The 243,793-nt window shown below is 45.5% G+C and overlaps 5 protein-coding genes and 1 non-coding gene across 7 annotated transcripts; 4 read left to right on the plus strand and 2 right to left on the minus strand.

Moving 5' to 3' along the window:
* Positions 1–39,306: 39,306 nt before the first annotated feature.
* LOC120846555 (putative nuclease HARBI1) lies at positions 39,307–44,956 on the minus strand. The gene is made up of 4 exons (XM_040218363.3): positions 44,402–44,956; positions 43,271–43,690; positions 42,140–42,379; positions 39,307–40,161 (listed from the first exon to the last, which is right to left on the minus strand). Exons 1-3 carry the CDS (start codon positions 44,785–44,787, stop codon positions 42,142–42,144), a joined length of 1,044 nt encoding a protein of 347 aa, XP_040074297.3. The 5' UTR covers positions 44,788–44,956; the 3' UTR covers positions 39,307–40,161; positions 42,140–42,141.
* Positions 44,957–93,969: 49,013 nt separating this feature from the next.
* On the plus strand, positions 93,970–108,468 carry LOC115311542 (protein FAM151B). The gene is made up of 2 exons (XM_029970221.4): positions 93,970–94,436; positions 107,585–108,468. The coding sequence occupies exons 1-2, from the start codon at positions 94,089–94,091 to the stop codon at positions 108,452–108,454; spliced, it is 1,218 nt and encodes a 405-aa protein (XP_029826081.3). The 5' UTR covers positions 93,970–94,088; the 3' UTR covers positions 108,455–108,468.
* Positions 108,469–117,861: 9,393 nt separating this feature from the next.
* On the minus strand, positions 117,862–211,381 carry LOC115311560 (ATP-dependent DNA/RNA helicase DHX36). Its single transcript, XM_040207760.3, has 25 exons — positions 211,185–211,381; positions 202,527–202,618; positions 199,378–199,511; positions 198,526–198,840; positions 197,429–197,503; positions 197,177–197,272; positions 195,841–195,917; positions 195,649–195,723; positions 189,788–189,954; positions 184,663–184,744; positions 176,434–176,547; positions 170,703–170,805; positions 169,281–169,365; positions 159,326–159,446; positions 158,374–158,517; positions 157,412–157,529; positions 148,513–148,611; positions 144,566–144,739; positions 142,327–142,413; positions 132,497–132,574; positions 131,291–131,390; positions 131,118–131,199; positions 124,556–124,679; positions 120,402–120,542; positions 117,862–118,772 (listed from the first exon to the last, which is right to left on the minus strand). Exons 1-25 carry the CDS (start codon positions 211,271–211,273, stop codon positions 118,572–118,574), a joined length of 2,973 nt encoding a protein of 990 aa, XP_040063694.2. The 5' UTR covers positions 211,274–211,381; the 3' UTR covers positions 117,862–118,571.
* Positions 152,724–154,667, plus strand: LOC115311561 (ankyrin repeat and MYND domain-containing protein 2). The gene has a single exon (XM_029970243.4). The coding sequence runs from the start codon at positions 152,756–152,758 to the stop codon at positions 154,049–154,051; it is 1,296 nt and encodes a 431-aa protein (XP_029826103.3). The 5' UTR covers positions 152,724–152,755; the 3' UTR covers positions 154,052–154,667.
* On the plus strand, positions 191,760–191,841 carry Trnaf-aaa. Its single transcript has one exon. It is a non-coding gene; the product is annotated as a tRNA-Phe (tRNA).
* Positions 211,382–211,420: 39 nt separating the features above from the next.
* LOC8035754 (F-box/WD repeat-containing protein 7) lies at positions 211,421–243,578 on the plus strand. 2 transcript variants are annotated; one of them, XM_040207761.3, is made up of 12 exons: positions 211,421–211,675; positions 211,904–212,067; positions 214,809–214,972; positions 216,769–216,852; positions 220,125–220,305; positions 230,245–230,453; positions 231,572–231,658; positions 231,738–231,826; positions 233,106–233,310; positions 237,269–237,391; positions 241,268–241,430; positions 243,199–243,578. In XM_040207761.3, exons 1-12 carry the CDS (start codon positions 211,559–211,561, stop codon positions 243,374–243,376), a joined length of 1,764 nt encoding a protein of 587 aa, XP_040063695.2. In that variant the 5' UTR covers positions 211,421–211,558; the 3' UTR covers positions 243,377–243,578. The 2 variants fall into 2 exon arrangements, with proteins under 2 accessions (XP_040063695.2, XP_040355973.2); XM_040500039.2 differs by lacking the exon at positions 211,904–212,067 and having other exon boundaries at positions 211,423–211,675.
* Positions 243,579–243,793: the final 215 nt, after the last annotated feature.

Here is a 243,793-nt window from a genome sequence, read left to right on the forward strand (position 1 = left end):
CGTAAGTCACTACGTTCAAAGTTTCCGGCGTCCAAGTCGCGCCACACCGCCACATGCCAAGTTCGCCGCACGCACTTAGAGTGCGGTTAAGAATCCAACACAATCCGCACTCGGAGTGCGGATAAGAATCCAAAATTATCCGCACTTGGAGTGCGGATTAGAATCAACCACTATCCGCGCTCGGAGTGCGCATAGGGGCAGCCGGTGTTTTCCAGCTCGTTCGAGATTTTTTTGCTTCATGACCGACTACGTCTGCCGGAGTAGAAGGCGACACACAGGAGCATCATCTGATGCTCATGTTTTGTTCACACCGGTCTTCATTTCGACTTACGACATGCCGGCGATCGAGAAGTCGACCCTCTGGCGGCCAAGATCCTCATAGATGCCGCTGGGGCAACTCCGCACGAAAACAAATTGAAATAAACTTGAATTCATGGAACTCAAATGCGTCCCCAATTTTACTTAGTAAATTCTGTCGTCTATGGATACACTTGCCATGTTTCAGCGTTTCACCAACAACGAAAACAAACTCAATGCGCGTTCACGCTTGTTTCGTCGGCTGATGTCGCTTAAATAAGTGTTATCTTTATTTCGAGACAAGTTACAACATAACTATCACATTCACACGAAACACGAAGGCAGCTCACAATTCCGTGAACAAAACAATGTGCGGAGACTGAAATGCCGCAATTATTTCTAAGTGGTAAAGAAATGGATGCCATCAACTCGAGATGTAGACGACCGCACTGTTTAAGCGGCAAAGGCGCGGGTAATGGGGAGTCTTGAGCAGCGGTGAGGATTTACGGGAATGGCGTTAAATTACTGTGCGCGCCGTGCCCATATTACAAACACGTGCAATGGCAAGCCCGCCAAATTTATCTTCGCGCGCATACCACAAGTGCTTGCACGTTTAAAAACGAGTACACTGTTTACTTCCAGAGAGTACGCTGGGAGGTAAAAACCTGAAATGGGACACGAATAAATTCCAATAACTTTACAGTCGACGTCCACGCGCATGACCACTCGTCATAACGCCAAACAATTAGCAAACAAGCGTCTGGTTAACATAAACAAAAAAAAAAAAGAATTATAACCGGTAGTTCACGCAGAACAAAAAGAGCAATAGGGAGTTTTAATTTAGCGTTACCGCAATATCGTTACCGTACACCAGAGTGCCGGAACCGTGTCGGGAACGCACCGCGAGGGAACGTTTTGGAAAACCGAAATCTTTTACCACACTTCCGATAATAGAAAAAGAAAAAAAAAATTCGGAATAGAAGGGTTTGGTAGATGCTTTCAATAGAGGATTTTAGTAGATCGTTCCGATACCTCCGATACCCCCGATAGCGATACGATGCACGCTCAAAAGGCGACGCGAGTATCGGGTTTCGTTACCGCGGTCATAGGAACGATCTACTAAAACTTTGCTACCTCCTTATCACGATACCCGATATAAATATATGCGTAAAGGCATCGGCGGCGGAGTACTCGGTATCGTTATCGGAGTTCAAGAAAGATCCACTACGTGAGTTTTCGTAGTGTTTGCCCCTCCGCTACGCTCTCCGCAACGAAGATCACTCTACTGTCTGAAGAGTTCCGATTATCGTAGAGGTTTGCAGAGATTGTTGCGGAACGGCGGAAACAGTCTACGAGAACTTCCTGATAACATGAATGTTCACTGAAATGTTTCCTCCCCGGTTTACGGCTCCGGCTCGGCGGTGATGGTAACGGTAAAGCGATAACGCTACACTAAACTTCTTCAATCAAAAACAAAAGCACCTCGGTTGCACGTCATTAGAGAGTTCTAGAATAAGCGGCCCTAGCGCTTTGAATCCCCCGAGCGGCTAGAGGCGCGGCACTGCGCAAGCGCACAAGTTTGCTCATGAGCTGTGCGAAGTCCCCAAGCTGATTGGGCGACCAAAAGCACCGAAGCCCCGTATTCTGATGTTCCCTATTACGAACATATACGGCTAGACTTTTGGTATCCTCCGTCGGAGGCTCCACGCGGTCGGGACGACATCTTCCGCCGCGTCGAACTTGGGAACCACGTGATCCGCCACAAACTGCGAAGCCGAACGACTCTCGAGAATCGCCGCGTGCCACTCGATGAGCTGAGCAGTAGCCTTGGACTTGCGCTTGCCGCACTTGCCGATCAGCTTTCCCAGCAGGTAGTTCAGCCACAGGATGTTGGACCGAGGGCAGAACGGCTCCCAGTTGTTGCTTTTGGAAGCCAAAGAGACGGCCGGACATTAGCTTCGATTTGTATTTATGGCTTGCACATGACCTCATCGCGCCTTATGAATGTAATTTTCTACTTCTTGTCGAGAAAGCGGATTATGTGCTACAGGTCCCGTTTGCTTGAAGCTGGTTAACTTTAACCGCGACAGAAACTTAACCGCCCTTCTTTACTAGGTACGTATACCAGTACCCAGCCAAGTTGAACGAGGGCTGTATGCGCGATAGCTCCGAATTTTATTATGGGGTGGTAGCTCGTATCACGGGTTGTAGCGAAAAAAAAAAAAAAGTGGTTTTCGTGGAAAATCTTTCTGGAAAAGGGAAACCCGAGTATACGGGCGCTGCCGAGTTTTTTACGTGACGCAGCGCGGCCTACATTTGAGATCGAGAAACACTTTTTGTTGCTCGTGTTACATGTCGGGTAAGGTAAAACTACAGCAACCCGTGTTTGACAAATTATTTAATGTTTGGCTCTCTAGAGTCAAGACAAGCCTCGTTGAAATGTCCTTCACAGTGTAAAAGAGGACGATGAAGTTATGTGCTCGAAACGAAGAGGAAGAAGTGAGCACCCTTAAAGAAATGACCAATGAGTTTCAATTGAGTTTCTAATGTAATCCTATAGATTCAATGGAAACTCGATATAAACTAAACGTTTAATGAGTGATCCATCACAAACTCAATATCCATTCAATGGAGTTTACTCATTAGGAATGCAACTGACTTTGGTCATTAAGAACTCTACATATTCTTTTGAATTTACTCATTAAGAATGCAATTAAGCTTGCTCATTATGAACTCATTGTTTGGAATTTACTTCTTTATAATGAAATGGAGTTTGCTCAATATGAACACAACATACAGGGTGTTTCACGAAACTTGGACAAATTCGATATTGCGAAAACTACGCGACGCAACAAAAAAAGGCTCGTGTCGTTTTGGCCCTTGACCAGGGGCCTATTCAGAAAAATTATTAAAGTCCGGGAGAATTAGATGGTTAATTATTTGTGCGTAATTAACTTTTTAAATATTATGTTTAAAGGGGCGATGCAACAATTTTTGTACTTTGCGCAAATACCGTTTAGAACGGACCCCTGACGTTAATGACCTATGAAACACGCGTTCGCTTTTCACCCCACGCATTAGAAGTCCCAGAAAAAAAAATTAAGAAAAAACGAGAAGCGTTCACCCTCTCAACTCGTAGCCAGAACAAGCGCCACGTGATCTGGAGCCGATTATTAGCGGCGAGTTGTTTTGGTGGCGCCCTCCTATGGTTCCCCCTTGTGACGTCATTACCTTGCAAACAACAAGTTCGATGGTGTTTGTTATTAGCATGGTGGAAGCTTGAAATCATTGCACTCTCAAAGGAACACTGCCAACACCGTCAAAATTAAAGTTCTTTCATTCCTCTTATTTCCGTCAATGATCAATCCCCTTTCCGACGTCATTGTCAGCGTTCGGTCAATCGTGGAAGGCCGACCACAGCGACGCTTTCGGTCGCGCACGGGGCTATATTGCCGCCAATGTTGATCATAGCCACGCTGCCACGCGCTGGGGTTGGCAAACCACCGGACACGCACTGGGTTCCAGACATTGGTATGGTTCGGCTATTGTCGTCGTTGCAGCGATTGGACACGGGCCACTACCCGAATGCTTCTCGAGCTAGTAATTATCACGAGCCCAAATCGAGTGCACACGCAATGCTCGGGTCCAATCTATGAACCGCATTCAAGTATCGTCATTGGAGCGTACTGCGATCCCCACGTTACGTCATCAAATTTGGCAAAGGAGAGATTGAATGAAAATGATCGCTTTTGTCCTTGAAATTACACCGCAACAAAGGAGTTTCTTGGCCACTGGCATTGCGTGCGAGTATCTTAGTCGCACTAGTGCCAGTAAGCTCGTGTGAAGTGAAAAACATTACAATTGAATATCGTTGCACTGCTCCTTTAAGGGAATGGTTCTAATTAGAAAATTGCTCAGCATCATCGAAAAACGCTAAATCAACAAATAGAACGATAGAAGGCACGCGCAGCATTTTACAGCTTTTTGAAAAACCGCACAAATTCGACGGATTTTTTAAGTTTCGGTTTGCTATCGGAGCGCATCTCGACCCCGACGGCACCGCGCCCCGTGGATAAATAGAGCAACCAACCTCTGCTTCGCTGTCCTCGCGCCACGCAGCGGAGGCTGGTTGCACTATTTCTCCACGGGGTGCGGTGCTGTCGGGGCCGAGATGCGTTCCGATAGCAAACCGAAACTTAAAAAACTTTCGACTTTGTGCGGTTTTTTAGAAAGCAGTAAAAAGCTTCGCGTGCCTTCTATCGTTCTGCAATTTGTTGATTTATTGTTTTTAGATGATGCTGAGCAATTTTCTAATTAGAACCATGCCCTTAAACAAACTATTAAAAGTTAATTACGCACAAATAATGAACAATCTAATTCTCTCGGACTTTAATCATTTTCCTAAATAGGCCCCTCGACAAGGATTAAAACGACATAAGCCTTTTTTTTTTTTTTTTTTTGCGACGCGTAGTTTTCGCAATATCGAATTTGTCCACCTTTCGTCAAACACCCCGTATATTCCTTTGAATTTACTTATTAAGAATACAATTCGGTTTACTCCTTATTAACCTAATATATTTATTTGAATTTATTCATTAAGAATGCAATTGAGTTTCCTCAATATGAACTCAATATTCATTCACTTGAATATACTAATTAGATATGCAAACGAGTTTTAACTTCAAGAACACAATATCGATTAATTTTAATTTACTTTCTACATTGGCAAATGAGATTCAGTTATTAAGAGCTCAATATTATATATTTTACGCAGTGTGTTGAACCGAAAAAAATACGGGTTCGGTTACGGTTCCGGTTCAGGTAAATTTATTTTGTTCCGGTTAAGTTCCGGTTCGATTAATTCGATCCGCGAACCGGTTCGGGGCGCTGAACCGGTTCGCGAACCGGTTCGGAAATTATAAATTACAAATTGCAACATCAAAATATATTACAAATAAAACATCTGAAATCAGCACATACGAAACGGGATACATCGTAGTGTAAGGCTCAGGGATTTCTACCAGGAATGGTTTCTTTATGTCCACTCAAAGGTTACCTCACCGACGTTTACGCATTCGGACTTCATCTAATTGGGTCCGACGCAGTAGCTGTACAATCTGCGACATTCTTACAAACCCACTTGCAAGTAGAACTCGCTAACTATCCCGCCACCTCGGCGTGTATGCAATTGAAGGAACAGTGGAGAGAAAATACAGCTTTCTTTATTTGAACTAGCCTTCGGTAACTCGAATTAGACTCTTAAAGAAGTTTTCATTAAACAAGATACGGAATATGAAAAACACTTCACCGAACGCAACGCCAGAAGGACGTAATAGGATAAATATTAATATAGAAGAGTTCGCTGTCTCACAAATATGTTAGCTTCTAAGTGCCTGTACGAAACCGGATGCATTATTATCAAACTCCACAGCCTTTTCTTTTCTCATTCCGATGGAAGCAAGCTTCAAGAACTTGCGCGTTCTAGAAACGTGTTATGAAATGAGCACACAGCAGCATTTAGGATTTACGAGATTGTAGGAAAATGAAATACCGTGACGCAATGCTTTTTTTTTTTTTTTTTTTGCACAGCCTTTTAATTCTTTTTCTTCCGTTCAAGCCGCAACCAGCGCAATACTGGTTCCTGTGTCAAGATTCATGGATGCAGCGTTTGTCAAGATTCATGGATGCAGCGTTTATATTCCTAAGACTGAGTAGAGAAGAAAAATATGTAAGCGAGGTGTGTGTCAGTTGACGGCACTTAAAAAACAAATGGCATTGTTAGCACATTCATTGTCAACAGCGCGTGGCCGAACCGTTTTGACATGAGCCTGTAACCGTTATTTTTTTTCCGGTTCAGTTCCGGTTCGGGTTCATCGCTATAACAATATAACGGTTCGGGTTCGGGTTCAGTTCCGGAAAAAATACCGGTTCGGTTCCGGTTTTCGGTTCGGTTCCGGTTCGACACCCTGATTTTAAGTTTACTGATTAAATATATAACTGAGTTTTGTCATTGAATATTTTGAGCTTAGTCACTGGACATGCACTTGAGTTTTATTACTTGAGAGATATTTCGTTGTCTCCCCATTAGAGATTCAAACGAGTTTTTATCATTGAGTAGTTTACATCAGTTGGTTTGCGCCCTTTGCAGTTGAGGACCCCAGCAAGGGCACAGCTGCAAATAATTATGAATACACTTATGCCTCTCACAGTAAACATGTTTCCTCATTTTAGTGAAAAACCCGAGACTGAGGTAAAACAGACGATGACAAGGAAGAGAAGGAGAACGTCTTATTGAGACGTTCTCCTTCTCTTCCTTGTCGTCGTCTGTTTTACCTCAGTCTCGGGTTTTTCACTAAAATGTTTAATATACAGTTCACTTGCGCCCTTACGTTCTGCTCATTAATGTTTCCTCAGATTAATACGTGCAAGGAATGGCATCCAAAACATTTGGCATTTTCGAGAGCGTATAGCGTGCATTATAATATCTCTAAGGTGACTGACAAGGTGAGAACAACAAGCAGGAGCTCCACTTGTCTTACTCAAGCTTGATTCTCGCCCTCGAAACGCCTCTACGTCTCTTGCACACCAAGCGCACGCGCGCTGTCAAAACACCGTGGAAGGCATGGAGCGAGTGCTGCAGACAGGGTGTTTCAAAGACAAGCCATGCTGTTCTCACTCTCTCGGTGACTACAGTGACATTATTGAGCCTAATATACCAGTCACTCCGTAAAGAAAAGAAAAAAAAATATTTTAAAGCGATCAACTACCGTGCCTCGTCTTGTACTGAGTGGTGCTATGCAGAGAAGCGACAACATGCCGGCTAAGAATCGCTTGTGTGGATTTAGCGACTGCACCGAACGATTATTGCTTCTACCATTGGTTATTTTACTAAGAGATAGAATCCAATGACGTCAAAACGCTGCTTATCATTTATCAGACCCGAGGAGGGGATAGCATACTGGGAACCTTAATAAATGCTGAGGTGGTCACCGGCCAAATGAATACCTTTCATATATGTGGGGTACATAAGGGGGTGGAGTAGTCGAGGGCAGTGTGGTTAGAGTGTTGCGAGTACTTTGTGATGGTTCTGTTCGTTTGCTCATATGTACTTCGTTTCCTCCATGATGTTCCATGCGGTAAGAACTTATAAGATAAAATATCCCAACAAGTTGTAGGTTTTCTGGGTTTTTTTGTTTTTTTTTTTACCGCAGTTGGAAATTTTTTTATTGCGACTACCACTAAAATGTATTAAAATTCAATTGCTAAAAATTCAATTCAAACGTGGTGGCCACTATTTTGTGAAGACTCAGTAAGGACATGTTAAAAAAAAGGTTTTCACTGAAACTCAACACGGTATCTTGAGGGAATTCTTTACAAGTTCAATTAAAACTTATTGCAATTTTTGTAAGGTCAGAGAAAGGTTGGATTGGATTGGATTGGGTTTTTATGGCGCAAGGGCTGCTAAGGCCAAAGAGCGCCAAAGAAGGAAACTATTGCATTGAGGGTAAGCGAGAAGAAAGGAGTCTAGTGGTCAGGGTTAAAAGTAAAGGAATGAGACACGAATTGGATAATGTCAGAAACACAAATGGACATGAGTGAAAAGCTTTGAAGTTCACAGTCGATGTAGAAGACCAATAGCTTCTAAAAACGTAAAAACCTGCTTGTAAGTTACGAATGGTACATCACCCAATAACAGCATTGGGTGTAAGGGAATGTGCTTTCTGTATAACTGTGCAAAGTGAGATCGGCGTTTCCGTTCATAGAAAGGGCACTCAATTAGAAAATGGAGAACACTTAGAGGTTTGTCACACTGTTCACACAAAGGGGCATCCTCCCCACGGAGCAGGTAGCCATGAGTCAGATAAGTATGGCCAATCCGCAGGCGACACAGTACTACTTCATAAAAGCGCTCCTGGTGCCGGGTGCTCCCCATTCACCCAGGTCTGGCTTAACGAGATGCAGCTTGTTGTATATCTCCTCATTCCACTCGGCTTGCCATTGTACTCGTATGCGGGACTTTACAAAAGTGCGATAGTCCATGTAAAGGATCCTTTTAATATCTACTTCTCTGCTGACGCATGTGCGGGCAGCACGATCGGCTGCCTCATTGCCTGGGATACCAACATGGCTGGGAATCCAACAAACGACAATGGTGCAATGCTTGTTTTCTGGTTGCCACAATATTTTTCTTCTGAACTTCAACAACAAGGGCGTTTTTTGTAGGCAGCAGTGAAGAGACGGCTTGCAAGGCACTAAGAGAGTCAGTGAAAACCACTGCCAGGGGTATCCTGTGACGGGCTATGTGTTCCGTAGCCAACAGGAGGCCATACTGCTCCGCTGTGAGAATGGTAGCAGCAGTATTTATCCGCCTTACAACTTCCACTGAAGAGCCAATGACAAAGCAACCAACAAAAGTCTCAGATTTTGTTCCATCTGTATAGAACTTTGTATAATCGTCATACAATTAAGCAAGTTCATGAAATTCTTGCAGAAGCACAGAACTTGGTGTGCTTTTCTTGTTATGCTGTGCAAGAGACAGGTTGCAGTGTATGTCAGGGTGCTCCCAGGGTGCTATGGTGCCAGGGAATTCTTTACCTGGGATGCCACATCTAATCCGACAGACTCAGCCAAGGTCTTCAATCGCATACTGAATGGAGGGATCACGCTAGGTTTTGCGAGAAAGAGTCCTTCCGAGCGTGTTTCTTGAACAACTTCTCGAGAGCGGTGCTGGAGGACAGATCGGATGCGAAGAGAGTACATCATGCCCAATGTGAATCTACGTCTTTCGAGGCAACACTCATTAACCTCTGCATACAAACTGGGCACAGGGGACGTACGAAAAGCACTCGTAGCCAGACGAAGCCCAAGGTGATGAATGGGATCCAACATCTTGAGCACAGATTGCCTGGCGGACCCATAAACAAAGCAGCCATAGTCCAATCGGGAGCGCACCAAAGAGCGATAGATCCGCAGGAGGCACAATCGATCCGAGCCCCAAGACCGGTGAGAGAGAACTTTAAGGATATTGAGAGACTTGTGAGCTTTCAGTTTCAGGCTTTTTACATGAGCATTAAAATTCAGTTTGCTATCAAACGTAAGACCCAAAAATTTGTGCTGAGGTTGGACACTAACATTACTATTGTAGTATGTTAGGGATGGTTCAAGAAGGATTCCACGTTTGCGGGTGAAGCAAACACATGCAGTCTTTTCAGGAGAGAACTTGAACCCATTACTGTCAGCCCACTCAGTAAGCTTGTTGATGCCTAGCTGAACCCTGCGTTCACAGACTGAGAGGTTACAGGAGGAAACTGAAATTTGTAAATCATCGACGTAAAGTGAATACTGAACCGACGGAGGGATTGCAGAAGCAATAAAGTTCATTTTAACTATAAACAAGGTGACACTTAATACTCCCCCCTGCGGCACTCCATTTTCCTGCAGAAATACACGGGAAAGTGTGTTTCCCAGCTGGACTCGAAAAGTGCGCCTGTCACTCCATTTTCCTGCAGAAATACACGGGAAAGTGTGTTTCCCAGCTGGACTCGAAAAGTGCGCCTGTCTAAATAGCTCTGAATTGCACGAAGCATGCGACCACGTAGTCCGAGGTCTAACAGGTCCCTCAAAATGCCAAAGCGCCAAGTCGTGTCATACGCTTTCTCGAGATCAAAGAACACGGAGAGGCAGTGCTGCCTGTGTGCAAAGGCCTCACGCACAACAGTTTCGAGACGGACCAAGTGGTCGACTGTGGACCTTGATGAACGATAGCCGCACTGAAATTTGTCGAGCACCTTACCATGTTCGAGATAGTACATTAGTCTATGATTAATCATTCGCTCCAGTGTCTCACAGAGACAGCTGGTAAGAGCAATGGGCCTATAACTGGAAACACAAGAAGCATCCTTACCAGGCTTCAAAAGTGGGAGGATATGTGCTACTTTCCAAGATGAAGGAAAATAGCCCTCCTGCCATATGCGGTTATAAAGATATAAAATGACATCGAGTGTAGAAGGATGAAGATGCTGTAGCATTGAATAATGTAAACCATCTGGTCCAGGAGCTGAGGGCTTTGTGTTATGAAGAACTGCGAGGAGCTCGTGCAAGCTAAATGTAGCATTATATTCCTCTTGTTCACTTCCTGAGGTTTTCAAGGGATTGCTCTCAGCCTTCAGCTTGTGTCGAAGGAAAGTAGATGAATAATGATGTGAACTGGATATATGTTCAAAATGTTCTCCAAAAATATCAGCTTGTTCCTCGAGTGTGTCTGGGCATGTTCCATTCCTAAAAAGCAGGGGGATTTTAAATGCACGATAGGAACCATTGATCTGGTGTATTCGATCCCAGACCTCCTTAGGTGAGGTACTGCTATTTATAGTGGAAGCATAGCCTTGCCAACTTTCCCGTTTCTCTTTTCTTCGGACGTAGCGTGCACGGGCCTTCATTTTCCGAAAGAATATGAGGTTATTTCTAGTGGGGTATCGTCTCAGAATACCCCAAGCCCGATTTTGTTTCTTGCGTGTCTCTTCACATTCCGAATTCCACCAGTGCTTTGGCCTCCTAGGAAGAAATTGAGATGTCTGCGGGATGGACAGCTTGGCTGCTGTGATAATGCGCTCGGTTAAAATATGATTGAGTTCGTCAATTGTAAGACTTTCGAGACGAGCATATGCTAAAAACGATGCCTGCTTGAAAAGGCCTCAATCAGCCTTGTCAAGCTTCCAACGAGGCGGGCGTGTATGAATTAAAAGAGGGGATACGCTACAGGTTAAAATAGTAGGAAAATGATCGCTTCCACGTGGATTGGAATCCACACTCCAGGAAAAATCTGGAAGTAAACTAGCAGAACCAATTGAAAGGTCGATGAAAGTTGATGACAACTATGATGGACTAAAATAGGTTGGCTGGCCCGTATTAAAAAGACAAAGACTTCGTGTGGTTAAAACTGACTCAACAATTTTTCTTCTGACATCCTGACGTGTGCTCCCCCATAGAGGGTTGTGACAATTAAAATCGCCCATCAAAAGGAAAGGCTCAGGAAGCTGGTCTAACAGCGAGTTAAAATCTGAACATTTCAAAGTAAAGGAAGGTGGCAGATATAAAGAGCATACTGTAAGAGCCTTATGGTGCAAGAACCGAACAGCCACTGCTTCAAGTGGTGTGGACAGTGGAACTTCTGTACAAGGAACTTCTCTCGGGAGAACCGCCGCAACTCCCCCAGAGGAACTGACAGAGCTTGTACGATCCCTCCGGAAAACCTGGTAACGTCTGAGGAAATTAGTATGGCTGGGACTCAAATGAGTCTTTTGCAAGCAGAGCGCTCATGGCTTGTACTCCTCCAGAAGATGCTCTACATCATCCAGGTTTCTTAGAAGGCCACGACAGTTCCACTGTATGAGTACAGAAGCCATTTTAGGCACAAAAATCGGAGCACATGGAAAAGTGAGTCAGTTGCCTCACTTCGGAGGGGTTACGAGTTTCTTCCATTTTTTTTTCTTCGTAGTCTGCCACTCCATCTCATCCTGGTCAGAACCCGGAGTCGATGAGGGGCTAGACAAGGCAGCGCCAGTGTTCTCCTGAGCCTCGCAGGCAGACTTGCCTGCTAGCACGGGAGGGTCTGTGCCGCGGGGCCCCAATCCACGACCACGACCACAACTAGGTGGAAAGGTGGTCGATGTACTGGGGAGGGGTTCTACCCCGTCCATCTGTTCCACCTCTTTTCCCGGCAGGGAAGCTGCGTGCGAGCCACGCAGCTCCTTGGTTGCTGGCTGCCTCTCCAGGGACTGAGGCCGAGGGCCTCGCTTCTTCTCCTCCTTAGGAGAGCGGCCAGTGTTGACAGGTGCAGACGGTGCTGGCCTGTCCTGAGCAAAGGAAGCCGCCAAAGTGCCCCCTCTGCGAGAACAGGAAGCCTGCTGACCCTGCGCCACAGTCTTGAAGGGTAGGGCGGGCACGGCTATTGCCGGCCCACCCTTGCCCAGGGGAGCAGCATGCTGCTCCTGTCGAAGGGATGGGGCCCTCAGGTCAGCCGCCAAGATCTCAGGAGAGACCTGGGTGGCCCTAGTCTCCAAGTGTGGTGCAGAGCCCCTTCGCACCACCTCGGCTTAACCTCCCTTTGAGAGGAAGGACAGCTTCTTCTTAGCCTCAAAGTAGGTGATGTTCTCCTTTGCCTTTAGGGAAAGAATTTCTTTTTCTTGATGCCAAAGGGGACAGGTGCGGGAATAAGCTGGGTGGGGCCCACTGCAGTTACAACAGCGGGCCGCTGCCTCGCAGATGTCAGCAACATGTTCCTGGCTTCCACATTTCGCACAAGTTTCTTTCCCTCGGCAACTGCGTGACCCATGCCCAAAGCGCTGGCAGCGGAAGCACCGTTGCGGGTTGGGGACATAGGGACGGATGCGACACTGGAGATAGCCTGCCTTCACAGTTTCAGGGATGGTGTGTCTCTGAAAGGTCAAGATCACGTGCTTTGACGGGGTTTCCTTGCCATCCTTCCGAAACATAATACGTTTAACGGCGACAACACCGGCATCTTTCAGTCCTTCCAGGATTTCTTCATCGCTAACATCGAGGAAGTCGTCTTCAGAAAGGACTCCACGGATCGTGTTGAGCGTCCGGTGAGGACTCGCGGACACTTCGACGTCGACTATGCTGGTCATCTTGGAGAGTGCCTCACTTTGGGCTTTCGTGTTTACTTCAACGAGAAGGTCGCCGGAGTGGAGTGTTTTTGCTTTGTACGAGAACCCGATAAGGTTTTCAAGCACATTGGCTACCACAAAGGGGGACAATTTGGACACTGGTTTCTCTTCAAGGTTCGAGTGAATCACAAAAAAACTTTGTAAATGTTCCCATTTCAGGGGCTTTTCCAATGACTTGGGGCTCAGGGCGAGGCCTCTTGGAAGCCTGCCTTGAACCGGGTTTAGAAGGGAGGGGCGCCATATGAAGGGCAAAAAACTTCGGCGTCCGTAGCGCACCACCCACCACGGAGTCCAACAAGGGGATAGGTAACATCTCATAACAGGTCTGGCTTGTCTGAGTATGTTACTCTATCAGTGCTACCAGGATGCTATAACCAAGTGTGGGTCAAGAAACAGTTCTGTCTCCACCCAAGGTTAGCCCTTGCCGCCAAAGAAGGTGAAAACGAAGAATAGGAGAAAGGAGGAAAGAGAAAGAAAAGAGGGGATAGTAGAAGAAGTGGCGACTAGACTGAATCATCCTGGCCGGGCCTTACCAGGACTCCCGTCTATGAGACGTGGGGGCCGAAGTGGTGTATTGCCTCGCCCGGGGGGCCCCGAAGGGTCCAAACCTACCCCGGGCTTGGCTCAACCACCAGGATGCCCTTTTCCCCAGACACGGGAAAGCCACGCACAGACCGACGTGGGCGGGCGAACCCGCATGGCTCGGGGTCCGTGGAGACGCCACTCTCCAAACAAGAGAAAGGTGGGCGACACACAGGCAGCATGGTTTGCCATACGAGTGTAGTTACACGCGCTACACATGGTGGCGTCTGCAGCAAAATTTCGAGGACACCTCAGCACTTCTTGCGAGTTGTGAATTCGAAAGCAATCTCGGCGCCGAAGAAGCAGAAGCGGACGCAGCGCCGGCAGGGAGTGCGGCGGTGCGCCGCGCAGAACGCCCTGCCGCGTATTCCGAGACTTGACAACGATGGTGGATTTCGCCTACACGCAGTGCATTCTTACAAGCCGCGGGCCACGTCTTTTTCACAGGGCGCTCCGTCAGTGACATCACGCTCCTTCACCGCGCAGGCCCGGCGCGCTCGCCGGCTCCACGGCTTCCGTGACGAAGCATATGCGTTGCTGTGCTTGTCTTTGTGTTTTATTTCTGAGACGCGTCCACTTTTACTTCGAGCGGCCTCGCCGGGTTCCGTGACGAAGCATCTGATATGACGCGTCGCAGCCAATGGGACTTTAAATGCCGTTTCGCTTCACCAGTGGGCGTTTAGGTGCCGTTTTTTGCTGCTGCAGACAACGGCTACAGGCGGCGCCGGCTTCGCTGTATAGAATTGTTAATGTTCTATACTTCGGTTCACCTTATCTGCGAGCGAAGGCAAAGCTAAAAGCGCGAGAGCAGCGCTTTTTGCGTTTCTGCCCAGCTCGCGCGCTCGAGCAAAGCCTGAACGCGCGGAGCTTTCGTGCTCGCGCTTCCAGCTTTGCCTTCGCTCGCACATAAGGTGAAACGAAGTATAGATCAAAAGCTTGAAACAAACGGCACCTTGCACGCGCGTTCCTAAACGCCTTATTTCGGTTATTTACTTCAAATCTTTTATGCGGGAAAGGCGAGCGCGTGCGGCGCGTATACTTTCATTCCCGGTATTCTCGTTGATGCTTGGGTAATTTAGCAATTTGTCCAGAAAGTGAGAGGGAAGAGGAGACGAGAGCGCGCGGGGGACGTCAAAACGCCGATCTCTGGTTGGATTGATTCGTCGGTAGACCAAAAGCTAGCAGCCTTTGTCTTCACTGCACTCGTCGAACGCGTTGAAACGCGGAACGCAGCGTACGGCGTTTGGCTCTCGCATTTTATCAGTGCAGAGCAGACAAAGGGAGCTAGCTTTATGTATACCCACCATCATCGTCATAATCATAAACTTAATTGATTCAAAAGTGGGAGGCCCTTGTGGTCCCCGGTCGGAGCTTTTAGTCCCGGGCTCCGTTGACCGCCCCATTCCAATGGGCTCATTCAACCAGCCGCTGTTCGTGCGAGTGCGTGAGCACTTTCAATTCCGGATAGGCCCAGATGTGCAGGAGCCGACACGACGCGGATGACCGGTGTCTGTGACCAGTCGGCGTGAATGGCGTTGATGAGGTGCGCGGTCCGTGAAGAGGATGTTGCCCTCAAACGCTCTTCATGCTGCCTGCAAATCGATGACGATGGTGATCCCGTGTTTGAGGTAGCTTGAGCGCTGTGTGGGATGGCGTGTGAGATTGCTGGTAATAAGGCCATCTCCTCCGTCTCTTGAACCGATGTGATGTTTGAGATGGAGCTCGTGTTGTAGCAAGTGCCGTCCCTGTCCGTTACTGCGATGGTTGCTGCTCCTGCTTTCTCTCTGTAAGGAACACCACTGGTGTACCATGTCTGTGGGTCTGGGCTGTAGACTTTCTCTAAGCCCCGGATCCTAGACTTCCTTCGCCGAGTTCCGATTCCTTCGAATCAGAGCACGGCGCTCTAACGTTCCCGCGCGTTCTATTCTCCTACACTCTTTGGGCGCATAGGTCTATTCGATTTCAAGTGCCGCACGGGGCACTGGGTCTGTGCATTGGAGAATTTGACGGTATCATGTGAAACAAACAGAAATTTAAGTGGTACAATCCGACACCCGATTACAAGTTCAGTATTTCTGAATGTAAATTCAGTATTTCTAAATTACAAAAAAAAAATCCAAATGCCGAATTTGAAGTTGCCGCGTGATCCGCGCCAGCGCAGTGAGTCAAATTTTGTGGTCTCCTGCGACTCGACTTTCTTTGGGACCTCCGTTGCTACCGCGACCCGAAGCGAGGAGGAGGTGACCAGGCGGGATAGAAGGGCGCCGGCACGGGAAAAAAACGGTTTCTTCCCCGACTCGCCGATAAGCCTCTGCTCGAGCGCCGCCAAGTTTTCCGAGGGAGGATACAAATCCAGGAAGCGATATCACACCGAAATCTGATTTTTGGTATTTCAAGAAGAGAGGCCGTAGTGCGTCGCAATTGCGTTAAAAAACATGTTTTACGATTGCCGTTATTAAATTTTATAGATATGTCGCCTAGAAAGCTTCCAACTTTCCTGATTTTCGACGTCACCGATCAAAAGAAGCGAGGAGGTGAGCGCGGGAAATATAAACGCCAAAAATAAAAAGGCGCGCGCGCGCAAAGAAAATTTTGTTTCGCGATGCGTTTTTTTTTTTTTGCGTGTCTATGATTATAATGTAGATGGTTGAGCGTGTTGGTTATTAATTCACGATAAGGAAAGAGGGACATTTAAGACATTTAAGTCTGTTTGTCTTAAATGTCCCTCTTTCCTTATCGTGAAGTATGACTATAGCTTGCACCGTTTTAGACAATAAAAAATAATACGACCTTTGGGATGTAAGTGCCCCTTTAAGCGCGTCCGTGCACCGACTGTCTGTGGCTTGCTGTCTTGACAACACATGAGAGGTGACGGGCCGCGAACGCACTCACCCGTTGTGCCGCTTCATGCTTCGATACACGTCGTACTGAAGGCTGCCGGTGCCGCGAAACTGGGCAGAGTCTTTGGAAAGGTCCATGAACACCACGCTCCCACCTGGCACGGAGACACACATAACATCTGGTCGTTGCGTCACCCAGTGAGGGCCAGCGGGGATTACATATTAAACACAAGCGCTACGTGAGCATCCTAATAAAACTTGCGCTTTCGTGTCTGATATGTGCCCCACCCTGGCCCCGTTTAGGTGATGTATCTATTCAGCATTACCGCTTTCTGGCTAAGAGGTGTTAGCCTTACCAATGTAAGATACACTTAAAATAATATTGTATAGTGAATACACTTAAAAGCATGTCTGTGACGTCACTCTAAAACGGTGAGGTAGGACGGGAGCGTGCGCAGGTGCTTCGCTATTTAAAAGAAACTGCATCTGGGCATGCGCGGCGCCCACACCTCCTGGGGACAAACATGATTCTTGGCTGACAGTGAGCTGGAAGTTGTACACTTCTAACAAAAAGGATGATCACTTCTGTTGAAAATGTAGTTCAAATAAGCCACATATTCAATAGGACGTAAAAACAAATTCGGCGGCCAGGCGCTACGAGCACGGAATTTTAGTATTTTATTAATGCGTGTTCTCTCGTGACGCTTGGAAGCGTAGCTATGTCTCTAACGGGAAAAGAAATGAAAATACCGTTATCGGAAATGTCAACGACGGCTGTTGATTGTGCCGAAAGCCGCGTTTGGCACCTTTATTGAGATGTGGCGCAACATGTACGCAATTTAAAAATCTCACGACAGCGGCTGTATCAGGTTGAATATACATTCGTGCCATTTCACTTTCCTCTAATATTGAAAATTTATGGTAATGTTTGCATCAGAACTAAAAAAACAAAAGGCCAAACGTGTTTCTGCAACACGACTTCAGATTCGTCGCTCGCCGGCGTTGCATGTATACCCCTTGCCGCCACCTCCGAATAGGAGCACAAGACGACTCGGTGCGAGAGACGGTTGTCTGTCGTTTCTAAGAATTGCGCTCTTATTTATCGAAGGAATTGTTTGTTTTAAATATTCACAAGGTCACCTACTCCCCTAAGATAAAACTGCGATGAAAATTTCAATTCGCTACACGAAGACACCGATTTTTCCGACTCATTTTTCAGTCAGCCTCGGACTCTAAACATTCCCAGAAAAAGAGCACAGCCATTTTTTCAACACAACCTTTCTCTCTACTCTTACTTTCCAGGGAAAGGTACAGCTGCAACAGAAAAAGATTAGCACAAGTGACCGACGACCGGAGCGGCAAAATCGCGACTCGCGGCGCTATCGTTCCCGAGCGCGCCGATAGCCAGAGTGCCAGTCACGTTCCATGTCTCAACGCAGGGGTGGCCGACAGAAAGCAGCCCATCATAAACCCCGCATTTCGAAAGCTATCTTATCCCTCAATTTTCTGCCGGCTACCCCCGCGTTGAGACATAGAACGTGACTGGCACTCTCGCTATTGGCGCGCTCGGGAACGTTAGCGCCGCGTGTCGTGATTTTTCCGGTCCGGTTGTCGGTCACTTGTGCTAATCTTTTTTTCTGTACATTTCCGTACATTCTGTACATTTAAAGAGTTAAAATGAATGAATATAAGACATTTGGAGTCGAGTGCGAGATCAGCCCACAATAGCCTTGACTTGCACGGCATGACAAATGTAATCAATTTGCTTGCCAGCGTACTTTTAAATATTCTTCATGAAAGTACCAGAAAAGAGGACTCCAAGTACACTGTACGAACTCATGCTCATGCAGTGTACTCAAAGTAAAGAAACGCAAGCCCTTGAAACAAGTCAGAAATCATCGAATGTGAGGCACTATATTACCTTTCAACACTGGCGCATTATGGTTCTGCTCCAGTTGGCTTAATATCGGGCGAACATCCGACTAAGTTCGCCCGGCAGGACGTTTGCTTTACGCGTCATCATCTTCGCTGTTTTGACGCTGCCCCCAGAGAAAACAGACATTGATATTCTCGGCCTGTTCGCAGAATATTTACTTTACGGAGATCAAATTTTTACAAGGAATCATATTAGTAAACCTTTATTCAATTTTTAGGATTATCTAATAAAAACAAACACGCAGTAAAAATGCTCGCTCAGGATCTGGTTCTACGAAAGCCCAGTAATTATTTCGCGTAGATTGGTCGAAATGAATATTTCTGGGCAACTTTGCGAGATGTACCGGTGATATGAAATGTCAAACTTGGGTCTAATTAACAAGCTGTACATCTCATAAGGCGTTGCTGCCTTATGCGGCGATAAGAATGGCGGTATAGACATACACGTAAAACACGCCGTACTCGTTTTATGACTTGCTTGTTGCGACCACAATACACAACTAATCACATATTGCTCATTTAGGCTTGCGGTCCTTTCTGGTGTCCATCAGACATAAACGTTGGGCTCTAAAAACACAAATGTGTTATATGTAGCGCGTTATTTTTCTGTTTTTCCAAAGTATACGTCTCCCTTAATTTTTTGTGAACAGGAACGATTAACTCATTTTATTTATTTAAAAGCCGAGTGGCAACCAACGCTATTCAGTAACTTTTTCGGGGAATATGTGGCACAGCAACTTGGTCCTCATCTCTAACCTTTGCTACATTTGTGTCACAGTCCAAAAGAATTGTAAGAACAAAATGTATTTAAAATTGGTTGTAGGTGTATTTATACATCCTTGAAGTTAGTCTGTCCAACGAGCGACTTGTTTATCAGCTGTACATTAGCAATTGAGCCAGTGCAGTACAAGCTCTGGCCTGGGGTCTTGAACGTGCACCACGCAATAGTGATACACGATCGCACGCCGGTACGATGCTCATCCAGATCGAAACGGGCAGGGGTGGGGATTGAAGCCGCGGTCCCTGGGTTCAATCCCCAGGGAACCCAGGATCCATGGGGATTGAGCCCAGGATCCCTGGGTTCTGCAGCGCGAGCTTCCGCTCCACGTGCTCCGAGTTGGTGCGCGCTAGACCACTCGGCCAACGATCCACCAACAAAAGATGACACATTGGCCACGCGTGATGCTGGACGTGCCATCTCCGTCCGATTGATCCTAACAATTTCCCATCGCAAGCTCTACAACAAGCGAAATCAACAAGCCTTAAGGTCTGTTCACACGATGCATCTTTTAGGCGCGCAACAGTTTCGCGACACTCAAGTTTTGCGAAATGTGCTCGTTCACACGTACCACTTCACGTGCAACAACGATGACGTTTAGACTCGCGAAAATAGTTTGGGTGTTGACCATAAAGTAACGCTTCAGTTGAAAGCCAACATCATCATCATCACCATTAGCCATTCAGCGTCGTGTTCTCCATCTCCCGCCACATTCTAAGAGTCAAAACGCAGGCGAGCGGGTGAACAATCATAATTGAGAAATAAAACCTTAAGACAAGGGAAAAAAAGGGACATACACGCCACCGTCTTAAAACCAGCGCAGCATACAGCTGTCATTTACTTCCATATACTTAATATACTCTTAAATTGTCATTTACTAGTTGTTGAATTGTCATTTACTGCCATTTACTTTATTTACTGTTGAATATGTATAGTTTGGATGAAGGTTGACAAGGAAGAAGACTGTTGTGGAAGTAAATGAGAGCTGTACGCTGTGCTGGTTTTGAGACGGTATTGTGTACGTCCCTTTTTGTTTCCTTGTCTCAAGGTTTTATTTCTTAATTATGACTAAAAATAGACGCGAATTATCATCATCACCAATTACGTCTTCGTCCATCGCTGGATTTTTTTCCGATATGCTACTCACTTTTCCTTTAGTGGTGCTTGACGTGCTTCCGGAAGCGCCGGCAGTATCCATCGTTCGTGGTTTCGTTTTTTTTTTTTTTTTCGGATTTGGCTCGGCTACAACACCGGCAGTGAAGGGGTCTTCTCAAACAGCTCGCTCCCCCCTCAAAGGCCACGTGAAAGCGTTTCTGAGCGGCCATTGGCGGCGCCCTCAGAGTGATTGACAGGACTCGGCAAAGTTTCAGCAAAAGCTCGCTCCAGAAGCGAGGTGTGCGCGCAACTTTTTTTAGATGCGCGCGTCCTTTTCGGACTTGTTCAGACGGCGCAACCATTTCGCGAAACTACGTTTCGCGACACTAGATGCGCGAGAAAAATGCATCGTGTGAACGGGCCTTAATTCAGTCGACTTCGAATTTTTTTTTCTTCTTCCAACTGCAATTTGCCTTTCTTAGTTTCACGTCGAAAACACCCAGCTGCATCCAGCTTCAAATTTACCGAGCACGGTAAGTAACGCGCTTTGTTTGCTTACTGTCTTGAAGTAGAAACTGCACTTTGCATGTTTTATGTTTTAATAAAAGGTCTATACTTCCAGAAATGTGTTCGTGCGTTGGCGCATGAATTTCGCGCTAAATTTAGCAAAGAAATTTAGCGGGTGCATAATGACACACCATTCCAGGTCACGTCACACCGAGCCAAGTGACGTCCCGCCACGTGTTCACGTTATGGTATTGGTCACGCGGTAAGCGTTTTTCTGCGCTAAATTTAACGAAGGAATTGAATTGGTGTAGAATTACGCACATATTCAGGTCACGTCACATGACGTGACGCCACGCGACGGAGTGATGTGGTGTCACGTCAGGTCGCGAGATCTCACCTTACCTGTCATCATTCACGGTCGCCTAAGGTCTCGTCAGGTAACGTGACGTCATGAAATCACATGAGGCCACAGCTTGTCACCGTGATGTCTCGCCACGTGACCCCGTCGGAGATGTCAAGTTACGTGACGTCAATGAATAAACTTTTTTTGTTCACGTCTCGAAGAGACTGTTTAATTTATTCGAACCAAAATTAAACGATTGATTTTTTTAAATACTACTTTCCGCCAGTACAGCCTATAGAACTTGGGAAATAAAAGGTCGCCGCCAGCATATTTTGCGAGGGATTGGTGACCGAGTGCTTTAGCACTCGGCCACCAGACCCTCGATTCGCGCAGCAGAACCCCGGTATCCTTGGTTCTGCTACTAGGTATCCCCTCCCTCCTTCCCGTTCCGATCTGGACGATGTGTGCACATTACTGCGTGACGATCGTTGAAGGGCTACCAAATCCAAATCTCTTATCTACGGCGGAGTTCCCAGACGCCCGTTAGGGCTGACTGACTTCTCACTGTCTGCACATACACGCAACACATTTTACTTTTTCTTTTGCTAACGTTTAGCATGTGTATTGCGCATACCGTATTGCATTCTGGACAGGTCGAAGTCTATGATGGACACCTCGATGCCGCGGGAAGGAACCCGGACGGCGCGTCCTCCCAGCGTGAACTGCAGCGTCCGGGCAGGGCAGGGCCTCACGAGCACGTTGTCGCAGTGCAGGTCGCGGTGCTCGAACTCGGTGTGGGCTTCGGCCACCGCCAGGGCGCACGACACCTGAACGAAGACGCTCTCCGCCTGCGAGGGATCGCACTGCGGCACGAACGAAGAGACCGCGACGTCGTGAGAAAAATCGTGCCGTTTTCGTCCTTTGAACGCAGAATTGTATTTTTACCAAAGCTAATGTATTTAAGCCGCACCCGGTGTTTTAATCCACACCCGGTAATAAAATTTTGGTTGAAAAAAAAGCTGCCTTTTCTGAGGTAGTTTGCGTCAAAGTGCCTAGTCCCCACGTTAAAAGCCTCATATGCATTGCGCCTTAACAAATATCTGCTATATAAGGTCACTGAGAAGTGACCTTTTGTGTGCTATCAATACCCGGCCGATTGAGTCAAGGCAATCCGCTTTCCAAAGACGTTGCCATGCCGACAATCATCGCGTTCATTTAGGCTTAGGAATTTGCCTGAATCGAAAGACTATCTAAAAAATGGGGCGAGGTCATTGCTCATGCTTTGCGATCTAAGTGAGGTAAGGCAAAGCGAAAGCCCCTTGCACCATTCATTGCTGACTAACGCGCCCAATATTGCAGCCACAACGACATATTAGTTCCAAAGCGAGCGGCGCTCACTCACCGGGGCACCGCTATGTCTCCCCGCACCCCTACCGAGCCAGTCACGCGATTTCAAAATCCCTCTTCTAGGCACTGCGGCTAACTTTAGCCGCGGTTAGCGCTTCGAGCAAACAGGCCCATGCAGGTTTGTCGTATTCCGCAGACGAGTTAAAACTCGTTCCGACTATATATACGCGCTGAGAACGAACAGGCTCAGTGAGGTGCCAAGTAAGTCCGTCTATTGCCAGAAATAACACTTCACGAATATCCACATCTATCGGTGCTTCGGGTCACCGGAAAAGAATGATAAAATGAACAAAACAACGACACCCACCATGAACCCGTCCAATGTCTTTCCACCGAAGGCGCATTCCAGCAGCAAATAATTCTGCTCGTCGTCGAAGGTTTCTGAAACCAAATAAGACGAGTGTTTTTTTAAGCAGGTCAATTATTAGCAACAACAATATATCAATATTATATAAGACAATTACTCAAATCGGTCCTTCTTACAAAGATATTGTTTTCAGTCTTCTCCAGAAGACCAACGAAGTTAAATGTATATGGCAGCGTTATTTGTAAAGTTTTCGTTAAATAAAATAACATAATTGAATATAATATAGATTTTATGTGTATGCAGACCTTTGGCGTGGCACAGGATTTTGGATGACCTCTTTAAAAAAAGAGAAGGTTGCGGCCCGCTGGCTCTCGATCACTCCATCACGCGTTCAACGAAACCACCAGTCACCACAAACGTTCTTGATCCTTATCATTTTGGACGCCTTTTCGTCCTCCCCGAACCTTCCTGCACTTTTATTCCTGTACATTATACGTCTGTGGCGACTGACGGTGTTGTTTACGCGCGATGGAATGTCTGAAAATCCAGGCTGCAACCTTCTTTGAAGAGGGCGTCCAAAAACGTGTGCCTTGTCATGATGTGCCTAAATCTGCGTGGTTATTACATGGAGAAGTAGCTGCGGTGCGCATCTAAATGGTAGGTATATTTGGACACTTTTAATACCCTTTTTAGCAAAAGCTCATCATAGGTTAAAAAAAAAAGCATATACACAAAAAAACACCACCCTCTGGGCATTGAAACACATAGGTTGATGGTTCATGGGCATGAATAGACCGATCTCAGTCAGTTTCATTACGCCACCGCTGCCACCATGCATCCTGGAACTGTAGTAGCCTTTCTGCACGCGCGACAACCCCGGTGGGGGTCCGCGCGATCAGAGCACGAGGCAGCAGGAGCTGTCTTGTGAACTGGCGCCTGCCTCCTCTGAACTGCAGTTGTGGCGGCGTCACAGATGCGTGGAACGCTTAGTGAGATCGGTCTGTTCCCGCGATAGTAGGAACGGGATGCTTGTCACGTGAAGCCGCCCATGCAACGGAAGTGACGTACCAGGGTTCGGGTTCCCCGAACACCACCGCGCGTCGTACTTCTTCCAGCAGGCCAGGAACGTCGGGTGGTATGGTCCTCGAACGACGAACGCCCTGCAAAGTTCACCGCGCATTTCTTGCCTCGCTCGTGCGTAGATTTGAGGTTTGTCATCGAGTTGGTGATGTATATCACCTGATGTTTGACTCAAAAAGCACCTCACGGTGTTTTGCCCCCCCCCCCCCCCCCCCTCCGCTTACGTACTGGAACACGTTCTATCACCATGAATCGTTTGCGGTGACACAAAAAATGGAAAAATCGACATAATTAAGAAACATTACCCGCTTCATGCGCTCAACAACAATCCATAAAAAGGTATGACCTCTTTAGCGGCATCTGAATGTTCCTAAGCACTTTCTAGCGTAAAAAATTTCTACGAAGTGTGCGCTTGTCCCTGGAAAGGGCTTCTAACAATGGTAACGGAACTTGAGCCGATATACAGAGAGCTCGTCTGGTCTCTTTATTAAACCTTCACGAACTAATATCGTGGCGTCTCTTTGCTTTGTGTCCACGTAGCTTAGCAAACGGCGAAAGCTTCAATCCCTGTGAATCAGTCGGAGAAAGCGTAGAAGGGAAGCACATGACGAAGCACCATCATCTGAAAAGCCCCTTCTGCCGGGAAGAGCTGTCACGTGCTCCGCATCGACGTGTTTTACTGGCTGATGAGGACCTTACCTTTCAGATACTCCACGTTAGGTCGAAACGAAATATAATATTGCCGCGCGCAGGACCGAAAAAGCAAAATTCGGTCACGTAATTCAGGAAGATTCGCGTTTGTTACTGCTCGGGGCGTGACTTTTATAACTTCGTCCTGATTTTTTGTTCTCACAACTGCCTGTTCGTTCTCGCCCCGAGCGCGCGCCGTTCGAAGCTTCTTTGCCGAATTTTCGAGATAGTCCCGCACACTAGATAAAGAGCTGCGCGGGACCTTGTCCCCGAGTCAGTATCGCTCTCACTTCCTGTTACGCCGCCAAATCGCCGCTCGCTTTTCTGTTGTTTTGACGCTCGTTCTTTATTTCGTTTGGCACAAGTTCGCCCATTAAACCTTTTATTTTCAGTTCAGTGTTTATCGTCTCGTCGCCTTTATCCCTGACAATATAAAGACAGTCAGATACCTTCCTTTCTTTTCGAAAACAGTATTAGTCTGGATCTTTTACTGTTCATGTGCATTGCAGAAAGCAACCTGTAAGGAACGTACCCCTTCAGCTCGATGAACGATGAACAGCTGTTCACCAGGTTAAAGCGCAGATCACTCAGGTTCCTGCGGAGAAAGAATTCGGAGTTGAACGTGCGCCGTGTGCATCACGCACCCATGGGCGTACCAACCGGAAAGGGGGGGGGGGGGGCAAGGGGGGCGCTTGCCCCCCCCATTTCTCAAAGTGGGGGAGCAAGGCATGTGTTTTGCCCCCCCCCCCCCCCCCCCCTGAAACGGCCGCCACTGGGCAGGGCAAACACTGGCCGGCGGCGCCCAAGGAATACCAAGGGCTCTGCCCCCCGACCCGCGTGGGCATATTTTTAACGCGCAGGCGATACAAACCCTAGCAACGGCGCTCACGCCAGATTAACTGGTTCGTGGAGCCTTGCTCCACGAACAAGGCTTCACGGTCCCCTTGCGGAATCCATCCTCGAGACGTGGGCCGGACGGGCCGTCCAGACCAGGACGTTGGCCCTTACACAAAATAAAGTTTTGCTTGCTTGCTTGGAGATAGGCGCTGCCGCTGTCAACATATGCAGCGGATACAATGCGAGTTCCCAAAGAGGTAGCGTAACTTAGTGGTGAGATGTCTGCCTCATACGTATCAGACCCGGGTTCTCTTTATGGTGTGGGCTTACTTCTCCTTTTTTTTTCCTCGAACATTTTGTTTTGTCGAGGCATTTGGCGATATTTACGACATTTCTTTTTAGCATTAACACTCAAAAAGAACGAATGTTGTTGACGAAACATCGCTGAACTGAATCGTATGGGACTCTATTTATAGAAGTGCATGGGGGACAAATTGGGGGGGGGGGGGGGGGGGCGGGCTAAGTGGGTTAATAGATTTGTAGGTAGCAGCCGCACACTGTCGCCGCGAAGCTGCGTGAACGCAGGCGCGGGGGTGGGTTAATGCGCTTCGAGTGATGCACGCGCCGTCCGAATCCGAAATTTAAGTTCCCGCGCGTTGCCGAGCAGCCCATCCAGCGTGAGCGTCGTTGCTAGGGGGTCTATCGCCTGCGCCGTTAAAGGAGCCAGTGACCAAGGCGCCCGGTGCACATACACAATTGGCCCTCTCCTCCCCTTCCCCCCCCACACACACGCTCTTTTACAACGCCTACACGTACACACGCCGTAAAAGTTAGTGATGGACCGAATTTTCCGAACTTCAGATTCGGCAAAGTTCCGCACATGCCGATATTTTGAAGGAAAGTTCGGCAAAGATTCGGCAAAAATTTGGCAAATGTCTGCGCACGTGCACGAACGCGACGGGGCTATGGATCGCAAATGGACTCCGCGCAGTCGCGCGGTTACCATCACAGTTTAGTACAACCATCGGTTACGGCGAGGTCTGGAATAGGCTACACGGTAACTGTGCGTTTGTGAGCTTTTGCGAGTGTGGTTCTCTTCAATATTTTGTCCCTCGAGAACAGAAGGTTGACCAGTAATTTAGGCAGTCCACTGCGCAAGTGACAAATGATGCGGTGCATTCTGGATAACGTGATTTTCATTTGACTTCTCCATTGATGCAACGAGGTAGTTGAAACATTGACTGGCAACTGACAATTACGCTCAGTGTGCGCAGCCCACTGCCGACAAACGGGGCAGAGTCACGAGAGCTTGCCAGAATGTATTTATTTATTTATTTATTTGTACATACTGCTGGCCCGTGGGGCCGTGGCAGGGAGGAACAAACACACACACACACACAAAAAAAAGAATATGATTCATACCTCCAACAGAGCTACGAACAATAAAGTGGTTACAAGATTAAATACAAAGCGCGCCGAGATCGCAAACTAGGTAACAAGAGCACTAAATGCACGTAAAAAGTGATAATAAATTTAACAATGACAATATACTGACAAAAATTATCACCAATAACTAATAACTGAGGGCACGTGCCGTGTACAAAAACACTACATACAAAAAAAGCAGCACAATATTTAAAGTATCACGTGATATATACATATTTAACCTCAAAAAAAGAAAAAAGACAAAATAACACCAAGGCAATATGCTCACTCTTTAAACAGAGTAAAAAAGTCTAACGGCGTCTTCGAACACTGAAACATCGTTGTGACTTAAATATGTTCGGGAAGCTTATTCCAATCGTTAGTTGTATTTGCAAAAAAGGAATACTTGAAAACATCGATTCTGGGCAGATACGACTGCAATGCTTTGGAATGATTTAATCCAGCTGATCTATTGGTTATGTTTCTAAGAAAAGTGTCTCGGTTGATCTTTACTTGCATGTCCATGATAAATCAAAAACAAAAACTTTAGGCGTGCAATATGGTGGGATGCATCTGGCATCCTCGCCATATTGTGATACATGTTTTCTCCCTTCGTTTCTTTCCTTTTTACATACATTCTGTAGTGCGTATATTCTGTACATTTATTTGTCTGTTTTGTTTTTTCAAATCTGGTGGCGGGCTGGCCGCAGACATGTACAAGCTACTCAAAAAAAAGTAATTAAGTTAAGTTACTGAGTATTAGCTTCAAAAGTAATTTGAGTAGAGTAGAAATTACTCAAATGGAAAGTAATTCACTAAAGTGCTAATTACCATAAAAAGTATCGAATTACTTTTGAAGTTACTTTCATTTTTTTCTATGCTAAGGAGGAAGTACTTACATAGGTTTTGATGCGTGAGCGAACTTCTCCGAGTCGAATATAAAGCGGCTTGTGTTTTCACAGAAATGCTTTAATAGCTGGTTCTGCTTCTGCATGCTAATTGTCGTGTACTTCTTTGTGGTCAAGGATGTTCTGCGGATGTATCATTTCACCTTGGAGATTTAGCACTGCCTGAACTTGATTTTGCAAACAGTGTTTGATTTCTTACAGTGTTGCGTAAAGTACGTCTAAAAACTACTTGGAAGTTCAAAGTAAATGAGAGGTTATGTACTTGAAGTAAAGTAGTAAGTACACCGGGTGCAATGTACGTTAAGGACCATACTATAGATAAAATGAACTTCCAAAGTAAAGTAGAAGTACTTTTTTAACACACTCTTTCAGAATGCCCTTTCAGTCCCTATACAGCGTTTTTGTGTTTTTTTTTGTGTTTTTTTTTTTTTTTGGCCATACCGGCCAAAATCGGTGGTGCATCAGTCTTTTTTTGTTTTGTTTGTTTGGGAAGAACGGCAAAATCGGAGGTGCGACAGTTTTTTTTTTTTTTTTTTTTTTTGGGGGGGGGGGGGAAATGTTGGCAACTAATACATCATAGAGTAATTGGTTTATTTTCGCTGACGAACCATTTAACACAATCAGCTAATAAGGCACTTATTTGTATCGGTCTTATAGCCGCCATTTCTTCACTCAGAGAAATGACCAGATGACGTCTCGAAAGACAGCACAAGCTATACAGGAGCACCAGATGAACTTCAGAGCGGGTGCTGCACTTTGTTACCTCCTCTGAGTGAGGATGCAGTGTGTGCACCTCCTGTAGTGGGCGAAAATTCTTACATTGGGGAGAAGCGGGGACAAGCCCTTTCTTCAAATGCGTTAAGTCTCCTTGAGCTTCGGGATGCGAAGAAACGCCAGTATTCGGAGCTAATCGCACACTTACTTGGCCTCTCTTGCGTCGTGTCTGTTCGCTCCCCGCGCCTCGTAGCAGTGTTGTTGCAGTTTGGGGCTCGTTAAAATTTTGGGGGGGTTTTGGACTATCCAAATCACTTCCTTCCTTCCCCCCCCCCCCCCCACACACACACACACTTTTCTACGCCACATGCTTCCCCCTCTGCAAATATCAGCTGATCTTTCAACATCGTTTCTCTGTTGATAGGCAAAACAACCACTAAAATTCGAAAGTAATTTGTAATTTGAGTTGAGGTCACTCGGAAAAGTAGTTAAAATAAACTACTAATTACCAGAATAGAAATGTAATTCAAAGTTACTAAACTACCCAGAAAAGTAGTTAAACTACAGTAACTTGAGTAAAGTAGTTGAACTACGTACAAGTCTGGCTGGCAGGCGCTCTGCGTAAGGGTTTTCACCTATCTGCCTAGCCCCACCACCATCACATGGGCCAAGAAAGGTGTAGTTTTACTGCAGAGGAGAAATCAGCAGGGTCCAAGATGGTGGCAATGGAGGATGGGGGACTCTTCCAGTCGCTGATGGCTTGAGGAATAAATGACCGATTGAAAGCGTTAGTAGAGCCAGAAATGTGTTTGATTGTGCAGACGTTGTTGAGCCGAGATGATGTTCGGTCGGGGGTAATAACAAAGTGGTTTTGAGGTGGGAAATGTGCTAGTAGAGTTTATGAATAAGGCACAGCTGAGGGACTCTCCTGCGAAGCGGCAAAGAGGACATGGTTAGTTGAGTTTTTAGCGCTGAGACACTGAAAGACAAGTCATAAGTGGATGAAATGAAGCGAGAAGCTCTGTTCTGAACTGCATCCAGAGTATTGATGAGGTACAGTTGATGGGGATTCCAGATGGTTGAAGCATATTCTAATTTTGGTCTGGCGTACGTGTCAAAGGTTAGCTTACGGACAAAGGGTGGAGCGCTTCTTAAGTTACGTCTGATTAGTCCAAGAGTTCTAGATAAATCGGCAGTAATGGCTTCAATGTGGTTATTCCAGGAAAGGTCAGATGTTAGTCTTACACCAAGGTATTTATACACAGTAGCGGTCTCAATCAGATCGGACTCCAAGAAGTAATTGAATGACAGGGCGGTTTTTTTTCCTGGTGAAGTGAATTAGTTTGCATTTAGACTTGTTTAATGACATAATCCACTCTTTGCACCAATTATTAAGTTTATCTAGATCTTCCTGAAACTGGTTATTATTTTGCGCACAAGTTACTGTGTTATAGATGACGCAGTCGCCGGCGAAAAGGCGTATTTTTGAAGAAGTCCGAATTGGAATGTCATTACTAAATATTAAAAAGAGTAAGGGCCCAAGTACGAACCCCTGGGGAACACCAGAAGATACATTTATTAAGGAAGATTAATGATCATTAATGGACGTGAGTGAGCTGTACACGGGAAAAAAGAAAGTCACGAATCCATGCAAACGGTGTTTGGTTGAGGCAAAGAGATGATAGTTTAGAAAGAAGGCGTTGATGGGAGACACGGTCGAACGCTTTGGAAAAATAAAACAAAACTGCGTCAGTCTGGACGTGACATTCAGGGTTAGTGTGCAAGTCATGGATGAAGTCGCAGGGCTGTGTTTCGCAGGAAAGTACCTTTTGAAGACCGTGCTGCTGTTTAAAGAAAAAAGAATGGGATGATGTGTGCCTCATGATACTGGAGTAGAGGATATGCTCAAGTAGTTTGCAAGATATTGAAGTCAAAGAAAGAGGGCGATAATTTGATGCGGGAGAGCGTCTGCCCTGTTTAAAGAGTTAGATTACCCTTCCCACCTTCGAGTCAGATGGAAGGCAGCTTTGAGATAAGGATTGATTAAAGATGAGTTTCAAATACTCACTAGAAATAACACTTGTGTTGTTGTTGTTGTTTTTTAGACTGGATGTTCTCGGTTCCAGCGGACGAAGTAAGTTTAGATTATCAATCAGTTTTTTTAATACCGGCGCAGTTAACGTTAATAGGATGCATTTCTGCTCGTGAAGCTCTTCAGGGAGAGTGGGGACGGAGTCCAAGCACTCTTTAGTAAACAGTGATGAAAAGTATTCGTTAAACACAGAAGCATCATGCCCTCGACGTTGCACATCCGACATTCCTAACTCTCCCCATCTTCCTAAACGTCCGTGTGAGTCCTAATACCAGAAACCGGAATTTTAAAGTTTAAAAACGGCACGTTGCGAATATGGAACGCGCACTTTCATGCAAATCTGACGTCAAGTGACTCAAATCGAAAAACATGCATATTTACAATATTGTTATCTTTTCTGGTGAAGGCTCAGCAACCGTTGCATTCGTTTTCGCGCACGAAACGGTAACTCCCAGAGAAAGTAAGGACGCAGTGATTGCCTTTATTTTAACAATGTAAACATACTTGCAGGCGTGCGCTGATGAAGCCTCAAAATCAAAACTCTCGTAGCGTGATTCGTGACTGTGCTGGCAACTACCCAACCTCGTTGTCACGCCACTTTCTGCAAGCAAACACTAAAATTGCCAGCAAACACACAAAAGCGACATCGATACAATTATCTTATAGAAGATCATCTTGTTTGGTCATAACTGTTTCACAAGGCACTACATGTATTTATTTTAAGAAGAAAAAACAAAATTTTTTTCGTCAGATAAAAAACAAAATATCAATTTTAAGTCTGGTAACATTGTATTTTTGCCGAATCATTGCCAAATTTTAGAAAAGTTCGGCAAACGTTGCGCCGAATTTTCGATTCGGCAGAAGTTCGGCCCATCACTAGTAAAAATATGCGACCCAGGGGGAGAGGGTCTGGTTTCCCCCCCCCCCCCCCAGTTGGTACGCCTCTGCGTGCACCTTCCGGCGGTCTAGGTACGCTATGCGCCGAGAAACTGAGAAGAGGAGGATGCGAGAGCTCGCGGGGTCGTCAGAACGCCGATCTCTGATTGAAAGGATAGTGGGCAGACGCAAGGACTAGCTGCCCTTGCGTTCGAGCGGCGAACGTCGGCGGCGGGCGTTCGAACTCGAGACAGTGCGCGAAAAGCAGACGACTCCCTTGTCCGCTCTTATTGGAGGGAGACAGCAGGTACAGAGAAAGGCAGCTAGCATTCGCGTCTTTTCACCAATACTTCCACTGACGTCCCCCCCACAATGCCCTCATTTTCACCTGTCTCAGTTCCTCACCAGACAGGAAAGGCACGTGCGCTGCCGGTCTCGTCTGCGTCGCTGTCCGAGAAGTCTGCTTGCGTAGTAAACTGTCCGCATATATAGAACTTACGGTGGCAACCTGCAAGCGACCACGAAGAAGCTCTTACGGCGATTAAAACGCAAACTGGCTTGTCCTGCATGGGTCAACTAGTGACGGCGTTAGACGAGAAAATGTGCGGGTCTGGTGCTTGGTCATCTATGGCTATTGATGTGACTTCTCAACTCATTATTTTACATATTACCGATCGGATCACATCTTGAGATTTTCTCGTGATGAGTTAATTACTGACCCCTCGAGACGCAACACTGCTGGTGTGTTCTGTAGATCTTCAGCAATAAAGTTTCATTGTACAATCTGTGCCGCGTTGCGCAAATCGAGGAACCTCCCTAATAGTGTCAAAAAAGGGTCGAGTGACGGCACTAGCTGAAATGCAACGAACGACGGTGGGACCCGATTCTTTCACTTGTAGGATTGCTCACTCAGCTTGTGTGCGAAAGCGTGACAAGAAAGAAATGACTGTCGTGCAGAGACTGGCAACGCCGCCTTGTTAATGCTGGACGTCCAAACTGACATAATTTCTAAATCTAGTCTGCGATAGTTACATATCACGTAAAATGTTTCGTTTTTTTTTTTGTTTTTTTTTTCTTTTTACAAGTAACGACAAACAACATTCATGTATATGCATAATTTCTGGGGTTTTTTTAAAGTTAATTTTCAGGTTCATCGAACCTCCTTCAAGGAACGACAGCCACAACACATAGTCCACTGGATTGTTGCTCTTCGTAGGATAAAGACTGCCAATGTATCGTAGAAACGAGTCTGCCGACACTGGTTGAGGTGTGTTTCTTCCTGGTTCGACGGTCTTGTCACGTTGGTGATACAAAAATTGAGCAGTCCCGCGTTAATCTGCAGTACAGTCACAGCGACAGCCGCGACATCTCGTGACAAAGTCGTTGGGCATCGGCGTCGCGCACCACGGGGTGCGTGAACAAAAGTGTCGGGAACAAAACAGACATATGACCATTTTGTTCCAAGCGCTTTTTTTCCTTTTTCTTTTGTTTCTTTTGTTTCGGAGCGCGTAAAGTCGCGTCTACTGGCACGAGTTCTTATGCCCGTGTCCCACTAGAGCGACAGACAGAAACAAACGACAGCGACAAGCCTCAAACCAGAGTCTTTCGCGATTTGAGAGGCTTTGTAGAATAAAGGAGGCTATGCTGAAACACGAGCATCATGCACGCGAAGGTATCTTTGGCAGGCAATCGCTCGTGCTTACTTCACGAGCACCGAACGACTAAACGCCTGCCAAAGGTACCATCGCGAGCATGCTGCATGGGTTTCAGGCTTGTCGCTGTCTTTTGTTTCTGTCTGTCGCTCTAGTGGGACACGGGCATTAGCATTGACAGTGCCACAATGGCATTCTCTTATCCGTCTTTTTTTTTTTTTTTTATCAAGAGAGCTTTGTGCACGCGGCATCGGGTATACTAGAAAAAAAAACACAAGTATCGACTGACGAAAGTAACCCCTGGACAAGGGGAACAAGAGGGACAAAGGACAAACACAAATCTCCAAACACAGGTAACTGGTGCGCGAACGAAAAAATCCGCCTGGCCCGGGTATCGAACCCGGGACCTCTCCATTTCCAGTGGATGGAGAGGTCCCGGGTTCGATACCCGGACAAGCGGATTTTTTTGGTCGCACACCAGTCACTCAGCTGTGTTTGGAGATTTGCGTTTGTCCTTTGTCCCTCTTGTTCCCCTTCTCCAGGGTTATTTTCGTCATTCTTGTCCAGCTCGCTTGCACCTTTGCATTCAATTACATTATAATCATAACGAGTATAGAGCCAGTTGTGAAAGCCGTGGCGCAGCTCTGTGGTAACGCCTCGGTTTTGTACGCAGCAAACCCAGGGGGGCTATGTTGCGCTTTTTGCACTCCCAGGAGACTAGGGAGAGGGAAGTGACGTCAACGACACGGCAAACGCAGATTGGGTGTTGACAGAAGAAAACGAAATCAACGTCCAATCTGCGTTTGCTGGGTCGTTGACGTCACTTCCCTCTCCCTAGTCTCCTGGGAGTGCGAAAAGCGCAACATAGCCCCCCAGGTTCGATTCCCACGGGCGGCGGGCGATCTTTTTCGAGGATTTGGCGGCATGGACGACGGACGCCCTCCTACGCAAACTAAAGCAACATCAATAACGGACGCCATTCACAGTGGTGGGAAGAAACTTTCTCTAAGCCATTCGAAGCATGCGTGTTTATGAGCGAACATGCTTAGGCATATACAATACCGAGTTCCAACCTAAAACCTGTGCCTTCACGCTAGTGAGCGTCTAAATGAAATGTTGGCACTCGGAGGGATCTCAAAGCGAGTCTTTGTGCCTGGGAACTTTAGTGTACCTGCAAATGACCAGTTCCAGGATGCCTTGTGACGCCGTGGAGCCCGGCTCGTTGGCCGTTTCGACATCGATGGGAATCACCTTGACCACGGAGCGCTCCTGTTCGCGAACCACCACGAAGACATCGCCGTGGGAGCCCTCGCCAGCCTTGGAACACTTCGTGAGGTCCCTGGAGAAATAAAAAAACAAAACAAAAAAGGCAGTGTCATCGCTCGCGACAAGACGTTAAAAAGCGCACTCCACGCTGGGTCCATCCCTACGACCTTGTGGGACTCGGTGTCACATTAAGGAAAAACTGTACTGATGCGCATTATTCATCCGCTGCGCGAACTAGTTCTTACACGATTTGGTTATCGAAAGAATACAAGATGTTTTTGGCCCTTGAACCGTGTACGTCCTGAGACGATAACAAAATGCCCGTTCACACACTTGCAACTGAGTAGGACCGATCGAGACAGGACCAGTTTCTAAGCCTCTTGCGACGGCTTTGGACCAGCTCCGCAGCAGCGCTTTCGGTCCTAAGCGTCGCAAAATGCTTAAAAGCGGTATTGTCTCGGTTGATCCTAGTTGGTTGCAAGTGTGTGAACGGCCTCAAAGCTAATGTAACATACACCTAAATACAAGGTGTTTTGCTTTTGTTTTTATAAACTTTACAGATTTGTTTTGTTTGTTTGTTTTTGTTTTTTTTTAAAGCCGTGAAAGATACACTTATGCGGTTTGTGCAGGTGAGTTATATGGCCAGTGGCACATAGTATAGGAAGGTAATCGTAACGCCCAGGCGGCTAATTAAGCAAAAATTTGTTCATTCTTTTTAATTGGTGAAAATAGACATATGGTTTAACTTAGAAACTTGCTGAGCCTCATCAAAAACCACGAAATCAGTAACTTTTGAAACGTCTCAGCGTGTGAGAAGCGCACACGGGCAGCAGGAGCAAGGCTACCGCTGAGATAAGACGCCCGCACGATTTTACCTTCTCTTATCATAGCGACTGTTGACGTGGTACCTTAAGCGCACTACTAAACTTCCCACCCGCTCACCCGCTTGAGGCGTTTCCCACCCGCTTGAGGTACACGTCCGTCTCGAGCCCGATCGACTTTTCTGGAGCTCACTCCAGAAAAGTTGATCCCGGCGCGCTCCAAAACGACCAGTGGAATTTGCCATAAGAGTGTATGATGCGTTGGCACAGTTGTAGGAAACCAACGCACATGCATTCACCAGGCACGGATGTCTGGTTTTCTGCCGTGCACCAAACAGTAACACAGGAAGCGATGGCGAATTGCACCTCCGTGCGTTGTATGGTTCACGGCAACCAATGCAGGAAGCAGCGTGCGAGAGGCCATAACTAGTTACTGACAAGGTGACAACGGCGGCCAGAAGCTTCAGTTGTCCCGCCTCCAGCGTGAGCGTCCTATAGCTTCGACAACGCTTGGACCTCTCGCGCGCCCCGTGTGCGCAGTCAAAGCACGGTAGAAGGCATGGAGCGCGTGCTAAAGGCCGGGCGTTCGAAAGACACGCCCTGCCGTTCTCATTCTGTCAGTGACTATACGGAACGCAAGTTCGTCTGCTTCTTTTGCAGGGGTTGCGGTGACGTCAGAAGGACGCCGAGCCCTGATTGGTTTTGTTTGAAGGATAGTGGGCAGACCTGAAAACGAGCTGCCTCGAGGTCTACCCACTATCCTTCCATCAGATCCAAGCAAAGCTCGGCATTCTGACGCTACCACAACCCCTGCAAAAGAGGCAGACGAACTTGCGATCCGCGTAGACATTGTTCTCAAGGGAAGTGAAGTGACGACATCTTGAATGTCGTCACTTCCAGTATGCATGGCGAAAACACTGTTTTGTCGTCGCCACGCCGAAAGATGATGTTCGCGAGGTTATAAGCGTAACCGCCAATCATTTTCGTTTTGCCACACCTCTATTTTATTTTCTCTTTGCAAATGTAAACTTTTTTTTTTCTTTGTTTAGATTAGATGTGCACCAGGTGGCTGGGGACGAGAGTAAACGAAAAAGGTGTAAAGCTGAAAAGACCCGCGCACCTCTGTTCATCAAAACGTCTGACGGGTCGTACCGAACGTACGAAAAATGTCCGAATTCGACATGATTTAACGCGATCGAATTCCATTAGACACCCGAATAGTGACTGTGTTTGAACAAATAGAAACGCACACAAAACGAGCACTTTCACGCCCGCTTTACGCGCCGGGAATCTCGGAGGTCGGGATTCGGCCGTCCTTCTGACGCAACGTCCGACTCGTCGAACGTCTTGCTATACGTGACAAAATTTGCGGCAGGTTTTACGATGCGTCGGACGTTAGGGATGTGCGTTTGTTTGGAGTTAAAAATGCTCACTCGTAAAGCGGCGGCAAATAATCGTACGCACGTCCACAGAGCATTCATGGGTGCAGAACTACGCGTGCTTTCTGGGCCCGTTTTCTCGAACGCAAACCGTGGTTTAAAGTTAACTATTGTCCCTAGAACGGGGAATTTTAGGTCACGTGACTGGGCGAGCAGGGGCGCCGAGGGAGAAGCAGTACCTACAAGCAAAATGGCCGCGACGTCGCTTAATGAGGGCTAATAGTTCTGCTTGGTTCTGCCGAACATTCATTTCGATCCGGCTGTTATATTAATGACGCACCATCAACCTATTAGCACGTCAAGCAAAGCGGTAGTTCAGAGGGACAACTAAGCTAACCGACGGCATCATTCCGCGAACGCATCACTCTTCACCAGTCCGGGACCCAGGACATATGACGGTACATCAGCCTTGCAAGTGTTTTTATGGTGAGTAAAAAATGTTTTGCGAACAAGCGTTGGTATACGAACAGGTTTAATTTGTTACACTATGCACGCCAACTCGCGAGCAGCGATTACTTTGCGGATAAAGGGGGTTATCTTCGATAAAGTCTTCGTTCCGAGTAAACAGCTGGGACATTGTACCGTTTTTTTTTTTTTTTTTTTTTTGTTCGCAGTGCGCCGACAGTATGCCGACAGCATCGAGGTTTCTACATATCCCCGGTGGCCAGCAATTCAACGGTGACGAGAACCTTAGCTTTACGCTGAAGCAGTGCCGCTGCGTCTGGTTCTGACCGCGACGGTCGGTCGATGCATCCACCAATGGAAAAGATAGTACAAGCGCGGTATACGAATCAACCTTGCCGATGTCATCTGCAGAAGTCCCAGAAACGAGAAATAAACAAACACTTACCACAAAGAAAGTGGACGAGATCATCCTTTCGCTTTTTTTTCGTTTTTAAAAGTGATATTAGGATTATCTTTCGTCTTATTGCGATATATAGCAAAACGCAGGTGTGCGGGTAGAGAAACCAAGGTAGCAGACGATAGTGTCCTGTCCGCAAACGTCGGTTGAAAATGAACCAAGCGTCAGTATCGAGTGCTTGCGAACAGAGGCAAAAAATTATGACATTAGACGAGAGATTGAAGTTAATTCGGGAAGTTGGGGCAAGAAGGGAACAAATTATGGGGAAATTCGGTCCTGCAGTAACTGCACACACGAGACAGCAGGCGTGGCTCGACATTGCCGATGCAATGAATGAGCAGGGAGCTCAGAGGACCGCAAAGCAGCTGAAGGAGGCGTGGCAAAACCTCCTGAAAAAATGCAGAAAGGTCTACAGCGCCTACAAGAAGCATGAAGGGCGCACAGGTGAGTCGGAGGAATTTTGCATATTTCGAAAAACAAACTAGTTTTCAATTGTTCGCTTTAAAGATGAGTGGGGGGGGGGGGGGGGGGGGGGGGGCAGGGCAGGTACACAAAAAATAAACAGAACCTTTTCTGCCATGGATTATGATGCCGTGTTAACATTTAATTTTTTTATGGCATGACTGATGACAGATATAAAAGTGAGTGTTGGCGTGTAACTTTCCACTACATTCCTGTCCTTGTTCGAAAACAGTAATAAAATCAAGAGGCAACATCTCAAAACAATTTATTGAAATTTCCTTTACATGAAACAGCAGAAAGTGTGGTAGACCTGAGACAGAGGAGATCAAAATGTTGAAAGCACACCACCTAAACTGTGCCTTTCTGTTGTTTTTAAGAAAACAGTCCTAAAACTTGGGGCATAGTTGTTCATCGAACACGTCGCTGAATACCCTACACTACTGCATCCTCAAGGCACACAGAAAGCACTATGTACAAAGTTTACTGCAGCACAATTGCACGCAGCGATGAGCATGTTGGAAGGTCACTGCTGCGAGATCACTCCACTGCAATGTTAAGAAGTTACATTTCTGCCACACAGTATAAATTACTATGCTTTCATTTGATGCTTCATAATGCCGTTGGATTTCTGCTGTTTATATTCTAGCTTGGTAGTTGGTTATTGATCCCCCTCCACTCTGCAATGCCTCTGGGGCCCGGGTGACTACGGAATGAAAATTATGTGCATTCATTTGGTAGGTGCCGGCCCGAACCCCCATGAACTGACGCCCCTAATTCAGGCAGTTCTCGACGTGATCGGCGTCGACTCGCCGAACCTGTGTGGGCTCGATGTCATTGAGGGTGACACGGAAGAGTGAGTGGATTACTCTTACATCAGTCTGTATGACAAGTCAACAGCACTGGGTGCCGGGCATGCAGAACAGCTCTGTTATTAATGGTGGGACCGTAAGAAACTGGTGTGAGAACAGGGAGATTGTAAAAATTGTCATAGTGCCATACACACAATATCTAATTGGAAATCAGCGCACTTTCATGTATCACTACTGCGTGATGCAGGTTAGGGATAGGGAGCCCAGGCTAGCGGACATACTGCACTGCCTTTGGGTCACTTATGACAAGCATGTAATCATGAATTTCTCTTCATTTTACTCATACGGCTGCATAATTGCTCTACAAACAACCTGCAAAAAAACACACACAGAAGGATAAGCAGCAAAATCTGCTCATTACTAACATAGCTAACAACCAGACAACAGAACTACCGATGTACCAAAGCCAGATATCCGAACAAAGAAGAGTTGTAGTACACTTTTTGATGGTTGAAGGAGTGCAAGGTGGTGATATTTAGTTCTAACCGCTTAACAAACAGGTGCAACATGTAAGACAATATGCTTCCTTTTGAAAAAAAAAAAAATAGAGGTGCACCCCTGTTGTTACGCATGAGTGAACAAACTCATTGTTTATGCTGTGACGAACTAGTGCGGAACGCAAAAAGGAAAGAGGTAGCGTTGATGGCATCAGTTATCGGTTTAACAGGAGGGTCGAAAGCCATAGCGAGATTGACTGTATACATAGCCAAGCGAAGACTTTCTTGTAGCATCGTGGATTTCGTGAACAACGAGACTTGAATGTTTGGTTTCACAACATCCTTAGGTGAAATAAACGGCAAGGTTAAGAAATTTATAAGAAAGCTAAAGGTAATGAAATACTGAAAGTTGCAACCGGTACAAGGAATATTACCGTAATATCCCGAGAGACGATTCATCCCCAACAGATAGCCCATCCTGATTTGTAGCAGGACTTTCTATTTTTCAATGGCTCAAGTTGAGCTACCTTGTGAACACCGAATGTTAGCCTACCCCTTATTTTTACCTAATGTGCTCTCAGTTTTGGGTGGGCGATTTCTCGGGATATTATGAGCATTATGTGTGTGGCCCACTCGGAGATGCTTGAAGCGTCAGAGAGTTTCTATTCTACAGTTAAGTACACTGTGGCAAAATTCAAGCAACATGTCGGGGTTACAGACACTGTATGTTATACAGTGTCTGTAACTGTAAATATGTTATACGTAGGTTGCCTGCACACTTCTAATAACTACAGCAAATGACTTCCTGCATATCCATTTGTCACAGCGATAGCTTGAGGCAAACGGCAGCGCCGCAGCCTCGGGCGTCAGGAAGCGGCCAAAGGGTGGCAGCAGCAGAAGAGTGGGCAGCAGCTCCCCGTGTCTTGCAGACGAGACGTTGGTGCCGGGAAGCTGCGCAGAGATATCAGCAGCAAGCTGAGGACCAGCAGCGGATGGAGGCGGAGAACCTCCTGTTGGATAGGGAGGCAACAAAAAGAGCAATAGATGCCTCCAATGCGCAAATCGCTGCAGCAGATGCTGCTAAACAGTATTACACTGAAATGCTAAGGCTACAAACCTTGCAGGCTGAACTTCAAATTGAGCTTTTGAAAAAACAATTGGGAAAGGAGTAATCAGAACAGACCAAGGGGGGGGGGGGGGCATTAAGTTCTACTATTTTTTTTTTTTAGATTGACGAAGCAAGGGCGGATGTGAAATAATAAAGTACATTTTGAAATGCAAGGATTTGTGAAAACCTCAGTATGTTATGGGGTAGTCGTCCCTGGAGAAAAACACTCGACCCTATGCGACAGCCAGTAAGATGGTGCAAGTAATTTTAACCAATAATTAAATATTTTTATCACCTCCTCAGTATTCCAGAGTACCACATTGGTATCCGACACCAGCGACAATCTAACCAGCTGAAGCCTGTCGACACGTCAAAAACATCATTGTTGGGCACTAAGGAAAGAAGCTTAACAATTCGACCCTGCACAAAACAAAACAGCAAGTAAGCAAATAACCTAGGAAGTGCCTGCACGGCGCAAACAGTGATTATGTGTTTAAATGCATGGTTACTGGTGTGACCACTCGGTGTGCCTGATTTGTTCGAGGAGAGTGTGTCGCGGAATTTACACCGTTCAGGAACTCTGTACTCTCTTTGTTCACTTCCCGAAGTAAACAGGCATTACCATAATTCAACATTGTTCGACAGCGATTTTATACACCCTTTACTCTTTTACTAAGTGAAATAACCAATGACAGAATTATTCCTCTTATGTACATGACCCATTAGTGGCTGTTATAATCAGACCACTACTGTGACGCATACAGGTTGACTCCTCTCACCTGTAGAATACTTTTAAATATGGTAATAATGGTACAAACTTATAGGACAGAGGCGCAATAAAATGAAATGGTATTATTTTTCAGGCTATTATTTCGCTCACCCCTATAATTACTCGCACTGAGGACATTTATGTTCGCGTAGCCTGTAGTACGAAGACAAGCACGATGACCAACACACAGAAGTGGGCCGAAGCTTTTCGCACAAAAGCCGCACGCACTGTTGACCGAGGCACGCAACAGCAATATATTGCAGGACTTTTGCGTATGTGGTTCCATGGGTCATGCAGCAATTTCACTGTTAAACGCAGTTGCAATTATGCTGCTTGACCAACTCTAACCTTTTACAATGAGGTACGCTGCAAGCGAAACTGGATGAGGCGAGAATGATTCTGATCCGTGCCTGCAATGCTGTTCAGAAGAGTTACCTTGTTTGGACACCGCCACATTACATCTTAAGTGCATGTCATTGTTGCAACCAACAAAAAACATGCTGCAATGAAGAGGGTTTGCGAGACAATATGGTTTGCAATGCTTGAGGCACTCTTTCTGCTATAATGTTCAGAATCAGGAAAGGGTACAGACGTCTTCAATATGAGGGTGGACGCCTGAGCGGCATAGGACGGGCGCTGCATCGTCTCCAAGCGACGCTTTTTGCAAGGATAGCAGTCGCAGCACAAATCTGCTTGCTCTAATATCTGCCAACACTTCCATTCTTTTGCAACGAGTGAATTCCCCAAAGCCTGTTTACCCTCGTATTGAAACCATACATGAAGAGTGCTTAATAAAGATTTAAAATATCTATGTTCTCCAAGGAATATGTTGGGGTTGGTCCAGCCCCTTATATAAGCTGCTGGTAAAACCACAGCCAAAAGATGCCACGAAGCATTCAAGAAAATTTATTATATGAAATCGCGTGCCACATTCAACTTGTTATTACGGTTATCCATTTACGGAGCCTGGTAAACACACAGAGAGGACAATATCTCTGTATGTTTCTCGCATTCAAGAAAACCAGTTTGAATTGAAAAGACCACATACTTACGCTCAACAGAAGAACTGGTCGACAAGGGCACGCCGGGCCTCGTTGCTTTCTCCACGGTCGGCTGCCATGGGCTCCACAGGAACCTCAGGCGGGATGGCAGTCCCTGGCATCGCACAGGGGTATCTCTTGGCGAGATTGTGGAGCACGCAGCATGCCACGATGATGTCGCAGCATCTGCTTGGCTCCATGCGCAGCTCGGCGTGCAGGCAGTGGAACCTGCGCTTCAGCTGGCCTATTGTCCTGCGTGCATCATATGGACAGGATGAGTATTATTTATTTAAATTACACTAATATATTAGGGCTGAGACTATTTCATGCTTTCTGAATGCTGTAGCCTACCGAAAACCCGGCAATCATTTCTTATCATTGCCAAGATATATAACAGTATGTTTACATGTAGACCATATTAAACTTCCCTCGACAAATGTTCCTCATAGCTGAGTGTAAGCGAAACACAGTTTCATACAAACAGTCGTTAACATTAGCAGTCCGAAGATGTCTGTCAATGACTTCCCTATAGCAACCCGAGCCCGGTGCAATTTGTCACATTTTTACGGCGAGTCCCAGCAGTGTGGAGTATTTTAGAATGTATGGCAAGTAGGCGTGTAATTTCTGTAAAGGTGGGGCCGGAAAAAAAAAACACGGCTTTGCATTTGTATCTTTTTGCTCTTCTGAATCCAGGTTGAACCAAAATATTGCCTTTCACACGTATGTAACAAATCCTGCCCCTAACGAAAGAAACAATGTGATATGTTCTCCAAAAAATATGTTGGAGAATATTTCACGTTTTTGTTTTTTGATACGATGCATGCGTTTTGCATGTCTGCTTTTTATGCAAAACTGCATATATGTGTCTATGTTGCACCCTTATGCAGGCCCTCGGGCTGTATAGGGGCACTGGAAAGTACAATAAATAAATATATATTCTTGGGATAGTATTTTCTTTCTTCTCTCTTTAGGTTCCGTGCAATTACTGTTTTCTGCTGGGTCTAGAGAACACAAAACTGCATGTAGGGGCGTTACAATTAACAGTGTCTTCTGTGCTATGACAACAAAATGTTACGTTGTCTAGTGGCATTCTTTTCAATATAGCAGCCCAGTAACCCACCACGATGCGTGACTTTGTCTTACCTTTCAACAATACTCCTTGTCGTGGTGTGTGCCGTGTTGTACCTCACTTCTGCTGCTGATGATGGCGACAGGAATGGCGTCATCAGCCACGGCTGGCAGGTGTAGCCGCTGTCGCCGAGCAATAGGCCATCGTAGATGCCATCGGCCAGCTTGACTGATAGTGTGCTCTCGGTGAAAATCCGGGAGTCGTGCGTGCTTCCTGGCCATCTCGCAACCACATTGCGTATGCGGCAGGACGCGTCAACTACCACCTGTACGTTGATGGAATGGTACAGGTGGCGGTTCACGTACACCTCCTCGTGCACGCGCGGTCCCTGGATTCGAATGTGGGTGCCATCAACAGCACCCACGACACAAGGGAACCCGGCTACGTCAAAGAACTGCTCCTGCAAGGCAGCACTCTCTGCGACGTCAGGCCACCTGCATTGCCAATACATTCACAAGTTAATTTACAGCACAATACCCTAGCATGCACATTTATGCAAAATTTAGCAGACAACATTCATTTTTTTTTCTGCTTCAGTGTTCATCGTAAAAAAGAAATGTCGTAAATATCGCCAAATGCCTCGACAAAACAAAATGTTCGACAAAACAAAATGTTCGAGAAAAAAAAAAGTGGGCCCACACCGCGGATCGAACCCGTGTCCACTTATGTATGAAGCAGACACCTTACCCCCCTATGCACGGTGTATGCCCCTATGCTATGCCATCTTTTCTTTTTTTTTAACCCTATGCTATGTTACCGCTTATAAAACACGTAGTAACCATTCGTGTTATAGGCTCCCTGCACTGACGTCACATCGCATACTTTTGAACACCAAGTAAAAGGAGGAGAGGGAAACTGCCTTTGTAAGAATGTTGAGTGACAGGTTAATCTTCTCTAATCATCTGGCAGGAGAATAGCAACGCCTGTGCAAACCCGGGAGGCACAAAGGAGGATCCTGATAAGAGGGTAGCTCCTTCTTTCCCTCTTCTCTGGAGGGCAGTTTCGCGTTGCGCGTATAGCCCTTTCCGGCCGAGGTGCACGACGGAGTGCGTATAGCTTTACTCATAAACAAACTCAACACAATCCGACTTTCTTTTTTTTTTGACTCGGAACGCTCAGGAACTCTTTACCGTATGAAGTCTTACCGTATGAAGTCCCTTGCTCGACGTGCCAAAGCTACGGTGACCTGCCTCACGGACCGTGAAGCACTAGAGACTTGCACGTGGACGTAGTCGCCTGCAGTGATGAGGAAGTTGCCTGTGGCGTAGAATTGCAGAGCGACGATCACCTGCTGCTCTGCGGACAAGGCGCAGCTGCGACGCGTCGACCGCTCCAAGTCCGGGCGCAGCGTCTCCGCGAGAAACATAATTCCCGCGCGACCAAACCGGAATCGTTGCTGCAGCGCATCCTCGTCGAATTCTTCCAGCGGATCGAGGCGGTCCCGGAACACACGTTGTCGTCCCAGCATGAGGACAGCGTACTGCGCGTACGCGCGGTCTCGTCGACGTCGACGCCTCGTCCCGTTCGACATCGTTTCCGTTATCAAAGTACAAATAGGTCCGCAAATCAGTTGTTAGTAAGTCCGCAGTCGGTCGGTGGGCTAATCGGTGGATCGGTTGGGCAAACGGAAGAGAGGGCAAACAGTTGAGATCAGCAGGAATCGTAGAAACGTGCGTCGCAGGGAACAAAAACGAGACTACAGCAGCGGCGTTGCCAGACTGGAAGGCACACGGGAAAGTTATGCGTTGTTTATGGCGAAACATATTGAAGGAAATGTTTCTTACGTTTTCAAATATTCGTCGACAAACTCTACCATGGTAGCTAAAATTTCTTCATAGCATCTGAAGCAAATAAATTGGTCTTCAAGTACAACATTACTATATTTTGACTTAAAATACCATACTAGAGCGATAACAAGCAGCGGAAAGAGAGAATAAACAAAATGACTGGTTTGTTTCACCGATAGATGACGCATCTTACTGCCCAATCAAAAATAATTATTGTGGTTTTATATCCAGCCGTTTATTACAGTACCTAGGTACTTTTTCCTTCCTAGGTACCGTGGTTTACTAAAATGGGTTTACCATCGCTTCGAGAAAACCGGCCCAGTGTGTAGTGACCCACCCATCTTCCCGCGGCCGGGGCTGTCGGGTAATCGGCAAATCAGCTCGTGGTCAGGACTCGGCGTACGCCTGCTGGCGTATGCTGATTCGCGGATTATTTTAAGTCGCGCACTAACGCCGCTTGCATAAAAAAAAAAAACGGTTCTACTTACACCAGTTGTAAGGCGTCTTCAAACGTCAACGGTCGCTCTTGCCCGCACATGCCGAGAAGGTGCGCGAAGGTATGCCCCGCAGTAGTCTCGGGGCCCGTCGGCGCTCCAGACTGAAAGACGCACACGTCATGTACTCCGTTCACCCCTAAGCTGAGACTGCGGTGGAAGCGACGTCCTCGTTGGACCAGTCAGACGCCTCTATTTCGCCACGTCCTCCCGCTCCCGACCTATAGGTAGTTTTCACTGACGTAATTTTGTCCCCCATTTTGTTGTTTTGAGCTATTTACCGTGTGCAGAAGGCAAGCATTCCAAGGATTTCCATGACCCCTTAAATGCGTAGAGCACAGAAGATTACAAGTCTTACCACGCTGACATCTCCTCGACAGGTTGCGATGTAATCCTTCATATTAGTGAATTTGTTTGAAAAAATAAACTAACAACAAAATGGCGGATTGACGTCATATGAAAACAACCTATACCCACGCGCGGAGAGCCGGGTCAGGCGATCAGGGGGAGGCGGCTGACTGGTCCGGCGGGCACAGAGCTCCCACCGTATAGTCTCAGCTTAAGCGTGAACGAAGTATAGTCAGAACGTATTTCTCCGACAAAAAGGCGACATTAATGCAGCATATAAACTCCTATGCATGAAAGACTCCCAAAGTTCCTGAAGAAGACTGTGTATAAACGACCCCGATCAATAAAAAAAACCACGGCAAAATAAGCAATCGAATATGTTTAATTGCTTTTTGTATAAAGCGAAAAATAAACAAAAAATGACAAATACGAATACAAATGTGGTTTGTCTGAAAAACTGTCGATGTAAAATGTAAAAAAAAAAAATTCAGTTTACAAAATAAACTAAGAAAAACGCAAATAGGCTGCAGGAGCATTCACCAATAAATGTACTATACATGCATGGTTTCTCAAAGAAAAAGCAGAGAAACGAGGACTGACATTAATTATATAAATAGAATTGATCCACTTCAACGTTTTCTTTTTTATTTATTTATTTATTTTTTTCCGACAACCATATGAAGGAGACTTTATCGTTCTTCTGAACTTCTCCGTGTACTATCGTTCTTAAATGTCTTTCATGTCTCTTGGAATATGAACCCCTTCGAAGCTTCGAGAGCGGCGGGCAGAGGACACACTTACTATACTACTGGTTCTTAGGTGGCTCCTCTTCTATACTCTTATTCACCTCAACTTGTGCACCGACGAATTCTCCTCAAAGAGAATTGTATGAGTGCGCCAACCAACGAGAGTGCCGGGTGTCCTCACCCGGCACTCCCACTGGGAGGAGTCCGAGTGCATGTTGACAGTTGATTCAGCCAGCAAATCGCAAGCAGATTTGTGGCGTGCATATTCACGGTCGCTCGCGGAGGAGCGGACGTCTGCGCTATCGATTTAGAACTGCGCAGGCCGGCTGCTCTACAACTACAAGGAAATGTAGTGCATAGAAAACATGATTTGCAGGTATCGTCGCGCTTCGTCGCCATCGCTTTCAATCGGGCTAGCTGCGCATGTGGACCGCGTTTGCAACTTCGCTGCCGCACAACATTGGCGCTGTTTATGTTGCCTGGTATGTGACATGCCTTTACGCTACGCCCGCGGTTTTGTTTAAGAAGTATATATTATTTGCTTCTTGAACTGGTAGCCTGCGATTTCAGACTCTCCAGCGTCAAATACCATGTCCGCGAACTGCTTGGTATTTGACGAATGACGTGGCACAAAAGAAGTAGAGAAAAAGACACTCAGGCTGCAAGTCTTGCGCCGTTTAAGTGGGCAGTTTGACGGTACAATTCTTTTATTTGAGAAAAGATGTTGGCCAAGTCGGGAGTGCTGTGTTTATTAACTAAGCAATGGACGTTTTCCAAATACCGACGGCACCAGGCGGTGGCTGCACAAAGTAAAAATCGAGGAAGTGACCTACCTGCGCTACCAATCGATAATGGGAGCTACGCTACCAGTTGCTTCGCTCTCTGAGCTGCGTCGTGTGCCCAACGCGACTTTAAAGAGGGGAATCCGTGGCCGTGGCGTCCACCCAAACGTCGTGATTTTCTTTCCGTCCACTTTCTTTTTTTGCGTAACAAAATTATATATATGCTGCAATTACGTGCTCTACTCGTCGATCTACAGCATCATTCCGCATTTCTTCGATTTTTCGTGCCGACTTCCACCGCTTGGCATCGGGCGCTTGCGCGTGCGCAGAACGCTTCTCGGAAAAGGTCCATTCTGTTTGTGAACGACTCGCTCTTCCGTGAACAAACGAACGCAGTCACTGCGGCCCCAGTCACATCCGCAGCGACTGCGTGCGATTCGTATTCTAAAAAGAATCACACCAATAAATTTGGACATATGGAAAATGATAGCTCAAAACGTGCTACATTATAAACCCTATTTAAGATGACTAGATTATCACGATTACGACGCTCGTAGAGAACTTTTTCTTTGGAGACATTTTTTGTTTATATTTGTTTCAAAAATGGCGTGGTAGTGCGACGGTGACTGGCCAATGCGCAGCCTGTAGAGGTGGAGCCTCCGGTGCACAAGTTGAGGTGAAAAATAGTATAGTTATTCGTACGTTTTAATTAAACTTCGAATTATCAAAGTGGAGGTCAACAAACTAGCCCAAACTTCCTGAGCTGCGAGCGTTCGTTTCATTCCACCCCAGTGCCTCACCCTAATACAAATACAAAGTGTAAAAAAAAAAAGTATACTTTTTTTTTTTACCGCAAAAATAAACTATAGGCATTGCCGAACGCTCATTTCCTGCCCAAAGGTAGCGCGAGAGGTCACAACCAGATGCCAAAGTTTCAGCCCGATCCGATACCGTATTCAAAAGTTATAACCGATCTTCTGAAAATTTCAATGGGAAAATGGCGGCCGACGGAGTTTTCGAATGCATGGGACTCTATGGGCACCAGAAACCGAAAACGGGCAAAAATGGGCTCCATTTTCCCATTGAAATTTTTAGAATATCACTTAAGTTTTGAATAAGGTGTCCGTTCGGGCTGAAACTTTGGCATCCGGTTCTGACCTCTAGCGCTACCTTTGGGCGGAGAATGAGCGTTTGGCGATGCCTAGTTTATTTTTACAATAAAAGAAAAAAATCCTCTAGATTTTTGTTGTTCTTGTTTTGTGACACCCTCTACAGATAGCGCGACAATTTTACCACGAACAAGCAATCTCCGGATGTTGCTGTTTTTTTAACTTTCCATTATCTTTCTTTTGCTTCATCTTTATTTATTTATTTATTTTCTTCCAATTCCGCATAACTACGTAAAACAAGCTCACGATACCAGTAGTGTAGCGAAAATCGCCGATTCGTGGTTTGTACGAAAGCGGTAAAGTTTGATGCCCTTCAGTGTAATGCCTGAATAAAATGAAAATATATGAAAGAAAAAGTTTTCGCTTACCGTATCACGCAGTACAGATAAAGACAAGCTCCCGCCAAACGTCATCACTAGTGGCTTCACGCAACGCCGCCTACATTGCGTTGGCATCTTCGACAGCGCGTGTTGCAGCGTCTCACAAGGAGTATATACGCTAGCACGCAGCGTCGCCAACGGCTCTGCGTGCTAACGTATTTACTTGGGGGGTCACGTAACCCCAAGATCGTTGGCGACGCTGCGTAGCACGCTAAGGGACGCGTCTGCCGGTTGGCGAAGGCTATCGTCGAGCTTCAGCCTGTTTGCCGCTTACGGCGAGTCGGGAATCCACTGACGATGACGGCACGAGCAGACCTTGTTTTCTACCTGGTATTACCATAACTCAATTCGAAATACGCGTCATATCCTACTAGTTTTTGAGAGAAAAAAAGTGAAAGCCGTTTACAACTCCCTGTAACGCCGAATTAAAGCGCAGCTCTTAAAGAGGAGGAGGGAAGGGTACTGAGGGGAGGGTAGACCCCTCCTCCTCCCCTCATTCCTTAATATGCTCCGGGGGGTCACCTGACCTCGGGGGGGGGGGGGGGGGGGGGGGTGTCGCATGACCTCGACGGGGGGGGGAGGGGGGGGTCACGTGACCTCGGGATGGGGGACACGTGACCTGGGGTGATCACGTGACCTTGGGAGGGGTCACGTGACCATCGGGGGTCACGTGACCTGGGGGTCACATAACCTTGGGGGGTCACGTGACCTGGGGGGTAACGTGACCTGAGGGGTCACGTGACCTCGGGAGGGGTCACGTGACCTTGGGAGGGGTCACGTGACCTTGGGAGGGGTCACGTGACCTTGGGAGGGGTCACGTGACCTGGGGGGGTCACGTGACCTTGGGGTGACCTTGGTTACGCCTACGGCGACGGCAACGCCGCTCAAGCCGGAAACGGGCACCTAAAGGCTCTGTTATACTCCGACGTAACGCGTGCGCGCGCGCGAGCGCGTCACAGCGACGTCACGTCGGCGAAAACCCGACGCTCTATACTCCGGCGTCGTGGCGTAACCGACGCGACCGGCGGCGTTCGACGCAGCTTGACCGCCTCGACGCCAAAATGGAGCATACCGTATTCCGCGCCGGCCGCGCCGGAGACGCCGGACCAGGATGCATCACGCGCTGGCTCCCGGTAGCCCTCACGGCGAATACGAGCAATAGCAGACGACGGGAGCACCACTCCGTGCGGCGTCATCTTTGAAGAATCGGACGTCTCGGTCGTCGAGAAGCTGATCCGAGGGAATTCGTCCTCACCCGTGTGTCTACGACACGAGGAAGCTTGTACCGTAGACCGTGCGCTTGTCAAAGATGTACCGCATGTACTGTACATTGACCGCCTACGCTTGCGGGGCAGGCGGTGCACCAACAGTGCAAGCGCGAGTTTTCGTCGTGCAAGGTACGTCCACGCCATCGCTCCAACTTGGCGCTCAAGAAGCGCCAGAATTCTCGTCTGCTATTTGAATGAAAAGGAACCGGAAATGGCGCACTCTCGCAGGAAGCGCGCCCTCGTAGCCAGATTCTGCGCATGCGCCGCGCTGGCGACCCACCGACGCGCGCCGCGGGAGTCGCCGGAGTATAGAGAGGTCGAATTTTTGACGCGCGCGGCGTGACTGACGTGACGTAGCCGACTTCGGCCAGCGTTCGCCTGCGCGCGCGTTACGTCGGAGTATAACAGAGCCTTAAGAGCTGCGCTCTAAAGAGTGAAAGCCGTTTACAACTCCCTGTAACGCCGAATTGGAGCGCAGCTCTTAAAGAGGAGGAGGAGGGAAAGGTACTGAGGAGAGGGTAGACCCCTCCGCCTCCTCCTCCTTCCCCTCCTCCTCCCCTCATTCTTTAATATGCTCCGGGGGGTCACCTGACCTCGGGGGGGGGGGGGGGGGGGTGTCGCGTGACTTCGGTGGGGGGGTCACGTGATCTCGGGGGTCACGTGACCTGGGGGAGTCACGTGACCTTGGGAGTCATGTGATTTTGGGGTGACCTTGGGGGGTCTCGTGACCTTGGGGTGACCTTGGGGGTGTCACGTGACCTTGGGGTGACCTTGATTACGCCGACGCCTCTCAAGCCGGAAACGGGCGCCTAAGAGCTGCGCCCTAAAAATAAGGCACAATCATAAGCTACAGAAACGAAACTACAAGCTCACCTTGTCTCGCGGCGCCACCAGAGATAGGCTTGTGCTTGCGCAGCTCTGGCTCAGATTCGAGAGTGCTTCAATTTCAGAAGGGGCTCCGGACACCAGCACGCGCTCCTTCAGACAGTGGTTTCCTTGCCCGTAGCGAACAACGAGTCTTGTCTGCATGCTGCTGCCCATCACCGACATCCGCGAGACTCCGGCCGAATGACTCGAACCGCGTTCAGTCGAGACGACACCCATCGACGTCATGTGGAAATGCCCTAGAGGGGTCCTTTGGACCATCCCAGCGCCTGAAGGCACCTGGTGGGTCGTTTTTGCTAGGTTAGACCTCCTCGGGTGGAAACTAGGACTAGCGACCTCCAGTCCGGCAGGGCCAGTCGGATTTCTGGCTTCGAGACTTCTAGACGGTTCTGCCTCCTCGATTGACGCGAGCAATGGCCGGGGTGCCTCGACGTCGACGTTCTGGGACGAGTCCCGGCGTGCGTTATCGAGGTTCTGAAGACCTGACTTGAACCTTCCTTTTGAGTCCCTCTTCAAGTCGATCGACTCCGGTGTCGACTGCCAGAAACTCGTTACACATCGGGGTGTTCGGTCTTTTCCAGGTTCTGACGGAGTCTCGCTACGAAGACTTTGGGTTGGGGACACATCCTTGAGCGTTGCCGACTTCAGGCTTTTCCGGGGGTCGGACGAGCCCTCTACTCCTCTGAACGTGTATTTTTGAAATTCTGCGAGCGAAAACGAGGGGGAAAAAGTTAATATAAGATGTGCTTTTAGCTGGACATACGGTTTTATCACGTCCAATTACAATTACTGAAGAGGTACGGTTAAGACGAAAATGCGACTGACTGCCTTGCTCGACAACTTCTTAAATTGAAACTGTACACCGGTCTTGGCAGCTCTTAGGTGTATACTGACCCGCGATGCATTCGAAAGAGCAATCATTGCCGGTCGTTTATTCAGCGCCCGATATGAAGAGCGAATGATGTATTTTTCCCAAAAGATAATGCTGCCTCAATTTGAAGCAGGCGTCCACCTCTTTTTGACGAAAAAATCGCGCATAATTTCGCTAATTAAATGACGCCCAATAAATTTTGATGCCCAGGGTGCGTCGCGGCGCAGTGCACATTCAGGGGCTTATCTGACTGTGGTTGCAGGGCGCCAAATCAGGTAATAAAATTCGGTTTTTAAATGAAGAGAAACAATGTCGCTCTCGCGGCAATTGCGTCTAGCGCGAGCACGGCATCGTTTTTATTTTTCTTTGTACTTTGGACCAACATGCTGTTGACGAACACACAACACGTTGCGTGATGCATGTATCGTGCAGTGTGCTGTGAGGACACTTTAGTGCAAGAAACCATTATACCAGAGCTTTTGGCGCTCTAAATATTATTAAAGAATGTGCTATATTAGAAGAAAGTTTCATTTTGAATCCCCAAAATAATTGTACAGCTGCAACGGAAAAAGAGTAGCACAAGTGACCGACGACAGGAGCGGCAAAATCGCGACACGCGGCGCTATCGTTCCCGAGCGCGCCGATAGCGAGAGTGCCAGTCACGTTCCATGCGTCAACGCGGGGGTGGCCGGCAGAAAGCAGCCCATCCTAAAGCCCGCCCTTCGAAAGGTATCTCATACTTTAAATTTCTGCGACCTAACCCCCCCCCCTTCCCCCCTTCCCCCCGCGTTGATAGATGCAACGTGACTGGCACTCTCGCTATCGGCACGCTCGGGAACGATAGCGCCGCGTGTCGCGATTTTGTCGCTCCGGTCATCGGTGACTTGTGCCACTCTTTTTCCGTTGCAGCTGCACATCAAATTAGAAACAAGCGTTCAGCAGATACCTGAGTAGTCCAGATTCATTCGTTCCTGTCCCATCCTCCTTGCCATTGAAAGAGGAGGGTTCAGATCCGAAATGCTTTCAGCAGGACGATTGAGCAAAGGGTTTTCGGTGTCGACAGCCTCTCGGAGGATTCCCGAGAGAGTGAACGCACGTTTTGTCAGCGCAGTCGGCAAGGACGTGTGCCTCTTCTGGCTGCAGACGTTCACTCTTGTCAAAGGGCCCACCAAGGATAGTCGCTCGGGGAGGGATGACGCTTTCTTTATTCTCTTGAAGCTGCCCGTGACAACCTTTTGTGTCCCTCCACGGCGGCGGTCTTCGAGCAAGCTCTGCGACGTTTTGATTCGTTCTCTTCTATTCGTCAAGACGTCGGTTACTGTAAGTGTACTTGAAGATAACCCAGATGTTGAGGGTTGAAAGTCGTCACCGGAGCTCAGTGCATCTAATTGTGGCAGGCTTGAGGATGACCTTGAGTGGATCTTTGGACCTTGAGGATCGCCCCTATCGTTCATGGTGCCCGGGACCTCGGTATCGTAGAGCCATCTGGATACCTTTTTGCGGTACGATTTTTCTTCGACAAAAGTGCCTTGTTCGACTCGCCCAGCAGAGGACCAGCTCTGCTGGCCGTCTTCGAAGGTCTCTGGTATCGATGAGCTGTCTCGTACTTCGGGTTCCGGAGTTTCTGGTTTGCGATCGCGAGGAGGCGGCGTCTTCGGGCTGATGGAACTGTCTCGCACATATTCGTAGGAGGGGCAGGTTACAAGCTCGTGTTGTTCAATCCTCTCAAACTCGGCTTCGAGCTCCTTGTAATTGGAAGGAAGTCTGACGAGTGTTTTCGTCGTCATCCAGAAGACGTCTCTCTTCCTCGTTCTTTTTGTAGAGCCACGTGCCCTGCCGCGGAACGGAGCTATCTGAAATTAAAACATTTAATATGGTGTGTATATTTTTTTTATATTGTGCATCAGATCATTTCAATATTTGGTCAAACTTCAGTAAAAAAATAAACTCGTATGTTCAAGCAATTTGTAGAAATGAGTTTGTAAGGCATAGCAAGGTTAGCTAAGGATAGGAAGGGGGAACGCTTCCATTGCTAATGACAAAAAAAGACAAGTAAGTCTGTCCTGTTCAAACCCCCAAATAGAATAAATGAAACCAAAATAAAAAGGTCATGAGCCCCGGGCAGAAATGTTCTGATAAAATCTTTCGTGATTTTGTAATGCGTGAGCATGAGAACGCTCGTTTTGACGAAAACCGGGCGGTGCCTACCGTTTGTCAGCGCCGGGGGAGAGAGGGAGAATCAGGGGGAAAGGGTGACGCGTGCGACGTTCCCATTGGTTCGAAGCGCTGACGTCAGCACGCGTCACCCTCTCCCACTCCACCCGGCGCTGACGAACTGACAGACACCGCCGGGTTTTTGACAAAACGAGCCCTTTAGTTTTCGTCAAGGGGGCGTTGCTCATTTGGCGCGGAGCCAGAGAAGAGGTGGCACCGCGGCGCGGTGGATTGCGGGTGTGCTCAGTTACCACTTTGCCGTCGTCGGATTTTCGTCGCTCTGCGTTTACGTAGTAGCGGTGCGTGGACTCTCATGTGTGTGTGTGCACTTAAAACGGTGGATGCTGTATGGATACGACTCCTTCCACGGGTGGTATGAATGTGACTCTATCCACGAGGGATGTGGATGACCGTATCCAAGGGCGTCGACGTACTTTGACAGGCCGGGTTCAGAAAAGTGGTTAAAAATTTGGTCGGTGCACAGGTACACTATGCTACATAAATTTTCGCAGAACTACGCGTGGGTAGCACAAGAAAGGAGAATGGGGGGGGGGGGGGGGGGGGGGGGGGTTAACGCTTCCCCGAGTCGCGCTTGAGAGTCGCATGAACTGCCATGCCGCAGAGGACGCGAGCTCGACCGCTGTCGAGAGCGATGAGCGAAGATTGTAGAATCACGGCTACCGGAGCGGCGTCTATCGCCGTTTCAATCGGACAGGAGCGCGTTGCGTTGAAGCGAGCAAACGAGCAAGCGAGCAGTTAATACATTGCTGCAAAAACCACTGCTGTTGGTTGTCTAGGAATTGCGATAGCACTCGTCTATGACAACCTCAACAACGATGTCTAAGACGTCTTGTGGTCGACGTCCTAGAGACCGACATTGAAGGCGACGCCTAAGACGACCTCTAGGGCGATCTCAAGGACCACCTCTAGGAAGACCTGAAGGAATAAGTCTAGAGCGACTTCTAGGGCGATCTTAAGGACGACCTCTAGGACAACGTCGTTCTAGGACGGTCTTAAGAACCACGTCGAAGATGACGTCCAAAAGGACGACGTCTAGGACCTCTAGGACGATTTCATATTTCGCTGTTAAATTTAGTGGGTTAAGTTTTCCCGCTAAATTTAGCGGAGGAAATGGCGTCACATGACTTCGTGTCACGTCACCCATGAACCCATTCAGTTTCTCCGCTAGATTTACCGGCCAAATTGACGTCACGTGACCTCAACACCAATTCAATTTCTCGCTAAATTTAGCGGGGTGGTTACGCCGACGCCGACGGCGACACCGCGAAACGCGGAAACGGGCGCATAAGAGCTGCGCTCTAAAAAAAAAATATAGTGTGTGAAACATAAATTGAATGATCATTGGGTTAATTTTTTGTTTCTTATATTAGAGAAAAGAAAACGAAGTCGCTCACTTTTGACGAGAACATAAATCGTGGCATTCAGTTTACCTTTTCACCTAGCTCTCGGCATAGTTGGTAAGTAATCCGTCAAAAGTGACGGATTAGTATAATCCGTTACATTAAACAATTTTTAAGTTCCACGTTACTTTTTAACGGCAGATATCTGTATTGTAACTCGGTCACTAAATAGTGGTAACAAATTGTTTTAAATTTGCTTGTTAACTCTGAAAACATGCAGCTATAACACGGTAACAAAGGAACGTGCTCAATCAGTCCATTTAACAGCATAAATATTTTTATATACAAAGGACGTGCACAGTGTAAGTAAAATTGGTGCGTCCAGGATTTCTCATCCATTGCAACTGCACTTATTTTGGACTCTTTTTTTTAGTCTGAAAGGACAGCTGCCTTAAAAAGAGTTGTATTTTAGAGAGTTGTCTTGAAGACAATTGTTTTAAAGCCGGTTGTCTCGAAGACAGTTGTTTCTTAGACAATTGTCTTTAAGTCAGTAAGACAGTTGTCTTTAAGACAATGGTCTTAAAAACAATTCCGAGCTCTGAAGAGAATTTAACACAGCAGTACCTTCCTTTAGAGCGTAGCTCTTAGGTGCCTGTTCCTCGGTTTTGCGGCGTCGGCGTGGCCGTCGGCTTAACTACGCTAAATTTAGCGGGAAAATTGACGTCACGGGACCTTAGCCCCGATTCAATTCCCCGCTAAATTTAGCGGGGAGATTAAGTTTCCCCGCTAGATTTAGCGGACAAATTCAGTTTCTCCGCTAGATTTAGCGTACAATTTCAGTTTGTTCGCTAGATTTAGCGCGAAAATTCAGTTTCTCCACTACATTTAGCGTACCAATTCAATTTATCCGCTAGATTTAGCGGAAAATCGACGTCACGAGAACTGAACTTCAATTAAATTCATCGATAAATTTAGTGGGGAATCGCATTGGTGTTAACATGACGTGACGTCAATTTTTCACCTAAATTTAGCTGGGAAACTTTGGAAGGAGGGGGGTACAGAGGAGAAGGGGGAGAGGGTATGGAGGAGGAGGAGGGACATACCCTCCCCTCCGTACTCTCCTCCTCCTCCTCAGCTGCGCTCTAATTTCACATTACAGGGATTTGTAAACGTCTTTCTTTTCTTTTCTTTTAACTAACAAGCGCAATTGTCTGTTGATACAAAATGTTCGAGAGCGGAATAACCAGGGAATTCATTAGATTCCGAAGGACTCACTCTGTCAGTGCGATGCTTACTCAACTCAACTTGCAATCACTAGCAGAGCGTCGAAAAGTGGCTCGACTAAAATTTCTTTATTTGATACCAAAAAAAAAGTATCGACATAGACTCACAGAAAAGAAAATAGATGGTGCTCCATAGCACCATCTATTTTCTTCTTCTTCACTGCGATATTTAAGGGCTCGTTCTACTTGAGGGCTTAGAAGAAATAACAATGAAACGATGGCGCCAATGAAAGCGCGAATCAACCCTTTTAAATAGTCCTTCTTTCCACGGACTATAGATGAGTGGAACAGCCTGCCCCAAGATGTTCTTGAAGGTGACACCGTTGAGGGTGTTGAAGCCCTCCTGATTGGTCTCGCCCAACAAAAAAGTATCTAATTTCTTTTTTTTTCCCCCGTTTTCTTTGTTTGCTTATATTTTGAATGCATTCGTGTGCTGAAACAAGCATGAAATTTATTGTTTCGTGGGAGTGTCCGTTAAAAATTGGTTGTTTTACCAATATCCCACTCCTGTAACGGCCTGTCGGCCGACAGTATGAATAAATAAAATGAATAAGGATGATACTTACCTTCTTTCTGGGTTCCTTGGGTATTTCGTATGGATCAAAGAGGCCCGGAACGTCGGAGTCGTCACCGCTGGTGCTCATCTTGGTCAACGGAACGGTGTCGTGTCTCTGTAATAAAAACGACGGTCCCGATGGTTACTGTTCTGTCCCCAAGTTAAAGTGGCGACGAAGTGAATGCAGAGCTCGAGCCTTCTCCTCGTGGCGGGCTTCGGGCTGGTTCGTGACGAAATTCGCAACTTTCACAACCTCTATAGGGGGCGCCACTGGTGTATCAAATCAATCAAGTCATCTGGATGATCGTCGTAATACGAGGCTGGGTCTGCGACGCGTAAAAAATTCTAGTTTTGCTATATCCAAGTAGCATCAGAGCTTTACTTTATTCTCTCACGTCAGGAAGGTGTAGGCAGGCATCTTTATTCTGAAGCCGATCATTTAGGAGCTAGGGAGCGCGATTCACACACGGCGGTACCATCATCGCTGAAACTTCACATTTTCTGGTTCGAAGTTCACATTCACACTGGAGTTCAAATCGCAACCCAGAATCAGAGTCGCTCGTTTTCGTCACCAACCACGGGTGATAGATGATTTTAAATTGGGACTTTACTAATCGCATATCCTTTAGTTGGCCAAAAGAAAAAGGGTAGGAAGTCAACAGCCAGCTCTTCGGTACGAACATTTGAAAATATAGCGAACTATTTTGCACCTTGTTTCCTTCGAAAGCTCTCCGCCTTTTCACTATGATACATCCGCGATTCCCAAAGCGCGTCAGCGGTGCCAACCTGACGTCAGCCGAGGCCAGCTCACGCATTGGACACGAGAACTGCGTCACTCGGACATATATGCGCTCGTCAACAATCAATCCGTCGACGCGGATTCGCGTTCGTGGCCAATGAGTGCCCTGACGAAACTTATCGTCACTGGCGAATGACAAGTTCTATGGTGTGCATAAAAAGCACGGTGGAAGCTAGGAGTCATCGCACCGTAGGAGTCATCGCACCGCCTCAATGTCCTTCTGTTAAGGGTGATGCCACCCTTTGTAGTACCCGATGCCGACAGCACGCGCTCACGGGTAAAATACAAAGAAATTGACGAAAACAAAATGTCGCCATAGCACAATCAGCGCCACAAACGCGTGCAGGGACACGCTCTTTCACGCGCTTTTGAACAAAAAAGAAAAATAAATGTGTGGGACAAAATGGCGAGATGTCTCCACCCTAAGCAAAGCGCACATGAAGGCACCCTATCGCACCGGTGCCGATGAATGTCACGACGACGTGATTTCACAATTCGCATTAGAGTTGAGGATTAAAGCTAAGGAGGAAGAAGTAGGAAAATCGTTTCATGGGGGACCCCTTTAAGAAACCACGTGTGCAATCGCTTTGCGAACGCGGTTCAACCGTCAAATTGAATACGGCGTTACGATCGCGGACGATAGCTGATGAGCCTCGAAACGTCTGACAGCATGCTGTGTGATAAATGGGTTTACTCAGTTATCTACAGATGAGGTGAAGTGATGGCTACGCAGGGGGTTTCAGAGAAAAAATAAAGTGTTTTTCGGTCTGAAAAGACAAACTACGCATCGTAGAAACCTCGACTTCTATGAAAATGCGAAGCTAGCGGTTGGGATAGAACGCCAGAGATTGAGAAGATGGAGTTACCTGGATTAAAGATAATTAAGGAAAACGAAGTTTTACTAAAAGCCGTCGTCAACCTAAGCCTAATATCTTCGAAACAAGATATGATGTCAGCGTTTGTGGAATTTATATCACTGAAAAACGCCTCTCATCAAAAAGTTTTCATTTTTTTTTTCTGATAAGTTAGTTTCATAGAAATAAATGCTAAAGAGCCCCAGAGTGGCATTTCTTGTGTTAACGACATAAGGCTTATAGGTCTAGGTCGGTTCATAAACAAATTTCGTTTTTCTCAATTATTTTTTGGTCCAGGTAGCGTCATGTTTTCAAACATTCGCACTCTATTCCTACCGCTAGCGCGTGCGCTAGCGTCATATTCTCACGGAGTTTCTGCGTGTAATCACGCGAAAAATGGTTGGCACTGGACATATGCGGAAGGCAAACTCAGTTTCACCGCAAGCGCGAATAAAGCGAGAACTACACGGGGGTTCGTGCTGCCTCGAAAAACTATTTCACTGCACAAACGCGTGTGCTCGGCGGGCGTCCATATCGTTTCGTCGAAACACTTTTCGTGGACAACTTCTCATGATCACACGTTTCATTAACATATTTTATGGATACACCTTTCGTCGACAATAAGATGCTTCATGTAAAATTGTTTCGTAAACACATGCAACTGCGATGTTTCGTCGACAGCGTATTATTTTTAATGCGAAAGCATTAAAGGGATACTGAACCGAAATTTGTATTTCGCAAAGTAAGGCTGCAGAAGTGTTGAATGGGACGCTACTAACGCCAAAACATCACTCGTACATCGATATCTCAAACGGATGGCCGCACTTTTGAAAAAGAAGGGCGCGATCAAGCGAGTTCTTTGACGTAACTGTCCTCCGGGAGAATTTGAGAATGAGGAGAAGCGGCCTCGCTTCTCTCCTCCTCGCTTCGGTTCACCAGCTTGACGGGACGTAGCGAGGAGGAGAGAGAATGGGAATCGTGACGTGCCTTGTCTCGTCGGCCTCGTCGGCCGGGTTCAATCGCGCACTTCTTTTCCAAAAAAATACGGTGATCCGTTAGATATATCGCCGTACGAGTGATATTTTTTGGTTTTGCAGCTTCCCGCCTATCCGCCCGGCCTCGTTTAGTAAGCTCGAAATTTCGGTTCAGTATCGCTTTAACTGTCCCATGGAGCGAGCCGACGTCATCAGTTTGAAGTGCGAAAACGGCACCTTAAGTCACTTCTCCAAGTGAAACCAGCTCCGAGCAATGAAACCACGCGAAAAACCTCGACAACGGCACCTACTTTCCCCGATCCCAAACGAGCGGAGTAAAGCTGATGGATTTTCCACTTTGGTCCCATTCGCTGCGCGCGCCGAAGAGGTTCCCATTAGCCGCCGCGCGTCAGTTTCTGCGACCGCTCACCCAATGGCGCTGCGTGTCCGTCAGCACGCCATTAAAGGAGTCATGAAACGCTTTTCCAACTTTTTCCTGTTTAGCTTTCCTCCTCAACTCATAAATCGCGCATTCTACCAAACAGTTCAAGAAGACGGAAAGAGGGGAGTCCCCTCTTGCTCGGGCTCTCGTTTGTGTACCCGGACACCGCCCATTCTCCCCCTAGAAGATTTAGCCCGTCGCTCAAAATTCACGGCGAATTCCACCGGTCGTTTTGGAGCGCGCCGGGATCGACTTTTCTGGAGCGATCGGGATTGAGACGGACGAGTTCCACCTGTCGTTTTGGATTAGCTCTCGCTTCAGATCTCGATCTGGATCCGAGAAAAGTCGTTCCGACGATTTCGGCGGATTCAATCGGGAGCCAGCGGGACCAGCCCTCGGCGCACACGCGTGATTTTCTTTCTCGCGGGGCATCTCGCCTGATCTCGCCCATCTCGCCTCAGAATTCGTAATGGCCGCTTGCTTACCCCTTGGCTCGACAACCGGTTCGTTTTCCAGGAAGGAGAAGAGAAGGTTATGGACGCGCTACTGGCATTCCGGCAATCTTTGCTAGAAGCTCCTGAGCCATTCCTGCCGCTCGTGCGTCGAACGCGTGTTAGCGCCACGATTGCCAAAACGTCTTCGAAACGACGGCGGCGGCAGCGGAAAGGGGATTGCCGGGCAGTTGAATTACGGGAAGGCATCCGCCGATCCCGGAGTAGTGGTCATGTCCCACTGGGGATCCGTAGTCGGCGCGACCCCGTTCGGATCGTGTGCTCCATTCCGGATCTGGTCAACTGATCCCGGCGCGCTCCAAAACGCCCAGTGGAATTCGCCATCAAACAAAAGTTGCTTTCCCCACCCCGTTCACCCCGGAGCTGAAAGTGCTGTGGAAGCCACGTGCTCGTTGGGCCAGCCACACTTTTGCCACGTAATCACGCTCTCTCGCGCATACCCACGCGCAGATGATGAGAGCAGGTAATGAAAGGGAGACGGCTGATTGGTCCGGCATGCGCGTAGCTTCCACCACAATGTGAGCTTAAGAATGAAGGGAAAAGGTGAGGTCCGGTGTCGTGTGACGTGCGTTTGGGCCCGGTGACGCGCTGCTGGGACCGCGGATGTATCACAGTGAAAAGGTAGACAGCTTACGAAATAGTCCGCTGTGTTTTCAAATTTTCGTGCCGAAAGTCAGGCTTTTGATTTTCTACTTTTTTCTTATGACCAACTGAACGATGTGCTATTAGTAAAACCCCAATATAAAGTGATTTACTCCAGCCCAAAATTCGTTTCATGGGTCCAAGGTCAGCGCACCGCGGAGACCGCGCGCGCTGACCGGCGACGAAAAGTACGCAGCAGACGAAATAATGGAGCGGACGAGCGGCTTGCATGCTTTCGCATACACAACTCATAACACGCGTTCGACGCACGAGCGGCAGGAATGGCTCAGGAGCTTCTAGCAAAGATTGCCGGAATGCCAGTAGCGCGTCCATAACCTTCTCTTCTCCTTCCTGGAAAACGAACCGGTTGTCGAGCCAAGGGGTAAGCAAGCGGCCATTACGAATTCTGAGGCGAGATGGGCGAGATCAGGCGAGATGCCCCGCGAGAAAGAAAATCACGCGTGTGCGCCGAGGGCTGGTCCCGCTGGCTCCCGATTGAATCCGCCGAAATCGTCGGAACGACTTTTCTCGGATCCAGATCGAGATCTGAAGCGAGAGCTAATCCAAAACGACAGGTGGAACTCGTCCGTCTCAATCCCGATCGCTCCAGAAAAGTCGATCCCGGCGCGCTCCAAAACGACCGGTGGAATTCGCCGTGAATTTTGAGCGACGGGCTAAATCTTCTAGGGGGAGAATGGGCGGTGTCCGGGTACACAAACGAGAGCCCGAGCAAGAGGGGACTCCCCTCTTTCCGTCTTCTTGAACTGAAATTGAACTTGAACTTGAAATAATGGAGCGGACGAGCGGCTTGCATGCTTTCGCATACACAACTCATAAGAAGTGCTGAGGTGAACCTCGAGCCTTTTTGCTAGGTAGATTGAACTGAGTATCTGGCTTCGTTTGGTTCGCTAGAAGGATAGTGGAATTAGAGCAAACTCAGGCGGCTCCGATAGGGCAAAACCGAATTCGCCAGCCCTAATGCTGGGCTTCCAAACACTCCACGCTACGCGCGGAAAATATTCACTCCGCTCGGAGAAACTTAAATATAATTTCAGGCCCGAGATTGCACCAGCCCTCATCGGAACCGCCAAGGATGCGGCAAGCTAGGCCCATGCTAATGCCGGCGACGGAAGCAACGTGCGTTGGGAGAGGCTTTTGACAAAACGTCGCAAACTGTGTCGTTTTTTACCATTTTTAAACAACGTAATAAATTTGAGAACCAAACTCACTTTGTTTATCCGCCCATTTTGTTCCCCGGTGCTTACAAGAGAAAGCGAGTATAGCGGCAAAACACTCGAGGTAAACTGAGGCAGATAATCGAAGCCCCTATTGCGTAATGACTTGAACGCACAATTGAAAAGGAATTCATTTATTCTTAAAATTATGTAGTTAGTCCACAACAGCTATAGTTACTTTCCAAGGAGCTCTAAAAATGAGACACGAACATTCCTGGGTCGACGAATCACAAAGGTAATAACTGAAAATGTATGACTGAAATTCAAAATTAATTACATTTTTGCAGAGAGAAGTCATATTGACGATCCTTTTCTGGCGTAGGTGTTTTAGATATATAAAGTATAACTGCACCTAAGCAGCGTACAAAAACAAAACAAGAATCACGCAAACAAAATTTTGTTTTCAGTTACCCGCGACTGTGTTCAAAATTATCATTCTGGGGTACACATAAAAAAGTTAAAAAAAGAAGACAACGATACTGGCGCAAATCTAAGTCGACGGACGATCACTCCCTGACGCACGTGTGTGAATTACGACTTTACCGCTTTGACGGCAGCTGTACTCACATGTAAGCAAATACAACAAGGTGTCGCAGCATGTAGTAAGAAGTAAAAATAAAACACACACACAAAACAAGGGATCGCATTGTTGACGACGCCAACAATGTGATTCCCACACCTTCTTCGTCAAGTTTTGCGAAGGAGAGACCGAAAGAAAACGGCGACTTTTATTCTAAAAATTACGCGTGGCGCCAACAGAAGCGTCTCGCTCAGTGCCGTTGCGTGCTAGTGTACTTGGATCCCACTAGCACCACTCAGCTAGTGTAAAGTGAATATCATTCTTGCCCCTTAAAGGAATACGACAACGAAATTTCAGCGCTTATTTTGTTGTCTATTTGTGTTCAAAGGAGCAGTGTCAGATCGGACACACCAATATCTTGGTAAAAAAGAGACACGAAAAGGAATTTTAAAACAAATTAAACGAGTAGCAAAGGGCACCTGGTGGATGTCGCTAAAGCCTCGTTTGTAATGCCCGTTTAGGAACCTTGACAGCTACTGGCTAGAGTGCCTTCATGAAGCCACCCTAGTAGTAACGATCATCTCGCCTAGAACTATGCATGCTTTGAACCTGACGTCATCCCGACAGCTCTACGGCCAGCACAAGAGAAGAGGGCGGGAGGAACTCCCCACTCGAATTGACTCTAGTTGTGTGTCCCAGATGTCGCTATTCTTCCTGCACAAGATTATAGAAGATTGACCCTTCACTCAAAATTCACACAAAGGCAGCTCAGCGGTTAGTTGCGGTGGCAGATCACTGTGTGCTTCGACTGTTTCGGTGGCTGAAGCGGCTAGGGCATCCTAACGACGTTAGCCTCGCCGCAGCTTTGCTCATCCCGAGACAGACGACGTCACGATTTCGCCGAATGTGACGTGCTCTCCGCTGGCTGCCCTCCGAGCGCTTGCCAGAGTGGGCCGTTTATAAGGAAAAGTACAGCCACCAGGCTTAAAATACAAATGTGCGATTGTCATTTACGGATATTGTGGATCCTGTTCAGCCTATTTCTGAACACGACGGGTATATTTAAAGTTTCCTTGAAGTATCCCTTTAATGGGCCGGAACGTGACATTCCGTAAGCGTCCCATCTCGCGCGGAGCTCCCCATAGACCTTTGCATCGCTTATCACCCGGGCGAAAAATGCCGAGTCACTGAGCTGTGGACGCATGCGCAGCGTCTGATATACCGCACAGCAGAGCTATACATCGCATGCTCAAAAAACGTTCCACAGCCCAGCAGACAAAATGGAGCGCACAGAAAGCGATAAACCGCCTCCTGCGCGTTGCCAAAAGCCGCCTTTGAAGAAATGGCATTCGGTGATGCATAGTTCATTTTTGCCCAAAGAAAATACTCCAAATATTTGTTTTGGGGCACACACTTTAGGCTCTGCTACACTCCGACGTTGAGCGCAGCGAACATAGCGTAGTACAGAACGTGGGCCCTTCATTGGCCGGCAAGCAGGGACCAGATATCTGCGAACAATCAGAATCGGTGTCGACTGCGCTACGCCGCGTTTCCTGCGCGGCGCGGCTATACTCCACGTCGAAGTGTAGCAGAGCCTTTAATACTGACGATGTCGAAGATCAGTCATAAAAATGATTCGTGTATTACACGATGAAGCCACGTATTTTTCGTTTCTGGAAAGAATCCGAACAGCTGTAGCTGCTTACCTGTTAGCAGTGTTGGCTTTCTTGGATAGTGCTGACAGCAGACGTGTCGAAACTGAAATGACCGGCTTTTCGAAGAGCGAAGAACGAACAGCACCAGAAACCGATGCCGCGCGAAGGTTCGTCTAATGAGGGCTTACAAGATAACGGGAACGAAATCAAGAAGCCACAAGCGTGCGGGGAAAGACCGCGTCATGTGGGATGCGTTCTTTTTTACATTTAATTGTTCTTTTTTTTTTAGATCTAAATTTAAAAGACGCCCTTTAACTCAGTGTGGTCGGTTGCGATGCAAGACCGCTTCGTCACTCAGGTGGACACGAGCCGTCCTCGCCCCATCGTTTTCTGCCGAGTCACAGTTAGAGGCTGTCTCGCCTGATTCCGGGGGCGCCGAAGTGACGATGGATCGGAAAATTGTAGTGGTAACAAGATGGCTTATCTCTTTTATTGTTGTTTTTTTTCTTTTTAGAACCTGGTGAACTTGGATGAAGTTTATGAAGGGCACGTTTTGTAATATGGTTGTGGCGCCGTGTTCGTTACCGCAAAAACTGCCTCACATTGCTTGTGGGTCTTAGGTGTGTTCTAGCGGTGTACGAGTATTGCTTTGAACAGAATATCGCGGTGCCATTCCTTGCTTAAACACTGCAAAGTAAGCCGGTATGTTGTGCGTTTTCCTAGAACTGCGAAGGCTATTGGCGACGAGATGTTTTGGTGACGCCACCGCTCGGGCGCCCTCCTGTGACGGAGCTGTAGGACGCGAGCAGACGACACTCTATGCCAAAGCACGGAGTGGCTATGTTAGTTCGCATCTATGCCGATTAAAAACGGTTTAATAAAAAAACGTGTATGTCGTTTTTGTGAGTGATCTTTTAAATGACAAACAGCGCCTCGAAGTTTTTTGTTTTTTTATATATGAAAAAAAAACTTTAAAATGTTCAAAAACAAGCTTGAAGCTTCACATTACAGCGTGCGCGGCGTACTCCAGGGCTATTCACAGCCTCTCTGATTCTCGTTTCCTCGGATCTATGGAGCCTGCTCTAGAATAACGATTTCACATTCACCAGAGTAAATGACGTGATGTCTTCTTAGCTGTGCACGCGCGCACAGTTGTGTTGCAAAGCGCCGCCCACTTGTTCTAGCTAGATTAAGCTTGCCGGTACCAACGCTCCTGTCGGAGCGTGACTCGACAGTTACTGACGAGCAAATGCTGCTCAGCAACTGACGCTTAGCTCCTCCCACATCGAATACGTGGCAAAGAAGTTTGTCACATCGCAATGTCTGCTCGAAAAAAAAAACAAAAAAAAAACAACAGAAATTTTAATAAAATCTTAAATCGCCGTACATGGTCCGGCAAATTCAGGCGATTGATTAATTTTTTCTATCCAATTTTTACTAAGGATTCTTTATAAATTTAAAATCGCTCGCTGAGAAGCGCATCACGTATTATGCGCTTTTGGATCCGCAAAATTAAATATACAAACGGTAGTAATGTGGTATACACATTTGGTGTATACCACATTTTTTTAGGACGATGAGATGTCACCGACTTACTTGATTTAAGCCTTGGATCGCGAGGGGGTCTATCATGTTTCGCGTCGACCGGGTGAATAAACAGGGATTTGATTAAAACGACTCCGGAGGCCACCCACCGCTTCTTTCTACCAGTTATTTCAAGAAAATGTTTGTTTATTGGTCTACAAAATTAAAACAACAAGAAATCAACATGGAACTAATAAGAAACCAGCACTCACAGAACACGTTGGAACCAACAGGATACAAGTCAAATCAAATGAATTTATTTTCACCTGGTAATAATACAGATGGAAGGGCTGTGGAAAAAAAAAAGCTGCGCTTAGCAGCTTGACAAGCCCACAGTCCCTGTATTAATGGCAACTAAGCGGCGCTGCGGTGGGAAGAATGAACATGCATAAAAAGGGTAATGACAACGAAAACGCAAAGGTCTACAGGCATACGAAACAAAAATCATACTCCCATGGTTACAGACATTGCAGGGGGTTCACTGTACTCACAGGCGAAAAAATTCAAACTGCATAAGCTGATAAGCGTTTAATAATGACAGAAGTGTATAACACAGGCATTCTTTTCTGTAGATTAAGTGAGGTGTAGGTATACTACCCAATTCTCTCCATGTATTGTAGTATAATTCAATTCTCTTATTTGTAGTTGTGCCAGATTACGTATATTATTTATATTCCTCTGTGTTTCCACTTTATACCGTACACTCAATTGATATTTATATTGGTTGTATGCTGGGATCACGTGAGAACGATAAAAAAAAGTTTGCACATGACGCTCTGTAGGGCGCGTTGCAAATATCTCGAAGACATTTTTTGTACCAAATAAACACGTTGTAAGTTTGAAAATGTGGTTGTCCCCCCCACTACTTGACAATAATTCAAATGGGAATAAAAGAGTGAATTATACAAAAGTAACTTGATTCTTGTGTGAAGAAGGTATCTATCACGACCTATTACTCAAGTTATCTGAGCTATTTTGCCTACTAAATAGTTTACACAACTATCCCACGACATATTTGCGGGGAACACGACACCGAGCATTTAAAGTGCTCCACGATTTCTATTGGACGGGAATTAAGGAAAATATCTCTAGGCACTGGGATTGGCTTATTTTTAGAGCGCAGCTCTTAAGGCCCCATTTGCAGCCTGAGCGGCGTCGGCGTCGGCGTAACCGGGGGAGGGGGTCACGTGACCCCCGCGAGGTCACGTGACCCCCCCCCCCCGAGGTCACGTGACCCCCCCCTCCCCCCCCCCCGAGGTCAGGTGACCCCCCCCCCCCCCCGAGATCACGTGACCCCCCCCCCCTGACATCACGTGACCCCCCCCCCCCCCCCCCCCCCCGAGATCACGTGACCTCCCCGGGGTCACGTGACTACCCGCAGGTGACGTGACCCCCCCTCAGTACCCTTCCCTACTCTTCCTCAAGAGCTGCGCTCCAATTCGGCGTTACAGGGATTTGTAAATGGCTTTCACTTTTTTGGTCAGTTTTTACGGCCCCTAGTCTTCATTTAATTGTTTTTAACATGGTTGCGGCCAGTGGCTGCATTGATATTTTAGAGCGCAGCTCTTAGGGGCCCGTTTCCAGCCTGAGTGGCGTCGGCGTCGGCGTCGGCGTAACCGGGGGGGGGGGGGGTCACGTGACCCCCGAGGTCACGTGAACCCCCCAGGTCACGTGACCCCCCCCCCCCCCGAGGTCACGTGACCCCCCTCCCCCAAGATCACGTGACCCCCCCGGGGTCACGTGACTACCCGCAGGTGACGTGACCCCCCTCAGTACCCTTCCCTACTCCTCCTCAAGAGCTGCGCTCCAATTCGGCGTTACAGGTTTTTGTAGACGGCTTTCATTTCTTGGTCTAAATATTACTGCTTTTGTTTTTAATTAATTTATGTGCATGGAATTAGATTTTGATCAGTTCTCCACTGCTTTCATTGTGTGATTGCATGTATCTACCAATTCATAGATATCAGTGCCGGCAAAGAAAATACTAGTGTCATCAGCGTAGAGATATTAATTTAATTTAATAACAGAGAATTAAAAAGAAAACTCCATAAACAATTCTTCTGAACAAGACATTTTGTTTCTTACAGACCTAGTAATTAAATGAGTACATTTTAGTAAGGTGGGTGGGAGCTGACACACAAGCCGATTTATATCATTCGGCAAATAATAGCACTGTTGGCTCATATTATGTCGAATTTTCCAAAGTCAGTACTAGCGATGACGTTTTCTACAGTTGGTTGAGGTCATCCCTGCTCTTAATATGAATAGCACGTGAGCCTTCAGTCCTCCGAACCAGAAATTTCTCGTTCGTGTACCATATAAAGGCATAGTTTTTTTTTTGTTTTTTTTCTTCTTTGGCCTGATATTGCGTCGCTCGAAACAGTTCCCTATTGTACCTGGTCAGGTTTCCCTGGATGAAAATACGCGGGGTACTACCCTTTAGTTTCTTTCTTCCCTTCAACCACTCGTCCCTGTTCTGTTGCCTTGTGAAACGAACGATTATTCCAGGTACATGTCCCTGCTTCGCAGGCAGCCTATGAGCAGATGTTACATTAGACTCCGTCAGGTGAGGCAGTTCGGCCAGCCTACTGAGTAGGGTAAGCAGTTTTTCACCCTGCACTGCAGTTATCCCATGTATCTCCAGGTTTAAACGCCTACTCCGAAATTCGAGGTTGTTCACCTCTTGCTGAAGCTGCCCCTGTACCACTCTGTTCAATTCCTCCTTCTCTTCCATTTTTCTCACTCTCTTACTGAGGTCTTTGGTTTCTGTCTTTTGAAGTTTGATTACCTTTTCAAGTTCGTCGAACCTTTTTGACAAATACTGTACGGACCGCTCCAGGCTGTCTACTTTTTTCTGCTTTTTCCTGTTAGAGAGGGTAGAGTGTCCAGCTTCTGGTTAATAGATACAAAAAGAGTTTTTACATCCAGTTCGGGCTGTTTATCGTCACTGCAACTAGCGCGCGATGCGTTGCTCCTGCGTGTTGGACACCTCCATGTCCTCTTCGAGGCCTCACTTTTATCAGAAAAGGATTTCTTAGTTACTCCAGCGCATTTGCCGAAATGATAGCTGTGGCGACATTCGGTACAGTCTACCAATCCCTCCTCCTCCTCTTCGAGTCCGGGCAACTGACACGTAAAACAGGTGATGTCCCACGCTTACAAGGCACGAAAATTCAGTACAACAGAAACGTCAGTGGCAGCGGCAGCAGCAGCAGCAGTGTGAGTTAATTGAAGGTTGTAGAAGGTGGTTAATACCAGCCTGGAAAGATGTGAAGGCGTAGTGCACAGATTAGAGATGTGCACCGAATTCTGCCGCCGCTGGAGAACATGCTGCTTATCAACTCTGTTGCGGGCAGGTTGCGCTGACCGCAACAGAGTGAAGTGGACGAAGCAGCAGAAACGGCAAAAAAGGCTTCTGGCGCGAAATCAGCAGAACTCCGGTCATGCAGCCTCCGCGCCCACGTAGCCAGCAGACAGGGCAGGAAGTGCAGAGCTGTCGCCGACGATCAACGCAGTCCCAATGCAGCAACTGGAAAAACGTGAAGGCGTGGCGCACAGATTAGAAATGTGCACCGAATGGTGCTGCCGCCGCAGTCGCTTTCACTGGAGTGTTTTCTACACACGCGAGAGGTTTTCCTATTTTCAATTTGATGAAACATTCCATTATCAGTTTCATTTTGTCGGATTCACAATAAAAAGATAACCCTATTCGTCATGGTATAGTAAGGTAAAGAGCTGGATATTCTATTTTCATCCAGCTTTTTGTATGGGGTAGAGTACAGTACACCACCATCCCAGCGCCTGGATGCCTAAACGCCAAAAGTGTATGTTACTTCACCGAATAGAAACAACGCGTGTAACAGGCTTTGCCGCGCGTTACTCAAAGAGCACATGAAGCGAGCCGACGGCAGGGAATTTCCCAGTCTCTCCTACCCGTGACGTCACAAACGATGATGATGATGGCTAGAGAAGCGCCCCTGAAGTTCGCGCACACCGCCAATAGACCTGTTGCTAAACGTACAGCGCCACGACGGCAGGGAATTTCGGGAACCCTCGGTACAGATCACGCGCTTTCTCGCTGCGCCTCCGCGAGTGCGCGCGCGTCCCGGCAGCCACCGCCACCAGCCGTTGCGGCCATCCGCCATCCCGCCCATCTACGTCGTTGGCGGCGTACCGTATCTGTGGCAGCGTAAAAGGCATCGTGACAGGTAAACTTATTTGAATACTTCATTCGTCTTAACTTACCTTCACGTATTGAAGTGTCACCGAATTCCACTTATTTTGTACCACAACAGTGGCAGGTTTCGACCAGGTTCGACAAAGCGTTGATGCAGCAGACGACACAGCCGATACAAAGGAGAGGGATGAGAAAGGGGCAGCCGTTGGCTCGTCGCTCGTCCGACTCGGCTGCTCAAAAGTTGTTGCCGTGGTAACCTGCGCCTGCCCGCGTATGCCACGTGGTAGCGGGAGGAGAGACGTTGGGAGAGGCGTACCAAAACCGAAATCTAGAAACGCGTCCAAATGAAGCGTTTTTACAGAACACCGTAAAATGCTGCCTTGGCGTTATATCCTTTTAAAAATACTGTAAACGACTTAACTTTCGCGGGCTCAAATTTTCGCGGATCGGGCCAAAGCTGAAAATTTGAAATTATTCGCTGGTTTTAATTTTCGCGAATCGAGTGTAGCTTCCGTAACGTTCGCATATTGCCCAAATTGTTCGCCGGACGTATAGTTTTCGCGAACTGAAGGCGATTAGCGAAATTCGCGAAAATTAGGTCCTCGCGAAAATTTAATCGTTTACAGTAGTTGATTTAGTGGTTTTCGATGATGCTCTATAAGTTTCTAATTGAAACCATATGTCTATTTTCATTAATTAAAAAGTTAATTAAAGAATTTTAATTAATTAGCCGACTTATCGCAAAGGTTAGCCACCCACATAATGTCCGCCTGGCCGTATAACCCACCTGCACAAACCGCATCAGTGTAGCTTTCACTAATAAAAAAAAAACTGTGTATTTCATAATGGTAAATAAGGTTAAGAAAAAAAGCTTGAACTTTTAGAATATAAAATAAAATGTCTAACAATCTCCCGTTGGTGATTTTCGGCAAAGCTTTGCAAGTTGTCATGTGAGGACTATTGAAGATATTTTAATTCCCTAAAAGCCACCAGAAAGCTCAAATAAAGCCTTTTTATTTAAGATAATTTCAATATTATTTGTACAAATTAAACGTCCCGTACATATTTGTTTCATTTACCAAGGTATTATCGTGACCTATCATGAAATGTTAGTCAAATGTAGTATTTTGTGTATATAACCGGACATAAAGCTTAAATCTTTTCAAACGTCCGTTGCAAAACGGCAAGCTTTATTGCGGATTAAAATAAACTGTACTTCTAATTCCGCATAATTTCAGGTATTTTAGGCATAGGTGTTAAGCATTTCTATATAGGAGTGACTAAACGGTATTTTTATTTTTGCTAAGTGCTACTTATAATCACTCACTAGCGTTAATAACCGAATAAATTGCCTTAATTCTAGAGCTCTTAGGCGCCCGTTTCCGGGTAGAGCGGCGTCGGCGAAGCCGCGTGTTGCATTATGAAACGTTTCCCATAATGACGTCACGAGGGTAAACGTTTCCCGCTAAACTTGGCGGGAAAGTTTTTCTCTAAATTTGTCGGGAAATTTTTCCGGCAAATTAAGCCAGATTTACCCGCCAAATTTAGCGGAAACATTTTACCCTCGTGACGTCACACATGACGTCACGTGACGCAGAGGAAGAGCGGAGAGAACGGAAAGGGAGGATGGCATACCCTCGCTCCTGTACCCTTTCCTCCTCCTCCTCAAGAGCTGCACTTTAATTCGGCATTACAGAGAATTGTAAATGTCTTTCATTTTCTTTTCTAGGCCCAATAACAGTCCCCAAAAAATCCAATAAATATGAGCACCATTCATTTCTCAAGTCGGAGCCAGAACAAGTGGCCATGGTGGTCTGGTGCCTATCCTACTCTGCCAACGTTATTCCTACCCACGCGCTCGGGTCGGCAAAGTAGAAAACGCGTGCCGAGCTCTAGGCATTGTTAGTTCGGCTATTCCCATCACCGCTGTGGTTGGACACGGCCACAACCAGAGTGTCCACCGAAACATCGCGCCGACTACAAAGACACTCAAAAGCTCTCTCCCCCCCCCCCCCCCCCCCCCCCGGAAATTTGCCGGGGTGGTCGCCGTGCGCAAGGCATGTAAGACACCCCCCCCCCCCCCCCCCCCCCCCCCGCCCCGGGGTGGTCGCCGTGCGCGAGGAGTGTTTCCTTTTGTAGGCGGCTGCCACTCGGCGCATCCTCCGTGGCCGATCGGGTTTCGACTGAGGGGCTCGCTGTGGCGCCAAGAAAACGGCAACGGCGACCACTGTCGAAGTTACGGGGCTGTCACCTCGAGCCCGTTGAGAACTGGACGAATGTGCCTGCATGCGCTGTGTCGGCCACTGGACGGAGGGCAGCACGTGACTGCACCCCGTCCACTTGCTCAGCGGCGGTGGCGGCGGCGAAGGCAGCCTAGCATAAAAGCTATCTTCAAATTTGCAGCTCTACCCTGGTCCCAACACCGAGAGGACATCGACAAACCAGTTCTGCTGAATCGCTACCCTGGTATCAACGCCAAGAGCACATCGTCATCATCGTACCAACGCCGGTTCAGCTCATTGGTTGCTCTACCCTGGTTTCAACACCGAGAGGACATCGACAAGCCAGTTCTGCTGAAGCGCTGCCCTGGTATCAACGCCGAGAGCACATCGTCATCATCGTACCAACGCCGGTTCAGCTCATTGGTTGGCAAGCCAGCACGTGTTATACGTCACCCATCGCCGTTAAAAGCCGAAGTTCCTCAAGTTGCAAGCCACTTGCTCAGCGGCGGTGGCGGCGGCGAAGGCAGCCTAGCATAACAGCTATCTTCAAATTCGCAGCTCTACCCTGGTTCCAACACCGAGAGGACATCGACAAACCAGTTCTGCTGAATCGCTACCCTGGTATCAACGCCAAGAGCACATCGTCATCATCGTACCAACGCCGGGTCAGCTCATTGGTTGCTCTACCCTGGTTTCGACACCGAGAGGACATCGACAAGCCAGTTCTGCTGAAGCGCTGCCCTGGTATCAACGCTGAGAGCACATCGTCATCATCGTACCAACACCGGTTCAGCTCATTGGTTGGCAAGCCAGCACGTGTTATACGTCACCCATCGCCGTTAAAAGCCGAAGTTCCTCAAGTAGCAAGCCACTTGCTCAGCGACGGTGGCGGCGGCGAAGGCAGCGTAGCATAACAGCTATCTTCAAATTCGTAGGTTGGTGGAATTTACACTGTGTACCGTTACCTACAATTGCTGTGCTGTCGTCGCCGCCGCTGTTACTGTTACTGTTGGTGTCGAGGTGCTGTGCTTCTCCTATTCTAGTCTGAAATGAATGAACCTGATCTGTGTTTAGTCTGTAATAAGTCACTGCCTGATAACGGAGCGTATCTAACATGTTCTTTATGTGAATTCGGTTATCACTTAGGCGCGTGTTCTGGTGTTACCAGGACAGCCTACAAGGCCAAGGGGGACGCGGAAAAATGTAAATGAAAATGCCAAACATGCGAAATCTCGAATGCTCGTGGGGCCGAAGCGCCTAGCCTTATGGCAACCGTAAGGCAAAAACCCGAACAAGAAACTGCATTTGAGAACGTGCTGACAGAAATCAACAAGAAACTAGCAGAACTTCCGGAAATCAGGTGCAAAGTAGACGAATTGATGCTGATAAAGCAGATTGCCATTAAGCTTGAACAATCGGTTCAGCATATGTCTGTTCAGTACGATGAGGTACTAAAAGAGATGAGACGTCAATCTGCTGAAATTGCAACATTAAAGAAAAAAATGGAAAAGTCGAGGCTGACAATGTTAGCCACGAGGTTCAGACGCTAAGACAGCAAGTTAACAATCTCGAGCAATACAGACGGCTACAAAACCTGGAAATACACGGTCTGCCACAAAGTGACAATGAAAACCTTTTCCGTAAATGAAACGAGCTAGCGCGCGAACTAGAACTACCAGAACTATCCCAAAACGACGTAGAGAAACTTCACAGATTGTTTCCATAACCAGGCAAGGCACCCGCCGTGCTCGTTCGCTTCGTCTCACGCATTACACGTGACCAATGGATGGCAAAAAGGCAACATCTGAAGAACGTTAAATCCAGCGTGTACTTTCTGGACAATCTGACACCACACAACAAGAAGCTTCTCTGGATGATGAGGGTGAAGACTGAAGAAAAACAATACCAGTTTGCTTGGCAAAAGAACGGCCAGTTGTTCGTGCGCAAATCCCCGGGCGAGCGTGCAATCGCTATCGGATGTGAAGCTGACCTAGATAAAATATGTTGACTGCCAGTATAAGTTAGACGCTGTGTCTGTTGCTCTGAATGGTTGACCTGGTGAATCACTGTCGCTATCATGATGCTGGTTCTTTTCGTAGCTTGAAATCTTTGAGGCATAAGCAGCTTGCCTCCTTTTCCTTTTATCACTTAAATACGTGTAGCCTAAAAAAACAAAGAAGATGACGTCAGTATTTTTTGTCCTCTTTAAACCACAATTTTTATGCAATGGCTTTTATACTTTGTTTCAGCTTCGGTCCGAGCGCGGCCGATGTTATGAGCCGAGGGGCCAATCAAAGAGCGAAAGAGGCACAACATCATTGCGTGCTCTCTGCAGTTGATAGGACCAGCCGATATTCGCCGTCTCTGTGCGTGCTCCTCCGTCGGCTAGTCTTATCAAGCGCAGAAAGCACGCCATGACGCTGCGCTTTTCCCGGTGTTTGATTGGCCTTTCAGCTCATAACACCGGCCACGCTCGGACCGAAGCTGAAACGAAGTATAGTGAGACGTGGTTTACTAGTATCGATGATGTGGTACAATTCGAAGGTTAATGATGCGAAGCCGTATATAGAACAAATAAGAGGCGGTGGTGTTGCCCTTTATATAAAGAACAATTTTGTTTACGAGGTCATCCTTGAGTACACCACTATTAATCAAAATTTTGAATCGCTTTTTGTAAAATCAGACGCGTTTGTGTTTAACGTTATCTACCGGCCTCCCACTGGGTCATTAGACGAGTTCTTTCGTTTTGTTGAACCTATGCTAGAATTCTTTTAGACGTTCAAAATGTATGTCGTAGTTATGAGCGACTTCAATATTAACATTTTGCAAAAAATCTAACATAGTTAATGAATTTATTGATATTATATACTCAAACGGTTTCTCAAATGTAATTGATATACCCACTCGCATTACAGATTCTAGTGAAACGCTAATCGACATATGTTTAACGAGCTGTTATAAAAACGATACTGAGGCAGGTGTACTCACAACTGATATAAGTGATCATTTATCACTGTTTTGTTTTATTCCAAAAAGTTTTTCACATACTGCCAGGCATATGAATACAAACACTTCCGCGCGAATCATTACCGAGAAAAAAAATTGAGCACTTTCGTCAACTTGTAGCTTCAGTGGAATGGAGTGAAATCTTTCAGATGGTAAATCCCAATGATGCGTACGATTTGTTCCTAAACAAAATTATCAGTTTCTATGATTGTGCATTCCCTGTTGTGATAATAAAAAAAAGTAAAAAAGCAAGAAAGCCGTGGATAACGTAAGATCTATTGCAAAGAATTAAGGCACGAAACAAACTATATCATGCATTTATATTAAGTAGAGACTTAACAATTTTGCAACAGTTTAAAAAATTTAGAAACAAATTAGGTGCTGATATTAAGAAGTCTCGCATTCGCTACTACACTGATAAGTTCGCAGACATTTGCTATGATCCTCAGAAAACTTGGCGTACTATCAAAGGTGTATTGCAGAGGACACGGAACAGTGTACCAACCAAAATAAAAATAGGCGATGAAACTTTAAGCGGAAAGGCTCTTGCTAACGAGTTTAATCGACATTTTTTAACCTTTGGAGCCTCCGATCAAACGACAACTGAAAAATTTGAAAAGTACATAAAGCACAATCTCACGCATACTATTTCTCTTCACCCTACTACCCCCACAGAAATTGTCAGTCTAATAAGTGATCTTAAAATTAGTTGTTCCAGCGGTTAGGATAAAATAAAAGCGGTGCCAATTGAAGCTGTTTCAGATTTAATATCTGACGTAGTCTGCCACATAACCAACTTGGTATTATCTATTGAAATCTTTCCCGAAAAAATGAAAATTGCTAGAATTTCCGTTTTGCTCAAAGGCGGTGCCGCTGATAGTATCAGCAATTACAGGCCAATATCAATACTCCCACTTTTTTTAAAAATGGTAGAAAAAGTAATAAATTCTAGAATAATTAATCATCTTCATAAATACCAACTAATTTCTGCAAACCAATATGGATTTCTAAGAGGTAAATCGACTGAGTCAGCTTTACTTAACATTCGAGGAAAACTTATCAGCAATATAGAAAATCAATTCTACACTCTAGGCATCTTCGTAGATTTCAACAAAGCTTTTGACTCTATCAAGCATAATATTCTATTTGATAAACTTCCACACTACGGAATTAGAGGCATTTCACTTAAACTGTTGCGCAGTTATTTGTCAAATCGTATTCAGTTTGTGGTAGCTAACAGTATAACACCGGACTCTGAATACATAAAATGTGGTGTTATATAATAATAATAATCTTTATTCATATTTTGTATACATCGAAATCACTGCATATCGCATCTGGATCCTTAGCCAGCAAGGCTAGTTCTGGATCCATACAAATGTACCAATATAAGGCATGCGGTTCGGTTCTGGCACTCGTGCTTGTGCCTCACAAATAAAATGCAGGTTTTACATTTCCAAATAATGCTTTTTTACAGTCAGTGCAAATGTTTTACTTTCTTTTATGTTTGTGCTTAATGAGTTCCAAATTTTTGTACCTACATACTGTATTAGAGGTTGACCATAAGTATTGCTATAGGGCGGAGTATTGAAATTACTTATGAGAACATTCCTCGTGACTCTACCTGATTTTACAAATATACGTGATGGGAGTGGTATGTTATTTGTTACAATATTATGCACCAGAATTACAGTTCTATAGTCTCTTAACACATGAAATGGCATTATTTGTTGTTTTTGAAATAAGGGAGCTGAATGGGCGTTGTAACTTGCATATTCTAGTATTCTCAATGCCCGCTTTTGCAGCGTTACTATCGGCTGTAGATAGCTTTGGTGTGTAAAACCCCACGATACTACACAATATTGTAAGTGACTATGGAAAATACTGTAAGAAATCAATCTTAAAGTTTTCGAATTAAAGTATTGTCTGGCTTTAAGTAACGTGTAAACCGAATAGCCCAGTTTTTTACATAATGTTTCGATGTGCGGTTTCCAGTTGAAACAAGAGTCAAGAATCACTCCTAAATATTTAATATGTTCTACCTTTTGAATGGACTTATTACCTATTTGTATATTTTGAGCCTCTGTTGGAGTGACCTTATGTGGGGAGGCAAACACTATATAATTTGTTTTTTGGTAGTTTAAAGTTAACTTATTATTCAAAAACCAACTCTCCATCTGTTTAAGGTTTTGATTAATCTCCCCCTCCAGTTCACCCCAGGAGTTACCAGATGCCAGCAATACTGTATCGTCCGCATACATTGTTACGTTTAATTTTCCAACTGCTTTAGGCAAGTCATTTATATATATAGAAAGAAAAGAATCGGCCCCAGCACAGATCCTTGTGGTACTCCTGTGAGCACCATCTCATTTGTAGAGTATTGATCTCCGATGTTGACTTGTTGCGAGCGCGACGATAAATAACTCTTGAAAAAGTCCAAAGAAAAACCGCGGAAGCCATATCTTTCTAACTTAGTCATTAATTTTTCGTGATTAACGGTATCAAAGGCCTTTTTTATATCTAAAAAAATGCCAACTACTATTTGATCCTTATTTAAAGCTGTGTTAATAAATTGACTTACATTTAAGACCGCAGTACTAGTAGATCTATCTTTTTGAAATCCGTGCTGTTCTTGTGTTATAATTTTATTTCGAGTCAGGAAATCAACCATTCTAGCTGCTATTAGCTTTTCAAAAATGGTATTGATAGTGTTTAATACTGAAATTGGTCGATAATTAGATAGTTGATTTACATCCCCATCCTTGTATATTGGTATGGCTCTTGCTATTTTCAGGAGGTCAGGGAAAGTCCCACTATAAAACGCCTGGTTGAATATTTTTTCCAGGGGCTTACTAAGAATATTAATGCTGCCCTTAATCATTTTTATAGATATACCATCGTTCCCAAGCGCCTTATCCCCCGGCATTCCTTTTACCATTGATATGATCTCCTCGCTTGTTATATCAAAAACTGAAAGAGTTCGTAACTGAGGTAAAAGGCTGGCTTACTGTTGGTTCTGCAAGGCTACTAGCCAGTATAGTACCTGCAGTGCAAAAGTATTCATTAAATTTATTCGCAACGTCATATTGATTTTGACAGCCAGTAACCACAAGATCCGGTAGCCTTGGACTTCGTACAGTGGGTTTAATGACAGAATTAATAATTGACCACACCTTCTTTATATCATTTCCACATTCTGGATCTTACAACAATAGTATTCTTTTTTCCGTCGCCGTATGTGCGCAGTTACCTTATTTCGGTACACTTTAAATAGGTTATGGTAATATGCATTATTTCTGTGTTGTTTCATTTTCCTATAGAAGTGGTCTTTTGTTTTAACTATTTCCAATATACTTTTTGTCATCCATGGGCAGATTGGTTCACTATAGTAGCCCTTGCGTTCATTGGATGTGGACTGTGTTATGCATTGGCGGAGCCTGTTATGAAAGCATCTATAATTTTCATTTACGTCTGCAGAAGTAATGTCCTCAAACGTCAACGCCTGTACCCGGCTACTTAGCTCTTTATAATTAATATTTTTCATTGTGTAACTTTTATATTGTTTGTGATTAGAAACCACAGGTATTCTCGTTAATAATATTATTGGTGAATGATCAGTCAAGGAAACATCTAGAACCCCGTATAAAGAACCCTCGACACTAAAGTTACATAGTATATGATCAATAACCGAAGCAGTTTCGTTTCCCCATCGAGTAGGATTATTTATTAGGTTTGTAAAATTGAATGATTGCAACAAGAGTAGATACTCGTTATTTAATGGCCTTGATCCGTCTATATTAAAATCTCCACAGATTATTACCTTGCCCTCCCGTACCGTCATTTGTGCAAGAATGTCTTCCAGTTTTCCGAGAAAACTATTCATACATGATCCCGGGGCCCTGTATACCACTCCGATCATAATATTATTCGAGATTTTTGCGAAAAGAATTTCGTACTCAGCACTTTGTGTATAGCTGTATTCGTTGCATTTCTTAAACGTCAGTCCTGTTTTGATTAGTAGAGCAACCCCTCCACCTCTTGTGGTCGTTGGTCTCGGAAGAGAGATACAGTTATACCCAGAAAAGTTAATGTGTTCATTATCTTTGAGCCATGTCTCAGATAATGCTAAGACATCGTAGTGAAATTCATGTTGACTTAGTATTGCGCGAAGCGCGTCCATGTTTTTGTTTACGCTCCGTATATTGCAATGTAGCACAGAGAATATTTCATTTTTATTAACTTTATTAACCGATTTAATTGAGAACATTTATTGATCGGCTAATTTAGGACGGTGTTAGTCTTCGCTTATGCAATAAGGTGAAGATCAGCTTCTGTGCAGATTTGAACCACGCCAGAGTTTACTGCTTTCCTCATGAGGATTTTCCCCTGTGTTACCCACAAGAACTTCCAGTTGGTGGCCTTTTTTCTTTCTGTTGCCTTTCCAAGCAGAATTTTGCTTTCTGGACAGAGGTGTTCATTCACGTAGCTAGGACTCGCATGCTCAAAGCCGAAATCAGAAGTGCTAAGCCGTAGTCGTTTTGCTGCCGTCAGGATCCTATCTCGGGTGCTGTGGGTGGTGAATCGCACAATCACATTAGGTTTGTTCTTATCCTTTGTTGGCACTCGGTGGATAACGTCTATGTCCAACGGCGCTACCTGTATGCCTATCTTGTTTCCGATCTCGGTGATCACGGTCTGAAGATTCTCGTTAGGGGCAAGGGGAAGGCCTTTAACCTCGATGTTATTTTTGCGGCTGTACTGCTTTATTTCTATCACGTTGCGTTTCATCGCTTCAAGCTCTTTGGCGAGTTCCATATTTTCCTTTTTCAGTTGCAGCTGCTCAGCTTTTAGTTCTTTTATTTCCTTTTTGCTGTTTTCCACCGTGGTTTTGAATTTTTCAAAGTTCTTATTCATATAATCCATTGATTGGGACATTCCTCCTAGCTCACTTGTTACTTTCTCGTTCATGGCGTCCAACTTTGCCGAGAGTTCTGACAACAGTTTTGCTACTTCCTTAATAGTTGTCGGTTGCTTATCGGCCATTTCTGATATCTGACGCCAGTGAACACTTCACTATTCAGCAGGGCAATCCAGGCAAAGTAAAAAAATGGTAGACTGAACTATACCTGTAAAGTAGCAGTCGTGAGAGTGCTATCCAGTGCTGACACGCCTGGATCGCCCGCTGAAGTGGTCGAGTTCCTCTGCCAGCACCGCTTATATAGGGTAGGCCCGGAAATCCGATGGCAGCTTCTCGCTTGCGCCGATCCTCGGTGACGTTGAGGGGCGTGGCCTGCGCTGCTGACTCTTTCAGTGGCTTGCGTCGACCTCAGGATCCGTGCTTGATTACGGTTCCCGTTGGTATCTGGCGATGCTCGATTCTGTAAAGTGGCAGTCGTGAGTGTGCTATCCAGTGCTGACACGCCTGGATCGCCCGCTGAAGTGGTGTTCCGTAAGGATCAATATTACGACCTATACTATTCCTTCTTTATATCAATGACATTGTTGCAATCCCCCATACGCCAGACATAGTACTTTACGCCGATGACACGAGTGGTTTTTTTTTTGTTTTTTTTCATCCAGGGACCTATCATCTCTTATTCCTGTCACAAACTCATGGCTCAAGAACTTATCGAAGTGGCTTGATGCGAATCAGCTGCTTCTAAATGTTAACAAAACAAAATATATTGTTTTTTCTTCAATTAACAGACCAGTAAACCTTATTACCAAAATAGTATTTCAGTCACGGTCACTAGAAAGGGTTAACAAATACAAGTTCTTAGGCATACATTTTCAGGAAAACCTTCGCTGGACATGTCATGTAAATTTTGTGAAGCGTGACATTACACAGTCTATTGGCATGCTGAATAGATTTCGCGCCTTATTACCAATGTGGCTAAAACGTCAGCTCTACTTCACTGCTGTTCATTCTCGACTGCACTATTGTTTACTTGTCTGGGGGGTTACATCTAAATGTAATATGACTAGTTTGAACTTAATGCAAAAAAAAAGTATACGGTTTATTGAAAACCTATCAAGCCACGATCATACATCCCAATACTTTAAAAAACATCGTATCCTGAATATTGAGGCACTGTATAATCAGCGATTGTCTGAGGTTATATTCTCCTAAGTTAAAACTGACCGTGAATTATTCCTTTCTACATATACGAATACTGATACACACTATAATTTCAGAAATACAAATTTTATAAAAATCAGAACAAGAACAAATTACAGTACGCAATTACTATCTTGGCAGATTCCCAATCTTCTCAACCTCCATCCTGGCTTGATCGATATAATCGATCATAATTCAAACCTCTAGACTTTCAGAAAACAATCAAAAACATATTTTTTACTTTCTGCATAATACTGTTATCTTCTAAATGATGTGTACAGATGTAATTGCAGTAATCTAGTTAATATATTTTTGTTGTATATTGCGACTTATTCATTTTTCATTGCAAGAGCATATGTAGTGTAGTGATCTAGTTACTGTGTACTTTTTTGTTTTTGTTTACGGTTAACTGTAACACTCTACCACTAGGCTGCCTGCTGCATCTGCTGCAAGTGTAGTCCGGTGCTAGGGGCCTGGTCAGGTGACTTACTGTCACCTTTTGCCCCAGCACCATAACAATCCTGTATTGTCAAAAGTTCCAATAAACAGACAAACAAACAAACTCCGAAAGGATTCAAACCTATTGGCCGATCCCTTCCAGAGGGCGAGAAGGACCGAGGTTTCAGAAGCTCGTGACGAGTGGGAGGAAGCGATTTTCGCTTGCTTTGGAACGACCGTAAGGAAGTTTGACGGAGGTGCAAACTTCCCTTACGTGTACATAGAAAATGTAGAAAGTTTGTAAAGTAAATAAATATCTTGAACCCGGAACCCCCCAAAGCCTCCATGTGCACCAAACTACCAAGGCGTCAGCCAAGTAGAACAACAACGAAAGCTTACTGTCCCTGTTTATCCTCGCAATTTCACCGCGACCAAGAAGCATCCGAATCAGTGGCAGTCTGTGCGAGTATATGGGCACCCTGCAGATCTAACTGGATGGATGGATGGATGAATACGGCTGAGCCCTTTGGATCGGGCGGTAGCTTACGCCACCTAGCCATTTTGTTTTACCATTTAAGCTTAGAATATTTAAATGTGAAATCTATATTCACTCCGCAGTGCAAAGAAAGTGAGGCTATGAAACCCCCTTGCCATCAGTGATTAAGAAAATACCTAGTTTTCTCTCGATTTCTGCCACCATTCACTTAATCTTTGCTTGGTAATCTCTACAGTCTTGAAATCCACTCTCCTGCTCGGTGCCGATACGCGCGCCTCTCACGGCGGCGTCGCGCGTACTCATCGGGAAGCGACCTCTGCAGTCGCAGCTCGACTGCAGTGGTACACCGGTGGGTGTTGCAAGGTCGACATGCCTACTTGGGATACCACAATGGCGGAAGCGCGGGAGCAGCAGGAGCGGCGGTGGGGCTCTACCGCTCTTCTATACGCCGACTCAAAAGTGGCCGCGCGCGACGCTGTTCGCTGGGCCATCGGTAGCGGCTCCTAGCGGACGCAGGGTACCCATACTAGGACCAGACGCCTCCAGAATACGTTTAATGATGAGGATGCAACTGCCAATATACTCTACGGTAGGGCCAGAGGGGGCAGTTGCCAGTTTTGGTTATCGGAGGTAGTGGAGTGTGACATAGGTGCTATTACACTTCTCTTCCTAAGCCGGTCGTCGTTAAGAAGTCAACCAAGGTTCCCAGTATGAGCTGACTTCGTTCTGCTGTTCCCACGGGGTTTATCCATTCATGTAGTGTTTCAGGCTTGTCTTGCGGTTTAATGTTTGAGAGCAAGTGCTAAGTGTCTGCCTGGGTATATTCTAGGCAGTACTCACACATGTCTGGTTTTGGGTGGTATAGTCGGGGTGCTTTGTTGTCTTAGCAGTGTCGTGCCATTTTTTGGTTACCGAAGTTGTTACTGCTGCATCCGCCTGAAGTCTTCGAAATAAAACAGTTTCGTGACTTCTGAAACCTTTGGGGAGACTCTCTCGTGCAATTTCTTTACGCCTGTTATTTTCTTTTTGAGTGCAGTCTTGGCCTGGTTCACCTTCACAGCTCTCCAGGGTGCCTTGAGCTTCTGAGTGCCTCGTAGGATCTAGGAGGCAAATCCAAAACTCCGATTTTTTTTTATTCTTTTTTTTTTTGGGGGGGGGGGGGGGAGGGAAGGGGCGAAAATTTTTCTTTTTCTTTTTTTTTTTTTGCATATGTTTGGGGGCGGGGGGCTAAAGTAATACAAACAGGGCCGCCTCTGCGCCAACCTATTGGCTCCAAGCCGTGCTTTGAAACCGACTCCGCGGACATCAGTGTCGGAGTGGTTCTCCAAGTTCAGAGTACAAGCGTGCCTGCTGGGGTGCGACTTACCTTATTTTGAACCCTCGTCCTTGATTACCGAGCCTTCTAGCACCTGGCAGGCCGGTAGTCTGTTTTATTTCGGGGGGGGGGGGGGGGGGGTCGAATTTGTTTGGGGAGGATATACGGCCGCCCCCGTCGCTCCCCCCCCCCCCCCCCCTCTCTTGGATCCGCCCCTGGTAAAATTGAGTGTGGTTGTGGAGACTCCCGAACTGCAATTTAAACAAGGAAGAAAAGAACGATTGAACTCTCCCGCTGCCTCGTTGGCAAGCTCATTGCCTTCGATTCCCTCATGCCCTGGGATCCAGTGCACAGAGGTTTGAAAACATTGCGCATCCTCAACTCGATAGCCATAGTCATGATGTCATGAACTGCTTTACGTGTTTCTTGATACGTTTTCAAGGAGCGAATGGCGTATTGTGAGTCAGTGTATATCACAACGTCTGTGTCGCGCTGTCTTTGCCTACCTTCTTTAAAACCTCTGCTATTGGCGTATTTTCGGCTACTTGCGCTGTTCTGCAGTGTTTAGCGTCTTTTGTGCGCGTCATCTTGGTGTCCGCAATGTGCCACGCCAGCGCCGTTCTTCCATGTTCGGAATACGCCGCATCCGTGTAACAGATTATCGTCTGTTTAGTTGGGTTTTCCAGAAGTGCCTGCACTTCTTCCATGTGCCTCTTGGCTTTATGTTGTCGTCGTTCTTGATTGCCTCGACCGATTTTTTGGGGTAGTGGAGCTGATTGTGGGACTACTATTCTTTCTTATGGGGGTAGCTGTTCAGAAATGGGGTCGTTTTCTGTTGTGTCTCGATTCCAGCCCAGTATTTTAGTAATTTCTGTGCCCTGCTTTGCGAGCTGGAGCTTGATTCAGTGTGCTTATTCTTGGTTGTTGGTCAGTTCATTAAAAGCGGGAAATGGTACACAATAGTGCCATTTTCGCAGTTTAATGAATTTCAGAAGCCTAGAGATGCTTCTTCTTGCGTCGTTCAGCAACGTTTCTACACGTTTTCAGGGGTGTTGGTTGAGCTTATGGAAGCGGCATCCGCACATGGCCTCCGGGATTAGCGCTGCTTGAACTATCGTTAGGGTTATTCTCTCGCCTGCTCCTCCGTGTCTATTAGCTATTCTTCTAATCATTGAAGCACCGTTTTTCCATGTCTTCGCCAATCGCTTGATTCATGTGTCCAGACTGAGCTTCGTGTTGATGTATCCCAAATATATTGTGCTCGTCTGTCTTTTCCAAGGTGTACCCGTCAAATGTCAGGGTGGGATTGATTTCGTCCCTGTCTTTTCCGAATACCATGAGCTTACTTTTTTCGGCGGAGGGTTTCATGTCGGCCACTGCCAGAAAGTTTTCGATGTTTGCAAGTGCTTCCTGTAGTGTGGTCCTTTGTTGTTCTGCGGACCCTTGTGTCGTCCAAAGTGTGACATCATCTGCATATATCGAAAATTGTAGGTGTTTGAGTGCGGGGGATAACACGGACCCTTGTGGTACTACATGCGGCGTTTTCTTTCGTGCTACTCTGGTCTTTGCCAACCTTGAAGGCATATTTCCGGTTTTGTAGGAAAGTTTTAATGAAGCTGAGTGGTCGTCCATTTATGCCGAGTTTATCCAGCGTCGTGATAATGGTATCGTGTGGTAGCGAATCAAATTCTTTCTGAATGTCAATAGCCTCCAGCATTCCTGTGCCAGGGAATCGGGGGCAGTATCTAAGGATCGCTTCTCTCAGTAGCAATAGACTGTCGTGCGTCCTTAATGCCGAATTCCACTGGGCGTTTCGGAGCGCGCCGGGATCAGTTGACCAGATCCGGAATGGAGCACACGATCCGAACGGGGTCGCGCCGCCTACGGATCCCCCGTGGAATTTAACCACTGCTCCGGGATCGGCGGATGCCTTCCCGTCATTCACCTGCCCGGGAATTCCCTTTCCGCGGCCGCCGCGGTCGTTTCGAAGACGTCTTCGCAATCGCGGCGCTAACACGTGTTCGACGCACGAGCGGCAGGAATGGCTCAGGAGTTTCTAGCAAAGATTGCCGAAATGCCGGAAGCTGCTCGAGCAACTTGACGACGAATTGTCGTCAAGCAGCAGCAGCAGTAAGGCGGGCGGTAAAGGCGGCACTACAGTGGCTGTAGCGGCACCTCCCGAGCGGCCATTACGAATTCTTCTGAGGCGAGATGGGCGAGATCACGCGAGATGCCCCGCGAGAAAGGAAGTCACGTGTGTGCGCCGACGGCTGCCCCGGCTGGTTTCGGTTGAATCCGCCGAAATCGGCGGAGCGACTTTTCTCGGATCCAGATTGAGATCTGGAGCGGGAGCTAATCCAAAACGACCTGTGGAACACGTCCGTCTCGATCCCGATCGCCCTGTGAAATAGGATTGCTCCAGAAAAGTCGATCCCGGCGCGCTCCAAAACAACCAGTGGAATTCGCCATAAGTTCCTCCTGAATAGCGCATTGTGTTGTCTCGTTCCTACTTCTCGTTCCTGTCGTGAAGCGCTATTATGTTCTCCAAGTTCCTCCTGAGCCTGTTTGGGTTGGGTGGTATGTTTCGTTCTTTTCTGTGATCCAATTAATCCTGGCCAGCGTCATTCTTTCCACTAGCTTGCACAGGGGCAATGTTAGCGATATCGGTCTGGTGTTTAGTGGTTTGTCCGGTACTTTTCCTGGTTTCGGTATGGGTAGGACCCATGATAGCTTCCAGTCTGTGAGCATCTCACCTTTGCTCCATATATCGTAGATCTGTTCGAGTAGCACGTTTTTCGCTGCTTCTGATCCGACCTTGAAGCGCTCTTGCTCTTGCTGCTTGATATGGCCGCTTCAAGTTCCCATAGGGTTAAATCACAGTTCTAGTGATGTTCCGTATCGTTCATTAAATGTGCTGATGTGAAGATTGCTTCGTCTGGCCTGTTAGCGGGTTGCGGAAAGAATATAGGGCCCGTTTCTTCGAGGACTTCTCCTAATGTATTGCTGCTGCGTAGGGCTGTGTTTGCCGTAGTGCCATATTCCTTCCCCTTGCCGAGCATAGAGCTACAGACTTTCCACATATGAGCTTTGGAAGTGTGCTCGTTAAATGACTCGCATAAGTTGTTCTAGTTCTCCAGACACAGCTTGCTGGCGTAGACCTATACTTCGTTAGCTAGTTTGTTGGCTGCGGGGAGATCCTTGCGTTTTCGGGGTTCTCGGTACATGTCGACCAGTCGTTGTCTGCGTTACCAGCGACAGGTGTGTGTCTGGTGTCGGGCCATCCGCGTTGACTTCTTTCCGGACAGTGGCCTTTTCAGTTGCATCTCGCATCACGTGGACGAGCTCTTCTATACTGGTTATGTGGTATTCTTGGTACATAAGCGATCTAAAGTCGTCCCAATTTATTGTTCTTGTTTCTTTTTTGTGCTTGAGCTTGTCTTGAAGTGTGATCAGATTTGTATCGGGAAGTGATCGCTACCCATGGGTCAGCGGTTTCGCAAGACCAGGAGATTTGCGATTCTCGCGTTGAGAGAGGTAAGTGGGGCGTCGAGTCCTTCTGTTCATGTCTTTGCCCCAATCGCGTCTTGATTTGTGGGTCATTTAGTATCTTGAGTCCCACTCTGTCATATTCCTCTTGTATCTGAATGCCTTGAGGATTACGTTGTTCTTGACCCCAGTCCTCGTGCCAGGCATCAAAGTCACCGCCTAAGATGACATTATGGCCGGAGAATGCATGCGCTATGTGGGCTGGCCAGCTGTGATCGCCATCCTTGTACAAGTTTGGTCGATAGTAAACTGACACCAGTGATAATTGTTTGTTGTTCGTATCGCTAATATTTCTTGGGTTACGTTGCACCATTTAGTTGTGTGTAGCGCGTAGCTCCCCACGCGGACTCGCGACGTCACGGGGTGAATCATAACATACCAACGGATAGCGCAGAGGCCGTATAACGTCGGGACTTTAGACGAGAATCAATAGATCATTTGCAATATTCCCAAGCGCCCCGGCCCGCACTCTAGAAATCGTGGGAACGGTGTTCTTTCAGATACCTATACCCGTTTTCACCTCAAGAACCATAGTAAAAAAAGTCCGACGCCTCGCGGAGCATTATTAATATCCCCCCTTATGTGGATAATTAGGAGATATGTAGGTGCATTTTAGATTAGATATGCATTCTCTTATCAAGACATACACGTTCCAAACGCCAAAAGCATCAATCGCTTTTTCCTCCGACAACCAAATCTCGTAAGAACTACTTCGCGCCGCGTATGAACAATGCCCAAAACTTCCCTCTTTCTTGAGGAGAAAACGGGTCTCGTGATCGCTAATTTCTACCAATTTCATGATTACGCAGTTCTTGAGTGTAATTTGGAGTCTCCATGGACAAGCGCCTAGGCCTGTCATATCACTTTTAAAATTTCTTGTCAATTTCAGCATTTTTGGTACTGTGCATGCGATCAGCCTTTCAACCTGGCTGAGCTGCAGAAATCTCTTAAAATGTTATAATTCTCAAAAAATTCACAAAAAAAAAAACAAAAAAAAAACAGGATTTAGTTCGGAATCCGCGGGGCTGTTTATAGTATTCTTGGCATTTCTAACTTAATATCAGCGTCTTTGAGCTGTAAAAGAATGATAATATTTTAAGAGATTTCTGAAGCTCAGCCAGGTTGAAAGGCTGATCGCATGCACAGTATCAAAAGCGCTGGTGTTGAGGAAAAACTTTAAAAGCGATATGACAGGCCATTGGTGTATATCAGGCGCTTGTTGAGGGTGACTCTGAACTATGCTCAAAATCTGTGTAACCAAGGATAGGGTCGAAATTGCCGATCGCTAAAGAGCTGAAGGAACACCGTTCCCATGATTCTTTTAGCGCGGGCCGGCACTTGATGGATATAGCAAATGGTGTATTGATATAGTGAAGGGCACGATAAACCTCCTCCTTTCGCGATCACTTCAGCAACAACAAGGGGCTCCTTACAATCAAAGATCACTCAAAATTGAGGTCGGTACACGCACTCATCGAATGAGCAGAACCCGCGGAAAACTTCTCATGAAAACATGACGCACCCTACTCCCGAAGAAATTTAACTTGTCTCGATCATTCTGATGATCCCGGAGATCCCGAGTGTGCAGCACGTCCAAAACCAACCAAAGCTCCCCGCAACCAGGAACTTCAAATCATAATGGACGCATAATACACTTGATTATAATGCAATTAAATGCAAAGGTGCAAGCGAGCTGGACAAGAATGACGAAAATAATTCCTGGAGAAGGGGAACTAGAGGGACAAAGGAGAAACACAAATCTCCAAACACAGCTAGGTGACTGGTGCGCTACCGAAAAACTCCGCCTGGTCCGGTTATCGAACCCGGGACCTCTGCATTACTGGTGGAGCGCTCTACCAACTGAGCTAACCAGGGGTTAGACGTCAGCGGAGGAAACGGGTTTTATCAGTTGCCACCAGTCTAACACCAACAAGGGTGAAGCTTGCAATTTAAGGTTATGATTATAATGCAATTAAATGCAAAGGTGCAAGCGAGCTGGACAAGAATGACGAAAATAATCCCTGGAGAAGGGGAACTAGAGGGACAATGGACAAAGACAAATCTCCAAACACAGTTACCTAGCTGTGTTTGGAGATTTGTGTTTGTCCTTTGTACGAGATGCTGGTTAGGTCCTGATGTTTGTGTAAAGGTTGGTTGGGTCCGACCTTGGCAGTTGTGACAACGGGGCTTTGTTTGCAATGCTGTGTACGAACTGAGTGCGGTGGTTTGAAATAAGGTCAAGACGAGATGTACTCTGGCTAAAAGTCCCAGTGGCGTGTGCAATTCCGGGACACGTGTGGGATGGGTGATATATAAATGACTGTGCCAAGTAGTACTAGTAGTAGTAAGTGGTGAGGGTAGCAGATAGCCGGAACATGTTGGCCACTCCTTTGATGGGGGCGAGTTAAACTGTGCCGATAATGTTTAGTAGCTGCGTTTGAGACGTTTCGTGTGTTGTCCCCTTTCTTATCATCCGTCGTTTCCGGTTTTCAAAAATGTGTAACATCAATCAGCTCGCCTGCCTACTCGCTCTATCTTCAGAATGATCGAGGCAATCTTTTTTATGCAAATGAAGCCACGTTGAACACACTTCTTTTTAACCAAATAAGATTGTAGACTTTTTTTATTTTAACAACCGGTTATAAAGCCGGTAACCGAACAGTTTTTCGAATTCATCAGGGAATCAGAACCGAACCGGAACAAAATGCAAAACTACTGAATCCGAACTCTAACCGAATCGGAATAATCATCGGACCGGTTCGACTCCCTGTTCTTGGTCACATGAGCGTTCTCTGACATTTACGCAGTTAAGCCGAACTAGTTTAACAAATTCAAATTCAAACGGGGTAGCTCAATTATTTTAAATACTGTCCTGAGATTGTTCTTTCGTGCGATGCCAGAATTCATATTATGTAACAGATTTGTTTTTTTGTGCTTTCACTGCACGAACCCTGTTGACCTTGAAGATTTTTTAAAGACCTAAATGGACTGGTCTGTTGCTATTGTTTACGATGAAAATAAACGAAAAAGCAAAGCAGTTTTTTTGTTTTTTTTTTCAAAAATAAAGATCAATGTTGCCCAAAACTAACTTTTTCTGATGCTCCAGATCCAAATTAAGCATCAAGGACCAGGGTGATAAAAAAAATATGGTGGACAACTCGTCAGGTATATTAGCTTTTTACCTTATAACTAAGCACATTTTATCAAAATAAATATTGTCTATTTTTTTTAAGTCGGCGTAATTTTGGGCGGCGGAGAAAAGCTCTCCGGAGATAAGCTCACCGGAGAAAAGCTCACCGCAAAACCGGCAGATGCGGCGAAAAGCTCTCCGGCGTTTGAGCGGATGAGAAGAAAAGCTCACCGATTTTTTTCTTTTAACTTAGCGGATTCTGCGCCAAGCATGGCAATTTAACACAATTCGCATTCGTCACTTCATTGAAAATATGTTCTCTTTTTTGTAATATTCTTGAAGTTCATTGTGCATATTTACTAATTCCTCAGAAATTAGTAATCAACTATTTCGTATATTAATGAAGCCGCGAGGGTATAAAATCAGAACATCGCACACAGGTAAAAAAGACAAGAATTTATCGACAGCTGACAGTGCGCAGTCGGTAGCTCTGTCAGATCAAGAGGTTTGTTCTTTGCGAGCTAATATGGATAGCGGTGTACAAACCGTTTCAGCTCCAAATATTGTGTAATGCCTAGTAGATAAGTAGGTATTTGTTGATTTAATCAGTGTCGGCTACGCTGTTGTATTTTTGTTAATTTGACTAACAAACCTTTAGTTGCGAGAACAGCTTCATCCTGTCGTGTTTGTTGCCTTCACTCCGTCGTCATCGTTCGAGCGGTTTTCATCATGTATAACGTTTACCAACTCGCCCGATTCACTAGCTTACAGAAGACTACTTCTTATATAGGTCACGAGTAACAACGGTGCCAGTGTGCAGCTTTGAAGGTCATGAGTGGCTCACCGTAGAAGGGCACTATCACACAAAGGCAACGTGTGGAAACATCAGCACGAACGGCTAGAAAACGTGCATGTCCGTGGAAGAAAGAAGCCTCGATATCCTACTGACTGTTTTATCCTGTTTTCAAAGATTAACAAAAGCTTCAAAGAAAATTTCAAGCACCGCGCTGTTGCGCGTGCGCTTTCAAATTTTCGGCATTTACAGTTTTGATTTTTAGGTTTTAGGCAAATATTAATAAGTGTTCGAACATTTTCCTGTTCTTCAAGTTCATTAAGTTTTCAGTTGGGCCGTTAGGCTTTCGTTGCCTAGAGTGGAAGCCACAAAAAACACTCGCCCGCAATTATTAATTTCGGAACAATATACCCAATAAGCTTAACAAATATTACGAAAAAGGACATTTTCTTTTCTGCAAAGCTGACGAATTTTAATGATAATAAATTGATATATTTTACGCATGATCCAACAGCCTCCATATAAAAAGAAGAAAAAAATCGGTGAGCTTTTCTCTGCATACGCACAATGGCCGGTGAGCTTTTCTCCTCATCCGTTAGTTTTTCGGTGAGCTTTTCTCCGGTGAGCTTATCTCCGGTGAGCTTTTCCCAGGTGAGCTCGTCTCCGGTGAGCTTTTCTCCGGGGTTCATTAGTTTTCGCGGTACAGTATTGTGGACCTCACACACTTGTCGCTGAACATCTAGCGCATAGCGTTTGGGTATAAAGTTCAAGGTACCGCACGTACCTTGAACTGCGTTGTTCTGGAATAAGTAGTAAAACAAGGCAAGTGGCACGTCTCGACTTATCGGCAGTGCGTGCGAGTTGTGCGGCAAAGACACCCCAGTACGGTACCAGGAAAACCTATTGCGGCGGTGCTCAACTCATTCTGTTTCTCTCGCTTAAAACAAAATTTGAATTGATAAATTTGTTAGTAATTGCGAGGTAAGAAGTTTAAGTACCTAATGAGTTGTCCCTCACATTTTAATCAGAGGGACTCTGATGCCTAATTTGGGTCTGAAGCTCCAGACAGAAGTCCGTTTTAGGCAACTTTGATATTCATTCTTGACAAACTTGTTTGTTTTATTGGTCTCAGCTAATTTTAAGCGTCAACTATAGCAACCTACCAGCCCAGATAGGTGTTTAAAATATCTTCACACTCAACGTTTTTTTTAATGCGCAACATGTTTAGTTTTGTGGTTTACTCCTGCAAAACCAACACAAAAAAAAAAAAATCTCTTACATAATATTAACTCTGGTATCATACAAAAGAACAGCCCCAGCAAGTATTTAAAAGTCGTTTAACTATCCCATTTGGATCACTTAGACTTTTCATAAATAGTGCTCACGTGATCAAGAGGTTTTTTTAAATTATTTTTTTCTAAAAATATTTTGGCTGCAGTTTATTTAAAACTTAGCAGACAACTACAACTATTTTTCTTTAAAAATGTCGGCGCAGACAACTATTTTTGTTTTAAAAAATCGGCGATGGTCGGCATTATTGTCTGGTACGTTTGGCATGGAAAGACCTTGTTCTGATCCAAAACACAATGACAGCCGAGAATCGGCTGGATCTTTCCAGAAGAACACTGATCGATAAAACAAAGACCCGGACCGCGTGGGATTGGAACCCCGTTCCTTCACGTGTCAGCCGCGTCACTTGCCAACTTCGCCACGTTTGCGGCAATATACGCCTATCTCAGAATGGAATCTTTCCAGTGTCTCTTCGACTAGGTCCCAATCTTTCGCGCCATTTTGTAATAGAAAGGCAACAAGCCCTAACGACGTAAAAAGAAAAGGTTGTCATTCCTCTCGAGACGTATATAAGGAAATATCGTCCGACCAATAAAGAGCAAGAACAGCTAGCAACGAAAACAACAAACCTAGAGGGGACAGCGGTCGCCGATGGAAACTTGACTCCTGACCTTGACGACGATTAGTGGCGAACATGAGACCCAACTGGCGAGCTACAGCCCCCTCCCCCCACCCCTTTCCTCCTCTCCTCCCCCGACGCCAAAGGAAAAGAACACCGCAGAAGACGAAAGTCAAAACAAAAAGCCACAAGAAACACTCTCCCGCTGAAGTGTCTGCGCGCCGACGAGCGTATGGTTATTCTGTCTGGGGTACACTCGCTATAAAAAGAACGGCACGCAGAGCCCAGTCGAATCAAGCGACTGCAGCTTTGGAGGGAACAATGGCCGCCTCCTTTTGGGTCATTGCATCGCTCGTGCATTGCATCGTCGTGTCCGCCGAGGTGACACCGGACGTGTCTTCTGTCCGCTGGAACAGGGCGACGCACAGCCGCGCGCTGCTCCAGGATGCACTGCAGAGGGACTCGGCGCCCTTCGTGGAGGCGGACGTGGTCTTGGTGGACGGATCGGCCGTGCTCCCGCGTCCCGTCAACGAAAACTGGACAGTGAGCCTGAGCGAGCTCCTGTACAGGGTGAGCGCGACGCCCATGAACGTCACGCTCAAGCTGAACTTGAAGAGCACCGAGGTCTTGGAGGTGGCCAAGAGGAACCTCCTCGAAGCCCATCTGCAGGTTTGTGCCTTCCTTTCGTTGTGTTCATGGGGGGAAAAAAAGGTTGCAGTAAAGAGTGACATTAATGACGTCACATATGCGAGGCTTTTATTCACGTCACGTCATTTTCTGTGGTCGCAAAGAAATGGCCTCCATATTAATGAAACCAAAGAAAAACATTTTATTCAAATCCTTCAGTAAACGCGTAAATATAAATGAAACTCTCCATTTTCAATCCATATCGATCGAATTAGTGAAAATGCATAAAACATTTGGAATTATATTTTCAGAAAACTTGCAATGGGGATAAACACGTAAACCAAGTCGTCAATAAATTATGCAGAATTGTTGGTGTAGTTGCACGTTGTAGAGCCATTCTCCCCGAAAAAAAATAAAACTACAAATATATCATGCGTTATTTTAATCCCAAATAGCTTAGTGCCATCTCGTTTGGGCGTCGCGAGAGGGCTTTTTTGTAGTAATAAAAACAATTATTACTACAAAAAAGAAAAGTTTTGCCTTTGTTCGAAACGTTCATTTTTTCCCACACAGCTAGGGTGACCACCTTCCTGCTAGCAAAATGCGGGACACGCGAGAGGGGGGTGGGGGGGGGGGGGGGGGCGAAATTTATTAACAAAAGCACCACAACCCAGCCTCTGTGAACACATGTAACATCCTGTGCTGGTTATACACGTGCTAATTGTTTCGCAGCAAATAGGCTCAATTAATTTTCACTCCCAGTGATATATTTTTATACCAAATGTGTTATTAAATGTGCCGAAGTTGAAAACATAAAAATCGACTGTAGCAGAACTCAACGCATCAAATGAAAATAAGAAACAGTAAATCTTTTTCGGGTTAATGTTTCCCGTCAACACTTACATTTATCAACATGGTCCTGCACAAATTTTAAACATTATAATTTTTTTTGACCGTTGCGAGTTGCAGGCTTTTTGCCTTGTATGGCTGCCTTCACTAAAACAAAAATCCACAACAGCCCTTCGCACTGACACAGCGATTTCAAAATAAGCGCAATATTTTATATTGAAACTTTTGGCGAACAATTTTTTTTAGAATATTTTGCCACCGAGGGGTGAGGCACAACGGAGCATGCGCGTCGCGTCTACTGCAAGAACGACGGTTGCTTCCCGCAATGCTTGGATAGAAAATGGTGTACCATTGCGATTCACACGATTACCAGCGACCTCCGCGCTTCCCCGTGCACCGTTTGTTCGGCCGCGCCACGAGTTGCAGAGTGACTTTTACTACAGTATGAAATGCGGGACATTTTGAACATTAGAGAATTTCTTGCGGGACGCGGGACACGAGCCCTCAATGCGGGACAGTCCCGCGGGTCGCAGGACTGTCCCGCACTGAGGGTTCGCATTGAGGGACCCTACACACATCTCTATTTTCACGATACAAAATCGTAAATAGACATCGATTTTATTAGTACATTTTGACTCGGTCATTTCGTTTTTCTTCCCCTGAATGTATTATTTTTTCTAAAAGAAACATCAGGATTGGTCAAGAACGTGCCTGCCATCAGCACCCACTACTCTGAGGAATGAAAAGTGTTTCCGTTTCGTAAGAAGTACAGTTACCAGTCTTTACAACATAATCTACCATCACTGCTCAACAAGTATAATGCAGATGACGTGGACATTTATAAAATAAACCCTAAATCATTGTGCTTATTTGTGTATAGAATTTATATTTAGACCTCTTAAACCTACCTCTTTTATGTACGTATTTTACTAGTTGCCTGTTGCTATATAATCTTTGCAGTTATTTTTGTATCCCCGTAGCTGTCTGCCAAAGTGCACGGTGCCTGGGCCTCGTCAAGTCAATATGTGTTGACTTTTTATTAGTGGCTCCGGCGTCTGCAACCTGCAGATGCGAAGATAATTATATATATATATATTATTATTATTATTATTATTATTATTATTTTCACCAGCTATTGTGACGAGAAGTAATTTGTTTCTCACAGCAACAGCAAGTAGGAATGACTCAGAATAACCGCCAGCACGGTTCGATTATGTCACGTGCAAGATATGTCTGCGCGAACCATGCACGAATATTTTAACGCGATAGCGTTAAGCCGGAATCATACTTTTATACATTAGGAAGGTAACAAAGAAATCGGACAGGTTTTTCTTAGGCTCCTGATATTAGGCCTAGCACCTAATACACCCCGTCTCGATAGTCTAGGGGGCCGGTTGTCAAAAGACAATGATGCCGGCAGGTTCGACCCCAGCGAAACCCTTGCTAGTCATGACACCGGTCATTGAGCTGCCCACTGCATTCCATTTCGGTGAGCCAAGCCACTTCTTCACCAGAGAGCTCAGCACCGACTGTTGAGCAGACTCTACGAACTTTACTTTCGAGCACTTCGAAAAAGAGTCTCGTAGACATTTTCAAAAGCAATTTAGGAGAGACGCACAACATCGTCCTTGTTGCCGGAAAGCAGCCAAAGAAATCGAAAGCCAAAAAGACCAACGAGAAGGTGTCGACCGTTCCTACACGCACGCCTGCAGGCGCTACGTCAGATACTCCTCCGCCAAGTCAGCCCCACGACATGACGGGGGAAAGGAGCTGCAGCTACGGGAGCGGAAGCGCCTTTGGGTCACCGTAACACACACAAAAAAAGGCAGACGGGCACGGGGGAACCCGAATGCACAAGCAATAACGTGGGGTGTCGCCAAGCCCCAAAAGCGTCGGCAACTCAAGTATAAGATCCGCCTTACAAGATCGCGTACTTCGATCGCGCCGCATTCCAAGACTCAAAGTGCTTCTATAAACAGCACACAAGCACCAACGACATACACCACGTACCTAATAGGAAAGGCCAATTCCATCTCGGTCAGGATTGACTCGGAGGCGTTGGCGGCCGTCCTAGAGAAGATCGTCGAGGTCGACATCGAGGGCAATAGAGTATCCCTTCAAATCTTTCGCACTTACGGCGCAACCTATTGCAAGAAGGTAATTTACGACATTCACACCCTACAAGAAGATCTCCAAGACGAAGTACTCAACCTTGAACTGGAATCGGAGAAGGTGCACGTGGTTGCCGCCCGACGTCTAGGCTAGACCAACACGGCAATGCTAACCTTTGACGGAGACAAGTCGCCGCGATCCGTCTTGTACGGAGGCGGTACATGCGCGCCGCGGGTGTTCCCGTATACCATGCCAAAAGCAGTGACCGGCTTATGGTTAAATAGTATGCCGCATCCAGGCCTCGACTATTAGCCACCGATGCATTCCTACACTGAATTGAGCTCTTATACATCATACAAAAGACAGCCTGCAGACCAATAGACCGATTTCACCTGCCAGTTTGACTACTCCACCGCCACCGCAAATGCATCGAGGGAACTTTAGTCTTTCTGCACGTGCGACAACCCCGCTAGAGCTGGTTCGCGTGTGGAGCACTAGACGGCACGAGCCCTCTCATGCACGGCCATCTTCATAAACCCCCCCTATCCTGGTACAGTGTTTTAGAGGGGGTTGTAGTGGCAAGAGCGGCGGCCGCTTTGTGAAGATTTTGCGCGTAGACGACACCATGGCGCTGCTGTTCTGTGCCTTAGGAGCGCGCCCCCGTCAGCCCCATCATCAGTGCTGTTCGGCGCGTACTACTGTGGTTTGACTGGAGCTTTTCGCGGTGCGAAACAACTGCTAATGTTCTTCTGTAGTAAATTGTAGTTCTGCCTTTGGACTAATGCCTCTAGAGTGTGTGCTATCCTCTACTTGAAATATTCGCGTGTTTTGAGGGAGATTATTTAATTAATATCGACTCCCCCTCCAGTACTGACACATCGTTTAGCAACGCTATCACTTGTGCTGCAGGCTTAATAGCTGCGAAAGAAGTTCTACGGTGCTACATATTGGAGGAGCGTACCGCGTCACCCTCGTCGTCTTCTTCGTTCATCGCACACGTGCCATTAATAATCCTAAGGCACAGAACTCCAGCGCCACTCGCAGTATCTACGTCGACCGTCTTCACGCGCTTCATTGTAAGCGGGCGCCGCTCTTGCCACTACATCCTCTAGAACACTGTAATCCTGGGAAAAGTGGCGCCATTCATTGTAGAAATGCTCGAGGCATGTGCCGCGCGCCACTTCTGGGAAATTCATGGCGTCTGAAATCTAGCTCAGTGCTGCGCTGTGCCGCCATGATCTTCCCAAAGGCGCGTGCCTCGTGCATCGACGAACCTTGCGCTACTTTTGAAACATGAAGGTGCTTTACATCTGCCTCCTGTGAACTAAAGTTCTGGTGGCGTCACGCATGCGCCAAACGGTTAGTAAGATCGGTCTACTCGAACGCGAGTCACAGCGAGATCCGTGTTTTGAAGGCCGCATGGCAATGAGTTCAAAGAGAAAACTTGGCACGCGGCATTCGAACAAAGGATATTGCGGTGACTCGTGTTTAGAGATTGTCTTTTGCAGAAAGTATCGTAAGGGGTGCAGTCTCGGGTTAATTCCCCCAGTCTCAGGTTAATTCAACATGGCCTTTTGTTGGGTGAATGAGTGGTGTGACCCCGGCTTTAAGGAGCTCGTGTCGCGCCGGCCTCGGTGGCATGGCAGAATATCCGACGTCGGTGGCGTGACGCGAAGATCTTGATTGGTCGATAGGGTCATGACGTCACAGCCACGTGACCTTGCGCGGGAATTTCAAACAACCCACAACGCTCACGTGAACGTGGCGACACGCGTGGAATGAAAGTGATTAAAAAACATGCCACGTCATGCAAATTAAAGGTCGTCGCATGTACTAAACGATACATGCGGCGACCTTTATAAAGTAATTCAAATGCCTTAAAAAATTAAAGGAATTTAGGCTGGATTCGAACTCACGGCCCCTTGCGTTCGAGCCAGACACGCTACTGACTATACTTCGTCTCAGCTTCGGTCCGAGCGCGGCCGATGTTATGAGCCAAAGGGCCAATCAAACAGCGCAAAAAGAGCACCGTCATGGTGTGGTCTCCGCGCTTGAAAGGACTAGACGGCGGAGGAGCGCGCACAGAGAGACGGCGAATACCAGCTGGTCCTATCAACTGCAGACTGCACGCCATGACGTTGCGCCTCTTTCGCTGTTTGATTGGCCCTTCGGCTCATAACATCGGCCGTGCTCGGACCGAAGCTAAAACGAAGTATAGACTTTTTTTTTTTTCACGCTATTGATTAGATTACGCAAAGCACGCCTTCACGGCGATTGAGAAGGATTATATTCTCCCATTCTTTCTTGTGCACCGGCGGGTCCCCCCATGTCAAATTGCCCTCCGAGAAGGGGGAGGGGGGGGGGGGGGGGGAATGGCCGCCCCCGTCGCCCCCCCCCCCCCCCCCCCCTTGGATCCGTCACTGAGTTGACGTCGCGACCGCTTGCGCCATCTCTTGTCTCCCGTGCGAAACGGCACCGTGTTGTTTGAAGACCGGTGGCTTCGCTGCGTTTCCATAGCCTTTTTCTTTCTTTACTTTTTCCTCGGGTAAATTCGCTGTTCGCAAATTTTACAAAAAAAAAAAAAAAAAGCACCATCTGCGGGCAACGCTGCACAAAGTCGTAGCCCGATAGGTTAAGAAACCGAATTTTCCGGCCGATTTAAAGAGCCTGGCCTCCCCTTGAATCACCCTGTAGTTTTAAATGATTATTTCACAAAGTCTCAGGGTCACTCCTAAAGTTATGAGTCATTCCATTCATCATGTTATAGTAGACGCCTACCGCGCATTTACGTTTTTCCATCTGTTACAGTGCATTATCACATCGTGCTGCACTCTGCAAGCTTGGCTAAATTGCTTTAGAAATGTAATTTAGTTACATTTGCAGCTTTTGTTCTCGAGGTGGCACATTAAATAAAAGTTTACTACTTTATACGTTTTTCATTGCTACTCATTGCACATTGTTTTGCGTTCGTCGCATAATATGCCTTGGTTTTGCAAAACCAAGGCATATTATGCCTTGGTTTTGCAAAACATAAAAAGGAACGCTTTACAGATCTAGGTTACCTCGAAATAAAGCGTGTTACCGTTAGTGTTACAGATAAATGATCGTTACTTTTACAGTACTTTTAATATGTGAATTAAAACATTTTGATGCTTTTGACGTTACAGGTATGCATCAGTGCCATATTTTAAGAAACATTATGTCCTTACAAAACTTAACATAATTACCTTATGTTTTGCGATTCCACCCAAATATTCGCGCAAAAAAAACGCAAAACATACAAAAAAAACTGGAAGAATTCTTATAACTTCGCGCACAGAAACACGAGAAACATTCAAAGCGTAATTTTGTTTATGTCTTGGGACGATAATGTAACGAGCAGGGTTGTAAAGTACCTAGGTACAAGTAACTAGAAATTAGTATCTAGGTACTTTTGTTGTACCTGAGGTACAAATCTAGGTACTTTAATTTTTCGGTGTCTGTATCTGTATCTTAGGTACATTTTCCAGTATCTTGTAACTAAGTGAAGTTACTTTTACAGGTACTTTTTTATTCATTTCATCAAAATGATAGAAAATATGAATCTCTAAGTATTAACACACTACCATGTGCCGTGATAAACGTTGAGTTGGGTACGACCTGGGAGGCACTGACTTGATCGAACGACGTTGTAGCGAACGAAGCCCCGGCCATGATTTTTCATCGAACGACGCTTTAGCGAATGGCGGTGTCCATTTGAGCGAACGTTGGATTAGCGATGCCGTTCAAGCGACACCAATTTATCGAATCGCTTCGGAAATACGTTTACGGAAAATAGCGACTTGCTTCCTTCATCTCAAACCAATATCGACTTCATTGCGTGTTTGAAGCTCCTCTGACAGCTATACAAGAGAAGAGATAACTTGAAAGTTGTGCACAGTTTCTGTTGCCTGTATCCTGTCCTGATGGTGGCTCTCTTCTGTCATAAATACAACCTAAAATATAATTGAAAAATAATTATTATTCCAACCATAAAGAAATGTAACATCGCGGATATAATACAGTTTCCAGTCAATAAATCGGACTCAAATTTGGCGGTTATCAAAACTAAAAAAGTTCCGAAAAAAAAACAACTTATTTTTCTTCAGACTAGCAAAAAAAAAAAAAAAAAAAAAAAAAAAGACGAGGAAGCTTGAAGCCTTTTGCTCGATGTCGCAAAGGTTAGGTGCATATGCTCTCGACTCATGCGTTTCTTCATGCGGCCGACGTATTCTGGGCCCTTCGACGTCAGCACCGGCTTATGTGAATATGGTATTCCTTATTTCTCGCATTGACACCAATAAAGCACTTTTATCGACTCGTTTTCGTGTTTATCCTTAGTATAAACAGCTTTACTTCCAGTATATATTCACGAATTCGGAGAAAATAAAGTAAGTATCTTTAAAGTAACTACCTGTACCTAGGTACGTAACTAGGTGCTTTTTCGTATGAGTAACTGTAACTGTATCTTAGGTACATTTCTGAAGTAACTTTTACAACCCTGGTAACGAGTAACGTAACTACGTTACCCATTCATCGAAATAAGTAGCGTGAGTTCGTTACCTGTTTCTGTTTTGAAAAATCTAACGAGCATGTTTCTAGGTTACGGAAACAAGTGACCCGTTACCGGCAACGCCGTTACTGGTAACGCGTTACCTGCAACACTCGAATCGCTGTCAGATAGCTCAGGCGACATCGTTTTCCTATGCCGTGGACATTTTTTTAGATATTTCTGGAAGACAGATATATTTTTTCTGCGATTACAAATAAAGGTTAAGATGACTGGCAACCATGACTTTAAGTGCCCATACTGCCTGGCGACAGTTAGAAAAATGCAGAGGGGGAGCGAATTGGCTTAGAAGGGCGGGGGGAGGAATCATAATTTCGGTTTCTAGGATAGGTGGCGCAAGCTACCGCCCGTTATAAAGGGCACAACCATTAGCATCCATCCATCCATCCAATGGCTTTCGTGCCGTTGCCTCTAGGTCGGACACAACTCGTTGATCGAACAAGTAGGGATCTTGGTCTCTTGGTAGTCTTGATTGGGAAGACCGTCGCCACTCCGTCCTTGTCGCTTGCGAACATCCTGTGTGCAGCGTATTGATCTGAATCACGCGAAGAAGAGCTTTACGTGCCATTTCCTGCTCAGCCCAGCGAGGCATGTGGATTGTTCGAATCGTCGAATCACAAAACGCAAATATCAGACGCCGTCTCTTTCGTTCGACGTGCAACGACACAACGCACACGCAAACAGAAAGTAGCGGTTTTGTGTATTGAATATAGCTTCAATTATCGCGACTTTCAGCTTTTGCTTAAAACCATCTGCTCAATAACGGTGCCAATAATTTTGCCGGAGACATCGACACTTTTCCAAGATGGCAGTGGACGACAACACGACTGCACCAAAAAATATTCGGTAGGGAGCAATTTCTCGAACGTTGTGGTGACTGTGCCAAACGATTTTATTGCCGCTGCATTAATACAACCGTCAAAGCATGTGACAAGCCCATAGCAAGCGGAAAAATCTAATATAGATGCCAAACGCTTCCCCCTCCCCTTCCTCCCTCTTCCCTAGATGTCGGCGCCAAAGAACCGGTGCAGGTATCCAACGCTAATAACGAAAGCAATCTACTAAGGCTTGTCTAATCACAGCCCGCAAAAGTGAGCAAGCTAACAACGATGGTGGTGTCTCAAGGGCGAGTAATTGCTGCGCTATATATATAAGATCGAAGTGACGAATTACGAGCCGAATCGTGCAAGAAGTCGTGAGTCAACTCCGTGCTGCGCTCGAAAAACCCGCATGCATGCCCCCAGAAAAACCGAAAGCAGCGTTTCTACCCCACCCCTTAACCGCTCTGCAAAAATCTTCAGAAACGGGCAAGTCAATCACTACTAACCACATGATGACAGCAAATGGAGCGAGGACACCTTTGATCCCCAAAACTGCTGCAACTCACGAGAAAAGAAGCCCCCACCGACATCGGCGAAGGTACGAGAGACGACGCAAACGACGGTTACACCGTAGTTAGACGAAAACAAAGTATCATGAGATCCGGTAAATGCAAGTCGTCTACCATTTCAAGTATCCCCAGTCACGAAAAGCTTTTTTTGTGACTTGTCTTCATCCGGACGCGTCAACTGAAAACGTGTGGGAGCTGCTGGCTTCAAATATTGAAGCTACCTGTTTCATACTGCATTCCCGAATCGTGGTTGCGGGACGATATTTCAAGTGAAGAATATTTTCCGACCCAGCACTTAGTCTATCGAGGCGATTGAGATTACAAGGCGTGCAACCAAATACATGGAGGCGGGGTGCTCATAGCGATCCGAAACGATTTTGAAAAATTTCGCAGGCCTGACATGAAAACGTGCAAAGAACTTTTGTAAGGAAATCAATGTGCACGGACACCGTGACATTCTTCTGGGAAACCACTATTTCCCTCCGCGATGTACGTATTTCATTTTCAGTTCTTGTATTCACCAACCGTCCAACATGATAGACTTTTCAAAGTACTGTGTTTATAGTACGGGTGATTTTGACCTGCCTGATGGGAATCGAAACACTAGTATCTTACACTCCTGCAATTCGAAAGTGAGCAGGAAAGTGACTGATTTATCTAAACTCTTAAAACACTTAAAATTATTTTTTTTTTAAACCTTATCAACTGGAAAGGCAACTTGTAAGATCTGTTCCTTACAAGTGATAGCGAGTGTAGCCTCTAAGAAGCTCGGGCTCCTCTTGTTCCTGTGGACACTTGGCATGTTCCATTCGAGGTAGATTTGAATATAGTCGATAAGCATAGTACCGCGTGTCCACGACCGACTGCTTTTGCTTAATCGAAAGGAAGTTACATGGGCCTTTTCAAATTTCTTGCAAATACAGACTGTTCAGCCATTGCATCATGCGAAGAGGACGTAGACCAACGAGTACAAATACTTACAGATACTGTGTCACTGTGACGATGTTTATGGCGGTTTACAAAAGTTGTGTGTCTGATCGCTGTTCGGCCCTGGTTTTCGCATGAATTGGAACATACCATGTGGGGAAAGTTACGCTATCGCAGACGTCACAAACAGACCAATAATCCGTTGTGGAACGAAAAGTTTAAATCCGAGCGAACTTTGACAAAGCGCCTTTATCGCTGCAATCACGAAAACGACACTCAAAATAATAAATTAAGCCTAAAAAAAACTTTTAAAGGTATTTTTGAAAAAGTTTCAAAAACAAAATAAAGAAAAGCGCAAAAAAAAAATAACACTAACAAGTGGTTTTTACCACATCAAGAATCTGAGAGACATCTGTCAAGCGTTTGCAGATTTATTTATCCCTTTTGTGTTTGTTTTGGCAGCAAATATGCCTTCAAGTTACACGCTACAGGACCGAAAAACGAATGCTTTTCAATTCCTGAGCTCTGTAATGACAATGTTTTGGCGGCGATTCGGGCGTTACCGACAGAAAGATCGGCTGGAGTTGACGGTATTCCTTCCTTTCTATTTCAAGGGTACGGCGACTGGTTGTCTCCGATCTCGGTCTTGATTTTCAATCGGTCCCTGAAAATGAGGTTGTTTCCGACTTCATAGAAGTTTTCCCTCGTTGTTCCCCTCTTCAAAGCTGGTTCACGAAATTCCGTCAGTAATTATATATCATCCAATTTCACTCATTTGTTCGTCCGCTAAGCTAATCGAAAAAAAAAATGCATTGTCATCTGATAAAGTTTTTTCTCGCGGCGAATGAGCCTGCAACAGTATGGATTTATACCTAATCGTTCCGTAAAAACAAATTTTATCACGTTTACAAAATGTGTGGGTTCCAAGATAAGGTGCAAGCAGAAGGCTGACACAATCTACTTTGCTTTAAAAAAAAATGAAAAGCTTACTTGGTTAGCCGTTCTCTCCTGGTTAAACAAAAGTTGCAACCTACGGTCTGTCTTCATCGCGTCGCAACTGATTCAAAAACCATCTGCGAAGGATGAAATCCCGTTACATACGGTGACGTTTACTCAACTGCGTAACTTTCTACATGGGGCATCCCCCAGTCTGATTGCTTATCCCCTTTGCTTTTCAAAATATTTGTGAACGATATTAGCGCATATGCAATTGTCATTCAGAAATATTACAATTTTCCGATGATGTTGAACTTTTTCGGACTATTAAGGATTTATCTGCCTGCCAAAATTGCAGCAAGGCATTAAGGCTTTGGCAGAATGGTGCAATAATAACAACTTGGTTCTCAGCCCGGCTGAAACCAAACAAATATATTTGTTGATGAAAAATTTCCAACTCACTTTTGAGTACTCTCTGAACGAATGCTGAATTGGGCGCGTTTCACTTGTACGAGATGTGAGAGTTTTCTTAGATAGTGAATTGAAATTTCCCGACCACGTGACATATTTGAGCACTACATGTTACCGCACGTTGGGCGCGATCACCAGAATCGATCGCTCAGCTTGCCTGAATTAAATTTCTCGGGCGTGTTATAGAATTCGTTGAATAAAACAAACAAAATTGGAATTGAAAATATATTAAGGTTTGTTCGACTGATTTTAGATCGTTATTTTAATAAGCTTATCTATTTCAGTCATGAGCGATTATTGAAACTTTTAAACTCGCATTACCTTTCCGAAATTAATGCAGGCACGGTTTTTCTCCTTTTAGCATATATGTCTCCACGGTTTCATTAATCGCCCAAAACTAACCTCTTTTGTTTCCATGACTGTACCTAACAGCACTCTTCGCTTTCATCGTGCATTCGGTTGCTTAGAGTCAAAAACAATAACGCCCTTGGAACGTCTCCAGTGTGCGTTTAATACGTCGGCTGTGATGAACAAGCTTGAGGTACATATATTTTTGCGGGAAAATATTACCATTCGATTTCTATCCAAAACGCTTTGAATGAATGTTTTTTTTTTTTTTATCCAGTACTGTTATGTAGAAATACGCTGTGTGAACTTTTCTTCTTTCAACTTTTATGTCTCAACAGTTTATACCAGCCGTGTGTAACTGCGAGAACTGTTTTATCGACTACGGTGTGTGCAATTTTCTTTTTCACTCACCATATCTTTTTAACATACTTCGCAAACGCTGTCATTAATGCTCCTATTTTTCGACTACGGTGTGTCCAATCTTTTTCTTCATTTACAATGCCTTTGTATTGTTTCTCTAACAAACGTTCTGCATCAATGCGATATGTATCTGACAATCGGTGCACTCTTCATAAGCTCACGGGCTGTTTAGGAGCATCAAAAAAGTCAAATGAATATATAAACACGCAGGGGCTTTTTTGTGCGAAAGAAATGCTCGGAATGACTCACCACTAAAGGCGAGTCCGTGAACGCGATGGATCAAATAACACATCCTCGACGAGCCCTAATAAATGAGACGCCACAAACACTTCTCCGCTAGTCATCCGACGGATTGAATGTTAACTGACGTCGAACAGTTCCTTGTTCGCGCTAGAAGAAACGAATCTCGCGTAAAAGCTGTGCTTTCGTAAGCACTGCAACTGATGATTTTAAGACAGTGTCCCTCGGAAACATCTTGCGTAAAAGTATGACCGCCATTTGACAGTCTTCGGTATAGTGAAATAGAGTAATAGACTGCTAGATTTACTACTTCGATAAAAAACTGACGTGTAAACCGTGAATACAAATGTCACCTCGATGCACAATATAAGCACTTTTAAAGCAAAATAGTAATTTTCAGCACAATCTACCTTAAAAACATCTCGTTTCAGCCAGTGGCGTAGCTAAGAAGGGGAAAGCTCTTCTTCTCCCCCCCCCCCCTTTTCCCCCTACACACACACACACACTTTTCCAATCCAAGAAAAGACATCCGCAAGTCTACGCACCCCAAGTCATAGCATTCCAACCACATCAGCGCCACGCCTCTCCCTGAAAAAAAAAAAAAAAAAAAAAAAAAGAAATTCTGGCTACGTTATGGTTTCCGCCGTACGTTTTCTGAAACAAAAACAGGGCAAAAAACATTAATTGCATTAATTTGCAAAAGAAAAGGTTTAGTCCTTGAAAAGCAAAACATCAATTTACCCCAAACCGGACTCCAGAAATGTACTTCGAAGTCAACTTTTTGGTAAAGTTCTAGTGAAAATACTGAAGCCGATACTGTTGGAGTATACTTCCCAACACGTTGAGTGTGCAACTTTTTATGAGGTGCGCTTCTGCCGCTATATCTTTATTCTTGCATCTCTCACGCAGAATCTTAAAGGCCTGTGGTTTCACGCTGACATACTCCCGGCCACGGGCGGCGAGGCGCCAGTGAACGCATCCTACTACCTGCACCAGTTCGCGTCATCCTTCCCCCAAGCCGTCGTCTCCGTCGGATGGACGACGTACCCGGAGACTTTCTACACGTGGGAAGTCGTCGACCGGATGACCCGACTCCTACTCTGTGGACCTCACCTCCCAGCGAGGGTTTCCATCGCTGCACGAGCCTCGATGCTTCCAAACTCCGTTGCTCAGGTGTCGTGGATGCTGGACGTCATCCCGCAAGCCAGCTTGTCCATCTGGGCTCAAGACAACGACCCAAGGGTCACGGACACCCTGATTCAGCTCCGCAAGGCGCTGCCTTGGTCCGTTGTCTACTACGATCTCTCCGAAGAACAAAGAGCGGAGTTTGAACGGGCCAAGGAGAACGTCGCGTACGAACCCCAACGAACGGGACACCCGGTCTGGGACCTGCCCGGAGTCGTGGCGTGTGAGCAGCGGCCTCTGGCAGGGCGCAGGTCAGTCATCCTGAAGGAGCAGGGAGGTTCCATCAGACTGCCGGCGGCCTGGAAGCACTTTCGTGCCAGGATTGACACCAGCAGGTCCAAGACCATTTCCCTCCATATGGGGTCCAACAGCCTGACGCTGAATGGTGACTGCTTCTATGTCATTGCCAGAAACACGGCGACAGCCGTGATAGTTTCCGCCTGGCAGTGCGTTGGTTACCACACGAACCTGACGATGTTGTCCGCGAGCGAACCGTCGGCTACCCGCGAATGGCCGATCGTGCCAGGCCCGATGTCCCTCCGGTTTCAGACACCAACCGATACTGCTGTGTATTTGGTTTACGTAAATGAATGATATTGTTAAGTATACTTGGTTTCTTTTCTTCGGTTGTTCTAAGGACTTGACCAGTTACCGGACACAAGGACGCTTCACTAAGTTCAAAATTGCGCTTGGTTTCAAGCGTAACGACCACGAAGAAGTTTTCGAATATATAGGAAGTAAAACTACACTGCGGTGCATGTTGAGGTGCCAGCAAAGAGTATGTATCTATAAACGACACGAGACTCGCCATTCACACTAATCTTGAGGACTGTCCGCAGAAAGACGACAAACGTCGAACCCGGAAATGCCCAAAATTCAGCGACAGAATATGGCGTTTCAACAGTTTCCGCGACCTGCGTCTAGGTAAGGCTATCACACTCTGATGGCGTCAACTTAGCAATTGGGTCCAAGCTCGACGCCGAGCGTCTTTCGACGCACTAACTAGACACAAGGCCCAGCAGATAGCTGACGCAGCACTCGTGTCTGTGTCTGCGCTCGACCTCACTGTGTCCACGACGGAATGCTAGTGCACGGGCTCTGATTATTCTATACGGAGCACAAGGTCGTCTGCTTCTTTTGCAGGAATTGTGGGGATGTCAGAACGCCGAGCTCTGATGGGCTCTAATTTCAGAACAGTGGATAGATCTCAAAACACGCTGCTTTAAAATTGCCCGCTATCCTTCAGTCAGAGCCGATCAGAGCTCCGCGTTCGGATGTCATCACAACCCCTGCAAAAGCAGACGAACTTGCGCTCCGCATAGACCATTGCAGCGCTTATCACACAGGCGAAAAATGCTGAGTCACTGGTTCGTGGCGTCTCGTATTTCGTGAAAGAGAGCTACTGCGCACGCTCAGAACGTCTTCGACAGACCAGTAGAGGATGGCAGCGCGCAGAAGGCGTATTTCGGAAAGGTCTCTAGGCGGTGTTGACCCGCTCCGGCACCCGCCACGTACATTGTTTGCTCGAGTAAAAGACGCACCGCTTATGAACCATAGAAACGGGTCTACTTTCCCGCGGAGCACAGATACAGTCAATCATCGCCTAACGTAGCGAATGACGAGGTCGAGAAAACTATTCCCCGCGATGATTGTGGTCTGCGTAGATAGCGTTCTCCAGATCATTCATGTTGGGCTCGTTCTATCAATCGCGATGATTGGATATCTGTGAACGCGCAGACTTGGGTCATAAACAGTGCGTTTGTTACTCGATGTAAAACGGCCCCAGTTGATGTTTATCATTCGTTTACAAGGTCCACTTATATGTAGTAGAAAGCAACTGCGAACCGGATTTTAAAGCCAGTATTTCTGCAAGTCCGGAAAGCTGGAACAGTTCGTGCAGCAAGTGAGGTATTACGGGTGATAGTGAGCATTGTACAATCGTAAGTACTGGTTCCTATGGCAACAAGCTTGCCTCTTTTCTTCAAGAGCAAATACCTGTTATGGGACAGAGAGAGAGAGAAAGAGAGAGAAATATATACGGTATTTTCTTTTCAAGATTTAACAGAATTGTTTTAATATGTGGTGAAAGCTACTCTAAGGCGGTCTTGTTGTCCATAAAATAGTAATGCGTACTTTTTTATGGACAGTTTACACCTAGTCATTTGATTGAAGCCATCTCGATTCTGAATACAAAGGGCATCGTTTTCCAATGACCTACTGCCACTGTGCTTTTGCGTTATCGATTCAACCGTTATGTTACAAGACAACCTTCGTTGTCTGAAACAGTAAACACGCAGTAAGATCACCCAGCGCCACACATGACACCGCTCACTTTTGCGTACTCTCGTCTCCTCGAAACTTTCGCAGCCTTTATAGAAGCGTCCAGAGTCCTCTCTCCTGCTTGTTTTCTTGTTGAGACATCGGGGAGGCTTGTGAAGCGGTGCAGTTAATGCGAAGACACTTCGTTTGGCAAGTGGCGTCAACGGGGAGCCTCGACTTTTATTTCCTCTGCACGAGGACTCATGCAGCCCAGGCGAAATATAACGCAAGGAGCTCGCGCTCGTGGCAGCCATTGTGCAGGAATTAATACACAACTTCCAACAGACGGCACATTTTTAAAAGGGTTCATAGTTTATAATACTCATTGCAAACATCTTAAATACATTTCAGAAACTAACTAGGACATGCGGAGAGGAACGGGACATCTTGGACCTGAGGTTCAGTAGTGACAAGTCTAAAGTAATATTGTTTAACAGAAAAAAAAAAAAAAGTGGGGGATTTTTGAAATTGAGGTATTCTAATGAACCACGCTGGCAGCGATCTTTACCTTTGAAGTCATAGAATACATGAAAAGCATTATAGGGAACTGGTGAGGGAGTTGGTGTGCCACGTGACGTATATTTTCCCGCTAAATTTAGCGGGGAAACCGGACTGGTGTCTAGGTCACACGACCTTAATTTTCCCGCTAAGTTACGCAGGTAACTGAATTTGATGCTCTGGCCACAACACGTGAATTTTCCAGCTAAATCTAGCGGGGAGACTGAGTTGCCGTATAGGTCACGTGCTGTCAATTTTCCCAAGGTGTTATAAGTTACGTTACGTCAGGTGACATCACGTGACGCCACTTTCCCTGCGCAATAAAAGGCACGGAGGGATTCTATACAGTCCCCTCTGTTCCTATTTCGACGCTATTGCGAGTGACGCCCGCCCCTGTCACTGGTTACCGTTAAGCACTTCAAAACCCTGATGTCAATCATATATTCCTTTGCATTTTAGACGCTGTTGAGGTTGCCTTCTGCAAAAGGTTTCAAAAGCATATATTTCTTTGCGATCACATTTATATTATGTGGAAATCGCAAAGATTGAGAAATGATGAACATTTTATTAAACGTGTATATAATTATTATTTATTATTAATTATATACACGTTTAATAACATATTAATTATTAAGACTCGCCTTATTACTATTGCTGATTCTGCGCTGTAACCGGCCCGGAAATGTATACGGAAGAATAAAAACATAAAAAACATAGTTTACTCAATTGTCAACTTGCAAGAAGCTGCTGGAAAAAACAAAAATCGCTGAAAACGCTATTTCTACTATTTGTTTCTCATCCGGTTTTTGCGTGGCAGTAAGAAGCTTTTTCAGATCATTCCTATACTTCCGATATTGATATGCGATAGGAGTACTTTACATGATGAAAAGTGTCGGTTCTATTCGACTATGCAAACTTCTCTTCAAACTCCTCTCAAGAATAAGCTCACGCTTCCACCCATCACGAATTAGGAAATCTCTATCTTAGCACGTGTACTCTTGGGGTGGAGAAAAAGGATGAGTTGGGAAGTAATCCTGCGGCAACACACCTCGGAAAGACACTGAACAGAAGCGTCTGGACTCTGAAGCTGTCTCGGTAATTCCGAATCCCGCCAGAAAATGCGCGCGTGCGTAGTAGAGATGAAATCACGTAACAATTTAAATTTAAAAAAAAAAATCTTACCATATTCAATCGTAGCATTTTGCTTTGTATGTCCACCATGCACTCGTGTTCTCTGAAAGAGCAACAGAGATCAGCAACCGGGCTCATGGACGGGCCCAAGAAACATTTTGCGGCAAGGAGCGTTTGCACGCGTGCGATCCTTTGATTCGCGACGTTCGCCGACAGAACGAAGACTAAAAGAAATCATAAAAGGAACGGAAAGACACAGATTGGTCAGTGTATGTCGGTCTTTTTTTTTAATTTATTTTAGCGGTTACTGGTGCCTTGCCCGAAAAGCACACCCTTTGCCCTTCTTCGTTTTCGGGACGCCATCGGCTACCATCGGCGCTATATTCCCATTAGGATCCGCAAAGTCCCAGCGGCGGCCCGACATCGTGTGCTACTTAAACAACCCCTTTCTTTTTTTTTCTCTCTCTCTCTCTCTTTTTATCCACGTGAAACGTGTTTTGCTTTGTCTAGAAAAGTCTAGAAATTCGTGAAGCCGAAAAGTGAAGCCGCCGATTTACTCGATGCTGATTGGCTGAGCCAGATGATGACGTGAAACCCCCTAGGTCGACGCCGATTGGCTGGTTCAAGCTCTGGAAGAAACCAGGGCTCCAAAAAAAAACGGGTTTGCGCCGGAATCTCTATTCCAGAAATTTCTATCGCGTGTACATGCCACGCGTTAAGCCAGTCGCCAAACTACCCGATGCAGACGGGGCCGGATTAAGGTACGGGCTAAGGGGGCTGCAGCCCAGGGCCCCAGGCTGCCAAGGGGCCCCGTGTTGGCCCCTGGAAATATTAAAAAGAAAAAGAAGGCTAGTCGGTTTCAGTTTAAAACAGCTCAAACCTAAAGGAGGATCACATGAGCCTCTGGGCCCTGGCTTTCTAGTCACTATAGTCTTGCCAAAAAGTTGCCTTCTCTAGACGAGCTGGTGTTCGTGAACTCGTTGTAAAAGACTGTGCTAGAGTAACAAAATGTCAGCGTTGACTCCCACCCTTGTTCTGGAAGGGAGCAAAGCTGTCGATGCTGGCGGTCCCGTTTGAAGTCTTTTCTAATTGAAGCCAGACAGTAGGACGGCCACGGGGTTCTCTATTGTACTGGGGCCCCGACAAATTTTGCGGAGAATGGTGGCTTGGAAGCCAAGCAAAAAAAGTGTTGCCGAAGGCTACACGAGCAACATACATGCTACACATTATTCTTTTCTTTTTTTCATTTAGCGTAGTTACATATGGAAATTTTCCTCCAAAGCAACAAATTTCAATACAAGCAAAAAAAAAAATCCCCTCCTTTCTAATTACTAACAGGCGTGTCAATGAGCCGGCTCTTGAGATGTCACCCAAAAGTTTTCGAGAGGCAGCAACTGCAAGAAATTGCTCTGGAGCCTGTGTCTGGTCAAAGTGATATGCCAGTGCGAGACAACACCTTTCCTGCCTCTGAGGTATGACCTATTATTCTTAGCTTAGAGTAATACGTCCAAATGGATAAAAAAAGTTCTTAAACAGTCGGCAGAGACACGCAGTGTATAAATAAAGTAGTAGACTTGGTCACACACAAGTTCATTAAAACGCGGAGTCATTATTTTCAACTTTTCAACGGATATTTGCGAGGCCCTGCCCAACATGCGCGACACTTACTTATCATTTTCCATAATCGTTCATTGCTTTGCATTTTTTACCTCTTAGTGAGTGATTGGCTATTTCCGAAACAGCCTCTAATCCACAACCGCATCTACTTCATTTCCACCCAGTGAAACCCTAATTTCCTAATCATCGAATCTACAGATACAAAACCCTTCCGAGATATATCATAAAATGATCAATATTTGTATTTTCTAAGTTGGTGAAACATACATATTGCCGTCATGGTCGTTACCACTACCACTATCGTTATCATAGTCAGTATATCACCACCATTAGGGGCCTCTCGAACAGCCTTAGCCCAGGGCCCTGAAATTCCTTAATCCGGCCCTGGAGGCAGAGTGCCGAGAACGTGGATGTCAGTCCCAGAAAAAACGGACTGAAACCACACGTGTTATGTGCAACATAGCTGTCCAACAATTTTCTATGCATTTTGTTTTTCTTTTCATGGGTGCATCGCCTAGCCGGCGGAGCTCGCGGCGTAGGTGTTTGGCAGCCGGTCAACTAGGCCAACTCTCTTCGACCGTGGCACGCTCCATTTTTCAAGGCTAAATCACAGTGAGGTTCAGTAAGAATACAATTCTGCATCAAAATAGGTTGCAGAGTGAAGTAAACGCGAGCATGCGATCAAGATAGAGTTGCCACGTCAGCACTTGCCAAGTTCCTACGTGGTCGCGTCTTAAAGGGGCACTGAAGTCGATTCTGAGATCATCCTTTTGTGGTGACAACTCAATCTAGACGCTCTAAGCATCCCAACAAACCCGAAATCATAATCGTGCGTAGCCTATTTCCTCGTTAAAACCGTGTTCAAAGATCGCGACATACCCTTTTTGGGAAGAATTTTCTTCCCAGTGAATTGATCGACGAAGGGCGCTTGTCGGCGAGTTGCAAGCGATGGCTTCGCTTGCGGTGAAAAAGGGGACTTTTATCCGAATGTGCACCTATCAGACTCTCTTCAAAACGAGTTATAATAAAATCATTCGGAATCGGCGTGTATAGCAGGGCTTTCATTGGTCCACAGAATGTAGTCCGCGAGAAAAAAGAGTCCACGTGTTTTCTCTTGCCCTGAGATGAATAGGCGGTTTTGTAATATAGGACTCGGTATATCCGGGAACTAGTACCTTTTACACAATATAAGATCAAAAACGACCTTTTTCAAAAATGACTGTGTTCTCTTTTCTGCTCTGCGAATGTCGCTTCTCTGCAGCGAAACTGTGCGCGGTGAGAAGCCCACCTAACGAAGCTAACTTGCTCGAAGAACAGATAACGAAAAAAGAAAAAGATGTGATTGGTCCGATAATTTTGGAACACATTTTGGAGCAGCAGACAGTTCAATTCGGAGGAGCAAAATGACCTTTTGAAGCACAAGAGTGCTTCAAACAAACAAACAGAAATGCTGACATTTTTTTGTTGTTGTTGTTTAATTGCAACAGATTATTTTATAACAGCTAATCCTTGAAACGCATGTTGATCAATATGTCGTAGCACGTCGCACGAACATTTTTTAACGGTTATTCTAGGTACGAACTCAAATGTGAACAAATAATTACTCCCATTGAACTAATGTTAGAATGCAGTAAGTTTGATAACCATATTACTAATTAGGTGTATTGTAGAAGCTTTCGAGGTTGCAATAAAAGTGGGGTTTGGCCGATGACGACGCTGGCGCAGACACGGGCCTTGCGTCGGGACGGTGGAAGCCGATGTATGGACTAGGACGGATATACGTGGGAATGCAAAAAGAAACGCATGGACTCATTGCGTTTCTGCAAATAAAGTGGCAGCGATATCCGTGGTGTTCTCCGATGCATCACATATTCGCAAACTGCAAGGTCTCCTGGAATAAACCGTTTTCACTAAGCGTTTCACGCCTACACGAGGCCGCTATAACTGTAGTTCACAGGAGGCAGACGCCAGTACACGAGTACAACTCGTGTCGTCTTACGCTCTGCTCGCGCAAACCCGCAGCAGGGTTGTCGCTCGTGCAGAGACTACAACGTTCTCACGATGCATGCCGACAGCGGTGGCGCAACGCAACTTGCTGGTAAGATCAGTCTATTCAGCTTGAAACACGAACAAGCTATTTCTTTGAATGGTGTTCGAAGCTTTTCCACAGCACCCTACCGAACAAACGTCACAGGCCTATATGTCCACTAAAGTTCACCACGTAGTTCACACATTCACCAGTTTTCAGAGTCTGTGGAAGTTACCGCAAGCACACACATGAGAGACTACCACCCCGCGTCCAGGTTGGCCCGGTGAATCCGCGCCGCGTTGACCCGCTTTCGTTTGAGGGCATGTTCCTCCGTATCGTAAACTTGCTTCGGTAGCATCCTGGCTGTATAACGAACTGCTCCTTACATGTTCTCACATCCTAGAACCCTGTAGAATTCGCCTTCGTAAACCGCCAGCTGCGCAGTCAAGATCCTCACGCCAAGTGAAGCGCGCGACGCGGCGCCACCACCAGCACGCTGCGTCGCATGTCAGCGCGATGACGCCACACCAGCCTCGCTAGCTCCCTTCCCTTACCAGGCGACGCGCAACTCTCCACCGCTGAGGCAACGCACTCGGTTGCGACGACGTCCACGACGACGATCACACCACCGATCGGCTAGCCTAACGCCATATCTACACCCCCGAGATAGAAGGTCGTAGTGCTGAATTATCTGCGTCCCCTACTCAGCGTTCGGCTGGAACGTGAGTCCCAGCTGAACGCTGACGCAGCACTTATCTGTGACCCCCCCTGGCCCTTCGTAGGGGACACAGAAAATTCAGCACCACGGCTTTCTGCGGTGCTGGCCATATACGGCCATTCGCCATAAATGGTTTGTGTTTTACTGCGATGAACCTTATTGACTGAAAACCCCAAGACTGGGACAAGAAGGGACGGACAAACGCAAACACATTCTAGTCAAATGTTTAACCACCACTAGCTCGTTTGCGCCCTGACCTTTTGTTCACGAACCTCATTAGTCCTTGCGGGTTAAAAACACCCATATCTCCAATGTCAATTTGGCGCCCAACGTGGCGCTAAACACCAATCCTAATAAACGGAACAATTATTAATTCGGTTGCTAAGAAACTTTGTTCCTCAAATATGCACGTCAGACCTTTCATGCATAAAGTTTTATGACGATGCGAAATCAATACAAGGGTGGTAATTATGCCGTGTTAAAAACATCCAGCTGAACCCGTTAGGGTTAAAAGGACACTAAAACGGTTCTGTATTTAAGAAAAAAATAACAAAAAAAAAAAAAAACTTGGTCTTTATTTGACCCCCAAAATCACGAACATCGAGATTTTTTTTCTTTCTCAATTTGGTGCACGGAGGTTGCAGAAGATACTTTATAAAGTACCATTGAGTGTGACGTCATATGCAGTTTTCAGGATCTCCGCTCTCGCGCATCTTCAGCGCCTATCAAGGCTATGCACGCGCACTCTCTCTATTTTCAAAAAAAAAGATCAGAAAAATAAGTCACGACTGGTGTCAGTGCGAGGGAATATACCGTAAAGTCCCTATGTTTTAAAAGTAGCGCAAGGTGCGTCGATGCACGAGGCACGTGCAGCCCTTAGAAGATCACGGCGGAACAGCGCAGCACTGAGCTAGATTTCAGACGCCATGTTTTTCCCCCGAAGTGGCGCGCGCCACGTGTCTCGAGCATTTCCGCAACAATGAATGGCGCCACTTTTTCCAGGATAGAGGGGCTTTAATATATCGGGCAAGCTTGCAATTGCACGCGTTGTCCACACGAGCGACACGCGCTTAGCGGCCGAAAGATATGCGTATGATGTAACGACTGGTCGGAGGGTTTTCGTGTTTTCTCGCGTTTAGTTACATCTTCGGGTAAAAAGAAATAATGTTCAGATTCACGGGATAAAAATACTCTAAAATTCACCTCCAACTCGTTTTTTTTTTTTTTTTTTTTCAAGAACATGTTTAGCTTTCCTTTAATTATACACAAGCTTCCACTCGCATTGAATTCTAGAAACCTCATTGGCTGTGCCCCCTAGCAGCTGGAGGCATGAAGGTGGTATCTATAAATGAGAAATTTCACATTACAAAGCATACACATCATAGTAAAATATAACAGGAGGTGGGAAGGTCAGCCCTTTGGCAAAGTTTGGCCCCAGTGGTGCAGAAATCAGATCCTGCAACAATAGCGACTTATGGCAGTGGAAAGTTGTGATGTCACAATTAAATAATTTCATGAATGAGAGAAGGATAATTAGGCTACCTACCTTCAGCTTTTCTTTCAACGTCTCTCAGAGACATTTAAATTCTACTCACTGTGCTGAGTAAAAACCAATTGCAATACACTAGTGGGACGGATCAGATTGCTCAACTCGGAGGGTGAATCAACTCTAGGTGACACAATCTCCACGTGAAGGAACTCAATTTATTGAAGAACATGTACATGCCCACCAGGAATTTCACAACCAAGTTTTCAGAGACCCAGTGTAAATGTGTCGATCGAGCCACACTGAAACATCTTAGTGCTGATGCCAGACATCAATGGCAGTATATAGTTGCATGCACTTTGCATCACCACCAAACAACAGACCTACAGTGGTTTTGGAAGTGTCACACTAACGGCACAGCATTGCAGTTCAATGCCCTACACTTGGCTGGCGTCATCACCGCAGTTGCCCAATAAGCAAATATATGGTATCTACAATCCACGCATTTAGGTCAAACTTGTGAATGCTCACACGCACCGATTCAAAAGAAAGCAAATCTCATGCGCACTCAATCGAGGATTTTATATCCTCCAAACGTTCGATATAAAATGGTCCATTGTGGATCTCCATCTATATACACATACATCGAATTTGAACTATAGTCACTGACAGGACGAGAAAAGCAGGGTGTCCGTTTTAAATGCCTGGCCTCCAGCACATGCACTCGATGCTAACGAGACGCCAAAGCATCGTTGAGGGCAGGAAGCTCGCACTGGAGACGGGACGTGCAAAGGACCCCGCCGGTTTCATCCTGTCGGAGACTACAACGGCTACAAGCGAGTCCGATCGCGACCGCCCGGGCCGCCGCCTGCTGCTGTTCTTTGCGGGTACATGTACGGCCGTCCCCTGGTCCCTACATCCATTCGTCGTCCAAGTCCTGGTTCGCTCCGTCCAGCGCCTCTTCGGGCATCTCCGGGATGAAGGTGGTTTCGACGGACAGAATGCGGATGATGGTGTCCAGGAGCTCGTGCTGCTTCCCCGAGATGCAGCCGGCCTTCACTCCGGGGGTGCAGATCTTCTTCTCCAGGATGCGATCGAACTCCTCCCGCACGCTCTGCTCAAAACAAGTGAAGACCGCCGATCAGATAGTCTGCGATGAGCTCACTTTTAATAAGATGTGGGTGACAGAAACCAGTCAACCAGTCATGGTGCAATATTGTCAGTCAGATTGCAATATATGATAGTGTGATTTACGAAGAATCAAACTTAACTGGAGTGTGCCACCACACACAAATTTTTTTCCGAGGGGCACTAGCCTAGCGGCAATTGGTAGTACGACTGAGTGGTCAAATGATGGCGGGTCCGTAGCAGTGCACAAAGGAGTACGGTATATAGCTCTTTAGATAAGATTCCGCGGGAACGTTGCTCTTTCGTGTTTCAGTCTGTCTTTATGCTGCGCTCTGCATTATGAAAATAGAACCATTTCAACTAATACATTTTTTTCACACGTACACAAAAAGTAAAATAGACAGCGGCTTTTATCTTTTTATGCGGGCGTTATTTGACACGATACCCAACTTCTGAGGTTACTGCACTTCCCCCACGCACTATGATGGGCTCATTGCCCCATGGCCGAGGTGTTGCGTCAAATCCCGCCAGGCTAGTGCATCGCTGAGAACTGAGAAAAATGCACAGTCGCACGCTCCACTTAAGTTTGATTCTGACTGCACAGAGCACAACACAATTAGCCACAGCTACAGCTAAAAGGCTATCCTAAAATATAGCAGTGTAGTGAATTGTGCTACGAGCAAGAAAGTAGGTAGCAAAACTCGGGATTTGGGAACATACATCGAGTGAAAGGATAGTGATAGAGCAACAATGACGCTTGTACTAACTTCATAGCGCACTTTGCGATGGCCAAATCTCCCCCAGTGTACTACAGGTTTGACTTGAGCTAGTTGGTACATATTGAATAGGGTCAGCTGAACAGTTACAAATTAGAAAAACCGAGAGAGGAAAAGACATACAGACCGCTGACTATCAACTGTAGTATGAAAAAAGGAAAAAAGGAAGACAAAGTATTACAGCAAGCAAGTTGATAGTCAGTGGTGTCTATGTCTTTTCCTCTCTCTCGGTTTTTCTGATTTGTAACTGTTCAGCTGACCGTGTTCAATATCTACCCCAGTGGACACCTCAATAACTTGGATAGCCAACTTCTAATGATAGGATGACTTTGATGTTCAAAAAACTAGAATTTCATTGACGAGAGAACACAAGTCGCATTTCATGGGAATAGTGTGCTTCTGTTGCACCATCAAAACATTAGAATGGGCTTATTTTCCAATCTGCAGTAGCGCGGTGGCCGCCATGAATTGACATCTCGTGACCACATCGGGGAAGATCATAACTATCTACCTTGGCATGCCTCACTTCCAATCTGTCTGCACACATTGGGAGTGCGATTGCACGCATAGACTTTCTGCTGTCCCAGCAATCCATTCCTGGAATAATTTCCTCACGTTATGACAGCACACTGAGATTTTTTACATTGGAAAGGTCACATTGTTACAATTTGTTACAATCCTCATACTATAATGCTTCTATACTGCCCTCTTCCTCGTATAAACTCCCACAAAACTCCTCATGCATCGAGCACCAAACAAATGAAATAATGAAAATTTTAAAGCCAGTTGTAGATACAGGAAGTCGGTTCTCAATGAAACAGCCACGGCAGGCAACACACCTCCACAAGGCCCGAGAGTTCGTCGTCGCAGTCAATGGTTATCCAGCCATCCAGGGTGATGACGTGTTCCCTGCGCTTGAAGGAGCCTCCAAAAAGTATCAAGGGGATGGGGTACACGGGTGTGACGTCGTGCAGATAGACCTGCACACAGATCATGGGGAAGAAATGTGCAGCTCCCATCAAAACATGGTCTATGCAGCTGAAAGGGCAACTGCACTAATAACCTGTTTACAAAACATGATCGAGCAACACTGTTAGTGGTCCCATTTGAGTCACTGTTTTCAGCACTTAGCGTGACACTGAACTCAAAAGTTCTAGTAAGTCAAGGACTGGCCAACGTAACGTTGGCCAGTCCTGATAATGATAAAAAAGGTACCTTCTTTTCTACACTATTGTGGCAAAAGCACTGGTAACACAAAATGTAGAGTAGACAGATAGACTTTGTAATAATTTCATGCCTCGACCTCATGAATATCATTGTGCGCAGTGTCTCTGAAAGAAAGCCCTGCCAATGCTGGTACTCCATAGTCGGTGCCAGGTTCGGAGATCGGGGGAAGCTCCCCCCACCGCTTTCCACTTGAGCAGAGCGAACGGTGGAGAGGAGGCAACCACTTCTCCAGCGTTCGCTCTGCTAAAGTGGAGAGAGGTGGGAGGAACTTCCCCCAATCTCTTAACCTGCCACCGACGATAGTGCCGGTGGAACGCCAAGTTCATGCCTCTCGTGGTCGCACATCCCAGCTCTCACCCTACCACTTCGCGTCTACCGTTTCCTCCGAAGCGCAGGACCGTTCTCCTTCCCCTCGTCTCCTTCCTGCACTCTCTCTGACCATATCTGGGAGCACGCTCGCTGAACAGCTCGTACATATCGAGGCAATGGTGCCACAGTGCCCTGAGCGCGTCTCCGAAAGACGTGTTTAACATCCTATCCTGCCCATACATCAAAAGTGGTCCCCAAGTGGCAACAAATGACCTCGCAGAAGCCAAAGTGTTCTGCTGTCAGATGTCGTGATCCTGGTGGTTGGTCGTAGATATGCTGGCAAAAAACGCAAGCAAACGCAAGTGTCGCTGTCGTCGCGGCGTCCCAACTCCCGCCAGGCGGCATAGCGGAGCTAGATTCTCGACGTCGTTGCCTACCAGATGCTAGCACGGCATACGGATTGAGTGCAGCATCGGCGTTTGGCGGGAGATTGCAATCTGCCACTGCGCTTGTTCAATTTACCCACACCTCTTGCACCGGCTGCACTCGGAGCACACAGCCATATTCGATTTGTGAGTGCTGCCAATCTTAACATGCATACCGGAAGTACACTGCCCCGCAGTTTTCTGCGCCGTACTACGCTTCTCTGCACAATGCAGGCAGGTAAGTCAAATGAGCCGAGTGAGGACGTAAGTTCCAGCCGAATGCTGATGCAGCCCTTGTGCGACGCTCTTTCGTCGCAAAAGTACGTTATCGGGAACTGCTAGGAGCGAGTCATGTATAAAACATACCGTATTTGCACGAATATAACGCAACCACGAATATAACGCAAAAAAAAATTTTGAGGTCGTCAAAAAAAAAAAATTATTATTACTATTATAACGCGAGCTCGCCGCCGCGCAAGTCCGCCGCGCTCGAGGAGATACCATAACACAAATGAAAAGGGGACAAACATCGGTAGAAAACTGGTATGAACGGCGGAACACATATGCTAAAAACCGAGCCGAATATCGGCGGATATTGAGCACGTGAAAATGGTTTCACACTATTTTCGACGCGCGCAAAAACTTGCCGCGTAAATGTATTTTTAAACATGTTTGCTTTTTTTTTTTTTTTTTTTTTTTTTTTTTACAATAGATACGCGTAGTTATATATATATATTTATATTTAAATACTCACTTTTTGAACGCTCTGAATTCCGTCCAATTTTCGGTTCCTTTTACGGATATGTGTTCCATCCTTTAACTTTTATTTTGCTCATCATCGCTGCTCAGCTCTCGGTCGCTGTCTTCGAACATAACGTCATCATCCGTACCGTCCATGCTATTTGACAAACAACACTTAAGAAACGCACGCGACACAATCGAGCGCGGCATGGCCTCCCATGCATTCGATATCCACTTCGCGACTTGCGAGATGGAGGCCCGCTTAACGCGACCCGCTGGCGTCAGCTCCTTGTTATTGTCCGCGAGCCACTCCTCGTATTCTCTTCGCACCCGGTCTTTGAAGGGCTTGTTAATACACACATCCAGGGGCTGGAGCTGCGACGTCATTCCTCCAGGTATGACAACAAGGTCACTCTTTGCCTCCCTGATGGCGCTCTTGACCTCGTCCGTCAGGTGCCCCCTGAAAGCATCGAGTACGAGCATCGAGGGGATCTTGAAGGCCGCACCTGGTCGGTTGTCCCACACGACCCGGATCCACTCGCGCATCATTGCACTATCCATCCATCCTTTTTCGTTACACCTGATGTGCATCCGGGCAGGAAAAGTTTTGTTTTTCGGAAGCGTTTTCCTTTTAAAAATGAGGAAAGGCGGCAGCTTATGACTGTCGGCCATACATGCCAGCATCGCCGTCACCCGAGTTTTTTCGTTTCCCGTTGAACGAAGACGCACTTCTTTAGAGCCGCGAACATCCACGACATAGTTGGATGGCATGTCCAAAAAAATTGGAGTCTCGTCGGCGTTCCCGATTTGACCGATGAGGTAGTTTTGTTTCTTGCGCTGGGCAATGACGTGGCGCTGGAATGCTAGGAGCTTCTCCTCATATTCTGCTGGGAGTTTTTGGCAGATGGAGGTCCTCCGGCGAAGCGAGAATCCAGCGCGACGCATAAACTTTTGCACCCACGAGCGACTCACCTTAAAAGTGTTCCGAGACAGGCCAGCTTCCCGCGCGAGCTCTCTCGCTTTCAGTTGGATCACTTCGGCGTTGACCGGCAAAAACTGGCCACGACGTTCTTTGATGAAATCCGCTAGCTTGATCTCCAGCTCGGGGTGACGACCATGCTTCGGCCCACGGAAGGCTTTCCGGGTAGGCGCTGCTCGAAAAATCCGGTCACGGTTCTTCCGCCACCCTCGAATGGTAGACTCGTTGATCCCTAGACGTCGGGCTGCGCTTGAATTTCTGATGTCTTCAGACAAAATAATTGCCTGTTTCTTAAAGGATGCACTGCACTGCGTCCTTTTCTCCATCGTAACACAAATGCCAGGAGAGACTTCCGAGCAGACAGCAATTGTTGTGGCGCTTCAGAACAAGGGAAAACAAATCCGGCGCTAATCAGCAAGCTTCGAGCATCACGTCCTTGAAGCCTTGCCTTGCTCCGCTCCTCACCAAAAAAAAAAACAGCTCGCTCCCTCGCACACCTCGCCTCTCCTCGCATTTCTCATGGGCTTTTTCTCTCAAGTTGCTCCTCTCCCTCTCCCACATCTCCGGTTGCTTATGGCGAAACACGCCGCCACGCGTTCGCGCATGAATTTTCCTCCTCCTTTCACGAGCGCTGCAACTTCCCTCCCCGCGTGTCCGTTTTCGTCCGACTCTCTCCATTCCCCAAAGACGCCCCGAAGGTCGGCTTTCCTCCGTACCTCACGCGCGGCCGACCTTGATTCCGATTATAGCGCGAGGCGCATTTTCAGGCAAACTTTTTTAAAAAATAACTCGCGTTATATTCATGCAAATACGGTATATAATGCATAAACTAAGTAATAATAATTACATTTGCTTTATTTCTACACGGCTGAAACAACCCTATGGTCTACTAAATGATGCACCCTAAAATTGGTAACACCAAAAGAGGTGGTACGGCAAATTTAGAGCCTACGTTGACCTTGGTACTGTTCAAAAGCTGGTTATGCAAAGGCTTGGGACTCATACAACCTCGGGCTTCGTGATATCGACCTTGCAGTTTGATTTTACGGACTCACGACTGCGACAACAGTTCGATGTACCGAGAAAACAAGGTAAACGAGCCATGCTACCAGGGTGACTGGACTACCGAGCAAGGTGTGACACGACTCCGGAGGAGCTTCTAACAAAAAAGCGACGTAAGCAGTGAATATAGCACGGACGTCCACATCCTTCAGATGCGCGACACATGAGAGATTTCAGTGTCTTCAAGAACACAGGAGCACGGATGTGAAAGCCTATCGTGGCTGCAAAATATGATAGTGCATGAGCCCACCTTGGAAGAGCGTATTTTGGTGTAGTAGACGAACCACTGGGTGTCGAACACTTTGATGTTGGCATTGACCGACTTGGGGTGCAGCTCCACCCTCCGGTCTGTCTTGGTCGAGTACCGTTTCAGCCTGTCGGCACAAGCAGCACCCTCAGTCAAACTGGACAAGCTTCACAAACCGGCTGGTAAGTCAAAGAAACGTGGTGGGCTGTTCACGCTCATATTACCTGCGACAGTACATGTGCATTTTACGCATGTCCATTAGGTGTCCAGATATGGACATCTACCACACATATAAGTGAATTAGTATACATTTACTTAAGTGCATACATGGGTATACACATGCAACATACGTTCACACACATGGTACGCTGAGCAACACTAACAGCACGAGCACAACGTCAATGCTTTTCGGCTTGACCTTGAAAGGGTATTATGAGGCACAAGCATGAGATAGTTTACATTTAAACAGCTGTACTAGGGCTGGCCAAACTGTGACTCTTTGTGCGTCCAAGTGCGATTTGCATCTCTCTTAAAGCGTGTCCCCCTTCCCCTCCTGCGTCCCAAAGACAAAAAGGGTTCCACAATTTAAATGAGTATAGCGTACGCAGATTTAGACTGCTTACAAGTCGGAATGCAAAAGCATTCCTACATACAGCGCATTCCTACAAGCAGCATGCCATGTCTTCTTTTTTCACACGGTACTCCAGCGTTGACATCACATTCCCCCACTGCGCGTGTGAGGCAAACCCTGTCAGCTCCATGGCTTTCGTGACAATGCATCTGCGTTGCTGTGCTTTTCTTTGTGTTTTATTTCTGAGGCGCATCTGCTTTGATCTTGAGCAGCCCGCCGGATTCCGTGACGAAGCGTCTTCGTTGCTGTGCTTTTGACCAATAGAAGTTTAAGTGCCGTTTTGCTGCTACAGACGGCTTCGCCCCAGAGGACAGTAAATGCTTTTGCATTAAAAAAAACACATTCTTGGTGGCCTTGTACTACACTATGTACACACAAGCTAGACTGCTTTTTGACACATAGATGTGTCCAGCGACCTTGTTTCTTTTGTTGTTTTAGAAAGAATTTTTAGCGGTATACGCATAACAGGCATCCATGCATTCTTTTTTTGCTTAGCAGTTGAAGAAACATTCTGCTGCCTAGTGTTTATTTTTTGTAGTCAACAATTATACTTGCCTGCTTTGGAAAGGACTGTTCCCTCCATAACATTTCCTGTTAAAAGTAGCCCCCCCCCCTTTTTTTCCTGTGGCTCTCTCAACTTTTGTAGTTTTGTCTGTGGTTCTAACCCCATGTCATTTTGGCCCCCCCCCCCCCTGAGCTATACAATATAAGTTAGTAATTTCACGCACAAGGACACAAGTAGTAGTAGGAACATATGTTGTCGTGAAGAATTTTAACCCGTTAGGCAATAAACGTGTAGCTGTTGCATATCGCACCCGACATATCAGTTATGTTTCCCCGACTTTGATGGTCCCAGCTCAGCACATTGAGGTGGCTATACGCTGATCGTGGAAATCAGCACACTAACAAGCATGGTGGAATTAATAATCCCTGGAGAAGGGGAACAAGAGGGACAAAAGACAAACTCAAGCCTCCAAACACAGCTAAGTGACTGGTGCCCGACCGTCATTCTTGTCCAGCTCGCTTGCACCTTTGCATTTAATTGCATTATAAGCATGGTGGCTCCAGTTACAGTACTACATTACCAACTGGTCTCGCAATATGACAATATACTGCAAGCCCTCTATTGCAGTCAAGGCTAGGCAGCAACACAATAAAAAAGCATTATCTTGTATATATAGAAAGCTACCTCAAAACAAATTTGGATAGAACCTTTGAGACATCTCTTCTTCCTTGTTTCTGTCCCTTCTATGTTTAACTCTTTCCTGACCACGGGAAAAGTAGCAATTTTCAGAGTACCCACACAAAGGCATTTATTTGCCTAACTAACTCGTGTATAAAGCAAAATGACACCTCAAAATGTGGCCAATTAAAAATAGTTATTTAAAAAGAACGCACTGTCTAGCGTTACGTCCGACGGACCCGAAATAAAAATTAAAGTTACGTCCAATGTAACTTTAATCCAAGGTTTCGAGTTACGTCCGACGGAACTCGAAATAAAAATTAAAGTTACGTCCGACGGAACTCGAAATAAAAATTAAAGTTATGTCTCACGTAACTTTAATCCAAGGTTTTGAGTTACGTCCGACATGTCCCAATATGAAAATTAAAGTTACGTCCGACGGAACCCGAAATAAAAATTAAAGTTACGTCTTATGTAACCTACGCAAGCTAGGTTTCGCTTTACGGACAATACATGACTTAAATACGAAACTAACGCGAATTATTACCGCGTTACGTCCAGTGCAACATTCGTAAATTGGATAAAGTCTAGCTCTATCCGTACCTCCGGATTTGTTGAGGGGGCTGGAGCGTGTTCCTCGAACATCAAGGCTGCCAAGGCTGGGCAGGTTCGATACTCGCTACATGCAATTTTTTTTCCTCTTTATTTCCCCATTTTCAAGACAATTTATTGTGATTTTTTTTTTTCCAATATGAAAACACTTTTTGCTATATTGCTGCGTTTGTTACACCTGCTTGTAGCCCTTGGTGGCAAAGCTGATATGGCTCAGGGCCGAGGCAGCTTGAGTGGTACGTGAAGATAGTGCCAGTTTCCAACAAGTAGACCCGAAACCCTTCTCTATTATTCATTGCTTCGAACATCTGCGAGTGCTCAGAAAGCGTTGCCAAGCACCAAAACCGAAATACTTTTTTTATTTTTTTCAAGGGCATGTCATTTTTTTGTTAGACATGACTAGGTTACATTGGACGTAACTGGAAACCTTGGGGTAAAGTTACGTCGGACGTAACTTTAATTTTTATTTAGAGTTCTGTCGGACGTAACTTTAATTTTCATATTGGGTTACGTCGGACGTAACTCGAAACCTTGACGTAAAGTTACGTGGGACGTAACTTTAAATCTTATCTTGGGTTCCGTCAAACGTAACGCTAGACACTGGGTAAAACGAAACAAAAATAGGCATGATGTCAACAAAAACAGTATTTTTCTTGAAAATTCAATGTATGTGAGGAAGGCGTATAAATGCCAAGACTTCTACACCTATGTCGCATCAAACAATAAACAAAAAAAGGTCAGAATATAGAAAGTGTGCCCCACACCCACGGCCATTACTTCTGAAAGTTAGTGTACTCTGACTAACATTGTCTATTTTTGGTTAGTTGGGGAGTTAGCCTCTGTAACACGTGTGCTTTTCAACGAAGGAATGCTTATATTAGTGAAGAAAGATAGTACACCTCACATCCCCAGCAGAAAGCTTTCTTTGTGTTCTACCGTGGTTTTGTCATAGCCTTGATTGCAGTTCCCTCGTATTTAGAAATTTTGTGCGCCTTGTTGGAAAAATAAAACATGCACGCCAGTTCAGGACAGCCTTGGAAATTATAGTGATGCTTACCAACAACAATCTGTTAAGCGATGCCTATAACATATTTTAAAGTGTCCCCAGAGCTCTCAAGATCTAAAAAATATTCTCAATACAGTTGAATTATGTAAATAATGCCATCTTTGTTACAAAGACTGATGCAGACGGTTGGCCATGTTAGACAAGTGCAACCACCGTTCCCAGGACTAGTTCTGACAGCCCACCACCTTGTGATAAAGCTTAAACCTACTTTGAAACCGAAACTAGCGTTATTTGGCTATCCATGAGATTGTGGAATATAATTCTCCGCACCAAATTTAATTTCTTGATGGCGCTTGGAAACCATTGATCACCGGCGAGCAATGGCCTATGGGTGCAGTCAGGAAAGAGTTAGGTTTCTATTTCATACCCCAGTCTCAGGTTAAGTTGCAACATGGTACCTTTCTGTAACAGCTTATAACTAAGTGTGTATTATAGTAGTACAATTGCACAAGGCTGTGGTTTAAGAGATTTATTTCAGCAAAACTTTTTTTCATCATTATTTAAAGCAAAAGGGTCCTCACTTCGAAAGAGGAATGACCACTAGTCTCCCAGTGATCTGCAATGGGTGACCATGCAGTTCTCTCTTGGTCACCAGTCAGACAAGTGTGAAGACTGAGCCTCCCCACACAAATAGCAAATGACCCTCGATCTGTGATGCTAAGTGCTCAGCCTAAAACCTTACTATAGGTTGCCTCAAAAAAATCTTCTAATGCGAACAAGAAAAACAAACTAAAACCCGGCCTTAAACACGCTTCCTCGAATAACAAACCCCGTACCTCTTGTAGGAGACCATGCCAGGCCAATGGGTTAAAGAAGGAATGCCTTCCTGAGGTGCATGTGAGAAATGGACACGGACTAGACTGAAACAATGTTCTGGACCCACAGATTGTACCTCATCACGTCTCTCCGCAAACTCGTAGTCACCTCGCAAGGTAGACGCCTGCAACGCAAGTGAACATTTCAAACAGTGCGGCCGAGGAGACAAATAAATCGTGCGCCTCGACCCCGAAGAAAAGCTAACTAGTCAAAAGGATGTCTGCATTGCATAATGGAAAAGGACATATCGAAGGCTGCACGAATTTGGGGAACGTTCATTTAGCCTGGCACAAAGAGACAAGGATTTTCGGTTCTCACTGATTCTTGGAAAGCGACTTTGAGACTTAACTTCCCTGTCTATCGTTAAAAACTGAAAAAAGCTCATAACAAACCAAGGACAAAGAAGAAGTGCACCCATAGTTGGATTGCAATTTTATAAACCACATATTACAAGTATTCTTCAACGTAGCCTTAGTGATGCCACAGAAGCTGCATGAAAGTGAACAGTGGAGAGCCTGGAGAATGGCAAAAGGTGCTCCAGAGAAGAGCGGACAAAAAAGAGGCAAGAAGCAAAGCAGTAGCACTGCTTCTTGCCTCATATGTCTGACACACCATGCTCTATGGGTATTTCACTAGATGCTATAGACAATATAAGAGCACCATACACTTCACTTTCCCTTCATACCGGCTATGAAAGAGCACTCATAATATTTAATTGTTTCATATTTATAGTATATATTATAAAATTGCTAACACCCACTTCCTAAAGATTGCACATGCAATCCCTGGTTCAAAATATGGGAGTCACTAAACAAACGCCCTGCCCAAATATTAAAAAAAAAAAAAAAAAAAAAATCTGGTAAACAAACAGCATCTTGCTGCTCAATGCATGATTTATGATACATACAGCAGCATTCGCCCAACACACTCCTCCCATGCAACCTCTAACGAAGCTAGAGAAATATTTTGTTAGCAAGGTTGTGTGCCTAGGAAGAGCTGGAAGCCATCTTCTATGAATGACCCTGAATATTTTTGCCATGAAATTCTTAGTTTTTTTTTACTGCAAAAAAAAACTTTTCATTGCCGAAAGCTTGGCTTCCGCCCACGCAAAGCTAGCAGTCAGGACCAGATGCCAAAGATTTCAGAGCCAGTTGTTACCTAGTTCAAAAGCTGCATTATTTTCAGAAATGTTAAAAGGAGAAAATGGCGGTCAACAAAGCCTACAAGTATGCGGGGATGAATGGCATAGGGTATCAGGAAGGGACTCCATCTCCTCATAAAAAGAAATGAAAGACATTTACAACTCCCTGTAATGCCTCCTCAAGAGGCGTTACAGGGAGTTGTAAGTTGTGAGTTGGAAGAGGGGAGGGTATGCCCGTCTTCCTCATTCTCACCCTCTCATCCTCCTCTCCTCCTCCTCCTCCTCGATTTTCGATTTATTTCGATTTTGCAATATACCGTACTGAACAATCTGAGAAAGATATGTATATATATATATATATATATATATATCCCACCCTGCCCCCCATCTGTCGGCGCTTGCAGAAGGTGTTTCCTAGCCAGTTTCCACAGCGAGTGCGGCTGTGGCGCCATCTCGTGGCGACGTTGCAAACTTTGGTTAGTTGAAACCAGCCCAAGGTCAGCGCATGTAAAAGGGCCGGCCCTAATACTAATGCATTAAAAATTACCCAAGCTTGGTTATGCCGACAAAGGCTGGTAAGCACAGAATGCGTGATAGGCTTTCCAAGAAAAAAGAGAAGAGTGTAGCGTGTGGCCACTCTCTCGCGCGTCGCGCCAAATACTTTGTTCTTGTGTGACCCGATCACCGGCTCTAAATAGCTCAGTCGGCACGAAGCACTGGCTCACAATCTCGAGGTGGTGAGTTCAAAGCCTGCCGAGGGACTGAAGTCTTTTCCCATGGATCCCTACAGGCGTAACGCTTTTCGGTGTCAGTTTTTCATCACAGCTGGTAGTTACAGCCAAACATTACAGAAATGCATGAAAATTGGCTCATAAAGCACATTCTGTGTTAAAAATATTAAGTATAGTCTTACATATAAATTATTACTGTATATAGCAGTTATATCAAAGATAAAGCAGTTCAAACCATAAAAAAACCTTCCCCTGTTGTGAAGAAAACAACGACCTCGGCAGTCAGTTAGTCAAGACTACTCAAATATCAAAGTCATATCCCATATGCACTTTAACTTGAAGGCTGCATCTTATTAGTACAAAGAACAATAAATCCCGCATCTACCTGAGGTGCTTCCCGAACATCCCCTTGGCAACGTTGGGGTAGAGGCCGGCACAGATGACCGCCTGGAGGACCCTCAAGTTGTCTGCACAAGCAAAGCACGGAGTAGAAATTGACGGGGCACAACGGAGCGCACGTCAATGCCACCAAATTCGAAGACGAAACCGGGGACTAACCAGAGTTCTGATTCAGGGCCCTGTCTTTCACATTTTGGGTGCTGATGAAGTTGAGCTCTTGCAGGTACTGGGCAAACTGCTGCCGCATCTTGGACAGCATCTGTGACAAAAGAAATGCAGACCTCCCACTCGCACGTTCTCCTTCGATTTCTGCCTTATGACGTCACGAAAGTGTCACGCTGCTGCCTGCCGCCATCCTGGCAGTGGTGCAGCAGCGCAGGTGTAGGTGCAAGATGCCCGTTCTGTTGCAGGTCACTCTCCGGCATAGCGGCCCACAGAAACTTCGGCAGCAAGGAGTTGGGATGCTGTGACGGCAGCAGCGGCACTCGCGTTTGCTCGTATTTTCGGCCGGCATTTTTATGACCAACCCCCAGGATCGCAACGTCTGACAACATCACACGTCGGCTCCTGCTGTGTCATTTGTTGCCACTTTGGGGCTGCTTTCGACGCGTGGACGGTATGAGCGCTAAATGTGCTGGTCGGAGACGTCCCAGCCACTATGGTTAGAGCAACACTACAAACGGTAAGTGACAAACTAGTATCTCCATAGGTGGCCGGGCTCGGCAAAGGGACACAAAAAAAAAAACACTTAGAAAAGTTCCTTAAAAGTGGTCTTTTTCGCTTGCTAAAGGGCCCCGTGCACCATCCCTGTTTTTCCAAGAGTTGTAAGACTACCGTAGTCGTTTTCACCAAACTAGAGCATGCAAAAATGAGTGGCAACCACCAAAACTGAAACCTAAAAGTATGCCATGAACCTGACGTGGCAATACAACATCTAAGCAATTGAAACATTGCTTCCTCTCTCAGGCTCCCAAAGCACCATTGCACTGACATAAGCTCCCTTTCTCCAAAGAGAAGGGACAGATGTGAGGTGAGGCAAGAAAAAAACTGAAAAATAATGTGCCTAGTAAAAAGTGCAACAGGTCTCCCTGCCTCACCCTTGAGGAAAGAGAAAAGGAATGAGCAGTCAAGCGTAGTGATGCAAAGTGCCCCATGCACCCTCCCCTCTCCTCCCCTTCCTCCCCCCCCCCCTCGTATGCCCCACCACAAAACAACTGGCACTTCGAACTTCAGCAATCGTTTGTTTTTGTCGCTGAAAATTTGCATTCCATATTCCACAGGACAAAAGCGCAGGGCACACAAAAAAAACAACAAGGCCGCCGCCCCCCCCATCTGTGGTTGATGGGTTCCTCAAAAAAGTCTCACCTTCAGTGTGTTCTTGGAAAGGAAGTTCTCAAAGCAGAAGCTGTCATCATTGCGGTGATGAACCGCTTCCTCCCATTGCTGGAAAATAGAAAAAGTGTTAACTTCCCGCCATTTTAGATTGCACACTGTCCGCATGTGAAAACGGTCCGTGACCTTTCCCTACTGACCGGAGGATGGCAAGGCACTCACTCACTCCTTTCAGGGGTCAGCTAAAGGCAGATGTAAGATTGCAAACCCCATTGCTTTGAACACTGGAGGAGCGCATTCATTACACTCAAATAATACCAGAAAAGAATTCAGAGTAAAAAAGACAGATACATACTTCCCTATGTATCTCCGAAAAATAAAAAAAAGGTACAGTGGAAGCCTAGGGCACGCTAAGTTATGGCCAGCCACCCTCCCAAATTCTCCTTCACACGGTTCCCTAGTGTGCCTAAGAGCAATGATTCATACAAAATCAAATACTTAGTACCTCGGGCATTTGCAGTAGCAATGACGTACAACCCGAAAATGTGTTACGACGATTGTGTCAACACAATGAAACCATGGGGAGTGGGCCAGAACAACGGATATTTTTGTAGTAGAGAGTTAAATTATAAAAATGTTTAATTGTCACCTAGAAACACATAAACACTCCTGCAGAAGTCCCTTCTTCATTGAATACGGTAAAGCACTGGAACGTTGTGGGCAATCAGTAACTTATCTGCCTGAAGCGGCGTCGAAACAGGAGAGAGGGAGGTGGAGCACTTGCTTTTCCAGACTATTCAGACATTTATTGCCAACAATAAAAGAGTGAAACCCCCGCCCCAATTGCCCCCTCAGCTCCCAAACATTTCTGATGCCACTGTGCCTTAATATGACAGGCATTCTAAAAAAAACATTTACATTTTATTTTTAAATGTGATCTGCTCTTTGCATTCAACACTCCGAATCTATTATTCCTCCAAGGGATTAATTTCTTGCAAGTAAAATACAGCGTTCTACTCCCTGTGCTATTTACAAACCATACCATTTTAGCTCTTTAAATGAAAACGTTTCTTCTTTTAAAAAGTGCTCATATTATAGTACTACTTTTATGTTTTTGCCAAGGCAATTTTACAATTTCAGATTTGAGCTAATGGTGTACGGTCTACTGCACAGCGTCCCACCTCGGGTAACAGAATTGATGGAATAAGGGGGACCCGGTGTCACACCAATCTGACAGACGAGTTAGATCCCTTTCTACAAGAAATCAACACCTAGGAATTGAAGCAGACCACATGCACTCAATTAAAATAGAAAAATAAGAATAAAAAAAAGCTCTTTAAAAAGTAAAAAAAAAGGCCAAGCATGTTAGCCAGTGATGTGATTGCCTAAGCCGTTTTGGAGCAGCCAAAACAGCGTTTTGGAGCAGCAAAAGTGGCAATTGGAGCAGTCAAGACATTTTTTTGAGCAGTAAACATGGCCTTGGAGCAGCCAAAACAGTGTTTTGGAGCGGAAAAAGTGGCTTTTACAGCCCATATTCTTCGAAAAATAAAATATTATTTTTAAGTGCTGGACAAATGAAGGGCACTTTGCTCGCTATATAAACAAATTATGGTCACGTTAGAGCACCTAGGAGTCTTTCAACATGTTAACTGAAATGCCAATGACATGACACATTTTACAATGCTTCAATTATAGGGAAAGGTGGACAAATTCGATATTGCGAAAACTACGCTTTGCAACAAAAAAAGACGTCGTTTTGGGGCCGGGCCAGGGGCTTATTTAGGAAAATTATTAAAGGCCGGGGTAATTAGATTGTTAAGTATTTTTGTATAATTAACTTTTTTAATATTGTCTTTAGGGCATGGTTTCAATTAAAATATGGCTGAGCATCATTGAAACACTAAACCAACAAATTCCAGAACGATAGAAGGCACGCGAAGCACTTTACGGCTTTCCGAAAAACCGCACAAATTCGACGGGTTTTAAGTTTCGGTTGGCTATCGGAGCGCATCTCGGCCATGACGGCACCGCGCCCCGTGGAGAAATAGGGCAACCAACCTCTGCTGCGCTGTCCTCACGCGATGCAGCAGAGGCTGGTTGCACTATTTGTCCACGGTGCACAGTGCCGTTGGGGCCGAGATGCGCTCCGATAGCAAACCGAAACTTAAAGGGGGTCATGAAACGCTTTTCCAACATTTTCCTGTTTAGCTTTCCTCCTCAACTCATAAATCGCGCATTCTACCAAACAGTTCAAAAAAGCGAAAAGAGGGGAGTCCCCTCGACATCTTGTAAACCCCTCTTGCTCGGAATCTCGTTTGTACACCCGGACAGAGCCACTGTCCCCATAGAAGATTAGCCCGTCGCTCAAAATTCAGACAAAAGTTGCTTTCTCCACCCCGTTTACCCTGAAACTGGCAGTGCTATGGAAGCTACGTGGTTGGGCCAGCTATACTTTTGCCACGTGATCATGCTCTCTTGCGCATACCCACGGGCAGAGAATGAGGTCAGGTGATGAAAGGGAGGCGGCTGATGGGTCCGGCAAGCGCGTAGCTTCCACCAAAATGTCAGCTTAGGGGTGAAGGGAATAAGGAAGGGCCGGTATCATGTGACGTGCGTTTGGACCCGGTGACGTGCTTTGGGAACCGTGGATGTATCACTGTGAAAAGGCAGAGAGCTTACGAAGGGAAGGAGGTACGAAATAGTCCACTGTGTTTTCAGATTTTTGCACTGAAAGTCAAGCTTTTGACTTCCTGCCTTCATTCTTTTGGCCCACTGAATGATGTGCTATTCGTAAAATCCCAATCTAAAGTGATTTATACAAGCCCAAAATTCGTGTCATGGGCCCTTAAAAACCCGTCGAATTTGTGCGGTTTCTTAGAAAGCCGTAAAATGCTACGCGTGCCTTCTATTGTTCTGGAATTTGTTGATTTAGTCTTTTTCAATGATGCTCAGCAAGATTCTAATTGAAACCATGCCCTTAATGACAATATTAACAAAGTTAATTACGCAAAAATAATGAACAACTTCATTATTCCCGACCTTAATAATTTTGCTAAATAGGCCTTTGGCCCAGGCCAACTTTTTTGTTGCGACGCCTAGTTTTCGGAATATTAAATTTGTCCACCTTTTCGCGAAACACCCTGTGCAGTTACCCGCTATAGACGAATAAGAGCCAAAGCGCACATATGAATATTTATTTGAAAATGACTAGCTTAGTAGTGCACAGCATTAGGTTGATTAGTTATATAATATAATAAATTGAAACAGTCCCCGACTGATGAAACACGTAACTACTGCAGTGCAATGCGAAACTGTACACAAAAATATGGTGCATTACGAATAGCCGGTGCTTTTATCTTGCTTTTCAAAATTTCTGCAAGGCTGCTGCAAGCCTCATTTTGCCTTTGGCAAGTAATAAATGCCCACTTTCACTGTCTCCAAACAGACATTGAGACATCCAGCTATGGGCGTTGCCAAGCCATTCCGGAAAACCGCTTGCCACCGTTTTACTTGTTCTTAAAGTGCACATTTTCGTAAAAAGTATGAGCAAACGTAAAGCGATGATTGCAAGCATCCCGGCCACCCTGGTCTCGGGTGGTGCTTCTGTCGTGCAATAATGTTCGCATGCACGTGAGGGCAACTTCGGCGGCTTGCGGTCGCACGTGCTTCGTCGCGCGAGCGGAGACGGCAATTCAAAGAAAACTGAAAGCGCCACTCCGTTCCCTCACCAACTGGTTCCCAAAATTGTATGCAAAATGTGACTGTCGAGCGTACGACAAAAAACAGTCCAGCGGTGCGTGCTTACCAGGCTTGCCGGAGATCGTACAAGCTAAGCACACAGAAAAAAAGAAGCTGAGCGCATCGATGTGAGACATCGCGAGCCAGGGTCAAAAAGTTCTTGTAGCACTTTGTGAAACGACTGAACTCGACACAAGCAAGTGCGCTGTATGGTTTCAGCGTGCAGACATTGTCTTCTTTGCTTTAGCTCACTCCTTTTCACACACTTTCTTTTGCGGCAGACTTTTTACGTACCGGGGTCCCACTCAAAAGAAAGCCCACCGAGAGAAATCTAGGTAATCAATACTTCTACACAGCAGTCTGAGTTACAGAGGGATTTTTGTAGTAGCGTATGATTAAAACAATAACAGAAATGGCGATGACCTTGCGGTGGTCCTTACGTTTCAGTTTAGAAAGCGCCACATCTGCAGTGACGTGGGGATGGCAACACTTGACGTCATGCGACCACGACGACTGGTAGGCAGGGATCAAATATACCTAGTTTTCCCACGGCCATTCCTTTTAGAATCGAGTGCTTCAGCTCACAAAGAAACTTCCGTCGCACAAAAACGTGGTTTCGTTTCACAGCATGACGGCATGACTGGCACCCGGCACACTATAGCATCTGAACGTCCGCACATGCTTGCATCTATCCTAAAAATTTTAAAGACACGAGACGAGACCCCCGAGACGACGAAAGCATGAAACGAGAGACGGCGGGAAAAACAATGCAAGGCAGGATGGACGATTGGTGCAGAGTATTTTGTGTAGGGCAGCCGCTTGCGCCACCTAGCTCACGCATGCTCATTTACGGTACTCAGCTTAGTTTCGGTTTTGAGAGGCGACCGAACTTGGTCCTTTGGCACAGGCTTGGTGCAGATTACCCATTTTTCAATAAAATGTAGCAGGATGTATCAGGGTTAGCCCCTTGGCGCAGTTTGGCGCAGCGATAACATCACTGGTTAGCGCACCTCAGCTTGGAGCGCATGGAGCGAATGCTCACATTACAGAACCTAGGGATTCTGGGATAAATCCCCACACCGGCCAGTTTTCATCTGGATGAGCATCATACTGGCATGCAATAGTCTCTGTTTAGATGAAATCATGCACGCAAGTCAACATATTTTTTGTTTGTTTTAATTTTTTTAGTGTTCTTCGTCAATATGTGTAAGAATGTAATCAAAAAAGATTTTGAAAAAACAATCTTTAAAAAGCTCAAGGTATACCTAAGCATTTCTTATGAGTTGTGAATGCGAAAGCATGCAAGCCGCTCGTCTGCTCCCTTTGTCGGATGCTGCGTACCAGAGCGCACGCGCTTTGGGATCTCAGAGGGCATGGCGCAGCAGCCAATGGGAGCCCCGTCGACGCACGCCAGCCAATGGAACTGAAGGCGCCGGAAACCAGGAGCCGTTTTCGCGTTTCAAACTAGTGACGTCAGCTCGCTCTATGAGACAGTTAATGCTTTCGCATTGAAAAGTAAAAAAAGTTTGAGTGCGCCAGAACGGCATATTAGATTTTTTAGTTGTAGTTTATGTCATGTTTGGTGACACCTACTATGCAAACTACAAATATCTGAAATCTCAACTATTTTGCCCTTATAATAAGTTGATCATGGGGACTATTGAGTGATATATGTACAGCATTATGGAGGTCACATATTTCGCATCAAATATGTGCAAACACGGCTCCTTTGATGTTTTGTTCTATAGCTTTCTGAGTCCGTATCTACAAAAATTGAATAGCTACAATATTAAAATTTGTCATATATTGTTATTAAAAAAATTTTTCCAAAGATACATAAATCATTGCTTCATCTCAATGATCGAAATTTTTTATGTCACTCAAGACTTGTTTTAAATTACAAAGTTAAAATATTTTCAGAAGGAACTAAAAAAAGTGTAAGCTGTTTACAACTCCTTGTAACGCCGAATTGGAGCGCAGCTCTTGAGGAGGAGGAGGGGAGGGTACTGAGGGGAGGGTAGACCCCTCCTCCTCCTCCTCTTCCTCCTCATTTTTGAATATGTTCCGGGGGGGTGACCTGACCTCGGAGGGAGGGGGTCACGTGACCTCGGGGGGGGGGGTGTCACGTGACTTCGGGGGAGGGGGGGTCACGTGACCTCGAGGAGGGGGGTTACTGGACCTCGTGGAGGGGGTCACGTGACCTCGGGGAGGGGGTCATGTGACCTCGGGGGGGGGGGGGGGGGGGTCACATGTCCTTGGGGTGACCTTGGTGGGTCACTTGACCTTGGGGGGGTCGACCTCGCGGTTACGCCGACGGCGACGCCACTCAAGCCAGAAACGGGTGCCTAAGAGCTGCGCTCTAAAAACAGATCTAATTTTTTTTTTTTCCATTTATAGTTATAGTTTTTTACCATACTCGTGTTTATTCGTGAAAAGAATGTTGCGTCATTTTGTTTACTCCGAAGTTACAGTGTTACAAGGTGTACCTTCCATGCAGGCGTTAGTGCCCAATGCCAAGGACGAGATTATTTTTTGATTCCATGTATTTTATCACGATATATCTTTTTTTGCTGTATTCGGGTATTGGGGTCAAGTGCAAGTATTCTACTATAATTAAAACAATACCTACATTGTTTGTCCTTTTTATTAATTTATTCAATAATCCTGTATTGCCTTTTGAAATGACAAGTTTATGAGCTTTAGCTGAACTTTTTCCACAAAAGTGGGACGAAAACTTGTTATCGCTACTACTACACTTTTTTTTACAGAAAGTAGTAGAAAAATAGGTACAATGGTGCAAATTATATGCGAATACTATTTATACCTATATTTGCGATGAAGTGGGAATGTTTGAACCACATAGCTTGTTACACTGCTCTTCATGATGGTTGTACGTCTGGCTGAACAAGCTAAATTGGCGACTTCACTGGCTCATTCAGCAAGACGTCCATAAAGATTTAAAATATCTGAGATTACAGTCTAAGCTCATTACAACAGTCATGGTTACAACAGACATTTGGATATAACACACTGATTTGTGATGTTCGGTTGGTTTTCCTCTACATGCCATTGACTAAACTTCATATCTGCATACAACATGCTCTTACAACAAACCGAAATCTTGCTCAAAATCAAAGTCTGTTATAACGAGCTTAGACTGTATTAATTCGAGTAGTAAAATAAAAAATATAAAACTAAAAAAAAAGTAAAAAAAAAAAATGAGTAAAGATATTGAGTGCACTAGTTGCCCACGTTGGCAGGAGGGTGGATTAAAAAGTTGGTTGTTTGGCCCTCTTTAAACCAGACTGACAAATTTCCCTAAGCACTTATATGCATTGCAATAATTCCAACGAGTGCGAGGAGAAAATCGGTCAACTCCGATTGTGGTAAATAGGGAATGCACAAACTGATTGACGGTGTCTCACGGCCGCAGCGCTCTGGGAGGAGAATTCGAAAGCCCTTTTGGAGCAAGTTCAACTCCGGCTCTCTGATGGTCTTAGCTTGGGTACGTGGCAGCGAGCTCTTCTTGAAAGAGCAGACACAACTAGGCCTGAATTTACCCCAGCAAAACAGTCAATTATTTCACGTTATCGGTGCCATCCTTTATCGCCATCCTTTAAATAAAGGATGGCGTTCTACTGATGCAGAGCTATTTTCTCGCCTTGCATAGTTCGACATGACAGATCAAAAAGCAAAGCGAAACCACTAAGGGTAAATTCCGACACGACCACCCATGAAGCTAATTTTAGAGTCATGAGGTTTGAAAGGCATCTGTTGTAACCCTGTATCCACGTGCACGCAGTTTGGAGAGGGATCTGGTATCGCTTTGACTCGCTGGCGGCGCCGGTGTTGAGCAAAACTTTAGTCAATATACTATCGCCCCCAGGAGCCAACGCTGGCGTCAAAATCGAAATGCCGCGAGCCCTAAAAGCGACGCGCTCAAAACTAGTGGCACCAACCTAACCAGATATAAATCAGAAAGGCCGTGGCTAGGACAGAAAACAAACCTAACAAAACAAACCCCACAAACAGCGCTGCAAAAAATACCTTCAACGCCGGCATTTTTGCCGGCGTTGAAGGTATCTTTGCAGCAATGTAACTTTGAAAAAAACAAAATTATGCAAAATGTTTTTCATGAATAAACACAAAAGTATGATGAAGAAACTATCACTATAAATTTCAAGAAAATCGAAGTGGTTATTTTTTTAAATTTCCCCTTGAAATTTTTTCACTTTGTAATTTAGAACAAGTTTGCAGCAACATAAAAATATCAATCTGAGATAATGCAATGATTTATATATTACTCGAAAGAACGTTTTAATAACAATATATGACATCAATTTTAATGTTGTAGCTACTCAATTTCTGTAGATAATGGCTCAGGAATCTAGTAACAAAACGTCAAACGAGCCATGTTAGCGCATTTCTGGTGCAAAATATATGACCTCCACAACGCTGTCTATATATAACTCAATAGTCACCACGTAGTAGGTGTCGCCAAACATGACATAAACGAATACTTCAAAAATCAAATATGCCGTACTGGCGCAATCAAAATATTTTTTCTCTTTAAATATTATATTTTCTTCACAATCTTTTCTGATTATGTTTCTTACACATATTGAGGAGTAACATATAAAAAAATCAACAAAAACCAAAAAATATGTCCAGACTCAAGCGCACAATCTTATCTGAACAGAGCCAGTAGCATATCACTACTGCATGCTGCACAGGCCCCAGGCTCGTAGTCGTACTGCACTCACTAGGTTTCTCATGTACAACATGAACTAGTGCAGCCGCACCTCAAAGACAGACCAACCTTACACTGTAAAACCACAAACAAAAAAAATTTTTTCTAAGCTTATTTTATTGAAAGTTTTGCTTTATTGTCATTCTTGCAGTATGCAGTACTTTGTGTCAACCACTGTGCCGCACTGACAGGACAAGCATAGTTTCGACAGTAGTGCGATAAACAAAGAGCCAAGGTGGCTGATGTGGGCCCCATAGGCTCCTCTTTCCACCACAGCAGTTAATAGAAGGGGAGGGTGTTTCCTCTTTTCCTCTATCCTTTCACCTCCCGTTTCTTTGAACACTAAGAAAGCTGCCTTCCCCTAGGTTGCAGCCGCCTTGACCACATGCACTTGATCTTTTATAAAGAGTGTTAAAAAGAATAAGGGCGAGAGGCACAGAAACAGCAAACTCTAGTTCTTTAAAGGGGCGGTGCAACGATTTTATGATTAAAAGAATTTGCCTCTCGTCATTTTTACGTTGTTTATCGTGTCCCAGAGGATAGAGAAAACACTTCCTTCATTAAAAATGTCGCGATTCCGCTGCATAATCGCAAAGCAAAAGTCGAGCTTTTTCCCCCACCTGCAGCCCCAAGTGGCAGCCGAAGGAACTACCGCGGAAAGATTACGTGACCTCGCTCGGCTCTAAGCTGCAGCATAGCGCCCGCTAATGTACGCAGAGAGAGGGAGGGGAAGCGTCCTCCGAGATAGCACACGGGAAGCTACACGGCACTCCGAATGACGTCACTGGGAGTGCGACCAGGTGTGACCCTGAAGGCTGGGAGTGAGTTGAGGGGTGCCCGAAATACCAATCTTTATCTTTTTTTTACGCAAAAACTAGGACACGCAGGCGAAATCGGTTTTCTGTTCTTTACTTCAGAAGTGTCAGGGGGCAACTTCCAGAAATCTTTGACCGAAGTCCGAAAATCGTTGCACCACCCCTTTAAGCTGATACCCGAGATGTGTAAAAAAAACACTTCAACTAAGTTTGTTTTGCTTGTATGTCTGTTTGTTTGTATTCTCTTTTTCCCATGTCTGTTTCTGCTACACACCTGTGACATGTTATCCTCTTGCAATTTAGATTGTTTGCCATTTTGATCATGTATTTGTGTATTGTCATTCATATACCATTCCTACAATGATCCTGAACAAGGACCAGCAGTATAAGTAAATACATTTTAAAAAATCTTAAAGGCAATGTTGCAAACAATCAGCACTACACACACTTGATCTCTGCTATTACAACATGTATACCAATAATCTACCAACAGGCTTGCGTGTGAAATCGACAAATTGACATCGCAGTTCACGTATAGTGGGAAAAAAAACAGTGCTTGCCTCAAAAACACGAATGAGCATCATGTGGTCGCTCTTGGTGTCCCCGGCAAAGCGCCCCTTGACTTCATCCACCAGCTTCTCTTTTCCCTGCAGAAAAACGTTATTGGTGGTCAGCAGGAATTTTGCCTCGGCAAGGACCAAACCAGAACAACTACAACAGGGCAGAAAATGGCTGCGGTAACCATCACCTCCTGTCATCTCCGTGCATGCGTCCTCACCCCGGTAATCTTCATTTTCTTGTTTTTACCAGTTTTTATTTCTTGGTACCTAGTATAGCGTGCTCACTATAATGCCTCACGACACCATACACTCATTATAATAAATATATTTATTTACATGTAATCAGGCATGAGCCTCCAGTTCCAAGTCTGACACTCCATATCATAAATTCACATTTATAGAAAGACTGGCTCATCTCTGTAGCAAGAGGTCCTATTTCTAACTTGTTTATTGCACAAAATTTGTTTTCAAGTATCCCTCCTTTCTGTATTTCTCTGAACCTCAGACCCTGTAACTTGTGAGTCTTGCATATGCATTGTAGGATTCCCCTTGCAAAACTACTCTCTCAAAGGGCAGTTGAGGGAACCACTCCCCTGCTCTCCTCTAACATTCTTACAATACAGTTCGGAGCAATGCTGCACAACTACCTTAATACCCCTAGAGATAGCCCACCTAAAATCGAGAGCAAATCAGGCGAAAATAACGGGTGGGCTAACTTTCAATGTGCGATCGTGGGAAGCTGAAAAAATGCCAATTTTAAGTCATGTGTCCCTGCCAAACTTGTTATTGCAGCGAGAGGCAACGAAGAAATGATGACTACCTCCCGGTTAGCAGTGTTTGCTTATACCCCACCATAGTTAGCTAGCCGCATTCGCGCCGAGGCCATTATTGATGCAAACACTATGATTACTAAAAGTGGGCTATCTTTCGGTGTTTAAACAAAAATTGTGAATCAAGCCAGAAATAGGGGGCGGGCCACCTTTCCGGGGTGGGGAATCTCTCAGGATATTACGGTAGTGAGAAAAAAGGTGGGACGTAGTGTTGCACTCAACACCATCATTTTGGCTTTTATGGCAAGGTCGCCATCAACAGCAAAATCACCAAGCCACACCAACGTTGGAGGCAGGTCGCAGTGTCGAGACTCGATGGCACCATGTAATCGAGTTAATCCTTAATTAATTAGACAGTTACTGTTGTAAAGCTGACATTGATCAAAGACAGCACTAGATACAGTTGATTGACTCGAAGCAATAAATCAAACTTGGGGGGTTATGCAAGACGGCGGGACGAAAAAAACGGGACATTGCCGCCTGCTGCGATTGGTCAGCGGTGTGGCGCTGATCAATCGTGGCATGCGGCGACGTCCCAATCTCTTTGTCTCACCGTCTTGCATAGCCCCCTGATCAGTCACACCTGCAGTGCACAGGGAAGTATTTTTACTTAGAAAGCGAACCTCAGCGCTCAGGAAACCCGCACGGTACTCCAAAGAACGGGCAGTGGAAATCAAGTCTAACTGCCGTATTCTAAAATGAAAAAGGGCAACTCCAAACAATATTCTTTCATTTGGAATTACGACTGTTTTCAGCTAAAGCAGTGTCCCTAAACTACAAGGTATACATTTTTTTTTTTTTTTTTCGATATTGTGTGTAGCTTTATAAATATTACAGCTCAAAGTTTGGTTTCGGGCGTCTACGGCAAAACCGAAACTATTGACGTAATATTTCCGCTGTGATCATATTTCATGCCACTAAAGCGATACCAGTCATTTATTTTAGTTTTGTTTTTGACCGGAGTTGCCCTTCAAAGGAACCATTGCAGAAACTAGAAAAAAAACACCACATGACATTGTACAATAAGCGAAACATGCTTTTTGCCAAAAGGAGGGAAGCTCAGCAACAGAAAGTTATTCCTCCATTTAGAGACATACCTCCTTTCCAACCGGCTGAACCCACGTAATGTGTAAATAATTTTCATCATGGACGTTGCAGAAAGACTGAACATATCAGACGCAGCTCATTGTCCAACGCTAGCGTGTCTTTTTGACCGCTTCTACACGACGATAGCAGCAGCGTGGCACTGGCAGAGCACCGGCAAAGTTTCAAAGATTAGCTATATGCTGTAGCTTGAAACATACAGGCATAAAATCCACAAATGAAAGTGTTCAACTCAAAGTGCTTGGGATGACCCCCCAAGTAGGAGCCATAAACAGGTCTCGTTTGAGAATGTGCGGCGTGCTCACCAGAGGCACCACGAAGGCGTCCTTGAAGCTGAGGCTGGCGGCCACCGTGAGGATGGGGTCCAGGCAGGAAAATATGGACGCCATGATGATCATCTTGCCTGTCTGCGGCTCCAGGGGCAGCTTGGCCAGGTGGTACCCCAACGGGGTCAGGCCCTCCCCCTCGTCCAGCGCCTTCTGCGTCGGGACGGCAGGGCCGGGGTCAGGGAAGATGAGCAACGCCTACCTATATGCTTTACGACCTCCATTTCTGTGTCGGTCAACCATGTGTGGCCAAGATCTATTGGAGGCAGAAAGCTCACGCTGGAGGTGCAGCACCTAGTACTGCATTTTTAACCTGTCACCGACTACAGATACTGCCAGCATGCCATGGCAGAAGGACGGCAGCCAACAGATGCTAAATGTTAAATGTAGAGACTACAGTATTTTCCGGTCTATGAGTAGCACCTCCCCTACGAAATCGGTATAGAAGTCGTGACTTTCTACAAGTCGCACTTCTTTGTATGGTCCGCAGAATCGCTTAGCCACGAACCTACACCGCCTCGTTTCGAAACGCCTTCAAACACCCGGAAGAGCAGGCCGTCGGTGGGTGCTCTGCCGTTCTTCATTTGTCTTATAGGTCGATACAGCCACATCTTGCACGTTTAATGTGCATGCTTGTGCAAGAAGCACATATAAGTTGCACCATAAGGCGCACAGACAAAGCTTAGAGGAAAAAAAATGCAACTTGGCGGCTGTCTAGACAGGACACTTCAAGAATGCGTGAAGCGACACTTCTTTGCCCTATGAAGTGCGGTGATCCGCTTCCGTCCGTCTTTTTTTGCCCTGAGGAATGCTTTCCTCCACAATGTCCGCCTGTGTCCTTCACGAAGGCCTAAAGCATGCTCATCACGTGGGTCCAGACAGCCACTCACACGCTCTGTTGGCTCTTAGTCAGTCGCTCAATGCCTCCGCTGCTATTCAAGTCCCGAAATCGGGAAAGGGAAGGATACGAGTGCGCAGAAGAACAGATGGACAAGCAACAGGCACACTATTGGCAGGTGCTGTGTGGTGTCAAGTCTGACGAGCACTGAGGTCACAGAGGAGGCGAGGAGGAAAGCCGTGATGTTTGCCTGGAGAATGTTCAAACAGAAGACAAACTGCCACGTTTCAACTTTCATTTCATATGGCGGAGAAGTGTTGCCTCACGCATTCTGAAGTGCAGTGCAATCCACATATAGCAATGTATTGCTTATAACGATGAGCTTATGAGGACCATGCACTTATTTTGTGTGGGGTGTCCATTCCAGATACAACGATAATCGGTTATAACGATTGCATTTTTAGGTTTTCTCATTATGATTATAGATGTATTGCACTCTATCCTGTTTGGACACCCCTTTATACACCACAAAATATGGTACTTTCATATTGTGCTAAGACCTATACAGGTGGCAAATGATATTCTAAATATTCCCTAGGTTCTTCCTCAATCTGCTGGCTATAACACAGTATGAACTAATCATTTGGTGGCTAGATTGGCATTTGCTTTCTCATCAACCCCATGTCTTCCAAATAATGCAGTTTTCAAGGTGCCACTGTCATTGCATTCTGCTAATGGGTTTCGTGGCCATTTTCCCTTTAATGCTCCGAAACAAACTATGGCCACGTTTGTTCCACTTCTCATCAAATGCCTCTGCTTAGTTTACTTAGCTCAAAAGATTGCATTAACATTTAAGGAATCAAGCAACATCCCTATCTTTAACGAGATATTTGTTTTTGTCAACTAGTGACAATTGCCTAAAACAAATTGTAACTTTCTACCCAATATTGCTGAATAGTAGAAGTACTGGGTGGCAATCAATGTGCATCTACAGCATGAATTACCCGTAATATGCATGTGTATCTACAATCGATTCAGCAGACCCATTTCAAAGAGCTAAAAAGCTGCCAAGAGGATTAGCTACTACACCAACCATGAAAGCGCACCATTTTCGATCAAAGAAACTGTCCGCCTAAGGGAGGAAAAAAGATACGAAGAAAACTACAATGAAATGCTGCAACTCTTAAGCCTCAGTGGCTCCAGCTTAGTTCACTCAGCTAATTTCAATATGGCAGCAAGCAATCAATTGGCCAGCTCTATCCTCCTGCCCAAAAGCACTCTTAAGGTGATACTCCGGGTAAGTTCAGTGACTTTAGTGCTAGCTATCTACTGAGCATAATAAGTGACAATTTATGTCAGTATTGCCGAAATGGACGAAGAGAGCTAATTACTGTATCTGTGAAAAGAGCCTAGAGATGCACGAGGCTGGTTTAATGTCCTTGCAGAAAACTGTTGCTTGCATAACAAAACGAACCATGTTTCACACGTTCAGTATTCAGTGCGGATTGCAGTTTCAGAATCAAACAGTTGGGGTTTCGTCATTCACTGTTGTTTTTTTTCCACAATTCACACTCACTGGAATCCTTGTCTAGTACTCTGTTGAAAAAATTAATGTATGGGCTTTGCTCATAAGCAGTGCGGCAATTATTTGAGTTGTAGTGCTAGACAGACAGCAAGCAACAAAACGACTTACATCGTTTCCTTTCTGCATTTCAGAGTTAATTTACACGGTCAACAACTCATCTAATAACATTCAGCTCCTGTCTGCCTGAAGGGCCGAAGCACACTGCTTCAACCTTCCACGAATGGCTAATCTGTCAGATGTGGTCTCTATTTTCCACTAGAAGTAAAACCAACTGCGGGAAATACAAAGATTGCCTTTCTAACTACCATGCATAAAAACCTTCACCAACTCAGTAAAACTAATGCGAACTATACAACGGTGTTTCCGTCTACCACTGACAACTCCACCTAAAAGCTGGGCATGGAGATCAGCCCATTTCCAAAGCATAGCTCAGAGATCAATCTATCAATCAATAAGATCAGTTTATTTCGCGATGGTATACACACATCCGACGAGGAGGTTGAAAAACAGCTGCAAGGATGCAGCTTGACTGATGCTGATACAGTAAACTTTCGTTAGTTCGACCTCGGTTAATTTGACTTTTCGTTTAATTCGATCATGTTCAAAAGTCCTGGCGAGCGCCCATACATTTCTATGGGAGGAAAAGTTTGATAGTTCGAACTCAAGAAGACTCCGCGTCCGATAATTCGTCCCGAGCAAATGCGTACGGGCTCAAGTTGCACCGCACCACAGCAGAAAAACCACCAACGTACGGCAAAACACAGGCCCTTTGCTGCAAAGCCGAACGTGTGCAAATATGCGCCTGCTCCTCTACGCCGTTAAGATGGACCGTAGCGAATGACACAAGCCAGCACAACGAATCTGGCGTGGAGTAGAGCGGAGAACATAGCACGTGGTCAAGCGCAAAGACAGCGTGTGCACGCGCGCTTTTCTGTAGCATCGTGTGTGGTCCATCTGGAGCGCCGGAAAGCACAAGTTCTCTTTTCCTTTCTTGTGTTGTTATTTTTTTCTGTCACCAACGGTTTGGCCGGCCGGCGCCAAAGTGGTTCGCTCGTAAAGCTTTCTCAACACGCGCTCTCAAAACATTTTTCTGTAACATCATGTGCGGTTCATCTTGCGCGTCAGGAAGCGCAGGTTCTCTTTTCCTTTTTTATTTTTCTCTGTCGCTGACGGTCTGGCTGCCCAGCGTCAAAATCAACTCGTAAAATTTACTTTTTTTTTTTTTTTGTAGTGCGCATTTTTTTGGTGTTGTGACGTTTAGTTACGCTGTTCTCCGGAGCATGCTTTTAGACACGCGTTTTAAGCACAGACAGCAGCATACCGACTGCGACTACTGTGGACAATAAAAGGAAGTTTAATTTTAACGGTTTTTCTGTCTTTTTTTTTAATTCGATCATTCGGATAATTCGACCAAATTTCGAGGTCCCGTCAAGGTCGAATTAACGAAAGTTTACTGTATACTAATAAAATCAAATAATGGATAACTAAATATGTCTAACTTACCAGTGTTTGCAGAAACTGAATGGAAAGAAACAACGCTTCAGGGGAGGGCGGGTTGATAGCTTTTTGAAGAAAAGTCTCGGCCTTTCCCAATTTGAGGATCTGAAGAAAAAAGAGACAAATGTTCTTCGTTAGTTAACTGGAATATTTTTTGTCTTCACACATGAAATCCAATAAAACTATTCCCTCCCTCCCTCCCCCCCCCCTCCCTCTCCGTCCCCCTCCCCTTCCCTTCCCTTCCCCCTTCCCTTCCCTTCCCTTCCCCCCCCCCCCCCCCCCCCCCCAGAGAAAAGACAAAAAGAAAAAAAAATCCACAAACATTAAAATTAATTTTTTAACAGTTTTGGATGAGCCTAGTTCGTCAACATGGAGCAGTCTCCAAACCGCTCAGGACAAATATAACTTGTCTGCTTTTCCCGGTTCATGCACTCAACCAGTGTACTCAACCGTTTTGGACGAACCAGGCTCGCTCATGGCTTCGTTTGCAGCTCTGCCAACAGATGGCAGCTGGCTTAGTTTGTGGCTCTGTCAACAAATGACAGCACTAATTCTTCTTTCTTTTAATTTTGCTTTTATTTTGTTTGTGGCTAGAAATATGATTTTGAAAAGCTAACAAATTTGATTCTGAAGACACCAATTAAGAAGTTGAGGGTCAGAAATTCCCCAAAACTAATGGGGTTGAGGGCAATAATTGCAGTGATCATAAATATGATGGCTATATTTGCCATAATTTGCTGTTTTTCATGTCAAAACATGTATATTGATTATTAAGTGAAATAACTTCAAAACATGCAACAAAGTAGCGACGAGATGTTTTGGTGGTGCCACCTCGGGGGTGCCCTCCTGTAAAGGAGTTGGTAGAATATGAGCAGATGATGCGCTATGTCAAAGCACGGAGTGGCTACGCTAGTTTGCATCTATGCCGATCAAAACGGTTTATTTATGAAAGAAACATTATTATATTTTTGTGAGTGATCTTTCTAGTGAATAACAGTGTCTCGAAATTGCTTTTTATGGTAGAAAAACTTTAAAATGTTCAAAAACAAGCCTGGAGCCTCACATTACAGCTTGCACGGCGTGCACTAGGGCTATTTACAACCTATCTAATTCTTGTTTTTTTTAATTTGTGGAGGTTTTTGTAGAAAAAGGTTTTGCAACCACCAGAGTAAATGACTTGCTGTCTTAGCTGTGAACGTGCAGACCATTGTGTTGCAAAGCGCCGCACACTGTGACTCAACAGTTGCTACCAAGCAAATGCTCGTCAGCAACTGACACTTAGCTCTTCCCGATTCAAATATGTTGCAAAGAAGTTTGTCACACCACGACTAATGCTCAAAAGAAAAACAGATTTTTTTCATAAATTCTCCAATTGTCGGCTATGGCCCGGCAAAGTCAGGCAATTGACTAATTTGTTCTATCCCATTTTTACTAGGAATTGTTTACAAATTTCAAATCGCTCGCTGAGAAGCGCATCATGCATTATGGGCATTCGGGTTCGCAAAAATACATACAAACGGTACTAATTCATAGCAGGTGCACTCCTCATTTCTTGGGATGCTGAAGTGTCACAGATTTACTAAATTTAAGACTTCAATAGCGTGGGCGCCTCGCACGTTTCGTGTCTACAGGGTGAATAAGCAGGGATTTAGTTGAAACAATTCCGGAAGCCAGCCACCGCTTCTTCCTGCCAGTATTTTTGAGGAAATGTTCGTTTACTGGTTTACAAAATTAAAAAAGGAATCAGCTCAGGACTAATAAGACACCAGCACTCACTAAACACATTGCAACCAACAGGATACAAGGAGTCGCTTTCACTGAAGTGTTTACTAGATAAGCGAGAAGTTCTTGAATTTAGCTTTCTTACTTTCAATTTGACGAAACATTCCTTTCTCAGTTTTATTTTGTCCCAATCATAATAAGAATATGCACCCTATTTGCCGTGGTAGATGTTGTAGAGGAGTAAAGCGCGGGATATTCTATTTTCATCGTCCAGTTCTTTTGTACTGGGGTAAAGAACAGCACACCACTATCCCATACGCTTCGACAGCTCAGCACCAAAAGTTTTTGTTAGCACGACTACACGTGACACTACAAATATCACTTTAACAAATAAATACAACGCCTGAAAGAGGCTTCGCGGCGCGCTACCCAAACATCGGATGAAGTGAGCTGACGAGCCGAGGGATCCAAAATCTCCGCGATCTGTCCCACTCTGTCCTACTTGTGACGTCACAAACGATGATGATGACAGCAGAGAGTGCCCCCCGTAGTTAGCACATTTCAGGGCCTCACAACAGATGCAAAAAGTGGTACAGTGCTTATGCACACAGAAAGTAAAAATAAATGCCACTGGTCCCCTTCCACCTCACGCTACTCATGGTTCAAACATGCATCACCTTGTCGACATATACAGCCCCTGGTCAGGGCTGTCAGATGATCAAACCATTTGCTTTCTTGACCCTACCCGAGAAAGGAAAGTTACCACTGTGCAAAATATTTTCGAATAGTACTTTCGAAAATTACGCAGTTAATCGCTCCGAGATTAACTGCGACATTCGTATTTTGCGAAGTGTTGATTAGGGGTGTCGCAAACTTTTGTCGAACCAGATTTTTAGGTCGAACTTTCGGGGTTCGACGAACCTTCGAACTTTTCACCAGATTCGACCGGTTCGACCTTGTGGACAGTGTGGCCAGACCTTGATACAAGCATGTCTAGGTTTGGAGAATTCTTTTTTAAGAAAAGGGTTATTTTATTTTATAAACAGTTGCAATTAAAAGAAACTAATTTTAATCATTGAAGAAGTTAATAACTTAATTTTTTTTGTACTGTATTGAGTGAAATAACCGATCAGCGCTGCCCTTAATTTATCCCTTAGCCATCACCATCCAATCCGAAGCCAACTGGCCAGCCTGTCGCGCATGCGCACACGAGTCGAACCTCAATACAAGGTTCGTCGAATTTTCCACTAAAAGTTCGAAAAAGTCGAACCTGGTCGAACTCGAACCTCGGCCAGTTCACGACACCCCTAGCGTTGATCGTTGCGGGTTAGCCCAAGCTCAACGAGGCTAACCAGTATTGGTTGAGCGCACCTGAGCGCACCTCGTACCTAGAGCACTATATAGCTCCTACGGAGCAGAGTAGCGCAATCCTTTGAACCCCGTGTTTTGCCGACAACATGGCCGACAGAGCGGCTCGGCGCGAGTCACGTGGTACTCAGGGTTCCAGGAGGCGGCCCGCCCTATGGGAGAATACATGGAGATCGGTACAACACGGCTGATTAAAAAATGAACGGCGAGTTCACACTTTTCAAAACTAGTCTGCCGTGAAGTTAGTAAAGCACTAAACACTTTATCAAAGTTTTAATAATATCGGATGCGTGTGCAAATTTTGAGAAGGCAATTTCCAAGGCAATGGCGTTTGAAGCAGACGATTTTTGCTCGCAGCGGAGATGGGCTTTTCGGGTTGGCCGGAGCGGGTCACGTGAATGGTGTGACGTCGCCGTGTCGTCTGCTGCATGATGCCGCTCAAGCAATTTTTAAAAAAAAGTCAGGTCCTTGCGGGGCACAAAACTTAGCGCAAATTATTCTAAAATGTTCCATTATTATGTCAAAAACAATTGCCACTCCGTACACCCCCACAATACTGAGGAAACAGCGATTGTCTCACGTTCTCCATGCATTTCTGACCGCAGTTGGAACCTCCGGGCGTTCGCCGCTAGTCGCCGAGAGGCGGCGTTCTAGATTGCGCTACTCTGCTCCGAAGGAGCTATATAGTGCTCTACTCGTACCGAGCACCGGTGCACTGCGGTGAAGCAACACTTAATAAAAGCGTATTTTATTTGCAATTTTATGGACAGAACAACTTTTTCCCTCAAAGTTTCGGTCTCGAGTTAAATAATGAGCGAGAAAAAAAATCAAATGCACTCCTAAAGCGGACGATATCTTCGCGACGTATTCATCTATTGAGGATCTGAAACCAAAACTACACGAGAACACCACTTCAAGAATTATTAGAATAGAAAAAAAAAAAGCACTGCGCACTTGTTAGGACATTTATTTTAATTATTTCCTGTCCGAACTCACGTAAAATTCTTACCATATTCGTTTGTAGTTTGTTTCACTCGTTCGTAAAATAGGTAATGTTTGACAAAACATGGCGACTGTTCAGTCAAAAGAGGGCGGCCGCCAGTCAGTTGTCCATGCCCTTCGGTTCCACACATGGATCGACTCCATTCACCATTCCAAAATGGCTCCCCTTACGAAAGGCGAGTTGTCCGACACTGAGAAGGAATTGTACAAGGCGGTCCAGGCGGGCGACCTGGCCGAAGCCCGCACCCTCTTGAACAAGGTCCGCATCGACTGCCTGGACGAGCATGGCATGACGCCGCTTCAACACGCCGCGTACCGAGGCAATTACGACATGTGCAAGCTGTTCCTCGAGTGCGGCGCGGACGTCAACTCGCACTTCCACGACTCCGGCTACACGGCGCTCATGTTCGCCGGACTCGCCGGTCGCGCCGACGTCGTGAGCCTCCTGCTCGAACACGGCGCCTCTACGACGGCCGTCAACTCGCTGGGCCGTACGGCGGCCCAAATGGCCGCCTTCGTGAGCAACTACGACGTCGTCGCCATCGTGAACAACTTCTTGCCCCGAGAAGAGCTCGACTACTACGCGCGGCCGCAGGGGCTGGAAAAAGAGCCCAAGCTGCCCGCCAATCTGGTGAGCCCGCTGTACCACCTCATCCTGCGCACCAACATCCACCCGGTCCGCGTAGCCCTTTACCTCCAGGACAGGCGCGACCTGCTCGACAACTCGGCCAAGATCGAACGCGTGCTCACGCTGCTCTGCGAGAAGCAGATGAAGGCGGTCGCCGAGCCCAACGAGATGCTCGCCCTCAAGTTCCACCACCTCGCGTTCCTGGTCCGAAACTGCGCCAAGTTCGCACGCGACCAGGACCCAAAGAAGGCCGGCTCCAAGGCGCTGCTCGAGCCCCTCATCAAAACATGGCTCAAAGGCCGCGACGAGGACGACTTCCCTGTGCTCCTCGAGAAGCTGTTGCGTCAGTCGGTGCGCGAGTTTCCCTACCACGACTGCAGCGTCCTGCAACAACTCGTGCACACGCTGTCCGGCGTGGAGATCGGAAACGAGCCGAGCGCCATTTCCATCCTGGCTGAGGCCATCAGGGGACAGAAGGGCTGCGATCAGGCGGCCTCGTGCACGGCCTGCGGCGAGCCTAAGGCCGAAAAGCGGTGTTCGGCCTGCAAGTCGGTCCAGTACTGCGACCCCGGCTGCCAGAAGCTCCACTGGTTCACACACAAGAAGCACTGCGCGCGGCTTGCCGCCGAGTACGAGCAGGCGCTCAGGGAGAAGGCAGAGCAAGAGAAAGAGCAGGAACTGGAGCGAGCCAAGACCGAAGCCGTCAAGCAGGACAATGGGACGGAAGAACAGCCCGCTGAGGAAGACGCATCGTCGTCGACCGCCGAGCCGAAGACGCTTCCTAGCACTGAATCCGATGGTAGCGCCGCAATAAAGTCAACATAACGGGGGAGGGGCGATTTATAGTTGCGCGAGTCCACTTGGGCACTAACTTCGCCAAACGGATTCCAGGAACCACCGAGCAGCTAGCCTCAAAACTTCCTTGAAAGGTTGCAGAAACATCCCGTTTGGCGTGCGCCTAGTCATGCTGCCTTCGGTTCTCTTGTCTGCTCTCGTTGTTAAGTGTTGGTTATTTATATGTGTTCACAATGATTGTCTGAAGTCATGTTCTCCGCTCCTGTCAGTCCCACTCGTGTGGACTGTTATGCCCGAGTTCCACTAGAGCGACAAACAACTGACATCGACAAGCCTCAAGCATGTGCAGCATGCGCACGAAGGTATCTTTGGCAGGCTTGCAATCGCGAGTGCTTAGTTCACAAGCACCAAGAAACTGGAAGCTTGCCAAAGGCACCATTGAGCACAAGCTGTGCACGTTATAGGCTTGTTGGTGTCTGTGGTTTCTTTCTGTCGCTCCAGTGGGACTTGGGCATTCGGATCCAACATGAACCCGCCAATGCTGCTGCACAGTTTGGAGGAAGCCGTTCTGGAGCTGTGCTCCAATGCCCACCATTTCCATGGCCACAATTTATGTGTGTTTAATTAAAAACAAAAATTAAACGGAGTGTTCCATTCCTTTTGTCCCAAAGGAGTCTGCTTCGTCGATACGTAGCCACGAGCTTACTCTAAAACATTTCCAAGGACACCTAAGCACTTCTTACGAGTTGTGAATGCGAAAGCATTCTCGACGCTGAGAGGAGCAGAAATGGTCGCAGCGCCGACAGGGAGTGCGGTGGTACGCCGCTGGCTGAGGCAGTGGCAGGAGTGCATCATAGGTGCCGACTATGACGGGGCTCGGGCCCGAGCCCCCCCCCCCCTTAGTGATTGCCTATTTCGCAGATGAGTCTGTATGAAGATCTGAAATACAACTGCTAAGCTTATTCGTATATGTTTCTCAAAAAAAGGTGTAGAATGTGAAAAATAAAGAAAATTTGTAATAAAACAAGTTAATCTGATCTGCAGCGAGGATGGAGCCCGAGCTCCTTGCTTTCGAACGAGTCTCGGCTTTATAAATGCTCATACAGCAGGAGCACCAACCAAGTTATTTGCTGAAGTCTGTATTAAGATGAGCCAAAATATATTGGCAGCTAGCAATTTTAAATACTTGGCAGTCAGCGTCCAGCCACCTCAATCAACCCAAAAATTTCCGGAAAAAAAAAAAAAAAAAGCTTGTTTTTGCAGTTTGAATTGACTGCTGCTTCTTTGATGCAAACAACCTTGCATTTTGTGGGATCTGTTCAGGCAGTACCGAATCAATAAATTGGGAAAGGTTAAAAGAATGGCAGCAAGGTTTCCTTGGACTAGGTATAAACTAGATCCCTAAAGGCTTTCTGGATGGTGTCATTTTGTTTGACTGTGGCGCCATCTATATACATCCGGGCATTTCAACGGATCTGGTTGGGTAAAGGAGGGAAAGGACACGTGTCTGATCCCAACAGCAGACGACAAACTGGCCATTCACAACAATTGGGCAGTTCCGGTTGGCTGCATTGCTGGAACTGCTTAAACATTGCGGCTCCCTTTCCCTCTGCTCTCACCCAAGTGCAAAGGTCTATTAAAAAAACATGTTTCAGGGAATTTAATTTTTTTTTCCTTTTCTTGTACCAAGAGAGAGTCATTGGGCTGATGTTCATTTCCTCGTCAATGGAGATCTGCCAGGAAGGGCCAAACGGCATAATAGTGGAAAGAACAAACAACATCATCAGGAAAGGTACTTCCTTTTTTCCCGGAATTATTGTAAAGTGGAATAACCTTTCCGAAATCTTCATGGATAGTGAAAGTATCATCGGTCATGCTAGTATGCGATGGAGTTACTTCGTCCATTCCATTTGTGTAATAGGTGAACGGCATTTGGCAACTTCCTCAGGAAATTTCGTTTCACTGATGACACACGACGACAATGAGCTGCAAGGTTGTCAAGCGTGGTTCAGAAAGCTTCAGACTGTGGTTTTCAGACCCACGCTTAGACAGGCTTGCAGATAATTGTCATCATTTGTCAACAGCTAAACAAAATTTTCTAAGGAACCGGTAGTTGCCAAATGCCGCTCACCTATTGTATTGCTGGTACGAGTTATCAGCTTTTCCAGGTGAATTTGTTTTCTTCATTCTCCTAGGCATTTATTGTTTATTTCCTTTTCTTCTATTGTCTACAGGATGCATCTCATTTAGCATATTTATAACTACACTATTTGATGGCACCAATTGATATTCTTGAAAGACTCCTTTTCTATGACAACCTCATCATGTTGCACGTTTCTGTATATTTTTTTTTCCTCAATGTTACGTATGCCACAACCCGGGTATGGGTTAATAGCATAAATAAGTAAATAGACTTTCAAATGATACAGTGATCATTTACTTATTTGAATGTCAAGTCCCTAATTTACTCAACATAATTTTTTTTTTTTTTTAATATAAAACTCCAAGCAGTTTCAGAAGTGAACAGCCTGATACAATGCATTTGACTAAAACTGAACTCTCGTGCTTAAGAATGTAGTGTTTCCAGTTTAAAAAAAAAACATACAAAAACCCCTTGCCAATCTGTAGCTGCAATAATGCACTCGGAGTGCCAAACAGCGTGGCACCCTTTTGTCAGTAGATGACGCAGGAACAGATGAAGAGCATGGGTTACAAATTAAAATATACACCGACTACGCGAGCAAGTGGGCGGCGGTGCAGAGCAACGACCGACACAAAAAGGAAATTGCCAAATGGGCCGAAGTTGCGCGAAACTTGCCGATACCGACACGAAAGCAAACTGGCGCTTCCGGCGGCAATTTATTTAGAAGTCTCCAATGCCACCCGGTAAGTTGCTACTCGAACCAACACTCTCATTTCCGAGCAATTAAAGAAAGCTACTCTACAAAGGGCCTGTCTCCCAGTGAAATTCTGACTGCCACCCCGAGGTTTCCAGGTCATTTCGGTATATATAAAGCGATTCAGAACCCAGTTCTAACTAACTGGCACTGCATGCCGATAGAAGGAAGCAAGTGCGGTCACTGAGCAACGGAAACACTGGGTGTGGCTTATTACTTTTACGCTTCACGATTCGTTCCTCGGCATCCTGATCGGCTGTGGAGTGACAATCAGACGCATGCGGCTCAGCACGTACTACACTTTTTAAGCGGCCGGCAACTACAGACAACTTCGTCGCCGGGCAAGCATTCCACGCCTCCATTCAGGCACCGAGGAAATGCCGTTGCGAGCGAAACAGGGGCCCCGAGGCCACCGGAAGGCGATGGCAATAAATAACAGAAGGCATCACGCTGGGTTTTGAAGGACGAGCCGGAGATGTGGACGGGCACGCACCTTGATCTTGAGGACGAGGCTCTCCAGCCTGGTGCGGAGCATCTCGGGCAGCTGGTACGCCTCCAGCTGAGACTCCCTCCACGAGGTGTAGAGGCGGTAGCAGACCCCGGGTTGCACCCTGCACGATTGCATGTGACGCCATCGGCCCACGTTCCACCAGCAGGGAAGAAAGACCACACCAAGGAGCGACTGCGGTGCCTAGATCGCGTCTCGGCCCCACACGTTTGGCACCGTGCGCCAAGGTGTCCCCCATGTAGAAATAAAAGATGTCGCGCGGGGAGCTGGCATGGAATGGTATGTAATATTGCAATCCCGGAAGTCGGTTGAAGAAGCACTGGCAAAAGCAAGGGGACAAAAGCGTTAATGATGTAGCGGCGTCACAACTCCCGTCTACTCCGGTTTCTGTCGAACGGCCAGCCAGCTGCAGGGCGAGCAAGAGGAGAATGAGCATCTGTTGTATACACCTCTGCGGAGGCGTACCACCGTTAGGATCACAACGAACAGCGGCATTACGAGGTTCCGATATTGCCAACCGGAAATTAAGGGGATAAAAATGAGGACCCTGTGGCAGAGTGACTACCAATTATAATAAAGTGAGTGTCTCCACAGCAGAAGACCGATCCGCCCCCTGTTGGGGGCGTGAGAGTATGCCGATTCTACCGCATCGTTCACGAGGTGCTTCAATTACCGCTCAGCAATGCTCGAAACGCAATTCGATGACTGCGGCAAGCTTTGCACTCCCCAATAAGAGGTTGCATTTGTAGGGTGATGGACGACACAGTCCCAGTCTCATTTCCGTCGACGGCAAAGGCTATGGTGCGAACTGCCGAGGCTGGCTGAAAGTGGGGCACAGTACTGGCTGTCAAATCGTCCAAAACAAAGCTCCAATCCCCACACAAAACTCAAGTTGCAAAGACAAAATTCAGTTTCTCTCGGCGGTTGGAACAGCAAGACGGACCCACCTCCCGGCCCTACCCTTGCGCTGTTGGGCGTTGGCCACGGCCACCCATTCGGCATCGAGGGTGGCCAGATTCCGTCCCACATCGAAGTTGGACATCTTGATCTTGCCGCAATCAATCACGTACACAACGTCATTGATGGTGATGCTGCAAATGACACGAGGACAAGTCACGAGAAACAGTGTGATGCGGAGGATTATAAAATCTTTACTCAACGAACTAATGGAAAAGAATCGCATGGAAAGTTTAGAGACACTGAATGTTTGCAGAGTTGCACAGTGCAACATATACTCAAAAAGAAAGCACAGCCCATCACTTGGTTGGTTGCAGTCATATTGACATCCGCTGGGTTAGCCAGCCACGCAGTTTTGAAAATACACATACAATAAGTCGTGTACATAACCACAAGAGTGAGGTATACTATTAGCTTTCTAAAGGACATCGCAATAAAGTTTCATTAGATGGTTTTCTTGCTTTTAATTAATGAATTGGTGTTGATCATTTCGAAAATATAAACAAACCAACTGCTGATTTTAGATTGTATAACTGTTTATATGCAAAGTGCTATTAGAGAGCACTACAGTAGTAGGCAGAGAAAATTTTTTTAACTTTTTAACATATTTGGTGATACGGACCATTACATTTTGCAAAACCTCTTCCATTTGCTACAAAATTATTTTATAGTCACCGACGGAGTAAAAACTGCAGGACATCTCTCTTGGATAGCCGGCCTCCATCGCTCACTCTTCCACCGTACCTGAGCTGCGCACGCACGCTCGGGGCCAAAGAGTAGCCGAAGCGCTATCGAAAGTAGGAAGTTTGCGCCGAAGGCGGGACAACTTAAGTAAATCCTTGCCATTCTAATTCTCTCAGTGACCACAGTCGTGTAATACTCATACCTAGTTGCAAGTCTTATGGCCGAGAAGCAGCTGTTGTGGCCAGACGGGTGACCCACCTCGTTTCTGCTATGTTGGTGGCCAGCACTATCTTGCGAATACCCTGGGGCGGCCTATCAAAGACCCGTCGTTGGTTCACCGTGGGCATCATTGAGTGCAAGGGAATCACCAGGGACGAGCCTGAAATGCAGCGGGCGATAGCACGCGAGAGGAGAAAAGTTAAGACCCTCCTCCAACTTAGCACCCAAACATCTCATGTGCAGAATACGTCGGCGATACGTAGGCAAACTTGGGGAGCATGATGTCACGTGATGTCGAGGTATAAAGTCGTGGCGTTAAGCGACACTGTGTCACATGACCCGACGACACGTTGCACCATGACTCAACACTCAACGTTTCTAGATCTAATCACATTGTTGAAACTGACGTCACGTGACACCACAATGTGGCACCTGGATGTCACGTGACCTGATGCATGCTACATGGTCATATGGTCCATGTTGGCGCCAGTGGCGGATTTAGAGGGGGGGGGGGGGGGGGGAGGTTTGGATATACTGACCTTTCTCTTGAATTCCACGTGTGTAAAAATTTTAGGGCGGTGAAAAGGGGGGAGGGAGTGCCTTCTTAAACTTCTGATATGCTCACCCCACCCCCTGGAAACCCGTGTAACCCGTGCTCCTGGTTAACGCCCACCATGCAACACTTCACCCACAGTGGCAGTCCGCTAAATTTAGTTGATGACAAAATGGTAAGAATATAGCAATGGTAGATGGCTACACAAATCCCAACTACGCTTCCATTAAAAAAATCGCATCTCCACGTGGTGAATGATGTTGATTGGGGCGAAGCTCTGGTGGTGCTTGTCTGCGTAGACGCTAAGCTGCAGCATGCCGAGCCTTTCGTTCGTTTTCATCTATGTCACGCTGCGGTCAAATGCTCAAATGCGTATATAACTACGTTCCATACCACACATTCTCTTTCTGACATGGATGAAAACGAACGAAAGGCTCGGCATGCTGCAGCTCACCGTTTACGCAGACAAGCACCACCAGAGCTTCGCCCCAATCAACATCATTCACCACGTGGAGATGCAGATTTTTTTTCCCTACACCAGCACGTGAGCTCACGAGCAGGAGCCCGTGCACCCGACGGCGGATGGGCATACGGACATGGCTAGCCCCTAAGGAGCTTCGCCCCTAAAAGGCACTAAGATGGAGAAAATATTTTTTCTAATAACTTAGTTAAAACCCACATAAAAGTTTTAGTGCATTATTTACGCCGTTAAATTCAACTTAGGTGGAGGTAGCCTTACTCTAGGCCCAGCACATAACAAAATGTGCCTAGTTAGCTAAGCTCCGTTTCTCGGCTCTCAGTGGTTGGGAAGATGATTGACGAGTGGAACGTTTGTAGTAAAACTGTTTTACCCTGCCGTGGTAGTCTTTTATTCAACATATTTTTATGTCTGAGAAACAAACGATACTATAGACAGAGTCAAAACTGTTTCTCCCCGCTACTGAGAACCGTGTAACTGCCATGATTGCAACCACGGTTTCAGTTCTGAGAGGTAACCGACACAGGTAAGAATTTGCGAGCCATTCCGCTGAAAGCAATTCGGGTGTTCACCTTGCATCAGGAATGCCCAGGTATTTTCCCGTCATTTCACTTATCAAGGCCCTTAGTTCTCAAGTTTTGAGCAATGCACCTGGCTTGCTAAAGCCAACATTTTTAGGTCAAGTTTTAATTGTGCGTAGTGACGCTCACCCACCTTGTTTGTAGATGATATGCGAGAAAACAAGAACAGAAAAGCTGAAAGAACTGCATGTGTATTTTTGTTGATTTCTTTTTAGTCCTTACATTTGCTTTTTACAGCACATCGGCAGATGCTAATATATGCTTGTATTGGACCATGGCTCATGCATGATGGAACACTAGGATGCCACTTTCATGGTTGCATCTTGCAAGCTTTGCAGACAGCCTTGCATGGCGGCGGAATGGCAGACAGATGCAAGTGATGGGGGATGTGGATGCACCGCTTTCATAGCCACATTTAACGGGCATTGCAGACGATGATAAACAATGGTGGAATGGCAGATGATGTCGGAAACTGCCGTGCGTCTGCCTGCGTGACTAGCAGGCGTTGTCAGATGTTAGACAAGGTGCACCGGACGTTGTGACAGAGAGACACTAGAGTCCCTGAATGTTCTCAGAGTACCGGATTCCATTCAGTCTGCTTACCGGAAGTCAATCCCACAGAATCCAGTTCAGGTTGGCTGGTTTAGCCCGAGGCGGAAGTCATCAGTCGGCCATTTTGGAGACCGACTCAAAACAACAAAAAAACATATATACGAAACGTTTCCCTGTTACCACGGCTATGGCGGGTACGCACGGTTGGGAGCTCTGTGATTCGATGAGTTAAGACCGAACGGAAGGTGCGTTGACTTTCTCTAGATTTTTTTTCTGTATCAAGTAGCCGCTAATCTGGTTCGCCAAAGAAGATTGCCGGCTCATTTGCTCGCTCTGGTTGCACTGGTGCTGCATTTCAAACTCTACGGCTCAGACGCTAAGCCTAACACTCGACTTCGATGTGTTTCGAGGCGAGATAAAGAGACGAGAAACGAAGGAAAGGGCTTTAATAAAACCAAACCAGTGTCGCCACAGGCCAGGAACGTGAATTGAAGAGCTCACGCGAGAATGAACGCTACATTGTATGTGCCTCACTTTGACCGCACAGGGCAGTGCCATATTGGGGATTGTGACTGCTGTGCCACGACTCAGCACTGAAGTGAAGCTTGAAGTTTCAATACTCGGGGAACATTCAATGACTCTATAGTCAGTTACAGGTTAAGAAGGTAGCGGCAAATGCCCCTCAAAGGGAATCAGATATCCCTCCGCCACCCCTGCGTCCAATAGCGTCCCACCGTTTCCTTGACGTCGCGGCCAACGCGCGAGGAGGGTCTTGCCTTTCTGTACATATTTGCTTTATTTTTCGACTTTTACTTAGCATTGTGGAAGGCACGAGAGGGAGATTAGAGTTCTTCCCCACCGACGGAAACAAATACGACTTTCGGGGATTAACTTCCCCCCCGATGGATACAAAGGCTGCTTTCAGGGGCTCGGTTCCCTCTCCGATGAATACAAAGGTCGCTTTCTTAAAAAGTGGGATCGGAGACAAGTGGGAATCCATTGAAGCGAAACAAGGAGAGTTTCCAGTGAACCCTTCTTTCGACTGCGGAGAGATTTGAAACGGGCGCATCACACTTGTGGGAGGAGCTTCTCCTACCTTCTTGACTTGTAACCGACTATAGGAGACACCAATCTTGTGAGCATGTTTGGCCGAGCAGCCAAGCCAATCCAGTTGTAATGGGCAGGGACACCGATCTGTGGGCAGTGCTTAGAGTGGGTTGTGACCTCGCTTAACTTGTGTTTAACAACTTAAGGGGGGACGTGGGCCTAAGTTTCAAAACTTTTTGAAAAAATTCATTTTTCCGTTTTGAGGTTTTTAGTTTTAGAAACTAATTATACACCCTTACACTAAATTTCATAACCATGCGCCCAATAGTTACGATGATATAAAACATTTTCAACATATTGTGAGGCAGTAACAAAGTAAAGGAGTTCAATGTTTGAATGCAGTTTTCTCAGTTCCCCTTTTTGCTGCAAGTTTCATACGAAGGAATATTTGGTTCGAAGGTAAAATTGTTCTGATACCACAATCAAGATGTTTCTGAACTGAAATTTACTGGGGAATCGGGCTATCTACTTTATTTTGTTTTACATTAAAGTCCTCATTGAGAAAAAAACTATGCTTGCAAAAACTGACATAGGACAGATATGCATCTCACATTTTGAGGTAATCACTCTTCCTGAAATATTTACATTTGAGTTATAAAAACTAGATAGCCCGAAGTCCCACATCCCCCACTTTATACTCAAGCAGTTAAAATGGTGTTTAATAGCTTCATTTGCATATCATAGATTTCTTAATGAAGATTGACACATCTTATGCAGGTATGTGGAGTTGACCTAGAGAGCTGAAAGTTTGCACAGTACACCTAGATCTGAAGTTAAATCTCCCCTGCAAATTTCATTCCGATGACTTGAGTAGTTCAGAAGTTCAACCTCTAGCCAGTGTCCCCCCTTAAATACAGCGGATTTTTTTTTTTTTTCTGTAAAAACAAAAACAAGTTTTCATTTAAGTTTTAAAAATAAATTATTTTAGTATTTCTTTAAGATTAGGCATGGGCAAATAGAGGATATTGGGTCCGAATCGAATTCGAAGCGAATAGTGATTTTAGCCAAATAATTTTGAATCGAATTGTTAGAATAGCACAAGCAACAAATACAAGATATGGTTAAACTATAGTTTTTTGTATTTGCATTTATTTGGTATTGGAAGTTAATTCCAAGTGTATGCGGAAGGCAAGTTCGTCTGCTCCTTGCGCAGGGGGTCAGAACGCCGAGCCCTGTTTGGCTGATCGCGACCCCCTATCTGAGCGTCGTCTGCTCTTTTGCAACGTCGTCTGCTGGAAACGTCGTCTGCGTCTCTCTTACCTTTCCTGCGACTTTCGGAAGTGCAGAGGCCAGGTTCACAAAACGATCTTACGCCCAAAATATGCGTAAGACAAAACTTGAGAACAAATTCGTATTCACGAAACGAAATTTTCGTTAAGTTTTGCGCAGGTTACGACGAAATCCTACGACAGCTCGGAAGCTGTCTTACGCACTTCTTACGATCAAATCAGCATGGCCGACAGCGTCGCGGTTGCGACGACCAATGGACGTTTATTTTTCTACGTGCGCTTCTCACGCGTCCCGACTTCAAGCACCAAGAAAAAAGTAAGAAGTACTTGAAACAGACCACGACGAACAAGAACGCTGGATCCACAAACACCCGGGAAAAGCTCCAACGGCCACGATTTCAAAGCGATGGCTGCTTTACCTTTCCTTGATCAACAACCACCAAATACGACCAAGCGAGCTCAGCAGATAGGCCTAGCAGGCACTCCGACTCGGCGACCGTCTGCCCACGACCGGCTGGTGTGCTGAATGGAATATGCCCGCGCGACCCTTGTGAACTCTTCTCATCTTATACTTCGATTGCTGACCTCAATTTTAGATTAAGAGGTCAATCTTTTCCTCTTGTTATCTCCTTGTTTTTCGAGGCAACGGTGAATCTCGCCGGTAAAAAAGCTGTGAATCTCCGACAAACGCAGGAAAGGTAAAGCAGCCATCGCTTTGACTAGCAGACGTAAAGCAGACGACATTAACTGCGCCAACCCGCCGACGCCGTTAAAGAGTGGGGAGTCTCGCCGCACACGAAAGGAGGGAAAAAGTATTTGGGAGGGAACTTGCGGACACTAACCACTGAGGTGACCACCTTCCTGCTAGCGAAATGCAGGACACGCTGACCCCAGGGGGAGGGGGGGGGGGGTGGTAGGAGACGAACGGTATTATACCTAGACTGCGGCAACTGCAAAAATGAGCTTAGTGCGCAGTCGAGCTGGGAAAAGTTTACCATGATGCTTTGTAACTAGAGACTGGGGTAGAAGCAGGAAGCATATTTTTCCCTCCTTGTGCGCCAGTCTCAGGTTTTTTTTTACCTGAGACTGGGGCACAAGGAGGGAATATAGAATCACAGAAAAATTAAGTATTTGAGGAAATTTATCAACAGATGCCACGAAATGTAGCTCTGCTAGCACATTTAACATCCTGTCTTGTCTCAAAGCATAAAATACAGCTGCAAATTGTATTGCGGCAATTAAGCTCAAATAATTTTCAGTCCGAGTGACATATTTTTAGTTTAATGGCACATGTTAGCAAATGTGCCTAAGTTGAAAACATAAAATTGACTGCAGCAGAAATCAATGCATCAGAAGGAAAAAAGAAACAGTACATCATTTATGGCTTCTTGTTTCCTGTTGATTCTTATTTTTCCCAACATGATCCAACACAAATCTTGAGTCTTGCTGTTCATGACCGTTGTGAGTTGCAGTCGTTTTGCCTTGTGTAACCAACCTCACAAAAAAGAAAAAAAAAACTGACAGCCACTTTTCTGCATTGACACAGCACGCTTAGAAAATAATTACAAAAATTCATTTTCAACTTTTGGCAAGCAATTCTCTCTCCAATATATTGCCACCAAGGGAAGAGAGGCACAACGGCTCATGTGCGTCAGTTCTAATGCGAGAACGACGGACGCTTTCCGCAATGCTTGGATCGAAAATACTATACCATCGCATTTCACACGATTGCCAGCGACTTCCGCACTTCCTCGTGCCCCATTGTTCAGCAGCGCCATGAGTTGCATAGTGAAGTTTACAGCAGTGTGAAATACGGGACATTTTCAAGATTTTAGTATTTCTTCCGGGACGCAGGACACAAGCCCTCAATACGGGACAGTCCCGCGAGTCGCGGGACGGGTGGTCACCCTACTAATCACCCTCACTCTCGGTTCTTAGCAAACAGACCTCGGTGCCTCGGGACACCTCGCCAGTGATTCCTTTGACTTCCCTCCTTGATGCGCGTCTGCTAGTTTTTAGACAAAAACAATGTATCGCTCGAGTTATTTCGTCTGCCCTCTCTGAAAGGCGAAGTCGAGCTCGCTCGACTTCCGAAAGTCTCACGAAAGGTAAGACAGACGCAGACGACGTTGCGAGCAGACGACGTTGCAAAGGAGCAGACGACGCTCAGATAGGGGGTCGCGATCAGCCAATCAGGGCTCGGCATTCTGACGTCACCGCTACTTCCTTTCTCAAGCGCAGAAGATGAAAATGAGCCCACTTGCGAGGCGTATTGAGTTCGGGAGCACGAAATGGTCAGAGTGGTCGGAAGCTTGTGCCACCTGGCCGGAAATCGAAGCCAGAGTAAGTCAAACCCGTTTATATCGAACTCGCAAAAAAAGTCTACCAGTTCGATATGGCGCGTAATTCAGTATAAAAGTTTTAATGAATTCGCCTTTCTAAAATACTTTCTGCTGACATATTACACAATGAAATATTCTTGCATCTTCTGCTGCTTTTTCATCATTGCACCCGCGATAACGATATTTATCTACGCTATCGACGGACTCCCAAATGCTGAGGCCGCTGCCTTCCATATTGCGCTTTAGCGCCGAACTACGCCGAGAGCATGGAGCACGTCCGAGCAGGAGCACCTTCTGCAGAGCGCCGTTTTGCTCTGCAAGTTGGCTTGGCTTTCCCCTAAGAGAGGTGGCTGCATTGGGGGAAGCCAACTAGCAGAGCAAACTGGCTTTTTTTTTTTTTTGGGCTGCTGCGTTAATTGCTTGGAAGAAAAAATAATATTCTCTTTTGCAGACGGAGTGGGGAGGGGGAGCACGGAGCACCCTCTCTGCGCTCCCTCCTCGAAAGATTTTTTTTTTCTTTTTTTTCCGGGCGATCAACGCAACCGCCTGGGGGAAAAAAAATAAAAATAAGCTAGCGTGCCCTGCGAGCTAGCTTTCCCCCAATGTGGCCGCTCGCGGTGGGGGAAAGCCAGCTTGCAGAGCGAAACGGTGCTCTTGGCAGTTCGATATAATGGTAGTGGCTGCTATTTTTTGTTCGATGTAACCATAGTTGTTGCTATATATTATCACTGTAACATTACTGTGCACAAAAATTGTTGCATATAAGGAATAATTCGATGTAAACGGGTTCGATATAGTCACGTTTGGCTGTATTTAGAAAGGTTGAATAATTTGATATTTCGAATAACTCAATATTGTCGAATAATTCAATATTGTCGAATACTTAAATTCGATTAGAAGCGAATGCCAAATAGAACGGAATTCGATTGGCTATTCGCAATAACCGAATATTTGCCCATACCTATTAAAGATGCATTTTATATTTACAATAGTTTGGTCATACATGACAAAAAGACATAGAATATGTTTGAATAAAAAAAAAAGGTGGACATTAAGCAGGATCTGTGTCTAACAATGTGAGATGGAAAGGAAGAGTTTCAAAATCGAATCCAAGCATGTCCCATCCAATGCTCGCATATAAAGTGATGGCAATGGCTTCTAGAGTCGAGTACATGCGCTTTAAAATGCAAATAACCCAGGTGAAAATTTCTAACTGGAACCAGTTGGCACCTCAACTGGGTTCAACTGGGACTAACTGGGAATCAACTGGGACCAATAGGAGTCCAACTGGGACCAACTGAGGGGTCAACTGGTTTGAACCATTCCCAGTTGGGAGTCAACTGGTTTGAACCATTCCCAGTTGGGAATGCAGTGAACTGGGACCAGTTAGGAAAGTAACTGGATGGAGCGATTCCCAGTCGGACTTCAAATGCCTTTCCCGTTCCCAGTTCACACGGGGCAACAATCTTTACACGTTGGGGTGCATTGACCGTTGCTAATGAAGACATTTAAAATACTTATTCATTTTTAGATTTGTACAAATAGGGAAATTTCTAATTACTGGGTACATTTATATATTTAAAGAAATAATAATAAAACTTTAATTAACTAAATAATTTCTTTTAATTGGAAAATATAATTAGTGACAAAATGAGTTTACCTAAATGAACATTTAGTGCATTATTAAAATATATTAAAACATTTATTTAAATATCTACAGTATTTTTTTCTTTTTTCTTTTAATAAATAAATTTATCTTTTGGCCAATCAGAGCTAGCCGGCCGCCGTGGCACGCGGGTGCGGATTAGTGGTACGCGCTGTCGACAGATGGCGCTGCCTATGCTGACGCCGGATGGACGTCGGACGCGGTAGAAGACGCGACGAGGTAGTGAAGGGTCGACATCGCCAAAGTTGGCGTCGTTATTGAAATGTCAAAACTACAGCTGCGCTTCTTTGGACCCAACTGTACACACACCATGGTGGCAGCGGTGAATTTCGAGGATGGAAAGATGCAGTTCAGCAATCGGAGGGCACCCAGGAAAGACCGGACGAAAGAGAAAACCACCGCGGAGAGCACAATGGCGAAAATGGCGAGAGGTCTGCCTCGAAAATGTTCGGCTGTTGTGACTAGAGGCAATTGGAAATGTTGGATTGCAAGGTGGGAGCGCTACCGCATCCTCTCAGGACTCCATCTGTGAAACGCGGAAACACGGGTGGAGCACCTTTCTTCACGCTATGGGGAGACAAGCTGAGGACGTCTTTACTAACAGACACCAGCGGCCAACCTTTCTTCATCTCATAAATACTACCTCTGAAAAAGCGATTCAATCGTCGCAAGCAAGTAGCTAAACCCGGAGTGTGTATGTCACCGAATCTATTATTTAGTTTTATTTTTAAGTTTTTGAGAATAAAGTCTTGTCGATTTTCCATTTCGTGCCGTGTTTCATTGTTGCTGGAGTTAGCACCAGCGGTAACTAGGAACAACTCCAACTGGGACCAGTTGTAACTGGGACCAGTTGTAACTGGGACCAGTTGTAACTGGGACCAGTTGGACAACTCCAACTGGGACCAGTTGCGACTGGGAAGTGTTCTATAAATCAGTTGCAACTGGGACCAATTGGTCCCAGTTGAAAATTTTCGCCTAAGAAGTGACATCGCAGCAGAGCAGTAGAATGGTTCCGGCAGGGGCATTACGGTGCCCAGAACATGTCTCAACACGTGAGCTTAACATCCTAGACTTCCCAAGCAAACGAATGTCCACAAAGAGGCAATCAGTCACATCGGAAATCTCTGGAAAGAATGACACAGATCGTTACAATCCTGGTGGCTGGTCGTAGAAGCGACAGCACAGCAGTCAAAATGGTGACAGCATCAACGACGTTGTGACGCCGAAACCCGCGATTGATCATGTTTCAGTCGGCTCATCGTCTGCAAGGTGGCATAGAACTGAGCAGGTGTCTGCCATTCCTACCTGCATTGCTGAACAAGTAGGCTGTTCAGACAGTGGACACCGGTGCCATAACAACCCGAGAGAATCCAGAAATCTTAAACCATCAAACACACATTGAGCGGAAAATAAAAGGAAAGCGGAAATTACACCAGTCAGATGCAGGTTTGCACCACTGCGGCAGAAGATAATGAGGTAGACAGACCTCTCAAATGTGGATCATTGGTCAGGAACTTGTTGAGATCACTGATCTGCTCCCAACCAGGCAGGAAGATGAGGATCGCTCCTTCCTGGAAGAATGAACAAACGTTGCGCACCCGAGTTTGCTCAATAACCACGTCGAGTTTCAGCCAGCACTCTATTTTCTATTGCCTTAATGGAAGTGCTCGGAGCAGGCTCAACGTATTCTTCACACAAGCGGCGTCGCTCAACCTTGTTGTACGCTGCCAACGTGCTCTCCCCGTCACTGTTCTTCAACCCATAACTATACTCCAAAATAAAAAAAAAAAAGAAGTGTAAACAAACTTGCCTGTGTTATTCACGAGTGACAGACGAGTCTGTTCAATATTTACCCCCGGTGGTGCAGCAAAAGAGCTTCTATTTCAAGTCCGTATTACAATTACAAATGCCGTTCATGTCGTTAAAATGAGTACAAATCTTAGGCAGCCGCATAGCTCAATGGCAGTCTTGTCATATTTAGTGTGTGACATTGCAAATCCTGCTTGCCGACCCAAAGCCAGAAGCCAAATTTGAGGGGTTTTGAGCGTCAAACCAACGAAGGGGATCTGGCACGCCCCGGCGGAAGACCGAGGTTTAACTGCGACCGTCCGGGAATCTTCCGACGTGAGACCGAACTCTCGGTTATGCGGCACCTTCTCTGCAACGAGCCTCCGTCAGACTGCAGGGCACCCTGACCAGGATTCGAACCCACTACCCTGGGAGCTTTGTGCCAACCCCTGAATTTTGCAAAATACAACACCCAGGAAAAAAAGAACATTTGCCCCAACCACCTCCGCTGCCGCACCGCCGCCAGAATCACGACGACAAACAGCGAAACACTTTTACGACGTCGTTTGGCAGAAATGGTCAGACCACTTTTAACGCGATAGCCTTTAGGTGCTCATGTAGCAAAAAATCCGACGTCAGCGTCGGTGGGACAAAAAAATCACAATGCTACGCACGCAGCCATGTGTGACATCAGATGTGACGTCCCATGTGTGATATCACACGAGACGTCACATGTGTGACGTCAGACATGGGTGTAATGTTGTAACCCTATCGACCCGCTAAATTTTGCGAGAAAATTTTGCGGAAAGTTTTCCACAAAGTTTAACGGGTCAATAGGGTCATGACGTCACAGCCACGTGCGAGGTCACACGTCACGTAACACGACGTCATGTGACGTCAGGTTACACGTTGTGCTACGGAGTAGACCACGCACACGCACTTGCATGGCTTGGGTATAAGCGCGGGTTTATATGAGAAGTTCTTTGCAAACGGGGCTCAATAACGCTATTGCATTCCACTCTTAAAAGCAAAGGTCAAGTGTCCCCCAAGTTTTGGGGGACAGAGTAAAGGCACCGGTCGGAGACGCGCTCCAGGCAGCATGGTCCGACCGACGACCTACCCCCTTTGTGGAGCAGATGTGCCGGACCAGCTCGTGAACCAGGTCCAGGTCGATGCGCTCTTCGTTCCACTCCGCCAAAGTGTTTAGGGTGCTGTCCGAATACCTGGTGAGCAGAGATGATGATGTCACATTTATGAGAGATTGGAGTAATACTATAAACCAGGGGCCTTCAAACCCATTCGAGTGTGGGGGGCCAGATAACCCTCCCCCGAAAGGACGAGGGCCAACAAGGGGGGTATATATAAACAAAAAGCAGTGGTGTTTCACGTTGCAAAGCAACCGATTGTCCCAGCGACTCACCATAGATTTCTAGGCACGGAACCTTGTGCTGTCTGCTTTTTGTAAGCTTACCGTTCTGCCATCTTTGGCTTTCATTGACATATACGAGTATACTTTGGGCCCACACCTGATGTTATAAGAATTAAAACATCCCCACACCACAGAACTGGCAGTTTTCAATAGAACGAGAACAAGCACACCATCCTTGCCCTGTCACACAATTCACTAGGCTCAACAGGTGTATAAAACTTTATCTTTGTACGGCAGTTTCTGCTTTCCTGACGATTTTGATAGCAGCGTCATAAGAACACTCTTTCATTTTAAAGGTATTGTCCGACGGATAAAGGCCCAAGCTCATAACCTTATCTTTGGCCGTTGCTCTCGCTGAGCTAGAGCTTGAGCAGCTGAGGTGCCTCCTTGGGCGAAGAGCTCGGGCTAGTAGCCTAGCAGAGTATTGCCGTTCCGTTTCATTGACATGAGAGAAGAATGAAAAGCCAATAATTAGACAAAGGAATACTCCATCCAAATGATAAGAATAGTGCAAAATGCGTGAAGATGTCATATGAGAAGAATTCCCGTTTGAGCAGAAATAAATTTATGATATAAAACTATTGTTTATGGCACATGTGGCGCTCAAGGCATGGACGGGAGCTCGCAGCCATGGGATATTTGCGGACCTCTACCCAGAGCGACGCGGCTTGCGTGTTTGAGACCCCTGCTATAAACCAAACAGCCATATCCTACTTAACTCCTTGCCTACTAATAAAGAGTGTCGCTCGTGCCACCCCTCACGGACCATAAAGCCCGACCACGAGTGTGACTTGCGTTTCGGTTTGGGCACTTGTTTATCGCACTCTCCGGCGGATGGCAAAACCACCACTGTTGCTCTGTTTACACTGGGTTGTTCGCTCGTTTGTTTTGCTCTACTTAGCCAAAACGCTCTACTTAGCCAAAAAAAAAAAAGTTGCTTGAAAGCGTTTGCACTTAAACAATGTGGCTTTCGCACGTAGGTCCGGTTTAGTCGATGAAAAGACACAAAATCTTCTTTTTGGAAGTGACTAATGCTCAGGCATATGGCACGACAAATCCTTCCGCCTTTCCGAGATTTCGGAATTGGACGATAGGTTGATGGCCAGTGACAGGAGTGATGAAAAGAATATGAATTCTGCGAGCATTCCATTAACTTCGGCATCTGTGGGACTCAGAACAGAAGTCTGAATTACAGCAAGATATTGCACCTAGAAGTCGAGGAAATATTTTTGTCTTATTTCGATGCAAACCAGGGACCAACAGGGGCTTGAGCACCCCCTGACATTTTCCAGGGGGTGCTGGGTAATAAGCTGCGCCCCCGTGCATTTGGCTCGAGACCTCCCTCTCCCCCAGGGCCGAATTAAGGTACGGGCTAAAGGGGCTGCAGCCCAGGGCCCCAAGGGGCCCCGTGCTAAGCCACGCAAATTAGAAAAAAAAAAAAAATGCTAGTTGGGTTTAGTTTAGAACAGCTGAGACCTAAAGGAGGAACGAAACTCAGAGGAGCCCCTGGGCCCTGGCTTTCTGAAGTCGTGCCATCCCCCCCCCCTTTTCTTTTTTCTTCAACGGGGAAACGGACGCCACAAAGCTACCAGCTGGTGTTTGTGAGCTCGGTTTAAAAAACTGTTAGAGCAATAAAATGTAAGCGTTGCCTCCCACCCTCGTTGTCAGGGGGAGCAAAGCTGTCGACGCTGGCAGTCTCTTTGAGGTCTCCTCTAATTGAAACCAGACAGAAGGACGGCCATGGAGTTCTCTATTGTACTGGGGTCCCCTTGACGCATTGTACGGACAGTGGTGTGTTGGAAGGCAAGCAAGTGTTACCGAAGGCTACAGGAGCAACGTACACGCTACAGATTATTTTTTGTATATTTTTGGTCTTCTAGCGTAGTGTCATATGGAAAGCTTCCTTCGAAACAACAAGTTTAAGACAAGCAAAAATAAATAATGGTGAACATTCTGAAGCATTCCTTTCTAACCACTAACAGGCGTTTCAAGGAACCGGCTCTTGAGATGTCCCCCAAAAGAAAAGTTTTCGAGAGGCAGTGACTGCAAGCAACTGCTTTGGAGCTCGTGTCTGATTTCCCAGTGTGAGACATCTTTTCTGCCATCGAGTGATATGATCGCTGCAACCGATGTGGTGATCGCTGCAAGCTTTTTACGAGCCTCTGTGGTATAACTTCTTATTCTTAGCATAGTGCAGGGGTGGCCAAGCTGCGGCTTTTTGCGTGTTAAAGTGCGGTTCGTTGCTCCTTAGTATACCTAACACCCCCCCCAAATCCCCCTTTTTTTCTGCCTTACCTTTTTCAGGCGGCCCTTGGAAGTTTAGTGGTTTTGTTTGCAGCTCTTAGGCCAGGTCAGCCTGGCCACCACTGGCTTAGAGTAATTTGCTCACTGGCTGTGAAGTTCTAAATTACTGGACTTAAAAGAAACAAGACCATTTCCAAAACCAATTGAAACATTTTACCCTTAAAACAGACAGCATGTAGGAGAGGGGCTTGAAAATGCCTCCTTGATCTTCATGAGAGATACACGCGTGAATGTGCCCAAAATGACAGTGGTTGCTATATTACAATCACACATTCAGTCTTAATTATTTCTTGTATCATTTGTATGCAGAAGTATATTACTTTGAGACTCGCGAGTTCAGTTATTAGAAGAGGGTGGACCAGGCAGTTTGAGCTTAAAATAATTTAACGACCAAGATTACTTTGTTGTATCTTTTGCTTTATTGGTCAAGTCAGTAATTAAAGGGGTCATGAAATGATATCAGCTTGAAATGTTGATGACTTTGAAGGGGCGTGCTAGTCCTAGTCTGACTTTACGGACACACGGTATAGGTAAGGATAAGACACCTTCTATAAACAGTAAAATATTAGCAATTCTTTTTTTTTTTTAATTTATATTTTTCTTTATTCCCCCCTTCCTTTCCTTCCTTCCCTTCCCCCCCTTCCCTTCTCCCTTCCCCCTGCCCCCTCCCACTTTTTATTTCGACCGCTAGCCCCCAAATGTAAAATACACCTCCGCGGTCGCTGATGCAAATTGCCCGTTTAAAATAAAATTTTGCTGTATGTTCCTTGGAAAAAAAATGGGTAGGCGAGGGGTTAGCAAAGGGTTAACCAATGCTCAGTATTGCTGATTTATCCTCGACCAAACGATACTTGGGGGGGGGGGGGGGGGGGGGCAATGTGTCGAGTGCTCTTCTAAGCTGCAATCTAAAAAAACATGTTAAAAGAATAATAAAAAAAATTAGGGGTGTGCGAATACTGGAATATACGAATTCGAATTGAATAACAAGTTCCTGAATAATCTGATTTGCAAATCGAATTTCTAGTATTCGGTCACTCGAATATTCAATATGTTTGGCCAAAGACGTGCGGCTGGCGTGGAGCTGACAAAAGAGCCATTTTTTCTCCCGGTGTAAGCGCCATGATGTTCGACAGACCATAAGAGAAATATAGCACACAGATTTACTCATGATCGCGACGCAACGTAACTTTGAATCATAACCGAAACATCTTGTTTGTGCGGCTTCCAGAGAGGAACTGTCGGGAAGCCAGAATCCCGCACAATGCCCAATTCTTTCCGCGAGTAATGCCCCTCATTTCAAATTGAAGCGCCAATGTAGAACACAGTTGCCACACTCACAGAAATCGGCGACTGCATGATCACAAAAATAAAACCACATTAACCACCCCGATGAAACCAGCCGAGTTTTCGCCGTCGTTCTTTCTGAACCGCAAGCCGCAAATTGTGATTCTGAACGAAACAGAAAGGAAAAATAGTGTGTCGAGATTTGAGAGGGTTTCTAACCGTTCGATAGCTGCGTTTGAGTTATGAACTGCGAGAAGGTGACGAAAAGCCGAAAGCGTCGATCGGACAGGGTTCATCGCTTTTCTGTTTGCTCGCCTTCTTTCCTGTGACTACACAACACATGCACACTTACGACCAATCTGCGCAGGAGCCGTCCCCATGGTTTCAGTTTCGCTTGCTCTCTCTTTTAAATCTAGGCTCTTTAAAAGAGGATAGATTGACGGAGGAATTGATGCATAGCGGCAGTTGGACGGTGACTTGAGCCACCTAACCACACATTTTTTGGGGGTTTTTTACTTCAGATTATATTGTTTAAGCCTGTTTACTCAGATTTAACCCCTATTTGTTTATTTATATAATATCAAGTCCCGGGTGCCCTTTTTCTCCCTTAAAATAGAGACCAAATATCGCAAAATGCCCCTTTTCTGAGATATATAAATATAAAAAAAGGACATGTTGTGGTGTTAGGCCGTGCTTTTAACAAAAAAAAAAAGGCGCACATGGCTGTAACTTTAGGTTTTTTGTGATGCTTGGGTTAGATAGATTATGTTTGCGCCATAAAATTGGATCTTTAGTGCCCAACGTCCATCAGCAGCTGTTTTTTAATGCAAAAGCATTAACTGGGTCTCACGGAGCGAGCTGATGTCATCAGTTTGAAGCGCAAAAACTGCACCTAGTTTCCTTCAATTCCATTGACCGGCGCGCGTCGACGGGGCTCCCATTGGCTGCTGCGCTCATCAGTTTCCACGACCGCTCACCCAATGGTGCTGCGTGTCCATCAGCGCGGCGTTACCACGGAGCATCCAAGGTCACCAGGGGAGCACACGCGCTGACCGGCAACGAAAAGTATGTAGCAGGCAAAAAAGGGAGCGGACGAGCGGCTTGCATGCTTTCGCATTCACAACTCATAAGGAATGTCTAGATGTACCTCAATCTTTCTTTTTTTTTTTTTTTTTTTTTTTCACCAGAATTTCTATACATTTTAGCTTTTGTTCCGTACGAGATGCTTAATCTGCACCAGGTCCATGCTCTGCACATATAATATTCTCATTCACAGCACACTTTGAAAAATTCCTACAAGTAAAATCACTATTCAATTCGATATTCGGCTTTTTTTTTTTCTTCTTAATTTGATTCGGTATGCAATTCGATAACTACTATTCGGTATTCACACACCCCTAAAAATTAGAAAAAAAGAGAGAGGCATTAAAAATATGGTTACTGTTCAATATTTGTTTCGATTTTATTCCTGATATCTTGTATGCAAGTACATACTATCTGTTACAGAACTCAAATCAATGCAGGAACTGGTCATGGTTATGGTGCTTTTGAGACTCCTCAATATCAGAAAGTCTCAGGTAACCGGACAAGGGAAAGAACACAGTTCAACGTTGCTCCACCATAGCTTTGCCTTATTATGACCCTTTGTTTGCTTCGTAGCATCATTTTTTCATCAATTTTCCGTGCTAGTCACATCTATGCACAATGGACAACAATAAACGCTCGTTCAATCAGTAAAGCAGGTTTGAGAACCAATATTAACAATTCAAAATATGTTCTCTGTTATTTTTTCAAAATATTTCACTATCCATTTAGATCCTCAGACGTCACTCACCTTCCTTCCAAACTGCGCAGAAACGGCATCTGTTCGTTCATGGCATCTTGAAACCTCCCCTGGTCTCTCCGACGCACTTGACTCCTGCCCTCAAAACCGCTGTTGCCTCGGTACCTAAAACCAATGGGCACATTATAAAGGGACGAGGTTAAAGGAAAAGAATTGCATGTCTTAATCCTTTTGTACGTTGTAAAGTAGACCAGGAAAAAATAATTGGCTTTATTTAGAAAGGCAAAATTGAAATGTGGTTTGCCAGTTGTTTTACGCTCGCAAAATTTCCAGAACAAAGTCTGCGTAAGAAAAGTAAAAATTATTGCCCTCTGTCGTTAGTTTGACAAGCTCAAAGTTTGATTTTGCGATTTCGTCGCCTGAAAGTGACAAAAGTTGCAGCTAACTAGATTAAAAACTGAATTTCTCACGTTTAGTTGAGGGCTTATGGCCAGAGCATGTATAGAGAGGGTTTGGTGAATGGGAGGTGCAGGCAGATCCAGGGCGTGCACCAGACGCAGAAAGAGGGCTTGACATGCTTTCTTAGTCAACCAAAGCCAAAAAGAATCCCCTAGCAATGGTAGCAAGAAACAGTTTTAATCATAGGTATATGGTTTTAATAAGCGTGTAAGAGTTAAATGTAATAACCCTTCTTGGTTGAAAATTTAATGCACCTGATGTTTTGACTATGATCATGCAGAAAGATGTAAGAAACTAATGTGCCGCTCAAACTCTGTTTTGCTCGGACAGAGTGTGACCGCTCGGACGGCAGATTCCCGGCCCTCGGCGCCTCGCGTGCAAATTATGTCGATCGTTCCCTTCATCATCTCGCTAGTTGCGCTCATCCACCATGATCTTGGATGACCGTGATTGAAACATCACAGGCACCATATTTTCAGTCATTGAAAGTTACTCCGTAGCACTTATTATTTTGTTTCTCACAACCACCGCCAGGTTATTATTTCCGGCTCCTGGTTGGCCACATTCGAATTTGTGAAGATGCCCTGAAACACGCCCAGCCCGCTTTCGGCCAATGGCACCTCCTCATTTGTTTCCTGTACTTCCCAATGAATGGCCACACTCTACACATACAGCTCTGCGTACAGCGACGGGAAAGCTGACGGGCTCGGGGAAAACAAATGTGTGCATGGGGAACTTCGACCTGGCTTCGTTACCGGAATCTAAATACAGTCAAATCCCGCTACAACGAAATTGGCGGTGCGCGAGAAAAAATTTGTTGTAGCGAAAATTTTGTTGTTGTGAAATTCACAAAAGAATGGCATACCTGAACTGATAGAGTAAAGAAATCTTTATTTCCAGAGTGTATAGAGCGTCGCCTGCTTCCTTTTCCTTGTTAGGAGCTCTGTCGGCTCCAAGACGCAGTTTTTGCATTCGGCAAGTAAGTTCATGGCGAGGTCGTCATCATGCGCAGCCACGTAGCTTCTGAGAACGTCGAACGCATCCAGTACGCGCGTCATGGAAGGTGGAGGCTGCAGGTCCGGCACGACGTCCTCATCTGACTGCGCATCGTCGCGGACACTTCGTATAATGTCCTCGTCACTCACTTCTTCATGAGCAATAACATCCATGTCAGCGTCGATGAAATCTTCCAGCGCGACACCGGACGGCGCAGTTCCGGCATCCTGAAGCGCAGCCCAAGAATTAACGGCCTCTCCCGGCAAACGCACTGTTTCGTTATCTTCAGCGGAGTCGGCGTCTTCTTTCGCTTGGCCGATGTCCCCGATGCAAGAACCTTTTTGATTGCATCTTTCGACTTTAGGATCGTCGACAACGAACTCGGAGAAATTCCTAACTTTTCGGCGATGACAGCTTTCTTCTGTCCACTTGCAACTTCGGCCAGGATGCGAGCGTTCTCTTGTAAAAATAAACACTTTCGTGTTCTGTTTGGCGGTGCCATCGTGCCATTCGCAAAAAGCCCGCGTACCGTCGTTGTACCGTACTGATAAAATGACAACCGACCAAAAAGAAGAAAAAATAACAACAAAAAGACTGAGCTTCGGCTTTGGATAGTCTGCAGCAGAGCGTTATCAAGCCAAGAGCTAGAGAAACATTGGTGCAATAGCGTAGGAAGGCCAGCCTCATCGCCGTCGCCATCGAGCAATGGCGGCCTGCACGCCGGTCAACGTTGCGCCCCGGTACCAGTTATTAGTGGCAGTTTCTGGTGGTTCAACACGCGATTTAAACTTTATAGTAGACATATTTTATGTGCCAAAATGCACGAGTGCTCGAAAGTTTGTTTTCTGTATGGAAAATTAAACTTTCGAACTTCAGATTGCTCTGTAGAATTTCGTTCAAGCGGAACAGCACAAGAAACGGTGTTCGCTGTAGTGAGAATTCTTATGCACTGACTCCTATGGACCGTTGACGGGGAACCGAAAAATATTCGTTGAACCGGAAATTTCGTTGAAGTGGCGTTCGTTGAAGCGAAGTTCGACTGTATAACAATTGTTTGAGCTGAAAGTGTCACTAGGCACTAAAAACAAATGGGAAGAGGGCAGCAAGTCACAATGTCATCCCCAGTACAATGGTTTGATAAAGCGTGCCAGTCTACTGGCCAATGCCATTATTCAGCTTTTGTGCATGTGGCATACTTTACTTGCTTTCTAAACCGGCAAACTGACAATGTGCTGCATCATGTAATGTGGGTATTACCAGAGAATATACAAACATTACGAATGCTGGGAACAGCTACTCGCGAGAGAGCATAGGTACAAATTTGATGCAATTTTAAAGACTAACTAATACATGTATTAAATGGCAAAATATTATACTACAGGAGTTTGTTATTTCAACGAAGTCAATGGAGCAGCAAAAGGTTTTTACATAAACAGTAATTCGAAAAAAGCGAGGGAGTCATAAGAAAAGCGATACAGGCCTAGAAGGTAGACGGGAATCCTGCTGAACACTCTCACCGTATATTTAATCGAACAATCCTTGGTGATGAACAACTCGCGGCACATTTCCCGAGGAGTGACAAAAATAATTAGGTGCAGTGTGCTAGTGGCTTTATCGGGGCGTCAGTCCTCTTTGAACTCCTTCGGGCATCGCAAGAACACTGTCACTGCTGCTGCACTCCACTTAGCTCCGATGCAGCTGTAGGGTGTTTCACGTCTCTGCAGTCGTCGGTATTTATCGAGGTGCCTCTCAGACGTCTCTTCGTCTTTACCTTGGCCGCACACAAGGACTACGATCCCGGCATCCATGACGGGAGTAACAACAGAAATGCTATTTCCATTGTTGCTCAAACATTAACGGATTGAAGTTATCCTCAGTGGTTTCATACTCCAGTAGAGATGGTTGCAGTACTGCGACTCATGCGCAAACTCTGCAAGCATGAGCGCACGAGAAAATTCGACGTGCACAAAGTGGTTAACAATCTCTTGTCTTTAAGTTGCGGGCGCACTTTCCTCTAGATGGAAAAAACTCTTCTCGAAACTGTCCAGTATGTGTTGCTTGTTTTGCAAGATGGTTGACAGTGTTGAACAGTCGATTCCAGAATGTTGAATTCCCTGGCAATTTTGAACTTGAGCCAGACCTTTTTTACAGTGGAGCTGTTAACTGCTAGTTTCCCCAGTATCGTGTCCACAGACAAAAAAATGTTGACACAAAACTCCAGACAGCTACTGCCATCTATGAGCAACAGCAGCAACCAGACAACTGGCTTGCGGTTGTCTGGTTGCCACCATCGTTTGGTGGCAACCTTTCCAGCCTTTCCGCTCTGGTGAAAACCAGAGTGGAAAGGCGTCATACTCTAGGCGTCGTACTAGAAGTCTAGAGGGCGATGTTTAGAGCACGACATCTAGAGGACGTCCTCTAGATGTTGTCCTAGAAGTCGTCCTTGAGGTCATCCTAGACGTAATCCTCGAGGTCGTCCTAGATGTCGTCCTTGAGGTCATCCTCAAAGTCATCCTACAAGTCATCCTCGAGGTCACCCTAGACGTCGTTCTTGAGGTCACCTTAGAAGTCGTCCTTTTGGTCGTCCTCGACGTCATCCTTGAGGTCGTCCTAGACGTTGTCCTTGAGGTCATCCTCGAGGTAGTCCTTGAGGTCGTCCTAGAAGTCATCCTTGAGGTAGTCCTAGACGTCATCGTCGAGGTTGTCCTAGAAGTCGTCCTTGAGGTCGCCCTAGATGGCGTACCTGAGGCCGTCCTAGTTGTCGTCCTCAAGGTCGTCCTACAAGTCGTCCTTGAGGTCGTCCTTGAGGTCGTCCTAGACGTCGTCCTCTAGGCGTCGTCCTTGAGGTCATCCAAGAAGTAGTCCTTGAGGGCGTCCTAGACGTCATGCTCTAGGCACCATCCTAGACATCGTAAAGGTAACCGCTTCGCTGGTCCTCCATCTTCACATGAGGTGGAAGTGCTCTACATAATTTTTAACCTCACAGATCGAGGTGACTTTCGATAAACACTCCCATACGATGCACGTGGTTGCCGCAACCATGCGGGTGTGCGTGTCGGGGGCTCCCGAAGGGATGACCTTTTTCGGACTCCTCTGCTTCCTTGACCAGATTCTGATGGGGGATCGGGCCGCGTCGGCCATGGGCATTGTGCATAGCGTCGGAACGGGGACGCTGCCTCCTTCCCCTGTCGGCCCACCAGCATCAGAAGCTGCGCTCTGTCCTCCGTCTTCCATTTGCCCCGTTTGCCTCAGTGGAGGAGAGGGAGGGAAAGCCAGGGTTTCCCCATGCGCCTCCACGTAGGCTTGTGTGCTTTCCGCACCTCGGCCTTCGTAACAAGTGTGGTCGGCCACTGACACACTTTGGGGGCCGCATTGAACTTCGATAAGATCGATTTCGATAAAACCAGAAACTATTGTAAGCTAGACTTCGTTTCAGCTTACGACCTAATGCAACCGATGCTACGAGTTGATGGGACCAATCAGACAGCGTCAAAGGCGCACTATCATGGTATATGCCATGTTCCCGTAAGTGTTCTATCATCGCTGATCCAATCATAAACAGAAAAAGCCCAGTGACTTGCGCTTTTGGTGGTGCCTAATCGGTCCGATTAGCTCGTAGAGTCGGCTGCGTCTATTCGCGAACTCATCTCTGTTTCAGTCACGGCGCAGTGGTGGTGCGTCGGGCGCACTTCAGGTCTGGGGATCTGGGCAAAAGCCGCCATGGGGCATGTGCATCCCAGTGTTACTTAAAAAGAAACCGGACAGAAACCTGCCTTCTCGTCAAAATGCCGCGACTGGGCTGTACCAAAAGAGTTGGGAAAGGTTTGAAGGTCAGTTTTCATGCGTTTTCTGCTTGCTCGGTTCGCCCGAGAATGTGAATAAGGGCCATAAAAAAAGAAAAACAGACACCGTCAGACCACAATGGCTTGGGCGGGAAGCACTTTGAATTGAATTCGCGGATACTTTTGATAGTCAGATTTATTTGTTTTGTTCCAACATGAACGCGGGAAAACCGTCAAGTTGCACAGACCACCTGCGGACTATGTTCAGTGCATCATCACGTTCAAACGGTCGCCTCATCGTTTGAGCTGTCGCCTGCTCTCTCAAACGTTTCTGCTTGCCATCTGCTCGTTCAAACGACAGCAGCCCGTAGACCAAACGTTGACCTGGTAATTGCAATAGGAAGTGCAGATTTCAAAATATGTTTAAGTTTGAAGATTCCTTCGGGTAAGTAGGCTCGGTGTAAACAGTAGATATAAGGAAATGTTGATAATTGTTACCAGTGGGCATCACCGACTTGTTATGCCTGATTCACTCGGTCCGATTCTGCTTGCGATTTTCAGTATCGACGTTGACATCTCAGCTACGGTTCAGGCTTTTGCAGCCCGAGCGACGTCATGACTGAAAATAGCGAGCAGAACCTCACCATGTGAATTAGGCTTTAGCGTCCATTCTGCGGCGTCCACGCAGTATGAATCGCTGCATGTTACATTATTTATGCCGAGTATTGCAGTGTAACGAGCCTCGTTAATTTTGCTGATGCCACTTAAGTAGACAGACATTGCCAGGAAGAAGTAGAATCAGCAATTCCAACACGAAAAAGAGCACTGGGACTCACACCCACGCCGACAACATCCCACTCCAATGGTTTAATTATGGGCGACGGCGAGCTTTTTGCCCACACCACCATCGCGCATGCGCGGCGTCATCCACTAGAGGCGCTCCGGTTTGTTTGTAAACATGAGTTGGTGTATAAGCTAAAACAAAGTATAATATTCAAGACACTAGACATGTAATGAACAAGAAGACGCCATTTAATGGATGGGTTACATAATATAAATCTTGAGCTGTGTGTGAAACCCAGTCTCAGTGGTCCCCGTTGTTTGTGTTCTCCATCAGTATCACATTTTTGTTCTGTTATTCTCAAATATGATACCACACCTTAAAGGGTAACCGCAAAGGAAAAAAAAGTATTTTTTTAAACAGCCTAATTGGGACAAGCATGTCACAAAACAAATGTTCCGCAAAAAAAATAATTTTTTTTATCAATATTTACGCCACAGGACGAAATATAGTCGGAGTCAGAACCTCTCCACATTTGAAACTCCCGCTCTTTTGACCCCCGCGGAAGAGGAGTACGCCCCGCCCCTCACTCTCCTTGTGTTGCGGAGTTGAACGACGCAGCGTCTCGACTTCCGGTAAGATCTGGCAACAACGCACGGCGGCGGTATTGTTTTGGTTTGACGCGGTTTGCGAGCACATGTAGCGAAGACGTGACCGGAGAAGTACCCCTGTGATGTTCCCGGACGACTGAAAGTATCATTTGTAATCGTCGTGCGTGCTTTGAAAGCGAAGGGAGTGACAGAATCCACGAGTGCGCAACCACAAGCCAAGGTTCACGACAGCGCTGCGTTGGTTTCGGCGATCTCGTTCTGTTCGGTGCAACACAGCGATGCGACAAAGAGCTGAAAAGTTTGTGGTGTGTGTAATGCGGTGCTAACACGGAGCGCAAATTGGTTGTTGTGGGGTTGACGTTCAACCAGTTAAGTCCCGTCATCGTCAGCTGATCCATTCAAACTGGTCCGGGAGGACGCAGCGAGCGTTTTTAAAAGTAAATCTGCCTCGTTCTGTTTCAAAATGAGGAAGTTTCCCAACGCATACCGTGAGTAAAAAGCTGCCGGCGTTTTTAACAAAATTACGTTGTTTTAATTGAACAATGGACTCCGAATTGTTGTCCTAAATCTGCCGTTTTTATGTTTCGTGTTGGACTGCGTTTGCTCAGCGACGTGTTGCATCGTGCGGTGTGAATAAATTTGGGCACGATTTCGTACCTGCATACAGATGCATGAACTGAGACCACTTTTTACGTAGTGAACATAGTGCTTTTTTTATTTTGTGTCTAGTCGCGGACGTTAGGTGCACACGGGGCAAATCTCGACGGCCTCTAGAGCAATATGACGAGAACGCAACTAGACACGTTTGTCGCTACGCAAACGCCCGATTGCCTCCAGCCAATAGCATTCCTTTCGGGGAAAAATGGCTGCTGGAAGGCTCGCTGTCGGGATCACTCATCTGACATCTCCGAAAAGTCGGTATTTACACGCGCAAGCAAACAAACAAAAAAGCACACTAAGCCAGCAAAGAGGAAAATGAAAGAACCGCGCTATGAAAGTCAAAACCCCGCGTCGCTTCCTATCACTAATACCTGCGACAGCTGCTAAACACACACTACTTCACTTCAAGAAGTCTCACTCAAGCACCTGAGTCAGCACGAAACACCTGTAATTTCGGCGAAACGATTAGTCGAGGTAGGTGAGACAGGCGGGAGCAGAGACTTCGGCGGCCATGAAAGAATGGCGAAGCTTTTGTTTGTTATGGTATGGATCCAAACGGAAGCGCCCGTCTTGTAAACATTTTGTAAAGATTAATAACTCTCATCACATGGGTTATTCTTTAAACGTAAAATTATGCCTTTCAAAAGAAAACTGCAACATATAACCAAGGTTTAACAACCAAGATCTAAGCTGTCAATCAAACTCTTAGCCAATGAGAAGTATAGCAGCCGATTGGCAATCAACGTCACGAAATACCAACTTCGTGGCACGCGATTCAAAACGGACGAAATAGCCGCAAACTAAAATCGGTCTCACGCAATAAATATTGCTGTAAAAATTTTTTTCTCTCGCGGAAAATTTTTTTTTGACATGCTTGACCCAATTAGGCTGTTTAAAAAAACTTTTTTTTCTTTGCAGTTAACCTTTAAAAAAAATGACCTACAATGTGCCTATTACTGATGTCTCATGCTTTTAAGGTTGCCTCACTTGCCTGGTGAATTCAAGGACATCTTCCAGGTAGTGCACTTCCACCGGATAAGCGATGCCCGGAATCTCCAGCATGGGGCAGTTACCTAAGGACGTGCACAAAAAAAACAACAACATATTAGTGTACTACAAAAAAAAAGGCAAATTACAGGACACACAGGCCTCGTGATAACCACTTTCATCTGTGGCAGAGTTGAATGGACAGAAAAAGACTGCGATTGCTGCAGATTGTTTTCTTGGGTCCTCTCGCAGCGACTACCTTTCGACTGCAGAATCAAACTAATAATTCCAGAAATTCATTTTTAATTTGATACGGTATGGGGTGACTAATTGGATTGCGCTGATGATTTCGGGGACCCTTTAAAGGAACACTGAACCTCCCAAAAATTTTTGTTAAGTGCATGGATATGACATATCTGTCATAAAAAACCACTTCTCATAAAAAAATATATATATATTTAGTCATAATGTAGAAAACCCGAGACTGTGGTAAAAGCAAGGAAACGGAGTCGAAGAAGAAAGACAGGGGAAAAGAACGTCTCAAACTCAGCTACTGTGTTTATTTCCTCAAAGTCTTATATACCCACAATCTAACCATCGACCACCGACGTCACAAGGTCATCCTTTGTTCTCTATACAATCCTACCCACACTGGTTTTCACCTCCACCGTACACGGTGACCTCAATCCCAACTGGAAGTTTAGGACCTTGAACAAAACAACTAAAACAAAACAAGCACACGGAACCACTGCCATTCCAACCGGAGTCTGGAAAGGCTGTGCAATATCTAACCGAGAACTGATAAGACTTCCGACTGAACCCCTGCCCCCAAAACGACTAATCCCACGTTCACTTACAACTATTACAAAAAAAAAAAAAAATCTTGTTAGATTTTAAGAAATTTCTTGGAACTACTTCCGAGTTGCATCGAAAGAGGGCTGATACAATTGCCGATGGATTTGATACAAACTGTCTCTCTTATGAGCCTCTTAGTGTTGTTGCGTTCTCTGTGCACAATGTCAGTTTGCGACCAATGTGCCGTACAATTGTTACACTCACTAATGTGTTTAGCAATCTCTGAATTGGATGCGTTTATTTTTACATTTCTTTTGTGCTCTACCAATCTATCATTTACACACCTTTGCCATCTGCCCCACATACTTGAAACCGCATTCCAGTGGTATTTCATAGACCACCCCTTCCTTGCAATCAACCGACTTCTCATGGTGCGCTTTCTGACACACTTTCTGACTCGTCTGAAACGGTGTCAAACGGTTCAGCTTAAAGTCGGACTTAAACGCTACATCTATAAAAAAATATTTTGCGCATGCTTTAAGGTTATGAGAAATTGCGTGAAAATACGGAATAACCGCATAATGCTTTTTCGCTTCCTTTTCTGGTCGTTGCTTAGCCTTTTGCTCTAGTTCCAATTGCCTTTTTATGAACACACTGTCATAGCCTGCATCCTCTAACCTTGACCACTGCCTTTCTACCGCACAACCCATAAAATGGGCACACGACTTATCCAGTGCGTTGCTGATTAGAGATTTGACTACACCTGCTTTTACTGATTTAGCATGGCAACTTTTCCTACTCAAAACGGGTTTTGCGGCCATTTTTCCGTACTCCCAACATAGACCCCCCTCCACGTGAATGTGTAAGTCCAGAAATTGTAAAAACCCCACACCTGCAGGCCTTGAACAGGCCCCTGCAGGTGTGGGGTACATACAAACAACAAAACTATACATATCAGAAACAAGAACCAGGACAATTCATGAGTGTGGGGGTGAGTAAGGGTGAGTGAGGGCTGTGAGGACCGTGAGTGTGTGATGGCCGTGAGGGCGGTGAGTGCGTGAGGGGTGTGAGGGCCATGAGTGCGTGAGGGGTGTAAGGGCGGTGGGTGGCGTGAGGGCCATGAGTGCATGAGGGGTATGAGGGCCGTGAGGGCGGTAAGGGGTGTGAGGGCCATGAGTGCGTAAGGGGTGTGAAGGCCACGAGTGCGTGAGGGGCGTGAGGGTGGTGAGTGTGAGTAGCATGAGTGCGTGAGGGGCATGAGGAGTGTGGGGGCCGTGAGGGCGGTGAGTGCGTGAGGGCCATGAGTTAGTGAGGGGCGTGAGGATGGTGAATGCGTGAGGACCCCTTCAGACGGAGCAACTTTCTCAGCAATTTTGGTGTTGCAGGCGGGTTGTTCCCTAGCTTTCCGTAGATCAACACGAATTTCTGAGATTGGGTCCGGCTCGAAACAAGCGAACAACTCAGAGCAATTCGAAGACATTTGAAGCGGCTGCATGCAATCAGGAACGCAATATTTTCATGTGATACCTCGTGCCGGTGGTGATGACAAAAGAAGACTTGGTTCTGGGTTTAAATTGATCGTTTTTAGAAATAAACTGTTTCAGAAAGATGCATTAGTATTCTAAAACAAGATTTAAATGCTTAAAACATGTTTATAGCGCGTGATTGGGAGTCTAAATAGTGCAAGAAAAATAAAATTTCGTGATGATGATGGCAAATTGCAGATATTAGTTGCTGTGTGTGAATGTGGGTGGCCCGTGTTGCTGGTGTTGTGATGTCAAGTTTCTGGGCGAAATTGCCCCATCTGAAGTGGGCCTGAGTGGCATGAGGGCCATGAGTGCATGAGAGGTGTGAGGGGTATGAGTGCGTGAGGGCCGTGAGGGCGGTGATTGCGTGAGAGGCGTGAGGGTTATGAGGGCGTGAGGGCCATGAGGGCGGTGAGTGCATGAGGGGCGTGAGGGCCATGAGTGAGTGAGGGGCGTGAGGGCGGTGAGTGCATGAGGGGCATGAGGGCCATGTGTGAGTGAGGGGCGTGAGGGCGGTGAGTGGCGTGAGGACCATGAGTGCATGAGGGGCGTGAGGGGCATGAGTGCGTGAGGGTCATGGTGCGGTGAGGGGTGTGAGGGCCTTGTGTGCGTGAGGGTCGTGAGTGCGTGAGGGGTGTGGGGTCCATGAGTGCATGAGGGCCGTGAGGTTCAGTGAGGGTGAGTGAAGGGCTGAAGGTGAGTGTAGCTGTGAGGGTGAGGGTGAGTGAGGGGCTTAGGTGAGTGTGGCTGTGAAGGTGAGGGTGGATGAGGGCGACCTAAAATGCCGACTTCTGCCGACAATATAGCTCTAAATTTTTTCTTTCATTATAAATTTGTTTTATAATATGCTTTCTTCTCTAGCCTGTTTAAAAAAAAAATGTTTTTTTCCTTTGTATGTGTCCTTTAATTAATCTGGTCCCTATGAATAGAGAATTGATAAATCCTAAGTAAAAAAAGGATGTTAAACTTTAAAGAAAAAAAAACAAACTTCCAAGTGTGTTTTTTTTTTCAGTTTCAGAGGTTTGAACAATGCTCGCTTAAAAAAACTTCAGTAAATTTGGTACTGTCGCTATCTGCAACACAGTAGATGAAAAAATAACAAAAAAGCTTAACCATGAGAAGAAAAAAAGTTATGCTATTCCTGTTGTTTTAAATTATTGGCCTATAGCAACACAACTTTACAAAGTTTCTACTAGCTCTAGGATATATGGCAGAACTGAAACAAAATTTCTTTTAATGAGAGATCATCCTAACATGGGACTCGTAAGAATTCACAAAATTGGGACATGATGTTTACAAAATCATTAATTGAAAACTTATATTCCCAGCAAATTGCAGATATGAAATTGCAACTGAGGAGAATTATCGCGCATGCCAAATTCTATGACCCCCATTGTAGGGCTTCCGCTGTCATTGGAGCACCATATGCAGTTCGCTATCACACCAGGAACCGCCAAACATCACAAAATCTAAAAAAGCATAAAAAGCTTCCGCAAAAGACCACTTTTCTAGGATAAATAAAAAAAACACATGATGCAGGCATTGTGCGAATTCATACCACTTTGCATCGAGACTCGACACCCTTTAAACCCCGTGGCCGCTAATTACGAGCGACGCTCGTAATTAGCGGCCGAGGGGTTTAAAGTTTGGTACCCGTTCTGGTTTCAGAGCTTGTTTCGTGCATTCTCCGACAATAGGCGGTGCTACTGCTACTGCTCCGACACCCCTAGGTTATATTGTTGTTTCGTTTAAATTTACACCAAAAAAGGCGCTATTGTCCAAGGAAAAAAAAATCCACTGCAAGCATTATTAACTTTCTCACAGAGAAGATGCTTTTTAAAGCCACAGTCACAATGCCCATACAAAAGACACGGTGTTCGCTCGAGACATGATGACAGAATTATGTGCAGACATGCCTCAAGCATATTCAAAGCATGATCGTACATATGTCTGTGCTTGGAACAAGTCTGCAGGCGGCTTTTGCATGAACAACGTGACCGTTGTACGAGCAAGACACGCGCCCCAGACAGTGCCAGCAGACTGTTTCTCGTACCAAGTACGAGAGCAGGGCACGTGCGACCGCGGCTTTAGGGAAGACTGTAACAATTCCCAATAGGTGGCGTGGCCCACTTCCTGGGAAGGGCAGCACGTACGAAACGGCAACACCCCTAGGTTTTTGCCATCGAGGAGCAGCAGACAGTTATCTGATCTTGGTGGTTGGAGGGCCCAAAGCCCATAAAATTCGCAGAAGAAGGCTTTTTTTTTTCCCTTCTACCTACTGTAAACAACATACTAGAATCACCGGACACTCAATCTCCGCCCAAATGTGGCAGTAGTGGTCGAGACCAAATGTCAAAACTTCACAACCTCCCGTTATTCGATACAAAAATTACAATCCATTCTGGGAGAAAAAAAAAATTACAGTCAACTAAGTTTATGAGTGCATGATGATGAATGATGCGAATTTGTGGAAAATTCCTTACAACTTTTAAATTGGATAACAGCAACTTCTGGAATGTTGGCATCCGGTATGAACCACCAGCACCACATTTGGGTGGAGACCGAGCATTCAGAGAGGCATGGTTTATCTTTTCAAGGAGGACACGAATCTTTTTTCTCCCGAACACCTGGTGCTTTTAAAGTGATCACTAGCATAGAAATAGGTTCTGATCCCGAAGACACACGGAACCACCTACAGGAGCTGTAGAAGCCTGAACTCTTTCAAGCTAACGCAAGTTTTTTGAGTATTCAAAGACTTTGCGACTTGTTCCTTTCTGTCGGTAGAGAATGCATGTGCAGCCATCTCACCGAAGTAGCGGGAGAAGAGGTCGGCGTTGATGGTGGCGCTCATGAGGACCACCCGGAGGTCAGGACGCACCGTGAGCAGGTCCTTTAAAACAATGGCCAGGAAGTCCGTCTGCAGGTCCCGCTCATGCACCTCGTCCAGGATCACATGCGATGCACTCGCAATGTAGCTGCGACGTTGTGAGACGGACGTGAATCGAGGGTTGAACAGCACAAAAAAGACCTAAATATACAAGAGGAATAAGATGAGAAATAAATGAAAGGAAAACAATATGCATATGTCATCTCGTTTGTCCTGTTTGTTTATTCTTTCATAACTTCAAAAAATATGAATAGTCATAGAACAACTCAGACTTGTTTTAAATAAGAATGAATGTAATTAGCGACCCATGTGGATAAAAATAAATATAGAGCAAATACAAAAAAGTGGTCAGTTTTTTTCCAGAAAGCATGCTTGTCATACTGAATCTGTAAAGCAATTCCTTTAAAGATTTTATGCAAGGTTTGAAAATGAAAAAATTGACCGCATCTTCACGTGGTGAATGATGTTCATTGGGGCGAAGCTCTGGTGGTGCTGATGATACTGACTTTGTTCATAGGTAGTACTGATGATGCTGATTTTTTTTTTTTGTCTATAAACGTTGAGCCATTGCATGCAAAGTTTAGCGCGATTATATACGCATTTGACCGCAGCGCCCTCTCCTCTATAGACATTGAGCGGCTCAATGCAACGTTTCATCCATGACATCCCCAGCTCTTGAGTTACTACAGTATAGACCACTTACAACGTAACCGCTTATAGTGCAGGACCGGGTATGACGCAGCTTTTTTAAACCACCGGTTAACCTGCCATAGAACTCCATGTAATTACATACCACTTAAAATGCAGGCGCGCGAAGGGAAATACCGGTTATAGTGCGGTTTTCGAAACAGCCCGGCGACCGCCCCGACTGACCGACGCAGAGAGCACGCTTCCCTGTGCGACACTAGATAACGGCGCGAGCTGCAACAACGCCACAAGTGGCACTCACGGGGCAAGGAGGTTGCTCGAAGAAGCGGGGAGAAGCGAAGAGAGAGGCTTCAGTTGCCATAGCGACGGAGGGACGCACGCACGTGTCGTTCACGTGCGTGCGTCCCTCCGCTCTGTGCGTTGGAAACAACCGCAACGACAGACCAATCGCAAATCGAGGAGAAGTGTTCGCGCGCGTTGCATGCCGGTTGCGGGCCGGCCGGCCGGCTGCTTTTATCCGCAAACATGGCGTCGGTTTTGATCGTCGACGTAGACGGTGTGGTAGAAGTTCATCGTTCCACGTAAAAGCGCTATCCTTGACTGTGAATTTTCGTTGTGTGTCTCTATGATAACCCAGCACGTACTAGGAGAGAAGATCCACCGACTCGTGCGGCGATGTTGTGGCGGCACTCTCAAGACGACAGAAATGCCCGTGTCGTCGTGCTTGTTTTTTTCGACTACAGTGGTGCTTTCTAAGCATTTGTGTTTTCGAACATCGCCCAAATTTCTTGTTTGGAGCATTTCATGCCTGTGCTCAAGTCGAAGGTATTACCGGCGCGTACCGTATAAAGGATACGAATTTTCACGCGTTTTCATTGCCGGAGAAAAGTGATTAGGGTTAGCAATCCAGAACGCTCGCAACATCCGTCTGCAACCCGCGACGCCGTTAAAAGGCTGCGCCAGGCAAAAGTCGCTCATTTCTTTCAAAATGTGTGACACACTTGAGAGAGAAGTGTACTAGTCTGGTGAAATAAAGACGTTCCTCAAAATAAGCTTTATTTTTCATCTAACATAAAATAAATTCTTTTACAAAGGTAAGTTGTCTGATGGCACGCATTTTGGCCTGAAAAATTGATGCTTTGGTTATAGCGCGGTACCGCTTATAGTGCAGATTTTCGCGACTCCCGCAACATACGTCATATGCGGTCTACACTGTACCACATCTCAGAGCCCCCTACTCGTCCCGCAGTCGTGGCCGAGTGGTTAAGGCGATGGACTAAAAATCCATTGGGGTCTCCTCGCACAGGCTCGAATCCTGTCGACTGCGCAAACATTTTTCCTTTTTTTAAGAAGAGAGATGGGATGGCAATCGATGTGAGCACGGACGCCAGACGGACAAGGCTAGACCCTAAGGAGCTTTGCCCCTAAAACAAATGAAGAAAAACTGACAGAGTACTGCCTTTTCCTCGAGCCAATCTAAATTAAAAAAAGAAAAGGGAACTCGCATAGCACGTTAATTCTATTGAAGAGACCATTAGATTTCATAGGACTTTATCACTCATGTGTCTATCAGGGGTGGAAGCGGGCTAGAGCCTTTTGTATCAGGGCTGGGAGCAGCAAAAGTCCCACTTTGGAGCAGTTTTGGAGCAGTAAAACGCTCGCTTTAGAGCAGCTCGGGAGCAGCAAAAATAAGCTTTGTAGCCGTCGAAGTAGGTTTTGCAGCAGGTCACGGAGGCCAAACAAATGTCTAAAAGTGATTTGTTTCTAAATGTGAAAATGTAGCAAAAATATATGCATGCACATCCCAGAATAATTTTCAAGCAACATACATACACACCTTTCTATTTCTATTGCATTGAAATATGGAATATTTGCCATTTATGCAAAGGAAAGGCTTTGAGAACCATTCCGGCAGCAGGCAGAGTCATGATAGACTTTATATGGGAGGCCCCGACAATAAAAGCCTAGCTTGAGCCACGCCAGTACAAAACCGTCTACTTAATAGACCAATTGTAAACATGTATCCAGAAAACTAAACCACTGCAAGGTGTCAGATAAACTACCTTCGCTGACTACAGTTTTTGTTTAATAAAGAATACACATGTTCAATCACTACTTAAAAAGCCCTATACAGTCGCTGACCTATTTTTCGCACTCTGAGGAGACTCCGAAATGGTCCGAATAATCAAACGGTCCGAAAAGTTGATCTCAGCCAAAATATTAACTTTCCGCGCATATTCCGCTGCGTATTGGACACTTTCCACTTGCTTGACGTCCATTTTAAGTTCTCGTGAAACTTCCACTTAATATTGTTCACTTTTCACTTTTTTGTTGATCTGTTTGATCATGGTGCTGCGCTTTGTCGGCGCCTTCGTTGGCACAAACAGGGAGCTTGAACTTGGCCCCATTTGGTACTACCGTATTTACTCGAGTAATAGCCGCACTGTTTATGAAGGAAACCTGAGCGTGCGCTTTTCCACGGAGCACGCGGATTGCCAATCACCGCGATCCACAGCATGGCTCCAGCTGTTTACAGGACAGAGATAGCGTCCTCGCACGAAGGTACCATCTGTGAAGATTGCATTTGTATGGAGACCTGTGTTCTTGATCTAGTTATTCGCTATGTTATTTATGTGCAACGCGATGATTGACTGTATATGTGCTTTACGGGAAAGCAGACACAAGGGCCTTGTTCATAAATAGTGCGGCTATTACTCGAGTAAATACGGTATTTGGAGACAATGTTTAGTCCGCCATTTTCGCTTCAATACTAAGCCTCTCAGCAAAAAAACCTTTGGCTCAAAGACCACAAGAACAGCAGACAGCCTCTCTTCTCGCGGTCGCACTCGAAAAACACGAACCATGAGAAGAACTGGAAGAACCATAACAATGGGCTATAGCGTAACCGGAAAACCCTACTATAGCATCAACCCAGCTTGTTTATTGTGTAGGACTTTGTATCGAGGCTACAGGGTAAAATCAAAACAACCAAAATAGCGGCAACTAAGCTCGCGGCGGTGTTTTGTGACTGTAAACTGAAGAAATCATGAAAATTATGTCCGAAATATTGAGCAATAAGCTTTATGGCGTTCGAAATTTCGGTCAATGTTATACATTAACTCTATGGGGTGAGTGACGGTTCGGCTAAAACGTCCGAATAATTATACGTGTCCGAAAAATCGGCGTCCGAAAAATTGATTGGCGACTGTATCAAGTTTAGTAACAAAATACAAGGCTACTGACATTTGACAAAAATTCAGATGCAAAATAAAATGTGTATTTTATATCTTTAGACTACCACAGTCGCTCGTACATATGCAGCTTTAAGCATCGACTAGAAGAGCAACGCAACCTTATGTACTCCATAAAATGCTGTGCATTGCGTGTCTCCATAAAAAAATTAACTTACCACAACATGTCTCAGAATAAAGCAGTCCTTGCTGACCTGTTTTCATTAAATACAAATGTTCTTAATCACTGTTCATAAAATACAGTAATCCCTACACCCAAGTTAACATACAAAGCTATATCTATATTACTTTGGATGGAAAAATATATTGTCTTAAAGATATCACAGCCACTAATACATATGCAGCATAAACACTGACTAGAAGAGCCCACAGGCTCCATGTAAAAAAAAGGGGTTGTGACTAAGCTGAATCTGTGTAATTTAGAAACAACTGAAGTTCACCTTTTTTTTCACAGTTTGAAGAGCAGAGTCAATTTCTTTTATGCGCTCGAGTACTTTGGGCAGTTTAGTTCACATCTCTTAGCAGGAGGTGTCCACTCCCCACCTTGTCCATGTCCTTAACTGCCTCACCCTTGCTTATGAGTTCTTGTGCACTCAGTAGAAGTGCTTTAAGAGAAGGCAGTTTGAACGAGACTGAAAATGAGATGTAGCTGATCAGGCGGTGATCCCTGCGGGGCAGGCTGCCTTCTTACGTGACAAAAAGCCCACCAACTTCTCTCTACCCTACCCAACCCCCCACCCCCCCCCCCCCCCCCCCCCCCCAACCAGATACACCTATACCCGAAACTTATACGAGTAGGGTGGCTATAGCAAGTTAAGGTACGTTCTTGACAGGAATCGGCAGCGCGGGAGTGTTGTACGGCATTTCTGATGTCACCCCCACTCCTCCACGCTAAAGGAAAGAAACAAAAAAGTGTAGCACTGCCAATTAACCAACTCGCTTACGATCGCGGGTATTGTTTTCGCTAGTGGTCTGACGGCGGGAGACAACACACGACAGCGTGCACATTCGCGCACACAATGATGGTTTTGGTTTTGTTTTGATAAGACAAATTGAGCTCGAGAACGGATGTGCCTGTGCTCGCGATTCTTCACGGCTAAGCGTCCAAATATGGTAGGCTACCAAATAACAGGTAAAGCTAGTAAAGACCACTTACTTCTGCTCATGTTAATGGCCAAGGTAGCCCACCGGTGCCGAGGCACCAACTCCCACGATCACGGCAAATCGGGACCACGGGCAACTGCATGCGCGCTCCAACCGCGCCAACCATATGCCCGAAACCAAACCGATGTGTTCGTATATCAAGCTCTTTGTAGTAAAAAACGACATCGCACTCTCGATGAACTAAAATCGGCGCTTCGCCCTGAGGTTAGACATGGTTCGGAGCCCCAGTCGAGTTGGTACGAGTCACCCGCAGTGACACCTAAGCAAAAGTACACACCACATGGTGGCCCGTGGCCAACCGTTTTCCGCTAAATTTAAAGAAAACACTAAAAAAAAAAAAAGTTGAAATTGGCGTTTTGGAGCAGGCTGGCGCAGGGAAGTGAATTGGCGCAGGGTGGCGCAATTGGCGCAGCGCTTCCACCCCTGGTCTATGGTTTTCAATTCTTTTAGCAGTTCTATTCATTGCACGATTCTTTAATATACGCTGTCGAGTGTCGGTGTTTTTCTGCAATGAGTCTCGCTTCTTCAGCATAATACATTGCTCACGTAGTACTTGCATTGATGGTTTAAAATTTTTGCAATGCGTTCATGTGCAATTTGTTTGTTTTATGCATTTAAAACCCGAGGATGCACTGCCCAGTCCCCACACCTAAACGGGGATGTGGCTTTATATTTGTGTTCTTTAGAAACAATTAAAAAGAATTAATGACGAAACTCACGGATCACTCTGCAACTGCTGCAGAAGGATTCCCGTCGTGCAGAAGAGGATGGAGCCTCGGTCTCGGGGCAATCTGCTAACGAAAGAAGAGAAAAAAAGCATATATATATCAGCGCCACGTCGCGGTGCAGTCCATTCACGGAGGCTACCGCAAACGTTATCGACCCGGTAGCATTTTCAGAAGTCCCGTTACCATTCCAGCCTGATCTGATATCCCGCAGACGCGTCGCCGCACCGCTCCCCTCTCTCGGCTGCCACTCTCTCTGCCACCTGAACACGGTGAAAGACAGGTGCAACGAATGACAACATTGGAGCGTCTCATGCATATGAAAAAACACTCCTAAATGACACCAAATGCGCACTGTGCAAGACGGTTAGCACAAACAAGCGATTGCCATTTTTTAATGTTTTTGTGTAAGAATTCAAAGGCTGCCATCAGGACTACTACTACTATCGTGGAAAGTGCTCATTTGGGACCATAGTACACGATAAAATTAGGAGCCCATCAATACCCTGTTTAAGTAAAAAGCGGTAACACGCAAAAGTCGTGCCTGGTGCTAACAATGTCGCACAGTGTACCTCCGGCAATACCCGCAAAATAAATGGCACCAAAGGACTGCTGCTGTTTACGTCGGATAACAAATAATGGGAATAATCTGTGCCTAATTCCTATTTTCATATAGCTCTCTATTGTCAACTTTCTGCATGTAAGTCTAGTTGGACACTGAGACAAGATCAAGATGTGCTTTTATATTATGCCAAAAAACGGCACCCAAAACATTGTTTCAAGTTTTTCTCTTGCACAGGCAGTTGCAAATGTTTGAAGTAATGGTTGGTATCAAAAGGGCATGTAGATCGCTTATAGAAAAGCCTGCCTTGTTCTTTCCCAAAGCTGTAAGCAACTTGCACATTTTGCTGAGTATTTTACGTGAAAAAAGATCAGTCGAAGAATGTCATCATTTATACCATATTTGCTACAGTATCAAAGTACAGCTTTTACTGCCAATTGTTCAAGTTTCGATCAATCTGAAGGTTCCCCACCTTAACCAATGAAAAAGTGAAAGGCGTTACCCAAAACTACTACTAGAAAGAAAAAAATTATTATTTTACAAAATGTCTATGTAAAAAGAATTTAGCTGAGCAATAGTCCATCTACCATAAAATATCCATTAAGAGCCTATGAAGACTTCTGAAAAAAACTATAAGAAAATTTAAGGGTGGGCAGTTGGTAGAGTAAAATTTGTTAATGATTTATATTCTTGAGTCTAACCAATTATGACATACTATACAGCAAACAAAGGTGAGCACTCTCACCAGCACGGGTACACAAGAAATGTTTTCTTGGTGGATTTGCTCTTCAAACGGAGGCAACCTCGTCAAATGTAAAAAACTGATTAGTTTACATGTTGTTTTTTTTCTCCAAATGGTGCAAACCCTATAGTAATTACCTCGTGGATTCTATTTGTGCATTATCATAAATGGTCAAGTAACTCACGTGCCGCAGAAGTGTGAGACGCATACATACTCACCGTTATGGCGCTGATTCGTCTGGGTTGGGTGCAGATGACACGACATGTGGACCCTCTCCCCTCGTTGATGTAGGTGTCCAGTATGAACTGTGGAATCTGGAATTCAGAGAGCCCCCTTTAGAAAGGGTCAACATTGGAGTTTTCAATTCTAGAACTTTGCAGGCCCCAGACAGCTCAGCAAGGGTGAACTGGAGGCCCTGCAAGCCCCTGAAAACGGGAGGAATGCCTCTACGGAAGGAACAAGCAGATCACCTGGGTCGTCTTCCCGGAGCCCGTCTCTCCGCTGATCACCACCACCTGGTTGCTTTCAATCAAGTCCACTATTTGCTTTGGAAAAGAAGAAAACAAAAAAGATAAAAGAGTGATCATAAGTTTTGGAAAGAACCTGTGCCCAGCACCAAAGGCTCCACGAAATAACTTCAAAATTTATTGCTTCCATAGTGCAGGCACAAAAAATATTAAATGTGCGATCCGGCTACAAGCCGGATTACACATTTTTATTCTTAGCAATGATGCAGGGCTGTATCACTACTCTAGCGCAAAGTTAGCATGCATCGACAGGGTCAACGCTGTTATTAATGCTGACTAATACCTCAGGGATAGTGTTGTAATGAATGTGTGAACAGGCCGTGATAGAAAAATTGTGATATCCCTGTGCAATTCAAATGCAGAAATATCGAGCAGAGACAGTTCGATAAATGTGACCAGTTTTCTTCTAAACACCAAAAAAGTTTACCCAAAGAACCTGTCAACCAAGAGACAAGAAGCAAAAAAAATGTGATCACAAACTACGAAGTGAGAACGCCCATCACATATTGGGGACGAGGACAGACCGTGACGCCCAAGCGGTTAACTTTAGAACTACACGGATGGGGATAACAAATTAAATGACTCAGTGCTCGGCTGACATAACCAATGGAGGGGCTCTTTTGTAACCACTCCGGCCTGCATAAACAATGCAGCATGCACGGTGCCCAGCTCAGCACAAAAGCCCAAGTGGGTCAAGCTCACATTCTCTGATGACTGCTTTTGGGATGGATCTGGCACTTAGCGTCACTTCGTCGATTGTTGGTATTTTCTACATTACACTGTGCCCCTCGCTCTCTTGTAGAAGATGACATGGACACGCCCATAAGGCCTGTGGACATGTGCACAGGCCTTGTGTTAAATAAACACCGAGGTGTGGAGAAACAAACGGGTCAGAGCGCCCCCTATAGTTCTATCTCCTGTCCAATAGTCGTAGCTTAAATGAATGAACATAAAATTATTAAAAGAAGCGTTCTGTACAAGTCGCTCTCTCGTTAACTCCCACTTGACTGGACGGAAGCGAGCGATCTGGGAGAATGCACCTGCTTCATCTTGTAGGCCGGCAGCAACTTCCGAAACTCCAGCATCTTCTTGAAGTCGGCCGACCCGGCTTTGACCTCCAGGTCCTTACGGAACCTCTCGTCCAGAGTCGGATTACGAGTCAGCCCCGCGCCGGTGACGTGCCCCGGACTGCCCCATGCCGAACTGCTGCCGGACCCGTGGCCTTCCAGATAGTCCAGTGCCACGCTGTTGATGGCGTCGATCCGCTCGTGGCCCTCGCCCTCCTCGCTGCGGATGCCCCGGATGATGTGCCTCAACTCCTGCTGGCTCTCGGGATCGATAGACAGGGCAACCCTCTGGATAGCAGAGGTCGGCACTTCAGGCTCAACTCTTTCAAACTCGCAACCGGCTCGAAACCGAAAATCATCATGTCTTCATCCACAAACAGTTAGAAAACCAACTCCAAACTCATGCACACTCACAAACTCGAGGACAAAAACTCACTAAAACTCAGAAATACCCAACTCACAAGCTCTGTCGAACTTATGCACACAGCCTCACTCAAACTCGGGAACTCTCAACTCACGAACTTGATCAAACTGATGAGCTAAAACTCGTAAACTCAAACTCACTTCTGACTTCACCAGCACAAACAGTCCAACCTTAGGTCAAGAGATTATGAAGACAAGAATCGTAAGACAAGACCTTTTTCGCACCCCTGGAACCTTCTCACTCCCACACTCAAACCTAAAGACAGTCTCCACAATAGTCGTAACGGTAGTATTGCTTAGTAGAATCTCAGCGTTTGAGAGAGGGTTGAGTGGCACATACTGAGAAGCTGATGATGCGACACCTGACGAAGGGTGAACAATAGGAAAGAGCAGACTGCTCACTTGGTTCTTCTGAGCCCACTTGTTCTGAGCACTGTTCTTTCGTGCAAAGAAGAGGCCGATCTCCTTTCCCCTGAGACCAGCGGGGTAGCTTCTACCAGGGCCGCGCGGAGGCCCCCGACCCTGGTCACTTTGCCCTGGGCGACGCAAAAGTGGAGGAAAATTTGTGCCAGATCGGCTACTCTCGGAAGCCAGGTTGGCAGCTTAATCAAAGAAGAAAGGTTCAAGCACAAAACTGTCAAATCTCTGCTGAGCTGCATCTTGAAATAACAGTGCTCACCAAACTTATGCATCCGTAAAAAAAAAAAAAAAAGAAAACAAACAAACACAGTAATATTTTATTTAAATGTATGACGCATGGCCTATTTTTCCCTATAAACTAAACTGCCTTGGCATATTTCATGAGAGAAAAAAAAAGGCAAACATTGAGTCTTTAACGTTTTGGTATTTTGCTCATTAAATACTATGCCTGTAGGCCTATGCATGTGCTATGGACTGGTATCACTTTAGTTTAATTTAATCTTACAAAACAATTTATAGAAATGTTTAAATTTCGTCAAAAAATAAATTTAGCCTAATTTAAACACTTTATTAAAAAAAGCCATTTTTACTTCTTTTTTTTTTTTTTTTTTCCAATAATGTTAACTTCCTGTGGGCACAATCAAAGTTCCTTCTTTCTTTGTTGTATTGTCTGTAGAAGTGCTCAAACAAAGATATGTGCACTTAAATTGGGCAAAAGTGTAGTTTCAAAAGTTGGCTTTACTGCAAGATTTTTAGCTTTGAAATGCAAAGGGTAGGCGGGTTGTAAGTGTTTGGGAGGTGATGGGGCAACGGAAAGTGGCGGTGGCGAAAGGAGAGGGGAGGGAGTTGTGGGGACGTGGCACCATTAGGAAACAATGTCTGCCCCTACGCATGTTCCTTTCTTTTTTTCCTTTTCGTTTTCTTCTTTTTTTTTGGGGGGGGGGGGGGGGGGGGGAGGGAAGATTTTATATTTTAATTATGACACTTGGGTCAGGCTGCATATTTTTGTTTATCTCAGTTAGCACATATGGTGTTTGCTCATCTCTCATCTCATCTCTATTTCTTTGTTGTTAAAAACCATGAGACGAGATCTGCAGCCGGAAGTCTTCCTGTTGCAACTATAATTCCAGTCACCTGCTCAAACTTTTTTACATTAGAAGTTGCTTCTGTTCAGTTAGGTGATTGACATTACAAAAAGATACATACTATTGTTTTCACTTCCATGCCTTTTTTGTTTAATTAACAAAAAGAATGGTTCAGTACCCTCCCCTTCAGTGTTCTTTTTATTGTGATATATTTGCTATATCTCTATATAACAAACGTGGTCAGCCACCGATACACTTGGTATAATCCAGTTAAAAATCTGTGCATTTTCGACGGGACTACGTACAAGTTCGTCTGCTTGGGCACCGCCGCCGTCATCTGACCGGCGCACAGGTCTATCACGTCTCTTTACACTTTTTCAGGAGCTTCTTTCGGGCTCTAAAAGTTACTTATTAGTCTTAGCTTTTTGTTATACTTCAGACAAAGATGAATAAGTTACTTTTAGAGGCCATAGGAAGCTTCCGAAAGAGCGCAAGCACCACGTGATAAATAAGGGCCCCTTTTCCGCGGCGCCCACGGGCGCCAACTACAAATTCGTATAGCACCGCAAATATAGCTCTAAAAATTTTTTTTCTTCATTGTAAAATCGTTTTATGACATCCTTTTTCCGTCTAAGCTGCTTAAAAAAATGCATTTTTCCTTTGCATGTGTCCTTTTTAACAGCTCCGCTGTAAAAATAGCCCAAGCATAACATATTCAGAAGAAAACTTATTGTGAGTGTTTTCGTTTTTACCCAATTATAACAACCGACACAAGTGGGTACAAACATCAAGCAGTCTAAATGTAGCATTTCATCTTGCTCCACTTCAAAAGTTTTGTAGCAAAAAATAATTTTTCTAAAAAATTTCAAAAAGTGGCTTTGTTTTTTGCGAAAATGCGGCTATGTTATATAATTTTTTAGGCAAATCAAAATGCCCACGCTGGAATGAGTGTTCGATTTCAAGTGACACCACCCACTCAAGAGCTCCGAAAGCGGGGGAGGGGGAAAGAAGGGGGGGGCGTGGTAGGCTTGAGTTTTCTCTGTCAGCAGAAACAAGAGGCGCAGTCCCCTGTAAAACAGTCAAGCAAGTTGTTTCTTTTTTTTTCTTGCGATATGTTAGTAACAATGTCGTGCTATCGCTCAAAGGAAAAAAAAAAAAAAAAAAAAGCCCATTTAGGTGGCAAGGTTAGAAATTCAGAACCAGAAAAATGAAGGCCCGAAAGTGTGCAAGTCCACCCAGCGTCTGCACCCCCTTTCCCAACAAAGAAACACAAAAAACAAAACTGTGTGTACGTGCGTGTGCATTAGGATATGGCACCAAACGTTATCCTGAAACCAAGTGAAACGCGTGGCTTAGCAGGTATCTCGATCCCCTTCTCACACAAAAGACTTCCTAAGCCTCTGCACCTACTTATAACCTGCAAAGGCTTCACGTCTGGCAGTATGTTAAGTAAATAAACAAAGAGTATATACAGGACAGGCGAGCTGAGTTTCCGCATGGCAGCACTATCCCAGGGGAAGCTAAACAACCGATCCCTGACGTAGCACTTTGGAGCGGTTTGCCGAGTGCTACGTCGCAAAACCGTTGCCTGGCTGTCGCCAGGACAGCGCTACAATGAAAAAAAAAAGAACACAATTTGTCTGTTCAACATAAGTTTGGTGAGCACTGCAAGCTTTTTGCAGTGCTCTATGCTCAAAATAAACAACACTTGGAAAACCCTGAAAAGATTGCGAGGCGCGCACGCTTCAGTCACTGAAACGCAGGGCGTGGGTTATTAGGTTCACACTTTTTGCTTTGCAGTTTGTTCTTGGGAGTTCTTCTCATCACAACATGAACCTTAATTGTGCAAAAAGGAAAGGTCCAAAATTTGTTTCTGTTTTTCAGTCAACAACTAGAGTGGCCAGACAGACACAGACAAAAGGCCCTTGTAGGACAAAATACTTGTTTTGTCGGCCTGCTGTCTCCCACGTCTCCTTTCAGGGGGGCGCACAACCCCAACCCTAGAAACCCCAGAAAGAAACGAAGAGGAGGGATTGGAAAGCTCACCTGCCCCCCTCCATCCCGAACCCCGGCCTCTGCCCCTGCCCCTGCCTCCTCTCCCTCTTCCCCGGTGCCTCTCCTGCTGGTACATGACGCCCCTGGAAATGGAAAGACGTTATTGCACGGGCATCAGGCACTCTCCACCGGTGCCCCAAGCAATTTGTGTACTGCTGGGCAATGATACGAGTGGCACTACAAACGTCCCTCTGAATAACCCATTCGGGTTAAAAAGGGTCACTAGACGACCACTTCCCGAAAATCTCTGCCTGCAACACTATGCACATTAACGCTCTTAGATCTCTTAGTAGACAAGCTCCCTGGAAGAGTGGAAAACGCTTCTCCTCTGCAACAGCTGCACGCGAGCGGGTACGGGTGGATAGCATTCCTAGCGCCACAAGCGGCAACGCCTCCACAGGCAACGAAGAAGGATAGTTTGTGAACGACATACTTTTTGCACAAGCTTTATGTTTACCATAAAAACCACAATAAAATCACTTTCCGCCAACTCGAGTGCTTCAGTCAATAAGGCGAGCTAATAGCGTAGCGAGTCCCACCAAGCGGACACGCCACGCTAGGGCGCCAGGCATTCTAAGTAGCTTGTCAACTGACTTTGATCTAATGTTGGCCCCAGTACAGCTGGCCCCAGTACAGAGTGACACTGTTTCAACCTAGACTTATATGTTAATGATAACAATTTTGTGAGACTGTACCTAAAGTGTGGGCTGTGTATGTAGAATTTCACTGCCTTCCTTGCATGGGCACCTCGTAGACGTCCCAGCGCATAAATTTTTGGCCCGAGAACTGAATTGAACAGCCCATCGAATCTGGAGCTCAGTAGCCGACTGGTACTCAGAATGCACTGCGAGCAGGCTTGCCGCCAGGGGCACGTCGATTTTGGAAAAGGTCTATTCCTTGGACATTCAGTGTCTTCTTCGAAATATTGATTGAAAACAAAATTAATTAAGTCATTTGAAAGTCATAAAATGCTAGAACATTTCGAGACTTTTTTCTTTTCTTTTCTCTGGCACGGCAATAAGTATTTAACTTCCTGCTCAGGTAATGATTGCCGTATGTCGATTAAAACAGAACAAAAGATCTTAGTGGTTGAAAAAAGAAAAGAAAAGGGGGGTTGCAAGAGAGTGGCGTTCGACGAGAAGCCGAAAATTACAGTTCGTGATTCGTCGGAGTGACAGAAAGCTGATTAATTTTCGCCAAGAATAATTTGATGTGGCTAGGTGAGTTTGGTAAGTAACATTCAACAGATAATGGGCCTTTTTCAGAGTTTGGCCACGATTGTGGTGTACCCTCGCACGAATCGCTCGAAACACTTCAGGGTTTCGAGCTTATTCTGTTCCGTCACTTTGCCGTCCTGTGTAGCGCGCGATCGTATGGTGCATCGCCGTACCCGGGGCAATGTAAACAAGCTCGGACGGGGTGAAATGATGGGCGATCTTGATATCGCAAAGGATCGCCTGCACCGTCAAAAACTAAACAATGGTATGTCAGAAACAATTGCTCTTTGAATTCAGCACGTTCACGAACCTCCGACTAAGTGGGCCCTACAAACAGGGGAGTTCACGGTTCGTTGCCAAGACGTTCCGTCAGGGTTCTGTAGCCGTAAGCCATGAATCAATTTCCCGCGCTTTAAGGGTTTTGCAAGTGACTGTTATTTTTTTCACTTATTAAAGTGGCAAGACGTGAATGTGTATAGCGCCCGCCTGAAAAACGAAAAGCTTTACCCATTTATTTTTTTACTTGAGTACCGGGTGCGGCGTGATTACGTTACATAACCTCACATGCACACTTTGTCTTTCAGTCGAAAGCAGAATGTCTCGCCATCACGTTGAGGACCCAGCCACCTGACATGGGGATTTGCGTCATAAACTTCTGAAACGTGGGTTTTTAAAAGCAGGGCAAAAAGGGAGGTGTTTGACATTGGGTGCTTTCGTGCATCACCCATGAAAGGCTGCTGAAACTCTATAAAACCTCGCATTTCACCCATTTTTGCTGCTACCCAAGCAACTCATGAACTCACCAAACTCGTGAACTCAACACACTCATGAACTCAACGTACTCATGAACTCAACATACTCATGAACTCACGAACTCAAGCAGCCCTCACTCAAACTCACTCATGATGTTTCGAGGCTTGTGAACTCACTCAACCTCACCTCATGCCTCAATAGGCAAGTGTGAGTGAGGTGAGTGAGTGCACTCATGAGTGAGTTTTGCCAAGGTCTGTCTGAAAAAAGTAATGGATGGATGGATGGCCGCTACTGGCTATACCCTTTGTAACGCGCGGTAGCTTGCGCCACCTAGCCTAAGTCTAAAAAGACAAACATATGATTCCTCCCGCCCTTCTAAGCCAATTTTCTCCTGCTAACTATCACCAGGCAGTGCGGGATATCACCAGGATGACCTTCGGGGGATCAGAGGAAAGAACTAAAAAACATCACCCCCCGCCTTTTCTCCCCGGCGAGGGAGTCGCCGATTTTCCTCTGTTCAAACCTAGTTGCATTACCCTAGCACCGGACCCACCGGTGGACAGGGTCGAGACTTTGGGCCAGAGCCACGCGGAAGGGAGTTCCAATTTTCCTCTGTCCCGCTTGTCCCCACCTGTGCTAGTTAGTTGTGCATCATTCAATTTTCCCTAGATAATTTCCACTGATCTTCTAATTGCTTTTTTGTTACTGTAATCCTCTTCTTTTCCATCCTTTCAACGTCACTAGCGAAACCCAGGGCCCTGGCAAAATCTGTTACCCCTTCAGGGAGGGCAGGGCGAAGCCCTTTGTACTTCAAAACCAAGTGCTTTAATATCTTGCCCTCCAATACCACTTCAAAGACAAGGCCTGCGCATGACGTTTGGTTAGTAGATCCCCGACCCGCCCCAAGACGCAAACAGGCCAAAGCTTGACGAGAGTTTGAGCCACGTCACAATTGCGTCGAAATCACTGGCCAGCACAGCTGTGTGCGCGACTGCTGAGCATGAGCTGATAGCAAGCTTCCACAGTTCACTAGCACTTGCATGCAACAACATTTACATTGTCCGTCTTAGCAGCCTAGTAATGTGAGCTCATGCGAAACCATCAAGATTGCCAATCTTAGCAGCCTATTAATGTGAGCTCATTTTGAGCATAACCACTGAAGCAGGCAATAGAGCCGACAATGGCGGAATCGGTGGCAAAGAGGGCTAGCACACACCAGCGCGGAGCACGTGGAGCAAAAGCTCGCGCTGCAGAACCCAGAATCCTGGGTTCAACCCCCACCCCTGCCCATATCAATTTGGATGAGCATCATACCGGCGTGTGGTTGTGTATCACCACTGCGTGATGCACATTAAAGACCCCAGGCTAACGGTTGTACTGCACTGGCGAAATTTATCATCCACAGATGGGAGACTCATCGCTCATTGAGGCAGATCAAGTTCTAGGCTGCATAAACATACACACACCCCAATTTTTTTTAGCCGACGATGTAGCAGATTATGGCGTTAATCTGTGCTACCTAGGCAGTGCTGAGGGGACCTACTAGTGATTACAGGCCTTGTCCTTCTAAGTGGTACTAGGGCCCGCTTCAGACGGGGCAATTTCTCCCAGCAACTTGACGTCGCAACACCAGCAACAAGGGCCGCCCGCGTTCACACGCAGCAATCGATTGCTGCAATTTGCTATCATCATCATTAAATTTTATTTCTATTGCACTCTTTAGACGCACAGTTACGTGCTATAAACATGTTTTTAAACATTTAAATGGTGTTGAGAATACTAACTCGTCTTTTTGAAATGGTCTATTTTTAAAAAACAATCGATTTCAAACCAGAACCAAGCCTTTAGTTGCATCATCACTGGCACGGGTTATCACGCAAAAATATTGTATCCCTGATTGGCCTGCCGCCGCTTCAAACATCGTCGAATTGCTCCGAATCGCTCGCTTGTTTCGAGCCGAATTCGGGGGGCTAAGCTCGACTTCGATGAGAATCTCTCCGATCTGACATAACGGGGAAGGGGAGGAGCTTCTTATGAGTCCGCTTTGGCTAGTTTCCCCCTCCCCCTGCAGCGGCGAGTTCCCCAGCATAGCTCCAGTTTGCCCCTATGCTCCACAGTGAAGGGTTTAATTTGATTTAAATTGTAAATGACAAATAAAAATCAGTAACAGCATGGATGCTAATCATAAAAATAAAGCTTGGATATGGGCTAGTTGGTTAGATATTGTGATGGTTTGCAGCGCTGCATAAATGCAGGAAAAATGCACTTGATAAAATTTAAACTATTACAGAGTATGAGGAAAAACAACGTACATGAATGATGCAGACTAATAACTGTGTAATTTCTTTCTCAACTTCCCCCCCCCCCCCCCCACAAAGCCACAATAATTTTTCAAAATACGATGGGGGAGGGGGGGGGGGAAATAAGAAAGAATTTACACAGTCGTTGGTCTGCACCCTTCATGTATGTTCGTTTTTCTTTTATCCTCCAGGGGGATCGGGGGCCCAGTCACGTGGTGCGAAAGCTCGCGCTGCAGAACCCAGGGCTCCTGGGCCCTGCCCGTTTTGATCTGGATGAGCATCATACCTGCGTGCGGTCGTGTATCACTACTGCATGGTGCACGTTAAAGGCCCCAGGCTAACGGTTGTACCACACTAACTTCCGGCTATATAAACATACACACAACAATTTGCTTTTTTTATCCTCTGTTTTAGTTTAAATTCTATTGAGTCTGTTTTTCTTGCATCTATACAGTGCAGCAAATGATCACAATAATTATCAAAGCCTGTAGGAAATGATAAATTGTGTTCCTGCTGCAGATTGCCGTAAAAACACATTTGCTTGTAGGATTCCCAACGGGAACAATGGTTCTTGCACGGCTCCATCGTCTCAAGCCCGGATTGCCATGCAGTTCAACACACAGCCACCTTACCACCTTTTTCAAGAGGCGATAGTGTTGTTGAAAATCAACACCGTCCATGTCACACGCGCTGGTATGTACGCCGACGGCAAAACACAAACAAAAACGCTGCCATTTTGAATGCTTCTCCCTTATCCCGTGCAAAAAGCTTGCTGGCTCCAAGGTTGGAGCCGGCAAGCTTTTCCCATCCTAGGCGGCTTCTGTCACCCCACAATGGCGTCACAGAATTTCGCCGCAAGTTTAAGAAAAGGCGCTCTTTGACCACCTCAGACTCTCCGTTGTGACATCACGACCTAGAGAGCGACGGCGCACATCGTCATGCACAGCGCCGATCAATCTTGGCGGGCGGCGAGTTCAGCGGAGAATTCGCACTGATCTCTCCATGTTGAGCTTAGCCCCCCCCGATCTCAGCAATTCGTGTCGATCTAGAGAAAGCTAGAGAACAACCCAACAACCCCTATTGCTGAGAAAGTTGCCCTGTCTGAAGCGGGCCTTATGGCAGGCAGCACATAATGTGTCTGTCTCCTGAAATCTAGCCCTATTGGCGACGAGATATTTAAGTGGCGCCACATCGCAGGCGCCCTCTCGTGACGGAGCTGGTAGGATGCAGGCAGACGACGCTCTATGTCAAAGCACAGAGTGGCTATGTTAGTTCACATCCATGTCGATTAAAAACGGCTAATTTAATAAAGAAACATGTATGACTGTTTTGTGAGTGATCTTTCTAATGAATAACAGTGCCCCGAAGTTGCTTTCTTGTATTAAAAAAACTTTGAAATGTTGAAAAACAAGCCTAGAGTTTCATATTACAGCCTGCGCGGTGTGCTTCAAGGCTATTCACAGGCACAGCCTTTGCGATTCTTGTTTTTCGTATCTGTGGTGGCTGCTCTAGAAAAGGGTTTTGCAATCACCATAGTAAATTACGTGCTGTTTTCTCAGCTGTGCATGCGTGCACTAATGTCTTGCAAAGCGCCGCACACATGCTTTAGCTACATTGAGCTTGCCGATACCGATGCTTCTCTCCAAGTGTGACTCGACAGTTGCTGGCCAGCAAGGCTAGTCAGCAACTGACACTTAGCTCCTCGCACATCGAATACGTGGCAAATAAGTTTGTCACGTCGCGACTTCTGCTCAAAAGGAAAGCAGGAATTTTCATAAATTTTTAAATTATCGGACATGGCCCGGCAAATTCAGGTGATTTATTTATTTATTTTACCCTCAGGGCGTGAGCATTAGAGGGGGAAGTGGTTGCATGAGATATTGAGAAAACACACACAGATACACAGGAAATACAATCAGTGTAGATTAGAAAAAATTATGTTCCAAGGCTTTTTTAAAAAGGTTGTGATCTATGATCGAGACTACGGGAGCAGCCAGGTGGTTCCAGTCAAAGGATGTAGACGGTATGAAGGAATGGTGAAAGACGTTGGTGTGAGCATATGGGATGCCAACTTCGCGTTGATGATCAAGTCTAGGTGAAACGTAAAGAGGAGGTATAATTAGCTTATTATGCAGCGTCTCATTAGTGAAATAAATTCTATGAAACAAACTTAGATGGGCTACTTTTGTACGAGTTGATAATTCAGGGCGAGAAAGATTAGACTTCATAATTAGTGCTAACGCTGGCTGTCCAATGGTAATTCGAAAATATAAATCTAAGAGAATGATTTTGGACGGCTTCAATCAAATCAATTAGTAGACTGATCTGTTCTATCCAGTTTTTACTTGGAATTGTTGACAAATTTAAAATCACTCGCTGAGAAGCGCATCACGCATATGCGCATTTGGATCCGCAAAATTAAATATACGAACAGTAGTAATTCATTGCAGGTGTATACCTCATTTTTTGGGACGCTGGTGTTACCGACTTACTAAAGACTTCGATCGCGATGTGATCTTACACGTTTCGTGTCGATCGGGTGAATAAGTAGGGGTTTACTTTAAACGACTCCGGAAGCCAGCCGCCACTTCTTCCTGCCAGTTATTTTGAGAAAATGTTTGTTTACTGGCTTACAAAATTCGAAATGGAATCAACTTGGAACTTGTAAGAGCTACCAGCACTTACAGAACACCCTGGAACCAACAAGATACCCAGAGTTGGTTTCACTGAATTGTTTACTACACACACAAGAGGTTCTAGACTTTCGCTTTCCTATTTTCAATTTGATGAGACATTCCTTTTTCAGTTTTATTTTGTCCGAATTGTTTGACGAAATATATTTTTGAAACCCGGCGTGAACAGTAGCCCTATCTTTGAGGGCCCGGTGAAAGTCACAAAATTGCAGCACCGGAGAAAAGCAGCACAGCATGCATCGACAGTCGCATCGAAAGCAGACTCCGTACCGGCGTCTGCTTTCGATGGGAGCTGCACTGCTTTCTCCCGGTGCTGCACTTTTGTAGAAATTTCGCCGGGTCCTCAAAGATGAGGCTACCATTCATGCCGGGTTTCAACAATGTTTCGTCGAACAACCTCAATCAAGCACGAAATATCACCCACGGTAGTGTATTAGATCTACGGCTACTGCACCCTGCCGCCATTGCGGTGTTCACCATATCACTATGATGGCTAGAGATAATATAACTCCACCAAAAAGATGGCCGACCGTGGCCGCATTCCCGTCCATAGGCGGAGCTGGTCAAACGCGATCCAGCAAATAGACATAGAGATCATTGGTCCTACCCGCGACGTAACAGACGATGACGATAATAGCTAGAGAAGCGCCCCCTGTAGTTCGCGCAAGCCCCCCCGTTCTCAAAACTCCCGTTCTCACCCCAAACAGTACAAAACAACTAAAGAAAGTGCAAAAATTAGATGAAGGGCAAGACAGAAGAATGTACACGACAGTGCTTGTCGTGTACATTCCTCTTACTCGTGTTTCGCCTAATTTTTTCAGTTTTCTTTTTTGTTGTAATGCATCATTAACTTGCTCAAGTTACCATTCTTATACACAGTAAAGAACTTCCCCGTGAATTTTCAAACAGATTTTCCTTTCTTATGTCTTGTTTTTGTGTCCTGTACATTGTTAGAGCAGATTATTCCTGCATTCTAACCTCTCAAATTTTTCTTTCTGCCTTTTTAACTCCCTTTTCCACTGAAGTAGTCTGCTCACTCTTCAGTGGTATTTAAATGTAAGCTTTCGGGTTCGGTTTGTCCATTTTGTGTTTGAAATTTTCATGAATAAATACTTGAATACCTACCGTGCCAACCGCGTATCATCCATTTCGGTCAACCTTTGTTAAAATTTCAACTTTTTCAACTTACTAACTGCCTCTATAACTAGTTCATGTCCCTCTGTACTCCCTCACTTGGCGTCTTTCCGTATGCTCCCAGTGCCAATCTGCCTACGCTTCTGCTCCCTGTATAAATGTGCCTACGCGAAAAAACCAAACAACCATTTTTCGCGTAAATTGCACGGAAAATCGTTGTTTTGTTCACCATGTTTCGTTTGTATTGCACTTTCTAGACTGCTCCAACAAAATCCTAAGAAGCGAGCGCGTGGTCTAGCATCTCGTTCGTACGAGAGCATGTGTAAATAAAACAATAACACTGAAGTGCTCTAAGGTGTTCGCTATCTATGAAACGGAGTATAAAATCAGCTAATCAGCATTATAACGGTTTACTACGGGCTGCAAATTAGCAACCGTGCCAGTGTTCCGCGACGTTTTATCGCAAAGGACGTTCCGATTTGGCTGCTAACGTCGTAACTCCTTCTTACTGCTCTAGTTAACACGTTCAAGATTACAGAGAGAGCTAGTTACCTCGCTGACAAGACGGTAGCACGCCGCCGAAGTATGAAGGAACCGAGGCAACCAAAGGAACTGACAGAAACGAGAACGAAGTGAAGCATGTGCTTGGATTGTCTTGGATACTAAATCACTAAATTACACAAGCTCCCTTCTCGTTTCACAAGGAGCTTGCGTTTCACTCACGATCAGGTTTATGTTGTTTCATGTTTGTGTCAGTGACATGGCACCAATGGCACATACAAATATAACCTAATTGAAACTAAGTTGAAACTTTCAAATATATTATACGTGATTTATTTAAAGTTAGCTTAATCAAGCAAGAAGTAAAGCTAGTCAGAAACAGAGAGAAAACGTGTGAATCACTGTTTGCAAGCAACTTGGCGCAGATGCAGATGGCGACGCTCATCGATTATCAACAAATCAAGCGCTGTCGCAAGAAATTGCGGCAGATTGATCACTTGGAGTCACTCAAACGTCCACTGACAGCGAATGAGCGTGCGAAGGTATGTCCCAAAGTTCTGTCTCTTGATCTCACTCAAACGTAAACACTATGCTGGCAGTAGCAGACGGTTGTTGGTAGTAGCAGACGATCAGAAAGAAAAAGGAACGCAACAGAGCTCCGTAAACAAAGCATGCGTGGGGGTTCTGTCTTTGTGTTTATGTCAACCTCTCCCTTAACTCTGGTAAATTTCAACCGCAGACGTGTGTGATCTGATGGTTGCCCATTTCAGCTTGAGAAGAAGGAGACACTACAACTAGGACTACGCCAGGCTTTGTCCGGAGACGAACGTTCTTTCGAGGAACAGTCTTCGGATTCGAACGAATCGAGCTGTGGAGAAACGGAGGTCGCTGACGGCCTCTCGGTTAGGGCAATGAAAAGACCGGCCGAGGCAGGGTATGACAATTTCGTCTTAAGCATGACACATAGTAGGTAGACCTTAATTTTTCCGGTGTCTTTCGGTGGTTATTTCTTTTAATCGGTGTATATCAGCGGTTCGTTTTGTACGGACGCTAAAAACGGTGATTATCGGTGAAAAATAAGAACTAATGAAAAACGAAGAGTTTAAATGTAAGTCAGAATTTGTATGCACACTTATAACACTTCACGCTTAAAATGCGACAGTACTTGTCTAAACAATGCGTCTAAACACGGGCCAGAGTTTGAGCCAAGGAGGTTAGAAGTACTAGGAGAGGGCACGGTGCAATATTGGTGAAGCCTAGTCATAAAAAGTTTAAACGATGTTGTGGCCAACGTGATTGTAGATCTCTCTGGCTATAGGTGCGCGTGACATGTCATGTGTGAGATGGACGGTTGATTGTAGAAGGACTCCTTGCAGGCTTGCGCGCGCTCCGTTCGGTAGGTTTTATCAGATTGAAGGCTAGTCTGTGGTGTATTCTAGTACCCCATAGCTAGACGAAGGCTAGCTACGGTCACGTGATGTGGTCACGTTGGCGTGGTAAGTAAGGAGAGTAAGGAGGAAAATGAGAAAGAGGTGAGGCGTCGAGGGAGCATGGCTTGTGGAAGCTACACGGCTGTCGTCATGCCCTCTCCTACGCTTCTATCCTCCTTGGTTTGAGCACTCTTTAACGTCATCATCCGGAGCATTTGGTTTTCTTCGTATCCTGCTACCCTTCTGATGATTAAAATTTAATTGTTCTGGAACAAAATGCTTCCACAACGAGGGAGGCAAGCTAGTCTCGCTATTCTTTTACGACATTTAACCGATACGAACCACAAGTGTAGTTTTGAACACTCGCCCAGCTCTGAAAGGACAACTCTGCTCAATTATGAAAATTTCGGGATAATGAGTGATTTCACATTAAAAAGCACTAATAAAAGGCACTACGTAACTTGCTTAGCAAAAAATAGGATATATATTGTTAAATCTTGCATTAAACATGAGCAGAAATTGAAAACAAAACTTCAGTTCTGCCTGGCAGCATTGGCCTCAGGCCGCCAAAAACATGGCTATCAGTGGTACAAGATGTCACATGAACCTCTATACAACGGCCGGCGGGCCACCTTTGGGGCGGATGTGGCCAGGCGCAAGTGTGATCTGCATTGCACTCTTCACCATATTTGGGTGTCTACGAATTTTGACGACGTCTGTACAACTGTGGCATCAGTCTGTGCATATAGTGTGAGCGAAACTCCGAGAGACAGTGATCACAAATAATGAGAACGACGGCAATTGTGACGCGGGAGACGATGGTAACTGCAGGACGGCTGGACGGTTCCCAAGAAGTGCGCTGTGCAGGCACGTTACGCCAATCACATAGACACCGCTGAGCCCTAAAAGGAAACATTGCTGACGTCACCCATTACGCTTGTCCGGAGAATTAAAAGCAAACAAAAAGGGGCAATGGTGATGACAATTAGCTCAATGTAGGCTCCGCCATCGCCATAGCCTTGACTGCACTGTGTGTTGCACCTCGATTCGCCTGCTAGAGTCAGTCGATCTCGGCAAGTTGGTGCTTTGCAAAGTTTGCCAAAAACATTTAAACAGAACTATAGATTGTAATATTTGACGTGTGGTCTTGGTAATACTGAAGAGGACTGCATTGTTCTTTCAAACAAAAATTAAGTGGAGTTGCCCTTGAAACAGATACTGTGACTAACTTACTTAGCTCTCATGCCGTTGTCCTTCAGGTTGGTTTGTCCTAAGTAAAGTTATGCACGCGACGAATGTCTAAGAAGGAAGGGTTTCAACAAGAACAATCCTCGCTTAGAGAAAACATTTCCAGAAATCAGTGTTCTTTGGTTTCAAAGACTGACATACACTTCACACGTAACACTTTTGCCTGCCTCTTTCTTTCCTATATCCCCTCTATAATTTTACTTTGTCCCTACACGGTTTAAAAGAGGAGCGCGCTAAGAGATTAATCTTCCCTGCAGAAAACCGACGTTGTTAAATTGACCTTTAGACGATTTTGCATTTGTGACACAGAGAAGTGTCTACTGGGATTTTCTGGCTGAAACCAGAAAGTCTACAGTCTACACATAGGCTACTTGGCAATCATTTTGTTTCTTAACGCGTGGTTGCAAACAGTGAACTTTTTTAACAATGCCTCGTTTGTTTTCGATTCTTGCGCATTTTTAGTGCTCTTTGATATTTTTGTTGGTCACTCTTGGCATTGTTGAATTCCTTTTTAGTTCTTGCAAAATCAAGGTGTTCTTTCTAAACCAATGCAGTGGTTCAATAGTGCGAATATTGCACTTAAATCAAAATTACCCTCGTGTCTCAGATTAATTCTTATTCCCTGACAAGGAAGGCATTGTGGCGTATGACATACAGACGTCTTCCACAATACATTCCGAGATTTCTACCGCAATGCACCCGTCAACTATCGTCACCCACAAGCAGCCATGTCCTGTCAAGATTTCTTGCAGATCGCCACTACTTACACGTGGCTTGCATCAACGTTATATCCGCTGCTATTCTGGTGGCCTCGTTGCTAAGCATGCACCTTCAGCAGTGCATTTGGTACCATTGAAGTAGTTTTTTTCTCAACAAGAACGACAGCATGGTGCAATAATGACAGATGCAAGCCATGTGTTGAAGTCAAATGTGGCCTCATAAAACATTGTGTGTTCTTCTACTAAACACCCTAATTCTTTTTTCTTCTGTTTTTCAGTGATAGTGCCGTTAAAGAGGAACACGAGAACAGAGACAACAAAGCGAAAAAGAGCCGCTGCCCCGAACGAGGCTACGTCGAGCAGTCCGAGCCAGAGGACGACCGTGCGACCACCTCTCGGGAGTCTCCGTCTCCCTGCTCCCATGGAAAAGTCCGGTGTTCAGGTCGGAAGGCTTAGGATGCGGGCTTTACATGATAATGCCGTTAGTGCAAAGGTGCGAGCGAGCTGGACAAGAGTGACGATAGTAATCCCTGGAGAAGGGGAACAAGGAGGACAAAAGACAAACACAGATCCCAAACATAGCGCTCCACTGGAAATAGAGAGGTCCCTGGTTCAATACCAGGACCAGGTGGCTTTTCTCGGTCACGCGTCAGTCATCTAGTTTTAGACTTTAGAAATATCCACTTTCATTGGCAAGAGTTTTTGTAAGAAGAAGTGAACCATGCCCGAACCATGCCATGCGTCGTGAATGGTTCAATGGTGCCTCAAAAATGAAGTTGGCATTGCAATGTCCTCGTACGACATTTGAAGTTGGCTGTTGGGACCAGTGTTATTCAGCCAGCTCAGTCGTGGGACCCTGCTCTGGAAGGGGGTTCCTTAGCGATTTACCTAAGGATGCAGACTTTGCGGTAGAACTGATAATCATAATCATTGACCAGCTTCCATCGCGCCTCGAAGGTGACGGACAGCTAACAAAATATTTTAGTCTGTTGCTTGTGATAATTGTTTTTTATTTTAATTTTTATTAGTAATTATGTTTGCCTGCTTGCTATGGCAATACATTTACGTGAGATACACCAAATCTCCCCCTATTCTTAAAAAAATAAAATCGTCCTTGTTAATTTTTTTTGGTTAATTTTTTCTGGAAGCCCAGAGCCGCTAATCTCTGGCATTTGTCGAGGAGGCTTGCTGTTGCACGAAACTGTCGTAAAATGCCAGTGGCACCACCGCTACAAAAAAATAGGACACGGTTACAGACATCTTCTATTTTATGGCATCTACGGGCAATTCCACAGCCGAATAGATTTAATGAAGTTTGTTAGAACCGTGGGATAAGGTTGCAGAACTTCGCAATATCTCATTAAAAAAGTTTTACATAATTTCCAGAAATTTTGTATGAGCAAATGATGTCCAGTTGAGCTTGCAGGTGCAAGTGCAAAAAAAGCTTCTGCTATCAATAATGAATGTGATTTTCTCATTAGAAATTTCCAAAAAACGGTATTGGAGTTTTTCGTGCATCTTTCTCCTGAGACGAGTACATATAGTGCCTGTTTGTGTTCCCATATTTGCTGTCAGGCTGAATCTATGAAGTTGCTCCAAATCTCACTACCATAAAATGCTGAGCAAGTGCCCACCTAAAAGTTGAAGATTATGGTGAAAGAAAAAGGGATGAGCTCTTGTTGGGTTTGAGAGCAGAAAACCAGGAGCATGTGGTAAGGTAGGCCCTTGTTTGATCCGAGGGTATGGTATAGGAGCAGTATAGGATTCAGGCGAAACCCTTAATTTTGAAAGCAATAAAGCTTCACTGCTTTGCATTAGTGTGTTCGGGGAATCAGCGCAGTAGGCTCAAAAGTCTGCTGGGGTGGGTGCTTGGTGAGTTCTTTATTTAGTTTTCCCAATGTTTAGAAAGGCAGCACGTGAGCGCTTACTGCAATGTGGGTGCATGCTCGGTATATTTTAGTGTACTGCTTTCCATTGATCCCGGAAGTCACCTTCCCACAGCCTTTTTTTGTGCCCAGTTTTCATGTTTTAATATTGGTAATGGTATCATATGCTCAATGGGGTTAAAGGTGTCTCAACATCTGGCTTTGCTTCTCTGTGTTTTGTGCTTTGCCCTTGAAATTTAGTGCCTGCTCTTGTAATGATGATTTTAGCCAGAGCGCTTCACCAAGACACGTCCATCGGATCAGGTGAGAGGTATGACGTGTACCTCCGTCAGCAGCTTGCCTAAAATTGCAGCGCAAGAGAGAAAAAGCCGGAGCCGACAAAAAAAGCGCCTCCCGCCCAAGCTGATGCATCCATACTCCACTCCGTCTTCGCCCCGTAAGCTGGCAACCTTTATTTCTGATTTTCACTTCATTGACTGCTTCAGTAGAGTTTCTGATCAGTGTCTGTAGAAGCAAGGTAGTAGGATGATATATTCTAAACCTCCAAATATTGATTGAGGTATCAGTACAGTTGAGCCTCGATTTAACGAAGTCACCGGGACCCGCTAATTGTTTCGTTAAATTGGAAACTTCGTAAAATCGAGAAAGACATTTTTCGGGCATAGGCTGCGCAGGGAATCCAGATTTGTTTGTTAAATCGGGAAATTCGTAAAATCAGGTTTCGTTAAATCGAGGTTCAAATTTATATTCTAAACTTTCGAATACCGATTAGAATATTTGTATGCCGATGGTGGCAAAACGAACCACATGTAGCTCTTTGTTGGTCAGAGTGGGGCCTTCAGAACCTGGAAACTATCGAGACAAAACAGTTAGGGGTGGAAAAATAATCTTTGTTCATGAAAGTTCTGCAATAAGCAACATGCTCAAAACAAGGCAGAGGAAATACTCAAAAGCATGCGACGCATGTGCTTCGCAATTGTGTGATCCAACTTAAATTCCTTCGAAATAATTATTAGATCCAACAGGTTTGGTTATTGCGGAATATCTGATTGGTGCGGCAACATGCGATTGACAGACCAGATAGCTGCAGCACAGCAGTCAGACTGTTGGAGCCAGTAACAATGCAGATGATGGATATGTGATGATGCCACACTCTGAGTACTGGCCGAATGGCCATCGGGCATGGCCTGTCGAATTAATTGGTATTTTATATTTCAAAATCAAAATAACTATAGTTTTTTTTTGTTTTTTTTTATATAGAAATGTATGGGCTTTGGTCGGGACCTTTGAACAGGGTCGAATTAAGCAAGTTGACTTAATCGAGGTCGAATAATGCAAGTCGACTGTATACTGTAAAATTCGATAGCACCATTCACACACTTGCAACTGAGTACCGTAAAATACCGGGCAAGCGCCCACTCAAACTTCAGAGATATCACAAAAAATGGGAGATGGGCGCTTTTCCGGTCATCAATTTTACATATAAATGTACCGTGCACATATTCTCAGATCTTACAATTTGGGGATGGGCGCTTAATGTGGAATGTTCGGATGCACGGTATTCTACGGTAGGTCCGAGAGAGACAAGACTGGTTTTTAAGCTTTTAGCAACGGCGTTGGACCTGCTTCGCTGGTGCACATCTTATCTTGTGCCGTTGCAAGAGGCTTAAAAACCGGTCTTGTCTCTCTCGGTCCTACTCGGTTGCAAGTGTGTGAACGGCATTTTAATGTTTGCGAGGCCTTAATTTTCATGGATTGAAAAATTTGCGAAATTGAAGGATACGGAAAAATTTTGGTCCCTCAGAGTTTCAATGCAGGCATCTGGAATTCGTGAAATTTAGTGGCCACGATTATGTCCTCTGTGACTAATTTGCGAAAAATAGGGGCCGCAAAAATGAAGGGTTGTACAGTACTTTGTTTTTGCTTTGTCACACCCACATCAAACAGACACATATTTCTAACAATTAAAAATGAGAAAGGAGACTAATAATATTGTCATTTTATATAAATAAAAGAAGTGGGAGGGGAAAGGCGGTGCTCACCGCAGTGAAGTACTCGTGTGTATGTGGTGAGACACCATTGAGAAATGACACAATATTCAATATTGGCAACACCTTCAGTCTGAAACACAAACCCACAATAGCGTGCTTCAAACCACATACCTAGCGGTAACTTGCCAACTGTCAAGAAAAACAACAACATAAAACACACACACATGCCACGTTTTACTTGTCGAGGATACTACTTCTACTTTCTTGTGGCTTGTATGTTTTGGATTTTATTTAACCGAAGAGCGTTTTCCACTCTTTCGTCCAAACAAGAACACGCTTTCCTGGGACGATCGATGCCTCTGCATTGTCTTCTTTTTTCTAGAAACAGCATTTTTTGCGAGATAGAACACTCAAAAGCGATCTTTAGTGAGAATCAGGTCTTTCTTGGCTTTAAAAAAAATTTTCTTCCTGATTGGCACCTTTTTTTTTTCAAAAGTGATATTTGGTCCTGCCAAACATTCAATGATGAACTCTGTAGTATCACTCACTTATTCACTCTACATTTTACGGTTGCACTTATTTGTGGGCCATCTCTGCAAAAATGTAAATTCGGACCAGCAGATATCCGCATGTGATCCGCATTCCCTGGCGTCCGCATGCGAACTGCCAAATCTGATTAATTTTTGTCCGCATCCGCCAGTTGATTGTGGATACCTGTGGATGATCTGCGGGCATTCTGCAGATTTGCAGGGCTCTATTGACCAGTATGGCTGCAGGCAGTTTGCTGGAAGTAGATTAACGTTTTGTGAAACCGCCTTATCGGGAGGCACGCGTAAGAAGCATGCGGTGATTGGATGCCGACTGTGCCGCCGGTCCCACTCTCTCGCCCCTAAAACCCCCTAATAAAATTTGTGCTTCTTACAAGTACCAGCAACCATTGTTCTCTGAACATGCGAGCCACGTGCTTCGAGCGAGTGCTCCGCTGCCATTTGCATTTCCGAGGGCCGCTCGAAGCAGCGGTCTCGTGCATTGGTGCATTAACACTACAGTGAAACCCGTTTAGAACGAACCCACGTACAGCGAATTATTGTCAATATCGACCTCTTAAGAAAATCTAAATAAAAGTGCACGTAAAAAGTACTTCTTATAACGAACAACATATTGGCTATATCAAACTTTTTCCCCCCGGGAACACTTCCAAAAACCCGCACACAATCGTCTTCTAGCCTGTCTCCCCCCCCCCCCCCCCCCCATGAAGAAAAAAAAAGTAGGAAAGAAAGAAAATTCCAAAAGCGCAAGCCACAAACAAAATTGAGCGAAGAAAAGTGATTCAGAAAGGGGATAAAGCTACAAAAACTCTCTGCACGTACGCAAAGAAAAAAAAACAAAAAAAAACTTGTCAGAATGTGGTTGCCCACTAAGGGAAGCGATTAAGAGTGGGAGATAAGCTAAAAAAACAAACTCTGCAACCATGCAAAAAAAAAAAAATATATTTTCCAGCGCTTTGTTACAAGGTGGAAGCGAAGAGATGAGAAAGGAAGAGAGCTCTCGCCTTACAACAAACGTATCGTTGAAGTTCGTTGTAAATGATTTTTTGCTATATTGAACTACTTGCTATATTGAACTGATCGTAGCGTTTCCTGCTGTTTGTTATAAACGGGCTTGACTGTATTTGCAAAAGAAACAGAAATAGATCAAGGGCCCTAATCTCCCCCAGCCTGCCTACGCCCCCTGGTGATCCCGACCGCGCCCACAGCACCCCTGGAGACAGCCCCCGAGAAGTGGCTGCTGCACTACAAGCGGCTCAAAAAGGCCGGTTTCACCGTGCGAGAACTCAAGGGCCACCACGACATCGTGTGGTCAGTGGCTCTCGACGGAAACGTCCTCGTCTCTGCAAGGTGGGTAGCACATTTGTGATACGACGGATGCCTCGTTTGTCGCCATGGGATGGAGTCATTAGTTTAGGACGTGTTTTGTTTTCTAAGGTTACTAGGAGTTATTGAGTTATAAATGGAAAATTTTTTATCGATCAAATAAGTTTTTCTTTAGAACAACGGTCTGTCTGGACAAAAGTAAGGAAAGCGATCTGCTACAGGATGCTATTCTCCGGATTAATGTCCGCACCCAGTGCCTGAACTACACGTAAGATATTCTTGTACAATGCACGTATTGACTAATGCCTGCTTTATTAGCTAACGAACAAACTTGTATCATACATAATAGGGTTCTTCGTTTTCGGGTTTTATATTTTTAAAAAATCGGGGGGTAAAAACTGGGTGCTATTTTTCGGGCTGATAATGGGGGAGAAATCGGGTCTTTCTGAAGCCATTAGGAAATCAGGTTTTCTCGGGTCTTATTTATGAAGGACAAGTACCTGAAATGTATTTACATGAACAAAAGTCAACAAAGTACATGATATAGCAGTGGTGCTCGATCTTACAGTATATTTCTGCCTTCTGACTCATTCTGAAGCGAATATACACAGAGGTAACGCAAATCAAAGAAGTTCGTTACCATCAAACGAGTGACCAAAGAAGCAGTTCTAAAGCAGATCCAGAATTGTTCCTTTTTTTCATAATTCAGCTAATTTCAAGGCCGGTATTCGGGGAGAAATCTGGTTTAACCCGATTCTGATAGAGACTGTTTGGGATGCAAAAATCAGGTAATATCGGGTTTTACCCAGAAACGGAGAACCCTATACATAAATCATCAGTAGCATACACTGTCATTCCCAAAATCTGTCTAGTCTTGTCATAATGAACGATCTAGAATTACAAAATGTACCAAATTCAGTAGGGGTGTGCGAATACTCAAATATACGAATTCGAATTGAATAGCAAGTTCCCAGATAATTTGATTTGCGAATCGAATTCCTAGTATTCAGTCGCTCGAATATTCAATATTATCGGCCAAAGACAGGCGGTCGGCACGGAGCTCACAAAGGAACAGTTTTATCTCCCAATGTTAGCGCCGTGATGTTCGGCAGACCATGCAAGAAACACCTCTTGGTCCTACCATTCCACAAAAATCGAACGCACAGGTTAGAAAAAAGAAAAGTAACGAACACTACAAGCTTTATAGCAAGCAGATTTACCGTATTTACTCGCATAATGAACGCATGTTTTTCCCGAAAAATTGGCACTTATTGGGGGGAAGGGAGGGGGGGGGGGAGGTTTATTACACGGGGTAAAATTTTTGCATTTACACACTTTGTGCAAATGTCATATTAGGTGCCTATATGACAGGGCAAGGTACTGTGCCACGTCTCCCGTGATGGAGGCGCACCCATGACTGATCAGGGGCACGCCACAATAACCATGCTTTATAAATTGTAAACCTTTTTAGGGCGCTTTCAGGATGCCTTTTGCCGAAGGAAAAGTGCCCTACGAAGCTCATTCAGCACAAAAAGCAACACGACCATACTTAGGCGATATATATTGCTAGTATCCTGCGGGCACGCTCAGGTATAATCCGCGACTACATGTATAAGAACTCGTACGAAATCCAACCCCCGACTGCCGAAGCCCGCTCGCACGGATCAAGTTTCGTTCACGGAGAGGCTACCAAACACTCAGCCTACAGCGCAGCGTGCACCTCGCTGCACCGTTCTGTCGCGGATTGCTTTGCTTTGCTTTGAAACATACAGTTGAACCTCGATTTAACGAAACCCGATTTTACAAATTTCCCGGTTTAACGAACAAAGTTGGGATTCCTTGTGCAGCCTATGCGCGAGGTCTTCCTTCCTTGATTTTACGAAGTTCCCGATTTAACGAAATAATTAGGGGGTCCTGGTGACTTCGTTAAATTGAGGTTCAGCTGTACAGTAAAACCTCGTTATAACAAAACGGGATATAACAAACTAATGGATATAACAAAGCAATCATAATTCCCCTTGCTTGCTAATAGTGGGAAGAAATGGACATTGGCTTTAACAAACTAATGGTTATAACGAAATAATTACGACCGCTCCTTCAACTTTGTTATAACGAGGTTTTACTGTATTTATAAACGCATTTACCCGGAGTATGTGAAATTAGGCCTAACCACTTTCACAATTTCACTCTCTGAAAGCGGATCACAGACGACGGCTTGTTTATTGACATCAATGCATCCGATAGGTGAAGAATGTCGGGGGTCGGCAATTCCTCGACCCAAGCTTCGTCAAGTGTGCGCGACACTCGGTTTCACGGTTGATCACTTCCGTAACTACCGCAACTACGCACTTGCGGCCATTACGTAAGCAGCCGCACTCGGCTTGACTTGACTTGGCCTGACCGCTTGGCAGCAAAAGAAAACTGGCTCGGTGGCTTCCTAGATTGGATGCAATTTGAGACTCGCGGATCCGAAAATTGGAGGTGCGTTGATTACGGTAGAGAAAAAAAAAAGTCAAAATATTGATGCCCGTTCTAGGTGGTGCGTTTATTATGCGAGTGCATTGATTATGCGAGTAAATATGGTACTCATAATCGTGACGCGATCTAACCTTGAATCACAACCAAAACATCCCGTTTGCGCCGCTTCCAGAGAGGAATTTTTGGGAAGCCAGAATTCCGCGCCATGCCTAATTCTTTTCACGAGTAAAGCCCCTCGTTTCAAATTGAAGCGCCGATGTAGAACACACTTGGCACACTCACAGAAATCAGCGACTACAAGATCACAAAAATAAAACCACATTAACTACCCCGATGAAACCAGCCAAGGTTTTGCCATCATTCTTTCGGAACCGCAAGCCGCAAATTTGGATTCGGAACCAAACGTAACAGAAAAATTGTGTGCCGAGATTTGAGAGGGTTTCCAACTGTTCGATAGCCGCGTTTGAATTACGAACTGCAAGAAGGTGACGAAAAGACAAAAGCGTCGATCGGGCAAGCGTCGTCGCTCTTCCATTTGCTCGCCTTCTTTCCACGCCACTAGACAACACATGCACACTTACGACCAATCTGCGCAGGAGCCGTCCCCATGGTTTCAGTTTCGCTTGCTCCCTCTTTTAAACCTAGACTCTCTAAAACAGGATAGATGGACGGAGGAATGGATGCGTAGCGGCAGTTGGACGGTGACTTGCGCCACCTAACCACACATTTTTTTTTGGTTTTTTACTTCAGATTATATTGTTTAAGGGGGAACACTGGTCTTGGAGCATATTTTCTTATTCTGTGACCAAATCCATTGAAACTGCATAACCTTGTTCAGCTTTTTGTGCTGATTTCATATATCTGGTCGTTTTTTCAGTCAGGAGAATTGACCCAAAAGTAATTAAAACTTGCCTGCCTTTGTTTGGAGGAATGATAGAAAAAAAACTGCTCAACAAAATATCCTTTTTGACAGATGGCTAGATACTAGAAAGTGTAGAACATACAATGTTGGAAGTACTTTTAATATAAACCCACTATTAGTGATTTTACCACACATTGAAGTTCAGTGCTCAATGCATGGCTAAAAAGTAATAAAACAAAAGATCAAATAGAACATTTTCTAGACTTTTATTAGAAAATCTGCTCTCAACATTGTATGCTTCACACATTTAGCTACACATTTCAGGAAAGGTTCTATTTCTAACTGCTCTGGATGCTGAGATATCCCTCCTGCAAATTTTGCACGAGTCTTAAAATTGTGTTTTGTGAAAGCAATGTTTTAGAGTCAACTTCAACTCACATTCAGCCCGCATAGACATTATTAGTTGATTTATAGCCCAAATATTCACCCACAAAATTAGAAGCCAGGTAAATTCAGAAGAACAACAGCCATCGCCATTTTCATAAGAATACAGTTTTAGGATGTTTTTGGCTCCAAAGACCCATGTCCCCCCTTAAGCCTGTTTACTCAGACTTAAGGGGGGACTGGGCAAGCGACAAGTCATCTAACATGCCGCTCCTGTTTGTAATCCAACAGATGCTGCTAATATGCACCGCGTGTCCGCCTCACGGCCCGTCGTCGGCTACTCTCGCCTTGGGATCCGGATTCGTCCAGCAAGAAACCTTCGTCCCGCCCGTCAACCACAGCATCGCAGGCCTGCTGCACAATCATCGCGCAGCAACCATGGAACAGTGCCGGAGCAGTACAAGAGCGGATCCCGCGGCGGCAATCGTCACTGGGCACGGCAACTTCGGAACCGACAAGTCATCTAACATGCCGCTCCTGTTTGTAATCCAACAGATGCTGCTAATATGCACCGCGTGTCCGCCTCACGGCCCGTCGTCGGCTACTCTCGCCTTGGGATCCGGATTCGTCCAGCAAGAAACCTTCGTCCCGCCCGTCAACCACAGCATCGCAGGCCTGCTGCACAATCATCGCGCAGCAACCATGGAACAGTGCCGGAGCAGTACAAGAGCGGATCCCGCGGCGGCAATCGTCACTGGGCACGGCAACTTCGGAACCGACAAGTCATCTAACATGCCGCTCCTGTTTGTAATCCAACAGGTTAGTGATGGAAATTGCGTTAACTTTAGAAGTGACTACCGATTTATTATTGTTCTGCCGTGCCCACAAGTGTTCTTTGATTGTGCCATGAATTGTCGGGATAATCTGCTGTTACTTCTTTCTGGTGACGTCGAACGAAACCCGGGCCCAGAGACGAGACTAGAAACGATGATTTCCCAAGTGCTCGAAAACCAAAAACAGCTGAAAAGTGAACTTAAGGAAGTAAAGGAAAACCAGATAGCGTCCCAGCAAAGACAAAACGCAATGGCCGATAAAATCACCCACCTTGAGACAGCCCTTGACGTCCTCCAGAAGAGTAATCAGCAGATATTGCAGCTACAAGGAACGCTTCAGAGTCTAGAAGAATTGGTCTACTTACAACGCGAAAAGATAGCAGATCTTGAGGATAGAGGTAGGAGAAATAACCTAATAGTATTTGGCATTCCTGAAACGCCAAATGAAACGGTTGAGAACCTGAAACAAAGTGTGATAAATACTGTCTTCCAACAACAACTAGGCGTAACTGTGAAGACAGTGGAACGAATACACAGGCTTGGAAAAAGGACAGATGGAAAAATTCGACCGGTCATCCTAAAACTGTATGATTACAATGAAAAAGTGCTTGTGTTTAGGAATTGCAAAAAGCTAAAGGGATCAAAGATATCGGTATCGAATGATTATTCCCAAGTCACCCTAGACAGGCGTAAACACCTCTGGGATAGCGCAAGATCGGAGAGGGCCAGTGGAACTCACGTACGACTTATTCATGATAAGATTCAGATAGATGACCAAATGTTCGTCTGGAACGATGCCGATGATTGTCGTGAAAAAGTTGGCAGCCATCGAGGTTCGCAAAAGCAAGCTAGATAACTCCCTGATAACAAAGAAAAATGCCTACGTCTGATTAACGTGAATGCAAGAAGCCTTCTTAACAAAGTGGAAAGTCTGGAGCACTTGTTACTGCTGTACAACCCGCATATTGCTGTAGTTACCGAAACCTGGTTACATGACCACATAAATGATTGCGAGATTGTGCCACCATCATACAAAATACTCAGAAAAGACAGAGGCTCCCGTGGTGGGGGAGTCGCTTTAATTTACAAGAACTACCTTTCGTGTATTTTGATGCCTGAGTGTTCATTTACTGAGAGTTTGTGGTGCCGAGTAAAGTTCGGCGGGCATTCCATTGTAATTGGCGGGGTTTATAGATCACCTGATTCATCGCCGCAGTTTTTAGAGAATATCTATGATTATTTACAAGAAAATGTCACCTGTAGATCTAAAATAATAATTGCTGGTGATTTTAATCTTCCTAGCGTTAAATGGGACCAACTAGATCCTGGTGTGACAGATGTTAAAAGCGGTGAATTATTGCTTGACATTGCTTTTTCTAACAATCTATCACAGGTGGTTCAAGAGTTTACTAGAATTACTGATTCTTCCCGTTCTATACTAGATTTAATTTTTGTGTCAGAATCTTTGAAAAATTATGAGGTGGTTGTTGAAGATGGATTGTCGGATCATAAATTGGTGTTGCTGTCCATCAAATTAACCGCTCAATCACTAAATGCAAATTGCCCGACAACTGAAGTGTATGACTACAGTAGAGCTGATGACGTCAGTATTCTGGATCATTTAGAAATAAGCCTTTCTTCTTTCGTAGATATACAAGACGTGAACCAGTTGTGGAATCAATTCAAAAAGATAATACGTTACTGTCTTGATAAGTTCGTTCCAAAAAAAGTGAAACGTGTTGCAAAGCAAAACCCCTGGGTAACGAGAGAGATAATTCATCTCAAGCGTAGAATAGCACGTCAACGAAAGAAAAAGCCGCGTAATAAAACTACAATCCAAGAGATATCTCGTATTCTTAAAGATAAACTAAAATCTGCAAAGGAACGATACTTTACTGAGGTCATGCCTGAATTTATAAGAACATCACCTCGTAGGTTTTGGCGTCACCTCGCGCCGTCGAGAGATAGTGTGCAGTGCGTGGCTCATGACAATCATGTCATCACTGATCCAGGTGAAATGGCGAATTCGTTTAATGATTTCTTTCAGTCAGTTTTCTTAGACAATTGTGACCTCGCCGAAAATGCTGGTGAATTTAGTCATGAGTCACACTCGAATATGCCAGAATTGCAAGTTACAGAAGAGGGTATCTTTGCGCTACTATTAGATATGGACACAAAGAAAGCAGTCGGTCCAGACGAAATACCCAATACCTTCCTAAGGCGCTACGCCGAGTGGGTCTCAAAATATCTTTTTGTTATTTTTAGTGCTAGTCTAGTAAATTGCGAAGTACCATTAGATTGGTTATCAGCGAGGGTCGTTCCAGTTTATAAATCTGGAGATAAACATTCAGTTGAAAATTATCGTCCCATTTCCCTCACGTGTGCATGTTGCAAACTACTAGAGCACATTGTTTCAAAGGAGTTGTTTAAGTTTTTAGAACATTCGAATATCTTTCTTTCGAACCAGCATGGATTTCGAAAATCCCTCTCCACTGTGACCCAGCTTACAGAAACATTGCATGACTTCGCCACGTCTATGAACAACAGAGGGCAGATCGATGCCTTATGCCTAGACCTATCGAAAGCTTTCGACCGAGTACCCCATCCTGAACTTATAAATAAATTACTGAAACTGGGTATAAACCATAAAGTTATCCTGTGGATCAAGGCCTACCTTACAAATAGAAAACAATTTGTAGAAATAAGTAAAACAAACTCTTGTTATGTCCGCGTTCCCTCGGGCGTTCCGCAGGGATCCGTTTTGGGACCTGTTTTATTCTTGTGCTATACAAACGATATAGTGGAAAATATAGGACCCTCTATTGCGGTGCGCCTGTTTGCAGATGACTGCTTGTTGTATTCAGTTATCTCTTGCCACGATGATCAGGTCCGGCTTAATTCGGCACTGCAGACAGTAGAAAAATGGTGTAAGGAGTCAAAAATGAAAATTAACTTAACTAAAACTATACATTGTACTATAACTAACAAAAAACAAAATATTCTACCATTCGTATACAAGCTTGGAAACAAACCTTTAGTACAGGTGAACGAGTTTAAATATCTTGGCCTTACCATATCATCAAACTTAAGCTGGAAAACTCACGTTGACAATGTGTGCTCAGCTGCTAGGAAAAAACTCTGGTATCTCAAGCGCAATCTCAAGCTCGCTCCCCCTGAGACAAGACTAACTGCATATAAAGCACTAATACGGCCTACTCTAGAGTACGCTTCTATAATTTGGGATCCTTTTAGAGCCTATCAGATAAATAAACTAGAAAAAATACAAAGGATGGCAGCCAGATTTATATTGTCGAGATATCAGAGAACAGAATCAGTACAGGAAATGCTTAACTATCTCAACCTTCCAACGCTCTGTGACCGTAGAAAAATAGCACGCCTTAAATTCTTTTATATGCTACAAAATGGCCAATTTAATTTTAATACGGACCCTTACATAGTTGCTCGGCAGATCAGGCCTCTCAGAGGCAACCACTTAAACCACTACCAAATAGATACGGCAAATATTGATGCATATAAATACTCCTTTTTTCCAAGAACGATAACTGATTGGAACAGCCTACCACAAGAATTAACAACAGCAAATACACTAACCTTGTTTGAAAAAAGCATTCTGAACCTTTTTCAATGATATCTATCGAATCCTTAGTATTTCCTATTCACGTATAATCATGAGAAAATTGTGATGTTATTGTGTGATGTCTTTGCTTCGTCGCTGTTTGACGATTTATAAATTCAATGTCAAGCGCTATTTTTGTATGTTTGAATTGTTTTTGATACAGTGTCCTTGTTTCTTTTTGTATTTGGTCATATGTATTCTCGTGCCTTGTGCACCCCTGTAACAACCCTAACGGGTTAACAGTATACCTAAATAAATAAATAAATAATACAGTTTTAGGATGTTTTTGGCTCCAAAGACCCATGTCCCCCCTTAAGCCTGTTTACTCAGACTTAACCCCTATTTGTTTATTTATATAAAATCAAATCCCAGGTGCCCTTTTTCTCCATTAAAATTGAGACCAAATATCGCAAAATACCCCTTTTCTGAGATACATATATAAATATAAAAAAATATAAATATAAAAAAAGGACATGTCGCGTTGTTAGGTCGTGCTTTTAACAAAAACAAAAACCATGCATGGCTGTACATTTTTTTTTTTTTTTTTTTGTGACACTTAGGGTAGATAGATAATGCTTGCTCCATAAAATTAAATCTTTTGGCGCCCATTGTCCATCAACAACTGCTTTTTTTTTTTCTTTTTTCACCAGAACTTTTATACATTTCAGCTTCTGCTCTGTACGAGATGCATATTCTGCACCAGGCGCATACTGTGCTCATATAAAAATCTCATTCACAGCACACTTGGAAAAATTCCTATAAATAAAATCCCTATTCGATATTCAATTCAATCTTCTGCTTTATTTTCTTAATTTGATTCGGTATTCGATTTGATAACTACTATTTAGTATTCGCACACCCATAAAAATCAGTGCTGCCACCGCACCGATTCTCGAAGAAATGCGTAGGCATTTCACGCAGCGGTTACATATTACAAAGCACTATGGATGCACACTCTCGGCACTTTTCCGCAGGGTGAACATTCCCGAAACCCCTCTTCTCGCTTTTGCAAGCAGGCCAGGTCACTTACGTAGCGTTTACATGAAGGACGGCGGCTGCGCAGGACTGGCTGATTATAGAAAGCGATGGCGTGAGGTAACACCTAGCAACCGAGGTGCAGTGGGGGACAGCGAGGCTAGGGCGCATTTGGGCGGCTGGCAGGGTGCTGCGAGGCAGCATGGTACGGGTGGCCGAAGGTGGGTTAATATTTTGTAATGGAGCCATCTGCAGAAGGGAAGGGGGGGGAAGGTTAACACACGCCCCAGTGATACACCTGCCGTACCCCACTGAGTGGCGCCGAAATTGGCGAAGGTGCTAGTCGCCGTCAATCTTCGGTTGCTAGGTTTTACATCACGGCGTCGCACCTTATAACCAACCAATCTGGTGCGACTTCCGTTGCTATGCTTCCTATCGCCAAGCCTCTCGATATGTGCACCCTGCCACAATCTGTCGGTGCTTCCAGGAGACGTTTCCTAGCTATAGTTTCCACAGCCAGTGGGGCTGTGGTGCCATCCTGTGGCGACGCTGCAAATTTTATATATGTGTGCTCCAAACCAGCCCAAAGTCAGCGCATGTACCAGGGCACTAATGCTAACGCATTAAAACAAATTCTTGCCTAGTCCGCTTCAGTCTGCACCACAAAAAAATGTTGACTTTTAAATATGTATAGTTTATGGACTATATAGTTGTGGACTAGGCTCGGATCGAACACCAAACACTTTGTCTTAATGAAGATTTACTGTCTCGCCATCTTTCTTGGCGCCCCGCAGTCGGGACACCACGTTGAGGGTGTGGAACGCACAGTCCGGCCAGGAGTTATGCAGCCTGCGTGGTCACACGTCCTCCGTTAATGCGGCCCTGCTCCTCTCGGCGGAGCAGACAAGAGTGTTGAGTTCCCGCCTGGGCTGCCCGGCGGCCCATCGCATTGCGGTCAGCGGTTCGTCGGACTGCTACCTCAACCTGTGGCTTGCTCTTCAAGGTACGTTTGTTGTATATGTTTGCTTTACGAGGTAGTCTACTGCGGACCATTACAGCAACCCTCTGACTGCTGCCATAGGCTTCTATGGGACGTCTTCGCACGTCTAAACTTGCAATGTTTGAACGTTTGCTCATGTATGAAAAAATGCTCTTGCCTAAGCTTGTTGGCAGGCACACCTTTGAACAGCTCTCGAGAATTAAGGTGCATCCTTCAGCCAGAGTGTGCTGCACTCACTTGCCAACCCTAACAAGGCTCTAATATCACTTAACAGTGATGCTTAGAGAGCACAACAGTAATAACTTGCTCCAAGTATGGTCTTATGCTATGCACATGAAGAACTTCTTTTGAAGGTGAAAAGAAAAGACATTCTACCACGAATTATTTTTCTATGCAACCAGTTTGTCACCACATATTAGAGAATGCATGAAGCATTTGTTCTTGAAAATAGAAATATAAAATTAAAGATGGCCAGTCTGCTAGAAGGGAAGCTTCAAGTTCAGGATCCAGACGGTTTATGATAACTGTTTATTAGGGCATGGCAGTCTGTTTGATGGCCTATTCTATATTCTGTTTAGTAGTCTATGGCTGTCTTAACTACTAGGTACTTCCTACAGGTATTTATATATAATTTCAAAAGATCTTGATTTGCGATGCACGTTTATGACGGAATCTAAATATTACGATTGTTAAAGCTTATGATTCAGGACGTCTATAGCATCTCACTTGATGCACTTCTGCTTACCGTGACACCAGTTGTTTTTATGTTTGTTAATGTAGAATGTGATATATATGACCGGCTCCTAGCAGATTTCATTAATGCAGATTCTTGTAACGCTCATTCCTATAATGCAGAATCATTGCACAAAACATTCGCCAGTACAAAAAAGCACCTGAGAAAATGTGCAAGCACTCAGTTTATAACCAAGGTCCCTCCAGTTGTGAACCCGATGGTGAACCAACTGCACCATCAATACACCCAGGAAAAGCGGGTTTGACACGCCATCACAACTCGGCGAGCTTGCTCGCACATACGGTGGAAGAGTGTGCAAGAGGCAAGGGGGGTAGAAAACAAGCATGTGTAGTTCTCATCTTCGTTGATAATGTATTGGTATTTGCAGGTGAGCTGCTCAAGTCAATGTACACATACAACCCCATTTCTACTCTGGCGGTGCTCAATGAGGACTGCCTCATTGTCGTTGGGACGGGTAAGTCAAGAAATGATGGACGGGAAATTTCTGTGGGAAACTGGGACGTTTTGAACACACGAAACCTCTTTCACTGCAGAAGGTGGGAAGATTGAGGTCTGGGACGTTGTCCAAGCCGTCGTGGTCAGCTCCGTGATTGGCCATGAGGGCTCCATTGCAGCACTGTGGGTAAGCGCCCGGACAATTTTGGAGAGATTCTGGAAGGCTTAGGTTTTGCAATTCAAACGCTAACCTAAGTAGATGTTTCGTGACTCCGCAGATCAATGTGGCAGTCAATGAAGTTATGCCAAAGGCAATTTATGTGACAGTGGGGGACAAAAGTAATGTCAACTATGAGTTTGTGACATAATTACACAGTATACACTAAAAACACTGAAACAATTTTACAACCACAATATTATGGAGCTGGAGTGACATCAGGGTAACATTTCATTATTTGGGTCGTCGCTTTACTACTGGAAACTCCGACCCTGTAAAACGGGGGGTTCTGGAGTACGGTATCAAATAGGGATGCCGCAAACTTTTTTCGAATCGAAGTTTTGAGGATCGAATCAAGCGGTTCGAAAGGTTCGAAAGATTTCGATTTTTCGAATTGTCTATATCGTAAAATTCGACGGAGGTCGAATTTTCGAACTTGTTAAGCTAAGAAGTTTGACGCTTTTCGAACCGTCGAACTTATTACGCTAAAAAATTCAATCTTTTTCGAACTTTCGAACTTATTGCGCTGCAAGGTTCGATGCTTGTCGAACTTTCGAACTTGACTGACCAAAATATTCAATGAATTTCGAACTTTCAAACTTATTTATCAAGAGAATTCGAAAAGTTTCGAACTTTCGAATTCTGAAAAGTCAGAAGTTCGACGAACTTCGAACTTTTCTCTAAACGGGTTTCACTGTGCATATGGTAAAGTATATGTGTGCCAAATTTGGTTGTGATAGGACAGTATTAAGAACAAATTCTTGTGCACAAACTGTGAAGATGCCCCAAAATTACACAAAGAGAAAAACGCTTTCAAATGTTATCATAGATATGTAGTAATACTCTTTTGCATTGTGGAAAATATTTTCTCAATAAATTTCCGTGAGATTTTGAAGCTACATGGAGAGGAGATGTCTAGGCCTACTTGTCAACAAAAATGCGATGGCAGGTGACATCACAACTTTACAGCGCGTTGTTACAACTTTAAGAACCACGCAGAGAAAAAAGGCTCAAATTCATGCCGTTCTGGGTTACGTGAAGGTCTTCACATGCGCACTTGACTAATTTCGCATTCATAACTGGCACTAATTACTTTTATGCATCAAATATAAAGATTCACTCATAATAAAACACTATGAAACCCCAGATCACATTTTTTGCAAAATATTGCTGTTTTTTAACTTGCACCTCCCCTTAAGCTGGCGCACAAAATCAGAGTGCGCTTTCTGAGAGGTCGGCTTTCCCGCAGGTTGACGGACCCACCACAATAGTCACGGGCTCCAGCGACAGGAGCCTGAAGGTGTGGCAGTTCCTGTCGGGCGAGCTGTGTGCGGTGCAGGTGATCGGAGACTGTGTGCCGCGCGGGCATCACATCCGCAGTCTGGCCACGGACGGCTACAGGATCTTCGTGGGAGCGGATAGCTCCAACCTCAAGGTCATCAACTGGTCCTCCGGTGAGGCTGCTTGCACGCCCCCTGTACTAGAACCACCCCACATGCACACTGCGGGCCTTGATTAGGCCCTTGCAGGTGTAGGGTACTGATCCAAAAGATGCAAATAGTAGAAAAAACAAAACACATTTCATAATTTCACCCATCGTTTTACATAACGAACAGTAAGGAGATTGGCAATGATTGTTGGAATAAACAATCAATGTACCGATCCAAAAGATGCAAAGATAGAAAAACTACATTTCTATATTCCAACCATCGTTTTACATAACTAACAGTGTTGCTAGTGATCCGCAGCCTTATCTAAGTCACGCGAAACATTTTTTTACGTCATCCAGTAATGTTAAAGCAGTCCTCCACAGAGCAAAACAATGTTGCCCGAGCTTCCTGAAACCACACCTAAAGCCAAGAGAGTGCATTTTCAACTCGTCAAGATCGCCGATCGTGTCCTCTCTGCAATAATCACCGGTGGCCCCAAGAAAATTGTGAAATGGAGTGCCGATACTCTCAGCGTAGCTTATTTAGTGGCTCTAGTCTGCATCTTGTCTGTCCATTGGAAGATTCTGAATTTAAACAAACCATAGATGGAGCTGCTCATTAAGGACTAGGGTTCTTAAAGGGCAACTCCAGTACATTTTCTCGATTTTGGAGTTACGACTGATTGTAGTGCAGGAAGTGCCCCTGAACGACGAGGTGTAATATTTGGTTCTATGCCTCGTGTAAGTTTTGTAGATCTTTGATCTCAAAGTTTTATTTCGGGTGTCTACGGCAAAACCAAAACTACTGGCCCTAGCATGATGGCAACTCTGGTGATCAGCTGCGTGGCCATTGTGCGACACAAATCTCGTTTCGCGGTACCGCAAAACGTACTACTGGCCTAGTCACGAACTGTTTCGATCACTCAGGTAAGATGCTACGGCTGTTTTACTGCTTTTCTTCGTAAATATCAAACGTCTGTAGCAAATATTAATACACATTCATAAAGTTGCCGGCCGAAAAGCGAGTTTGCCACAATGAATGTGGGCTCACGAGTGCCCACTTATCTTCAGAGAAGAACTACAATCTTGGTGGTGCGCAATGCACACTGCAGAGGCGTTGTGGAAGCTAATCCTAAGCTCGCACTGAGCAGGCACGAACTAAACTACGGCCACCAGCGAATACCGCGTTCGGCACCACAACGCGCTCAAGCGAGCAGGCAGTCAATAATCTTCATGCGCGATCGCTCAGAAGCACTTACAAGAGACTGCTGCTAAAACATAACGCAAGAAAAAGAAATCATCAGCTGGGAGCGCTGATAACGCAGCAAAGAAACACGACGAAAGAACTGGAAGTACAAACAAGTAACCTGCTTGGCCAGGCTTGGCCTCCTTGGGTACGAATGGGACTACCGTAATATCCCGAGTCATCGCCCATCCCCGAGCCATCGCCCACCCCATTTTTTGGGCCAATATCGATTTCCGAAAAAACACCAAGTCATCGCCCACCCCTTCAAATACCCCAGCGCGCACTCTGCGATCCGCGAACACTCATCCTACCCGAATGACGCGGCCGCGGACCTTACAGTTGGAGGACGTCCGTGACAAAGTAAAACGAAGGAGGGAAAGACACTTCTTTTTGTTTACGAATTTCCTCCGTGAGTGACCCCAAAGTGGTCGTGTATCCGTGCGAAAAGAAAACGACGGAGATAACAAAATAAGAGTTTGTTAATGTAACCGCGGAGTGTTAGGTCAAAGTCTGTCTCCGCCGAAGTAAGGTCCCCGCGAACCCGCTCCTTCTTCCCGCCCGTCGCGACCGCGGTTGTGCAATATTTTAGGCAAAGCCAACGCGTAAATAAAGCTTTGCTGGAACGCCCTACACAGACGTTTGCAGAGCGTCCCAACCGTGCATTGATAGCCCGCCGTGCACGGACGCACGTATGTACGCACCAAACAAGAAAGTTGCGCAAGAGCTTGCAATTGACAAGGCGCCCGACTTGGCCCGACGCCAAAGTATTTGCCAACGCGACCGCCGGCTTTCCCGCTTTCTCAGCATTGCTCTTGGTCGCTTCTTTGGTCCGCTCACTCGCTCGTTGCGCCTGGTCGGTTTTTCTATTTTCTTGTAGACTTTCTCTTTTTTTACTAACTAGGAGAACATAGTGGTGACATTCTTTTACGGAACAAACGTTCCCGCTATATGCAGATCGGCGGTGTTTCTAGCGCGTATGCAAGCACCGGACTTCGCTATAGTAAAATATTCTTTCGTGAGCATTTTTTTCTATAAAACAATGAAACTAAATCGAGTTTTGAGTTTGATGTATCTCTTGTGCATCAGCGCTAGATACGCAGAGAAAAATAGACGGTTCTTTCCAATTTTTTTCAAGTGTTTGTGCTCACCTACCGAGACATGGCCCACCCCACTTTTTTAATGGATTTCAGGCGGTAGAGGGGTGGGCGATGACTCGGGATATTACGGTAGTATGACATTGGGGCACAAGGTTGCTTGACAACCAGCCAACCCGCTGAATGCCCGCTGATAAGCTGGTGGTAGCCTTTCTAATATCGGTTTTAGAATGTATCGTGATTTCCCATTAGTGTAATAGTTTGGCAGTGCTCGTATTTAGTCTCCGGAAATCGACATCAGTCATTTATTTTAATTCGACTTTTGACCGGAGGTGCCCTTTGAACTTGTTTTCCAATTTCTTCCCAGATTGACTGACGATTTCAAATCTGCACTTGGATTAAGAATAAAAACTCTCAAATTAGCAATGTGACAAGAAACTCATCCTAACTATATACTTCTTTTACCAGTCGTTGAATGAATTGTCATTAAAATATATTTGTTTTAAACATATGAGGTGAACACTGAGAATTTCGCAGATATCATAAAGATAAAGATTTTTGTTATTTACTTTATATAAGGCAATATTCTTAACAGAAATAAGCCTGTTTCCCATACTGGCATGGAGAAACTGTGTACACATGTGGAGTCTGGATGGTGCGAAGCGGCCCTGTGTCGTGCAAGACAAGCGTGCGAGCACTCCGTGGATGTCTCGCTTGTGGGTGCCATCTTCCGCAGTTCCAGAGTAAATGCAATTTTCTTGGAGCCTGTTGGAGTGTGAGACGCAGTTCATTGGATGCAGTAGACGAAGCGTGTGGAAAACAGAACAGTTAGAATGCTGCAGTGTCGAGCAGAGTCCCGGCACCAGCTCACCGCAAAGGGAGCCAAACACTCAAACTATACCTCAACCTGTTGCTGCAAAGCGAGCGTCTGCTTTCTTTTCTTTTCTGCCACTCTCTCTTGCGCTGCTTCCCTGGAAAAACCAGGAGCGCGGTCGTTTCACAGGGCAGAGCGCCGCTGTATGTCCGTACATGTGATGTTTTTCTCTCATCGGGAAAAACACGGAGGCATTCGAAGGGGTTCGGCCGGCACTGGTGTCCAACTAGTGAGGAGACAAGTGCTGTGTCAGCACTTGGCTGGCAGTCGGCCTGTCGACTTTCGTTGCCGGCACCCAACCGGATATGGTTAGGTTCCAGCCACATAATAACATTCTGCCTGAATAAGACAGTAATTAACTGAAGTTAAAAGTAATTACATTTTATCTGTTTAGGTTGAAAAAAAAAGGGAAGCTTCAGGGTGCAGTTCAGATGCTGCAAAAAACAATGCCAGGTTTACTCAGATGCATCCGTGAGAATGTTGCTAAAATCTTCATCCACATGACAAAAGATTGGAGCTGAAAAATTATACTACTTGAAGTTTCTATCATGCTTTACATTAGGCACCTCGACACTTACAATGCATTGGGTGAGCACTGTAATGCATTAGACTTGGAGATCGAATTTAGTATATTCATTAGTTGTGGGGAGATCCTTTGATGAAAATTTAAAGACAGCAAAGCGTTGATTTCAAAAAGAAATATTTGCAATGTTCTGCTACCTTCCCCCTCACGCCTACAGCTCACATGGATCTGGTTTCTCCTGTGCAGGGAGGATAGATCGCCTTAGAAACCATCCGCAAGAGCAGGGATCCACCCCAGCTGTGTTCATCAAGGCTGGACTGGTGCTGGCCTCCTCTTGTGATCTGGACACTGGATGCAGTGCAGTCAACAGTAAGACCGTTTGCATACATTTGACAAACATTCATTTTGGAAAGTTCCTGCACTGGCAAGATGTCAGTTTCGTCTACCAGCTTATTAGAGCTGTTGGGGCCATATAGCGAACATCATTGTCTTGTTTTTCCGAATGTATAGTCCTTACCATTGAGCTAGGTAGTAAATTATTTTAAGGCCTTCGTGCCGTATTTTCCGGACTGGTGACAACACATCTTAAAAATGTGTGCTTTATTAAAATAGCATGCAGAAAAGATTGTTTAATCAGACATCATCTTTAAGGGGATCCTTCAATGAAATTTGAAATATACACGTCATGTTCAGAAATGGACTCAATATGATCCACAATATCTGTAAATGACAAACAAACGTTTGTATTTTGAGCCTGATGGCTGTATTTTTAGTTATTCGCGACTCCAGCGACCTATAGGGGGCGCCCCCACCAAACAAACATGGCGGCTGAGTCCAGGTCGCGGCGGCTCGGCTGGGCCGCCTGAACAGGTGGCGCATTCAATTTAACAGATTTTCTTTTGTTTAATGCCCAATTTTATAGGTATTTGAACTGAGACCGTTAAGTGTAGCCGGTGCAGATAAACTTGCAAAGAATAGTATTGTTTTGCCGGTGTTTTTTTGTTCTTTTCGTGTCAGACTTTCGTTTCGGAGATTTCATTCAAAACCGAAACTATGGGCTCCGGAGAGACGGTAATATACTAATCAGTTTTGATCATCTAAGGAAAGCGGCGATGACTATAGAATTGTTCCACAGAGGGTAACTTTTCAGCTAACTGCCTCGACCATGCGACTTATCTGTCCGCGAAATCGAGCTTTTGTGCATATCCGCATTTAAGAAACAGCTCCAGTCGTCTGCTCGGCCAACAACACAGGCTGCAGGAAAATTATGAAAATTAAGCAACCGCTTCTTGAGCCAAGGACCATGTTAACCCGCCGGCGCCCCACTAAGCAGCTGATACTCGTATTTCAATTCAGGTTTTAGTAGTAATCGAGAAGTCATTTTGACGAGCGGGTTATGTATTATATTACATACTATGGGGGGGTCCCACTAAAGCGATATTAGTATATCCTTTGGGTTGAAATATGAGTTTAGTTGACTAGCTATTAGGTGAGCTGCTGAGTAAAAGTATATTTGACAGACGGAGACATACTATTTAAACTTAGCCAAATGGTTCTATAGCCGGCAGCACGGGGACAAACTGAAGAGAGTCTTCCTTGACGATCCGCGGAGAACTTTTCTGCATTGAACGGAGAAAATTTGTATTTTTTTGTGGCCGGTCAACCTGACCAATGTAGATGTATATTGCTCTTGGCTTCCACGTCCTCGTAATATACATATTGGAGGCGCGATAGGTCAAAATGCCGTGACAGCACCTAACGTTGCGAGACTTGTCTCCCACCTTTTGAAACCAGATAATTTCCGTCATTCATCATTTGCAGTGAGCAAGTTTTCCTGAATCAAGTAATTGCGAAATCAGCCCAACTCCTTCAGTGTGGTCCAGAGGCTTTTTTGGCGAAACACAGCCAAGATGAATAGCCAACGCACCGACCGGCGTGGGTGGCTCAAACTTGAAGCTAACCGAACACAACCAAACTCAAGAAAAGCAGCTATCAAACCTTCCCATTCACTTGACTGCAACATTGATGTTCCCTCCAGTATCAGTTACCAAGCAGTCGTCACTTTGAATGCGATTCGAGACAGACAAGAAATCAAAAAGTTTTCCGTGATTCCTCCCCATCCAAGAAATCGAAAGCACGCGACCGTGTGCTGTGGAGTAAACGGGCTTTCAAACACGTAATAGAAGAAAACAATCTACTGAGGTTTCACCACACTAATGATCACTCAGGCAAACTTAAGAAATATTCGGACCTTCGTCAAATTACATCGTTCGCGACCGCGCCGACAACACGTCTCCGCGAAAGCCACCAGAGACGCGGAGGGGCGCGGAGCGACCTGGACCGGCTGGTTCCCGGTTTTCCCGCTTGGCGGCGACCGTTTTGCTGGAGTCGCGAATAAACAGTCCACTCTGGCAAGCGCTCAAAGTGCGGCAAGAAGAGAGCACATCACATCAGGCATATTGTGACGTAGTCTGTCTCGGGATGGAGCAAAGCTGCGGCGAGGCTGACGTCGTCAGCATGCCTTAGCTGTTCCAGCCACCGAAGCAGTCAAAGCATGCCAGCAGGCCACCGCAACTCACCACAAAGCTGCTTTTGTGTGAATTTTGAGTGACGGGTTAATCCCCTATAATCTTGTAGAGGGAGAATAGCCGCTACCTGTCAAGGTTCCTAGACGGGCATTACAAAACGAGGCTTTAGCGACATCCACCAGGTGATCTTTGCTAATGGTTTAATTCATTTTAAAATTCTTTTTCGTGTCTTCTTTAACAAGATACTGGTGTGTCCGATGCGATACTGCTCCCTTGAACACGTATGGACCAAAAAATAGGCGCCAAAATTTGGTTGTGGTATCCCTTTAAGGGCCCCTGAAAATAAAAAAGATGCTTTTTATAAACAATCTGGTTGAAACACGCAAATAAAAAAAACATTTTGTTTACAGCTATATTGACGGTGCGAGACACAATTTTACAGCTATATTGACAATGCGAAACAGAAAGGAGGTTGTCACCTCTTTTCCGCTTGTTTTCTCTCGGCATCTTGGGCACGTGAAAGAAAGGTGGATCGGCTTTGCCTTCACGTTCAGGAGATCAATGAGCATTTGCTCATTGAAGTCAAAAGAGCAAATGACCATTCCGTGACGTCATGGACTTTGCATGCAGAATTTCAAATAAAACTTGCCTTTAATACACGTGTCCCCCCCAGATTGTTTAAAAAAAAACTTTTTTTTTTCTTTTCAGGGATTTTTAACATCTCGTCATAATGAACAATCTCTAAAAAAGTATAGCGAATTGCTAGGCATTTGTGTTGCATAGCATACGTGGAACATTCTGGCATCACAAACATTTATTTCATCGTTTAGTAGCATGTCTAGCCTGTTTAGTCAGACGCCTACGTTCATGGCGCTCATCAGATAATTTAATATGTGGCATGTGTAGACGAAATGATAAACCTGCCGATATTTCAGAACCCTGGGAAGTACCCTTTCAAGAACTAATTACGGCAATCAAACTATGGCATATGCTTTACCAACTACCCTTAATCAGCTGATTAGGCAAGATATAGATATCAGCACTACATAGCTGGATTCTAGGGGAATATTGTATCTCAAACCTTATTATCAACAATGAGCGCCAATTGCGTTGAGCTTAGTTAGAGCGCACTGCACGTCTTAGCGGTGTGTGTGTTGATTCAATGTGTTATTGTTTTGTAAAACGCTGTTTCTTTTGTGTGACGATTTTTCATTTGTGTTATCAATTTGCAAACTTCATTGTATAATTCCTTTAGTGATTGCTTTGCAACTGCTTGTTTGTGGTGGCTAGGGGCCAGTCAAGCTGTTTTTACAACTTTTTTCTCTAGTCACCTTTCAACTTTTTGTGAGAAAAATAAAGGAAGTATTATTATGACCTTCTAACCCACTCCTCCTCTCCCACCTTGCCTACCTCTCTTCCTCGTTCCACTTCTGGTCACATGACCTCCCCATTAACCAAACGGTGTCGAGCACCTCACTCCTCCTCTCTCAACCGTCAACCAATCGGTATCGAACCTCGCGGCCATGCTCTTATTCAGGCTTCACTTTTAAGCTTCACAAAACACCGATTGCCTGACCAAAGAATGTTTTACATTAAAAGTAACGTTGTGTTCAGTAGGAACGGTGGTGTCATTGACACCACCGTTCCTACAATTCTAGCAAGTATATAAAGTGAGCTTTCCTTTGAGAAAGAGAAGAAATGTGCATTTGTTTTGCAGTGCGAATGCTTCCTGGTGGAGACTACGTGGGAACCTTACAACGGGAAGGCCAGGGCAAAGCATTCGCGCTCGCTTCGGACATTGTGGAGGACGTCACGCTCAGGATCGTAACGGGGGGCATTGGACTCTCAGTCTGGGACTGGACGCCTCAGGACAAACCAGGGTGGGTGGTGTCTACGGTGCTGCTCTGGTTGGAATTTGCTCCGGTGTGGCCCTCTCTCAAAACCAGTGTTTGGAATGTGAAGTAAATGGGAAAATTACTATAGATATAAAAAGTGCCAATATTGAATTAAAAGAAAGCCTGCTTTGCTAATCTTCTTCTTTTTTTTTTTTTCTTTTTTTTCAAAATAAGCAATTGTTTGGGCTAGGTCAGGCAGTTTAGCAGCAAGGTTCGAAGCTAGCTTTCGTGGCACATGGACCGAGAGAAAATTTTGTGGCCACCCTTACGTTTCCCTATAAAAGAAAAACCAATCAATTAAGAAACACCCTGTCTTTAAACCATCAACATCTACATCTATCATTAAAAGGATTGCACCACGACAGTCAGCATTTCCTCTTGGACACGGATCGGGCGACTTCGAGGTCATACAAGTTCTGAATTAGTAACTTACCACCATTCCTCTCACTGGATATGCTGAAAAACATGGACAATACGAAGGAAGATCTGGATATGCCATGTCCTGTCCAGATCTTTTCTCATATTGTCCATGTTTTTCAGCATATCCAGTGAGTGGAATGAGGGTCAGTCACTAATTCAGATCTTATGTGATCTTAAAGTCACGGCGTATCCAGACCTTCCTTTATATTGTCTATGTTTTTTTATGTATTATCCAGTGATGAGTAACCAACTAGCACAACTTGCCATCTTTTAAAGAGGAACTCAAATGGATTCTGAGATCATCTGTTTATGGTGATAACTATATCTACAAACTCAGCATCATAACAAAAAAAAAAACTACTAAATTACTATCGTGGGCAGCCAATTTTCCTATTACAAAATATAATCAAAGATTGTGACAAGCCCCTCTTTCTGCAATGTTTTTGTCAAAATATAATGCACAATGCACCTAAAAAGAGCAATAATAGTAACATTCAGAATATCCACGCAGTTAACTGGTCAAATTTTATAAAGATGGTGGAGACCCGAGGATGGCCCAACCAAGAGAAAATAGTGCCCGTATATTTCTATTGCTACGAGTTTACTTGGTCGTCTTGCCATCCAGAAGTGGTCATTTTTATTGCCCAGCAAACAATATGTCATTACAAACAAGCTTCTACAAAAAGGCACTCAGGTGCCCTTTTAATACTATTCTTCTCTTGTCCGAGCTTTCACCAAATGCACATCACCTCGGAACAGAGTTAGAAGAGGTGGTCAAGCGTGTGGGGGATCTCCTGTTTAAAATGCTTTGTGCCTCAAACATATGTAGTGGCACAAAAAGTTTGGCTGGTGGATATATTATCCTATTTGCGCACTGCATTTTACCCGTTTTCTTTCAGCATAAAGTGATTAGGGAGCATTTCATAGACGTATCACTCCATCCTGGTAAGCACAACTTTGTGCAATTGGAATGTGTTGCCCGAAAGCATTGTGTCTCGTAGCGAGTCGGAGCAATTGTTTTCTTCGTTAAGCCCACTTCTCGAGATTTAGAGATGTAATGATCTGTATGGTGTCCAAATAGGTGTACTTTAATTGCTTGTACCATTATTCTTTTTGTTCGAAGTGTTTCCATTTTACTACTCCTATGAGTGTCCTGATAAAGACCAATTTTATGGGAAACAAATAAACCAATAAATAAATAAAATTCTGCAACACATGCAGGAATGGTACCCCTAGTATCCTTCGCATAACCAGCAACGCACAACATCATGTCTTTTCCACCGAACACCACCAAACGTTGGCCGCCGACCGACTGGCTCACATTATGTTGCAGGGATCAGCCGGTGGTATTCCTGGAAGCGCTGGCGGAGTGCGCATCGGGCAGCACCAGTGGCAGCACCAGTGCCGAGAGCGACCACGAAGTAGACAAGCCTACCGGCAGCCCCGAAAGACGGCTCCTGCCATTCCAGGAGAGCCGCAGCTGGTTCAGTCAGTGGTGCAGCCTCATGTGAATACCGTGCTGCGAATACACGTGCTCCTGTTGCTCAAGGCACAAAGAGTGCCTTAACTTTTACACTCGGCAACCAGTCAAGGCAATCTAGTGGACGACAGGCTTAGGAGCCACACATTTTATGGACGGGTCATCTAGTGCCCGCCCTTTTATTCGTTTTTAGCCTACTCAATTTAATGAATTAAAGGAGAGTTTACACCTTGGCAAGCCTTCCCATCTTATTTTTACTTTCCGTAACAGATTTCCGCGACAGAAGAGCGCCGTGCAAGTGCTAAGTCGGCATTCGGCCGGAACTTACGTCCTCGCCGGCCGAACGCGACGTAGCAGTTGCGACTAGTGATGGACCAAATCTGCCGAACTTCAGATTCGGCAATGTTTGGTAAATGCCAAACTTTTAAAGGAAAGTTTGGCCCAGATT

This window comes from Ixodes scapularis, unplaced genomic scaffold (assembly GCF_016920785.2).
Source record: "Ixodes scapularis isolate PalLabHiFi unplaced genomic scaffold, ASM1692078v2 PGA_scaffold1__304_contigs__length_218370807, whole genome shotgun sequence".
In the NCBI taxonomy this organism is placed as follows: domain Eukaryota; kingdom Metazoa; phylum Arthropoda; class Arachnida; order Ixodida; family Ixodidae; genus Ixodes; species Ixodes scapularis.

Excerpts from the sequence above, each read along its gene's own strand:
- LOC120846555 (XM_040218363.3), bottom strand. The coding sequence starts at position 44,787 with ATGTCGAACGGGACGAGGCGTCGACGTCGACGAGACCGCGCGTACGCG. Across the intron at positions 43,691-44,401 it reads CGAGCAAGGGACTTCATACG|GTGGCCTGACGTCGCAGAGA; the intron begins GTAAGACTTCAT and ends TTGGCAATGCAG. Across the intron at positions 42,380-43,270 it reads ACAAGGAGTATTGTTGAAAG|GACAATAGGCCAGCTGAAGC; the intron begins GTAAGACAAAGT and ends TGATGCACGCAG.
- LOC115311542 (XM_029970221.4), top strand. The coding sequence starts at position 94,089 with ATGGCCGCCTCCTTTTGGGTCATTGCATCGCTCGTGCATTGCATCGTC. Across the intron at positions 94,437-107,584 it reads TCCTCGAAGCCCATCTGCAG|AATCTTAAAGGCCTGTGGTT; the intron begins GTTTGTGCCTTC and ends TCTCTCACGCAG.
- LOC115311561 (XM_029970243.4), top strand. The coding sequence starts at position 152,756 with ATGGCTCCCCTTACGAAAGGCGAGTTGTCCGACACTGAGAAGGAATTG.
- LOC115311560 (XM_040207760.3), bottom strand. The coding sequence starts at position 211,273 with ATGCTTCACTTCGTTCTCGTTTCTGTCAGTTCCTTTGGTTGCCTCGGT. Across the intron at positions 157,530-158,373 it reads CGCAAGGGTAGGGCCGGGAG|GGTGCAACCCGGGGTCTGCT; the intron begins GTGGGTCCGTCT and ends GCAATCGTGCAG. Across the intron at positions 132,575-142,326 it reads TGCTCATTCGTGTTTTTGAG|CAATGGGAGGAAGCGGTTCA; the intron begins GCAAGCACTGTT and ends TCTATTTTCCAG.
- LOC8035754 (XM_040207761.3), top strand. The coding sequence starts at position 211,559 with ATGCAGATGGCGACGCTCATCGATTATCAACAAATCAAGCGCTGTCGC. Across the intron at positions 212,068-214,808 it reads AAAAGACCGGCCGAGGCAGG|TGATAGTGCCGTTAAAGAGG; the intron begins GTATGACAATTT and ends TCTGTTTTTCAG. Across the intron at positions 216,853-220,124 it reads CTCCACTCCGTCTTCGCCCC|CCTGCCTACGCCCCCTGGTG; the intron begins GTAAGCTGGCAA and ends AATCTCCCCCAG.